Source organism: Rhopalosiphum padi, chromosome 3 (assembly GCF_020882245.1).
Source record: "Rhopalosiphum padi isolate XX-2018 chromosome 3, ASM2088224v1, whole genome shotgun sequence".
Classification (NCBI taxonomy): Eukaryota; Metazoa; Arthropoda; class Insecta; order Hemiptera; family Aphididae; genus Rhopalosiphum; species Rhopalosiphum padi.
This window is the reverse complement of record NC_083599.1, coordinates 6167911-6456268: the sequence shown is the minus strand read 5'-3', so window position 1 is coordinate 6456268 and position 288358 is coordinate 6167911. Positions and strand designations below refer to the sequence as shown.

The 288358-nt window shown below is 26.4% G+C and overlaps 17 protein-coding genes and 1 long non-coding RNA gene across 26 annotated transcripts; 6 read left to right on the top strand and 12 right to left on the bottom strand.

Moving 5' to 3' along the window:
- Window positions 1-6570: 6570 nt before the first annotated feature.
- LOC132924751 (uncharacterized) lies at window positions 6571-11325 on the top strand. Its single transcript, XM_060989198.1, has 6 exons — window positions 6571-6587; window positions 6653-6846; window positions 9227-9433; window positions 10820-11017; window positions 11107-11179; window positions 11277-11325. Exons 1-6 carry the CDS (start codon window positions 6571-6573, stop codon window positions 11323-11325), a joined length of 738 nt encoding a protein of 245 aa, XP_060845181.1.
- Window positions 11326-24495: 13170 nt separating this feature from the next.
- On the bottom strand, window positions 24496-27706 carry LOC132924749 (merozoite surface protein 9-like). The gene is made up of 5 exons (XM_060989197.1): window positions 27191-27706; window positions 26752-27010; window positions 26518-26673; window positions 26268-26461; window positions 24496-24588 (listed from the first exon to the last, which is right to left on the bottom strand). The coding sequence occupies exons 1-5, from the start codon at window positions 27704-27706 to the stop codon at window positions 24496-24498; spliced, it is 1218 nt and encodes a 405-aa protein (XP_060845180.1).
- A 12465-nt stretch (window positions 27707-40171) lies between these two features.
- LOC132924432 (uncharacterized) lies at window positions 40172-45328 on the bottom strand. Its single transcript, XM_060988744.1, has 6 exons — window positions 44640-45328; window positions 44295-44460; window positions 43995-44225; window positions 43758-43913; window positions 43478-43698; window positions 40172-40330 (listed from the first exon to the last, which is right to left on the bottom strand). The coding sequence occupies exons 1-6, from the start codon at window positions 44886-44888 to the stop codon at window positions 40283-40285; spliced, it is 1071 nt and encodes a 356-aa protein (XP_060844727.1). The 5' UTR covers window positions 44889-45328; the 3' UTR covers window positions 40172-40282.
- Window positions 45329-57100: 11772 nt separating this feature from the next.
- Window positions 57101-61441, bottom strand: LOC132924437 (uncharacterized). The gene is made up of 6 exons (XM_060988752.1): window positions 60671-61441; window positions 60430-60553; window positions 60130-60360; window positions 59890-60048; window positions 59610-59830; window positions 57101-57259 (listed from the first exon to the last, which is right to left on the bottom strand). The coding sequence occupies exons 1-6, from the start codon at window positions 60968-60970 to the stop codon at window positions 57215-57217; spliced, it is 1080 nt and encodes a 359-aa protein (XP_060844735.1). The 5' UTR covers window positions 60971-61441; the 3' UTR covers window positions 57101-57214.
- A 14878-nt stretch (window positions 61442-76319) lies between these two features.
- On the bottom strand, window positions 76320-81552 carry LOC132924671 (uncharacterized). Its single transcript, XM_060989098.1, has 6 exons — window positions 80525-81552; window positions 79579-79744; window positions 79285-79509; window positions 79048-79203; window positions 78768-78988; window positions 76320-76475 (listed from the first exon to the last, which is right to left on the bottom strand). Exons 1-6 carry the CDS (start codon window positions 81170-81172, stop codon window positions 76428-76430), a joined length of 1464 nt encoding a protein of 487 aa, XP_060845081.1. The 5' UTR covers window positions 81173-81552; the 3' UTR covers window positions 76320-76427.
- Window positions 81553-84247: 2695 nt separating this feature from the next.
- On the bottom strand, window positions 84248-86716 carry LOC132927311 (cathepsin B-like). Its single transcript, XM_060991822.1, has 6 exons — window positions 86492-86716; window positions 85274-85504; window positions 85009-85209; window positions 84793-84940; window positions 84617-84727; window positions 84248-84532 (listed from the first exon to the last, which is right to left on the bottom strand). Exons 1-6 carry the CDS (start codon window positions 86609-86611, stop codon window positions 84321-84323), a joined length of 1023 nt encoding a protein of 340 aa, XP_060847805.1. The 5' UTR covers window positions 86612-86716; the 3' UTR covers window positions 84248-84320.
- A 5306-nt stretch (window positions 86717-92022) lies between these two features.
- Window positions 92023-94484, top strand: LOC132927420 (cathepsin B-like). Its single transcript, XM_060991940.1, has 6 exons — window positions 92023-92242; window positions 93230-93460; window positions 93524-93724; window positions 93793-93940; window positions 94006-94116; window positions 94200-94484. The coding sequence occupies exons 1-6, from the start codon at window positions 92123-92125 to the stop codon at window positions 94409-94411; spliced, it is 1023 nt and encodes a 340-aa protein (XP_060847923.1). The 5' UTR covers window positions 92023-92122; the 3' UTR covers window positions 94412-94484.
- Window positions 94485-95817: 1333 nt separating this feature from the next.
- LOC132927353 (cathepsin B-like) lies at window positions 95818-100295 on the bottom strand. Its single transcript, XM_060991865.1, has 6 exons — window positions 100088-100295; window positions 99311-99538; window positions 99038-99238; window positions 97396-97543; window positions 96309-96419; window positions 95818-96224 (listed from the first exon to the last, which is right to left on the bottom strand). Exons 1-6 carry the CDS (start codon window positions 100205-100207, stop codon window positions 96013-96015), a joined length of 1020 nt encoding a protein of 339 aa, XP_060847848.1. The 5' UTR covers window positions 100208-100295; the 3' UTR covers window positions 95818-96012.
- Window positions 100296-102424: 2129 nt separating this feature from the next.
- Window positions 102425-105465, bottom strand: LOC132924524 (cathepsin B-like). Its single transcript, XM_060988888.1, has 6 exons — window positions 105285-105465; window positions 103800-104030; window positions 103536-103736; window positions 103312-103462; window positions 103137-103247; window positions 102425-103042 (listed from the first exon to the last, which is right to left on the bottom strand). The coding sequence occupies exons 1-6, from the start codon at window positions 105402-105404 to the stop codon at window positions 102735-102737; spliced, it is 1122 nt and encodes a 373-aa protein (XP_060844871.1). The 5' UTR covers window positions 105405-105465; the 3' UTR covers window positions 102425-102734.
- Window positions 105466-108325: 2860 nt separating this feature from the next.
- LOC132926978 (cathepsin B-like) lies at window positions 108326-114420 on the bottom strand. The gene is made up of 6 exons (XM_060991418.1): window positions 114165-114420; window positions 110230-110460; window positions 109914-110114; window positions 109660-109807; window positions 109474-109584; window positions 108326-108735 (listed from the first exon to the last, which is right to left on the bottom strand). The coding sequence occupies exons 1-6, from the start codon at window positions 114282-114284 to the stop codon at window positions 108524-108526; spliced, it is 1023 nt and encodes a 340-aa protein (XP_060847401.1). The 5' UTR covers window positions 114285-114420; the 3' UTR covers window positions 108326-108523.
- A 15432-nt stretch (window positions 114421-129852) lies between these two features.
- LOC132924640 (cathepsin B-like cysteine proteinase 4) lies at window positions 129853-134136 on the bottom strand. The gene is made up of 6 exons (XM_060989061.1): window positions 133917-134136; window positions 132320-132544; window positions 132033-132233; window positions 130414-130561; window positions 130238-130348; window positions 129853-130149 (listed from the first exon to the last, which is right to left on the bottom strand). The coding sequence occupies exons 1-6, from the start codon at window positions 134034-134036 to the stop codon at window positions 129938-129940; spliced, it is 1017 nt and encodes a 338-aa protein (XP_060845044.1). The 5' UTR covers window positions 134037-134136; the 3' UTR covers window positions 129853-129937.
- A 22350-nt stretch (window positions 134137-156486) lies between these two features.
- On the bottom strand, window positions 156487-164247 carry LOC132923720 (beta-lactamase-like protein 2 homolog). 4 transcript variants are annotated; one of them, XM_060987666.1, is made up of 7 exons: window positions 164118-164247; window positions 163378-163658; window positions 161836-162005; window positions 160893-161004; window positions 160624-160822; window positions 158996-159124; window positions 156487-158902 (listed from the first exon to the last, which is right to left on the bottom strand). In XM_060987666.1, exons 2-7 carry the CDS (start codon window positions 163635-163637, stop codon window positions 158783-158785), a joined length of 990 nt encoding a protein of 329 aa, XP_060843649.1. In that variant the 5' UTR covers window positions 163638-163658; window positions 164118-164247; the 3' UTR covers window positions 156487-158782. The 4 variants fall into 4 exon arrangements, with proteins under 4 accessions (XP_060843649.1, XP_060843647.1, XP_060843646.1 ...); XM_060987664.1 differs by lacking the exon at window positions 164118-164247 and adding an exon at window positions 163955-164035; XM_060987663.1 differs by lacking the exon at window positions 164118-164247 and adding an exon at window positions 163736-163948.
- Window positions 164248-185137: 20890 nt separating this feature from the next.
- Window positions 185138-193009, top strand: LOC132923719 (glycerol-3-phosphate dehydrogenase, mitochondrial). The gene is made up of 13 exons (XM_060987662.1): window positions 185138-185369; window positions 189387-189490; window positions 189714-189879; window positions 190003-190225; window positions 190288-190451; window positions 190513-190807; window positions 190874-191067; window positions 191156-191350; window positions 191415-191671; window positions 191741-191899; window positions 191966-192154; window positions 192220-192318; window positions 192665-193009. The coding sequence occupies exons 2-13, from the start codon at window positions 189395-189397 to the stop codon at window positions 192788-192790; spliced, it is 2163 nt and encodes a 720-aa protein (XP_060843645.1). The 5' UTR covers window positions 185138-185369; window positions 189387-189394; the 3' UTR covers window positions 192791-193009.
- A 3075-nt stretch (window positions 193010-196084) lies between these two features.
- On the top strand, window positions 196085-199869 carry LOC132927335 (uncharacterized). 3 transcript variants are annotated; one of them, XR_009661701.1, is made up of 4 exons: window positions 196085-196627; window positions 196701-196916; window positions 196985-197188; window positions 198785-199869. It is a non-coding gene; the product is annotated as an uncharacterized LOC132927335 (long non-coding RNA). The 3 variants fall into 3 exon arrangements; XR_009661700.1 differs by having other exon boundaries at window positions 196985-198910; window positions 198995-199869; XR_009661699.1 differs by having other exon boundaries at window positions 196985-199869.
- Window positions 199870-202852: 2983 nt separating this feature from the next.
- On the bottom strand, window positions 202853-220346 carry LOC132927665 (probable peptidoglycan muropeptide transporter SLC46). Of its 3 annotated transcripts, none has more exons than XM_060992246.1 (10): window positions 220226-220346; window positions 209928-210095; window positions 207809-208051; window positions 207562-207736; window positions 206314-206485; window positions 204911-205049; window positions 204633-204728; window positions 204323-204550; window positions 203833-203989; window positions 202853-203011 (listed from the first exon to the last, which is right to left on the bottom strand). In XM_060992246.1, exons 2-10 carry the CDS (start codon window positions 210031-210033, stop codon window positions 202951-202953), a joined length of 1377 nt encoding a protein of 458 aa, XP_060848229.1. In that variant the 5' UTR covers window positions 210034-210095; window positions 220226-220346; the 3' UTR covers window positions 202853-202950. The 3 variants fall into 3 exon arrangements, with proteins under 3 accessions (XP_060848229.1, XP_060848228.1, XP_060848227.1); XM_060992245.1 differs by lacking the exon at window positions 220226-220346 and adding an exon at window positions 216348-216583; XM_060992244.1 differs by lacking the exon at window positions 220226-220346 and adding an exon at window positions 212114-212293.
- A 9061-nt stretch (window positions 220347-229407) lies between these two features.
- On the bottom strand, window positions 229408-237858 carry LOC132924748 (actin-like). Its single transcript, XM_060989196.1, has 5 exons — window positions 237831-237858; window positions 236103-236218; window positions 231212-231451; window positions 230453-230844; window positions 229408-229528 (listed from the first exon to the last, which is right to left on the bottom strand). The coding sequence occupies exons 1-5, from the start codon at window positions 237856-237858 to the stop codon at window positions 229408-229410; spliced, it is 897 nt and encodes a 298-aa protein (XP_060845179.1).
- Window positions 237859-242186: 4328 nt separating this feature from the next.
- Window positions 242187-254091, top strand: LOC132927683 (PHD finger protein 14-like). Of its 2 annotated transcripts, none has more exons than XM_060992265.1 (18): window positions 242187-242630; window positions 244301-244459; window positions 244578-244756; window positions 244819-244936; window positions 244992-245120; window positions 245209-245446; window positions 246048-246152; window positions 246283-246455; window positions 246518-246689; window positions 247384-247516; window positions 247587-247743; window positions 248009-248168; window positions 248224-248362; window positions 248431-248485; window positions 248602-248762; window positions 248815-249026; window positions 249304-249412; window positions 253982-254091. In XM_060992265.1, coding segments are annotated over exons 1-18 (2412 nt in total). In that variant the 5' UTR covers window positions 242187-242629; the 3' UTR covers window positions 253994-254091. The 2 variants fall into 2 exon arrangements, with proteins under 2 accessions (XP_060848248.1, XP_060848247.1); XM_060992264.1 differs by lacking the exon at window positions 253982-254091 and adding an exon at window positions 252040-252141.
- A 496-nt stretch (window positions 254092-254587) lies between these two features.
- LOC132924747 (uncharacterized) lies at window positions 254588-288140 on the top strand. Its single transcript, XM_060989195.1, has 21 exons — window positions 254588-254989; window positions 264185-264368; window positions 264446-264589; window positions 269069-269217; window positions 270127-270226; window positions 271372-271442; window positions 271518-271574; window positions 271641-271710; window positions 271773-271932; window positions 271988-272086; window positions 277895-278062; window positions 280227-280397; window positions 280461-280621; window positions 284838-284872; window positions 284936-285046; window positions 285156-285356; window positions 285433-285530; window positions 287133-287230; window positions 287371-287441; window positions 287499-287724; window positions 287790-288140. The coding sequence occupies exons 4-21, from the start codon at window positions 269117-269119 to the stop codon at window positions 287964-287966; spliced, it is 2175 nt and encodes a 724-aa protein (XP_060845178.1). The 5' UTR covers window positions 254588-254989; window positions 264185-264368; window positions 264446-264589; window positions 269069-269116; the 3' UTR covers window positions 287967-288140.
- The last annotated feature ends 218 nt before the right edge of the window (window positions 288141-288358 follow it).

Here is a 288358-nt window from a genome sequence, read left to right as displayed (position 1 = left end):
AATCTAAACCCATATTATCGCGGACCTGCTATTATCCTTAGTGCACCAAGTTAAATAACACAAAAATTAGACTTTGAATTTTGGTTTTGATACGTCAAAGTTTTCAAAAAACAATCTACTAAATAATTTACACTTGCAGTAAAAATGGAGTTCTCATTTGTGAAACAAACGTTTATATCTCCGCAGGACACTACTCGTACTTAAGCAGTGTCAAAAATCTCTATATTTAATAATTCCAAATTTTTTATTTTGAATGACTGCATTATTGACAAGAAAAATTAGGGGGTGAGCACCGTGCACGGTGAAACACTCTGTATAGTGTACTTATTATAGTGATGGACAGTATAATATATAATGACTGTTACATAATATACTAATATAATTACATAGCTGATGTGCGTAAATTATGTACAATACAACTATAATAATATAATGGTTGGATTGACATAATTAATGACGAGACGAAAGTTTACATAACAATCCATTAATTAAGCCAATTATAGTGTACGTTATCGATGCGCGCGTGCCTACGCGTTACGCGAAGCGAACTAAATACTGTTTTAATATGGCGATGTTTAAATGATTAAAGAGCGGACATTTTTTCGACAATCTAAATGTTTTATGGCAATCTATCCATTCGTATACTTACGTTACACGCGTAATCGTGCGCCTGTATATGGCAGTACATTAAACGCTTTCAAATTGTTTATACATTTTTTTTTTATTATTTATCTATAAAATCATCAGCACCGATGTATTTTGTATGTCTTTGGATAATTTTTCCAAACTTAGATTATAATATTTAAATATATTAACACTATTATAAATACATAAGTTGTTACTTGCTAAAAAAATAAAATAATTTATCATTTTTATGAAAATAATAATTTTGAGCAGCGAGAATGAGCTCACGCATTTTAATTTTTAGTATAATTTGGTATACATACTTACTTTAGTTTGAGAAATCGATATTAATCTAAAATTATCAGTATATAGTGTATACTATATTATATAGTTTCTAAATGTTTCTATAGTCAAGGTTTAACAATTAAATATTTTGGTTTTACTTTTACTATATAACTATTTTACTACTTATTATTTGTCAAATTTATATTATAAGTATAACATTTTAATTAAAGTATTGATAGTATAATAGAATAGATAAATTAATAAGTTATATTATTAATCTATTGAATAAATAAATACATAAATACATTATTTATACAATTTCCAGAAATGAGATGTTAACACGAATATACCCAAATTCTGACGACCAATTCCGCTGATTTTTGAAAATCTTGCACAAACTTTACAAAAAACATTGTTTGATTTATGTGTAGCTCAATGAACTTATTTCTAAAAAATATAGTTCACTAATTATCATGGATTTACACAACTATTTTTGGAATTTGCATGACCCTTTTTTACGAGTAATTATTAAAAAACCATGGGAGAGTTCTGGCGCGTAACGTTATCCCAGCCGTCCACAAGTATAACAACCTTTTTTACAAGACATTAGTATGCCATTAACATACAATTTGCACGACTGTCACCAAAGACGAAAATTTCAATATTTTCCTGAAAAAAACTCGTTTTTCACTTTTACACTTTTACGCATTATCCCATCCCTTAAACAGAAAATATTCCGATTTTTTTTTTTTTTACCAAACATTAGCACGCATTTTGTAGGTATAAATGGAAAGCTTACAAAATTTTATTGTTTCGTATTTGTCACTTGCAAACATAAAATTTACAGTTACAGTCAAATTCATTAAATAACAAAAACATAATACAGATAAAAATCTTTTTAATGGTGGTGAAAATAGTTTATAGTTCATTTTTGATCATTTTACATAGTTTTAAGAGTAAAAAATTTAAATTTTGGAACTGATTTTTAAAAATACAATTACGTTTAAATAAAATAAAAAATATCCATGCACTTGTGATTCGACCATAAAAAATGTAAAAAATTTCTAAAAGATGTCTATGAGTCTAAAAAGATAGTTTTTAAAAGACATACAGATACGGATAATATGTATATTATAATATTATAATATGGTATAATGTATTTTAAATACTTTTTTAAAATAAATATTTGAATATTAAGTAAAAAAATTATATTAGGAAAAATACAAATACTTTAAAAAAGTATTTATAGATACTTTTAAATTTTTAACTGGTAATTTTTTTGACCTTATAAATCAACAGAACCGATTTTCATGTTTAACGTTAATTTTATGGAGCATGTTACATCGTATAATGTAATATTAAATATGCTATGAAATACGAAATTGCTTTATCAAAGTATTTGAATTCCAAAAATAGTTGTACAAATCCATGCTAATAACATGCTGATTAGTGAACTAGTTTTTTTTAAATAAGTTCATTGAGAGTGCCATTGTATAATGTACGTGTGACAACCACTTGTATAATTTTAACATTTAAAATCTCTACCTAATGTTAAGATTTTTTTTTGTTAGCATCAGTAAATCTAAAATTTAAAAATAAATCCCTTGCATATCACTAACTGCTTAATGCTTTATATTTTTAATTCAAAATTTGAATAGTACAAAAAAACATAAGCAGTGGAAACTATGTGTTTTAATATTATTATACATTAATTTTTTACGCGACGATTCTGCAATAATGATTATTGTTTCATAGTTAACTTTTTAGTATGGAATCGCGGTTAAAAAAATAAAATGCAAATCAGACCATAGCCGAATACCGTACTCACCTACTTTCATCATATACGAACGTATATATAATTTTTGAATCACGTGAAGTTAACATTTATAAAGTTTCTACTAACATTATTAGGAACATATTTTATTTACAAAAGAAAATAACAAAAATAATATTAAACTTTTAGACATATTAAAAATGAAACGAATGTTATTAAAAAAAAAATACCTGCTTATCATCCGTCATAACTAAAGAAATTTAAAATTCAATTCTCATAAACAACTCATAACAGTTGTAGTAGTATAACACACAATATACAATTGAAATTTACGTGAAAATTTAAACAACACGCAATCGTACGTATATTTCATCACTATAAAAGTATTGTTACTACAATTCTAAGCTTGGGCGCACCACGCACGCTATTTTATGTTTAATAATAATTTCAACATATTTAAAATACGTTTTTCGGTACATATGAAATAAGCTGTGTTAGACATTGTGAAGTTCGCATTTTGTTAAAATTGTTATATCTTCGTGAAACAATTTCATAAACATGTCCGTTACAATAGCTACTATATAGGTATTTCATACTGTGCACCAACGTCGAGATAAATAACTAAACGATTGGGACTAATATTCTAATATTGAAATCATTAATATCGTATGCGTTAGAACCGTGAAAATCGATTTTGAAATAATTGAAAACGATTGTATATTGTACTAAAAAGAAAAACAAATGAAACCACTTAACCACTGGAAGTAAATTATTTATTCAAAATAATCTTTTTCGAAAGTGTTCAATTGTTTCGTAATATTGACCATACAAATTATACCATATCATTACTCAATTGAAAAAATGTCTTAGTTGATATATTGTTTTACTTATATTAATCTAAAACAAAACTAACCTCTTACAGCACAAACTTTGTCAGGGATTGTACTAAATCATATACTTATCATTAAGGCTTTATTTTAAGGTACATTAGGAAATATGAAATGTGCAATTGCATTAACCAATATATGCCCTTAAGAAATGTATAATTTATAAGTTAAACGCGTACGAGTAGGTACACTATTTATATAGTGGCTAATACATAATTACCTATAGTGTTATCGATTATATACTTATCTACGATTGCTTTCAATTGTCTCAAATTGTGAATATTTTCAAAACTTAATATTGTAAAATTATTGAACGTATAATTTATACTTTTATGTACCTACAAATTCTAACGCTATATAAGTCTCGAAGCGCTAAACGACTAAACTATAATTTGTTTTATACACATACAATAATATATCTATTAATTATAAATATAAAAATAAAGAAAAAAACATTATGGGCTGTAACACCAATGTCAAGGACTCTAGATTAGATTTATTAAACAAGTATCCAATTTTCGGTATTATAGTATATATTTTAAAATGAATTAATTTTGAATAAAATATATTAAAAATTACAGTCTTATAAAAAAAGCAAATTTTGACATATTAATTATTTAATTTTAAGATTCAAATTGAGATATTTTTATTAAATTAATATTCTGAATCTACTTTTTGTACCAAATTAACTGGTCAAATCATCAGGAATTCAAATTAATCTTATAATTAATCATAGCGAAAAACAATGACAAATAATTTAAAATATATTATTAATTATTAAATAAAAATTAGAATAATAAATAAAATAATAAAAAATGTAAGGTTAACTTGGTAAGTAGGACCACAAAATACATTTTATTTTATTTATTCTAGGGAAATACTATATGAGGCTATATCAAAAAACAGTAATATTGTTAAAGTCACAGTCTTGGATTATTATGGGAGTTTACCACTTGCGCTTAAAATTACCTTTTCATATACCAATTGCGCTCGAAACATTTTAGAGTCGATATACCAATTGCGCTCTAAAAATGTTAGGGTCGATAGACCAATTGCGCTCAATGCATTTTACATTACCTAAGGAAAACTTAATAACCGATTTTTTTGCGAGTTAAAGTAAAAGTCTTCCAATATGGTGAAACGTATAGGCTTTATACAGTTTAGTTAATGAAAATTAAAATAAAATAAAATTAATAATAATAAGATACTAGGTGGTTAAATCATAATGATATAATAATAATAATACGATTTTGAGTTTAAGGTAATCATGATATTTGTATTTTGCACGTTTTAAGAATAATAATAATTTTTTAAATAATAATTTGAACATGGCAATTAGAATAATATAATTTGAATACAAACGCAATTGATATATTGACCGTAAAATATAAAGAGCGCAATTGGTACACTAACCGAAAAATATAAGAGGCGCAATTGGTACACTGACCCTAAAATATATGCAGCGCAATTGGTATATTGACCCTAATATAAAAATTTTGTTTTAGGCGCAATTGGTCATATTTTGTCAATATGCCCATTATTATAAGTATAAGTCTTAGACCTTAGTAAGGATACTAAGTATAGTCAAATAGAACAGATAAGTACCTATCGGCATAAACGAAATTAACGATGTTCTTGATTATTGAACCAGTCAGTACTTAATACTTATTATAACTTATAAAGGTATTTCCCAGTGATTAGGCATTAGTAAATAGTTGTGAACAAGTATGAGAGTAATGGATCAATTATTATTAGTATTACAATAAATATATATTATAAGTACTAATCTGGTATTATGCCCAGCTTTGAGGATCTACATATTATCATCAACAGACTATCTATAATATTCAAGATAAAAATTCATAAAAAAAAGCTTTTTACTTTTTTGAGATTTTATTCATAGGTTGCTATTTAACCAAAATTGATTCTAGTTACGTCCACAAAAATAAAGGCTAATATAACAAAGGGTAAAAACTTTTTTTTTAAATATTAATACTTTTTGAAATAATGAGTGTCTTACGTTAAATTAATATACCCTGTAAGGTATACATTTTTTGTGGGAGAGAAATTAAAAAAAAAATCAGTTTGAACGACTGTATATAGCCTTTTCACTAACGGAATTGAATCATAAATATTTATTTAAAATAATAATATAAGTATTTTATCTTTTTATCATAGTGATTTCAATATACGTAGTATCTAGATTCAATGGGATTTTTTATGGGTAACTTGATGTATAGGTATGCATTGTGTCTGTTGTGTCAGTCGGAAGTTATCATTAGTGTGGTTAAAGAACGGTTATAGTAATATTGAACACAGTAATACACCGTTTGGATTTACTAGAATATAACGGACGAAAATACTCCGTTCTCGTCTACTCCGTGACTACAAAAAATGTTTTATTTTTCGTTCAAATGGATGATTCTAATAATTCTCATAGTCTGCGATAATCTTTACTCCGACATTTATTCTGAAAAAATATTAAAGTTTTCTTTATTATTTTCAAAGCAACGGCCGATATTTTTAAAATTGTTTTACTTGATTAAATATTTTAACACGAAATCTATAAACCGTATATATTAAAATTCAAAGGACTAAAAATATATGATTTGATTATAACCCCGTAACTATTTGTTATTAAAAGTCTTAATATTTTTTTTTAATGAAAATAGAGATAGGCATTGATAGTCGCGAGGCTTTTGACGGAAGATCCAATCCCGATTAACGCTCAACCATAAAAAATAATATTTAATTTAACTAAGGATTTTTCTACTTTAATTTCATAGTTCCTTGTTTATATCGATATATCAAAATAAAATGTCTTTGGCATAATATTATTATGTTTATAATTCCATTACCATACAAACACATAATTTCTGGCTAAAAATAAAAACAGTTCACTATTATTTTAATAAATTGTGTGCATCAACGAACAACGTTTCATTAAAATATAAAAATTTTTAACTACTTCCAACGTATTTTTATAATTTTTGAAGTAAAATGACGACCAAAACTGAGTAAAACAATTCCATGTACAATTCAATGCCAATTGAATGTAATTCGTGTTGATCGACTTTTGTAGGTCTGTGCCTGCCGCCAAGAACGAGGGTCCTAGTGAAAACTTCTCATTCATTCCTATGCTGTACAACTTTCGAGTGTCACCACCACCCGGGCACAATAAAACGTTTTCACTTCAACAGCCGTTCGCAACCCTATTTGATAACCTAATCACAGTACTGTGGTCGGTGTACGGCAAAAAATCAAAAATTCAAATTGGTAACACACATAACTATATAAAAAAATAATCGTATGTGTCACTCTGAGAGGTATAAAATTGGTAAACAAAATTTCGTTACTAAAACATAGTTTCGTGTACCTATAGTAAACCATAATTTTGCTGCTGCCCCTAGTAAACCTTAATATCTTGAATATTCCAATTGGAGACAATTCGTATAATATAATACAGTTGATATTGCCGCAATATTAATTTTCAATCAAAAAAGCATAAAAATCTCGTGATTTGTTTTAGAAAATCAACTGAAAACTTATTCATTTATCCCTTTGTAGAGCCAATAATTATGATCCAAACCTATCTCTTAAATGACACCTAGATGTAGCACGTTTGGGAATTTTTACCTATTTGGTATTGAAAATCTACCCAATTAAAATACGTATCATATGCGTCAAAATTAATATGTTGTTTCTATAAAATGCATTGTCATTTGTCATTACGATAAACCCTACGCGAATATTTACCTAGTTAGTACTTACACAGAATACACAATGTTATATAAAAATAGTCTGTCGTACTAAAAAGTAACAATATGTTATTGTTATATCCTTAATACTCCGACACTTTATCCGATAGAGTATATACGATAAAGTCTATCGTAATCTAATCTAACCTATACGTACCTACGTTTGGCGTTTTTGAACAATATAGTTTTAAATTTAATATTTGTCATGAAACACGCTAGTACCTACGCTTCTAGCGTTTTTTCACCATACAACATATTTTTCTCTTATCCCGTTTTGACGCCCACATCTTTTACCACTAAAAATATATCATGTTTAGGGAATTAATAATAATAATAAAGTATTTAAACCATATATGACATTTATAATTATAGTATAATATTATGTAAGTGCTGATAATTTTTATATAATTAAAATACGTCAAAAATGTATCACATCAAATTTATATAAAATATTATAGTAATTAAAATACGCAAATAAGTAGATAATTAATTAGTAAAAATTTCATATGCCCTGTATTCACTCGACAAGCCACTGATTATGATAGTATAATATAAAATATGGAAACGTTAAAATAAAAATATAATTGTTTGAACATTTCAAATCGATTTTTTCTGTACTGTCTATGATTTTGGATTTTATCGTAGTTCAACTTAATAACCTTATTAAGTTCCATTTCATAGTAACGTGTATGGAATAGGTACACGGCGTATTTAAATTTACATTATTTGCGATGCTCCGTCGCAATAGTCGTAATAGCTTCATTATTACAGCTTTTTTGCTTTTAATTCGTGTTTTTAAAATAATATGTCTGCTAACTTCTAACCTTTATAAAATAATGATTTATACTTTAGTTTAAGTCGTATTTATTAATTATTTATTGATTATAGAATATAGTATTCAAAAATATTATAATTATGTATCTAAAAAACAAACACATGACACAAACTAACTAACTTGACACATTTTGGGATAAAATTCCTAAACGTGTTATAGCCTGACACCTAATGTCACTATTGAAATATCGTAGAAATAATAATAATAATTAGGATTAAAATTGTATATACATTAAATTTTATTAAAATAGAATAGATTATACAATGATAATTAAGTGATTAACCAATATTTTTTAAAGTATCAGAACAAATAGGTATCGAATAATGTTAAAACCAATTTAACACACTTAATTCTATGTAAGCTAAATCGTATTTTTTACTCTTACTAGTTTTGTTTTCAAATTTAAAAATCTCCACAGATTTTTTTTAAACATTTCTTGAATCAAATGCACCTATTGGTTTTATGTAATTGAAATAAGGAGCTTAATTATATGACGTGGTATCAACCATACTACTTCTCATAAAACATGCATTTTTCGTTATTATACCTAGTTAAAATGTACAATAATAATGCGTAAAAAAATTTATATCATATCCACCAGTAATATGAGATGATTCATGAACATAATTTAACTACATTCTTAAAAGGACGTTGTAAAAAAAATATATCAATGCGTACAAATCTTAGACCTAAATATTAATAGCATAGAGCCATATAGCGACAGTCAAACAGCTGATCGATTTGATTTCATTTTTCCTGGGGATCAGCACTATGTTGGCAGCTAAGACTACTCATGATCATGTTTTAATACGGATTTAAAATATTACGTTACGACTACGACATTATGCCGAACCTACAGCAAAATGTCAAGGTTAACCGAAATATTTATCAGTGTTAAAAATAGGATTTCGATAGCTGACGCTTGTGTTATGTTCTATTTTAATAGTATTAATAAAAATATAGTATTATACCTGTGTCGTGAACCACGAACGTATAATAAATACATGACAATTTTTACGGTTCAAATTTCACCACATCCCGTCCGTCATGTATATAACTACAGGCGTCAATCAATTACAATGGGCGTTGGAATTTTTGAGATGCATGAAGGTGGACTATGGTTATCCAGAAAGCATAGGGAAAATCGTCGGCGAACTGGAAGAACAACTGATATCGCTTTATGCCAAGGTCGGCGAAAAAATGCAAGAAAACAAACGAAAAAAAGACCTAGAGCAAATGGAAAGAGAGGCCAATGAAAAAAACTCGAAAAGTTAGTACTTACACAAAATTACAATAATTTTCATTAAAAATCAAATTGACAAATAAAATGTTATTATTACATATTTGCTTTTATCGCGGAATATTTAATGAATAATATTAGGTACCTATATCATAATATAAATGATTAATGGCAAAAATTAGTTTATTATCCGTCGAAATATCGTAAATATTATTAGTATATTATATTATACGAAGTAACGAAGTGTGGTATTTAACGCATTGCACCTTATTGTTTCGGAAAACACTGGAAAATATTTCTTTTAAAAAATGTTAAATTATTTCAAAACGTCATTTTCAGGAAAAAAATATCTTTTTTATCTTTTCAATAACATCATACATTCTTAATTTTATATTTCAAAACAAAATATTATTCAGAGTATTCCAATTTATGAAAATTTCAGATAAGTATTCTTTTATTTATAATCAAGGCTAGAAAGTACCTATCAAATATATATTTTGCTTGGTAAGTCATTATAGAACATTGAAAGTAAGATACAAATTTGTTTCACACTTCTCCGATGTCGTATAAAACTAGAAGACATTGCATTTTGCTAATTTTGCATATTTATGGTTTCTAGTACTATTTTGATAATGTAGAGTCTTAAGTACTATTTATAGGCATATTTTCATATAATAAAGAAAATAAACAATTTAACTTCAGAAGTATACAAATATACGCGAAAGAAAACATGTATTTTGGTTTTCACATAGTAGGTACGTTATCGTTTGTTATCACCAATGATATCGGACAATTTATTCTATTAACTTCTAAGAATCTAGTTACTTTTAAAAGACGAATTTTACTGCAATTAAATAATTCATCGTATTTATACGTGCCAGAACTGACCAATAGTTCCTAAATACCTACTACCATATTCTATCAAAAAAATATGAAATTTGTTGACAATTTTATTTTGCTTATTTTCCAATTTTTAGTTCTACTTTTTACGTTTTTATTGATGTTTTAAGTACATATTAAAGTACTAAAAATGTACTTTTTTAGTGCTATAACTTCCGAGCTTTGACCAAAATATACTTAAAAAAAAAAAGAACGGAGTAAAAGAAACTTTATGAACTTAATGAGTAAAATTGTAATTATTAAAATTAAATTTTTAAACATAAAAATACTCCGAAACATATTCTGCAATTAACATAAGAAATTAAAATCCATTCTTCATTAAAAAAAGTTTAAAAAAGTATTTTCAAAAACGTTAGGTAATAGCTTTTAAAATAATGAGTGTATTGCGTTAAATATATCACGTAATCACGGTTACGACATCAATCAAACGCTACGCTGATTAAAAAATAAAAATTGTATAATGGTGAAATAATATTGTGTACTGATTATTGATTCAATGAATTTTGTTTTTCTTAGTTTCTAGTGTTGAAAAACTTGCAACGGACATGTTTTTATCGTTTAATGGAGAAGATATCAAGGGAAAACTAGATGTGATCAAGGTAACAATAGATCCAATCACCGGCGAAGCAAAATACTTAAAAGAGTTAAATTCGTTGGGAAAAAGGAAACAAAAACCAATAGACCCATGCGCCAATGATAAAAAACAAACAAAAAGTATATCAATTTCTTTTATTCAGATACGATTTTTTTTTTTTTTAATAAATTTTATTCTCGATTTTAATCTATTAATCAATTAAATGTAGATTACATGATTGGCGCCTTACAAAAGATTCTTAGTAAAACGACAGAACCAGACACTAAAAACGGAGTCGAGGAGTATATATTATTGACTATTTTTAATTTATTGAAATATCTAATTCGATACAATTTTATTGAGATCAATTTTTCTAATCGTGGATGTTTTGTTTTTCAGATTAATAAAAGGGCTTAAAGTGGACAACTCAATATCCAAAAAGCAATAACATACGACATTGCAAGCACCGCATCATAATATAATATATTTGTGTGTATTATTTTTAACTTGTAAGAATAATACATTTTTTCAGATTTTTATCGTAATGAAAAATAAAATTGTCAACACAAAGCTTTTATACATATGATTATAAAATATTATCCGCATGAGCCAATTTTATTGAAAATGTTCACAAAAATTCAATTTTTTTTTAACTCCCCATTTATATTATTAAAGTTAGAAAAATAGAAGAAAATAAGTGTAGTGCATACTATAATAGTTTCAAGTGGCAAGCTCGGTCGTTGTAGGATACATTTTAGTATTTTAATACAACTAGCTGTGATGAAGTTCTATAACAGTTTAGTCCGGATATTCGGAATAATATTTTCAGGTTTTCAGAACTTCCCTTTGACCTAAACAAACAATTTTACATTTTAATTTAAATTTAATTTATCTAGGACAATAATTTATAGGTAATTTAAATAATGATAATATATTATACATGGTAAGAATATTATATACAAATAGCGAAATAAATCATTGAAAAGCATCAAAATAATTCACCGTATTGCCGTCACAAATATAGTTGTTGGAAGTGGTTTCCCCAAAAAATTTCAACTTTTTGGGTAATTTTATTAGGGTGTTAAAATACTTGGCTAATTAACTAGTTAACATACTTTATAAATTATGTTTACAGCATTTGAATCAACGTCATTGAATAATGAACGTCACTTTGATTAAAACATTTATGTACTACATTAAATACTTTTTTAAGTAATTCGCGATTTCTAGAAAATCTAGTCATATAACATAAATTCAAAATCAATATTTTTATTAAAAAAAAATTATCATTTTAATTACCTTTTAAAATCTTCTTAAGTAATTGATTCCAATATTTGACAAGAATAAATAAATAATTGATAATTGTCACATAATCCATACTGGAGAAGACTTTCTAAGTTCCCTATTGCAATAGACGGCTATGAACTAAAACAAAACAGTAAAAAGCCTTGTAAAATGTAGAATACAATAATAATATTAAAAAATTGAATAGTTTAAAAATCAGTTAATTTAATATTTAAACTAAGTATAATAATAATAAATAATGATTATATTTTTATATTAGATACAACATTTTTAATTTTAGGATAACCTGGTGTAATCAAAGAAGATATTGAATTAATTGAAATATAGAAATAGTACTATACTAAGATATATAATTAATTTTGTTCCAAAGTTCCATTATCAATGTAATGAGATGAATCTAGGAAAAAACGACAGATAAAAAACATCAAAGGCATTTAACTTTTAAAATTCCAAATATTAGTTAAGCATAAATATATTATAATAAGTCAATTGTTAAATAAATAATAATAAAAATAAATTATAGAATAAATTATTGCTATTAATAAATTTGTTACATCTCTTTCTCCACTTGAATATTCTTCACATAATGTTTTGAGTTTATTTTGTAATTCGGTATATATATATATACTTTTTTTTATTTTTTCGTAATATACCCAGTGAATTTTGTGCTAATTTTAATTCGTCATTTGCCAACTGAGAAAAATTATAATAATTCATTACTTACGATACAAAAGTATGATCAATATAAAGAGGAACATACAATTAAGTAATGTTATTTATAAAGGTAAATCTGTGTTAGTAGTGTGCTTATAAGCTGGTGTATTAAGAATTTACAATATTTTCATTTTTAAATGAGTAATTAGATTTTTATGAAAAATTATAATTTTATTTTTATTCAAAACGAACCAAAAAATGTATCTGTTTTTTATATGATTTATTTAAAAATAAAAATGTTTTTTGAGTAGGTAAGTAAAAATATTTATATCTTCGACTTAGATTCTGGTTCATGATAACAATCGAATCTATGGTTGAAACTTGGATGCAGAAGTTGATGGGTGGTCAAAAATAGACTATTTACACGAATTTCTCTGTAATTTTTAAAAAATAGAATAAAAGGAAATTTTTTAGCAGTTAAATCGGTTTACGACAAAACTGATTTTGTAATTTTGTTTTAACTCAAAAATTAATAGTTGATACTTGTTAGTAATACAAAACATTAATGCTATAGTTTTCAAAATTTTTACTTTTTAATGCATTTTAACTCTTAAGCCATTTTTACAATTAAAATGTTATATTTTTAGATGCTGAGTGGAACGATAAATGTAGGTACCACCTATTGATTTTACTAAGAATAATGATTCATATTTTATACTGTCATCACCTCCTTTTTGAACCACTAAAAACGATTTAATCTTCAACCTAAAGCATTAGCCTACTATAGTAAGTTATTGTAGGTTATATATCAGGAGACTTGTATTCAATTTTCAAGCTTTTTAACCCAACAAATTAACATTTTTTGGGAAATTACGTTGAAAAATATGTATAGAATTGGCAATTTGCATCCATGACCATTATTATTGGGTTTTCTTAATTTTATTTACAAAAACCTAGGAATTTGTTAATATTACCTCATTTTTTCTAATCAACAATTTATCGACTACCCAAAATTTTTACACAACAATAAGCGTAAGAAACTTAAATTAGGGCCGCTTCACTAAAAGTGACACTGGGGCCTTAGTTGACCTAATTGCGCCACTAAACACTATGTTATAGAAGTACAGACAAACAGATCCCGAATTGATTTACTAAGTAATAATATTAAGTATTGTATTGATTTATACTAAATTAATATAAAACAATACCTACAATATGATATAATATATTATTATATATTGAATCTAATTATCAGATTTATTTTTAGGATAACAGGTGGCCACGAGACGCCGATAATAAAATAAAATATTAACGTCTTCATTACCTACTCAATAACATAAATATAAATTTAGTCATATTCTATACTTCTATAGTATCACAGAACAATAGGTGATATTACCTAGTCAAAATCCTGGTACTAAAGTAGTCTAGTTTTAATACTGTAATCGGAGTTTAATCTTTACGTCGACGAATTTCCAGTTTACATAGCCGAGATCTGATTATTTTTATTGCTTATTCCATTATTCTTATTGTGACAAATTACAGTATTTTATAACACAATTATCAACACATTAGTACATTTCTACAATTTGCAGTAACTTTATAAGTTATAAATTATAATATCATGAAATTATTTTTAAAGGCAACTATTGAACTATTTCTAGTTATAATATTTAGATTACCTCTTAAACAGTTATTTGCTTAATATTTGGAATGTATCTAAAAAAATAAAAAATTATTATTCACATAAAAAATATTATGTATAATAAATGTTTAGACACCTAGTTAATTTAACAAAAATGTATATTAGACAATTAATTGATTTAAATCTAATTTTTTGGGTGAACATATTACATAATACATTGATAAAAAATGAAAATAAACTTCATACAAAATTAAGTAGTTATTGTTGCACTATTAATGAACTTTATGAATAATTTTAAAAACGTTTTTGAATAATTAAATGTGAAAAATATATTACAATCTAACAAAAAAAATATAACTTATGAAAAATTAATTTTGCTCAAAGTAAACTTAACTAAATTAAAAATTCAATTTATCTGTTAAAAAAAAGAAAGTAAAATTTATTTTTTAAGTGATATAAATTAAAAATTATTATCTAAAATAAAAATTTTGAATATATTTTAGTTCATTAAAAGATAATTTATGTTAAAATGATAGAATAATTACTGTGAATTTCATGTATTTGCATGTTTTTTTGCTACAACATATATAAGAAAATGGATTAAGATTTTGACGATTTTATAAGTCTATTCTTACGACGAGCTGCCTATATTATACCCCTTATAACTGTTCGATTATTCACCATAAGGGCAGTTCGAGAACCGATAGTTATGAGGTCCATGTGGTAATCTACTATGTGGTAGGTCACTAACCACGAGCTGAGACATAAAAAAGTTGGAGCGCTGGGGTTTTAAGAATAAATATAGGAACATAAGATGGAATTAAATATCAATACTCATTGTTCGCGACTCACACACGGCCTAACAGTTATCTATGCCAATACCGATGATAATCCGTCCGGCTATCTAACGTCCGGCAAGCCGCCCGCCGTGCTTTGTAGTGGTCACCAGTCTTCGCTCCGCCGTACGTCCGGCATTTTGCGACCTTTAGTTTTTTGTCAGCGACCATCTTGGTCTGCGTGTGTAGTGTTACACGATTTCTACGTGTCGTGTGTCATTCGGCGTATTTTCCATTCTCTTATAATTTTTGGAGACGTCCACCGTTATTATAATTATTAGTATTATTATTATTTAATATAATTACTACATAATATTTTATATTATAAATCTATTGTTTTTATATTATTACGTAGTACCACACCTTATAGTGCGAGCCATTGGGGATAACTGTTTACTAAGAGCTCTTTTGGCGAACATTTTTGGTAGCAGAGCGTGGTCACTTAGGTATTTTGGCCAAGTAGCCGTTAATTAGTACTTAGGGTGTGGGTATAATTGTAGTATATATTGTGAAACAGGAACTTTTTATCCGTTATTTAATTGGGTAGATTTTATTATTTATTTCCTATTATAGTTCCTATAGTGTTCCAAATTTATGCAATTAACGTAAGTTGCTTTACCACCTAACTATTACGAATCATTAGTAATTTATATTATTATTAGGTATTAATTTATATAATCATTATTAATTTATATTATTATTATATTTGTATAATTATTATTGATTTACATTATTATCAATTTATATTATTATTTTGAGCCACAGTGTTGGTCATCGTTAGTTACTGTATGTAATACCTTGTTGATATTTATTGGTTGAATTACGTCAAACTACATTTAATTACTTTCTTTTATACATATCATATTTGCTTGTGTGAGCATTTTTCTAATATAATCTATTATATGACTGTTTGGTATCAATAGATCTGTATTATTGTCGAGAGTGCATTATTACGATTTAATATTCTGCAAGATATTTTCCGAAATTAGTTTATTTTTATTTTTCTATTTGTATCATTATTGTCGTTAATTTTATATTATTCGAGTTGTTTGTTTAACTTTTGTCACGATGACCGCCAATACATCGGAGGCTGACGAAAGCCGTCGAGTAATTCGTATGTTGGAACGGTCTATTATTAAGCGTGACGTTGCGGTTAACCGTTTGCGCTCAGTTATGAGTCTCGCGCAACGGAGTATGAAAGATCCGGAAGAGTCGCCGCATTTATTAGAGGCAGCCGAAGACCTCGACAACCTATGGTCAAAATTTGAGGAGGATGAAGCTATTTTGGATCATCTCTTATCTCTCGAACGCTCATCTGAGTACTCAGCTAAATTAAGTGCGGAAATGCGTGAGCTAGTCACATTTTGCAGATCTGTCACTAGGCGATACCGTGAGTTTGAGCAATCCTCCAGCAATATGTTGGTTTGTAGCGGGTCCTATGTATCTGTTATATCAAATAAGAGTTCTACGATACCAGCTGTACAACAGACAACTGTTCCGGACACCTCATTACCTACAGTCAGCTCAAGTCAGGTCTCGATCTCCCGTTTACCTGAAATTCCATTACCAAGTTTTTACGGCGATATTTTTCAATGCCCTTCATTCCGCGACAAGTTTTAAATTATGGTTGACCAACGCCCTACACTGTCCAATATCGACAAATTGCATTATCTGTTAGGGTGTTTAAGGGGAGTGCAATGGACGCGGATCGTAGTATACCGCCGTCCGGTCACACGTATAAATTGATCTGGCCGAGTTTGGAATTTCGTTTCGAGAAACCTCGTTTGGTTGCCGAATCTGTAGTAGAGTCGTTGTTGAGCACGCCACCATCTACTACCGAATCATTGACGGAACTCAACCGGTTTATGGTTAATTTTAGTGAGAGTGTCTCTGTGCTCGAATCACTGGCCATACCGAACCTCGGTAATTTTATTCTATTATCGCTTGCATCGCGCTGCTTACCCACTTCGTGCAGGACATTGTTCGAGACACAGGTTACGGCCGATTATCCCACGGTTTATGAGCTAGAAGAAATGGTCCAGCAATACTCATTCAATTTTGAATAACGTGCCCCCGGAAGACAGAGCCAACGGTGCATTGCCATTTGATGAAGGCGACGGAGTTAAAGTGTTAGGTTTCCGATGGAGCCCACACGATGATGCATTCACCTACGGATTTCAAAGTGAGAAGCTGATAGCCCGAATATTTGACCCTTTAGGACTTCTGTCGCCTGTCGTTTTTATGGCGAAACATTTTATGAAGCTGGTACTTATTATATATTACTATATACGTATTTTTGTTGGGAGAACTATTTGGTTCGGTAAGTTGACAAAATATTTTTAGTTCTTCAAATAGTTCTATTGCGTCGATATCGGATGTTTCTTTTGCTGATAATAAAATAGCCAAATCTTTGCAATGATTTAATATTTTAATAATGTTTCGTGCTCCCAGTTTTTTAAAAAGTTAATATTGTATAAGAATCCAAAATTTAAACAACGGTGGTTTAACAGATGAAATCTTTCTCGTAAAGAATTAATGGCTGTGTCTATTATTGTGTGGAAAAACTCTACTTCAAATTTCTTTTCTGGATTATGAAGAGGCGTTTCATCTCTGTTTTCATAGCTGAAATGTGTTTTTTTGTCGTTTACGTACTTGATATTCTTCGGGAAATTGTCCTGGTATTTCTATTAATAGAGAAATTTCTTTTGCCGCTATTTTAACTTTGGAAAACCCATTTTGACGGTATTCTTTTAAAAATTCTATAATACTTGATAAACTTTTAAGGGCCATTTGTATATCATAATGTATAAATTGCAATTGTTTACTTATTGGGTTAACAGCACTCAATATATCGTACCAAACAATAACAGAGGATATAAATTTAAAGTCACAGATATTTTTTAATTTTTTCATTAATTTGATTGCATCAGATTTTGTCTGCAAACTATGTGAACCAGTAAAATTCAAATCTTCTTTAATGTGAAGCAAAGCATCATACATTTCTCCAAATTGACGCCGTATTGGCCTTATTGCATAAATTCTTGTATCCCAGTGTGTATCATACACTCTTTTTAGTGTTAATTTTGGCAAAAATTGTAGTAAAACTTTCCATCTATTAGTAGACGCTGAAAAAAAAACATAAAGTTTCTGAACTATGCCAAAAAATGAAATTGCATCTACATTGCATTTCGCTGCGTTATTTATAACCAAGTTCAATGAATGGCAATTACAAGGTTCATAAAACGCACGAGGATTAGTGTTTAATATACGTTTTTGAACACCATTTTGTTTTCCTCTCATTTTTGAGCCATTATCGTAGCTCTGACCACGCATGTCATTTATATTTATTTTCAAATCCATAAGCTCTTTTATTATTCGCTCACTTAATCCAGCTCCCGTCTTATCAACAACTTCAATAAACCCAATGAAATGTTCGTGCACATCACCTGTTGTAGTAGAAACAAACCGCAGTATTATTGACATTTGTTCACTATGGTTACAATCAGGAGTGCAATACAAAGTAATAGAGTAATACTTAACGTCTTTTACCATAGTCAAAATTTTACTTTTCACTTTTTCAGACATTAAACTGATCAACTCATTTTAAATTTGCGGTCCTAAATAATTAACATGTTGTTCTTTATTTTTTATCTTTTCTAAATGATCTTTTAAAACATTGTCAAATAATGAAAAGCATTCAATGAGCTTCAAAAAATTACCATTATGGGGTGAATGTATTACAGATGACGTTCGTCGAAACGCTAGATTTTGTGCAGCCATACAACGCAAAATTGCGCATAATCAGACCAAAACTGCCTTCCAATGTTTTCTTTCACTATCAATAATTTTTTGATTATGAGAGTCAATAATTTGATTTAAATTTAATCTAATTAACATTTCTTGTCAATTAGAGTAGTATAAAATATGTGTTTTGGACATTTCATGTATCTTCAAATGGGCAGTCAAATGTTTCCAGTCATTATACCCAATTCCCGAAGCAACACCAGTGTCAGATAACTTGACACTAAACATTCTACAGCAAAAACAGTACACAGCATCGTTATTTATTAAATAAACTAACCAGGATCATTCAAAATGTTCACCATTCTTTAATACACGTAGGTAGTATGCTACAGAAAATTTTTAATTTCATGGTTTTTTGGAAAAGTCAAAGATTTTATTTGTATAGGTCCCTTTTTTATAAATAACATTCGAACAGAATCAATCAGTTTTAGAGGCCAATAAGAAGGATCATCGTGTACATCGACAGGGTTTTCTAAAATATTTCTTTCTAAAGAATCATCATCAACATTTTTATCGATGGATATATTCAAGTCCGTAGAATCAGTATCCGAATAAGAAACCAATTCAAACTCCTTTGTCGGTGAAGTGTTATGAGTTATACTGGATGAAGTCGAAGCTAAACAGTCAATATTGCAATTTAATTGCTGGTCCTGACTTGAAGACTTCAATGGGGCAGTGGAAATAGTAGTTAGATGTATATCCTGGTCAATCCTAAAATTATATCGGAGTTATATAACTAATATGTAAATGAAACGACTGTTTTTATTATATTCTAAGTATAAAGCATTTTAAAATTGTAATAGAATCTAATATTATAACTATTAGGTTGTTATTGGAAGAGAAGGAAAACGCTGTTGTGGGTTTATGGTCTTTGTTTACGTAATACCTGGTACCTACAGGCTATATTTAATATAATTATTGTAAGCAAAACTTGTGGAAAACCTTGTGTTAAATTTTCAATTCTTAGCTTTTTATACAAAATTGTTTATAAGTTTCTATGACTTAAAATTTTAGAATAATAGGATATTAATTTTAAAATATTATTCAAAATAAAAAAGGGTACACTTTTCGGTAATTGAGCCAATATTAAGGGCACATATTTTCTAAATGGGCCATTGATCACTCGTGTATGACACTAAATCGACGTGTCTAGGTTAATGGAGTACATAAGACTACATAGTTGAACTCCATATGTACCTAATTTATTGCCTATCCAGAATGCCGTGTTACAATCGGCTTGTCGGTATAGTATTTTATTATTTTAATTATGGAGAATTTTGTTACGATATCTTGGTTACATATCCGCATTATTGTACTTAAGAAATATCGTGTAATATATCCTTTAGCAATGCAGTACTTAAATGTGTAGAAAATCTTCCGGGTTCTAGCATAATAGTTTCCATAAGGTTTATTCATCTATTTTCACATTATTACTGTACTAAATTATTCCGTAACTTAAAGTAGTTATGTCAGTATAATACTGTTTATGTCTTATACGCCATTTCGTTTTTACCATGACGGTCTAGACTACAGAAGCTCATTGTTGGAACGTGTCGTCATAAATTGTTGTTATAATTTGACGTCCACTCGTCAGTACTCCATTATCAGTTACGTCGGCAATAACAGCACAGTAAACAACCGAACAAACAATCGACAGGTGTTATAGTATTAAAGAGCTTTGCTTTACCGACGATACACGTCAAACGATCTTCCTAAGAATATTATATTCACGACGTAGTGCTATACAATAATTTTATTAAATACAGAATAGATTGTACCTATGGAGTATTATTTTATATCCGTAAGCACTGAAATTAAATTTAATTTGACGTTGTTGGGGTGTAATTTAGTAATGACGTCAAATTAGAAAAATTTTTAGTAAGCACCTTTATGGCGTATTTGCGTCTGTATCACTCATAATAATAAACTAACTGATATGATCCTCGTATATTAACATAGGTTTTTTAAATTAAAAAATTGTAAATTACTAACATTCGTTTACGTCGTATTTTAAATTTTAATTGGATGTATGATAGTAGGTCAAAAGTTACTACAAGCGATACAATATAAATTTTATTATCCTCTAATAAATAATATTTTTGAATCTCAGTATTTATTGAAGTTTATTTAATAATAGTTAACATCATATTGTACGTAATTATAGAAAACAAATAAGGAGCATCTGATTATATAAACTGGACTATATAAACAATAAATACAAACAAATAGGTACCTAATTTATAATATTGATCTTTCATTTTATTAAATTGTAATATTATACTACGCACATTTTAAAACAATTATAAATTATAATATTAATCATAATCATATAATATTTACGAGATAATAATAAAAAAAAAAGTTAACTAAGGAAAATAATTATAAATTTAATTTCATAGAATTATATAATAAATTTTTATTTTATATAATAAGACTGACATTTTTGAAACACGCTGTATAAACTTTTTTTTGTTATTATACTATTTAAGAATAATAATTTTCCCATGTGGCCATATGCCCATATCGGAATGATAAAAGTAATAGCTATTTTGATAAAATCAATCAACAATTTATAATGAACAATAATTTATATTTTCAACTAACCAGTCGAGTTTTTGTACTTTACATGGCATTACTTTATATGTGTACCTATATTAATTATTATATTAATTAAATGAGGTATTATGGTTTGCTTTAATTGCCAATCCTTTTTAAAAATGGAATCTAAAGTTTATGAACATTTAAACAAAGTTATTGGACTGAAAAAATGTTTGTTGGTCTCTTAGTACATAAATCAAAAAATTTTGAAATAATTCACAATTTAAAACAAATAAGGATAAAGAAGAAAATAAATTCAAAGTTAATGAAGAAATATAATATGATAATTGCCTGCAGGAACTGTAAAATTAATTATGCCAATTACTACAGAAGGTAATTTAGTTTAAAATTATATACATAGTACATACATTAGTTAGGTATATTATATTCGTAATTAACAATATAACTGTATGGAATTAAACTTATAATAAAAATAAAACAATAATATTAGATAACTTATTTTTGATATATTATAAATATTATATAATTTATTATACATAAATTGATTTTATATCTATATGTTAAATAAAATAATTATTTTCATCCATCTACTATAAACAATTTGGAATTCATTAAACAATTAATATAATTATGTATATTTTTTAACTGCAGTTAAAATCTAAATTATGAATAGTTCTATCATTTTTGATATTACAGGGTATATTTTTTTATGTATAAATTGATTAGATTAATATTTGTATTTTCATTAATTTTAAATAGTAATAATTTAGTATTGACTATACAAATAAGATTTTTGGTAGATAGCTAAATCGATGATTATGAATGAAAATAAAACACAATATTAAAATATGTAAATCAATATCGTTATATTTTAAATAAACACCAATATTATTATATAAAATATGATTCTAAAATTATGTCGGAATGACTAATTTCCATGACTTGTTCAAAATAATTTAATATTATAAAATCCCTTATTATACATTAAATTTAAATTTAATAACTATAACATAAACAGTGCTTTAGTTTAAAAACTGGTGGTCAATAGGAATTATGATAAATATAATAATATTAAAGTACATTTTTAAAATTAAATTTACCTTAACAGTATACAAAATTGGACAGTGATCCTCACACAAACAAAAAAAGGAACAATTCTTAAGAATTATTTTCAAAACTTAAATTGGAATATGTTACAGACTAAATTCATAGATAAGATATACATTTAAAAAAAAAAATATATAGAGATCGGATGTTTTAGTTTTATTTTTTTAAGTTTAAAATAGGTAAAATTCACATGGATCTTTCAGCCATAAATATGATTTTAGTTATCAAATAAATGGCAAATTAGAAATTTTTTAAAAAGAAAATGAAACTAATATAGATATTATTACAATCATATTATATATTACAAATTTGTGATGGTAATTCTTCATTTTTTTAAATAAAGATGCTTATGAAAATCATATTATAAGTAGGTTTATTATATATAACTTTGGATTTTTTGATTTGTTACCAAATTCTTTTTAAGCGAGTTTATTACATGAATAATTTTTTCAATTAAATGATATAGATTTAATTGAATTAAATACTTAATTTGAAATGAATCTCTACTTATCTCTACAATATTTTTGGTATGAATAAATAAATACCTAACTGGAATGAACAAAATTATTTTATTTTTTTTTTTTTTTTTTATTGGTTTTAAGGCTTTGACAACTTAGGTCATTAGCCTGTAGGTTGGTAGGGTTGGTACAGTAGGGTTGAAACAGTAGGGGTGTTACACGTGAGTGTATTTGGCAGAATTTTTAATGGGGCACCCGTAGGTTTCTGCCATGCCCCGTGGGGGGGGATGGCAGCACTTGTTCTCCGGACACCGTGACTTGCCCGGTGAAAAATGCCGCCCAGTGGCCGAGGATCGAACCGGAGCCGGCTGCGCCGCAGCCGACGAAAAATTATTTTAAAATTTGTTATTTAATAATTACTTATTATTATTATTATTATTAATTTCTTTTAATATTAAATAAAACCATAACACCCATACTCAAATAACAATAGTTCTTTATTTCTTATAACTTAAATACTAGCTGAGAGGTTATTATAAACTAAGTATATCATAAAAATGTATTCATGTGAATAAAAGTGCTTTAATAGACCTTTTAAAACAATTTATAAATGAAAAACACATTTAAATTTGAACTTTTAATTATGATAACAGAGATATGCTTTATTATACTTTGTTTTTAATATTAATATTTTAGTTCAGTTATACGTGCAAGTATATTTTTGTAGTTAGTAACAGGTCTTAAACCAACTGTTTATTTTTGTTATACAAAACTTATTGAAAGTTAAAACAAATTAACAAAATGTATTAATTAAGGTCATTTTGTACTAGAATTCAAAATAATTCAGAAGACATTTAGAAATATACAACAATTATTGTTCATAAGATAATTTTAATAATAAAATATAACTGTTATCAATGTTATGAACCATGTAAAATATTTAAGAATTTTAGTAAATGGCATGAATTTTCAAAGAAAATCTTGTCTTGTGGATATCTAATTTATAAGTCAGATTCATCACAGACAATATTATGAACTGTTCAATAATAATATAAAATGTTTCATACATTTTTATTTATGTCATTAGGTTGATAATAAATTTAAAATTACATTTAAATTATTGAGAAATGGCAACAAATTAATAATAAGTTAGTTAAAATTAATAAGTTCAATCTAAGTTGAATTTCCTATATTTTAATTTGAAAAAAAAATAAACAAAGTAAAATTAATAGCGTTATAAACCATATTTATTAATCATCATCATCTAAAGTACATGTAGTAACCCTTATAATAGAATAAAATAAATGAAATGAAATGTGCCTCAAAATTTGATCCTTTTCATCCTGTAAAATAATTAAAATATATTATAACATTATAAAAAATTATGTATTGATGTTAGAATTAATTAAAAAAAAGTGGGCAAGTGGGTATCGCTCTGCTGTATAGTAGAGATGGAGAGTAGGTCACTGGTCGTGTGGATGTGTTAAATTTGAATGCAATGACGGGTATCATTGTATACGAAAAACGATTCTGAACGGAGATGATTTGTCAGTAAATGGTAATTAGCTGGATATATCATATTATTGCCTATATTTAAATTGTAATATATAGTTATTTTACGCGAATTCGTAAAAACTTAAATTTCTTAAGCTCATACATTTTTTTCTTTATCGACGCTAGAATTTTTTTTAACAATTACTTAAAGGAAAACTTATGGATAACCTTGTATTGGATTTTTGAACCTGAAGTATAAATCACAAAAATTTTATGAATTTTCAACTTCAAAATTCCTTGCAAATTTTCGTAATTTTGATATATTTCGTAAATATTTGAACTTTAAATGCTTATAAACAAAAATTGTGACTAACTATTTTTGATTTTTTTTTTTTACTACGATAAGCTCAATTTATAATAAACCTTGTATTAAATTTTAAAGATTTTTTGGATAGCCAAATTTTTTTTATCGGCATTTTAAGAAAAAAAACTTAAAAAAGTCAAAAATTTCAAATGTCTATAAGTAGCTTAAAAAAATTCTAAATATTTTGAAAATTTAATCGTAAATAGATAACGCTAATATAAACATTTGGAAAAAATTTCAAGTATTTACAATGATTCGTTTTTGAGTTACAGCAAAATCAAAAAATCGATTTTGTCAAAAAGTGGTTATACGTAAAAATTCCCGTTTTTCCGTAATTTTTTCAGGGTTTTTCCCGACGCTTTTGAAAACTATTGAAAATATTTTCAAGTCAAAAATCGAAGCATCATTACTACTCCAAAAAATGATGACAGACACAAAAATAAAAAAAAAATAAAAAAAAAAACGTATCAATGTAAAATCAATACATTCATCAATCCGTTCAGAATCTAAAATGTACGTTTAAAAAGAATAAACATTTATGACCACACATGCAGATTCTGATAATAGTTTTATAAGTTTAATAATACGTAATTAACTGTAAATCTATAAGTATATTAAGAGGACGACACACATGCATAGTGCATGTGTTGTCTCTGTCTCACAAATGTAAAACTTGGCACAAACTAAATACAACTTTTTATTCAAACTATTCAACTATGAAATAGATTGCCCTTTATTAGAGAACCTTAATTTTAAAATCAATGTTAAAAACATAGTCAATAATTTTTTTTTCTTACAAAACACACATTCTATTTATTAAATTAATTTACCAAAATATGTTAACTTCATTAGATAATTCTGCTATAATTTTTTTTTACTTTTTTATTTTTGATACTTAACAAACTTGTGATATAATTTCATTTTATAATGTTATTATTTCTATTAATTTATATTTTATTATATCAATGCATATTAATTTCATATATTTTATATAAATGTATTATTACACTGTATACAGACATTGTTCATTCATATTGTACCTACAACTATAATATTTGTTAATGGTATTTCTGAAGTTTTGTTTCAATTATTACACAAAGATTGATGATATTTGGGTGCGAATATGTATTATTTAGTCAAAAAACCATTAACGAAATATCTTGCCTGATATTTTGGTGTAAATAGTTCATTGAAACTCGTCATCCAATAACAAATATCCTCTCCGCTGCCTGGTATTGCACGGTTCATTTGTTTCACTAATGATGAAAACAACTCGTGATGCAATGATTCAACATTATTTTCCATATCCATGATTATTGAACTAACAATCTCAATGACTTCATTCTCAAGATACAGTGCTGTAAATATTTATATTAAAATCTGCATAGCAGTATTAATACCAATTATAACTTACCCATTATAGCATCACTCAAATGACAGGTTAAGCAAATGAGTAATACCGCTTTAATCTTCAATTCATCAATGGGTGATTTCAATGAATTGAAAATCAAATCTTTACCTCCAAGTTCAATGAATTGCCAAAACACATGTACGTTTTGACGAGCAAGATCTATGAAATTTAAATATGAAACAGATAATATTATCAAAGTACAATGATTAAATTGATTACAATATATTTGTGACTCACTGGTAATCGCAACTAGTGCCTTGACACGCACTTCATCATTATTATCATTTTCCACCATAGACATCAATTCTTTAAGGCGATCTGTATTTTCCATGTACTTTTTTAGACAGTATGGATTCTGAACCAGCATAGAAATCATTTCGCATATTTTCATGCGCACAGACGGATCCTCGGAACGCATCCAAGGTAACATGATATTGTTCACTTTCTCGTACAAATTGCATGATTCGATCGAAAAAGCTTTTAACAATTCCTTCCTCTGTAAACATAAACAAAACCAATAAAACCATTCAACTACTAACAGCAACAATATAAACCATACTAAAAATTGTATATAATAATTTATAAATAGGTTGGAACTCAAATTGGTTAAGTACCTAATGGAACATTTTTAAGCAATTGGAAATATTTTAATTTATTTGAACAGAATAACAAGTACCTGATTTTTGTTGTCACCGTCGTCATCCACTTCCTCCTCCTCCTCCTCCTCCTCCTCCTCGTCGTCGTCGTCATCCTCCTCCTTATCCTCCTCCTCATCCTCCTCCTCATCATCGTCGTCGTCATCCTCCTCCTCATCCTCGTCGTCGTTGTTATCCTCCTCGTCGTTACCGTTGTCGTTGTCATTGTCGTTGTCGTTGTCGTTGTAGTCGTCGTCATTGACACCGTCCTCGTCGTCGATATTTTCGTTAGCGGTTTCGTTTATAAGGCGCTGCATGTTGCGTCGACCAATTTCTAAATAGCGCGGCAAGTAACGTTCGTTCTGAATATTATCCATTAAGTTTTGTGCGTAGTTGTTCAAAATGTCTATAAAGTTGGGCTGATGAACGCGTACTCTGTTTAAGATGTCTTCATTGTTTATGATGTCGCATTCGTCTGTATTACATATGTCGATGAGGGCGGCACCGCCAGCGGCCGAGCGGTAATATGTGCGATGGATATCTCGGCAACGAAGCATCTCGACTAAATCGTCTTGGGTTAGGCTAAGAGCGGAGACCTGATGACTTGGAGCCACAAGCAATCGTTACTGACCGCGACAAACCGCCGATGTAGTACTCCGTGTAAAACTAGGTCGAAGCTGACGGTGACGGTAGGTGAAGCGACTAGTGACGAGCGGCGAGTGACAATGTTGGTTCGCGTCGGACGTGCCGCTGCCGTCGGTGTGTGTACCGCGCGCGCCGGTGGGTTGGTGCGGCCGCGCAGAAATCAATTGCGTTTCGCCGACGCGGCTGAGTATCGGACGAAAAATCGATACCGAACGAGAGCCAAAGGCGGCGGCGCGAATGAAGCTGTGCGCGTCGTTTCGGTGGAGAGGGACGGGTACGCGGACAGCACATAGTATGAGGATAATAGAACGGGCCGAAACGCGAGCAGGTTGATCGGCGTGACGGAGTTTACGAATCGACTGATACGACACTGTCGGTTGTCGTCAGAATAATAGCCAATAGCTATATGTAGTGTTATTGTGCGCCGCCGCCGCCGCGATCAACAAGCCGTACTACGCGCGGGCGCTCTGACCTCACCAAACCTCTATCATAGAATAACCAGAAGGGACATTTTTGGAGTTTAACAAATGGGGCACAGATTATTTGCTACCTGTTGGAATATCAGTGTGATCTGTGGAAAGATATTTCCCATTATTCTATTTTTCTATTAAGACTGATATTCCAAATATTCGGAAAAACGCGATTACGTTTATTATTGTTTTCAATAATGTACTATGCTGCCACAGAACAAATATATAGAAGCGACACTCAATCAGCTGATCGGTCTACTATATCCCTACAGTATGAAGTATTAGACTCTACAAGTTAAAACAGTATCCGTAATCTGATTAGATGGTAATGTGTATCCCTATTTGTGACGATATTATAAAAACGGAAGCAAACTAGGTATTTATTATGTATTTTAATAAGTCTTAGTAAAATTAATAAGTGCTACTGTAATATTGTTATTTGACACTGGTTTATTGTTAAAAATAAATAAATACAATAATAATAATTATAAAAATATATTGTTCTGTGATAATATTGATATTATTTATTTAAGTGATAACGTATGTCACGCCTGCTGGAGACCGTGTTGAAGCCCAGAGACATCCGATTTGGCCAATATCACACAGTGTATAATATAGCTGCCTGATGCTGCCGAACTGTCCGAGGCCATAGGCGTGCGCACGGGGGGTTCCGGGTGTGCCTGGGCACCCCCCGACATGTAATTGGAGTCCTAAAATTTAAGTCATATATTTTAATATATATGGGTCCGTGTTTTAACTAATGTTACTAGAATAAAAATGATATTTTTTTTAAAATATGTTGTAAAAAATTATGTTTTGGGATAAAAAAAATAATACAACTTAAAATATTTTAAATTTACGTGGTAAAACTTATTATGATTATAACAACTAGATGTTATTGACTACAAAAGTAAAAATAATAAATAAAATATATTGCAATTATCTTGAAAATAAATTTTAGATCCAACTATCTAATGAAATATTATATTATATTTTTTTTTTTTTTTTTTTTTTTTAATTTTTTATTGTAAATATAATAAGATGTTTGACATGTTATTAAAAAGTTTACAATAAAGTATCTACCTCCTTTAAGCATAATGCTTGTGTTGGTGGTAGAGAGTTACATTACATAATAATAGACAAAATTATTTACAAATAAACCTAATTCAAATTACAAAAATAATAGGATAAAGTAACATAATAAATTTCATAATTAATATTGAATGTTTCATATCTTATTCCACACATATAACTTGGTACTACTAATACTTTAATATGTGATATAATTTAAGTAATGTTTATTCAGGCATTATAATTTATTGAAATATGTACATGTCGAGAGGGCCCAAATTAAGAAAAGGGCCCGAAAAAATTGTAGGCACCCCCGAAATTCAGGTCTGCGCATGCCTATGTCCGAGGCCCTAAAAAATTGTCAAATTGGTGTAACCAGACAAAAAGAATTTTACATTTTTGTTATTTTATATTCCAGCAAATTGAACAGTATTTTTGAGGGCTACAACTCGTTTGCGCACATTTACCTTTTTTACAACTCGTTAGCGCAAAAATACACAACTCAATTGCGCACATATATTTTGGTTACCTGTGACAAAAATCACTAATGTCAGAACTCGTTTACGCACTCATTTTCCTTCTCACTTTAACAGGCTTAGGACTGTCTGTGTCAAACTTAAATTTATTTGTTATTAATTTGTTTGGTTTTATATACAAATCGTTTTCTGCACTATATTTAACAGTACTTCTGATTATTTCTCTCGTCATTGTTCGATTATTATACTCTTCATGATTACGGGAGTTGGTTACTTTTATTATTTTATTATTAACAATAACATTCGCAGGACATTTTTTATTAGTACATCTAAAATTAAAATTTCCATTCATTAAAACACGATACTCACTAAATTTATAATTGTCAATATTAAAACATCGTTTTCTTCGCCGAGTTTCAAAAATATTAGAAATTTCTACGTCTATATTAAATAGTTTACGTCGTCCAACACACTAGCCACAACTGTACTGAAACTGAACCATACCTACTAAAACTATCCTAAAAGTAGTTCAGAAAATCCAACATGATATGATCTACAGTCTACACAATCACAATGATACATAATCTACACTTATAAGATAATATTGCTATAAAATATTTGATAATCTGTACTGCAGTACATGTGTGTGAATGTGTTGTAGTTGTGCGCAAACGAGTAATATATTTTCAGGTAAATGACTGATTTCGTCGTGCGCAAACGAGTCATCGATTTTCAGGTAAAAAATTTTGAATGTGCGCAAACGAGTTGCAGCGATTTTTGAGTTCTCAGCCAGTGTCCCTTCTGGTTATTCTGTGACTCTATGCCCATATCGGAATGGTAAAAGTAATCTTATTATACAAAATGTAAATATCGACATCCACTGAGGGCACTCCGAAGCGTGGTTCAATAACTGACATTCACTACGATTATATGCATCAGTTAATACGTATTAAATTAATTCGCATTAGAGAACGGGTTTATATGCACCTAAAATATAAAGATTAGATGTTGAATAAAATTATAAGTTAATGCGAATGTTTTTTAGTCTGTGCTTTATACTTTGGATTCCATGACCAAAATAATTATAATTTGATATTTTAAAATACCCGCTAATATATATATTATATATGGTATATATAAAATATTACCTACATGGCTACATCTAACAATACTATCACAACTCACAACACATAAGTAAGTAGGCACAACGCACAAATAATTTATGAGTTAAATTGATTCTTTTTAATTAAAAAAAAATGGAATCAATTGTTAATGACATACAGACATATAGTATACGCTAGACATAGATACTGTATTAAGTTTAAGTCCAAATAAAAAATATTAAATTTTAAGTTATTTTATACTTTTCAAAATATCTTTCATTGTTTATGTTGAACTTTGAACGTTTAAACCTGCAGGGGTCTCCAACCTTTTTTTATGTCATGCTAAATCTAAGATATGTTTATTCATCGTGGGCCAACATTTTTCAAGGAATAAGGAAGTAATGAAATTGAAGAATAAAAAAGATGCAATATTATTTACCTACTATTATACAGTATACTTGCACAGTGCCGCAGTTAGAAAAATCCATTGATCACGAGTTCAAAGAATAACATCAAATGAAAAAATTAATAAATTAATTTTATTCAACTAATTATAAATAAATTAAAAACTATTGAAATTAATATATTATCTTAACAACATAAATTAGTAATTAGTGGGCAGTAAGTTGGAGACTCATGGATTAAACTGTTAAAAGGTTTAAAATGAAATAAAATTTAACTAATAGCTTGTAGGAACAATGACTAAAATAAAATCGAAAACAATTAATTTGTAGATCTTTATACCGGAACGCCCGGAACGACTGAAGAGTCTGAAGAACAGATGAAATATGTCGTATTGTCGCATGGAATAAATTGCCTTCTTGCATTATTATTATATGGGTATTGGGTATACCTATGGGGAACGGTCACACATGTTTTTCATTCTTAATAATTATTAAATTTATACTTCCAAAATTCAAATTATCAAACGAAATGATATGTGTATATTATATTAAATATATATGTCTTAACATAGGCGGTGATTGGTGGGGGGCTTGGGGGGGGGGGGGGGCTAAGCCTTTGAAAAATGTAATAACTCTTCAATTTATACATTGAGAAAGATATCAATATCAGTATTGAGAACGTTATTAATATATTTGCTAATCAAAATAGGTTTATTATACTAAAATAATAAAATATTTATTGTATTATAAATTAATGATTTTAAAGTAGGTAGGTACATATGTAGTTACTAGTTAGTAATGCGTATTTAGTAGGTTTTCTTTTTAGTTGGTAATTATTAGTTAGTTATTTAGTAGTTCACGCATATTGGAGGTAATACAGGGGACGTCACTTATAAAACTCACTTTGAGACCAGCACAAAATGACTATAGCGAGTCTTATAACCGAATGAATCTTATAGGCAAAGTGGGGAAAAAAATTGAATTACATATTTATGAATTTTATTTTACTATATATTTTGCTTTAATTTTAATTTACTTTAATACATATAATATAATTACATTATTACATATTAGGTACATATTATCTATTATTGAATAAATTAAAAAATTCTGATAAAAAAATTTAAATTATTATACATATTATAAAAATTATTACATATTAATAAAAAATTATAAAAGATGTATGATGTATTTATTATTTATAAAAAAAATTATAATTTTGGTTTGTTTTGAGTAGATATTAATATTTCGAAAATATATTTCTCGTACTCATATAACAATAACGATAATTGCAAAAAATGTGAAATGCGATAAAATTTGTTGTAATACACACATTAAAAAGCATGAATTGAAACCAGAAATAACCCAAAAAATATGTAATTTTTAAAAACCAATTTATTTCTAAACTTTAACCAAAAATATTTATTTTTTACAAAATTTGAGTCTTATAAACAAAGTGGTGAGTCTTATAACCGAATTTTTTTATAACGTATTTTTGATACGTCCGGATTGCTCCAGATGATGTTAAATCTAATAAGCGACTGAACCTTATATCCGTGAGTCTTATAAACGGCGTCCCTGTATATATTGATATTAGTGAAGGGGTGTGGGGGCAAAAACCTTCCCTAAAATTCAATCAAATCTCCGCCAATGTGTATATATATAAACAAATAACATAAGAAATAATATTATTAAATAAATTATATAATAATTTCAAACTTTGCCATTTTTACAAAATATCGTTGTCGCCCAGTAATTAAATATATCATCTACTAGGCGACAAACAATTTTCTCTGGGAGTCATAAATGTTAAAATATCCACTGGTATGAGTGAATTATACCATTGTATATTAATACTTACTAGGTATATAAAAAAAAATGTAGCTTTTATAATTTTTAAATATAAATTTAGTTTAATTTATAGAAATAAATTACCATATAACATTGTTGTGTATTCTGCTATTTTTAAAGCTTTATAGTTTATAGTGACTATTACTTATTGGTATAACATGGGTACAATATTAATAAATGATAATCATAGCAGTAATAATAGTTAATAATAGATGTAAGAATACTAGGAGTTAGTAAAGTTATAGTGAAAAATATACACTAATTAATCGTACTTGGATGAAATGTAGTATAGAAATAATAACAAAAAAACAATATTTTTCATGTAGATGCATAATTTAATTTAATACAGTCAATACAGATCATGTAACAATGTAAGTAATTGCAACTGCTTTTAAATCAGAAATATTAAAAAATGAACATTTATGCTTAATATCATACATAGTAATAAGAAAGCTATCTGTTTCATTAAATATATCTACATAGAAGTCTCCAATAATATCAGACACAAATGGATTATCAAAAAATGAAACAGTGTTATAATTGACAACTTCAAATTATATGCTTCCATGAGCCTTTTTTTATAATTATTTTAATACAAACAATGACATTGTTTTTCAAAAAAAAATACATATCTTTTTTGTTTACAGAACTCAGAGTACAATTTTCAGTAATATATTTTCATATATAGTATCTGTAGGACCAGAATGAAATAAACGATTATTATCTATTTCATTTTTTAAAATTGGGTAACTAATATTCAACTATTTCAATATTTTTTGTTCTATTACTCTATTGTATACATCTTGAAGAGGAAAACGAGAATTTTTTAATGATTTGTAGGCAGTTCTTAAATTTGAATCCACTAAATTTGTTCAGTGATCCATGTATATTTACAAGATGTGTTAGATGAATTAAGCCATGTACATTATATGTAGGTAATATACTCTTCCCTATATAAAAAAGAATAATCTAACAAATTTTCTTAATAAATCATTGGCAACATTATTGTAAGCAATACATGTATCATCAGATTACAGGAGTCTAATGAGTAATGGCGCAATGTAACATCATAAAGTGTTTGTAGATTTTAATCTACCCTTTAGTACAATAGGCCCAGAGTATAACAAAAAAGATCTCAACTATGTTGCTTTCCAATGCTCTAGTTCTTCTAACGATCGAGGAGAACGACTAAATTTTTTGAGGAAAAATGCTTTAAGATTAATAAGCTCTGAAGAAATTTCATTAGATATATTATCATTTAAAAAACGAAATGATTTTCCCCTTTTTTCAAACAATAATCTATTGACAACGCCCAAACATATATTGTGTATAATATACTGTAGTACTACATTATCTACTATATTTATGTTAAATTTGGTAAGTGGACTAAAACCTTTATGATAATCATGTTGATTACAAAATGAAATATTTGTCTGTAAAGAAGAATTTAAGTCAGGAAAAGCCATTCGATTATTTAAAAAAACATCTTCTACAATACATGAATTACAATTATAGTAGAAATTGTGTCCTTTTACATTCAAAATAAAAACCTTTGCTGGGGCATCACAAATAAGCTGGCTAATATTTAAAAACAAAGTTTTTTTATTGATACACAAACCATTAGCTAATAATAATTCCATTTCAGAAATGAATGAATTTAAAAAATCAGATATTGAATTTGGTATTTTATATATACCATGGTAAATTCCAACAGGTACAACTATTTTAGATAAATTAAATTAATATAGGCCAAAATTGAATTTTGAACTCTTAATTGCTGGAAGACCATCAATATTCAAACTTAACTTAACTATAGAAGTGTTATTTATTTTATCAAAATATTTAATTAAAACTGGTGATATCATAAACTCAATACCTATATGAATGTATGAACCTGGTTCTATACTAACGATATCATGTCTTTTGGGAGTTTGTAATAAGGTTCTTGAATATTTGGGTAAATAAGACCTTCTGATCTTAAAATAATTAAAAGCTCATTAACAAAGTTATGAGATACATGGTATTTTGAAATTAAATTTTTCAATTTATTTTTTAAAGAAATATTTTTGTCATTAACGTTAACAGTAGTAGTATGTATTACTACAGGACTAGTAGAGTTAGATTGTGAAATGCTAATATCTGAACATACAGTCATTACTATTGTATCTTTAGACAATATTGTTGCTAGAGTGAAGTTATTTGAAAATTCCTTCTTTGGTAATAGTACTTCCATAGTTCCATACAGATACAACCCGAGTCCTTTTCGGGTGTATTAACACATTTGATGTAATTTGATTGAATAATACGTTGAAATTGTCTTGAGATTTTATGTATTTCTTTCTTTTTTTTTTCGACTATTAAAAAACAATAAATTATATTATTAATAATATTAAGGGTGATGAATTTATGTTAAGGTGTAATTTAAGCAGATCTCAAATTAAATATTTGTGATTATATTTAAATATAATTTTGTACTAATTAATGTGTTTGAGGTTAATCTGCTAATAATTATAACAAATTAATGAAATAAAACCAGTATCTACATGATAATTTTTGTATGCTTATCTATAAATATTTAAGTATTTAACTATAAACTATTGTACTTTTTAATTAAATTAATTTTATACTTAATAGGTAGCTTATGATGATTATTAACTATGGAAATTAAAAAAAAAAAAATATTTTATGCCTAATATAAGCACCTGCCTAAAAAATAATATAAAAAATACATAAGTTGTAATGTAAAGCCATTATGTAACTTAAATATAATACTACTGTATTGAAATATAATTAGGTGAATTATTTCATTTCATTTTTAATTAACTTTACTATCATAGTATTTTAGCTTAATAATAATTTAGAATGATATAATGATATAATTGTATATCATTATATCATATGTATATGTCATGATATATTTGTATTAATTTAGTTAGGTATTTATAACAAATTACAAATTTATTTGCACACATTATATTGAAAAAATCTAGCAAAATAATCCCTTTGGTAGGTACTAGGTACTTAATAAATAATAATTATTGATATTTGTTCTAATCAATTTTTTTTATAGAAAATTGATGTGCTATTCTTAAAGGTATATCATAAGTTACAGGTTATAACTTATAACCAACATATTATATTTATAAGTATCTATATGGCAATCGTTATGTATTATTATTAATAGAACGTAATGACGCATAATTAATTAAATTTATTAGATACAATTGCACACACCATAAGTACTATAGACATTTATATTGTTTATTCTCTTGTAAATCTTTAATTACCGTAGCGAAACAATTCTTTGACGTGCTCTTCAAAAATCACATTAGTACAACTAAAATTAATTCTACTTATTTCTGTGAGAAAAAAAAAATTATTTTAAAAATAAAATATTATAATTTTTGGTTTTAAACAATAATTTTAAGCACCTTTAATAATATTCATTATTTTGAGATTTTCAAGTCGAAAATTATTTTGAAATCCAGTCCATTAACATTTTGATGAAAGTTCGTTTGTGAATAACCGTTGTAAAATGCACTTAAAAAAACTTTTTATATTCTTACCGCCAATAGAAGAAATGAAATTTATTTATGAAAAAACATATTATATTTATATATGAGAATAAATAAAAAGAAAAAAATTATTAAGATACCATTTTCTTTTTAAATTGCTCATCATTTTTTATTTTTTATTCAATATTTATTATATTTTGAAAGTCATTAATAGGAAATAAAGAAAAAAAGGTATCATCTAATGACTGCTTATTAACTACACCAATTGATGAATCTAATAAATATTTTTCGATTCTATCCATTCTTCCGTCAAGTTGTTTAATGTAACTATAAATATTCTTGAGAAGAATTATTTTATTAGTTTCCTTTAAAAAGGCCCACCAAAATATAATATTAATATACAACTTAAACTTCCAAGATCGTTATTTATATAATATTTATTTGAACAGTGTTTAGGTATTTAAGTATTGCCAGGTTTGTCTGAAACTACATTGTTATGATTTCCAATATGTTAAATCATGTACTGAATGAGTGTTTAAATTAGAAATATTGAAGTTATCTTGTTGGGATGTTTCATTTAAATTTATTGGTTCACTGTAACTTTGATCTATAGAAATAATAAAATACTACGTTATTGAAAAAATAATTATTAAATTTTTAAATTTTTATTTGGTACCAAATAACATGAGTTTATAGCATGCCGTGTTTAAAGATTTTTTACATAATACATTGGAAAAAATTAATTGATGAATATTTAAGAATAAGAAAAAAATAAATAAATAAGAATTAATTCATTACGATAATAATGAAAAATATACTTTCATTACTTTCTAGGGTTATCAAATACAGAAATCATTTCATTAATTGTGTCAAGACTTTGTGGCATACCTAGATGAAAATATATCTGATTTTCCATTGCTTTCATATAAATTTGTATTGCTCATGTGTGATTGGGACAAGTGACAATTTTCATCAATATCATTAAGTGTATTAATTGCATCTGCAAATAATACATTAGCTAATTAAAAATAATTGATTTTACATTTTTTTTTTTTTTGTTGGTACATAATGATAATACATTAATACATACATGATATGCTGCAATTACTTGGGGTTTTTTGACTATTAGACATAGCTGGGTCACTAGAGATTAGATTTGAATTTAATACACTTAAGTCTTGATTATGAATAATACTTTTACTTGAATTTTTAAATGTAATAGGTAATATAATTATGGCCAACTTTTATAGGAGGATCGAATCTATCTAAAAATTACATTTCATATATTAACTTATTTTATTAAATATATACAAAACAATGAGCATTCATCATTTATACCACTGTCAATATCTTCATTGTAACTTTTAACTTTTTTTTTCCTTTTCCTCGCCCAAGACTTCTTTCAGATTCTGATAAAAGTATTTCTCATTCTTTCTGTGCAGCTTTATCATATGAGTCTACATATATTTATAAAAAATCATGACGAATAATACAAAATATTTAGGTGTCTGTGTATAAGCCAAATCAAACTAAAACATACAATAACTTTCACCGATTATATATTAACTGGGAAGAACAACCTGGTTCATATGCTTTTATTAGCATTAAATCTGTTTGCTAGGCCATCTACAAAAATCACCTGAACGTGTACTAAATGTCCAATTACTATTGGTATAAGAATAGTTCAGGGACATACACAGGGGGGTGTTTTGGGTGTTCAATCACCCCCCTCCCCAAATATTTGGTTTTTGTATGGTTATTTACTTATTATATTTCAATGTTAATTGTCATATTATACTTTGATAGACAGGTATGATATAACATTGTGTTTGTGAAAAACCGGTTAAAGCAAAATAAAAATTTAATATTAACAAATTAAAATAATTAATATAATTTGAATAAAAATAAAAATACTTAAACAGGATTTATAAATAAAAAAAAATTATACCTATTGTGTATTGACGTGGGTATGTATTTACGTAATAAAACTAGCAACGATAGATTAAATGGATTAATATTGTTAAATGTACATAGAAACATAGGTGTTAACTGTGAAAATATTCTTAACATAATGACTAAAACTTCACAAAAATTAGTATTCAAATGTATTCTTTATATCAATGTTTATACTAAAAAAAGTAAGTATTTTATCTACCCATAGATGATTATGAATGAAAATAAAACACAATATTAAAATATGTAAATCAATATCGTTATATTTTAAATAAACACCAATATTATTGTATAAAATATGATTCTAAAATTATAATATAGATATTATTACAATCATATTATATATTACAAATTTGTGATGGTAATTCTTCATTTTTTTAAATAAAGATGCTTATGAAAATCATACTATAAGTAGGTTTATTATATATAACTTTGGATTTTTTTATTTATTACCAAATTCTTTTTAAGCGAGTTTATTACATGAATAATTTTTTCAATTAAATAATATAGATTTAATTGAATTAAATACTTAATTTGAAATGAATCTCTACTTATCTCTACAATATTTTTGGTATGAATAAATAAATACCTAACTGGAATGAACAAAATTATTTTAAAATTTGTTATTTAATAATTACTTATTATAATTATTATTATTAATTTCTTTTAATATTAAATAAAACCATAACACATAAGTTATTATAAACTAAGTATATCATAAAAATGTATTCATGTGAATAAAAGTGCTTTAATAGACCTTTTAAAACAATTTATAAATGAAAAACATTTAAATTTGAACTTTTAATTATGATAACAGAGATATGCTTTATTATACTTTTTTTTTAATATTAATTTTTTAGTTAAGTTATACGTGGAAGTACATTTTTGTAGTTAGTAACAGGTCTTAAACCAACTGTTTATTTTTGTAATACAAAACTTATTGAAAGTTAAAACAAATTAACAACATTTAATTATTAAGGTCATTTTTTATTAGAATTCAAAAAAATTCAGAAGACATTTTGAAATATACAACAATTATTGTTCATAAGACAATTTAAAAAATTAAATATCACTGGTTATAACAATGCTATGATTTTATGAACAATGTAAAATATTTAAGGAATTTAGTAAATGGCATGAATTTTCAAAGAAAATCTTGTCTTGTGGATATCTAATTTATAAGTCAGATTCATCAGAGACAATATTATGAACTATTCAATAATAATATAAAATGTTTTAAACATTTTTAATTGTGTTATTAGGTTGATAATAAATTTAAAATTACATTTAAATTTTTGAGAAATGGCAACACATTTTTGGAATAAGTTCAATCTAAGTTAAATTTCCTATATTTTAGTTTGTTACTTCTTTGTTTTCCCATAACAAATACATCAATTACACACATACAATAAACATCTTATTATGTACACCCATTATATCCATCTAAATTTAATTTAATAGTCAACTTTGGTAATAGAATAATTATTTTTAGAATAATATATTATTCTAAAAAAAAACATTAAACAAAGTAAAATTAATAGTATTATAAACCATAAGTTTAATTTCTTTTAAAAACAATTACAGATATGAATAAATTGTATATCATGATAAAAAAAAGTAAAATGAAATGTGCCGCTTTATCTTTTCACAAATTTAGTTCTCTTATCAACCACAAAACATCGCCCATTTCTACCTGTAAAATAATTAAAATATATTATAACATTCTACAAAAATGTTGTATTGAAGTCAGAATAAATTTAAAAAAATAAATATTTAAAAAGAATAAACATTTATGACCATGCATGCAGAATCTGATAAAAATTTTATAAATTTAATAATAAGTAATTAACTGTAAATCTATAAATATATTAAGATGACGCCACTCTTGCATGTGTTGTCTCCGTCTTATAAATGTAAAACTTAACACAAACTATTTTACATGGGAAAGAACCGAGAAGGTTATAGTCATAATAACTATAACAATTTTTTTTTTAATATTTGTTGTTAATGCAGCGATTAAATCAAAAATTTATATTGGCTTAAACTCCTTTCCACATCACACGATGTTGTTGGAGCATATTTAAATGACGTGATTTGTCCCGTTTTTATAGTAATAATAACATCTTTTACTTCCATTTTATTTTCACCGTTTATAATATTACACATTTTTAGAAATGTTTTGAATCCTTAATCTTCTTTAGTATTAAGTTCATTTTAGTTTAAATAGGTTGTATATTTCCAACAATTCAACAAATTAATTATTAAATTAATAATTAATATAATAAAACGATTAATTATAGACGTTTATTAATAAATACTAGTTAAAATTAACAAGATACTCAAAAATTTATATACATGCAATTATATGCATTATGTTCAAAATATGCAAAAATATGCAAAAAAAAAAAATTGTACTATTTAATCAAGAATAAAGTGTAGACATATCTGACAACCAATCAATTTGGACTTAAGTGTAATATTGTTTTTATTTTTTTGATATCGGAACTACAAAAAAGTTATTCCAAATTCAAAAATAATGGATTTTGAAACAAAAAGAATTTTTTTTTGTAGAATTGATATCAAAAAATAAAAATTATATTTCACAAATAATGTTCTTGACTATAATGTATATCAGTTTAGAGTTTTATCTATCACAACAGCGTAAATGGTTGTACCTGGCATAAAACAGTTTTATGTTTTACATGTGTAACATTATTTATGCTTTTTGCATATGTACAATGTATACATTACTATTGTAAATATAATTAATCTAATATTCATAACAACTCTCACTTCTGCACCTAACCCGAGAGTGACCTACTACTGCAATGTAAATTTTTTTTCTCTTATAAATTGTTAAACTAGTTGGAAAATAAATAAAATTATTATTATTAATACATCAGGTGTAGCGTCTTCTTGAGTAATAATATTAATCAATATATTTAAGAAAAGAAAATTATACTAGAATTCAGATTTTAATGAACTTTTTAAATATTTAGATTTTTATTTATTTCAAGAAATAATTTATTCATATCAACGCCTACTCCTATATTTATGTACTTGAATGATCTATGATTCTATGACAGTATTTAATAATTTTTATTTTTATTTAAAAACTCAATATAACAAAGAAGTTATTTAGTATACAACAGATTTTTCTTATGTTAAACGTCGCTCTCTCAAATTACATTTAAATCCCCTTGAAACTACTATTACACTTGATAGACTTTTGCTTTTGATAATTCAATATGAAATTAATAGTTTTTTGTAATCTCGAATATATAAATAATATTTTTATTATGATAAAAACAAAAAATTGTGCAGTAAATTTAGTATAGTGATAGTGATTTTGAGAGTTAGCAGTCAATATTTGTAGTGTTCGTACAATATAGTGAAATGAAAAATAAGTGTAAATTAAATGCCTTCATATTTCTGTCTCATTAATAACAATTAGTTAAATATTATAATTTTCTTTAAAACCGCTGAACCACTGGAATACTTAAAGTATTTTTCTTATTTTATTTGAATTATTCATAAATTATATTTTTACAATTTTAAAACACTCAAAAATATTACTTTTTGCTGATTTAGAAATTTAGAATTTCATAAAGACTTGGATAACATTTTTAATTGATGTTCAGATAATGATATTGAACACAATTTAAACTAATGCTCCGTAATGCTTTTTAATATAAAACAAATACAAATCGTAATTTTATTTTTAATTAAAGTATAGATACAACATGTGTCATTAGGTGATACAGTTATTTTCTTTGATACAAAATTAAAATTTAATGAACATAAAAGAAACATTTTAAATAAATCATCCTCAAAACTAGGTTTTCTTAAACACTGTCGCTCAGATTTAATAACCCATTTCCATTGAAAAAAATTGAAATTTATCTTAAGGGGATTGGAAGCGATGATTTTCTGTCTATGTCTAACACACACGCAACATAGGATTATCGACATGTTCTATTTCCAACGTACCGATTGATATTATGAAGCGATGAGAATTCTGAATACGACTTTTCCACATTTTTGATTTTTACTACTACAAAAATTGAAATATGTACGTTTGAAATAGAACATATCTATAATCCTATGTTGCGTGTGTGTTAGACAAAGACAGAAAATCATCGGTTTCAATCCACTTAATTTTGATCTCAATTAGAATACAGAATATGCTTTACTATTATCTAGTTTCTTAGTCCTCTAACAATTACTCAAAACCTCGAATCTATCCAATACTCTCACTATTTATTTTTTTTAAATTAAGATTAGAAACATAATATTGTAATAGTTATAATGGAATTTTAGAAATTTTCAATATTTCTTTCCTAAAAACTTGTAAAAAATATCTAAATTTAAATTGTTTATTCAAACTATTTAATATAAAATATATTCCTCTTTATTAAAAAAATTTTTTTTTAAATTCAATGTTAAAAACATAGTCAATAATTTTTTTTTCTTACAAAACACACGTTCCATTTGATAAATTAATTTACCAAAATATGTTAACTTTATTAGATAATATTCTGCTATATTTTTTTTTTTTACTTTTTTATTTTTGATACTATACAAACTGGTGATATAATTTCATTTTATAATGTTATTATTTCTATTACTTTATTTTTTATTACACCTATGTATATTAATTTCATATTTATATAAATGTATTCTTACACCGTATAGACATAATTAATTCATATAATACCTACAACTATGGTATTTAAATATAATTTTTGTTAATGGTATTTCTGAAGTTTTGTTTCAATTATAACACAAAGATTGATGATATTTGGGTACAAATATGTATTAAAAATATGTAATATCTTGCCTCAGAGTGTAGATTATTTAAATATGAAACTCGTAATGATGTCACTGCTCGGCCAAAATCCTCTACCGAAGAGCATATTTCTTTGACTCTGACTGGTGACAAACGGATGAATTGGTTCAATGTTGATAAAAACAACTCATGATGAAATGATGAAATATTATTTTCCATGTTCATGATTATTGAACTAATAATTTCAACAACTCCATTATCAATATACAGTTCTGAAAATATTATTTATATTAAAAGCTGCATAGCAGTATTAATACCAATCATAACTTACCCACTACATCATTACTCATATCACAAGTAAAGGATATGATGAATACCGCTTTAAACGTCAATTCATCAATGGGTATTTTCAATGAATTGATAATTAAATCTTTACCTCCATGTGCAATGAATTGCCAAAACACAGGTAAGTTTCTACGAAAAAGACCTAAGAAATTTAAATATTAAACAATTGATATTATCAAAATACAATTGTTAAATTGATCACAACATATTAATAGTGACTCACTGTAAATCGCAATTAGTGCCTTGACACGCACTTCATCGTCATTATCATTTTCCACCATATACATCAATACTTGAAGTTTAAAACAATTTGTATTTTCCATGAATTTGTTCTGACAGTATTGATTATTCAGAACCAGTCTACAAAGAAATTCGCACGTTTTGATGCGCACAGACGGATGCTCAGAACGAAAGCAAGGTAAAAAAATATAGAGACCGCCAAGCTTTACAAAATCTGAAAAATAGTTTGTTAGATTTACATGTTTATACGGATAAAAAGAAAAATGAAATAGAACATTGGTACCATTTGCATAATCAATATTAATAATAAATTCTGCAATAACATCAATCGCAAATTCGAGTTCCTCCACATGTTTGTTATTGTCTAACAAAATGTTAATGCAATTGTTCATTTGCTTGTGCACATTGTTTAACTTATACGACAAAATTTTTAACTGAAATTCGTTCCTCTGTAAACATAAACAAAACCAATAAAACCATTCAACTACTAACAGCAACAATATAAACCATACTAAAAATTGTATAATAATTTATAAATAGGTTGGAACCCAAATTAGATAAGTACCTAATGGAACATTTTCAAAACAATTGGAAATATTTTTATCTATTTGAACAGAATAACAAGTACCTTATTGAAATCGTCATCCTCGTCGTCATCGGTAAGGTCGATTAGTTCGATATCGTTGGCGGTCCAGTGATTTCTGCGATGGATATCTCGGCGACTATACATTTCAACTAAATGGTCTTGGGTGGTCACCACCTCGATCACGTCGTGGACCAGCGTGACGCGTCGGCTAGGAGGCGGAGACCTGACGAATTGAAGCCTAGGTAAATCCTCGTTGAACTGCGACAAACCGTCGATGTAGTTCGACTCCATGTGAAACTTTGTTGAAGGTGACGGTGACGGTAGGTAAAGCGATGACTAGTGAAAACGAGCGAGAGCGCGTGCTTGTGGGTTGTGCGGTTCATAGACGCGGCTGAGTATCGGACGAAAAATCGATACCGAACGAGAGCGAAAGGCGGCGGTGGCGAATGACACTGTGCGCGTTGTTTCGGTGGAGAGGGACTGATACGCGGCAAGCATGTGGTTTGAGGATAATAGAACGGACCGAAACGCGGGCAGGCTGATCGGATACACGGATCGACTCGTAGGTATGACACTGTCGATTGTCGTCGGAATAATAGCTATGTGGAGTGTAGACCAGTGTTATCGTGCGCCGCCGACGTCGCGATCAACAGGCCGACAGCCGTACTACGCGCGTGCGTTCTAACCTCACCAAACCTCTATCGCAGAATAACCAGAAGGGACACGTTTTTGGTCTAACACGGGCTCTTTATGGGGCACAGATTGGCTACACCTGTTGAAATATCAGTATGACCAGCGGAAAGGTATTTTCCATTATCGGCGCCGCTCCAACGTTTCGCGCGCCTTGTCAGCCCGTAAATCGGCTTTTTTTTTATCTCCGTCCTTCGAGTCCCGCCGATAACGTCTTTACCCGCGTTTTTCGGCCCCGCTGACGTTTTTCGTTCGTCGTGGTGACTTCGTGGGTACCACCGTGCGATCTACTGTCGATACGTGTGAAAAACCGACGTTCGACGGCGAAGTTATACGGTAAACTGTTATTACAATGCGTGTAAGATTGAATAGGTTTAAATGTCTATTATATTTAAAACTTGTATAATATAAAATATTTATACTCTAAACCCTCCCCCACCCCAAAGGTTTTTGGCTACGACCTTGTATCTTACAATACGTTTATTAAATCGTTTGTGCGTACGCGTTGTACGTGAGATTACAATTAGAAACAATTATTATTGTAGACGAATTTTGTTAAAACACACGAATAGAGATTATAATTATGTATTTCGTCATTTGCGAACTATACGATTCGTTTGTGTAAAACGACGTTTAACTCGGAATTCTTAGCGACTTTGAAACGCCGTAAGTTCTCGTGATTCGGCTTCGGTTAATCACTCAAACTGTTGTCCAGTGGCGTAGCCAGGAATTTTTAGGGCGGGGGGATGGGTTGTAATTAAATAAAATAAAATATCAATATACAACCGTGGTAAAATAATAAAATAATTGAATGATAATGATTATTATTACCAGTGTAGTCGATAACGTGAATACGGCATAACAGAATACATTTTACCACGACCAATTGATTGTATTCCTATATAATAAACATTATATTTTTGATAAAAATACGGCCGATGGGACGGGGGGGGGGTGGTCAACACCCCCCCCCCTCTGACTACGCCACTGATGTTTAAATTTAAAATGATGCATCTTAGTACCAATTAGCTATCAAAAATCCTGATTTTCTAAAATAAACCCCAACAAAATAAATTGACACCAAATTACACTCATCGCATAACATTTCGACAGTACCATATGAAATGCGAAAATCACTAATTGAGCAACCAATCCGATCGGTAACATCCTAAGGAAGTATCCAACGACAGAGGCGCCCATAGAGAAAGGCCAGTGGGTGCCATTGTACCCACTGAGATTTTTAAATAAATAAAAAAAATCATTGTACACATGGGAGGATTCATAACTTTATTTTATTAAATTTTGGCGTTCATAAAAGCCCTCATTAGTGAATTACCTACTGCACAGAGCATAAACAATATTTTTGATCATCGTAGTTCTACCAAAATAAACACAATGTTGTTGCGATTACGATAATCAGAGCCGTGCCGTTAAGATTTGACGCCCAGAGCCCAGGGCAAAATTATAAATATTCGCCCCCTATTTTATTTATCATTATTATGTCAATTCTAACAGTGAACAGTACCTTAATTTTTTTCATAAAATGCCACCTAAAAAGAAAGTACGTATGATGATCAAAAACAGGTAAATGATAACCTTTTTTTTTTTCCGTAAAATAGTTTAACTTCAATAAATATTACAAATATTAAATAACAATTAGGTTCTCTAGTAATACATGTAAAGTTGGTGAAAACATATTTATTTTTATTTTTTAATTTAAAAACTATTTAAAATGATTAAAAAATGTATTATATAATCAAAACGTCTTTTTTTTAAATGATTTTTCAACTGTTTTAAACATAATTTAATCGAGTTTGAAAAAAAGTATGTACAATTATTGTATACTTAGTAGTAAAAAAAAAAATAGATAATGTTTTTAATTATAATCTATTAGAAACACATTTTAAACATCTCAATCATGCAATTTAGTCTTAAGTATAATACATCATGTCTATTGTAGTATTGTCTATTTGTCTGCATATTATAGTGTAGCATATATGTTTTTTTTATTAATAAATAAACCAATCTAATGCGTTTACCAGTGAAACAGAAGAAGTAGCTGATGAACCTGAACTTTTTCATTCAATTTCCTCAGAAAATAATAGTGACCAAATAATTTATGTAAGATTTTAGTAGTGTAATATTAATATTATATTTTTTGTATACTTCAAGTTGGATCATGATAGACCAAAAAAATTGATCAGTGCTAATGAAGTTTTAATCGATGATTTTACTGTCGAAAATAATTGTGACCAATACGACTTAATATTTTTTGAAAAACAAAAAACTGCTGTTGTAATTCATTTTGGACTAAATGTCAGACGTTTATCATTACTATATTTGATTCATAATTCATACAATATTATTACTAATACCTGTTTAAATTTGTATTATAATTTATAGTATCATACATATTTTACATTACATTTGGAGTTATTAGTTACGTCTTACGTGAATAAAATAATGTAAATATATAACATGCATTTAATTATGCACCCCCTGTCCAACGAAAATTAAACCATAGATCATAAATAATATAAACCGATTGTCAGAGCCGTAGCTAGGGCTTGGCGTAACTGGCCCAGGCCAGGGGCGCAACGAAAAAAGGCGCGCAAAATCCAAAATAAAATATAGGTACCATATATTATACCAATTATTAATAAAATAAATTTTATTTAGAATATGGGCAAAATAATTATACTAGAATAGCTACGCTATAGTACTTAATTATGGCGTATTGTGTACAAAAATATTACAATTTATGTAATTGTTAATAAAATGATTTTCAAAATCGATTATTATTATTAACTCATAGTTGCATGTTTAATTTAAAATTAGGATTCTAAATGTTTATAAATTTCCCGGTTTATACTCTATACCAAGTATTAACATACATATAAAGTTTAATGTCCATAATTTAGCATACTATATTATACTACAGGGTTATTAAAAATTAATATTTTTTGTTATTTCGAATTATTTAATATTTTATTAATTTGATTTTATTAAGGTTCTGAACTGTATGAGTCAGTGAAGCACACGCTTGCAGTTTATTAGTAATTACTCGTAGTACGATTGTGCTGGAGCGCCTCGAGCCTATAATGTGCCTTTCCCTTTCCTTTTCTTGACCAATTTTCCAATACATTATCTACAATTACAGTCAGACTTGGTTAACTCGAAGTCGAAATTCAGTTAAGTTCAATTGTATACTTTATTAATACATTGTATTATAAACATTTGTCATATCTTTTTTCATAAACGTATTATTTTAATATGTAAAAAATAAATCCTTATACAATTTTAGTAATTTTATTATTTATTTTATACACGTAAAAATATGACAAATGTTTATAATGTCAATATACGTCCTATGGGCAATACCTATATTATAGGCTGGAGTGCAATATTATTGTAGTCTATTTTTTACAGGTAAAAAGATAAAATGGGCTCAATCAATCTAATTACTAGATCGCAATCGCGTTTGGATTTATGCATACTTGGGTGGGTGGGCTGGAGTTGCCCGATTGCGTCCCGAATTCAGGTAGTCGTATTTTATCCCAAATATAAGTATCCCGATTGCCTCCAAGCACACATTGGTTTACAAAATAGCTTATATAATTAATAAAATAAATTAAATTTTTTAAATACGGTATTGGAGCCATTTGGAGGTATCTGTATTTGAAATTATATATGAAATACAATTAATATACCAATAAATAGTAAAATAATTATAGTGTTAGAGGTAGGCTTTTAAAACTCATTATTTAAAAAAAATCAAAATTAGATATTTCCAACTCAATTGACTTTGTAATCTGGGTTTTTTTTATTAATTTATTTAGTTGTTTCCCGAGTTGTCCAAACAATAGATATATATATATATAGTGAATTTAATTTTGAATGGAAACTTTTATACGCATCATTTTCAAATATTTATTGGAACTACAAGTAGCCCGCACATATTTCTGAAGGAAAATCATAATCATCATCAACATAAGTGTCTATTAAATAATCACAAAATGTTTGTATTTTAGCCGTTGAAGGTTGTATAGAAGCTAAATCTATGGCATCACCGAATTACCAAGCTATTATATAGAGTATTGGTGAACGTGTGAACCGTGTATAATCGATGATAGTTATATATTTTATGTTAATATACGTATCGGACGCAATCGAGACATTTATTTAGTTTTGATAACCACTTAAATAGTATTTCCTACCTATTATGTATGGGCTGCAATCTGGATAGGTGAAAAGTTAATAAAAAAGCTACTTTGGGCCGCAATAGGACGACGCCCGGCGGAAGTTAGCATGAGCACCTCAGTACAAAATAAGGAAAAAGCTACATTGTTTTATATGAGTGGCACTCGTTTCGCCCAAAATCTACTTTTCTCGTTTCGACCAAAGCCATTTTAGTCGTTTTCAAATTAAGTTGGCAATGAATTTTAAATAATATAATACATAGATTATTATTAACATTTTTAAAAAAAGTCATAGATAAAGTTTTTATAAAATACATATACATAATTAAACATTATTACAGTTATAATACAAATGACTAGGACTGGGATTTTGATGCAAAGGCATCTTTTTTTCTGGTTTTTTGAAATGTTCCACGTTGGTCCGTAAGTATAAAATGTGTTTTATATCGATTCACTCGTATTTCAATAAAAACTTGTATTCATCAATCATAAGCTGGTTAAATATTATACGCAATGGTATATGTAATCCACATAGAAACGTATATCAAAATAAATAGCGTTGAAATTACCCCCCAAAAAAGACAAAAAAAACGAAAGAAAGACAAGAATACAACGAAAAACTTATACTTTTATATAGATCTGACAAAATTACTAGATATTAGTTGTGCAGACATTTTAAAAAACAATAATTTTTGTAAATGTATTTTGTGATGACTTTAAGTAAATTTTAGTAAAAAAATAATATAGTGTAAAATTGTGTAATGCTTTTTTTATATTATAACTAGCTGTAATAATAATGTATAATTAAATAATATGTATTTTATAAAATAGACTTAGGTACAGATTTCAGTACATAATAAGGGCAAAGCTACAACATTATTTTATATTATACGCATAAATCATTTTTATGGGTACACTGGGTATGTCCTTTATCAACAACGTTATAAGTACCTCAATATGTTTCCCTAGCACAAGAATATAAACTATATGTTACTAAATATGAAATATTTTTACTTACCAAATAACCGGAATGAAACACATAATTGAATCACCGTTAATACAATTATTTCCATTATAAAATAAAACATTTTGAGTTATTATAAATTAGCAAATATACGTATAATTAAACGTAAAATAATATATTATATATAGTATAATATAACTTATAAACATCCCGTTTCAAAACTAAAGGGAGGTCCTTTAGTTTAATTTATTCAGAATTTAAAATATTTCAATATATATTTAATAAATAAATTTAATTTAAATATCATAGTTATCGTACATAAATTACCGATTTCCTCATGAATCAGTCATAAGTGCAGGTCGGTCGGTGTGTGAGAATATTATAGTAGCGCTACGAAGTACATCGGTTACCGGGCGCACGGATTATTAATATTCGTTCCCGGCCCGTACAGAATATTTAAACGAAAAATAACAATTTGTTCTCAACCTCATACAGTTTTTATTATTTTGTTAAAATAATTATAAAAAAAAAACATCAATCATAGATACTTGAAACTTTTTGCTACCTAATACTTATTTTATTATTTTCTATGCATCATATAACTTTTATAATGTTAATATAAATTTTAAGCTATTGTACAATTGTACCACAAATCTATATTTTCAACATTCTATATGGCATGTCGTGTTCGGTGTTGACTTATTAATTATAATAACAATTAAACAATACCTCTTTAATGATATAAATATATAATATAATATACGATGATTCATTAAAATTAGTTATTAACCAATAGGTTAAATTATGTAGGTAATCAATGTAAAACTTATTGTCAAATTGTGTATTAGATATTACTTGATGTTAAATATAAAATAATTATATGGCGATAAAATGTGAAAACTTATGAATAATTCTAAAAATGTATATCTTAATTAAAATAAAAAGATAGTGTAAACGAGTTTAAGTAACTTGTATTTTTACTGAATTATAACTCAACCAGACTTATACTATAGAGTTTGAAAATTTTTTACCTTGAGGATATAAACTATTTTCGTAGGGAAATGCTAAATGCTCTAATGTCTTATACAATAAAGATACTGTGACGTAGACTTATACACATTCCAGAACATAATAAGGAAAAAAGGGGTATAACACAATAGCGCCCAGCCTACTTTTTTTACACTCAAAAATCGCAACACGATTGTGCTTGAGCCTATTATATAGTTACTGCTCTTTTTGACATTATAAATATTTATCAACATTTATCATATTTTATATATATATTAAAAAAATACTTTTATGAAAAAAAAAAAATGACAAATGTTTATAATGCAATGTATTTATAAAATATATAGTTGAACTTGAGTACTCAAACTTTTAACTTCAACTTCAAATCCGATTTTATTTTTAAGTAATGTACATTGTTTGAAGGGCATTTCCTATATTATAGGCTTGAGCTCAATCATAGTGTTCTTTTTGCAGGTAAAAGGTAAAATGGATTCAATTGGGTACGCTAATTAGTAGAACTAATGAGCTTAATCCATACTTATTCTGCTATTCACATGTAAGAGGTAGTGCGGGCGCAATTGTGTTTCACCGTGAAAAAGTTGCAACTATATTCTATATTATACTAGCTGTTCCCGTGCACTTCGTCGCCACTACTAAATTTACCAGTGTTAAGTTTGGTTGCCTATAATGCTAACAATGCTAACATTTCGCATAAGAATAAAAGCTATTTTTGATTTTCTCATTTGGTGTTTTCAGTATTGTGTATAGATGATATCTCAGACATATCAATTTTACATGAATGTTCAGCCTAAAGTTGCATATTTTCAAAGGATTAACCGATTAAGTATCATTTGTTAAAAAATAATCTATCAGCCCTAAACATAATAAAGAGGTAATATATTGAGGTCATTAACCGGGATAAAAACTATCCTATCTTATATGCCGGAGATAAAATAACACACATTGATCATAATTACATCAAAATCGGTTGAGTAGTTTCGGAATGCATCGTGAACATGTATATATATATGTATAGTGTATATGTATATTTATAGGTACACGATTTAGTAGATAACTCAGATGTTTTTTACTTAGACAAATCTATTGTGAATTGCAATAGAAACCTTCTCCGTGATATACTCTTTCGTTTAAAAAAAAATTAAAAAGATCTGATAAGTAGTTCTAGAGTTTACTCTGTACAAAGATTTTAATTTCACATTAATATAATTAGAAGGATAAGCCGTCAGTTTACGGTCTATTGTTTAAACTGCATAACGCGAACACTTATTTGTACTATTATATACATAAAGTATATATTAATATATTTAGTAATATACTTAAGTGTTACGTGTATACTGTATATAATGTAAATTATTAAAATGTAAAAATTAAATATAAAAAGTAAATTTATTAAAAATGTTATAAAATATAGTATATTACTATTAATCAAAATAATCAGTTTAAAATCAATTGAAAATATGTATAATATAAATATATGTCAAAAACGAGAAATAATGTTAAAACCGACATACATAATATAGGTATGGAATTTAAAAATTCAAAATTATTTCTTATTTGTTTTGGTGTTGGTTACAATGGTTACATAAAGTTAATATCTTATTATTTTCACCAGAATTATATTTTTGCTTCTTATGTAGCCTATTGCCGCGTTCGTCCAATTGCATTGTCCTCAAAACTGTCCAAAAACTCGGAGAATGTATAAGGTACCTACTTAGATTTGCCAAATAATATTTAAAATTTTAAACTTAATATCAATTTTAATAAATTTGTATATAATATATACATATGTATATAATAGTACAAAGTGTCCACGTTTTGCAATGTATCTTTTTATCCGACCGTACAAAGTGACCTAGAACCAATTAGAAGATTCGCATATCATTTACAGTGCATACTGCATACCTACTAGTTGCCTCCAATGATCAGGTAGTTCAAAAATATATACGAGTTTCCCACCAAAAATTTTCATATTAGTTGTCTCTTGTATAAAATAATTAAGTAGTGATTCATAAAATCATAAACTTCACTAAATAATTATGATTATAATTATATAAATTAAGTTTACAGTAACATAATAATTACATAACTAATATTTTACAAATTTTAAGTTGATTCTAAATTGACATAGTAATTTATGTTTGTTTTATACTGTTATTAATTATTATAACTTTATATCATAAATTATATTGTTATTAACTTAAAAGTCAATACCACGTGTTGTAGAATGATTTAAATAAATTGTGATATAAAAAGGTTAAAACTATTTCAAATTTCTGAGTTGCAGCACAATAACTAAAATCGCTAAAGCAAAAATAGTATATTATTAAATATCTAATTATGTAAAAGTTAGTACTTCAAATGTTAAAAAAGAAAATAGTTTCTGATATTTTAAAAATACTATAAAATCAACTCAAAAGGAGCTTAATAATATGTTAATGCTTGACTATTTATTTTTAACAACAAATTTTCGTGATTTTGATCAATATTATTAAAACATGAACAAAAAAACTTATGAAAAAAATTGTGGATATTTATTTTTGATATTTTTTTTAAAATTACTTTAAGTGAAATTTAATAGGATATTTGGAATTTTGTATTTAGTATTTAATAAAAACGATTTTATCGAAAAATGATTAGGACTGGTTTTAGTTTAACGATTATTTTATGCTGAGCTAATGCAATTATTCCTTGTCCGTATTTATATTTTAAATTTTATTTTAATCTTATTCGGAAATCAAATGCATGTATAATTTGTTAAGTTGTTTACAATTTCATTAAATTATTCATTAAAACACTTAAAAAAAATCTCAAATATTGATAGCTATATACATTTTATAAATGTATTTAAAATATTACTCTATTCAAATATTGAGATAATGATTGGTTCAAAACAGTCAGATAGAATAAAAAGAAAACATTATTATTTATTACTAGACTGATATTGTTGAGTAAAAATTTAATACTTTAAATTTACATAAACATAATAAATTAAGTGTTTTATATTAGTATTACAAATTTAAAGTCAAAAGTCAAGAATGAATCCAATCATTATCTCAATATTTGAGTAGAGTAAAATTTTAAATACATTTATAAAATGTATATAGCTATCAATATTTGAGATTTTTTTTAAGTGTTTTAATGAATAATTTAATGAAATTGTAAACAACTATAATTTTCCTTTAGAATCAACCCCAAGTACTAGCTTTGTTTTTTTGTTTTGGAAGGGGGGGGGGGTGCTATTATTGAGTTATTTGTTTGTGTTTCTGGTTCACATTGCCGTAATATATATAAAATTAAATTATTTTGTGTAATTGCACAATTTATAATAAATAATAATAATAATAATAAATACCAAACACATTCTGATTGAAACAAATATTTTTTTTCACAAATTCTTTGTTAACTGTTCACAAATAAATGTATGTACATTTTGAAATAAAATCTATTCAACAATGCTATTTACAACATTTTGATTTTGTTGAATGTGTACTATCAATAATCACCATGTGTAAAATTTAATAATCTATTAAATATACAATTTGATTGTTCAATGTTAATAATTGAGGAAATAAGTTTATTCTAATTGATTTTATAGCTGTATGTTAAATAAAATAATTATTTTCATTCATCTACTATAAACAATTTGGAATTCATTAAACAATTAATATAATTATGTATATTTTTTAACTGCAGTTAAAATCTAAATTATGAATGGTTCAATAATTTTTGATATTACAGAGTATATTTTTTTATGTATAAATTGATTAGATTAATATTTGTATGTTCATTAATTTTAAATAGTAATAATTTAGTATTGACTATACAAATAAGATTTTTGGTAGATAGCTAAATCGATGATTATGAATGAAAATAAAACACAATATTAAAATATGTAAATCAATATTATTGTATAAAATATGATTCTAAAATTATGTCGGAATGACTAATTTCCATGACTTGTTCAAAATAATTTAATATTATAAAATCCCTTATTATACATTACATTTAAATTTAATAACTATAACATAAACAGTGCTTTAGTTTAAAAACTGGTGGTCAATAGGAATTATGATAAATATAATAATACTAAAGTACATTTTAAAAATTAAATTTACCTTAACAGTGTACGGAATTGGACAGTGATCCTCACACAAACAAAAAAAGGAACAATTCTTAAGAATTATTTTCAAAACTTAAAATTGGAATATGTTACAGACTAAATGCATAGATTAGAGATACACATAAAACAAAAATAAAAATATAGAAATTGGATGTTATACTTTTATTTTTTTAAGTTTGAAATAGGTAATAAAATTCACTAAGAGCTTTCAGCCATAAATATGATTTTAGCTATAAAATATATGGCAAATTAGAAATGTTTTAAAAAGAAAATGTAACTAATAAAGATATTATTACAATCATTTATTATCAATTTATGATGATAAATCTTCATTTTTTTCAATAAAGACACTTATGAAAAATCATATAATAAGTAGATTTATTTTATATCATTATGAATTTTTGATTTATTACCAAATTCGTTTTAAGCAAAAGTTTATTGTATAAATGATTCTTTCAATTATATAAAATAGATAAAATTGAATTAAATACTTAATTTTAATTGAATCTCTACTTATCTCTACAATATTTTTGGTATGAATAAATAAATCCCCAATTGGAATGAACAAAATTATTTTAAAATTTGTTATTTAATAATAATATTTATTACTTATTATTATTATTAATTTCTTTTAATATTAAATAAAGCCATAACACCCATACTCCAATAACAATAGTTCCTTATTTCTTACAACATAAAAACTAGCTGAGAGGTTATTATTATTTACTAAGTATATCATAAAAATGTATTCATGTGAATAAAAGTGCTTTAATAGACCTTTTAAAAAAATTTATAAATGAAAAACACATTTAAATTTGAACTTTTAATTTTATACTTTTTTTAATATTAATATTTTATTTTAGTTGCATGTGGAAACTACATTTTTGTAGTTAGTAACAGGTCTGTTTATTTTTGTTATACAAAACTTATTGAAAGTTAAAACAAATTAACAACATTTAATTATTAAGGTCATTTTGTATTAGAATTCAAAAAAATTTAGAAGACATTTAGAAATATACAACAATTATTGTTCATAAGACAATTTTAATATTAAAATATAACTGTTATCAATGTTATGAACCATGTAAAATATTTAAGAATTTTAGTAAATGACATGAATTTTCAAAGAAAATCTTGCCTTGTGGATATCTATTTTATAAGTTAGATTCATCACAGACAATATTATGAACTATTCAATAATAATATAAAATGCTTCATACATTTTTATTATGTCATTAGGTTGATAATAAATTTAAAATTACATTTAAATTATTGAGAAATGGCAACACATTTTTGGAATAAGTTCAATATAAGTTAAATTTCCTATATTTTAGTTTGTTACTTCTTTGTTTTCCCATAAAAAATACATCAATTACACACATTCAATAAACATCTTATTTTATACACCCATTATATCTATTTTAATTAAATGTAATGGTCAACTTTGGTAATAAAATAATTAATTATTTTTATTATTCTAAAATAAATTAAACAAAGTAAAATTAATAGCATTATAAACCATAAGTTTAATTTCTTTTAAAAACAATTACAGATATGATAAAATTATATATCATGATAAAATTAGTAAAATGAAATGTGCCGCTTTATCTTTTCACTATGTTAGTTTTTCTATCAACAATAAAAGTTGTTCCTCTGCATACTGTAAAATAATTAAAATATATTATAACATTTAAAAAATATTTTGTATTGAAGTCAGAATAAATTTAAAAAAATATATACTTAAAAATAATAAACATTTGTACCATGCATGCAGAATCTGATAATAGTTAGATAACAAGTTTAATAATAAGTAATTAACTGTAAATCCATAAGTCATTTTAAGAGGACGCCACACTTGCATGTGTCGTCTCCGTCTTATAAATGTAAAACTTAACACAAACTGTTTTACATGGGAAAGAACCGAGAAGGTTACAGTCTATAATAACTAGAGCTAAGATTTATATGCAATAAAAAATTGTAAAATATGCATTTTATTTACCAAACTATGCAAAAACAATTTTTTTTAAATATTAGTTGTTAATACTATTACATGCTATTATTAAATTATGTTTTTTTTAAATTTTCAAATATGAACGACCGGCAATTAAATCAAAGATTTATATTGGACGAAACTGCTTTCCATATCACACAATGTTGTTGGAGCATAATTAAATGACATGATTTATTCCGGATCTAATGTACGAGTACCTAACATTAACATTTATTTCTTCCGTTTTATTATCACTGTTTATAATATGTTACACATTTTTAGAAATGTTTTAAATCCTTTAGTAATCTTCCTTAGTATTAAGTTCATTTTAGTTTAAATAGGTTGTATATTTCCAACAATTCAACAAATAAACGATTAATTATACAAGTTAATTAATAAATACTAGTTAAAATTAACAAGATACTCAAAAATTTATATACATGCAATTACATGCATTATGTTCAAAATATGCAAAAATATGCAAAAAAAAAATTGTTCTATTTAATCAAGATTAAACTAAATCGTGGACATATCTGACAACCAATCAATTTGGACTTAAGGAAAAAAAAACTGCAAAAGCTTAGAAATTCTAACCCTTATTAATAATAACACTTTGTTAAATATTATAAATTTCTTTAAAAACACTGAACAACCGTAATACTCAAAGGTATTCTCTCATTTTATTTGAATTTTGCATAAACTATATTTTTACAATTTTAAAACACTCAAAAATATTACTTTTTGCTGATTTAGAAATTTAGAATTTCATTTAGACTTGGATAACATTTTTAATTGATGTTCATATAATGATATTAAACTCGATTTAAACTAATGCTCCGTAATGCTTTTTAATATAAAACAAATACTAATCGTAATTTTATTTTTAATTAAAGTATAGATACAACATGTGTCATTAGGTGATATGGTTATTTTCTTTGATACAATATTAAAATTTAATGAACATAAAAGAAACATTTTAAATAAATCATCCTCAAAACTAGGTTTTCTTAAACACTGTCGCTCAGATTTAATAACCCATTTCCATTGAAAAAAAATTGAAATTTATCTTAAGGGGATTGGAAGCGATAATTTTCTGTCTATGTCTAACACACACGCAACATAGGATTATCGACATGTTCTATTTCCAACGTACCGATTGATATTATGAAGCGATGAGAATTCTGAATACGACTTTTCCACATTTTTGATTTTTACTACTACAAAAATTGAAATATGTACGTTTGAAATAGAACATATCCATAATCCTATGTTGCGTGTGTGTTAGACAAAGACAGAAAATCATCGGTTTCAATCCACTTAATTTTGATCTCAATTAGAATACAGAATATGCTTTACGATTATCTAGTTTCTTAGTCTTTTAACAATTACTCAAAACCTCAAATCTATCCAATACTCTCACTATTTATTTTTTTTAAATTAAGATTAGAAACATAATATTGTAATAGTTATAATGGAATTTTAGAAATTTTCAATATTACTTTCCTAAAAACTTGTAAAAAATATCTAAATTTAAATTGTTTATTCAAACTATTTAATATAAAATATATTCCTCTTTATTAAAAAAATTTTTTTTTAATTCAATGTTAAAAACAGTCAATAACTTTTTTTTTTACAAAACACATTCTATTTGTTAAATTAATTTACCAAAATATGTTAACTTCATTAGATAATATTCTGCTATATTTTTTTTTTTACTTTTTTATATTTGATACTAAACAAACTTGTAATATAATATCATTTTATAATGTTATCATTTCTATTACTTTATTTTTTATTACACCTATGAATAAAAAAAATTTCATATTTATATAAATGTATTCTTACACCATATACACTATACACATATTATTAATTCATATTGTATCTACAACTATAATATTCAATATAATTTTTTTAATGGTGTTTCTGAAGTTTTTTTTCAATTATAACATAAAGATTGATGATTTTTGGGTACAAATATGTATTATTTAGTCAAAAAACCATTAACAAAATAACTTGCCTCATATTTTGATTCATTTGAATATGAATCTCGTAATGATGTCAATGCTTGATTGAAATCCTCCACCGAAGAGCATATTGCTTTGACTCTGACTGGTGACAAATGGATGAGTTGGTTCAATGTTAATAAAACCAAGTTATGATGATTTGATTCAACAATATTTTCCATGTCCATGATTATTGAACTAATAATTTCAACTACTCCATTATCAATATACAGTTCTGAAAATATTATTTATATTAAAAGCTGCATAGCAGTATTAATACCAATCATAACTTACCCGCTACAACATTACCCAAATTACAAACTGTTGAGAAAATTAATAATACCGCTTTAATCTTCAATTTATAAATGGATGAATTCAATGAATTAAGTATTAAATCTTTTCCTCCATGTGCAATGAATTGCAAAAACACAGGTAAGTTTCTATGAACAAGACCTAAGAAATTTAAATATTAAACAATTGATATTATCAAAATACAATTATTAAATTGATCACAACATGTTAATAGTGACTCACCGTAAATTGCAAATAGTGCCTTGTTACGCACTTCATAATCATTATCATTTTCCACCATATACATCAAAGCTTGAAGTTTAAGACAATTTGTACTTTCCATGAACTTGTTCTGGCAGTATGGATTATTCTGAACCAATTTAAAAATAAAACTACATATTCTGATACGCACAGACGAATGCTCTGAACGAAAGCAAGGTAAAAAGATATGGAAACCACCAAGCTTTTCAAAATCTGAAAAATACTTTGTTAAATTCATATGTTTTTATGGATAAAAAGAAAAATGAAATAGAATATTGGTACCATTTGCATAATCAATTTTGTTAATAATTTGATCAATAACATCTAACGCAAAGGTTAGTTCTTCCACTTGTTTGTTATGTTCGAACAAAATATTAATGGAATTGTTCATTTCCTCGTGCACATACTAAAAATTGTATAATAATTTATAAAAAGGTTGGAACCCAAATTGGTTAAGTTCCTAATGGAACATTTATAAAACAATTGGAAATATTTTAATCTATTTGAACAGAATAACAATTACTTGATTGAAATAATCGTCGTCACTGTCGTTATCGCTGTCGTTATCGCTGTCCTCGTCTGTGTTGCTCAAATCGATGAAGGCACCGTCGGCGTCCGAGCGGTGGTGAGGTCTGCGACGGATTTCTCGGCGACGGATATCTCGGCGACGAAGCATTGCGACTAAATGGTCTTGGGTCGTCACCGCCTCGATCACGTCGTTGACCAGCGTGACGCGTCGGCTAGGAGGCGGAGACCTGATGACTTGGAGCCAAGGGAAATCGTCATTGAACCTTGACGAACCGCCGATGTTGTTCGACTCCATGTGAAATATTGTTGAAACTTACGGTGACGGTAAGTGAAGCGATGACTAGTGACAACGAGCGTGAGCGCGTGGTTATAGGTTGTGCGACGCGCCGAAATCAATCGCGATTCGTAGACGCGACTGATTATCGGACAAAAAATAGATACCGAACAAGAGCCAAAGGCGGCGGTGCCGAATGACGCTATGCGCGTCGTTTCGGTGGAGAGCGTCGGATACGGGGCAAACACGTGGTTTGAGGATAATAGAACAGACCGAAACGCGGGCGGGCTGATCGGATAATACGGATCGACCAGTGTTATCGTGCGCTGCCGACGTCGCGATCAACAGGCCGTACTACGCGCGTGCGTTCTAACCTCACCAAACCTCTATCACAGAATAACCAGAAAAGACATGTTTTAAGTCTAACACGGGCTCTTTATGGGGCACAGATTTGCTACACCTGTTGAAATATCAGTGTGGCCAGCGGAAAGGTATTTTCCATTATCGGCGCCGCTCCAACGTTTCGCGCGCCTTGTCAGCCCGTAAATCGGCTTTTTTTTTTTTCTTTGTCCTCCGAGTCACGCCGATAACGTCTTTACCCGCGTTTTTCGCCATTGGCTACGCTACTGCTGTTGTCTATAGATGTTAGGCTTAGGTTCCCATGAATAGGCAGACAGGTTCAGACCCCGCTCCTACGGCTACAGTGGTGGGCGGTGGCGCATCTGATACCATGGCCGCCCAGATTTTTTGAATTTTTTATTCAATTTTATCACAAAATATTTTTATTTCAAAATTATTTAGAATCATTATTTTATATAATAAGATAAATATACGTTTAAAATTACTTCCGTCTATATAATTTTTATTTCTGTAAATTAATAGAATAAGTTACAAATTATTTTTATAATATTCGAGTGTCAATACGAATATATAATACTTATAGAATTTTACCTATATAGGTACCCACATTGTTCCGTGATCCGAAGCAGTAGGATTGCCTACCCGTAGGTTTAGTTGCGTATCAAAATCGATTTTCATTGTTGATTATTATGCTTCATTTTGTCCTATGAGTTATGATGTAACGTATGGTTGTATTTAAGATGTTTAAATTAGTAGGTACTACAACAATTAAGTTACTATTTATTTCTCTTTATTTTAATACTTTATGTGTAAATTAATGCTAACTATAGCTAATCAAATAGGTATAATAATAATAAAGGATATCACAAAGTGATATCCCTATCAGTTATCACATAAATTACTGATAATTTATTTAATATTCAAAAATGCGTTTCGGCTTTAAATATTTTGTGTATAAAACAGCGTCCGCCTAACGACGTCAGGTTATCGATTTACACTGGTTGATGACAGACACCTAGACACTAAAATCCAACTATTCTGCATTCAAAACAAGACCTCCAAAGTATCGAGCTATCTAATCAGTAGTAGCAACAACTTCGTCAACATCGTTATTACCTACCTAATCACCAAACTAAATTTGTTATTACTAGAATTTCTCCCAAGTCGTATTTCCGACCAAGTATAATCACTTACACCGAGTTACACAAGCTCCTAGTAGTTATTTTGATAAAATCAGTCAACAATATATAAAAAACGATAATTTATATTTTCAACTAACCAGTCAAGTTTTTATACTTTACAAGACATTACATTATATGTGTACCTATATTAGTATTAATTAAATGAGGTATTTTTGTTTCATTGTTTGCTTTAATCATCATTCATTTTTAAAAACAAAATCTAAATGTTATAAACATTTAAACAAAGTTATTTGACCGATAAAACTAACAATACTTCTCTTAGTACTTAGTACTTACCGAAATCAAAATATTTTGAAATAATTCTTCATTTAAAACAAATAAGGCTAGAGAAGAAAATAAATTGAAATTTAATAAAGAAATATGACATGATGACTGCCTGCAGGAATCGAAAAATTAATCATGCCAACCTATTTTAGAATATGGATTTGTTCTTTGGGACGTATGCTATTTTTTCCTAATCCAATTTATTAGGTTTTTACCGTCTTTTTTTTTTTAGATAATTTAGTTAATTTCAAAGAATCGTAAAATAATCAAGTCTGTCTAACAAGTAATTACGTATTTACTTACGTTCCTGAGAAAAACTGTAAACTATCAATAAACACAATATGTAAAGAAAATTAAAAATGATAAACAAAAATTGAAAATTATAAAAAAACATTTTAAGTGCTAATGTACCAATTGTAATTTTAATACTTCATATTATGTAGTTAAATTAAATTTGGAGCAGCAACATCAATCATTACAACTTAAATGATAACAATAATAATAATAATACAAAGAAAATAATTATACCTATAATTTATTATAATACATATAAATAGAGTAAATTAAATTAATATTACAAAAATATATAAATATATTATATTTTTAAAATTATATTTAAGTTATTAGTTATTATTATTAAATGCATGTATACATGTTAATATATTATTAGTGCTACTTTTAAATGTACTATTGTTTTAAGTCTGGGATTAATGGAGAATTTGTTCTGATTTTTTGAACACATGTTTATCATTATTCATATTTTGCATAATTACAAAATAACAATTGATTAAACTTGGTCATCAAATTTGGAATAGATTTATCATAATCCTGGACTTATAAATGATACTAAAATTTTATAGTGGTCATTAATAATATAAATAAAATTAAGTAGGAATTGAATAGTGACTATAGGGCCTGGTTTTAATGCAAACAATTAATTGTAAAAATTGAAAATATTTATGCATTACCAATACTATATCTATTGTCTGTGAATATGTTAATGCATATAAGTACTTATTGTACTTAAGTATTTAAATACATTTTAATTATGAAAAAACGAAATGTCATCAATACAAGAAAATTATATAACTAAATTAACTGATTATTATCTAAATTAGATAGATATGACATTAGGTTATTACTGGTTTGACGTAATAACTACAGATACAAAGTTCATCACGTCGATAGTCGATAACGAGTTTATTACATAAGAAAATATGTACGTCTTATTAATTATTATACCCATGTGACTAATGGTCTTCAGAAACAATAAGTATTAACCGAAAACTGCTCAACTTTGAAAAGCTATATCTCTCTAACGAATTAACGAAAAATAATAATTTTAACGTTAAGATTCATATAAAAAAAAACAACCCTACTATTTTATGACATTTTAAGTATAGGTTGCCATTTAAAAATCAAAAATTGATACTGATTTCACTAATACATATAAAGGTGAAAAAAATAAAAATATTGTATAGTTTTAGAAAACCATGAAACAAAATATTTTGAAAAAAATTGAAAAAAGCCAACAATTTATGAAATAATGAGTGTACAATGAAAAACAAAATAAAAATAAATTTCCGTAACGTTTTCTTTGGTTGACGTACTAATTTAATGGAAAACAAAAAAATTAGATGTAGAGCTTACCAAAGTTCCTAAAATAGATAACGATAAATACATAACAATTAATAATACCTGGTAAATCACAGTGGCGGTTTTGGGTGTATTTTTTAATGAGGTGAATTATGTATAACCCCCCCCCCCAATCATAACAAAAATTAAACAGTACGAATGGAATTTAAAAATATAAATATAGTTATGATATAAAAATTTTAAACATATACATATGTATTACAACAATAACAATTAAGTATTTATTTATTTTTAATTTAAAATGATTCATCTTAGTACCAATTAGCTTTCAAAAACTCTGATTTTCTAAAATAAACCCCAACAAAATAAATTGACACTAAATTACACTAATCGCATAACATTTCGACAGTCCCGAATATGAAAGGCATATGCTAATAATGCGAAAAGCACTAATTGGGCAGCCAATCCGATCGGCGATCGGTAACAACCTGAGGAAGTTTCCAACAAGAATTAAACCAGATCATAAATAATATAAACCGATTGTCCTTTAGAATGATCGATAAGTTATCTTCGGTCACCAGATCATCAAATCTATTTTCCTATACATTAAAAAAACACTCGCTTAATTTATTGATATACCGCAGCTGTTATTGTAATTATTATTATTATTATTATTATTGTTATAATTATCATTGTTGTTAGACGATTAGAAATAATATAGAAATATTATATCCAATCGTCAATTACTAACATCATTATTGTTTTTGCGCTTCCTCTGAATGTACCATCCCACGGACACTGCGGTCGAAAGAACTAAAGCAAAAGTGAGTATGGTTATGTCAAGAAACACTAAATCATTACATATTTTAGTAGCTGGCAGCTGCCAAACCTATGTGTTTTCCTTGTTAGGCAACTACTTAAGTATTAATGTCTTTATTTATTTGATATTTAGATAAATAAATCAACACTCAATGAATTTAACACACTTAAAAGAAAATTTTTATTACTTGAAATATAACATTTTATTATGGACTTCTATTTGCTTTTACACATGACCACCACCAGAAGCATACGCCGGGAGAGTGTCGTTTGTAGAATTTGAATTATTTGATTTATAAAATTATTTATTTATTATTATTACTATAAAATATGATTATTTTTTTAATATCAAATAAATAAAAACATTAATATTTAAGTACATAACAATAAAAACACATAGGTTCGGCCGCTACTATAATAAGTGATTTATGAATTATGATTATATGATTTACAGTCTGTAAATTACAGATATACCATTTCCTCAAATTGGCATAATTGAAATTAGTCAATACAATTAGAAACGTCTTTCCCGAGAATAAAAACGAAAATAAATACTTTATGATGGAGCTTACCAGTTTTAAAATCGAACGACATTATTTAGAGTATGTACTTCTTTTGACTACTCGTATTCCAGATCTTTTGACCATTCCAGATTTTTCCACTAAACACATCAATAAAATAATTGTATTAACTTAGAGTTTAAACACATTTTGTTCAAATAAATGCTATTTCTAAATCAAGGATTATTGTAATACATCTATAAATAATAAATTGTATAACTTATACATTTTATGTATATTAAAATATAGAATTCGTCTTTGCTATCGTTTTTTGTTACACCGATAGTAGTGATAGTACTGTGAATTTAAATTTAAAAACCAGATTTAAGTATTAGTGCTTGAATAGGTAAAAGTAATAAAGGAGACGTCAGATTGTTCTAACGGTTTGTATTACTGTAAAATAAATAAAGCTAATGTAATTTGTACAATTAACATTATATAGGTACCTACTACGTTTATATATTATGTAGCAGCAGTTAATGCGCATTGAATTAGTCCGAGAGTTAGGTGCATATAAACGCATTTTTAATTCACATTAAGCCGACGCGCATTTATTATTTAATTCGATTCGCGAAAAAAAAATTTGACGCGTTAAATCAAATTAACTATTACTCCGGGATTAAGGAATGCATGTAAACACTTTAATGCGAATTACTATTTTAGCGAGAAATTTAAAATGTCAAATTATAATTATTTTGGTCATGAAATCCAAAGTATAAAGCATGGACTAAAAAACATTCGTAGCATTAAATTATAATTTTATTCAACATCTAATCTTGATATTTAAGGTGCAAATATACCCGCTCTCTAATGAGAATTAACTCAGTGCGCATTGATATACGACCCACATTGCCAATATTCAAACACTGGTAACCAGTAAGCTTTAGAAGTAGGTAAAAAATTATTGACAAATAAAATGTGTACAATATTACAATGTTATACCTCTATAACAATTTCGTTATTTTTCGTTAATTTTTTGAACTCCATGTCATATTTTTTTTCGTCCTTGTGTGAGACGAATCGGATTAGCGGTGATTCATGGTGGTGTATGCCCGAGGACTGCTATAAACAGTATTTAATTTTGCCATAAATTCTCATGAATTTTTTTTTACATTTATTAATATTTATTATTTATTAATTTATCACATCTTTATCATTATAAATTAATGTAACATTTGTCTTTGCTATCGTTTTTTGTTTTACCGATAGTACTGTGAATTTAAATTTAAAAACAAGATTTAGTTATCAGTGCTTGAATTAGTAAAAGTAATGAAGGAGACGTCAGATTGTTCTAACGGTTTGTATTACTGTAAAATAAATAGATCTAATGTAATTTGGACAGTTATCATTATAGTTAGAAAATAATGATGTACGTCGTACGACCCACATTGCCAATATTCAAAAACTGGTAAGCAAAAAAGCTATAGATATATTAGGTAAAAAAATATTAACAAATAAAATATATACAATATTACAATGTTATACCTCTATAACAACTTCGTTATTTTTCGTTAGTTTTTCGAACTCCATGTCATATTTTTTTTCGTCCTTGTGTGAGACGTATCGGATTAGCGGTGGTTCCTGGTGCTATAAACAGTTTTTAATTTTGCCATAAATTGCCATGAATTTTTTTTTACATTTATTATTATTTATTATTTACTAATTTATCACATCTTTATCATAATAATTGACATAATTATTTTAATTTCCGACTCGGACTAAGATATACTATGTCTAGTACTGCAAGTTATAGTAGGTATATCTTAGTCCGTGATTTCTGACTTCTTATAAAGGCTACGGTGATTATACGTGTATAATATGCCTGTATGCCTGTATATAATACGAACGTTGTAGTCGCGAATCGAGCTATGATAAGTTAACCATATTTTAAGTAAGAATAACAAATTAACAAAAAATAATAGTGACATAGATAAAGACATTAGTTTTTTTCTATCATGTTAATGCAGACATGGACCAATTGCGTGCTTTATATTTAAGGATAAGTATACCAATCGCGCTTGTATAACATATGCTAAAATGATTGGATATTAAAACTAATTTATTGATCAATTGATTACTGATTAAAGTAACTGGGTATTTTATAACAGTATCGGTAATCTTATGAAACGAATTATAATGTATTGTAACTGGTATTTAATTTTGAATAATTGATGATCAAAAAATAACTTGTAAAACGCGAAAAAATTTTTTATTTATTTATATTATATTTATTATGTATTAAATATTAATACTCACAAAAAATCGGTTAGTGTTTTCATTTATGATATAATAATTATACCTAACCAATACATTTACCTTAGGTATTGTAAAATATTTTGAGCGCAATTGGTCTATCGACCATAAAATCTATAGAGCGCAACTGGTCTATCAACACTAAAATGTGCTAATGCCAATTGGTATATAAAAATGTAATTTTAGACGCAATTGGTTAACTGCCGTTAATGCATTGACGCATAGAATATTAAAATTATTTGTGTTTTTTAATCTCAATATGTATTTTATTTATTGAAATATAAATATTGATGTTAAAATTATAGGAAAAATTAAGTGAAAAAGAATTGGATTTATCAATGTTTAAAAAATCTGGTGCCCTTGTTTTAGATAGCTATTTTGAGTTTAAAAAAAAGTGCATTATTCAATAAAGAACTCTCATATTAAATTGTTTTGCTATATTATTTATGTGCACATTTTATTTTAATAAATTTAAAAGTCAATTAACAAAATAAAAAATTGTAATTTTTAAAATTGTTTATGGCGGGGGATTTGATGTGTCTATAGCCTTAATAAAATGTTAGTAATACTTGTTTTTATGTCTAATATTAGATATTATAATATAGAGAGCCGATTTAAATAAATTTCTCAAGCTGAAAAATTGAGCCTATCCGTCCCTGCGTGTCACTAATGACACATTACATTACCAAGTATGTCAACCGGAGAAGATGGTACGTTACGGAAACTCATTATTGAATTTATTATAAATTTCCCGGTTTATACTCTATACCAAGTATTAACATACATATAAAGTATAATGTCCATAATTTAGCATACTATATTATACTACAGGGTTATTAAAAATTAATATTTTTTGTTATTTCGAATTATTTAATATTTTATTAATTTGATTTTATTAAGGTTCTGAACTGTATGAGTCAGTGAAGCACACGCTTGCAATTTATTAGTAATTACTCGTAGTACGATTGTGCTGGAGCGCCTCGAGACTATAATGTGCCTTTCCCTTTCCTTTTCTTGACCAATTTTCCAATACATTATCTACAATTACAGTCAGACTTGGTTAACTCGAAGTCGAAATTCAGTTAAGTTCAATTGTATACTTTATTAATACATTGTATTATAAACATTTGTCATATCTTTTTTCATAAACGTATTATTTTAATATGTAAAAAATAAATCCTTATACAATTTTAGTAATTTTATTATTTATTTTATACACATAAAAATATGACAAATGTTTATAATGTCAATATACGTCCTATGGGCAATACCTATATTATAGGCTGGAGTGCAATATTATTGTAGTCTGTTTTTTACAGGTAAAAAGATAAAATGGGCTCAATCAATCAAATTACTAGATCGCAATCGCGTTTGGATTTATGCATACTTGGGTGGGTGGGCTGGAGTTGCCCGATTGCGTCCCGAATTCAGGTAGTCGTATTTTATCCCAAATATAAGTATCCCGATTGCCTCCAAGCACACATTGGTTTACAAAATAGCTTATAATTAATAAAATAAATTAAATTTTTTAAATACGGTATTGGAGCCATTTGGAGGTATTTGTATTTGAAATTATATATGAAATACAATTAATATACCAATAAATAGTAAAATAATTATAGTGTTAGAGGTAGGCTTTTAAAACTCATTATTTAAAAAAAATTAAAATTAGATATTTCCAACTCGATTGACTTTGTAATCTGGGTTTTTTTTATTAATTTATTTAGTTGTTTCCCGAGTTGTCCAAACAATATATATATATATATATATAGTGAATTTAATTTTAAATGGAAACTTTTATACGCATCATTTTCAAATACTTATTGGAACTACAAGTAGCCCGCACATATTTCTGAAGGAAAATCATAATCATCATCAACATAAGTGTCTATTAAATAATCACAAAATGTTTGTATTTTAGTCGTTGAAGGTTGTATAGAAGCTAAATCTATGGCATCACCGAATTACCAAGCTATTATATAGAGTATTGGTGAACGTGTGAACCGTGTATAATCGATGATAGTTATATATTTTATGTTAATATACGTATCGGACGCAATCGAGACATTTATTTAGTTTTGATAACCACTTAAATAGTATTTCCTACCTATTATGTATGGGCTGCAATCTGGATAGGTGAAAAGGTAATAAAAAAGCTACTTTGGGCCGCAATAGGACGACGCCCGGCGGAAGTTAGCATGAGCACCTCAGTACAAAATAAGGAAAAAGCTACATTGTTTTATATGAGTGGCACTCGTTTCGCCCAAAATCTACTTTTCTCGTTTCGACCAAAGCCATTTTAGTCGTTTTCAAATTAAGTTGGCAATGAATTTTAAATAATATAATACATAGATTATTATTAACATTTTTAAAAAAAGTCATAGATAAAGTTTTTATAAAATACATATACATAATTATACATTATTACAGTTATAATACAACTGACTAGGACTGGGATTTTGATGCAAAGGCATCTTTTTTTCTGGTTTTTTGAAATGTTCCACGTTGGTCCGTAAGTATAAAATGTGTTTTATATCGATTCACTCGTATTTCAATAAAAACTTTTATTCATCAATCATAAGCTGGTTAAATATTATACGCAATGGTATATGTAATCCACATAGAAACGTATATCAAAATAAATAGCGTTGAAATTACCCCCCAAAAAAGACAAAAAAACGAAAGAAAGACAAGAATACAACGAAAAACTTATACTTTTATATAGATCTGACGAAATTACTAGATATTAGTTGTGCAGACATTTTAAAAAATAATAATTTTTGTAAATGTATTTTGTGATGACTTTAAGTAAATTTTAGTAAAAAAATAATATAGTGTAAAATTGTGTAATGCTTTTTTTATATTATAACTGTAATAATAATGTATAATTAAATAATATGTATTTTATAAAAACTTTTCATTTGACTTTTTCTAAAAATAGTTAAAAAATAATTCATATATTATATTATTTAAAAATCATTGCCAACTCGATTATCTGGGCAAAACGGGAAAGGTTGTTTTTGGGCGAAACAGGCCGCGCCCTTTTATATTATACTCATATATAATTTATGGGTACACTGGGTATGTCCTTTATCAACAACCATATAAGTACCTCAGTATTTTTCCCTAGCACAATAATATAAAGTATAAACTATGAAATATTTTACTTACTAATAGCCGGAACAAGGCAGCTAATTGTAACGCCATTAATCCAATTATTTCTATTATAAAATAAAACATTATGAATTATTATAAATCAGCAAATATATAATAAAACGTAAAATTGTCAGAAGGGACAGGAGAAGTATGATAGGGGGCCCGTCGACCGACTATATAAGGGGGCTCTGGAGAGGACTCCAGGACTGGAAAGTTAGCACGATCACCTTCACGTAAATCGATATTACTATTCAGTAATTTGGTCTTAGTCTCAGGTTGTAAAACACGTAGAATCATTTTCAATAAATAAACACTTAGGAAATATTTGTGAAGTATTATTTCATTACACCGTGATTACAACATCACTATTCAATAATCAGTTGATCGCAGGCCCACACTAGTAAATAGTAAATATAAAAAATAATATGACGAGATTATGAGAATAATTTTATTTTATATATAGGAAAAAACGGAGAAACTTCATCATGCTTCAATTAGTTCAAATAGAATTAGCCATAGACAGAGAAAAGCATTATTTTTACTATATTTGGGGTAGACAAAATATCTAAATGCCTAAAGACTTATATAAACATCACTAATCGACAAAAATACAACTAAATGAACCATTTTTGAAATCAGAATTACATGAAATAACTAAAAACCATATTTTATTCATAACACGACAAAAAGGGGAAATTTTTAAATTAGGTACACATTATGTTCAATTTTGGGAGATTTTTTGTGTAGAGAATATAATATATCAGCACCTGATATTCTATTAGAATATAAGATGGACAATGGTATAGAAAAATATGTGTAAAAAAGGAAAATAGTTATTACATTTTAGAAGTAATAATAATAATAATAATATACTCAGTTTAGATTGACCACAAATATATCAGACTATATATTCAATTAATTAGTCACTTAAGTGTTTGCGTTATTTTTAATTAAAAAAAAAAATAAACGAGAAACGAGAAACGAGTATAGAAATTAGAGATGAAACCGATGATGATGATAGATAATAATATAATATTATATTATATTATATATATTATGAGCCATTTATTGATTTTTAAATTATTTATATTTAATCCATTAACTATACATAATACCTATATAAGCTTAAGATTTAAGTTTTTTTTTTAATATTCATTATTTCATTATTGTATACACTAATTATTGCCAATTCGAAGAAATATAGTGTTTTTAATGTAAAATACATAGTGCTAGAGTTTGAGAGATTTCTGTCTTGAGGATATAAATTTTTGTTTGTGAAGAAATTCTACGGGCTCTAATGTTCTATATAATACAGGTAATGTGAAATAGACTTACAGATTTTAGTACATAATAAGGGAAAAGCTACAACATTATTTTATATTATACGCATAAATCATTTTTATCTTTATCAACAACGTTATAAGTACCAAAGTACCTCAATATATTTCCCTAGCACAAGAATATAAACTATGAAATATTTTTACTTACCAAATAGCCGGAATGAAACACATAATTGAATCACCATTAATACAATTATTTGCATTATAAAATAAAACATTTTGAGTTATTATAAATTAGCAAATATATAATTAAACGTAAAATAATATAGTTATAATATATTATATTAAAATACAAGCATATTGCCATGACACTTGGCTGAGTGTCTAAAATTTATAGCAACGAATCACGAATGACCAGATACTATTGTATAAGATTGTTGAATATAGTAATTTTTGTATGTTTTATTTTTCAACATTCTATATGGCAGGTTGTGTTCGGTGTTGACTTATTAATTATAATAACAATTAAACAATACCTCTTTAATGATATAATATAATATACGATGATTCATTAAAATTAGTTATTAACCAATAGGTTAAATTATGTAGGTAATCAATGTAAAACTTATTGTCAAATTGTGTATTAGATATTACTTGATGTTAAATTTAAAATTATTATATGGCGATAAAATGTGAAAACTTGTGAATAATTCTAAATTGTATATCTTTTTTAAAATAAAAATATATTGTAAACGAGTTTAAGTAACTTGTATTTTTACTGAATTATAACTCAACCAGACTTATACTATAGAGTTTGAAAAAATATTTCATAAATCATAATAATAAAAGCATTCTTATTAATTACTGAATTTAAGTAATAATATTAGACGACAGTCGACACATGTACAAATATACGATACGCTGGCGGACTACGTTTAACACTTAAACTTGGAAAATATGGTAAATATCGTCAAAGACTATATAATAACGTCAAGGAGTAACGCCAAAACCCACTAATAAAAAAAATATAGTTCTACTACAGTCTACAGAAAACAATGGTAAATATCAATTAAATTATGTTTAACATTTTTAATTCTAAAGGTAAATTATAGTTGTTTACAATTTCATTAAATTATTCATTAAAACACTTAAAAAAAATCTCAAATATTGATAGCTATATACATTTTATAAATGTATTTAAAATATTACTCTACTCAAATATTGTAAATTGAGATAATGATTGGATTCATTCTTGACTTTTGACTTTAAATTTGTAATACTAATATAAAACACTTAATTTATTATGTTTATGTAAATTTAAAGTATTAAATTTTTACTCAACAATATCAGTCTAGTAATAAATAATAATATTTTCTTTTTATTCTAACTGACTGTTTTGAACTTATCCACCCCAAGTACAAGCTTTGTTTTTTTTTTTTTTTTTTTTGGGGGGGGCTATTATTGAGTTATTTGTTTGTGTTTCTGGTTCACATTGCCGTAATATATATAAAATTAAATTATTTTGTGTAATTGGACAATTTATAATAAATAATAATAATAATAATAAATACCTAACACATTCTGATTGAAACAAATATTTTTTTCACAAATTCTTTGTTAACTGTTCACAAATAAATGTATGTATATTTTGAAATAAAATCTATTCAACAATGCTATTTACAACATTTTGATTTTGTTGAATGTGTACTATTAATAATCACCATGTGTAAAATTTAATAATCTATTAAATATACAATTTGATTGTTCAATGTTAATAATTGAGGAAATAAGTTTATTCTAATTGATTTTATAGCTGTATGTTAAATAAAATAATTATTTTCATTCATCTACTATAAACAATTTGGAATTCATAAAACAATTAATATAATTATGTATATTTTTTAACTGCAGTTAAAATCTAAATTATGAATGGTTCAATAATTATTGATATTACAGAGTATATTTTTTTATGTATAAATTGATTAGATTAATATTTGTATGTTCATTAATTTGAAATAGTAATAATTTAGTATTGACTATACAAATAAGATTTTTGGTAGATAGCTAAATCGATGATTATGAATGAAAATAAAACACAATATTAAAATATGTAAATCAATATCGTTATATTTTAAATAAACACCAATATTATTGTATAAAATATGATTCTAAAATTATGTCGGAATGACTAATTTCCATGACTTGTTCAAAATAATTTAATATTATAAAATCCCTTATTATACATTAAATTTAAATTTAATAACTATAACATAAACAGTGCTTTAGTTTAAAAACTGGTGGTCAATAGGAATTATGATAAATATAATAATACTAAAGTACATTTTAAAAATTAAATTTACCTTAACAGTGTACGGAATTGGCCAGTGATCCTCACACAAACAAAAAAAGGAACAATTCTTAAGAATTATTTTCAAAACTTAAAATTGGAATATGTTACAGACTAAATGCATAGATTAGAGATACACATAAAACAAAAATAAAAATATAGAGATTGGATGTTATACTTTTATTTTTTTAAGTTTGAAATAGGTAATAAAATTCACTAAGAGCTTTCAGCCATAAATGTGATTTTAGTTATAAAATATATGGCAAATTAGAAATGTTTTAAAAAGAAAATGTAACTAATAAAGATATTATTACAATCATTTATTATCAATTTATGATGATAAATCTTCATTTTTTTCAATAAAGACACTTATGAAAAATCATATAATAAGTAGATTTATTTTATATCATTATGAATTTTTGATTTATTACCAAATTCGTTTTAAGCAAAAGTTTATTGTATAAATGATTCTTTCAATTATATAAAATAGATAAAATTGAATTAAATACTTAATTTTAATTGAATCTCTACTTATCTCTACAATATTTTTGGTATGAATAAATAAATCCCCAATTGGAATGAACAAAATTATTTTAAAATTTGTTATTTAATAATAATATTTATTACTTATTATTATTATTAATTTCTTTTAATATTAAATAAAGCCATAACACCCATACTCCAATAACAATAGTTCCTTATTTCTTACAACATAAAAACTAGCTGAGAGGTTATTATTATTTACTAAGTTTATCATAAAAATGTATTCATGTGAATAAAAGTGCTTTAATAGACCTTTTAAAAAAATTTATAAATGAAAAACACATTTAAATTTGAACTTTTAATTTTATACTTTTTTTAATATTAATATTTTATTTTAGTTGCATGTGGAAACTACATTTTTGTAGTTAGTAACAGGTCTGTTTATTTTTGTTATACAAAACTTATTGAAAGTTAAAACAAATTCACAACATTTAATTATTAAGGTCATTTTGTATTAGAATTCAAAAAAATTTAGAAGACATTTAGAAATATACAACAATTATTGTTCATAAGACAATTTTAATATTAAAATATAACTATTATCAATGTTATGAACCATGTAAAATATTTAAGAATTTTAGTAAATGACATGAATTTTCAAAGAAAATCTTGCCTTGTGGATATCTATTTTATAAGTTAGATTCATCACAGACAATTTTATGAACTATTCAATAATAATATAAAATGATTCATACATTTTTATTATGTCATTAGGTTGATAATAAATTTAAAATTACATTTAAATTATTGAGAAATGGCAACAAATTTTTGGAATAAGTTCAATCTAAGTTAAATTTCCTATATTTTAGTTTGTTACTTCTTTGTTTTCCCATAACAAATACATCAATTACACACATAATACAATAAACATCTTATTATATACACCCATTATATCCATTTGAATTAAATGTAATGGTCAATTTTGGTAATAGAATAATTATTTTTAGAATAATATTTTATTCTAAAAAAAAAAGATTAAACAAAGTAAAATTAATAGCATTATAAACCATAAGTTTAATTTCTTTTAAAAGCAATTACAGATATGAAAAAATTATATTATGATAAAATAAGTAAAATGAAATGTGCCGCGTTATCTTCTCACAATGTTAGAGTTTCCATCAACCACAAAATTTGATCCTTTTCATCCTGTAAAATAATTTAAATATATTTTAATATTTAAAAAAAATTTTGTATTGAATTCAGAATAAATTAAAAAAAATATATATTTAAAAAGAATAAACTTTCATGACCATGCATGCAGAATCTGATTACAGTTTAATAATTACTTATGTAAGTCTATAAGTAATTTTAAGAGGACGCCATATTTGCATGTGTTGTCTCCGTATTATAAATGTAAAACTTAACACAAACTGTTTTACATGGGAAAGAACCGAGAAGGTCACAGTCATAATAACTAGAGCTAGGATTTATATGCAATAAAAAATTGTAAAATATGCATTTTATTTACCAAACTATGCAAAAACAATTGTTTTTAATTATTACATACTTTTATTAAATTATGTTTTTTTTTAAATTTTCAATCAAAGATATTGGCTTAAACTCCTTTCCACATCACACAATGTTGTTGGAGCATATTTAAATGACATGATTTATTCCGGATTTAAAGTGCAAGTACCTAAACATTAACATTTATTTCTTCCGTTTTATAATCACTGTTTATAATATGTTACACATTTTTAGAAATATTTTAAATCCCTTAGGAATCTTCCTTAGTATTAAGTTCATTTTAGTTTAAATAAGTTGTATATTTCCAACAATTCAACAAATAAACGATTAATTATACAAGTTTATTAATAAATACTAGTTAAAATTAACAAGATACTCAAAAATTTATATACATGCAATTATATGCATTATGTTCAAAATATGCAAAAATATGCAAAAAAAAAAATTGTACTATTTAATCAAGAATAAACTAAATCGCGGACATATCTGACAACCAATCAATTTGGACTTAAGGAAAAAAACATGCAAAAGCATAGAAATCCTAACCCTTATTAATAATAACACTTTGTTAAATATTATAATTTTCTTTAAAAACACTGAACAACCGGAATACTCAAAGGTATTCTCCCATTTTATTTGAATTATGCATAAAATATATTTTTACAATTTTAAAACACTCAAAAATATTACTTTTTGCTGATTTAGAAATTTAGAAATTCATTTAGACTTGGATAACATTTTTAATTGATGTTCATATAATGATATTAAACTCAATTTAAACTAATGCTCCGTAATGCTTTTTAATATAAAACAAATACTAATCGTAATTTTATTTTTAATTAATTAATAGATACAACATGTGTCATTAGGTGATACAGTTATTTTCTTTGATACAAAATTAAAATTTAATGAACATAAAAGAAACATTTTATATAAATCATCCTCAAAACTAGGTTTTCTTAAACACTGTTGCTCAGATTTAATAACCCATTTGCATTGAAAAAAATTGAAATTTATCTTAAGGGGATTGGAAGCGATGATTTTCTGTCTATGTCTAACACACATGCAACATAGGATTATCGACATGTTCTATTTCTAACGTTCCGATTGATATTATGAAGCGATGAGAATTCTAAATACGACTTTTCCACATTTTTGATTTTTACTACTACAAAAATTGAAATATGTACGTTTGAAATAGAACATATCTATAATCCTATGTTGCGTGTGTGTTAGACAAAGACAGAAAATCATCGGTTTCAATCCACTTAATTTTGATCTCAATTAGAATACAGCATATGCTTTACTATTATCTAGTTTCTTAGTCTTTTAACAATTACTCAAAACCTCGAATCTATCCAATACTCTCACTATTTATTTTTTTTTAATTAAGATTAGAAACATAATATTGTAATAGTTATAATGGAATTTTAGAAATTTTCAATATTACTTTCCTAAAAACTTGTAAAAAATATCTAAATTTAAATTGTTTATTCAAACTATTTAATATAAAATATATTCCTCTTTATTAAAAAAATTTTTTTTAATTCAATGTTAAAAACAGTCAATAATTTTTTTTTTTACAAAACACATTCTATTTGTTAAATTAATTTACCAAAATATGTTAACTTCATTAGATAATATTCTGCTATATTTTTTTTTACTTTTTTATATTTGATACTAAACAAACTTGTAATATAATTTCATTTTATAATGTTATTATTTCTATTACTTTTTTTTTTATTTCACCTATGTATTATAATTTCATATTTATATAAATGTATTCTTACACCATATACGTACACTATACACATATTATTAATTCATATTGTACCTACAACTATAATATTTCAATATAATTTTTGTTAATGGTGTTTCTGAAGTTTTGTTTCAATTATAACACAAAGATTGATGATATTTGGGTACCAATATGTATTATTTAGTCAAAAAACCATTAACAAAATATCTTGCCTGATATTTTGATTCATTTGAATATGAATCTCGTAATGATGTCAATGCTTGCTTGAAATCCTCCACCGAAGAGCATATTTCTTTTACTCTGACTGGTGACAAACGGATAAGTTGATTCAATGTTGATAAAAACAACTCATGATGAAATGATTCAACATTTTTTTCCATGCCCATGATTATTGAACTGATAATTTCAACGACTCCATTATCAACATACAGTTCTGTAAATATTATTTATATTAAAAGCTGTATAGCAGTATTAATACCAATCACAACTTACCCGCTACATCATTACCCATATGACAAGTTGAGCAAATGATGAATACCGCTTTAATCTTCAATTTATCAATGGGTGATTTCAATGAATTGAGAATCAAATCTTTACCTCCAAGTTCAATGAATTGCCAAAACACAGGTATGTTTTGACGAACAAGACCTAAGAAATTTAAATATTAAACAATTGATATTATCAAAATACAATGATTAGATTGATCACAACATATTAATTGTGACTCACTGGAAATCGCAGCTAGTGCCTTGACACGCACTTCATCATCATTATCATTTTCCACCATAGATATCAATGCTTTAAGATAATTTGTATTTTCCATGAATTTTTCCTGGCAGTATGGATTATTCTGAACCAGTGTAGAAATCAATTCGCATGTTTTGACACGTACAGATGGATGCTCGGAACGGATGCAAGGTAAAAATATATGGAAACCACCAAGCTTTTCAAAATCTGAAAAATACTTTGTTAGATTCATATGTTTATATGGATAGAAAGAAAAATGAAATAGAACATTGGTACCATTAGCATAATCAATATTGTCAACATATTCTGCAATAACATCAAATGCGAATTCGTGTTCCTCCACTTGTTTATTATTGTCGAACAAAATGTTAATTGAATTATTCATTTCCTCATGCACATTAACTGACATGGTCGATAAAACATTTGTCAGAAATTTTTTCCTCTATAAACATAAAAAAAAAAAACAATAAAACCATTCAACTATTAACAGCAGCATTATTAACCGTACTGACAATCGTATAATAATTTATAAATAGGTTGGAACCCAAATTAGATAAGTACCTAATGGAAAATTTTTAAAGCTTACCTAAATGAGACTGTTTACTATCTGAGGATAGTTGCATTTGCATAAGCAAAAAAATAACAGAAAAAATATTGGGATAAATGAATTGCATTAAATTTGTAATAAGTAAATGTCCACTTATCAACATCTTATAAAAAGCAATTTTATAATCATTCAACTAGATAATAAACAATTGTAAAGCACAAAAATTAAATAATAACATTTAGGAAAGAAAAATGTTTAACTTGTAATGGATAACTGCTAGATAATGAGTTGCGTAGTCTTTATTCGGTACAATTTGGAAGAAAATTTTTTTTCTAGAACCCACAATTGCAGTAATGATTTTTAACACAACTTGATTAGTATAATACATTTGAATCTGGGACTCGACAATAACTCATACAGTTAATCTCAGTATTCAGCAACTATTACAATTAAAAAATAAAAGCAGTAAATACTAAAAAATATCATAATCCTGTGCTAAGATGAATATCAATAGAAAGGTATATGCAGTGTACACAATTGTTTTTAGTAAACAGTGATTTTTAAGTCATCGGTCATCATTGTAAGTCGGATATAATATAGAACGGTGGGTACCCGTTATCGTCGTCACGAGAGATACTATAGGTACCCGTGTAGAAAGTAGACAGATATACTCACTTCTTCAGTAAAACTACGCGCATCAATCTCTTGATTGATAGACATCGGCATTCCGTCGGACAAGTCGGTGGCATACTTGAATATGTCCTTATAGTTGCGCACTCGGTCCGGGTCGCAGATGCCAGACGCCACGCCAGTGCCAGTGACAACAGCAGCGGCGGCGGCGTCGTTGTCATCGTCGTCGTCGTCGTCGTCGTCGTCGAAGATTTCGATAACGTCTTCAACGTTCATATTGTTTATATGGGCCTGCATGTTGCGTCGGCTGTTTTCTAAACAGCGCTGCAAGTGGCGTTCGTGCTGAATATTATCCATTAAGTTTTGTGTGTGGTTGTTCATAATATTCATGAGGCCGTGGTTGGGCCGACTAGCGCGTACTCTGTTTAAGATTTCTTCATCGTTTATGATGTCGCGTTCAGCCAAGATGTCTTCTGTATTGGTTAGGTCGATGAGGGCGACATTGCCGGATGCCGAACGATTATTACTGCGATGGTTATCGCCGATACGAGGGACGTGGACGTAGTCCTCGATCGACAACAGCTCGACCACGCCGCCGTCCGGCAAGACGCGTCGGTGAGGCGGCGGCGGCACGATGACTTGGGGCCCCGAGTCATCGTCGCTGGACGACGACGAACCGCCGATGTGATCCATGGAGTGTTCACTTGGTCGAAGCTGACGGTGGAGCGACTAGTGACGACGTGCGTGAGCGCGTGACGATCGGCGAATGACGGCGGTGGTGGTGGTCCGCGTCGGACGTGCCGCTGCCGTCGGTGTGTGCACCGCGCGCGCCTGTGGGTTGTGCGGCCGCGCCGAAATCAATCGCGATTCGCCGACGCGGCTGAGTATCGGACGAAAAATCGATACCGAACGAGAGCCAAAGGCGGCGGTGACGAACGAAGCTGTGCGCGCCGTTTCGGCGGAGAGGGACGCGGACAGCACGCGGTTTGTGCAAAACAGAACGCACCGAGACGCGGGCACGCTGATCGGCGTATGCGGATCGACTCGTACGAGACTATCGGTTGTCGTCGAAATAATAGCTGTGCAGTGTTATCGTGGGCCGCCGCCACGATCAACAGGCCGGACTCCGCGCGCGCGCTCTTTTTCCCGTTATCAACAACAACTACTACGACGTTTGTCACCCGACAATACTTAGATTGTCGTTGCCGTGTAGACACTTAATTAATAAATATAATATAATATTTTTATTAAAATGTCATTGATTTCACAATAAAATCAACGTCGATCGTTCGGCGACGCGGTAAATTGTAATTATTTCAATATTAAATTGCCAATGTTGTTGTCGGTAACGGCTTATCAGCAGCTGCTGCTATACTTCGGCGGCGCCCGTTTTCGTTTTCGTTTTCGGCGAAGTGGATACTTTTACGTAATCCTTGCGTCCTTGATTTTCGTTTTCTGTCATTCGCGAGTTCGCGACTGCGTACATAAACATTAATATTTACATTAACCGATATTGATCGATGCGTTTTCGTTATTATTCTCAACCCAGTTAATGGCATTAATACTTGTCGCGGTATCGCTGTATAGTATATTGGTTACCTACCTAGCATAAAAATGCCATTGCAATTCTTTTAAAATAAATGTTAATTCCACTATTACTAAATTTCATCGATATAATAAAAGAAATCGAATCCAAATTTTAATTCACGATTATTATTCTAAAATATATATTATAATATTTTAAATATATTTTATTGAATAGTAATAGTGGATCGTTTATAAACAAATTGTTCCTTCGAAACGAGTATAATATAGTGTATATTATTACTCTGTGGTGCAAACGAATCGGAACGATTTCGCCTACTCGAACCTATTACGTGTAAAAGGTCCAAATCCAAACTGTTCTATATTTGATGCACCAATATATTACCTATCGAATTGGATTTTGTTCAGTATTCTGTGTTAATGATTTACACGCTTAGACTCCTCGTTCCAATAGTTGTTCCTTTTTTCTACATATTTTAAACTGCATAATGCATAACATATCGAATATCGGATACTTATTTTAACAAATGTACATATTTTTAACTCGTTTATGCTTCTAATAATATTGCAGTAGGTATGTGTAAAGGATGTATAATAATGTATATTAAAATGATTTCGAATTTTTGAAATGTAAAATTATAGTTGTCTATAATAATATTCACCTACCAATAACTATAATAACTGAAACCTAAGTTGTTTGTTAAATTAATATATATAGGTATATATACATATGTATATATATATATATATATATATATATATTAATTAACTATAAGTTCTTCATTGATCAGTTATCAGCCAGTATAATTAATAAAATATTAAAATATACATAATATATAATTACTATTATTTTCCATTTGTACCTATTATAATTACTACTTTATTATGGCAGAACAAAAAAAAAAAAATGCTAATACACTCGTCTAACGATAACGAATATGTTCATAAATTGAATTGAATTATATTTATGTAAAGTATAAATTTTTATTAAATATAGCTAAAAAAAGAGAATAGAAATCAAATTATTTATATAAATAATGACATTTTAAATTATAAATATTGAAACATACTTAATGCATTTTGTAGTCGTGCCAAATTATCAAAAAACATAAGGTATCTATTATTTTTCATTATTAAATTTGATATGAAATTCTGATAATCTAAGAATACCAACCTTGAAATCTAATGGTGGTACTTTAAAATATTGACAATTCATTGTTCTAACAGAAGATGTCAGCTATTTTGGGTGATTGAATATGATTGAGTGTAAAATAATTTAAGTGATCAGTGATCCATTTTTATAGTAAAATTTGTAAATTAAGTAGAATTAGAATAACAGATTTGACTAAAATAAAAAAAAAATACAATATTAAAAATCAAAACTCAGCAAAATTTAAATTATTTTTATTAATTTTTAACTGCTCAATTTCAAGAAAAACTTACCAATCAATTTGAAAATGAAGTTATCGAGTGGGCATCCAATTCTTATGCATAAGAATATGGTAGGTATAGGTACCACGTATATTTAAACTCTTAAAATAAAATACATTACAAACTACAGTAATATAAAAAGCACATTTTGACGTATTAAGTATAACTTATTTTAATTTAGAATTAAATATGATGAACCTACTCGTTTTAATTAATGTTCATAAATTCATAATCCAAACAATTAAGTAGGTACTAATTTAAGAGGACATAGAACCCGCATGTGTTGTCTCCATCTTACACACGTGCGACATACCAAATTTTCATTCACCATTTTCAATATTGTGGCATTGTGCTGTTAGTTTTGATATAAGAGTGAGCTAACCTATTATAAAATTTAAAGGTAAGATAAATATCCAGGACTTCACGTAGCCTTTTATTGACATTATTATTTTTAAGCAAATATTATGATCTTTTTGAAACTGTACATTTTTGTCGTTAAAATTACTTCAATAGAAATAAAAGTTAAAAAATGTATCATAAAATATACTTAGTAATGTTGGCTGGTGGAATTTCAAGTACCTAAAAATCATTGACCAATATTTTGCATTATTACCATATCCTCTTTCTCGGAACAATAAAAAGTAGGTATATAATTTTTAATATTTTCTAAGAGGACATCTAGAATAGGTAACTAGGTAAATAAAAGGAATGAGATGCATAGTAAAATATTTTATAAAAAATTATACTGCTGTAAAATATCATATCCGGTGAGAAATTGAAAAGAACAAAACGTTATAAAGTAAATTTTATTTTATTTAAATGTAAAAGAAAAATTGTAGTATTTTCATATAAATAGTATAATTTATTAGTTGGTGACTGGTACTCCAGCAGTTGTCGAATTATCGACTCCGCATTCGTTTGTGCCCCGTCGAATTTTGAATAAGCCTTGGTCGCCCCAATCTTCGTTCCACGAGTTAATCATCAACCAATATGGTACTCCGTATTCTTCACCCCAACCAATCAATTTTACAGCATGTCCTCCTAAATATGAGGCATTTTCCGATCTCTCGTAAACGCCTAAAACACCGTCAAATTAATGAAAGTAAATTCACACGCAAAATGTAGTAGATAATGATGAATACTGATTTTTTTATATTTTACCTGACTTGTAACTGGGAAAATCGTCGTATACATCAAACGATGCTTCAATTGGTCCGTAAGTCATTACGTCTTTTTGAATGCTGCCGTAAGTTAGCTGGTAGTAGTCACGTGCTATAAACATTAAATAAATCCAACACATTTAACCACGAGCAATCAATTTCCAAAATAAATCATACTATATTTGTGATCTTGGTCGTAATCGAGTTCCTGATCTCCGTAACACATTCTCGTGCATCTATGATTTGATTCCATTGGTCGACCTGCACACGTATTATTTCCTTCTTCGTCATAAGGACAAGGCGGCACTCGGTATGGTTCACAACCCTACAAACAACGTGCGAACAGTTAGCAATATATTCATATAAATACTATTCTCCGAACAAGTCGTTTACTTCTCCGGATTTGTAATTTCCTCCGGTTACTAAACCGTGTGTCTTAAAATGTTTCCAAGCCCTTATCGGATAACCACCATGACATCCGAAACCACATGTATGACAGCAGAAAGTGATTTCTTCGGCTGATAACAATTCATTGAAATCTCCGTTTGTGGCCACACACAATCGGTCGGCAAACGCCGAGCTCGTTGCCAATGCCTAATAAAACAATCCGTTTAAAATTTATGTTCAAAACTTTTACACAGATCAATCGATTATTTACCCAACACGATCCACAATTTCCTTGGTCACGGACTTCTCCGATCGTGTTACAATGTCGCCATTTTTTCCTCGCGTCAAAGTGTCTTGGAATTCTGCCGAATAAATTGTCGTAAGCTTCGTCATCGGTCTTGTACATTTTATGATTAATTTTATTTGGAATTTGTACTCCTTTAGATCCCAAAAGTTTTAGAAAATGTTCCATTGGCGTATTTGGATCGAAGTTCACGCCTGCCTAAAATTGTATAATGTTTTGATAAGTATGAACAATTATTAAAAAGTCAGGCAAGTGGATACCGCTCTGTTTTACATTATATATAGACGTTGAGTGGGTCACTATGATGGGTGTGTTAAATTTGAATTCAATTATAAATATATAAATATATATATGTAATTGTATACAAAAAATACTATTCTAAGCGCATATGGTATGTCAGCTTATATTACTAAGTATATTTTATGATATTTTATTTGGATATCTATGGCTATAATGTCATCTATTTAATTATAGTAATACGGTAGGTTGATATATTTTTTTCCGAAAATATTGCATTTATTATAATATAATTATTTATTAATATTTAGTTATTATAGTACATTTATATATATACATATTTAAAACATTTCATCAACCTAAATAACTCAAAATGTAATAACGTCATTCTGCAAATACCGAAAAATAGTAAAAATAGTTAATAGCATATTAGTATATTATCTTAAAATAAATAAAAAATGTCATTGTGTTTAGGTAATAGATTTCATAATAACATATATTATTACAAAATAATTAACATCGTTGCGTTTATCGTTTAAATATAAGTGAACTAAAACTGTTTAGAAAAAATAATTGTCTTTATATATTTTTTAAATTTTGTGTTTTTAGTGTAAAATTCTTATGGGGAATTTAGTTTTTACCTAATTTTTTTTTTGTATGTTTTTCTTGATTATAAACAATAGCACTGGGTGTTTTTAATTTTAAATTTTCTAAACTAGAACCAATTTGCTATCCAAAGTCACTCTCGAAATTAAAATTCGAAGCATTTTATACACTACTTATCGCGTATACAGACACAAATTCTAATTCTAATAAAATTATTAAATATTTATATAATTTAATTCTCGCACAACTTTATTCGATATTAAACTATGACTATTATGAAGTATTTAATTCCATATAAAAATATATATTTGTCGAAAATTACACAAACAATCTACGACTTACCTTCCATGTAGTTGCTTTTTCATTGATTTGGCTAATGAAATCTTTTTGCAAAAAGTATGCTTGTTCCGTCGCATAAACACTGATCAATATCACAGACAATAACATCAATACCCTAGCCATTGTTGCAATCTTATTGCTTTAAATTTATTATTGAACAGAATCGAATACACAATTTATTTTAGTCGTTTGTACTCGCATGTACAACGATAGTAGAATAAGTTTCGCTTGTCATCTTTTGACGTTTATATACACATCCTAGGACATTCTGATTAAATACTTATTTCAAGTATTTCTTAATAGACTCTCGTAGCATAAGTAGTACGAAGTATTCACAATTAAATTGAACAGTTCTAGAAATTATACGTATCATTCTCATTCATTTTATGATTCATTTTAATATTTTCATCGTCAATAAAAAAACTTACTAAATTTTCAGAACAATTAAATAATTGAATACTTTTATGTTAATAATGTGTATATAATAATTATTATTCACGTTTTAAATAATCTTTGAACGAGTTAAACAAAATATAGAAAGTTTCGATTGCGGTCTTCAATTCAATTATTTAATTGTACTGAAAATTAAATAATTTTTTGCTAATAATGTGTATATTATTATAAAAAATCTTAAAAAATGTATGTAATAGATATCGAAGTTTAAATTTTTATGAATAAAATCAAATTTATATAAATAATAACGATTTTTGTTATTTTGTTATCATTCAAAAATATTATTCGCGGAGATTAAATTTGACATTTTTCCGTTACAAATACAATTATCATTGTACAACTGTGGCGTCTGTAGCAGTACAAATAGTACAATGGCATTAACAAATATAGAACTTGTTATTAAATTATATAATCTGAATAATATAAATTATGCCTTTAAAATGCAAAATGTTGTACTGCTGTTATGAGCAATGACCATCTGGACATTTTACACATAACATAATGTTATGCTTAAGTTACAGTATTTTTACCATAGGCGCAACTAGAGCTCTATTTCTGGGTAGGCAAAATTGATATCATCAACCCATGGGGGCTTTGCCCCTACACCACTAATATTGATAACATATAAAAGTGGGTGGGCTACTAATATGATTTTTTACTATTATTGTAGTATTGATTAATTTTTTTTATAAATGTATTTTAGTTTATATCATCATATTAATAATAAATACTATCCGTTAAATAAAAGCGTAATATTTACTAACACACAGTAATAGAAATCCGAGTTGTACTATTGAAAAACTGTGCTAATTTGTGTTAATCTATTGGCCAATTCTACAGGGTAAATGGCTAAACATATAATGTCGTATAAGGTATTATGTATGTATATTATGCAGATAAGGACAGAGGAACTCGTAATCAGATTAGTTGGATTGGTTAAACGTTATAACGAAAAATTGGGCCCTGTCTGAGTGGTTAACTATAATTGTAAATTCAAGAAACAAGACAAAACCATAAGAAGTTTTTGTCCTTAATTATATTGATTTCATGAATTTTAAAAAACTTCTATCAGATAATTCCAAAAAAATTGACAACAACTACTAATGGTAGACAAAAAATAAAAATTAGTGAAGTAAAAAAAGTTAAATTTCAAAATGAATTATCTACTATTTTATTTAATTTTTGTTATGACTCAGAAAGTGAAAAAAAAAATGTTACAGTCACTCAAAAAAAAAAGAGCGTAGACAACCTAAAGAAAAACAATTACTAAAAAATTCTGAACCTCAATCAGCATTTAAAAAAATACTTCCAATATCAGTGAAAAAATACACTTATTTGTTGAAACTTTTTAAAAGACATACCTAACAAATATCTTAGAAAATATTATATTTCATTAAAAAAAAAAAAATGAAAAACTGAAAGATACATTACAAGAAACTGATGAAGATTGCAACACAGAGACTGAACTAGGTGAAAATTAAAAGTATTACACCTTTATAGTCATAATTTTTGTTCAATATTTTTTAATTGTATATTATTTACCTATACCCAGAAAAAATACTTAACTATTAGTAGGTACCTAAAAGTAATTGTTTTAATTTTTTTATTATTATATTAATAATTAATATAACTGTTGTTAAATTTATATTTATTGTTTAATTCCTATTAGTTATACAAAATAGAATATAATAGAATAAAATATATAATGTACAAACAAACAGATAATACAATACTTTAAATATATAACATTAATTTTAATTGTTTGTACATCTTCCTTAAGCTAATGCTTGTGTTGAAAATGTGAGTTCATAAAATCGTTAGATATATAATAAATTTCTATAAAGGCGGGCAAGTGGGTATCGCTCTGCTGTATTAAATTTGAATGCAATGACAATCGACAGGTATTATTGTATTACGAAAAACGATTCTGAACGGAGATGATTTGTCAGTCTAGTATAATTAATAAAATATATTATATTATTATTTATTACCTATATTTAAATTGTAATATATCGTTATTTTATTCGATTTCGTAAAAAAATAAATTTCATACGCTCATAAAATTTTTTCTATATTGACGCTTGAATTTTTTTTTTATAGTTAATTAAAAGAAAACTTATGGATAACCTTGTGTTGGATTTTTTAACCTTAGGTTTAAATCGTAAAAATTTTACAAATTTTCAACTTCAAAATTCCTTGTAAATTTGAACTTTAAATGCTTATAAACAAAAATTGTGACTAACGATTTTCGATTTTTTTTTACTACGATGAAACAACTTATAATAAACCTTGTATTAAATTTTAAGGATTTTTTGAATATTCAATTTTTTTTATAGTCATTTCAAAAAAAAAAAAATTTTTTTAGAAAAATCGAAAATTTTAATTGTCTATAAATAGCTTAAAAAGGTCAAAATATTTTGAAAATTTAATTTTATATAAATAACACTAATATGTTTTTGGTTAAAATTTCAAGTATTTACAATGATTCGTTTTTAAGTTATAGCAAAATAAAAAAATCGATTTTGTCAAAAACTGATTACGCGTAAAAATTTCCATTTTCCGTCACTTTTTAAGAGTTTTTCCTAACGATATTGAAAACTACTGGAAATATTTTACTTTGACCCCCTCCCCCAAAGTACCAACTAGATGAATTTTTCTTTTCAAAGGGGGGCTGAAGTCAAAAATCAAAGCATTATTTCTACTCCAAATCGTGAAGACAGACACAAAAAAAACAAAACATACCTACATTTTTGTAAAATCAATACAATCTTCACTTCGTTCAGAATCTAAAATACTTAATTAATTTTATATTATACATTATACATTTATACATTCATTATAAATTAATCTTCTTTAATATAGTATATTTAAAATGGTTATAATTATTGAATTGATGAATATTTATTTCCATTTGTCTACAAAGTGAAATTGCACGATTTAAGCAACTTTTGCTACCAAATTGCTTTTTACAATATTAGGAACAATTGTATTTACATTTTTTTTAAATCTAGTATAATAATTATGATAAGAAAATGGTAAGTACATTTTATGCTTAAAGATTAATAGTAAAGTAATTTTACAAAGTAGTCTATCAAAATCTAAGACATTTAATTCCTTATAAATAAATTTAGTACTAGTCAGAATAGGAACTTTTAAGATAAATTTAATAATTTTATTCATAGTCGATTTTAATTTGTTCAAGTGGTTTCATAGGCGCCACCCCAAATCTCAACACCAAATGAAATTATTGATTGAACTAAGGAAATATATATAATTCTAAGTTGTTGTCTGTCGAGGATATACATATATCGTAGATCTTTAAAAGCATAAAAGAACTTACGACTCGTATTTTAATATAATCTATAGGTACGTTCCATTTTAAATGAGAATCAATATATATTCCTAGATATTTGGTAGAATAAACACTTTCAATATCATAGTGAGGACAATTTGTTGCAATATTATTAAGATGAGAACTATTTTGGAAGCTTAATTTCCACTGTAAATCATGATTTATATTTTGAATATTAAAGATTATAATATGTTTAGTTTTATTTAAATTTAGTTCTAAAATATAAGTACTGTTTTTAATATTTATTGAAATATTGTTCTCATATTTATAAACAATAAACAAGTATAATAAAATATCACTTATTAACTTGAATTAAAATAGTATTATATTATATTAATAATATTAATACATTCTATATATTTTTTTTTTACCGTTACAGTAATTGAAACTATTTAATTATTTTAAGTCAATTACAGCAACAACCACTGTTTAAATTTATTAAACCACAATATATTATTGTAGGCCAAGTAGTGTAACTAACTAGGTCAGAGTTTCCCAACCGGTGTTCCGCGGAAACTAAGGGTTCCGTCGGCCGGTGCCAAGGATTCCGTGAGAAATTTAAAAATATAAATTAATTAATAATATTTTTGTTTGAATTCTGACTCTAACATAAAGAGTTTTAAAAATTATATGGGGGTTCCACAATTGTTAAAGATCCTGCAAAGGTTTCGTGAATAAAAGAAGTTGGAAAACACTGAACTAGGTACTTCACTTTAGAGTAACATAACTATATATTATCATATTGTATTAAGTTTATTAAGTATAACATTACTTTATAAAAATAATATTTTAATATCTAAAAAACAAAAATAAAGCTTTTTATTTAACAGAATCATAAAAAAAAAACTATATTTAAGTGTCTCCAGAACAATTTCATTAATGAGGGTTATATCAATTGACCTATTAGCCTATTAAGATAAACAAAAATACTATTATAATAACGTCATTTATTCAATACTACGATAATAGTAAAAAATACTGTAACTTTAGCATAACATTATGTTATGTGTAAAATGTCCAGATGGTCATTGCTCATAACAGCAGTACAACATTTTGCATTTTAAAGGCATAATTTATATTATTCAGATTATATAATTTAATAACAAGTTCTATATTTGTTAATGCCATTGTACTATTTGTACTGCTACAGACGCCACAGTTGTACAATGATAATTGTATTTGTAACGGAAAAATGTCAAATTTAATCTCCGCGAATAATATTTTTGAATGATAACAAAATAACAAAAATCGTTATTATTTATATAAATTTGATTTTATTCATAAAAATTTAAACTTCGATATCTATTACATACATTTTTTAAGATTTTTTATAATAATATACACATTATTAGCAAAAAATTATTTAATTTTCAGTACAATTAAATAATTGAATTGAAGACCGCAATCGAAACTTTCTATATTTTGTTTAACTCGTTCAAAGATTATTTAAAACGTGAATAATAATTATTATATACACATTATTAACATAAAAGTATTCAATTATTTAATTGTTCTGAAAATTTAGTAAGTTTTTTTATTGACGATGAAAATATTAAAATGAATCATAAAATGAATGAGAATGATACGTATAATTTCTAGAACTGTTCAATTTAATTGTGAATACTTCGTACTACTTATGCTACGAGAGTCTATTAAGAAATACTTGAAATAAGTATTTAATCAGAATGTCCTAGGATGTGTATATAAACGTCAAAAGATGACAAGCGAAACTTATTCTACTATCGTTGTACATGCGAGTACAAACGACTAAAATAAATTGTGTATTCGATTCTGTTCAATAATAAATTTAAAGCAATAAGATTGCAACAATGGCTAGGGTATTGATGTTATTGTCTGTGATATTGATCAGTGTTTATGCGACGGAACAAGCATACTTTTTGCAAAAAGATTTCATTAGCCAAATCAATGAAAAAGCAACTACATGGAAGGTAAGTCGTAGATTGTTTGTGTAATTTTCGACAAATATATATTTTTATATGGAATTAAATACTTCATAATAGTCATAGTTTAATATCGAATAAAGTTGTGCGAGAATTAAATTATATAAATATTTAATAATTTTATTAGAATTAGAATTTGTGTCTGTATACGCGATAAGTAGTGTATAAAATGCTTCGAATTTTAATTTCGAGAGTGACTTTGGATAGCAAATTGGTTCTAGTTTAGAAAATTTAAAATTAAAAACACCCAGTGCTATTGTTTATAATCAAGAAAAACATACAAAAAAAAAATTAGGTAAAAACTAAATTCCCCATAAGAATTTTACACTAAAAACACAAAATTTAAAAAATATATAAAGACAATTATTTTTTCTAAACAGTTTTAGTTCACTTATATTTAAACGATAAACGCAACGATGTTAATTATTTTGTAATAATATATGTTATTATGAAATCTATTACCTAAACACAATGACATTTTTTATTTATTTTAAGATAATATACTAATATGCTATTAACTATTTTTACTATTTTTCGGTATTTGCAGAATGACGTTATTACATTTTGAGTTATTTAGGTTGATGAAATGTTTTAAATATGTATATATATAAATGTACTATAATAACTAAATATTAATAAATAATTATATTATAATAAATGCAATATTTTCGGAAAAAAATATATCAACCTACCGTATTACTATAATTAAATAGATGACATTATAGCCATAGATATCCAAATAAAATATCATAAAATATACTTAGTAATATAAGCTGACATACCATATGCGCTTAGAATAGTATTTTTTGTATACAATTACATATATATATTTATATATTTATAATTGAATTCAAATTTAACACACCCATCATAGTGACCCACTCAACGTCTATATATAATGTAAAACAGAGCGGTATCCACTTGCCTGACTTTTTAATAATTGTTCATACTTATCAAAACATTATACAATTTTAGGCAGGCGTGAACTTCGATCCAAATACGCCAATGGAACATTTTCTAAAACTTTTGGGATCTAAAGGAGTACAAATTCCAAATAAAATTAATCATAAAATGTACAAGACCGATGACGAAGCTTACGACAATTTATTCGGCAGAATTCCAAGGCAATTCGACGCTAGAGAAAAATGGCGACATTGTAACACGATCGGAGAAGTCCGTGACCAAGGAAATTGTGGATCGTGTTGGGTAAATTATCGATTGATCTGTGTAAAAATTTGAACATAAATTTTAAACGGATTGTTTTATTAGGCATTGGCAACGAGCTCAGCGTTTGCCGACCGATTGTGTGTGGCCACAAACGGAGATTTCAATGAATTGTTATCAGCCGAAGAAATCACTTTCTGCTGTCATACATGTGGTTTCGGATGTCATGGTGGTTATCCGATAAGGGCTTGGAAACATTTTAAGACACACGGTTTAGTAACCGGAGGAAATTACAAATCCGGAGAAGTAAACGACTTGTTCGGAGAATAGTATTTATATGAATATATTGCTAACTGTTCGCACGTTGTTTGTAGGGTTGTGAACCATACCGAGTGCCGCCTTGTCCTTATGACGAAGAAGGAAATAATACGTGTGCAGGTCGACCAATGGAATCAAATCATAGATGCACGAGAATGTGTTACGGAGATCAGGAACTCGATTACGACCAAGATCACAAATATAGTATGATTTATTTTGGAAATTGATTGCTCGTGGTTAAATGTGTTGGATTTATTTAATGTTTATAGCACGTGACTACTACCAGCTAACTTACGGCAGCATTCAAAAAGACGTAATGACTTACGGACCAATTGAAGCATCGTTTGATGTATACGACGATTTTCCCAGTTACAAGTCAGGTAAAATATAAAAAATCAGTATTCATCATTATCTACTACATTTTGCGTGTGAATTTACTTTCATTAATTTGACGGTGTTTTAGGCGTTTACGAGAGATCGGAAAATGCCTCATATTTAGGAGGACATGCTGTAAAATTGATTGGTTGGGGTGAAGAATACGGAGTACCATATTGGTTGATGATTAACTCGTGGAACGAAGATTGGGGCGACCAAGGCTTATTCAAAATTCGACGGGGCACAAACGAATGCGGAGTCGATAATTCGACAACTGCTGGAGTACCAGTCACCAACTAATAAATTATACTATTTATATGAAAATACTACAATTTTTCTTTTACATTTAAATAAAATAAAATTTACTTTATAACGTTTTGTTCTTTTCAATTTCTCACCGGATATGATATTTTACAGCAGTATAATTTTTTATAAAATATTTTACTATGCATCTCATTCCTTTTATTTACCTAGTTACCTATTCTAGATGTCCTCTTAGAAAATATTAAAAATGATAAACCTACTTTTTATTGTTCCGAGAAAGAGGATATGGTAATAATGCAAAATATTGGTCAATGATTTTTAGGTACATGAAATTCCACCAGCCAACATTACTAAGTATATTTTATGATACATTTTTTAACTTTTATTTCTATTGAAGTAATTTTAACGACAAAAATGTACAGTTTCAAAAAGATCATAATATTTGCTTAAAAATAATAATGTCAATAAAAGGCTACGTGAAGTCCTGGATATTTATCTTACCTTTAAATTTTATAATAGGTTAGTTCACTCTTATATCAAAACTAACAGCACAATGCCACAATATTGAAAATGGTGAACGAAAATTTGGTATGTCGCACGTGTGTAAGACGGAGACAACACATGCGGGTTCTCTGTCCTCTTAAATTAGTACCTACTTAATTGTTTGGATTATGAATTTATGAACATTAATTAAAACGAGTAGGTTCATCATATTTAATTCTAAATTAAAATAAGTTATACTTAATACGTCAAAATGTGCTTTTTATATTACTGTAGTTTATAATGTATTTTATTTTAAGAGTTTAAATATACGTAATAATATAATATGAACTATCCTTAAGTTAAGTTTATTTGTATCATATCAAAAACACTTCGTTAAAATTCCGTATGAAAAAGAGTTAGGTAAAAAAAAAATTCTTGTAATCACTTTACATTTAGTAGATTACAGTTGTATATTACAAATACGGTTTTGATAACGTAGCATTATAGCTACAATTATTAAGTTTTATTTAGTTGCCCCACATTTAAATAATAATGCGGTTTTTAGTATTTTTAAACAATCGATTTTGCACTTACACCTCGCCATGGGGCAAATGCAACTTTTTTTTTATTTTAGTTTTAATTTTTTAGAATATTTTTCACAATTTTGATGGTGGATTTAGATATAACACTTTCATATTATTATATTGTAATAATAATCATATTTTTACGTTAATTATTTCATAAGAAATTACCAATTTAAGTCAAACTTTTCAAAATGTTGTTGCAGTTACCCCACTCCATCTTGAAATTCTGTCGGCCAAAACTACCAAGTATAATTTATGATACAAGTACTCGTGTGTGTTTATTACTTTGTTTTTTTGTTGTTTGTGTTTAGATCGTGAATGAATTTTTAATGAATGATTAGTCGAAGGTACATCAATTTACTGAAAAAATAACGATTTAACATTTCCATCTTTACTATAATACATATAATATGTCAAAGTATAGAAAGACGTCTCAGACAACATGAAATTAACAAGGTGTAAAAAGATGTCAAATTAGTAGGTAACCGTTGAAGGTAAAAATTACAAATAAATGATTTTATTATAAAAAAAAGAAAAATGGTAGTATTCTCATATAAATAGTACAATTTATTAGTTGGTGACTGGTACTCCAGCAGTTGTCGAATTATCGACTCCGCATTCGTTTGTGCCCCGTCGAATTTTGAATAAGCCTTGGTCGCCCCAATCTTCGTTCCACGAGTTAATCATCAACCAATATGGTACTCCGTATTCTTCACCCCAACCAATCAATTTTACAGCATGTCCTCCTAAATATGAGGCATTTTCCGATTTCACGTAAATGCCTAAAAATCGTCAAATTTATGAAAGTAAATTCATACGCGCAAAATGTAGTAAATAATGATGAATACTGATTTTTTATAATTTACCTGACTTGTAACTGGGAAAATCATCATACACATCAAACGATGCTTCAATTGGTCCATAATTTATTACGTCTTTTTGGATACTTGAATAGCTAAGGTAGTAATGGTCTCTTGCTGAAATCATAATTTTAACAATTACGGGCGTATTTAACTTTATGTCATAAATTGCAAAGGTGAGCATTAACTAGTTCAAAAGTTGAAGTTAAGTTAACTTAGTTTTTTTAAGCTTGTTAGTTAGTTTATTTTTTTCTTTAATAAGTTAACTAGTTTAATTTACCGTAGAAATAACTTAGATTTTATCAGTTGATTTAAAAGTAAACCATACAGTTGAATTTGTTTTTAGGCATTTTTGGTTTTTATTGTTTTACACACAAAATCAATGTTTTCAACAAAAATTATTCAATACTACGATAATTGTAAAATGACTACAATTTCTGGTCAAGTATAATTGAAAAAATTAAAAAGAATATCATCTTAATTTATGTGAATAACTTATTGGCAAGACTGGACAAGTTAACTAATTATTTTAACTCATTCGATTATAAGTTAATACAGAAAAATGTAAGTTAAGTATTTACATTACAGTTTATTTAACGAGTTAATTTGAAAAAAAAGTAACTTATCTTATTTTAAAATAAGTTACTTTCCTTTTTTCATGTAAAATTAATTGCATGAAAGATCACAGGAAGCAATATAAACAAATAATAATTGTCGATGACTCGTCAAATTTATTGCTTAATAATTAATATGTTAAAATCATTCTGGGTTTTCTCGTTACCTAAGTTAGAAGTTACTTAAAATAAAAGTAACTCGTTAAGTAACTTAGTTAAAAGTAACTTAACTTTAACTCTTTAATTCGTTAAAGCCCAGCCTTACTTATTTGATTTTCAAAAGTAGATTAACTTTTTTAAACTGAATAGAGTTAATATATTTTTCCATATTAATTTTAAATTTAGGGAGTTAAATTCATTATTTGCTTACTACTAAATTTTAACTCAACGAATTTGTGTTCACTTATCATAACTTCAGTTAGTTATTATTTATTTTCATTACCTGCCCACCTTTGATAAATTAAAAAAAAAAATTATACTGTATCTGTGATCTTCATTAAAATCGAGATCTTGATCTCCATAACACTTCCTCTTGCATCTGTGATTCGATTCCATTGGTTGACCTGCACACGTATTATTTCCTTCTTCGTCATAAGGACAAGGTGGCACTCTGTATGGTTCACATCCCTAAAAACAGCTGTATGTTACTTGCGTCCCAAAAATAGGTATATTTTTTAAGTAGTAAATTTGACTGGTAACTTGCGTCCTTGAAACAGGGCGCAAGTTGTCTGTATAATTAATATTGATATTATCTGCGAAAATGTATTATGTAGACAGTATAGTGTCACTAAAATCGATAGTTCATCAAGTATACTGTATAATAAATAAATTAATTAATTAACCTCACTATTTGTAGGATGGGGATAGTTCGGTTTGTAGATACAAATTAACTATACCAATCGTGGTATATTATGATAATTAATTAGATACGTTATGATATATTTTATTTATAACCATTAAAGCATAAATACAACAACAAAAAATTACAGATAAAACATTTAAAATTAGAATACTTAAAAACAAATCGAAAGTTAAAAAAAAACGAAACTTCACCATTAAATTTTATAATAAACGTTTCATTTATACTATAATTGAAATGAACTATAATTATTATTGTCATGATAAAATTTAAAACATTTTTTATATTTAAATGAATGATATGATAACAATATGATTTTATGAAACTTTTATATTACAAATTAAAATAAACATCAACGTATTTTTTTATTGACATATTTATATCGATCATATTTTCTGGACGTGATTTGGTTATAAAAAATGTATACTGGGACGCAAATAGGCTATGACCCTTTTTGAATCTTTTTTTGCAGGACGCAAGTCACCTACTGATAATAATTTCGGACGCAAGTAGCATGCACCGCTCAAAACAACTGACGAGCGATTAATTAAAATATATAATATACGGAGTGTCACACAGAGATCTGACAAATGAAATAACTTTTGTTCTATAATCAATTTTAAAAAAAAATTCTTTTAAATATAATTCATAGTCACTTGCGCTACATTTTTAGTATACATTTTTTATTTTTTATTACTGAAAATAAAAAACTAAAAATTTGATAAAAAAATTTCCAAAATATTCAAAAATAGCCAATTTGTGAATCTAATTAAAAAAAAATTTATATGGTAAAAACATTTATTTAAGTCCAGTGGCTGATTTTTTACAATTTTTTTAAATATCAATTTTTTTGTTAAATAAATTATGATCTATTTTATGTAAAACTATAAAAAAAATAGTTAGATTTTAACATGCACCTATTTAAAAATGTTTATACAAAATATTTTTTGAAATTATAATGTTTCTAACATAAACTAGATCGTAATTTACCTAACAAGAATATTGATATTTAAAAAATTTGTAAAAAATCAGCTACCGGACTTAAATAAATGTTTTTACCATCTAAATTTTAAAAAAATCAGATTTACAAATTGTAAAAAAAAAAAATACTAAAAATGTAGTGCAAGTGCCTATGACTTATATTTAAAAAAATGTTTATAAAAATATTGATTAGAACAAAAGTAATTTCATTATTTCATTTGACAGATCTCCGTGGGACACCCCTATACATAGAAACACGTTTACCAAATAGTCATACATACCTCTTCGGATTTATATTCTCCTCCAGTTACTAGACCGTGTTTTTTAAAACGTTTCCAAGCTCTTATCGGATAGCCACCGTGACATCCGTTACCGCATAAATAACAGCAGAAAGTGATTTCTTCGGCGGATAACAGTTGATTGAAATCTCCATTTGTAGCTATACATAAACGGTCAGCGAATGCTGAGCTCGTTGCCAATGCCTAATAAAACAACTCATTTAAAATAAACCTATAACTTAAACATGGGCTCGTAAAAATTTTTATTTAATATACCCAACATGATCCACAATTTCCTTGGTCTCTGACTTCTCCGATTGTTTTGCAACGTATCCATTGCTTTCTCGCGTCAAATTTTATGGGAATTTCCACATACGAGCTGTAAGCGTCATCCTCGGTCTTGTACATATTATAATTAACTTTGTTTGGAATTTGTACTCCTTTAGATCCCAAAAGTCTTAATATGTGTTCTTTTGGTGTACTCGGGTCAAAATTAACACCGGCCTAATTTATTAAATGTGTTTAAGCAATTCAATTTAACTCATTAAATATTGATTTTAAGAATATTATATGATTCCGAGAAAATCTGAGAAATATGTCTAATAATAAATATATTTTAAATATTTCCTAAATGTTAATTATTTCTTATATATTTATATTACTTATTTTTTTTATATTTCTTACTTCTTATAATTACTATATACATCTAAGTAAATGACTTCGAGCAATATAAAAATAATATTTTACATAATATATAATCGTGCTTACAAGTTTAAGGTTAATTCTAATATTTAATATTTTGTGCGCAAACGATTTCTGAGTTTCATATAGAAATTAATTTACTTAAACTATTTGCAACCCTAATTTTATATACACTACCCAGTTGTTTTAAAATATAAAATTACTAAATATATTTCAAAAAATGTATTTAATTTATTAATGTAGTTTATATTATATTTTTATTACTATAAAAAGGTATATAATATACCTATACAAACTATAATAATTAAGTATGCCATAGTTCTACGAAAATAAACATGTTTTATTAATTACCTTCCATGTTGTTGCCTTTTCGTTGATTTTGTTAATAAAATCTTTTTCCAAAAAATATGCTTGTTCTGTCACATAGATACTGATTAAAATAATAGACAGTAAAGGTATTATCCAAACCATTATTAAAATTGTATTTTCTAAATTTATAACAAAAATAAAATAAAGTATTCACTGTATTGCAGCCTGTGAGTACAACAATAATACAACAAGTTTCATTATTCAAATATTGTACTACATTTATATACATTCCATACCCTCGAAATTATGTTATTAAGTATTTCTCAGAAAAAACTTTTATAAAATTGTCAAGTGTTTGTATACTAAATAATATAAATAATCTATTCAATTGAGAATTCCATAATCATTCTATAATACACTGAAATTATTAAAAATATTAAATTCCCATGAGTAAATCCCACTTGAAAATGTACGTATAAGTACAACTATTTTTTTTATCAAGTTTATATTAAGTTTTGATAGCGTCTCGGTTACTTGTCTCAATGTTATTATCAATTGAAAAGTTATATCAAAACCAGAAGTCAACTCTTCGCATTGGAGGACTATTTAAGTACTTATCGATAGTAATAATATTTTACAAAAATAAAACAGTTTAAATGCATTTGTGTATGTTCGCGGAGTGCTATATTTACAGTATTTATAACCTATATTTTATTATATAAGCAAATTTATTATTAGTATTATGTTTTTCGAACGATTCGACCAATATAGGGCCAAGGGTAGGTCAATTGGGACATTAGTCCTAGGCCACGCGCAAATTTTTTGATTCCGCGCTTACATCGTGAAAACTAGGTATCAGGAAATATAGTAATATAAAAATTGGTTTACTAGGACAAAATTCTTGAGACAAGATTTCACTTAAACTATTCTTATAGATGTCTAAAAATATAAACAATGAAAAATAATGATATAATTAAAATACGTAGGAAGTCACTGACGTCACAGTATATTTTTATAAGCATTTAAAGTTTGAATTCTTACAACATTTTTAAAAATCACGAAAATTTGAAAATAATTTTTCAGTTGAAAATGTATTAAATGTATAATTTTTACAGCTAAGACTTGAACATTTAATAAAAAGTTGTGTAGTTCATAATTAAACCAACAACTTTAAAAATATAAAAGCATAATTTATTTTTAGTCATTATAAGTTTAAATTCGGACAAAATTATATAATTGAATTGTGAATAACAATATTCATTATTTTATTATAAATATAAATAATATGATTCATGGGGACATAAAACTTTTACGTATTTTATATTCACAATTACACATCAAATATTTTCTACAAAAATCAATTTGACCTACTGTAGTATACTAGTACGTAATAAAATAAATTACTTTACTAAAAATCAATATTAAAAAATATATTATAAAATATACTAATATTAACTTAACTTCTTAAAATAAAAATTTAATTCGTTACTTTCATGTTAATTAAAAATCAATTTACTTAAATAAGTAGTCAAATATTAACAAAAAGCCAAATGTAACTAGTCAGTTAAAAAATTAAAATTACATTAAATTTTTTAATTAATTTTAACCTTTTAACTATTTAATGCTAACCTTGATTTTTACATTTTACTATTCGATATATAAAAAAAAAATGTCATATGTAAACAATACAATATTAAATAAGAATACATTTTCTTACTCTATAACTACTAATTAACTAGAGCACATAGAACATAATATGCTTAGAAACGGATACCATTTAAAATATCATTATTATAATATTCACTAATAATATTTTATTTCTATAATTAACATAGCTCGACCGTAGCAATAACCATCAAAATACTATGCGAGTATACCTATAAAGGTTTCTAATAATATTTATAGGTAGTATAAATATATTATAAACTGTACATTAATTAATTGGAAAGTCAGTAATTTCTATATGAATGCATTTTATTTTATGAAGTGTTATGTTATGACTCATTTTTATTATTAATTATAAAAAAAATAAAAAGTTAATAAAAAGTAACAATTTAAATTTTCTTTTAATTTAAAGTTTAATAAAATCGGTAAATAATTTATATGATTATTATTTATTACATATATGTGTACACATTAAAATATTTTCTTTTTATAGACTTATTTAAAATGCTAAAACCCAAGAAAGTGGACTAAAAAAACTTAATAGGGAGCTAAGCCAACTAGCAACCACTAAATAATATGTAGAAACTAGAAACATTTCGATAAAAATAAAAAACACATTATTATGAACGCTATGATACTATTATAGAATGCAATTGAATTAGTTCAATTTTCATTTATCGTGTTAATAATAATATGGAACAAGTTTTTATATTTTAAATTAAAATAATATTTATTATTTATGCGTTCAACAAATATTTGGTGGATATACATAACTGTACCTTCAAGTTGTAATATATAAAATCAGCGAATACATTTTAACAAAATTTCAATCAGACGGAGGTGCATATTGCATATATAAATCATTTTTCTCTGATCTATAAAATATGGGTACCTACAACAGTATATTATATTTTCTTATTTAATAAAATCAATAATAACAAACTATATAAATAAAATTACATTTATCAAAAACACTTACACGTGTAGACCAATATTTAATAAAAATTATGTTGTTGTTAAAATCTCACGTCTCCTGAGAAATCAATAATATAGCATTAAATAATAAAATTAATTTTATTTCATCATTAATGACAATATTATGACAATTATTATTATAATAGCTAGCTACTGTAGGAACACCACCAGATGTCGAATTATCGATATCACATTCGTTTGTGCCTCGTTGAACTTTGAAAAGACCATTGTCGCCCCATTGTATATTCCACGAGTTAACCAGCAACCAATACGGGACTCCGTTTTCATCACCCCAACCAATCAATTTTACGGAATGTCTTCCCAAGAACGAAGCATTTTCCGATCTAACGTAAACACCTTAAAACATGATGTTTTAGTTAAAAGTAATATTATTATTATCATAAAGAAAACTAGGTACATAAAAAATGTACTCAATTTTTGGCTGGTTTACCTGATTTGTAACTGATGAAATCGTCGTACACATCAAACGATGCTTCAATTGGTCCGTAAGTCATTACGTCTTTTTGAATGCTGCCGTAAGTTAGGTAGTAGAAGTCACGTGCTATAATCACGATTTAATAAATCTAACACATTTTACTACGAGCAATCAATTGTCAAAATCATACTGTATCTGTGATCTTGGTCGAAATCGAGGTCTAGATTTCCATCACACTTTTCCGTGCAATTATCATTTAATTCGATTGGTGGTCGACCTGTGCACGTATGATTTCCTTGTCCGACATAAGGACAAGGTGGCACTCTGTATGGTTTACAACCCTAATACAAACGACATGCGAACATGTTAATCGAAATGTTCATGGTAATACTATTCTCCGAACAAGTCGTTTACCTCTCCGGATTTGTAATTTCCTCCGGTAACTAAACCGTGTGTCTTAAAACGTTTCCAAGCTCTTATCGGATAACCACCGTTACATCCGTTACCACACGAATGACAGCAGAAAGTGATTTCTTCGGCTGATAACAATTCATTGAAATCTCCGTTTGTGGCCACACACAATCGGTCGGCAAACGCTGAGCTCGTTGCCAATGCCTAATAAAACAATCCGTTTAAAATTTATGTTCAAATTTTTACACAGATCAATCGATAATTTACCCAACACGATCCACAATTTCCTTGGTCACGGACTTCTCCGATCGTGTTACAATGTCGCCATTTTTCTCTAGCGTCGAATTGCCTTGGTATTCTGTTGGATAATTTTTTGTAACCTTTGTCATCCGTTTTGTACATTTTATGACTAACTTTGTTTGGAATTCGCACTCCTTTAGATCCCAAAAGTTTTAGGAAATGTTCCTTTGGCGTACTTGGGTTGAAGTTCACACCGGCCTTCATTATAAAAATATTTAATAATTTTTTATTAAATAAATATCATTAAAAATGTAATATGTAAATATTTTATTATTACTACTAAAAATTGTTTCAAGTGTTTTATTAAATATAGGTATGTATATATTATTATCATTTATATATTAAATAAAATTAACACATTTTCATTAAGTTATTTTTAAATATTTGAGTTTAGAAAGAAGATGAAGATATTTTGTCAATTAAACCTAAAGAGTGTCTCAAATATCATATTACTAAATAAATTTGATAATTATCTTAAATATTATTCCTACATTAAAAAACATTAAATTCATTATTAATAGTTTATGACTGATGCGATGATTGTTATGAAATATTTCTTTGTATAATAACTAAAGACCGAATTTTGCATATAATGCATGTTTATATTTTTATAAACAATTACATGCAATAAATGTATTTACATCAATCACACCTAAATAAATAATATTAAAAATTGTTATTTTGTATATTTTTGCATATTTTGAGTACAAGTGCATATTTTCCATAAAAACGCATGGTTTTGCATATTACGTATACGTTTAAATGTTTTAATTTAGTTTTATAATTTTATATACAATTATTATCTATATATTTGGTCCACAACTCAAAAATTGAAAATATTTTTAAAAATAAAATATTACGTTTCCGTAGATCATTATTACTTATTAGTTGGTAGGTAATAACGAATATTTTTATCTTATCTATTTCGTCTATCATTATCGACTTATTGTCATTTGTCAATACTACAGAACACGAATTGATAGACTGACGACTGTTGTTCGAAGTGTAAATATTTCGGCAATAGTCAACGTATTATAAAAACGTGTTCATTTTATGTAACATTGTGTGTGTTAGTTACTTTACAATACCTAAGTGTCCAAGTTCAAAATTACCATCACTTAGAAAATAGATTCACATATTATTGTTACTTACTGTTTTTTCAATAACGAATAAATTGTCTATTTTTTCATTACAATCATAAAATATATTGTATATTATATAATATTTTAGTTTATTCTTTTCCATCATTAATGTTTTCATTTTTTAATTGTACAATAAATAAATACCTAACTGTAATAATCAAAAATTATTTTGCATATTTTGTGTTTTTATGTGCATATTTTAAAATTTTAAATGCACATAACTCTGGTTTTTAATAATAACTTATTAGTATATTAGCATAATATTAAGCATGGCTTTTCTTGATGCAAATATAAATAATATATGGCTTACCTTCCATGTAGTTGCTTGTTCGTTGATTTTAGTAATGAAATTGTCTTGCAAAAAGTATGCTTGTTCCGTTATATAAATGCTGATTAATATCGCACATAATGACATTAACATCCTTACCATTGTTATAATTTTGTTACTTAACTTTGTTATTTAATATAATTTACTAAGAAGTCCACCGGCCGTTGCCGTTTGTACAATAGTAGTAGAATAAGTTTTAATTTTAATCTATTAATACAAATATTAAGATACTCAAATTAAATACTTGATTCAAGTATTTCTCAGAGAATGCTACTAATTGTATTCTAGTGTTTTCATTATAACAATAATTAATTTGTCATAATTATTAGGTATACCGTATGTCCGCGGAAACAAGGTACACTTTATTACTCATTACTAGAGCTAGGATTTTAATGACCTAAAAAATACACAAAAATGCACTAAAAAAAATGCAAAAATGACCTAAAAACTCTAAAAAATGACCAAAAAATGTACTTAGATGAGTGAAAAAATTTATTTTTAAAATATTAATTAATAATTATGATTTATGAATATAAATTATTTAAAAATATATACAACGTAATGAGTCATTACGTTGTATATATTTTTCAATACTGTTTGCGGGAAGTTATACTAAACTAATAGATCATAAATTCCTATGACTTTTATTGCAATATAATGCAATTTTTTAACTTATGTATTTTGCGCATGTACAAGACATCTTCATTTTTTTAATGGCAACACCCATTTTTTAATTAATCAATTTTTTTTCAAGCAATTTTGATCTATCAACTTTTATCTAAACCTTTTAAACCCTAAATTGACGAAATTAAATCTAGATATAATTTTAAAAAAAATTTGTTAAATTAAATTTTTGTTTTTTAGTTGTAAGTACGTATTTTGTCATTCTAATCATTATACATTTATTATAAGAGTAATAAATTATTTACTATTTATAAATTTATAATATAATTTAATATTTGAGAATAAAATTGTAAATCAAAATGTGTATTATTGTTAAAAAAAAATTTAAATTTAGAATTTTTTTTTTTTGAAAATACTTATTTTATAATGGCGTTTAATAATAAAATAAAATAATATTTCATAAAATAGTAAATAATTTATTATTTTAATAATTAATATATACTGTATCATAATATGTGTTTAGAACGAAAAAATACGTACAACTAAAATAAAAATTACAATAAAAATATTTGTATTAGTTATTGTCACAGGTGGCGTTTGCATAAACAAACATTAAATATTTAAAGAATCAATAGTGAGCTAATAATCCCTTAAACTTGATTGAGGGAACTATGATTAGACGATTAAATTGTAGGGAATAATTAAATTAAAAATTACTTTTTTTTATTAATACAGCATGTGTAGTATACGTATACAGCTAGGTTAATTCATTAATCGTTGAACACTCATTGTTTTAAAAGTATTAATGTTTTGAAAATAATTTTTTTACATAATTTCCAGTCAAAATAAAAAAACATTTAAAAAAAAAAATATTTAATTATTTTTAATATTTTTTATCGTTTTAATTTTTTAAGTTATAAACTGACAATTTTATAATCTATAGCAAAATATATATTAGATTATTTTGATACATAAAAATCATATTTTCAAATGATTTTTCAAGATTATTATTTTATTATTAACACGTTAAAATATAACTGTTCCGTAGGAAGTAGATATACACAAATGTAATTTGCAAGTTTCTTTATGTCACGAAATACAAATACAAATACATCTGATTTCAAAAACTTATGTCTTTTTAGTTTTTAGGTTTAGAGTAGCATAATATGATACCTATTTTAAATAAAAGAAAATTATTTCAAATTTATGTAATGGTATCAATAAATATTCTACGTGGCTTCACTTAGTCACACAAATAACATCTAGTCGGAACTCTAATTCATTTCATACACCATATCATTAGTAATTGACTGCTCTAATTTTTAGTTTCTCTTTGTTCAATGATAATAGTGATATATATATTTATTATTTAACATATCCTCAGAATACGTATAGTTTCATGGCGTAAGATCAGATAACCCAAGAAGCTAGGTGCAAAGGATCTGGCAATTACCTGGTGATTGATTTTGAATAATTCTAAACTTTTGAGAATTCATTGAGTCGGAGACTTCATAAACAAACCCTCTTACTTCAAACTACAAAAGATAAATAAATTTGATATTAAACGATTAAGTAACTAGGTAAATAAAATAACGTTGATAAAAAGACTTAAAAGATTAGACAAATATTTTATAATAAATTATTATGTTATTGTAAAATATTACGTCCGCGGTAAGAAATCAATAAGAACACTGTTAAGTAGTAAAATAATTTTTTTTAAATAAATCCTTATTATGTTAAAATATATGTAGATTAAAATAGTCTACTATTAAATAGAACCACCTTAAAAATAGTGAAACAGACAATGTTTGTATTTGTATAAAGACCTGTAAATAAAACACATCAAATAATTGTTTTAATTTATTTTTGTACTAAACAAAATTGAATAAATATTCAGCTTTTCTTGAAGCTCAATAAAGTATTTAAGCAAAAAATAAATGAAATAAAATTAGCATTTTAAAATCAATTAATATCTCGTTTTGCTCAGAATCCAAAATATAAAACTAAAACACACGTTAGAATCGTATAAAATAAAATTGGTAATAATAAATTCATTATTTAGTCATAATATTATATGTTTAGTACCATCTACGTAATATTTATAAATTATAACTATGGTAAGTTTTAGAGCACATATATACCATTAAACATCGATAACAATTTTATTAAAATAATCTGACGATCGTGCATTAAATTTCGATATTTTAATAATTTGCTATGAAATATATATTTACAGTAGGTAATTGATATAAAAAGCAATCCAGTGTGCCACCTCGTCTATTATATATGCAACTTTAACTTTGACGATTTTATTATTAATAATAAAAGCATTGAACATTTTTTGAATAAAATACTACGTGATAAAAAAGTATTTTCGATTTTCAAAAAAAAAAAACAAATTATTTTTTTAAAAAATTGATACGCAAAAATATATATGTATATTATTAATTCGGTAAAAAATAAATAAAATCTATAATGTTTTTAAAAATTATAGTGAGCAATAATAATAAAAATAATATTTTTTCAACAACTAAAAACTTTAATTCGATATTTTTAAATCTTAAATTATATACTACATTTCATTTTATTTATTTCACTTAGTAAGTCACTGGTACACCACCAGTTGTCGAATTATCAACACCGCATTCGTTTGTACCTCGTCGAATTTTGAAAGTACCATGATCACCCCAATCTTCATTCCAAGAGTTGACCATCAACCAATACGGTACTCCGTATTCTTCACCCCAACCAATCAACTTCACAGCATGTCCTCCTAAATATGTAGCATTTTCCGATTTCTCATAAACACCTAAAATCCATAAAAATAAAATTGAACTGTTTAGAAACGATAATTCGTGCCTCCAATTTTTCTTTAAGGAGATATGTTAGTGTCCATTTTTAAGGAGTCCTATATAGGCAATTTCTTAGTACGTTCAAATGTACAATTGGTGCGAATAATAATAATAATATTTGTGTAGTATTTAATGATAATCAGCATACTATGCGATTGAAGTGCAAATGTGCCGGTAGAAAGCTCGACGCTTACGTATAATATCATCATTCTATTATATTATATTACAAGTAATATATTTTTCTTATAACAAAATTATATTTGTCTTTCAATAGGCCGAAATGGACAAAGCAAAATGTATAATACGATAAAAAATCTAAAACCATACTCGAATACTCGATGTCTTTATGAAGTTCGTGTACTCACACTCTTTTTTTCATAGTCGTGTATTCATAATCACTGTATAACAATTTATTCTTCAATTTTTAAATTTTAAAAATAAATTTATCGAAAGATTAGATTTGAAATTTTATAAAATTGGATGATTAATCTCGATAGTCGATAAGTAAACTTATACCAGCAATTAGGATCCAAGTGTGTTTTTAGACTTCTTATTGAACTATTGGTTTTATTGGCAATATATAGTTAAATATTAACTTGTTTTCGTAAAAAAGTACTCGTTATGAAATTTCCTCAAAAAAAAAAAAACTTAAAAATATGTAAAATGATTAGTCATCAATACCGATTCAATTTTACCTGATTTGTAACTGGGAAAGTCGTCATACACTTCAAACGACGCTTCAATCGGTCCATAAGTCATAACATCTTTTTGAATACTTTCGTACGTGAGGTAATAATAGTCTCTCGCTATAATCATGATTCAATCAAATTTAAAACGTGTAAGCTTAGTTACACCTGAGCAACTGTTAAAATAAATCATACTGTATCTGTGGTCTTCATCAAAGTCAATTTCTTGATCTCCGTAACACATTCTCGTGCATCTATGATTTTTTTCCATTGGCTGACCCCTACACGAGCTATTTCCATATTCGTCACGAATGCACGGAGCGACTCGGTACGGCATGCAACCCTTACAGTTAATGAATAATAAAATTAATGATGCACGTTCGTTGGTTATGCTAAAAATTGTGTATAAAAACTTTCTCCAATGGGATTGGCAGTCGATCCAATCATACCTCTTCCGATTTATAATCTCCTCCTGTCACGATACCATGTCGCCTGAAATAACTCCAAGCTTTGATTGGGTAACCTCCGTGACAACCAAAACCACACAAATGGCAGCAAAAAGTTAATTCTTCTGCGGATAACAGTTGATTGAATTCTCCATCTGTGGCTATACACAGACGGTCGCTAAACGCTGAACTCGTTGCAAACGCCTAATAAAAGTGTACATGTAATAATTTCGTATATATATATTTATTTATTATAACACTTTATTAGTTAAGACCTATAGGCCTATAATGTCCCTAATTTATTATTATTCAAACGTACCCAACACGATCCACAATTTCCTTGATCACGGATTTCTCCGATCGTACTACAACGTCTCCATTCTCTTCTTGCGTCAAATTTTTTTGGAATTCTGCCAAACAGGTTTACATAAGCTTCGTCTTTTGATTTGTACATTTTAAGGTCAAGTTTATGTGCGGTTTGTACTCCTTTCGACCCCAAAAGTTTGATGATTTTTTCAATCGGTGTATTTGGATCAAAGTTAACACCGGCCTAATTGAATTATTTTAATTTAAAATAAGTTAATATATTTATCATTGTTTATAAATTATAATAGATAATATTTCATAGAGATTTAAAAATTATAATTTATAATTTATTTTATTTATTTGGCGTGTGTCTGGGAATCATAGAATAAATTAATGATATGTTTCCGTATGTAATTGCTTACTTGGTAAAAAAAAACCTTGTGATTTATATTTAATTTGAAAATTATTAACCTCGTGATAGATATATAATAATATTATAATATCATAACAGAAGTACAAATATTTATCAATATTTTTTATTCATTAAGATTGATGGAAATTGGAAACAATATCTTATATCAGTGCCGTACCCAGGATTTGTTTTCGGTGGGGGGGGCTTCAATATTCATACTTAACTCTATAGGAAAATAGGAAATAATTTAAAAACATATATATATATATACATACTATTTAAAATAAAAGATTTCAGGGTGGGCTTAAGCCCAAGAGCCCTCCCCCTGGATACGGCACTGCCTTATATAATTTAAATATAATTTAATAATAAATTAGTTTATTAAGTACCTTTATGATAAAAATAAATTAACTTGAGTTAGATTAGTTAAGTCAACATTACGATCTCTAAATTAATAGCTTATAGTTAATAAAAAAAAATTATTAATGTAGAGAAAAATATTATAGTTTAACTTACAAGTAGATAAAAAAAAAGTTTATTTTAGATTCTGAAACATAAGTTATTAGTTTTAAAATAATGAATGTTTTTTCGAGTTTGTCATAAGCTTTTAAAACCGACAACGTTTGTTTCATTTTATGCTATTTATATAAATTTAAAATTTTCAACTTTTTTTATTTAATGCCTAAAGTTAAAAATCTTTACGTACAAATTTGATATAATACTGTACCTCAAAAATATTTTATACAATAATTTACTATACACTATCGAAAATACATAATATTATTATACATAATTTTTTTTTATAATTGTTTAAGTTCAAATTTTGATATTTAAACGAAAAACAAACGAATTTTGCTTCAACGATAATAGTTATTTTAATTTAATAGGAACAATTTTAATTACAATTACTTGAATCTTTTCACTATAAATACAATTAAGTTTCTAAAGTATCTTAGTATTTAGATTAATTTTGTATGTTACTAATTTTTCATTTTCTCTGTTTAGACAATTACACGGATATATTCAGAGTTAAATTATAAGTTAGTTACAACTTACAATAATATTATAATATTTGATACAATATAATAATAATTAGTATGTAATAGCTTGAGGATATGCGATGTTGTTTGGCAAAAGTTAGTTCGCACTATCGTATTATTGATATATAAATGTAAATTAGTAATTACTAATCCATTGGTTTATAAATAAATGTTTTTCTGTTTATCCTCTATATAGCCTCAAAAACTACTGAACCGTTTTCAATGAAGGCTATATCGATAGATTCCTCGACACTAAGAGACTCGATCTTGCAAAAATCGAATACTTTTTTGTTTATTGAATTGGTTTCAGAAAATAATACTGTTATAATTAATTGGTATATTATAGCGTAAAAACATTTTACTTTACTCATGAATACATTTAAAATAATTGCTTTTATGACTTTCAATCATGATTTGTTTTACTTTTATTCTGAATATATTTTTATTAAATACGAATATCTACCAATCTTAATATCGATATTTGATTGGCGCCGGCTTTAAAGTATTCATTGAATTTGTCTCCAGTTTTTCATATTTATATCATAAGTAAACATTTCCAGAATTAATAAGAAGTGGAAAATCATTTTAATTGTTTCTGTATTATATGTTTAAATTTAAATAAATTGAAAAACTATATAAAAATATAGATTAATTTTAACACGAATGAAATCTATTAGGTAATACAGAAACTAGTATATTAACATAAATTAATTATAAAAGATCCCGAGAAACAGAGCTATGTCCCCTTAAAATGGTTTTCGTATGTAATAATATATATATCATTGACTTCAAATTGAATACATCCATTGCGTACTCTATAGTCGTGTACACTCGATACTCAAACTTTTACTATACAAAAAAGGGACTTTCCCGGATTTTGTTTTAATTAGGTATCTTTAAGGTCAAAAGTAATTGTGTGTTTTAACTTTTAATTTTTTTTAAATAATAAATTATTAGATAAAAATTTTGTGAACATTTGCTGATATAATTTTACTTTATCATAATTTAATTTTTTAGATAAACACATAGCTTTGTTACCCTAGCACCGACAAAATATTAATTTTAATTACAAAATTATTCAATATTACATATATTATTTTATAAAATTTTGTTAAAAAAGAAAATGGTACAGCACAAACACGTTAAAACACGGTTTTTCAATATCTGTAATTTTACCTCATCACAGACCTGGGAAAATAGTTTATTTATATTGTGTTTGTGAAGATATACAAGATTTTTTTGTATTATAAAAAGATTTTAAAAATAAAGTACGAGTACATACCTAATACTGAATAATTTTGAAATTAAAATTTATATTTGGCAGTGCTATTGTGGAAAAGACCTCAAATAAATAAATTATATTTGTATCTATTAAATTATCAAATCAAAAAATATATATTTTTTATTTAAAATCATATTTAATTAATTTTTAATCTTAATGATAATCATATTTTATGGATAATATCACTAATATTGCATAAAATTTAATTGGTATTAATCGTATTATTTTTAATAAACCAAAAAAAGCTAAGTTATCGTGATGGACACGTTGTCTAGTAAATGATTATATTACCTCTTTGCAAATTCAATAAGACGTTAAGTCTTAATACTTGTGCTACCTCTTGTTATTACGTGTTCCTAACCATATACGATCTGACGAATAACACACGCCTACCAATGTACCTAGATAGGTTTTTCTCAATCATGCACTTTTATTTTATATTGATTTGATTATCTATACATCCATAGTAGGAATTGAAATATTAGAAAGGGTGTAGGATAGAATAATTTGATTTTTAATGGTTTGCGTATTTTTATCTTGAGCCGCTTGAATACTAACTGATACTTTCGAAAAGGTATTAAGATACTAATATTAGTATCCGAATAAAAACGTATTAGAAATACTTTTATAAAAATGTATTGTACAAATACTTACAGTTACAAAGTATTTAAATACAAATACTTTTTTTTAAATTTTATACTATATAATATACATGTTTATTGTATATCAGTATAGGTACCTATTACGCTTCTATTTACCATATATTTTAACGATTTCACCAATTGTATAACATCTCTGACTATATTTAAAGGTAAATACACCTTTTTATAATTTATTCACATATATTTCAACTAATATTGATAAAATTATTAGATTTTCATTTTTCTTAAAAAATTCCAATACAGAACCTTTGTGAAGTACAATATATCATTTTTTTTTTTTAATTTTAAACGTTTTTGTCAAATTTTTGTGAAAAATAATTAATAAAACAGACTTGATGGCATTTAAATGTCTTACGAGTACTTGAGCGTTATTATATAATATAACACCAATCATTATATTGCAAAATATATTATATTATATGTGTAAAAGAAATAAACGGTTATATCTGATTTAGGCGTTAATAAAAATTATTTACTCATCTGTTTAATAAGATATAATAATTAATTTTAAAAAATGTGTCTTTATTATTTAAAGTATACGTCATATCTCACCTTCCATGTCGTTACTCTTTCATTGATCTCTTCGATGAAATCTTCTTCCAGAAAATACGCCTGTTCCGTTATACATACGCTGAGCAAAATGACAGACAACAAAACTAATACCCTAGCCATGATACCTATTGTATTTTTTTGAAACCGGTTAAATTTTTTTTAGAGCAAATTTTCGATACAATAGTTTGAAACGCTCAACGCGTAAGTCGTCTGTTCATACAGACAGAACGTTGAACGATTAATGTTTTACATCGTGTAAAATATGAATTAGTATAAGTGTATACAATGTAGATACATAATATTTTAATCCTGCTATTTGGATACATCGAATATAGAGATATGCGATATACCTATTGTATTGCTGTCGTAAAAATGTTTCAAGGCAAAAACTCTTGAACAACAGAATCAAGTGTATTACACTGGTTCGTACTTATAAATTATATAATTAATAATTGTTTACAGAATAGAAAATTATTTATGGGTTAAAAAACTCAAAATTCATGATTTCAACCATTTTTTTTTTTTTTTTATTGCATATTGACGTTGTAAAAGAGTATTATTGGCACTTGACGTTTAGTCCCAAAACGTTGATAACATTTTTGGATTTATATAAAATAATATAAATATTAATATTATCAATAGTATATTATTATGCTAACAGTAAAAATATCTTTCTAAAATTTAGATTTTATTTTTTACAGTTTTAAACAAGCGTTAACTCGTTTTCAAAAATATATATTTACTTTTTTAAATGAGGAGGCATTTATTTAAAAAAAAACTAGTTTACACAATGATTTCCTTCTTAATTTTTCAGAAAAACGATAACGAAACCTGGGAGTGTGGTGTTTCTATTTTATCACCTCACTATTTATACTAAATTACTTTTCAAATTTTAGTGGAAAATACGTGAATTTTTATAATAATTATAACTTAATTCTATTTATTATAACAACAATTCTAGTATACAGACCTACAGTCACGAACAAATAGTGTATTGGCGATTATCTCGAGCAGGTACGACTCAAATATTATATATATTGTCGGCCAAGTAATACTTAAATCAATACCTACGTTTGATATTAAACTGACGACTGACGTTTCGTGATACAGCACACACGCAGTGTATCGTGTCATGATTAACTTGCCTATATAAACAATTCTTGGTGAGATCGAAGTTCTAGGTCTAGGTCATTTTATGCGGTCGAACATTAAAAATGCGAAACAAGGACACTTTGTACAGTTGTAAATTTAGATTTAAGATCGCGGGTACTTTTACTATTATGTATATAACATATATACCGCGGTACCGCTCCATCCACAACCATTCAGGCCCCCACTAATTATTATATTTAAACAAACATATAGTACCTATAAAGTATATTATATATTATTGAGCATGTAATATGAGCAAGTCTGAAGTAGTGGAAAATTAATGTTGACTTTATGTTATAAAGTCTGATAAGATTTAAACATTATTTAGTATCTGAGTATTTCTCACATTCCAAATATTATAAAGGACAATTTTAGTTATAACTATGTAAAATGTAATGAATATGCATATCATAAAATACATTTCTAATATTATTTATTAAGATTTGAGTAATAAACATTTTTACTAAAACTATGCACTTCATATCATTTTTAACACATAATTTGTCATGTCTCGTGTGTATATGTGTATTTAAATATATTATTAAATACCAAATAATACTTAAATATAATTGAAATTAATAAAATTTTTAAAATAATTTGTCGATTATTTGTTGCTAATATTTTAGTCGTTAGACTTACGGACTTACCTATATTTTATACAGGTACTATATACTTTGTATATTGAATAGTATAAATTGTCACTTGTCAGCATTATGAAATATGCATTTAAAAATGTCCACGTTTTGCATTTTACACAATAGGCTGTACAAAAAATATTAATCATTTACCAATTTGGATATTATCTGAAAGTTAATGAATATCGTCTGAAGATTACGCTGTGCCCCGTGTAATAATAATTGCATGTTTGGTCTGTTCAATTATAATATTAAAAATTAGTACACGTAAGTAATATTTCACTATATGGCGTGAAATATCATAATATTATAAACATGATCGTGCTTACTCAAAAAAAAACATTAGCACTGCAAACTATAGTTGATTTAGTCTTATACCATTTGTTCGCGAGATGATTGCAAAAAAATTAAAAATCACAACACATGTTCGGTTACTCCTCTTCCTTCACCACCCAATATTGTTTTTAATCATATTATCCCTGTAATCTCAGTCCAGAAGGCCAGTGGCTATCTTATAAATAATATATTTTTAATAAAATGAACGAATATGGTGTGATTTTAATATTTTACCTATTTGCATTCACTACTGAAAAAAATTTCTGATTTCACTATCGCAGTGAGAAGTGTTTATAATACAAACATATTATGAATGTTTAAGATAATATTATATATAAAAAAAAAAATAATAATAAGTCATTTAAATAATATTATATGTGTTACCAATATGTTAATTTTTTATAGGACGTCGATATGACGTACATCAGTAGATAATCGGTATTATCTAAAAAAAACAAAACGTTTGTCATTTACTCGTTTGATTTATTAAATAATATAGTTATGTTAACCTACGTATAATATTGTAAACAAGGGCCCGATGCCAATATTCCGTATAGGTACCTACTATAAAATTACAAAATTAATAATAATAAATCTTTTATTTTTAACCAAAATTAACACAGAATCTAATCACAATTCACAATTTAAAAATAAATTATAGAATCATAAGACAACCCTACTCCAAAAATCCAAAGCTTGTGACATGGTGTTGGTGGCATTCATTTTCATCATACAAAATAAAATAGTTAACTAAAATAAATACAAACAGAAAAATGTAATTACATTATATTAAATTAAATTTATAACGCTACAGTTAAACAATAAAACAAACACAATTACAATTAAATGATAATAATGTATTTGAAAATAGACTTGAATTTATATTTATTTTAATACATATCATAATACCTACTATTTTACAATTTTTTAAAACAAAATTTTTATACGATGTAGACATTTTTAAGTTACTATTACTTTTATACCAAATACAACAATATTAATATTATTTTGAGTTGATTGCTTTGTAAAAAAAAACGTAAAATTGTCTTTTTCAAAGATATATTGTAAAGTTTGAGATATTGATAAAGAACGAAATGTATTGCGATCTGTAGAATATTTTCTCTATTAATTAAAATAAACAAATTTTGTTAGTTTTACAGGACATAATCATTATTCTTGTACAGTATATTTTTAAGATCAAATTATATTAAAACTTAGTGCCTTATGCGTATTCGATAAAGACCATTTTTAAGAAGTGTTAACATTATCTAAGTGTGTGATAAGTGATAATTTTAGCGTGTGTGACTATATTATAAAATAAATAGCAGGACACTAACACAAGCGCACGACTCACGTATTATCATTCTTTAATCGATGAGTATTGTTTTTCATTCATAAAAGGCATGTACTATTTGCCCATCACGCCGACAATGCTATTAATGCGATAAGAAATTTAAAAACATGTTGAAATTTGTTATTAGCAATTTACTTGAAATCCGACATTTTTTAAAAATCCTTCGAATTGATTGTTAAATTTTTATTAAAATTCACTAAGAATTTAAACGTTTTCAGATTTTATTATCACATTAATTTTGTTATTAGTCAATGAATAAAAATAGATATATTATTCCCAAAATAACGGTTAGTAGATACCGAATTTCCTTATACATTTATCCAGTGTTAATAGTGTTAATAATATAGAAATTGTGGAAAATTTAATTAAAACTTAGCTTTGTAAGTTGAAATTATTTTTGATTAAAGTTATCTTGTATAAAAACGTATTTTGTTTATCGTATCTAGATACTTAAATATCTGATTTCATTTTATTTTAGACAACAATTTTCAACTGTTAGAAAAATAATACCTCGTCTTGTTTGCTGACCACTTTCAAACAATCTCCATTGTCTATGTCAACAGTTTTTTAATATTTTAACCGATTTGATACTCTATCAACATATTTATTGTAAGCCGTAACAATTTGATTTTTTAATTACTTTAACTAAGTATAAAAAAAAAAAAATTTCGTGTTGTTTTGAAATCTGAGGAGATAAATTCCAATAATTGTGCGGGTTACTAGTTTAGTTATAAAATAAAAACTGGGAATAGTTTTGGTCTATATTGAATGATATAGACACTATACAGATTCATAGAGAATGCTAACCCCGTTTTTCTTAATAATGTTATTATTCAAAATATGATTTTTAGAATTTTTAAATATAATTACCTACTTAAAATGTAAAAATCATATTTTCAAATTCAGGAGTAGTTTCTGTGTTATCAAATTGTTATCAAAATGTATATGTATATAAAATATATTATTTAATATTTATTTATTTATATTTGAGGAAAAAAAGTTCGATAAAATAGAAATAATAAGTATTGTTTACTTTTTAAACTTTTTTTAAATTATAGTACTATGTAAGTTATAATATTAAGCTATTAGTATTTTAAAATAATTTGTAATCATTTTCCGAATAAAAACTTTTAAGAACATGATGTTTAAACAAATACTAAATGTACTTATATTTTAATTTTATATATTGTTATGCACGTTGTGTAGGCCGGACATACAAGTAGATGAGGTAAATTATCCCATTAGTACGTAAAATTTACTAAGTCAATAGCTACTCATTCGAATTTTTATTTACATACATCAACATTTTCGTACTTAAATATCTATTTGAAAAATATTTAGAGTAAAACAGAATGGTTCTCCTTTGGAAAATAGAAGTTTGTTTATTGCCACAGTGCATATACTGAGTGCATTCAACAAATTTCAAATATCCGAAAACTGTGTAGTTTTTAAGCACTTACACTTTTTTTAAATAATTAGATTTTTCACAACTATATTATTACAGAATTAGTGAAGTGAGCATTCTTTGTGAATCACCATGTACAATACTATTACATAATAGACGGGCGTGGTGACACGTTTTGCAGTAAGTATGTGTCGATATATGTTCATGACATATTTATTTATGAACTTATAGTGCCCCGAGTAAAAAAAAACATACAAAAAGCACCGCAATAGCCGAATACCATATGCATATTGCATATATATATATATATATATAAAATATATATTGTACTCAACAGATCTAGCTTATTTATTACTACGTATTGTATACTAGTTATTTACAAACACGCGGCGAATTTATTATAAATACAATACGGTAAATAGATAACTTGAATTGCAAAGAGTTTGTTATATTATTTTATTTAACTGTATATTATCATTACTATATGTTCTTACAACATATAGTCGACACCACATACTGTAGTAGATATATTATAATATCATAAAAGCATCGGTAGCGTGCAGGTAAGTCATGCATTTATAAATTTATATTAATCAGATGTGAAGTGCCTTAGGTATAAAATCAATTTTATCACTTATAACTTATAGTAGTTACACTAATAACTTATATTTTACGCTATATATATATATATTAGATATATATTATCATATGTGCTATACGTGACTTACATTAAAATTAATGAAACATTAAGGTAACAAAAATACTATCTATGTATTGTATATGCGAGTGTGAGTTTTCGAAATAACATTTCATTTGAACGAAACAATTAAAAAACATATTATTAAACGTGGAGCCATACAAATATAAAGAAAACCCGCAAAGTTAAAACGGATCTATACCATTCGAACTACAACCCGAAGTCGTTACTTGAACATTTTTTTCACGTAATGACTATTATAGTATAATAAACCATACATTTTCTTTCGATTGTCACAATAAAATTATATAGGAACCTACTAATTAGTAATTAGTAAACTTTACTTATTTTCTTAGTTATTTCAAACACAAGTTGGTCAGAAGTTACAAATTAATAATGATATTGCTATTTGTTACGGCCAGAGCTTGAAATCGATTTTAAATAATATCGATAGAAATAGTTTAAAATATTCTAATAAATTGAAAGTAATATCAAACTAATTTTAAAATCGAAATTTTAATGATATTAAACATGTATGTATAAATTTAAAACAATTAAAATTGAATATTTATGTTTTTCGGCGATGTATGTATAAAAATCAACTTAAAATTAAAAATAAATTTAATTTAATTTTAAAATTTAATAATAACCAATAGCCCTATAATATTTTTCATCAGTAGACAATAAGAAATGACAAATATTTAATTTTTTAAAGATTGAAAAAACATGAAAGCCATATTTTAAATTGAACAAAATTTATATACATATATAAGATCTAATTAAAAATAAGAAAATTAAAATATATATATGTTTACATTAATTTAAATTTAAAACAGAAAACCTTATATATCAATAAGTAAAATTTTAATTAAAACTTAGGAATATTATTTCGATTTCAAGTAACACGCAATGAATAACTCACAAAAATGTTTAGAATTTAGGGGCTTAAAAGCATATCTCTTAGGTTTTTTTTTTTTTAGAACTTTTTGAATTCCAGCCCTAGCAAGACGTATATGTTACATTAGATACGTATACAACTAAATTAATAAAACAATCATGTGCCTAATATGTAACCAAATTTAACAATAAGTCTAAGTTAGTAAGTATTAGTAGGCCAATAACAATATTATAATGTATATCAACATAGAAAATTAGATTAAGCTATGCTAATTAGGTATATAAGAAAATTTATAAGAGAAGACGAAAAGGGGTTCTTCAGCGATGGCCGATTTATGCGGTCGCTGTATATAGAACACTGCGATTTAATAAAGTGCTTTAATTTTAAATTGTTGTTTGTGTTTCATTTTTATTCGTGTGTACGTCGAATAAGTAATAATTGGCGTGTACGGCACGTATCATTGGCATCGAGAGGAGCAAAAAATAATATGTCCACGTGCAAACAGTATGTGCGCATAAAATATGTGTTATTGTTATACGCTTTCAATCCATTATAACGTTATAATATGTTGTGCATTTATTATGTATATTTAATAGCAAACGGACAGCGGTATGTGCTGTAATCGTAATGCGAGGCGATTCCGTAAAAACGTGCTTGATTCGTAATCTGAATAACACAATAATACATTCAGCAGAACAACGAATCACTCTAGAAACGTTAATATTACAATATTATAATTAGGGTTGGCATTCATAAGTAATGCAGAATGTGTAAAATAAATGTTTTATTTTCAAAGATATTCAAAAATATGCGAACAAATATTTTAAATTATATCAATCATTAAATTGCTTTTACTTAAAATATATCGATTGCTATAATAACACGATAAACATTTTACCAGCAGTTTTGCAAACTTCACTAGGCGATTCTTCGTCAAATTGTCTTAACTTAGTACTTTCACTTCGAATTTCTGGAATTTTTCTAAATCGTTTATCTGGGTATTTAAATGTTACAAGTTACAATACATGGCATGCGAAAATTTGTATCTATATTCTACACGGCGTACATATGTTTCTTAAATTAACTTGATACGAACAATCAGTTAGTTGACGAAATATTGTTCTTTTCAACTCAATATAAGGAAAATCCGGGATTTTACAACTAGTATACGAGGACTGAAGAAAGAAAATATGCTAATATATAGAAATCACAGTTCTAATTATAATATATAGAGACGTAATCGTCGACAACGCGATTTGAACTCATATCGTTAATTTATCAGGTATATTAACGTTTCTATAATATTGCGTAGGTAGCTGATGTTTATAAATGCATTAATTACTTACGAATATGTATCGCCACGAATAAAATAAACAGTTCAAAATTATATGAAAACCGCAAACATATCATGTTATTAAAATAGGTCATAAATTCATAATCAATACGCTACATACGATGTGATGTGTATCGCAGGTATAATATTGGCTATATTAGTATTAACATCTCGACACGGTTATAATATTTATAGAAGCTGATTTAAGGGAAAACGATGAAATCGGTTTTACTTGAACTCAAAATAAAAAAAAGATGGACTAGTGGGTACATTTTTTTCATAAACATTGCATTTATTATTTAATTAGCATAATAGTATAGTAGCTGATCCTATACACAGCGTTTTCCGAGATATATTAAATGTTGTAGATCTTTTTAAGCCCTGTTAAATGCAAACTGCACAGCTTTTGAATACAGTTAGTAATTGTTTTAACCAAATAAAAAATACTAGTCGACAATTATACCCGATTGTAATAACTATTCTAATTTCTGAAACCAATGACAAAAATATAAAAATACAAATTATAATGGTTTTTCTTAAGGCAAATGAATTCACTTTTTATACATGGAATGAAGAGTAAAAAGTAAGTTAAAAAAAAGTAGCCTAATTTTATAAAAATCGGTAGAAGAATGTGGATTTACATAAGGGTCACCCGTTTAAAGACTTTGATTTTATGTAATTATATATTATTATGGTTCTTAATAATAACTACAGATCCTGCGTGGTATTGTCTGTGAAAAATGTATTAAAAAATTCCGGTGAACTTACTCTATGTTTTTGATAAAATTATGTCTAATTAGAAAAACTATTATTTCTGAACCAAAATAGTACTAAACGTAATGTATAACATCATATGGAAGGAACACGTCATGTTTAAAATTGAGTTATAAAGATATTTTTCAAATCTACATAGGTACATTTATTTGATAGATATAAGTTTCAGATTGATAAAATTTACATATATTTTGGATTGTAAAAATAATTTTTATACATTTTAATAATAATATGCAGCTGAGTAAATGATTTTAGACAATAGGAAAATAATTGTTTACATATTTTAATATTATACTATTACACAAACGAGTGGGTAATATTGTAACATTTTGTACACAAACGAGTTACGGATTTTAAATAGAGAATTATTTTAAAATATACTCAAACTATTCAGTATTCGTTTACACAAAATCAATGAAAAGGTAACGACATGGAAGATAGATAATTAACATTTATTCTCGTTAAAATATGCCATACTTAATTGTTCAAGTGTGCGGTGACATTGAGTCATAATATTATTTTATTTATGTATATTGTATAATGTATATACATATTAATAAATAAATTTAATAATTTTATATTTTAAAACAATACAATTAAGAAGTGCATTTTAATTATCTTAATCGATTTTATAGAAAATCGCATAAAATATCTCGTTTTTCAGTATTTTTTTTTCGTTATCATAGAAAATATTAAAAGCATTTTTTACTTCTCCAAAAGGCGACTAGAGACACAAAAATAATAAATAAACATAAGTCAACAAAAAACACGCAGCATTGTAAAATCAATACATTGTTTTTTCTCCGCTTAGAATCTAAAATATGTATACGTTTATATTCGTAGTACTTTTAAAACCATCTGAGAAGGTCGATTATATGGCCGATGTATATAAATAATAATTTTAAAGACAAAACTCCTAATAAATACAAGCCTAAACCAAATATGAACAAGAATCGATATTAGTAAAAACCATAAAAAAAAACAAATAACTGAGAAAAATAAAATCAACCAGCCTCCCATTTGATAGGACCTAAATAATTGGTCTTATACACTCACGAACATCTAATGAATAAAAATAAACAAGGAAAATGCACCTCGTGTAACACCACAGCAGTTAAACACATGTTAACCGAATGCCTCCTGACGAAACACTCCCCAGGGATGATGCTCCCTTACAAAGTTACAGCCTATGCGAAATACCCGCCCCAGAGACAACATAGATTTATTTTAATTCCTCGAAGAGACGAACTTGATCCAGAAAATGTGACATATACCATATACGCATGGGTTATATATCACATGTAATTAAAATAACATAAGCTTTTCGTGAATCATACTTAAAATATTATGTATAAATCTTTAAATTATAATATATTTCAGAGACGCCAATAACCTTAGCAGTTGAGGCGTATATATAAATTTAAAAAAATAATTATAATTTTAAAGTATAATTGTAAACATGGTAAAACACCTATAAGGAAGTTATCGGGATTTAATTTTTTTTTTTTTAGAGAAGGGGTCAACAGTTTTCCATGAAACATTAATATACTTTATAAATATTGTAATTTTTGTAGATAAATGTACAACCAAAAACAAATAAAAATAATTTGTAATTCACTTGGCTCGTTTAATACTCACAACTACATGCTGTACAAAAGATACTATCAGCTCTAGTCTGCTATAATCTTTATAATATTCTGTTAAATTATTTAAAATTGTTAACATACGTTCTTGTAAGCAAAAAAAATATTTATACATTCAGTATTTATGTCGTAAATCGTCATATTATACTATTATTATTTATTATGCGTCACAATTTATGACAATTTACCTGAAACACTAAGCAAAGTAAACTATATAACAGAATTATTTCTGGAGTGAAATGACAAGGGATTCTTTCTAACGTTCTTTAAGACTACAATATTAAAACTAGGCAAATAAAAGATTCTTTTTAACGTCTAAATATATATTAAACTTAATTTAAGATTAAATCCATTAATAAGAAAGATTAAAAAGTTAATTTAATTTAGTTGACTTCGTTAAGTTAAAATTTAATAAGCGATTTAATATATTGTACAAGGTGATTCTTTAATCAAACAACACTCATTTTTTCAAGATATAAAAATATATTTTGAAAATATTTTTCTTACATAATTTCTAGTTGACATATTTTTTAATATTATTTATCATTTTAATTTTTAAGTTTCTTACTGTTTTGAACGATAATATAAATTTTGAAGCGGAATATTTTCAGAATATTTCGATACATAAAAATCGAAATTAGGACAAGTAGATTACGAGTTGTAACTATTTAAAGTTTAGGTGATCGTATTGGAATAGTAGAGTGAACCCCGAAAACTATTGGTCTACTACTCAGTTCACCTAAACTTTAAATACGTATATAACTCATAAACTACTCATCCAAATTTTGATTTTCAAAATACTTCGAAAAAATTCTGCTTCAGAATATGAAATAAAAAATGTATGTTGTCATTCAAAAAAGTAAGAAGCTTAAAAAAATTACAACAATAAAATATATTATTAAAAAATATAATGTTGTTTTCTTTCAATTGGAAATTGTGTAAGAAAAATATGTTCTCAGTGTTAATGATCAATTTTTAGGTAATGATTGTTTAACGATAAAAAAATTACCCTTTAAATATTTTTATTTACAACACGTTTACTTTAAAACTACTTTCATCAATAGATTTAGTTAATATTTTAAGCAGTAAAAAATAGTAATTTTATTCAAAGTAAATACCTATTATATGACTACATTATTTAACTACTGATCAAATCATTATAAGTAGTTTTTCGATTCTGAAAGTAATACAGAAAATATAAAAAAGCCACACTTTTTCTTAATTATTCGTTGTTATTGTAACACTACTAACACTATAGGAATGCTAACAAATTATTCATATGAAATATGCCTACTATATATGTCTATAATTCTATATGTATACTTCACCATTGGATTTCTCTATATTCATTAGTAAAAAACTATTATCAGTCAGCAATTGAAAAATAAAATTTAAAAATAACTCCTACTTGAGTCATCATAAAATAAAATTATATTATTTAAATATCACAAAACAACACGCAAATTATGTTACTTTTAGACCGTATTTTAATAGGTAATGAACTTTGAACATTTCTATAATACAGAAATATGATTGTATACAGTTGGGAGTTGATGTAATTTTAGTTTATTACTTAATTAAAAAGTACTAATTATAATACTAATATTTTGTTTAATGAAAAAATTCTAAAAGCCTCGTCTTTTGCCCTAGGGTTTTAATAACTTATACTATACCTTTTTACGGTGTTTTTCGTTTCCGTCATACCTATTTATTTAACAGTGGTATTTTTAAGGTTATTTTTAATATAAAAAAAGACAGATCTATTTTATAAATTGTAATAATTGTATTCAATTTTAAATTAATTATTACTAAAAGTCATACGATTTGTTGAATTAAATTGTTATGATTGTACCAACAATGCTAGTTATTCATTTAAATTTTTTTCTTAAAACAGATTAAATAAAAGATCAGATAATTGAATTAAGAATCATCGATTCCATTACACTTGTATAAATGTATAATTACACAATATACATATCTCGATAAAACAATTTTTTTTTATAATTATATTTAAAAAATAGCATAAATGTTTTTTTTAAATGGAAATTTAGTAAAAACTTTAGTATATATAAATGAAAAAATATATTATTATTTAACCTTATAATATAAAAACTAAAATGTTTTCCGTTATTTCTGTATGATTCCTGCAAATTCCCACGCGTTCCCAGAAACTTCTCATCCTTAAGCGTGTCTAAAAATCAATATCGTTAAACCAAATAAAAAAAAAAAGATAAAAACCAAAAAACAAATCGATTTGTATTATATACATTTTTTAAGCATTGCGTTTGTTTATTTTTATAACTAATTTTCCAAGTATAATTCGGAAAAATATTAATTTTTTTTCAGATTACATAAATATTTGTAAAATATATAAGCACAAAAAGCAAACAGCGACCTTCCCTAGAAAAATGTAAATTTAACATGATATTATAACATATTATTCACAAATACACAATACACATCTATAAAAAAAATATAGATTGGTAAATAATGACTGATAGCAATATACTTGTTTTTGTTATATTATAATATGGGAATATGTAAATAAAATATCTTATTAGTTCGTATGCATGATAACGGCCAAAAATATTATTCATGACAGATTCAAAAATACTTACCTGGTTTTCACAACAATTATTTGTTTTACAATGACTATTTGCCTCAGAAGTGAATATTATTATGTAAAATACTATATACAAAATAGGTTATCGACCGTACACAAAAACAAACCTAATTAATACAATTTTTCTAAGAAAATGTAAAAATGCACTATTATTTAAATTATTTCAAAAGTTCAGTGTAAAATCAGATTCAAATAGTTTATGCACGCACAATTTATTATAAATTTGTTGTATATTTCACATTAAGCGATAATGAAAATAATAATTACTAGGTAATTGTTCTTATATAGTAAAATTCATAATGATTAGCAGTGGAATTACCAAGCAATGCAACTGTTTACGCTCTTGAGAGAGGCTGAGTTTCACTGATGTCACACGAATGCTTAATATGTTTATTTTAGTTATTTATTTTTATGAACTAGCTATGTAAACAGAAATATAATCAAAACCAGAGAGAATATCGTTTTTTGCATATCAAATAAAGGGGTTTAAGGTAATATTTTAGTTGACTGCATATGCACTTAAAGTTCCTCTTTAAGCCACTAATATAATAGTGGTTAATACAAAAGCAGTTTATTTAACAATAAGTTCAGTACTGCATTACTGCTTATATTTTAACATATACAATTATGATAAAATAACTGATGGTTTTCTTAAGACTACTTACATGTTCTTGCTAAAAAAAATTAGTGAGTAAATCACTGTAATCTGTGTGTTAAATTTGAAGTCAATAATAAATCATTGCATACGAAAAACGATTCTTAGCAAAGACTTATAGTTACTATGACTAAATTATATTTTATGATACTATATAGTATATATTCACATTTAAACTATTAAGGTTTATTTTACTATTTATAATACGGTTAAATAAATAAATTTTTGTAGAAAACATTGCATTAATCATATTATTATTATACTAATAATATTATAATATTACATAATATTATTTATTTCATATATTATTGTTCTTAACTTTAGAGTCAATACCGACTTACCCTATAGAACGGTGTAAGTATGTATGTTCATTGTTCATGGTATAAATAGCATAAAATCAATCAAAATATTTTGATAATATCATTGTGGCATATTGTGTATATAAAATAAAATCATATAGTTACGTATACATTTCAAATACAAACAAAAAATATTTTTGAATTAAAATAAAATAAACTAACATCGTTATCTAATTTTGTCTAAATTTAAACTTAACAATATGTCTACAAAAAAAAATTGTGTTATTTATTTTTCAGATTATCTTTTAACATTAAATACCTTATTATGGCCCTTTAATTACAAAATAATTTTCAAATAAACGAATTTTATCAACATTTTTTAATTTTAAATACTTGTTAAAAAAATCGTACCTATGTATTTTTAATATTTTTAAATAGCTATAATAACATTTTCTTATGGACTTTGTATTACACGTTAAGAATTTTAATTAAGGGAATTATTTTTTATTGAAATGAATAGAAAAACATTTTTGAAAAATTATATACCATAGGTTAGATTACGTATACCATGCATTGTATATTTGTATAGATATTTTTAATATAAACAATTTGTACAGATTTCAATTATCTAAGATTATTTGTTTTTAAATTACTGCAATAAAATTGAATTCGTGGTAAACTGAACATAAAAATTCCCTCGTTTCTTATATTTTTGTTGTTTTCAATTGTTAAGAAATGTACAAAGAATTGTTAGTTTTATCCTTCTACAAATACCAATTATATTCAATTTCCTACCAGTAAAGATATTTATGTTGAAAATCAAAACATTTTTCTACTTAATATCGTGTATTCTAACAAACAAATAACACACACGCATCATTAAAAATCAATTCTACAGTTTTAAGTAAACGTCTAGTTTCGTTAAATCTGTATTATTTCATAATACACGCAACTTTGTCCTCTTAACACTCCAAAGCACATCATTTATAATAAATTTAGATTTTTAGCAAATTCATTAAAATATAAAATCAACTACAGCATAAAAATTGAATATCATTACAGTAAATGTAATTAAACTATAAATAGGTCACGAATTAAAAAAAAAACTATTGAAGATGTTTTCAAGTTTCAAGTGTTGAAGTATGTGTACGTATATATGTACCGTAGAGCGGTGTGAATAGGTTCATAGAACAAACACCTTAAAATTAGTCTAAAAATTCTAAGAAACTTATTAGAATATGATTATATACGTAATGGTGAAAAGTTTTAAATGTCAATGATTGATTAATATTTTCTTAATTAAAAAAAGCAACTAAAATCAATTGAGAATAACTTATTATTTTATTTTGAATACTACACAATTTCACCAAAAGATTTCTGTTTAAAAAAATAAATATCTAACCTTTTTTTAATTCCAATTAAATATATCTTTTGACGAAGGTTTTATTAAATTTTTAAACAGTAGCTATTAGTTATTACAATAATTAAAAATTATATGAGTTTTCGTAATTTTTATAATTTTGTTAAATACCATCAATTTTTAATTTTAAACGTTTGTGAAAAAATGTTCATTATACGACAAAATGTTGTGTCTATACTCTATATCATAATATATTTTATTTTTATTTAATTAAAAAAAATCATACAGAATAATGATTAACTGTTAAAACAAAATTATATTAAAAAAATTATTTAATTTTGAAGTAAGTACCTATTCATTTTCTAATTTCTTCTGTAGTCATTAAACGTATTAAATACCTAGGTAGGTAAATAATAGACAAGGTGGAATAGTTAGATATATGGACTTAAAAGTTTTACGTTAACTTATAGTATGTTAATGTTAAATCGCATATCTACTGCAGAGTAATAAATAAGAACAAAATGTAAAATAATAAAATTAATTTTAATTAATCATAAAATACACAGTATGACAGCACTGCTCTTATTTTATTATATATAGCTACTACAATTAGTTAGTCACTGGTACACCACCAGTCGTCGAACTATCGATATTACATTCGTTTGTGCCTCGTTGAATTTTGAAAAGACCGTTGTCACCCCATTGTGCGTTCCACGAATTTACCATTAACCAATAAGGGATTCCATCTTCTTCACCCCAACCGATCAATTTCACGGCGTGTCCTCCCAAGTATGATGCATTTTCTGATTTTATGTAAACACCTAAAATCCATCGTCAAATCAAAATTAAAAGTATGGTTAGAATAAAATTATAAAAATGATGTATGACTATAGTATATTATTAATTTACCCGACTTGTAGCTGGGAAAATCGTCATATACATCAAACGATGCTTCAATTGGCCCGTAAGTCAAAACGTCCTTTTGGATGCTGCCGTAAGTTAGGTAGTAGTAGTCACGTGCTATAAACATTAAATAAATCCAACACATTTAACCACGAGCAATCAATTTTCAAAATAAATCATACTATATTTGTGATCTTGGTCGTAATCGAGGTCCTGATCTCCGTAACACATTCTCGTGCATCTGTGATTTTTTTCCATTGGTTTACCAGCGCATGTATTATTGCCGTCTTTGTCACGTGGGCAGGGTGGAACTCGGTATGGTTCACATCCCTAGAATAAGTATATGTTACATAACAATCGATTAAACAACAATCGGCTTAAATCGTGATACTTGATTACTCCAAGTCCAAAATTGGACTTGGTTATTGTGACGACTTCAATAGCCGCGAAATAACTAAAAAATTTATCATAAACCATGTATTTACACTTTCTGTAAGTATAGCATTCCACCACTTTGCCAAGCATAATATCATGATCGTATAATATAAATAATCGGGATGGGATTTCGATGCACTTTTCATTTTTTTCCAGAAGTTGCTGTACGATGCTTGCCCGGTCATAAACCCGTAACGTGTACATTTGAATGAAAATAAGAAAATTTATTTTGCATTTTTTGATTTTAACGTCATTTTCTTTGTTTTTTAGGTATTATAAGGTTTTAGGGAATTTTTGGAGTTTTTAGATCAAAAATTCAAACATGAAATTGTAATTTAAGATTTTGCACTCTAACGCGAGTTTTAAATACATATATTTATATTTTTTTGTATAACAAACAATAAAGTAGGTACAAAATTGTTAAAAAAATATAAGTAAATAATTGTATTTTCAAATTAAAAAAAATCCAAGTTGAAATTTAGCCTATGGAAAAATTATTTTAATCACTTTTGTTTCGATTTAATTAATTTAATCAAATATTATTTAAAATGTATACTAAATTTATTAAAAATAAAAACAATTAACTTACATTTTTTTAGTGCATTAATTAGAATTTTTATGACATTAAATAATTTTTGTTAAGGCATTTTTTAGGGTTTTATAGGGCATTACATTCCCAGCCTTAATCATAAATATTAACAATTATGTGGTATCATAATAATGAACGGAAATCGTGGGGCTTGGTGGAATTGGAATTATTACCCCTAAAAGATTTAAATACTAGTCTTAAACCCTAAAGTATACTTAGTACCTACTACTTCTTACCCTTCTATAACTCCAAGTTTTCATAAATAATAGTTAGACTAATTTTTAAACGTTTTTCTTAAAAATCTTTCGTTGTTTGTTCAAGTACTATTTTTTAAGTATTCGTGCGATTTAAATTGTCTAAATCCTTAAAACGTATTTTAAAATTATACAACTATACTCGGCCATATTCACTAAATCTATGCAATTGCTTAATATGTCCCTAGCCAACTTGTGACCGTGTACATGTTGTTTATGATATACTCGTAGTATAATAGTACTATAGTAATATACATCGATGACATCATTATCACTAATTATTGTACAATATAATATCAACAAGTCTGATACAACATTTTAGTGTTAAGTAACATATATTTCTATATACCTATCAGTTGTTATTTTTCATTAGCCAACAAAATCACCTCGGAAAATTTTATCAAATGTTCGGTAAATGATAAATGGTCATAAATCATCATTGAAAATTAAACTACAATAATGTACAGATAATAATATGTACCTATTATTTATCCGAATTGATCGCTACGTTATATAACATTACCTCTTCAGATTTATAATTTCCTCCCGTGACTAGACCATGTTTACTGAAATATTCCCAGGCTTTAATTGGGTTTCCTCCGTGACACCCATAACCACACTTGTGACAACAAAACGTTATCTCTTCGGCGGACAACAGTTGGTTGAAATCTCCGTCTGTGGCTATACACAAACGGTCGGCAAACGCTGAGCTAGTTCCGAACGCCTATGGATATAAATATAGAATGTCATAAATGCGTTAAATTGATTTTACGATTTTTATCCACAGATAAATCGTGCCGATAAACGCACCCAGCAAGAACCACAGTGTCCTTGGTCGCGAACTTCTCCAATTGTACGGCAGTGTCTCCACTTTTTCCTTGCGTCGAATTTTCTTGGGATCCAAATATTTTCGTAAGCGTCATCGTGCGTTTTGAATAGGTCGATACTCGCCTTCTTGGCAGATTCTACCCCCGTAGATCCCAACAGCTTAATGATGTCTTCTTTTGATGTCTTCGGGTCGAAGTTCATACCAGCCTAATAAACGTTAATCGAGCATTAGCATTGATCATAATATATTTTTTTTTATTTATTTTATAAAATGTCATCGTTCAATTTCGTGAAAATTAGACAGGATAAGTTATCAAATCAACAAAGTAGATGCAATATATTATATATAATGATATAAAATATTTAAACACCTTTATCGGAATATTTTCAAAGACTTTATTTTTATTTAAAATTATATTTACAATCCTTATTACAACGTATAATAATCAATTATTAATGTTAATATATAAATATATATATACGTATAAATAAAACAATGATTGAGGAGAAGAAAGAGACCATTTGTCATAAAAAATAGAAAATAATTTGACGATTGAATTTCGGTACACATATTTTTATACGAACTTAATATTCCAATAAATTCATAGTTTTATTGAATACATTGATAAAAAGTTGATCATTATTAGCGTTTAGTTGATTTATAATATAATAAAATAAAGAAGTATAATTTATTAAACGTTTTAATAGAATACCACACCAAAAAGCGAGTTATAAGAGTATAAAATATTGCGATTTATTTATATGCCTAACTAAAATAAAAATATCGACACCTCAAATAACACAGTAACAAAAAATTCTAGTGTGACATCCTCTTGTGTGATGCACTGAAATTTACACAAGTCTATTTAGTAAACTCATTGCTAACCTCTCACTCCTCCTGCTTAAAATTTGTCCAAACCATGCCAATGTTGTAATTGTACGGTGGTAAACATTTCAACATTGAAATTGTTTAAGTTGTTTTCGGTCCACAACAATTGAGTCTATAATTTACAACATTTTGACTACACTTTATAATTTAAAATGTCTACATTATAACAATAAAACGTGTACGTGATAAATCAAATTAATTAAAAATTGATCAAAAAAATATATTACTTTAGAACCAGAATTATTTTATTAAATGGTTTGGTTTTACAATGATCTTATGTAGGGTATCATAATATAATTATTATAAACAAATCATATCGTGGGGCTTATAGTGGTGACTTTTTTTTACCCGGGCTAAGGCCTATCTTAATTTTATTCTAGTGACACTGACACACTGTGGATGTATAGCCAATACAATAATTCGTTTAATAAAATAAAAGATAAATATTTAATAAAATATTGAATGTTAATCGGTAATTTTTAAATTACACATTTTTTTATGGACATGATGGTCTTATATTATAAACACAAAAAGTAGTGTAATATTGAGGAAAATAATCATGAGCAAAAATGTGACAAGTTTAAAATTAAATTGCACCCCTATCACCATATATATACATATTATATACTATGTACCAATGACATACAGTTTTAATATACTAATATTTAAGTTATATTATCATATAGGTACCTTCCAGGTTGACGCTCCTTCGTTGATCATGTCGATGTAATTTTTCTCCAAGAAATACGCTTGTTCAGTCTGATACACACTGAAAAATACCACTGACAACAAAATTATTAGTCGAGCCATTTTTTCGGTTTGAATGGAAAATAATCGTATGAGGAAAAATTAACCAAAAAGAACCCGTTGCGACACTGACAACAGGAACCATTGAGTTTAACGTGCCCAATTTCCTACTATTTATACTAGACGAATATTGTGTCAAGTAGGTTTCCAAGCTCTTAAAGATTATTGAGTGTTCATATAATAAATAACGAAAATTGTTATCAAGTTTTCGAATATTTGATTTAAAGTAATAATAAAATAAATAATGTATAATTAAATAAATATACTAACCATTTTAAATTTTATTTCATTTAAACACTTAAAATTTAGTCTTGATTGTATTTGCATTATATAATATAGGTACCTATCAATAATTATTATCAGACTGTTGTATTCAAAAGTATAATTTTTATAATTTAATGAAATATTACGATTGATATAGACTACAGTGAAGTTATTATTTATTTTAAAATGTGTTTCAATAATATCCTAATTACGGCAATTAAATAATTTGTATACAATTAAAGTGCAAACAATAACCACCTATAACGGTGTCTATCACCTATCTCTGATATAAATATTTCTATATAAAATGTTATATAATATAATAAAATAGAATAGACTTGTAATGCGCATTAAACATTTTAATAAAATATACTTAATCAATCCATTTTCTATTTATTCAATTAATAAATAAGTGGTTACTAAAAATATTTGCAAAAAAAAAATAGAAATCCATATCACAAATCGACTTAACATTTATTTTATAAAAAATATATTATATAGGTACGTATTATATATAAAAACTGTCGTTATCCTTTTAATTTTACTATTAATAAAATAAAATCATAACACAAAAAATATTTTTGACATACATAACATAATAAATACTACCTATTAACTTTTTAAAATCAGATTTTGTGTACAAGACAATTTAAAATTGTAACATTTAAACTAAATGGAAATTATTTACTGTAATTTTTACTCATCGAGTAAGTATTACAATTATTATTAACCATATATAAGTGACAAGTATATAATACTAACTTAGAGTATTATGGCGTATTTAGGGGTGCTTCGGGGGGCATTTTCCTCGTGAGTCAAAATTCTGAGTACCATAAAAGGACATCAGTGCTCAAGGTTGAAAGTACCTACCTAATAACAAAATTTTTTAAACAAATTTATAATAAATCCCGTTTAAGGACATTAAAATATGAAAAAATTTTGTAGGGTGTTAATAGTATTATGCTACGTCACCTAGCACCTCATAATTATTCTGTCTATGCAGTTAAATTTCAATGGAAAATAGACACCACTTAATTAATTATCTGCGATACTATATTAATAAATATTATTTTAACTAATGGACGTCGCTGCAAAAGTTATTGAAAAAATTCAATACAAAGAAAAGAGTGGGCAAATGAGTGCCAATTTTCTGTATAAAAGGTGTCAACTGTGTGAAGTGAATCACTGTTATAGCTGTGTTAAATTTGAATTATAAACCATTTAAGATATTATTGCTGTTTATGAAAAACGATTCTGAACGGAGACAGTCTACATCACTATGCATATTTTATGATTTTAGTATTAAACTATTAAAGTGATTTATTTTATTATTAGTATTATAATGGTAGGTTAGTTAAATACAAAAACATTGCATTTATCATATTATTAGTGTTTAATTATTATAATATAATATAATTGTTAAAATTTTAAAAATGTTATGTATGGTTCACTGTAAATGAATAATATAATATACCTATTCTATCTGTTTAAATATAATAATATAATAATAAATAAATAAAATGCGTTGATATTACTTTTTTACAAGCGCTTAAAATTCAAATCTTAATGAACTTTATATTAAACTTAAATATTTACAAAAGATAATGCTGTTAGTTACTTTGATATAATTTAAAAAATTCTAATCGTAGGGATTTGAAACATTATATTATTTACTATAGAAAATATCGTTATCAAAATATCCAGATTAAATGTATGCAATTTATATAATCCACAAATCTATTCACAAACATTTCTACGGTATTGACTTATAAGTTGTAAGAAAAAATAGTGTAAGCTATATCACGTACTACTAATGTCTAATAATTAATAGTATAATTTATTATAAAATATAGAGTGTAACACATCATCGCTACTTAAAATCATTATTGGATTCATATTGATCATATAAACCAGATCTATTACAGAGATACTTCACAGATTTTAATAAATTAAAAATTTTTATTTCAATATTTACAGATATTTAAAATTTACAAAATTGTCAAATGTATTATTCTCGTAAATATTTAATATAATCAAAAGTGTGCTCAATCGACCTAAGGATAATTATTCTTCTGCCCACCAATGTAACAATCATAATTTTCCAACTAATAATTAAGAAAATACTAACTCTATTTTCAACACGTTCATTTAATTTACTACCACCCTGAAGGGGCGTCATTTGCCTTGTTGCGGAATATACGAATGTTGACCTAAATTATTATGAGTTATGGCCCATGTTAAATTTCAATACGCCAATGCGTCCTATCAAATTACGAAAAATTCTTTATTTATAAAAAAAATTATTCCTCATTTTAATATTTAATCTATTATTCTTATATAAATACAGGTAAATCGTAATTTGTATTGTTATTGAGGTGGTTCACTTTTGCCATTAGTTATCGGTCCATGCGTAAAAACAGTAATCAATAATACATTTATAAAATATGTTTTTAGGTCAATTTTAAAATTGAAGTATTTGATCAATTAAAACACAACTGTTTTGATACAATTTATTTGCTTTAAATATTAGTAAATTAACAATGAGAGTGAAAAAAATGATTTTTTTATAGCTAGTAGTTTTGCAATCTAAACATACTTATTGGTCTGATTAATATTTTATTTTTGCGTGCTATTAATTTGGCGAACCTATCAAATAACTGAAATGACGATCATGCCACCGCTTTAATTATGTATACGATTTTCCTTCAAATAAGATACAGGCTATTGCACCCTGCACTCTCCGCGCACACACTAAGCATTTTTTTAAATTAAATAAGTTAATATTTATTATTGACAAAATATATTAGAATAAGTTATAAAAATAATTTATTATATTGTTAAATTAATTTTTATTGGTAAATAAGTTTTAAATAAATTCCTAATATTTATATTATTTGAATTATAAAATACGAATATTGACGCAAGTGTATTTTGTTTTTTTACACATCTTTGCTACTATCTATTGCAATCTCTTCAGATTAACCCTAATTAAACCATCGACTGTAAATATTAAGCAGTTAATTATTTATTTATAATTAGTTTGAATTTACATGAATGCATACTAAATTCACTTTTTTTATCACTAAAGTATCAATTACAGAAAACTTGAAAGATGAAAACAACTATAAATAAGTACTTTATGAATATGATATACCTATAATATGCATACTCATAAAAATTAATAATATTTTTCGTGGAGTGTCGTATCATACTAATTGTAATGAAATTGTCATTGCTCAATTTACTGGAAATATGGGTCAAGTGAGATGGCCATTAGACGCAATTATTTTCCATTAAATTGCAATGTAAATTTACCTGTATAATATATTTTCCAATTAACATCGTTATAACTTATGATAATAAATTACAAAGCGTTTATTTCAATTTAAAAATAATAATAAAAAATGAATCTATCGGGAAGTATCAAGACGGTATGGTATGGAAGCGTGCCACCCAATTAAACGCACGACGAATCGAAATTATTATTACATATCTATAAAATAATAATACATCCATGGTAATAATTAATGATTTTACTACGCTGTACGTGTATGTATATATTGTTTGATGTTTAATTTAAAATGTAAAGCCCGACTACAACAAAGCTCTGATAAATTAATTTCAATCTTGACTTCAGGGTAAAATTATTCATATTTATGAATAATTTCCGTTTGTAAATTGGTTTTCGATATTAATTATAATAAATAAAAGTGAACGCAATTGCTGATCGTGTGTAAGAAAAATATACAATGCTATTTAATTTTGTCTAAAATTAAAAAAAAAAATTAATTTTAGTAGTTTAATTCCAAGCAGAACGATGATTTTATTGGTTCAATAATGATTACAATGATTTGAAGATAATTTGTATTATAGAAAATATAGTTCAATTCTATAAAATACCATTATTATTGAATCTAGTATAATTCAAGAGGAACAAAAAAAAAAATTTTCCAGTAGATACTATTTTTAAAATAATTGATAAAAACAAAAATAAAACAAAGGAAAACAATATTTTTTACACAAAACCAGCTTTTAACAAAATAGATTTTATTTTATGATATTATTATTTACTAAAGTCTAAAAGCAATACAAATTATATAATATAATATTTATTATAATATTCAATTTAAATTATTCACTAATTTTTAGTATTATCATTTTCTAGATATGATAATTTTTAAAATATTTTGGCTCATTTTGTCCTATTTATTTATGTGATTTTTTTTCTATAAATGATAAAAAGCAAAATTAATGTATGTATAGTCGAGACAGTCGAGTCAAATTAGACAAAAAAATCGACACTTGTGCGTTATTATATGATCTGTTCTTCATAAACTTTTGGGGCAGAAAAAATGGGGAAGGTTTCTGGTAGCAACGTGGATCTAGTTGGTACTACTGAGATTCAAAAATAAAAAATTCAAAATACTATATTTTATAATTGAGAAAACAAAAAAAATTAATCAAAAACGTGAAATTTTATGCAAATTTGATTTTCGACCAACTTGATTTTGTTTTTTTCAATTAATGTCAAGTAAAAAATATTTACTAGATATAAATATTTTTAATTTAATACAAAACAACTCTATAATTCATTAATTTTTCAATTAAAAAATATTGAAAATATATAGTCACAATGTTTTTTTATAAACGTTTAGATTTTAAAGTGGTAAAATTCATAAAAATCTCAAAAATGTACAAATTATTTTGTAGTTAGAATTTATACCTAAGATTTGATAATTTATGTAAATAAAAATCTACTGAAAATTCAAATGAACATTTCAACTTCAAATTTTACAACATTCACACGTAAAATAATTGTTTCTCCTCAAACAATTCAACAGTTGTTGATATTTTATTGTATTTAAAAATTATCATATTCATTAATCATTATACCTATGATAAAATTTTCAAAACGTTTAAATTCTTTTTAAGCTATATATAAGTAGAAGAAATTTTCAATTTGTTTTAGTTTTTTTCCATACATTTCGATAAAAAATTATTCAATGGGTCAAAAATTCTTGAAATTTTATTACAAAATTCCACACAAGTTTTTCATATTTCTGTTTAAAAATACAAATACAAAATTCGTCAAAATTGTAAAAAAAAAAATGCAAACTTAACTATTCTGTAGTTAAAATTCATAAAAACTTTTCTTTTTATATCTAAGTTTTAAAAAAGGAATTCAAGATTTCTCATAAGTAATTCATATTGAAATCATAAAATATAAGAAATATAATATAAAGGCAATTAAATTTTATAGACTTTGTAAGTTCAAATTTGGATTAAACTATTTATTTAAACAATAAATAATGACATTAATTATTTTTTTATAATTTAAAAAAATTATTCGTGGAACTTAAAACTTTCACGTTTATTATATTATTTTGAATTATATAATTTGATATAATACAGTATAAATATATATTATTATAATAATTAAATATTAATAATAAAATAAATGAAATATTTTGAAAACAATTATATCTATCTACTAGAATACTAAAATAAATTTAAATGACTATATCAAAATAAAATATCAAGAAATATACTTGGTGATATGGAGACTAATAAACCGTCTCTGCTCAGAATTGTTTTTCATATACCATCGTATATTATTGAATTAAAATTTAATACACCTATAATATAGTATCCTAATCGACAATAATTAATGGCATCGCGGTAACCAGTGACTTTTTTCGTGAAGTCTCTTAATTTTATGTCTTTAGTATTATAAGACATAAAGACGTGATAATAAATATAGTTACCTATTATTATTTTGATTTTTGAGGCATGAGTGTCATATAAATATTCCATAATCGGGACGAGCCGTTAACCCGTACAATCCATAAGATGTAAGTAGAGAGTATACTTCTAATAAGTATCTCAACCCATTTTTCGAATAGGTAATGCTATTGTAATAAGCTGGTGTGGATCCAAGGGGAAGACAAAGGGATGAAAGCCACTTCCCCCCTATACACTTTGGGATGTCTTTCTAAGATGTCTGTTTTCGGCAGCCGATAAAATGGCACTGTCTTGCCGATGGCGAAATCGGCGTCTGATAATAATAAAGGTATTATACGAAATTATTGAATTATTGTTATATTAAAGCTATCTGTTTTCCTTTTATAAATATATTATTGTACCTACATGTTCTGTGCAGTACGCACGTTGCACTCGATTAATATAATATCTTTGATTTAAAATATTGTACCTTTGATATATTTTTTTAAATTATAATTCTTTAAAATACTTTTATTTTATACCGACTTTTTTGAGATAATAATGCATCTATACAATTTTTAGTACATTTTAAATCATTAAGCTCGCAGCCCATTTATATGATATATTTTTGCGTGGTCACGTAAATCCATCAGTCTCTGTGTCTCTATCGTCAATCCAGACCAGTATTAATATAAAACCTCTTACTACTAGACGTAAATCTATAGATATTCGCTTTATGTCTAAATTAATTAATGGTGTTATATCCTGTCCGGATTTATTATATTCATTAAATTTTAATGTTCCCCAATATACGTAATTTACGACATCGCGCATCGTCCTACGTTTTTAATACTATTTCATCGTACTTCATAATATGGATACAATAATCCCCTAGATCGTATTGCTTGAGAATGCAATGGGCTGAGAAATGTAGATCTATTTTATACGCGTAATTTATAATCAGGGTTCGGGACTTATAGCACTTAAAAACATCATTATAAGCATTAAGCACTCAAATAAGCATTTAAAAAACTTAGATTTGAGCAAAAATATTTAATCAAAAAAAAAATAATAATATAATTAAAGACTACAAAAAATATTGAAACAAAATTATTTATTTAAAAAATCAAAAAATCTTTATATTATAAAAAAAAATCAAACTTCACTTTCGTGACATTTTGCCTTATTGTTTATAGATTTTCTGAAAAGATCATAAAGGCAAAAAAGTAGAAAAACTGGTAAAAAAAGCAAAAATAATTATTAGTAAAACTGGAAATAAGCATATTTTTAAAAAATCGTTGAAAAAAAGCACTTCCAAATTTCATAATTGAACGTGTTTTAACATGACAATAGCACTCTGCTACATTTTAAGCCAATCCATAAAAATAAGCAATTGCTTTAAATCCCGAGCCCTGTTTATAATTTATAAACTAAGTTTCCTTAATATTTTGTAATTATCTTTTCCATAGGCAATGTTATTGATTTTAATTTAATTGTTACTTTATATTCATTATTTAAAATTGTTACTTATATTATTATGTTCGTATATTATAACCTTGTATTATTAACTTTATTACATCACTGAACTGTACTTGAGCCTTAAAGGCGTTTATATCAATAAATTAAAATAAAATATATACTCTCCCCCCCATACTTTGGATCCGTCGCTGAACATTTTAATCAGTATGATACATTGGCATTATTGTGATGTTATTATTCAAAAAAAAGTTACTATTAATATGTCGCGCGTCGACTGCAATCCCGTGACTCATATCGTGACACCGATTATATAATCACACAACTTTATCAGACGAATCGTACCTATTAGTCGTATGTTATTTGTGAATTGTATAAAATATCAGCTATTCTTTGAATTTATAAAATACACAGAATAATATTATACAAACACGCGTTTCCGCCGACCGGCGTGCGTGACACTCGAAGTACACCGTGTTGGTACCTATTAAGTTATTATTTTTCGTCAACGCCCATCGAAAATAATGCACTGAAACTTTACTGATGAGTACCTAACCTACCTGTTATTATTAAAACACTAAAAACACTTAACGGAGAAGAAAGTCGTTAAGATTAGAGAATAAAAATTATAATATATTATCTGATCGTTTCGTCGTATTTTGATATGTATACATTTATATGAGTTAAGTGCGTCTATTGCGCCGCGATATAGATAAACTTAAAACGACATTAATACGAGTGTTGGTGTATAAAAAACATCTATCATGTGGTACCTTTATATGAACGTGAAAATATTAAACTCTTAAACTTTTGTATATCATAGTATGGTGACCAGACGTACTCATTTCGCAGGACAGTACTCTTTTTTGACGTGTGTCCTTTACAATAATGTTATGTACATGATATTGTACTCTTTTTTTTAAATTATTATGGGCTAATACGTGTTTAAGTGTTTTTACTATTTTTTATAATTATAAATTTATATTTTACGGTTCGACCTAATATTTTATTGGTTTGTTAGCACGATTTAAAATATACTAAATCGTATATATTTAAATCTTACACTTGGTATTTTTGCCTTTAAAAAATAATTTATACTTTAGTTGATGATTATAATGATTTGACATTATAATTTCAAATAATTGGTTTTTATAATTGATAATGATAATAAAATAATCAAATGAAATAAAAAAAAAAATTTTATAGAAGGAAATTACCAATGGAAATATGGGTAAAATGGGTAGAAATGTAGAATAGTATACGCATTGGGCAAATACGACAGAGAAGGATCTAATTTTTTTAAATGTACTTTTTTTTTAATTTTTATATCTGGTCACCATGATAGTCATACGGATATTTTATTTTATTTTTATTTATTTTTCAAGAAGATATTGTTCGTAATAAGAACGAAATTTGGTATATTGTAGTCTACCAAATTCAGATCTACGAATCTTTAGCCATGTGAATATTTTTCATATTTAATTTTAGACTTCTACGTATAACGTCATTATGTAGGTATATCCGTATTTTAATTTCGTACCTACACGAAAGTCGTGAGGATATATTTTAAAATTCGTACATCGCATAGCCGTCCGTTCTTAAATACCAACTAATGATGGCGGTATTCTTACTTAGAGTGACGTTCCCCACGGGGAGGGGGGATGTAAGGGATTATATTCCCGCCATCGCTGTATCATAAATCCCCTTATTCGTGTATACTACATCTTTTGGTACTACCATCATAATTCGTTTAAATGTATTATTACTAGGGCTCGGAAGTTAATGACAAAATGAACTAAAAAAATGCAAATATGACATAAAAATGACATAAAAATGACAAAAAATTACCTAAAAAAATTTCAAATATTTGTTTTAAATTAATAAAAATAATAATTTTTTTTTAAATTGTACTCTATTTTACTATAAAATACTACATATTATATTTATCAAGGCTTACAAATTACTAAAATGACAAAAAATGTCCTTAAAAATTAAATTAAATTACAATTTTAGTAGACGTAGACAAGCATTAACCGACGTTTTAATTTTCGGCATTTCGAAAATATTACGAAAAAATAATAAAATGTAGGTACAATAATATTCACTTCAACTCGACAACGACGACTATGGATGGTGAGATAAAATCGGATAGTTACTAATCATAGTCCGCGGTAATTTAAAAGTTTTAAGTAAGTTATCGGCATAATGGCAATCGTCAAGAAACAATAAGAAGTGAACTAATGTGAAATCAGTAAAAATGACTAAAAATGTGGGAAAATGACCTAAAAATGTCAAAAAATATCTTGAAAAGTAATAAACACCAAAAAATGCGAAAAAATACAAAATAAAAGTTAGTTGATCAGATTCACATGCTAATATGAAACACATTTGTGTCCAGAAGAGCATCGTCTAAAAAGTTCCAAAAAAAAAATGCAAAATGAATCAACTTCCGAGCCCTAATTATTACTTATAACAACCTCTCTATTGCAATGTGAGTGCAATCAATAACTCCAACTACGCCTTGAAAGCCGAATTTTTCATTGAATCTAGAATAATATATATTTATCTATTTATGATATTATTAACAAATTGTTTCTATTATGTACACGTTTATTATTATTATTTTATATTAATATTTAATAACATAATATATAATAATTATTTAGCACGTCTGCCCTCTTCGCACTACATTTAATTATTTTAATTCATCCAAACTTCTCGGAAAGACGTTTTCATCAAAAAGCTACCGATTATTCAGCGCTGATGTAACTTTCTTGATACGATTCCTGACAGAAGTCTGACTTAATGTTAAATATTTACTTACGCCTATATCGTTTTGATAGCTTCCTGACGCAAAAAATCGAATATCAGTCAATACATAACTTATAATTATATGAGTTATTTTCAGTTATCGTTTTAAAAAATAATAATAATCCAATTTTTCGTTTGATTGTTAGGTCTCTTGATGTTGCTGGAGATTCCGTGTAATATGGTAAAACCATATTAATAATTCGTTTTATTAAATTATATTATGATAAACAATATGTTATAATAAACTTTTTAACTAATTTAATAATTTCTGTACCTACGAGGCTACGAATAGTTATTTTTAAAGTATTTACATTATCATACTGAAAAGAAAATATAAATTATTAAAAACTGGCCTTCAAAAGAGTTTTTATTAGTATATACTTGTCTAGGGTATTCAACGACTCCTTTTTCATTTTTAATGCTTCATAGCTGATGCTTCTATAGCGGCAAGATTTCATAACGAGTCCAAATCATCCACTTAGTCAATAAAATTATATTAAAATTATATATATTTCAATAATTTCAATAATTGAAACAATTATAAATGTACATTAACAACGTGTTTTAAAACTAACAATTATACAAATGATTACGCAACTATGATAATGTAGACTTGAGATAATATTTATTTTGTTGTTTTATACGAAAACCGACTTTCACATACCCTACTTATCATACGTTACAATTATATTATAATTACTCGTATGAAGGCATGAGCAATTTCGTCGTATAAATAAAGTTACCAAATAATCATAAACGAACATTTATTTCGTACAGATGATGTACAAAATACCATCTTTGTAAGCCGCACGGAAAATATGCGTATGAACGAAAGTTTATCTTACGATGAATTTTTGTAAACGAACTACATTCGTACGACGTACAAAATAGACCTCCTGGATCTATAATGATGAGGTTAGGTCGAGTAGTGCAAGTGACTAGTTACTAAGCAACAAGTTGTTAAATATTTAAAATCATATACAATTTTCATTGACAAATTTAGACAAAAAAAAGCGTAATAGTGACTGCTATTAATTCATAATAATAATAAGCAAAATATTTATTTTTTTTTTTTAAATTGTATATTACTTATATAGGTAATAATAAATATTAGTTATAAAATATTTTTTTTAATTATATTTTCCATGGACTTTTTTACCTTCAATAATGTACTACAAATTGCAATAGAACAAAAGGTTTTATTACCAAAGATATTAATTATTTTGGTTTTCGAATATCCTGGTTGACTTTATTTTATAAAATCTAAATATTCACTACTGCTGCAGATTGCAATCAATCACTGAACTCGAATTGGATCAACATACACTTAAAGTTTAAAATAATAAGAATATATGTTACGGGCAAAGTAAATAATTTGGGAGTTTTATATAATGCCCGGTCATTTTATACAATGCTCGGGCCTTCGTATATTGGGCAATGTATATAATATAATATTTAAAAGAAAAGTATTGCCAAAATATAATGAATACTATATATTTATACTATAATATTTTTTATTTATATTATTAAAAAATAAAATTTTATTTTTATTTTTACATTACTTATTTTCGCAGGTACTGCTTTGGTGGCATTTTGATGTGTAACGAAATTACTATGTAACGAAATTGTAAATACTAAATAAATACCTATATTCATAACTTATGAATAAATCTTATTAATCATAAGGTAAGATAGGTAATCGGTAAAAAAAAACACGTAAAAAGTAAATAGATCACATACAGTGTAAAAAAAATTCGACGGAAATAAAAACTCATGTGAATTGAAATATCAAATAATATGGAACATTATAGTAAAATATAATATTTTATCAATACGTATGTGTTAACCACGTACGTTTATAGCTATTATAATATTATAATACTTTTTCACCGCTTTAATTTGAAGTATAATCTTCAGTTTCATTATTAATTAAAAAATATTATACTTACAAATTAAACAATTATCCTTCGAAAACGAAACACCGTTTTTCTCAACTAAAAAAAGGATTTTCAATTTTAATTTTCACAGTTTTTGGACTAGAATAATGCCAGTTATCTTCCAAATATTAAAATATATATCATGCTTATAAGTTATAATATACCCGGAATTTTGTCTATATTTTGACCAGCACTCGTAACTTTTGCTATTGTAATGTTGTGTACTGTATTCACTATGGCACTAATAAGTATTAATCATAGGCACAAATAGGGTGGGGCTTGGGGGGGACGTAGTCTTTCTAAAATTGCTATAACCCCCCAAAAACTAATGATTTAATTACATAATACATTCGAAATCCAGTACAGCCCCCCTCCCTAAATTTCAAACACTATTTTCGCCTATGAGTATAATAGATGATATACTATCTCGTAATTTTGACTACGTAAGCATAATTTATTATTAATTATGATATAGTCACACGAACCTATACGTACATACGCCTATAATATTTGTATCGACTTGATTACACACAAATGTAAACCTTTACATTTTTCTAGAGATCGAGTTTTTAAAATAGTTATCTGCAGTATAATATATAAATAAATGTACCTTTCTTTGTCTAGCATAGACTCAAAAACAACTGGATCATTTTAAATGAAAGTTATATCAGTAGATTCTTTGAGATTCAGTGAGAGTTTGTAGCTTTATATCTCAACCACTGTAGGCTTCTATAGGGTGTGTATGCAATTTATTTTGGATCTTGTTTTATTTATAAATAAAGTTACACATAATAAAATAATTATTATGATTGGATATTTTTAACCGTATTGGATTATATTTTATCATTTAGGCTATTAGATAGGTGTTATATATAAATAATTAAAATTGAGTTACAGCTAATAATTATTATACATAAGAGACAAACATAGACGAAAGTCCAGGGGGCTTGAGGGGGACTAACCCCGCATAAGTTTAAAGTACAGGTATTAGCCCTCCAGTAATTTCACCAAATTTATGTTTATGAAGTTCAAATGTTTGGTTTAAATATATAATATTATATTAAAAGTACTCGATCAATTCTATTAAAAAAACAATTAAGGCAATTTCAACTAAAACAATACGGGAATGATAGACAGTTAAATTGTAATAGATAGTCTAATATTATATATTATATTATTAGTCGGGTTATTTATATCTAAATGACGCATATGCAAATATGTTTGTGACAGCTACCTATTCATCAATGAACGAGAACCGAATTTTGCACAAATATTATTTGGTATACTATCCTGGACACAAGAATATTTTAGGATACGGTAACATTATTATATATTATAAAAGGCAGTATATGATTAATTAAATTTAATCTTATAAAATCAAAAAAAAATATTCAACTGATTTTGATTATTTAAAGAAGTTTTGAATAATAGATTGAACCAATTATTTTAGGGTGGCCGTGGCTTACTAATATTAAAATCATAACCGCATATTCATTTATTTCGCCACATAAGGATTGCCCATCTGTTTCATTTATCCCCGGCCAATGTTTGATTGCTGGCCAATACAGCCACAGTAGAAACTCGTTTAATCGTCACTCGATTTACCATCACTCTCTATTATCCGTCATCGGCCAACGTCAAAAAAAAAGTTAATGATGCGATCATTGAAATTTTGAATGTTTATCAAATTATTTTTAATGCAACTGCCGTTGACGAAGAACTTAATGACGACTTCGAAGATTAAGTGCTTGACTTAAAACCACCATCTAGCCACGCAGAAACAGAAGCAATGTTATCAAAATGTATTGATTAGTTTGAGGTACAAGAGGGGACAAATTCAACGCAGGTCTTACTTCTTTGTAAAAATGTAAAATACGAAACATGGCCGCTCAAAAAGCTCGTGCCTTAAAAATAAAATAGAAGATGACGGATTATTTTGTTTAGTAGTTTTTAGTATTCTATTATTTTTGTTATTACATATTGATGTTATATATTATTAGTATTTATTATTTTTGTCTGCAAATGACGTTGTAAAGTATTTACGTTTATTGAAAAACAATGTTTTGTATTATTGTATTTCTGTTAACCGTCATTGTCCCGGTCCCCGACAGTGACGGTTAAAAGAGTTTCTACTGTATTTAAAATAAAAATTCTAATTTTTATATAAAAGAAAATGTTCTAGATTTATTGACATTTTTTGAGAGGGGGTGAACAGTATAGGAACAAGATATCTAATTTTTTAGATGAAAATTGTTACCTTCATAGTTATATTATATTTTGCATTGTTTGAAAATATTTATTTTTAATTCCGACATTTCAAATACCACTGACTAACCAACGTTTATTTAAAACATCAATATATTTTTAATACACGAGGTAGACGAGATGTATTTTATAAGGAAACAAAAACGTTAAGCTAAAACAAATAAAACTATTCTACAATTTTCGTGGGTAAATCTATCAGTGGGGGGTTAGCACAAAAACTCATTTCTCTTTCGCAATAGCTTCGTCGTTGAAATATTATACTCCTCTTATAAAACATATACGTATGACCTACCCCCGGTTTGTATATGGCAACAGAGCGCCAATAGTATTGATTTTCCGAACACACAATGACGACTATTGCCATTTACCACCCTCCCGGATGAGGTTCGGCGCCGAATCGAGATTACTGTTGGACGTTGATACCCACGCTATTTTGTTGGCATCTATGGGATACCCAGCTAAATGTTATATTGATTCGTTTTAAAAGGACGTCACACCCTCGTTTGTTCCCTCCGTCTAATACGTGCGTAACATAGCAACGATCAGCGTGCGCGACATTGTACGTTCAACAGTTAACAGCTTTGTCGTCTTTCACTTTCACAACATCATATAATATTAAATGTATCGCAACTACTAAATGTAAAATTACCGTTATGTTGGTATAGCAGTTTATTTTATACTTTATAGTTTTAAAATGAGTTAAAGCCTGTAAAATATTATGATTTAAAATTTTTATATAACTCACTTAAAAATTAAAGCATCGAAAAAAACACCAACAAAACGTAGAAAATGTTGTAACAAATCGATTCACTATAATATTAAAAATAGCAATTAGTTATTATAGTCACAAAAAAGTATTTAAATTTTAGTTGAGCTGAGATTGTCCACACTAACAACATATTTTGAGATATCCGACTGAGTGGCACACGATTCCGCACAATATACCTTTTTACTACACGATTCCACATAAAAACTGTTGCGACGTTGCACTGACAACTCATAACTGTATGAGGAAAAATAATTATAGTAATAATATTAAATAAAACAAATTATTAAAAATAAATTGTATAGAAAAATGTATTTCAATTCTGTCGTAAATAGTATTGTAGTTTGATTTTTAATGTTTTTATACATTATATATATATACTCTATTTTTTACATAACAATAAAATAATACAAAAATAGTGAAATTAGTTAAAATAAGTAGTTACAATTTTTTTTCTTGATATTAATGAGGACCAACTTGTGATAAAAATTGAATGATATCGCAATTTGTTTTGTTTCATACTTATTGTATGTATTTATGATGAATTCCATACATTATTTTTCTTTCGCGTTCAATATTTTCCGATCATTATATCAAGTAATTGATCTGACTTAAGTAAATCACAATAATGCGATTTATACTTACGAACGGGTATTGGACAGGTACTGATGAGTTCAGATAAAACATATACGTAATATACTGTAAACTATTCAGATAAGCTAATATTTGGGGTAAAACTAAAATAATGTTATAATATGACTTATATGTAGTATTAATATCTATTATTTATATGTTTAAAATAATTTTTATAATAAAATCGGCACGTCGCAAATCAGTTTTGTGCGGAATCGTCAATTGCCAATCCCACTGCCACTCCGCTTTGCTCATCAAAACTTTAAATACGTACAATAACAAAATAATAATTATTGATATCGTTAAATTTTATGTCTAAAATAATTGTGTTTTTATATTTTTTAGACAATAAAATATTAACATTAAAAACTGTACATATTTTTTTATCTAATAATCACTTTTATTTTTAACAATGTCAATAATGTCTTTAAATCAATAGCATTCAATATATTTTCCTCTGCAGCCACAAGCATACATTGCTTTGATTATTATTTGTATACGAACAGCCCGCTGTCTACTATTAGTCGAGGCTATCGAGTAAACTCTCGATATCCTGACACTGATCAACCTTAAATACATCGTACTCCATTTTTTTATATAATAAACTTGTTAATTTGTTTTCCGGGTGCACCTCATGAAGTCGGGACTCTCGGGTAAAAAGTCAAGTAAATCCAAGACGAATCGTTATTACTATTTTATCTCATCAAAAATGTTAAATAAGGATTATAATGTGGATCGACAAAAGATAAAACATACAACACAATAATTAGTTACAGTAATAATAAGTAATATTTAACTACCTATATAACTAAAACACATATTTAAATATGAAACTATGAAAGGTAAATTGTCCTTCTCTAGTCATCTCTCGGCTCAAAACTGTCGAATTTTGCTCTTACCCGGACAGTCCGTTCTAGAAAAGTAAATTCAATACACGACTCTTCTAGCAGTTTTCGAAAAAAATTTCTCTACTCCTTTTGGTTAACATAGGATCATTATATTTTTGCTTATTTTGTCAATAATAAAGTAATTCTTAACACATATAACGATCTTAATTTTCGTCATTGCAGATAATTAGTACTATGTTACATCAAACTTGAGAATTTATCGACACGCCAGGAACCAAACGTCACAGGTACTACTTATAACTAGGGCTCGGATTTTAAAGCATAATAAATAACAAAAAAAGCATAAAATTGTTTAAAAAAAGCAAAAATGAAGCATAAAATTGTTTAAAAAAAGCAAAAAAAAAGCACGACTAAAAATTTACACGAATTAGGTTATAATTTTATAAAACTGTATAAAAACTAAAACCTATAAACTATATGCAATAGTCGATAAGCTATCGACCCATAAGCTATCTGTAGATCGATAATCTATACATTTCAATCATTACATTTAATGACGTTTCGCACTAATGGTCACGGTCATTATTGCGGGTTTTCACATTTCTTATTAAGTAAATAAACACTTTTATATAATAATTTATTACAGGTTTTGACATTTCTTATAAATTATATGAACATTTTTTTAATTACTATAGCGTAACAAACAAATAAAAATTACACAGCTAGAATAACTGAAGAAAGCAATAAAAAAGCATTTATATTAAAAAAAGCAAAAATAAATTCGTTTATTTCGAATCAGATTAACGTGAAACGAATTATGTATAAAAATTAAATTTTTATCTTAAATATATAAAAAGAAGCATTTGCTTTAAAATCCGAGCCCTACTTATAACTATCACAGAGAACAAACATCAATACATCAACTCAGTGGCGTAAATACGGGGGTGCACCGCGGTTCACACGCATTCCTTGGCAATATACAATAGGTGCGTAAGATACGTTTGCACCTGTCCTACGAATACCGCATCGTGTGAAAGCAGTTTTTCGTGTTTACGACGTTTAAAAACATCTGCGGATAACAATTAACAATGAGCCAAGAACGTCTCAGTAGTTTATCTTTGTTAGACATTGAAAAAAATCAACTCATTGATGTAGAAAAAAATATTGACGAGTTCAATAGCAGTGTGCGTCAGTTTCGCCACTTAGCTTTAGCACAATTAATAATTTTTCAAAATAAGAATAAGTAAGTATGTAAAAGCTAAGAATAATAAATGAAGATTTTATTACTCATCTAATATATTAATTATTAATATTTGTTATGTTATATTTATGCTTTACACCCAGGGGACCCCAAGAGTTGGTTGGGGGGGAGGGGACTAAGTCATACTTTTCACAACACTTTATTATAAAAAATATTACATATATATAATATATGTTCTAAGAGGGAAGGGGACTAGAGCCAAGCCTGTTTGCACCTGCTGACATTTAATGGAATTACGCTAATGCATCAGCTTAATAATTGTGTGAATGAAACGTCGGTAAACTCGATGTTTATAAATATGAAACAGTGGAGGTGGGAACGAACCATCCATTTATCGTCGTTCTTAGAAAATTAAACGATGAAATAGGAATGTACCCGCAGCATCACCTATACAGCGACTTTTCAAAAAAAAATATATTTGTAGAAATACTACCTAATTGACCGTATTAAAAATAATATTTGTTGCTTACATTTGTAGTTTTTTTCACGCAGAGTAACACTTAAATCAATTTGCTAGTGAAGTTATTACACTTGAACTAAAACACACCAAAGCGCTGTGTCCAATCAACCTACACATCCACACAGGTTTATAAATCCCTCAGTTAGGTTAATAAAAAAAAATTAAAAATTATTAGTTTATATTGTTTATAATAATTGTTTCTAAATAATGAACAAATAACTCGACCAAGAAATAATTAAATATTAATCAATATTGAATTGATTTATGATGATTTGCAATTTTGGGGAATCAAACGTTCAATATACGCCAAAGACCAAAATAAATGTCATACTGTTAATAATTCTAGAGGACCAAATAATGTTTTAATATTTGCTAAGGACGAAACGCCCGTAATAAATATCGACCGGCCGACTCAATGCCAACCTTCTGAAAATAATTTAATCGATGAAATAAAAATACACTTATTGTAGCGCCATCTACCCAAATTTTGCAATGACTTTTTAAAAAGTTTTATGGACTACTTTTTCTACAACTTACTAACTTGGCCGTGTCAAAAATCTTTAAATTTGAAATGTTTTACTTTACCGTGATGTTATACAACTAGTTTTATGTAGCTCAAAGTGTATGCAGTACGTATAAATGCGTAATGTAACGCATAACATTTATAGTAATCGCTATACAGGACACTATGCAGTACGTAGTAATCGTTCATTAATTATTTAAACGATGTAGCACGCGTAACTAATGAGCTTGACTGTTTGATAAGTTGTTGAGAAAAAATAGGTAATAAACAGAACACTTATAATTGAAATTATATAATAAGTAAAGAAAGATTTACTTAGCATAATAACAAACGAGTAGAATAAAAATAGCTAAGTGCAATAAGTCTACTAGAAAAATTGGAATGACTAAGTAGGTACTTGTGGCGATGTGGCTGTGACAAAATCCACGAGCCACAGTCTTACGAAATAGGAAAATTATTAAAAATAAATAAATATAATATTGTCATATTGATAGTTTATAAATAACCAGTGGATCAATCTAGTAACTATATTCTACTATATTATATATATGCTATATATTATACTAATTACAATAATACAGTTAATAGTTATAATATATTATAATAATATAATAAAACTGTATTTTGGATTTACTGTTTACTAGATGTGTATCAATCGCATGAGTGTCTAACTCAATACTCTAATGCACTTGGACTACTATAGTATTACTATGACTATTGACTACCTATCGACATCGTATTGAATGAATAATGATATAAATTATATATATTATATATTCAATATTCATATAATAATAATATGTACCTACCTATGAATTTTATGGTATTACATTTATCAGATACTTATATGCAAATACATAGGGTACCTGTATAATAATGTTATGATAATACAGGATGATTCTTTTATCATACAACATTCGTTATAAACTCATTATTACTTTAAATACGTATAACTCAATTCGATTTTTATGTATCAAAATACTCAGAAAATTATTCTGCTTTGGAATATGAAATTAAAACTCTATGTTGTCATTCAAAAAAGTAAAAAACTTAAAAAAAAATATTAGGATAAAAAATATTTAAAAATATAATTTTTTAATAAAAACGTTATTTTTTTAACAACTTGAAACTATGTAAAAAAATGTTTTCAAAAACATGAATACTTTTTGAAATAATAAGTGTTTTATGATAAAAGAATCACCCTGTATATAAATAAGGTATTTACCTACTATATTTTAAGGTATAAAGTTTGTTTTTTACAATATTATCTACCCTATAAATTATTAAAAACCATTTCACCATTACCTTATTAGTCTAGAGACCGGAATTTTATGCATTTGCTTGTTCATACTAAGTGTATGCACTTATACGAGGGTTTGAAATGTAGGCGATTCAGACCCAACTGATTCCATAGACCAAATTAGTATTAATTTATTGGTTTTTACACTGCAAATATTATTATATTTTATTTGTTTAAACTGTTTTAAAAACATATAATGATGTTTTTTGTATCTATATTTAAATATTTTGTTGATTAACTTGGATGTTGAAAGGTTCAACACTCCTAATTTTGTTATATTTTATTTGTTTTATTTGCTTTAACGTTTGTAGTTGTTTAAAGTAATACAAATTTATGATGCATATTTGAACATATTTTTTAATTATTTGTTTTTATTAACACATATTTTGCTTTGAATATTTGCATCATATTTGCCACATTTTTAGTTACACATAATTCCGGTCTCTAAAAGACAACACATAGGTTTTCTATTAGGCATAGTTATAGGTATAAGTATTCGGTATAGGGAGTCTTAACAATCAAGCACAAAAATAAATTACTCAAGAATAATCTTATAATGTCTAACTTAAAATAAATAAAATATTTTTATTATTAAAAAATTCATCTTATACATCATCAGTACCATCAATATCATAAATAGGGTAACTTTAGGAGACAACCAATGTCGTTCAATAACTGTAAAATTTGATTTAAAAATGTTGTGATTTACTAACTAATGATATTGCTTTGTGATAATAACTCGGTATCTAAAATCTTTGATCATTCAAGAAGTAAAACTGCTATTACCCAATATTATTTAATAAAATAAGATTAAAATAATGTCATCTACAACCACATACTTCTATAATGCTACATAAACATTATCGAAATCTGTGTCTTCAACATCATACTATACAGACAGTTGTTAATTATCAAAATAGATATTAAAATATGTATTTAAGTCACACTTCAATCATAAACCTTACTACACTAATTTAAGGTACATGACTTTAATCAATATAACCACATCCCATTAATTGATTAGGTGCACTGTAATAGCCAATTTTTGTCTACTACAATTACACTTCACAAAAACATCTATTAAAAATAGTCTTGATATCTTATAAATAGTAAACATGGGTAAACCAAAACCATACTCGAGAACACGTATGACAAATTTAGACAACACCATAGGATTAAAAGTACTCATTAGAAATGGTGTTTGGTTCAATGTATATCTACATGTTCTAGGTCATCTTCATTTGGTATTGCAAATTCATGATAGATATTTCCTTGCAAATCAGGAGTGCAGACAGACTTCCATTCTCTAATGAATGCAACCATTTTTGAAAAATGGCTTATAAATATGTTGATCCATTTAAAAGAACCTTATATAATTATAGTAATAGTCAATATACAATCCCATATAAATACCCCAAGGTAAACACTTGAAAGGTAGATGTATAAATCTAGCTACAAAAATAGTCCGTGGACTTTTCTCTCACAGAAACATTATGTAAATTACATTAAAAAGTCAAATTGACTATGCCAAAAGTAAAAACATATAAATTGGACAAAATCGCATTTCAAATGGGCCATTAGGTGCTAAGAATTCCTCCTTACCACTGCTAATACAAAATACAATCGAATTAATCTGAGCGCAAGTCAAGGTAAAGTCAATGAAAAAAATAACACCTTCAAAATCGCAGATTTAGATGTCTTGGTAAACAATGCTTTAGATGTAGTTATATCCATATAACTATATGGCCTGTGCTTGATGACAGTGAACAAAAACGGCTACTTGGTGTGTGAAGAATGCAGCTCACTTCTCGTACTATAATAATTTTAAATTTTAACTAGAGATCAAAATTATATACATAATATGTACCTTCATACAATTACAAAATAGATATAGAACCATGTATGCAAAACCATGGAGATTTTTTTGTCAATATTTCAAATTTAAACAATTTCATAGACATTTTACTTTGCACATAATTATATATTTGGTGGGTTATGAGTGTTATGACAATTTTCTCTAAATTGTATTTACTTGCATATTTGATTCTTCTTATAATATACAGTGATAATTTGATATCGATAAACTACATAGTTCGATAATAAATTACTAATACAAGTTTATGTAGATACATATTATGATGCTATACATTTTTTATAAAACCTTAAAGTTTAAATAAAAAGCAATGTCTTTTAATTTGTAACTGAGTTGTTATTAACAGATTATAATGCTAAATACTGAAAGGTTTAGTATTTTTCATTAAATATTTTATATAAAAAAAATATAAATTATTATTCTATAAGCTTTTACATTTTTAATACTACATAATATATTATTTTATTTGAAAACTACAAATTACCATATTTTAACACTTTGACTGCGGCATGGTTTGACCTGAGCGATTCTCCTATACTGAACATTTTTCGTAATAATAGTAGTAAGTACTCGTATAATTAAAATATGAAAAATATCCGGAATTTCAAACCACCGCAAATTAAATAATTTAAATTGTTTATCTGTACGGTGGCGCAAGCACAACATGCTGGTATTATTGGGAGAGTTTGGAAAGTAATACAGGTTGTCAACACCCGCCACATAGAACAAATACGATTTGTCGATGTCAGCAGTCAAAGTGTTAGATACAGGTGTTATTTATTTTTAAATATACACTATTTTTTTATTTTTATAATTTAACACGTCATTATTATCGCTATTTAATATTGATGTTGAGTAAGTGTTGCACTCACCTTGTTGTTTTGTCATCATTATTTATTATATAATAAACATAAAATATTGAAACCAACACCAAATTATTTATATTTTAATCTATTAATAAAAAGGTTCTGACAACTTTTCTTAATTATAAATATAGTGAAACTTCCATAATATAACAAACTTCCATTTTACAAAATGTTCTGTTTAAAGAAATATTTTTAAGAATTATGACCTTTATTGTTAATGAATACGTAATTCTATTAAACAAATTCCTCCATCTTACAAATTTTTTTTGTTGCTTATTCGACTTCGTTATATGGAAGTTTCACTGTATTTTAAACAATAAAAATTAATTTATAATTTTTTATACATTAAAATATAATAATAACCTAACCTAACGGGATCAGGGTCTGTATTATCCAAATTTTCTAAATAATTAATTTTTTACAATTCTCTAAGCCACAAAATAACATTTCAAACATTTTAGAATAAAACAAAAACAAAGATATATGCACACGTTTACAAAAAACAAAATCACATTGATACTATTGAATGAACTTAGCTTACTTTTATAGATACTAATAACTTTGCATGTAAATATCTAATCAAGAATTATTCATAAAATTATTATATTTACGAAAGTCTATTTAGATAAATGTCGATTGAATGTATAAATTGTATCAGATGAATCAAGGTATAAATTAGGGGTCGCGGTTGTGAACGGGTATTAGAATACACGGGTACACGGAGCCCGGATACCCGGGTAAATAATATATTAAAGCTCGTGTATTTAATATCCGTGTATACTCGTGTATTTAATACCCGTGCGTATATTGTATATTAATTCAAAATTCAGATATACTTTAATATAAATATTTTTTTTGCTAACTTTTCCTAACTCTTTATACAAGTCTTTATAAGATTAAATAGCACAACAAGTTAATTATATTAATACTCATTTATTATAAGTTATTTTTATAGTTATTAGTTATGCTTAAAAATTAGTATGACGCATTCGTTTATCGTATAATATTATATAGGCATAAACACTAAAAGCTATAAGTATAATAATATAAAAGAGAATAATATTAAAACTGGTTTTAAGATTCAAACATAAATATTCGCAAAGTTATCTTATTGCCAATTTTATTGCTTTACATTTACGTACCTACTACCTATGTATGCTTTTTATCTAAACATTTTTGGTGATTTTAAAATTGCTCGATACGATTTTATTTAAATATATGAGTATTTAAGGTCACGGGTATTTAAATACCCGGGTATACACGGGTATTTTTATAACACGGGCTTTAACCCCGTCATAGGTAAAAACACGGGTATCCGTGTAGTTCATTACATGTGTAATCGCGACCTCTAGTATAAATAAAACAGTGGCTCTCAAAATGCTAACAAGGTGAGTGATGTGCCCACCACGAGACCAATGACAGATTAATATAATATTACAAACAGAATAAAATAAATATACTAATTAATTAATTAAAAATGATTTCATTTGTTATAGTTAGAATTTATAATTAAAATTGTTGTTTATTTCAATATTATGTTGGTACATTATTAGCCACTTATAATTCATTCATGCATTCATGCATCATATTTTATAAGTTTTTAATTAATATAATTCCAATCTTTAGTTATAATTGTTAACTTGTACAAATTTTAAATTTACCAGTTTAACATTATTTATACAAAAAAAAAAAAATACATTTAAAATTATAACAACTTAAATTTAAAATATATTCTATCAAAAACCTCATTGTTCTTTGATTCTCCATTTATCATCAATTAGAACCAGTTTTCCGTCTTTTGATAATTTAGCAAGATGATTTTTCACAATATACGATGCTACTCTCTTGTAATCATTGGGAATAACCTAAGCAAATTAAAAAATATATTAAACAAAAATACAATGTTAGATTCATAATATATAAGGAAAAAAAATCTAATAATAAAAGTTTGTACTTACTTTATACATTTCACTTACAATTTCTTCTTCAGACAATGATCTAGATGGACTTTTATTAATCAAATTATACAATTCCATTTCTCTTTCTAATCGATGCTTAATATAATTATTTACTCGAACAATTGGATCCTAAAAAATAAACATTTTTAAGTTATTCAATGTATGTTATACAATAACAATTAAAATCATAAAAAAAATGCATTACACAACACAAACAAAAATTCAATATATTAGTTGGAAACGAAACTTAATGCATTAAAAAAATCTTAGATGTGCAACAATTTTTTTTTATACAAAATTGTAATTATACTGGAATAGACTTGTAAAAATACATAATTATTCAAAGAGTGTAATTATATGTAAAAGTATTTATATATGTTACGGTCAATGTGGTCCTGCCCGGGCAATGTAAATCATGAATTTTTTTTAACCAACTAATATTATTTTTTATTATTATTATAAATTATAATCATTAACTATTTATAGTATTCATTTTTTTAAAAAACAATGATTATTAATTTTATTCATGTACCAAAATATTACATATTTTTCACTGTATTTCCTTTTCTCTCACATGACTCGCAAAAATTTTAATATGACATTATTGTTTCTCTAGTTATATTTTTAAATTTTATATTTATTTCATATTCCATACAATTTCTACCACCGTGCCCAATAGATAAATGTATTTTATGTAAAATTTTAAATAACTCTTCATTATAAGCATATAATTTTATACAATTACCTTCTGTAGTTACTGGCATAATTAATTTTTCGTCTCCTAGTACTGTCATTACGTCATATTTTTTCATTAATTTTGAATTAGTTTTCTTCTCTAGCTTCAGTTGTTTTAAATAATTAATTATTTCATAATATTTAGATTTACTAATAAAATTACTGTTAGTCTTTTTCATTTCGATAACTTATATTTGTCCAAATGTTCGTAAAATTTGGATTCCATTTTTAAAACATGTACAAAGTAACGAAGTATATAGTGTCGTTTATAAAAATAAAACGATGATACATACTTGTTAATTTGTTTTGTTATTCCATTAAAATATTTGTAATATTTTGGTACATGAATAAAATTAATAATCATTGTTTTTTAAAAAAATGAATACTATAAATAGTTAATGATTATAATTTATAATAATAATAAAAAATAATATTAGTTGGTTAAAAAAAATTCATGATTTACATTGCCCGGGCAGGACCACATTGACCGGGCAATGTACGTATTGCCCGGTATTCCACATTGCCCGTAACATATACATAATATTTTAAATTATCTATAAAACTTATTATTAATTTAACTTGACACGGTAAGCAGTTCAAGACTAACTAATAACACGAGCAAAATTACCAATACACTTATTAACAGCTATCTTCCAAGATAGTAAAGTACTATTTTAAATATAATAATAATTATAGATTTATAAGCCAAATAATCTTATTATTGATAAAAAAAAAAACCTCATATACAATGATCTAACCCCCCAGCTGCTAAAAACTTATTCATAAGCAAAAGAAAACCTTTTATGGATAACTAATATTGTAACCAGGTTCCCTCGACCATGTTACAGTATCTTAACATTTTATGTTTAAAAATAACTAAATATATTAATTACTTTTATAACAGAACCGTGACCAGGAAATATAACTGTTGGGTTTAGATCTAAAATCAATTGTAATGAGTTTAAATATTCAGTTAGATCTTCAAACACAGTAGTTCCCTCTCCAAGCACACAATCAGCAGAGAACAATGCATTATCTTCTTCCAAAAACATAACTATATGATCAGTTGTATGTCCTGGTGTATGATAAATTCTGAAAATATTATATGGTAAAAATATAATTTTTATTTAATATTAATAGCAAAGGAAGAATAAATAATTACATTAAAGTAGCACCTTCAACATGAAACTTTTGTTTATTCTCAACAAAATGTAGTGGAAAGTTGTAATCCCGCTTTTTACCTATTTTTGGATTAAACTTCCAAACTTTGCATTCTAAAATATAAATTAATATTTATTTATATTCTTATTAAGAAAATATTATTTAATTTTGATAAAATATAAAAATATAAACCATTTATGATTATTAATACAAATTATACAGATTAAAATTGATATTGAAACACATTTTAGAAAAGTGACAATAACTTATAAGAATTTAATATGAAAAATGTAAAAAAAAATGGTATTTTAATTATACGAGTAGCTATTTAAAAAAAAAATAATAATAATATATTTTTACAAAAGATTTTTCATAAATATTAAAATATCATGTTTTGTTTTAAAAATTTTAATTTTAAATGCACAAATTATAAGCAATGGCTTTAGAAATTCATTCAAGTTATAAACAAAATTATTTACTATTTATTGACATATTTTTTAAACTTATAACTACTATGAATATTAATTTTACTTTTATTTTTTTATAATCTTAACAGTAATTAATGGCTTAAATAGCATAGTAGTTCTTTTGAATTTATACAGAATATAAATTTGTAGACTTATATGAATTCTACAGTTAAAAGTCTGTATGCTCTACTTCTAATTAGGTATGTCTCACCAAAATTTAATATTAGTAATAAATATATTCCATGAAATTTGTTGTTAACATAATATCAATAATCGTGTATAAAAATAATTGTATGACAATACAAGAAGTGTACTTGCATAATTTATGGTTATTTAACTTGAAATATTCTGTAACATTTACATTATACATAGTTTTTCTAAAAGCTGGCATGTTAACACTTGCTATAGATTCATCAAAATGTAATTTATTCTACTCTAATATAATTATATGCATTAGGTATATATTTTATAAGTTACCATTTTTATTAGTGATCATATCCAACACATTATTTACCCCGCCAATATGATCTGAGTGCCAATGTGATATTATAATATGATCAAGTTGAAAATTATACTTAATCATTGTTTCTTGAAGATTTTTTATGTATTCCGGAAAGTTTGGCTCTCCTGTGTCAATCAATATACGTCTGTAATAAAATATAATATTAATAAATAAAATAAAAATGTAATTTTAATATAAAATAATTATAATTTATACAATAAATAGCGTAAAACTCAAAAATATACTTATCTAATTAAAATGATAAAAACTTTTTTAATAGTTAGACAATGATATTAGATTTTTAGTTATTATTACTAAGGCTGGATTTATATACATTAGCATCTTTTTTTCTTTTTTGCCATTTCTGATTACTGCTTTTTTTATAATGAAATCATTAAATATCATTACATATTTTAACTATTAAGATTTAAAATGCATGTATATTTAAACAGTGATGATTAGTAAGAGAAAAAAAATTAAATTTTATCTGTACAAAAAATATCCAAGGTTTTATATAGGTATAGTAGGTATTAAGTATGTTTCACTTGATAAAAGTATAAACATTGTTGAAAACGCCAAAATCAAACTTGGTCTATACAAATGCTTAAAAGATCAATAAAAAATTACAAAAACCCATAAGAAAATATTGAGGACTAAAATCTATGTCAATAATATGTAATACTTGAAATGGAAACTAATACATGAATAAAGATTGGGAAGTTGCAAAATTTAAAAACTCAACAATTAAGATATGTGATGTTGAACAGTGGCTTTTTATCCAACAGAAGATCATTTTTGAAAATTTTAAACTTTTCATCATTGTTTTATATTATACATTTAAATAACATTAATAGCTTACGCTTATAATAATAATTTTTTAATAAGATTTTAGAACTTAAAAATGTAGTTTTTATGTTTTAAATATCATGTTTTTTTCACATTTTATGTTGCATATTTTTGCATATTTTCAAAAAAAATAAACACATATTTTACAATCACCTAACTTTAATTATTACCCTGGCATAATCAAGATTTTACTGATTACACCTCAATATTATTATATATTTTATAACTAGAAGCTCATGTCCCAAGTATTTACAAAAGTGTATAAGTAAAATGTATTTAAAATATATAATATGTTTTTGATGAGAAATAAAAACCTAAAAACATTTTTAACTATATAAATTTATGTTGCAATTTTAATGTTAGTGTACAAATTTGTCCTATTGTAGATCATGATAATACAAATATGCATTACCATTTTCAGTAGCTAATTCAACTTTAACATACAAAGTATTTTACATTTAATAATTCAAATTGGCTAAAAACATTAATTAAATATCAATGACCAGGAAACCTAAAACTGAGGTGCTGTGTTCTCATAAATTATGTGAAATTTCATATTATTATAAATGGAAAACAGATTAAGAGATGATGACCTAAAAAAAATCTACAACCAAATTTTACAACGTATCACCTAAACCCTATATATTTTGATGCCACTACATAAAACATACCGCTCACCCGTGCCAACCACATAAGTATTCGTACCCTGTAGCGTCATGAAACCAGGATTGCATCCTAACACCCGTAGCACTCTGGGTGAAACGCTGCTGACAGCGGGCAGACGGGGCAACGACATCCTTGAACGGGCTCGTGGTTTTGTGCTGCTGAGTCTACTAATAATCAATTGTGTCGATGGATGGCTGTGATGGCGAACAATTGACAACACAGACATGGGCAACCGCCATCCTAATGGTCGTGTAACGGTGAACATTGACCGACTGCCAATTACGGGCTATGAAATACATCAAAAACATAGTAAGTTATCATCACAACGAATAGTAATAGTAATCAGAAATTCAAAACCATTACCAATCGAGTGTAATACGAGTAGTTGTACTACACCTCAAACTTGACCTACGACTTACGAGCGGCAATTGTCGGCCCACAAGTGCAGTGATATCGGTTCACTGTGTCACGACATGGGTAATTTAATTTAATGACTGACGGTTTTAAGACGTGACCTTAGATCGTAGTAATAGCGCATTACACTTAATTGGCATGATTTTATAAATTAACCTACGTTTTTACCTGTAATTATTATATAGTTAAAGAGTTCGACAGCGTGATAAAAAATCGTGAAGTTATTGAACCAAGATAACGTTATCTCGACTAATAATATAATATTATTATACAATGTTTATATTAATTTATAGCGTTATAAATTAATATTTTTTATGGTTTGAATACCTACTTGACATTTGACAATATTCTTTTAAAATTGGTTCCAATTATTCCAAGTCTGGTTTCATGTGTAATAATGTAATACAATCGTAATATTCTGATATGACGTGATTACTCTGTATTGGATTTATCCACGGCCGGACGTACCTAACAAGGTAAAAATTGATAAATACCTATACATGACATTATGACAAGGTATTAGACCGGTGATAGACCAACATAAAGTCCTACGACCAGAGCTTGCGCTAACGTGCAGTTCATAAAAAATAATATGTTTTGAATTTTTAATAATTAATTCTATATGTCTATGAGCTTATAACATAGGTATCATTTGATATTATTTTGTTCGCCGAATTTATTAGGAATTATGATTGAAACATTGATCATTATTCTATGAATATCAAGAGATTAAATTAACGGTCTTTAAGATAAACCATAGATATCGCCATCGTGTTATGCCGTCAAATATTGTGATTGTGCAATTGTGCTCAAATTAACCATCACCAAATGGAAAATAGTGATTATTTAAAGAATTTGGTTATTTAAACTGTCAATATTTATACATTATGATAATATGATGTATAATATATATATAATATTTCTGATAGTAGGTATGTGTTATTTATGTGTCAAAAGTTTTTACTTCTGTAAAACAAACAGGGTGTGCACTATGCAGCTCTTATAGATACTTTTTAGCGCAAGCTCTGCCTAGGACAATGATTGAAAAAGGCACCAAAATAATTGTGAGTGATTATTCATATTATGTCGAGAGTACCTCAATAGTTCAATATACGTTGGCAAAAATAAAACGGTGGAAATATAGTAAGAAAACTGCAAAGTATAATTGTGCGGAAATACTGTCTTCGTCGTTGGAGTTAACTGATATGCAGTTCAAAATTCAAATTGTACACAACCACATGGGGGGACAATAAATTGCTATTAATATTAATAATAAATTGAACACTTTAAAAAAGAAATTAAATCACGATCGAGAAGAGCTTAGCTGTGACAAACCTAATCAAATATTTTCGAAAGCTGTTAGTAACATACCAGACGAAGCTTTATTATTTTGTTGTAAATGACTAAACGAGTAATATTGTTTCTTATGCATATAAGCATATATTTGAATCCCGGAAAAAAAGAACAATTTTTAAAAATTTTAAATGTATTAATTGATTATATAAATTAAAAAATGATCACTTACTACCTAATACCTACGCACACATTTACATTTACACAATACGCATACACCCATACATAGGCGTGAGTTAAAGCGAATTTAAAAAAAAATGAATAATTCATTATGGTTAATTTAAGATTTAAGCAGGATAAATTTTATGCTATGGTATGCACGTTAAATATGATGAATATAACTCAAAATACTACAAAAATGTTGTTAATAATTTCCAAGGTTTCAGAGGAAGATTTATTTACTGAACTGAAACTTTAAAAAAATTATCAAAATGTTATGCAACTAAATGGTTCTACTAGTGAAATTGTTTATGAATGGGTTTATTAGTTGGAAAAAAACTAGAAATTCCACAGTATATACTTGTGTTTTTAAAACTTTAAAAATGTTTACAATCATACCTGTAACTAACTGTACGTGTGAATGCGTTTTTTTTCAAAATTAACCATAGTAATAAAAAAATGTTAAAACAAATTATGCAGTACAATGGGTCATGAACGTTTGGAGTCATTACTCATTATTACTGCTTTTCACAGATCAAGAAATGTTATCAAAGGTAGATTTAAATGCAGTAATATATGAATTCAATAATATATGGTTAATAGACAAATGTCTCATCTCTATAAGTACACAAAATACGTTTATGATTTCTAGCTATGTAATTCATAATTATTATATTTGTTAGATAATTATACTTTATTTTAATTTATTAGTACCGGTTTAGTATAAAATATTTAAAATAATATACTTAAAATTATATTTTACTATGTAAGAACATGGTTAAATCGGTTAAAATGGTTGATCAGACATCAGAAGGCCGATAATAAATATAGGCACTAGCCGCTTTTATAGTCTGCGCAGTGCGCACGCTTATGCACCCACATCGAAATTTGAGTTTTTTAAGATGTATAAATAATTTACAGTTTTAAAATACTCATAACTCGCTTTAAAATTAAAATATAATAAAACACTTATGAGATGCCCTAGATAATGTTCTTAACTTTAAATTTTATAAGAGGTCATTTTACTCTAATTTGAGAAATTAATATGGTTATACCTTACTGATTATAATATAGTCATTATTGTGAACGTAAAATTTGCTATGTTGCGCGTGGATTAGATGGAGACAACATATACCACGCTGATATTCTCTTAATAACCGTCGGTATCTAATCTTTAAGAAAAATGTATAATTTTTAATATCATTTTTAAAATATTGAAATATAAATGTATTTCTTTTAAAAAATGTAGTTTTTTATGAATTTTTATATTTAAATGTATTAAATACATTTGAAATGGAAACTTTTAAATCCAATAAAGGAGTTGAAAAAGTAACTTATTATTTGTATATTATTTTAGAGAAAATTTTACCAGCAACACGCTAAATTTTTTATTTTTTACTCTTGTAAAATTATAATATGATATTATCATTAATTGATAAATGATAAATAATAATAATTTGATATATTTTTCGTGTAAATGTGAATAAATATAATCATTTTTAATCTTCATAATCAATTAATATATTTATTCTTTTTTTATATATTCAAATTTTTACAACTTGTTCTTTTTTCCTTGGTCTTTTTTACCGAATACCCATATATTTGCATATACTCGTATGCTACACGCAGACAATACAGAGTGCAGTCCCACGAAAATTTACCCATTGCTATGTCTTCTAAAATAATAGAGATATTATAATTTTGTTTTTTTATAGAAACTTGCTGGAACATATTTTAATTTAATTTAATTTTTTGGTAAAAAAAAAGTAAAAAAAATCGAAGACAACCATTTTGTAGTTTATTTTTCTGAAAATTTTGACGTTTCAGCATTTTATTTTCTTTATAATATTATGATTTTTAATATTTTTTTTAGTTTGGAGAAACATTGTGAATTATTTCAATTATTGAATACCTTAAATACCATAGAAGTGCCAATGTTATCAAACATGCGGTCGTGCCCGTTTAATAATACAAAGATATTCTCTGAACATAAAAAAAAATATTAAAAACCACGATGCCAATGAAAATAAAATGTTTAAAAGCTAACATTTTAAGAAAAATAAACTATAAAATGGTTATACTCGATTTTTTTCAAATTGAATAAAAAATTATTTTTTTAGCTTTTTCGCCAAAACATATTACCTTAAATTAAAAAATGAAATACATTTAGTCCTTGTTGTCCCTGTGAGTCTTAATTTTGTGCATAATTTTGATATCTCTATTATGTCAGGAGACAGGAGATATCGTAATGGGTAAATATCACGGGACACCCGTATATAATATTATTACATCGTTACGAATGTGTTGAATCAGGGAAATGTCAGATGAGGTGTATATGAGAACCATCCGGTTCCCACGATGGCCTACGTGACTTAAAAGGCTGAGATAGCACATTTTAGATGCTTGGAACGGACCACGGGCACGGGCCCCGAGAGTCGGTGCTCGATTGAGACTATCGAACAATAATAAGTATAACACAGAATCTCGTACAGAACTACAGAACCTTTATTTTATTCAGAAACTCTATAATTATTTATAAATAATTCACAAATGTTAAAATAAGCCTTTCTTTTCAATAAACTGTAGTGATAAATTAAATAGTAATTAAAAAGTATAATTTATTTACAATACCCAGGTTAAAAATTATCCTACGACGGTGCACCACATTTCGGTTTCTACCAAAGAAATTGTTATAAAACGATAAATTAGAAATAAACTAACTAGGTTACAGTAATCTTACATTAAATTTCATAAATTATAATTTTATAGAAGGAAAATACTTTATTTAACCAACATTTTGTTTTTATTTTATTTCGTAGGAAAATATGAAAAAGTTTATGTTTTAAGTGACTGAGCTTTATAGTTAATGGACAGCAGTTTTTATTGATGGATAATAAATCGAAAACTTCCGAAAAATTATAATGTTTGAAACAAATGTCAGCTTACAAATTTTAACAGAAATATAATGCGTAATATAATTAAACTATAATTGAAGAATCTTTAGATAAAAATGGTCACAATATTAGAACAAGATCTAAATAAAAGTTGTAACAGTTGATTTTTTTAAATGAAAATGATTTATTCCTATAATAAATATTTTTACCTGTGATTTTTTTTTAAATAAATAATAACTAGTTTTTTTCTTCGGACTTTTTTACCCGATTATGGCCGTGTTTACTGTTCATTTAATTGCCTAAACGTGACGTTCCACGGGGACTTTTAAGATTATTTTAATAATTATTCGCGCAAAAAAATGTCAATCTCAGCCTAGTAATTATTCGTTGTTTGATGAATGATAATCATTTGTTTTAATTTTTAAACTTAAAAATGCTTAAAGACTTTTTTAAAATATATTTTAAAGAATCATTTTATGTCTAATATATTAAATAAACTAGTATTAAGTGTCTTAAAATCTTAAAAAAATTTATTATTTACCAATTTTTATTTAAAAAATAAATCTCGTGTTTCATATCTTCACACTATGTTGGTTTTATAACAATATTTAAGTTTCAGAGCACCATTTATATAATTTACTGCTATTAATAAGTACTAAAATACCTATGAGTCTATGACCAATATTTAGATTGTAGATTTTAGTTCTAGTGTTTATTTATTATACTATTTAGGTAATGTATGTTCTATGTATCAAAATACCAGAGACATAAATATTTTAAATAGGTATAACTTATTAATATTACTCTAATTAAAAATACATTATTTTGTTTCGATAAAATAAACACACATAAAACGCGTTTTGGGTACCAAGAGCAAACTGTTTGAGACTATTTACTATTTAGTATTTGTTGATACTAACAACGACATATAAGACATTTATTCATCACCAAAACGATCCGAAAAAAGATTTTTACCTCTTAAAAAGATATTATCAAAGCCCAAAGGACAAAGCCACAAAGATACCAGAAACACTAAAATCGGTTAGTATGATAAAAGCAAATATTTTAGTAAACATTAAACAGTTTTGTCATACAATTATTTCTAAAACGATTTTTAATAAACTGTGCAGTTTGCTCTTGGTGTCTCCGTGAAAACAATAAGATTGTTTAAAGTAATTGATTAGGTACAGATGATGAAATCAATATGCGCATTGATGCAACAATGACATTTTAGAAAGTCAACATTTACAAGATATATTATTTACAGAATAGTCATATATGTGTTCATTAGAACCATAATTTTGTAGGATGATAGTAATGATTGTATAAATAAAATGTATAAAATAATAAATACATTTTATATATTATAATATAATTAGAATTGGAACATTAAATTATTATTTACAAATCCGAATTGATTTACCAACTTTATCAACTGAGAAAATAATGATAGTAATAGTAATAGTAATATGAAATACAAGCATTAGCGATACCCATACAATTCAGAAATCCTTATTTAGTGAAATATCTAACAAATATAAAAGTCTATGTGTTATAGTGTTTATTAAGCTAACCGTATAGAGTCGTAATATTATTATTAATAGTTGCATATTAATTATACTCTATAATTGAAAATTATTTTTAAAATTTCGCAATAATCATAATTCTTAAGTATAATATTACCTGGACAAGTATAAGCCTTTACATCATTTTAATATTATACATATATCAAATCAGCATAACGTATTCCACACGAAAAACCAAATTCACAGAATGTACTAAATGTAGTTACAATATTATGTCGGAATGCCCGGAATTATATAAATATGTATTGCCAGAAATTTCTAAGGGTTATGAAAAATAATATAATATAGAATATACTATATTATTTATCAATAACAATTTATAGTAAAATAGGTATAAAATAAAAAAAAAGAAAATAATACCTAAACTAATTTTAAATTCTGAACAGAGTGATGAATGTATTAATTTTACAATGATGGGTGTGTTTTTTTATTTAATTTTTTTTTTTTTGTGTGTGTCATCACGTTTTGGAGTAGTAATAATGCTTTGATTTTTGTCTTCAGTCCCTCTTTGAAAAGGAAAATTCATGTAGTGGGTACATTGGGGGGTTAAAAGTAAATAATTTCCAGTAATTTTCAAAAGTGCTAGGAAAAACCCTAAAAAAGTAACAGAAAACGGGAATTTTTACGCATAACCAGTTTTGGACAAAATCGATTTTTTTATTTTACTGTAACTTAAAAACGAACGATTGTAAACATTTGAAATGTTCACTAAATGTTTATATTAGCGTTATCTATTTACGATTAATAGACAATTAAAATTTTCGATTTTTCTAAGTTTTTTTTTGAAATGCCGATAAAATCTTTAAAATTTAATACAAGGTTTATTATAAATTGTATACTCATCGTAGTAAAAAAAAAAAATCAAAAATCGTTAGTCACAATTTTTATTTATAAGCATTTAAAGTTCAAATGTTTACGAAATATATCAAAATCGCGAAAATTTGCTAGGAATTTCGAAGTTGAAAATTCATAACATTTTTGTGATTTATCTTAAATTCTTAAGGTTAAAAAAACCCAATATAAGGTTTTCCATAACTTTTTTTTCAAATAACTGAAAAAAAAATTCAGCATCAATATAGAAAAAAATTTATGAACGTATGAAATTTAATTTTTTATGAAATCACGTAAAATAACGATATAAATTACAATTTAAATATAGGTACCTAATAATATAATATATCCTACTAATTATATTACTGTATTATCCTAGACTGACAAATCATTCCCGTTCAGAATCGTTTTATAATCGTTTACAATGATACATGACACACGTCATTGCATTCAAATTTAACACATCCATTATAGTGACCTACTCTCCATCTCAACTATATAGCAAAGCGATACCCACTTGCCCACCCTTTTTATATTTATTTTTTTTTTAAGTACACGACAATTTTTAACATATTCAGTTCACGTTTATCTATATTTTCTGTTGACATTGTTATGCATATTCATCACCACCTAGTGCAAGAACATTTATAAACGATTTTCACGTAAATACGATTTCAAACATCAAAGAGTTAACCTAGAAAAGGAGTAAAAGGAAATATCACTGGTAGCCGGTAAGTATAGCTGTTATCAATAAATAGCCAATATGATTAAAATTCTGTAAATATTTGGGAAAATAACTTCATTGCAGTTATTATTTTAAACTTTAAATTACTATTGTATTTTTGGGCATCTTCTTTTTTATTTTTTGATGCCATACTATCATACTATCATAATACTATATCATATCACACCTATATTCATATGACGTAAACTTCATGTGACGAAGGTAGTTATTTATTTTTTAATTAATAATAATATTAATATACAATAAAAAGTAAATACAACGTTTAAATATTTTTTTGTTTACCTGTCCACTCTTTAGTCGATTATTAATTTATATTTTATGGCTTATACTTGAAATTATATCAAGCGAACTGTATCTGAAGACAAACTTATACACATAGAAGACCAGTTAAATATTGTGTGTTGTCTTCCTATTATTAGCCGAGTGTTGTCATATAGCTAGTATTAAATTCCTTACAGGGTTATTAAATAATAACATCAATTCATCTATACATTCTATACTGCTCTCTCTAATCTGTTACAATAAAGTCCCATCTCCTTCCACTGTGGCACTGCCCCTTCTATTTATCTCATGCCACCACGAACTATATGGCTAATGAACTTTTAAAACGTCTAATGTCTATAATTGCTATTTGCTAATGCAAATCCTGACGCGTCCCGCAATAGCTACAAGTGCAAAACCATGGCCAAATCACCGAATATCATGCCAATTATGTCTTTAACGATTTTCTATTACTCTTAATATATTCATGAATAATTTATAAATTACCTATAAGTTATTGTAATTGTACATTATCTGTTATTTCAATTACAATTATTTCAAATGTTGTATGTTTTAAAAGGCTCAGTCCATAGAATTAAAATAAAATAAATATGTTATTAATCGCAAAACATTGGCCACTACAAATCAATTGCTAAATTATTTAAGATAAAAATTAAGAAATTGACGTCATAACTGAAGACATAAGTTTCAAATTTTACGAGTATACTCCCATAAATAATTTGTAAATTGTATAATATTGTGTAACAGTATTATACATTAATCGACGTATTATTATAATAAAAGAAAATGATAAGATATTCGATAATTTTGTAAATTTTATTACTATATTATAAAGCATCATTTTTTATTTTACAAGAGATAAACGACACAGGTCGCTGGCGTGTGTTCACTATATCGAACAGTCGCCAACCGGCACCGCATCAAGGTAGTCGCGATAACCCACAAGTACCAACAAACACTATAGTCTTATCGTTTGATTTAAAATAAGATTAAACAGAAATATATTTTTTAATAACATTAAATTTAATGGCTTTACAATTGTATACGATATTTGTGCTTGCTAGCTTGTATATGTTTTTTACACAATCCCTTTATTCAGTATTCGGTTTGGAATAGCAATATTAAATAATTTTTAAACAAATAGGTACTAATATTAATTTTGATATTGAGCATAGGACATGGCAAAAATGACTATATTCATTTAGATAGAACGTGTAAAATGGTAACAATTACAGTACTTCATCGTTTTCTATAATAAATAGTTGAATATTTTGAAACTAAACTTAACCAGAAAGAATCTATATTCATATTTTAATATTAAATATTGTTCGTATAGTAAAATTGAAACACGTATCATTGAAATCATTCTTTTCGTCGTTAATCGTTATTAAGATTAAGACTCATAGACTAGATTAAGTCTAAACTCTGAACCTACGGTAAGCATTTGCAAGGTCGTTAGGTACACAGATACGTGATTGTGATATGTATTTAGGTATTTGTTAAATTTGAATTCAATTGCTATAATTAGGTTAGGTTATAAATCAACGAGAAATGACCAAGTACAAAACTTTGACAACGATGGCTAGAGAAACGTGGAAGTTGTTAAAAACCTTATATCAAAAAAATAAATTTTACAATGTATAGGTACATCTGGTTAAATTAATTTTTGCATAAAACATTGCATTTATTGTATGACTAATATTACATTTAATTATTATAATAATTAGTAGTACATATATAATATATGATATATAACTTATATCAATTAATATTATTATCATACTATATACAGTAAAATCCCGTTACAACGAACTCCAGGGGACCGAATTTTTTTTCGTTATAACGGAAATTTCGTTGAAACGAAAATTCGAATAAGCTCTTTATAAGCCCTGATTTTCGGCGGGGGACTTCTATGACTTTCGTTATAACGGGATTTTTCGTTATATTGGTATTCGTTGTAACGGGAATTTACTGTAATAGGTATATTACTTTTATTAACTTTTCAGTCAATACCATTATACCAATAACTTACCGTTATTTTCCAATTAAAAATTAAACTAAGACACTCATAAACAATATTTTCGAAATTATCCAATAATTATAAAATTTTAACATACGACGTAATATAATTACTTGGATATGATAAGTATTATTAGGTATACCTACTTACAACTAAGACTATGGACGACTACGGATTCAGTAATGGCTCAACCGCTTATCTTTGTTAGGTACGCGATCGAGTCCCAAAAGTACAAAATGGAATGATGAAATTGTTATTATTCTATTTAGGTGTACTACACACGTAATTTTCTTATAATAATAATATAATATTATTGTTATTACAAGAAGAATTTTCTACTATTCGCTATTATTGTTTTCGATGTTAAACATTTCATGATTTTGATGGCACTCCAAACTGTTATAAATAACAACGATGATACCCGAAATAACTATCGATCGGTGTTATTACAGTATAACAATATATTCCCACATTATAATCCTACAATATTGTGTACATAATTATAAAATAATAGCGCAATGCTATCAGAATTTAAAATATGGAAAAATATAATAAATCAAAAATTATCAATTATTAAAAAATATATATTATTATTATTTGCCAGTTTGCCACTTACAGATAAAGAGCATGAAAAATATTCCAATACAAACTGTATCAGTTATTTGGAATAATAAAAAAAAAAGCATGAGATATCCATTTCCCCAATTCCCCCTCCATTGAGTCAAGAACGTCAATGCAAGGTCGTAAAGTTTTTAGTTTTGTATGATGTTTCTTATTATTTTTATTGAAAATGAATAAAACACTGACGAAATAGGCACATATATTCCTATTATTTAATTTTCTATATTACCTATATTCATAATATTTGTTTTTTTGCCCTTTAACACAGACAGCAGTCCATAATAAATGTTAATCAATAATAATAGTGTAATAATATTTTGTAATATATGCCTAGTAAATACTTAATCGTAATATTATAATTATTATCCGTCCAACGATGTTGATAAAAATAAATAAAAACGTTTATCGATGTACATAATATGTAACGTTTAGATAAACTCGTGATGAGGCCGGATTTTAAGTGTTATAATTTATAATACTAATTAGACCACTATTAATTAGCCGTTAATATACTAACAGTATAGCTCACACTACTACAACAATTATAAATTGCTTCACCAATTTTACCATGATGGCCATCACGTGAAACACGGCGTGCTCATGCCTAACCTGCAGTTACTAATTTATTCAATATAATTTATTGATTTCATACATAATGTTCTGTGATAAATAGTTTATAATTCCTGATATGTCTTAATGTTTCTTAAAATTAATATTATTTTAGACAGGCAAGTAGGTAGGTATATATTTTGTGCAATACCTATGTGGTTTTTGTGACTATGTCAACACGATAACACAGTGGTCAAAATATCTCCAACAAATTTATTATTATTATGTATTAATATTATTTCACTCATAATCGTAAAAAAAAAAATATATAAAAAAAATTATGTTTTAAAATTTAATGTTTTGAGCGATTCCTCTTAAGTAAAGAAGGGCTAGAGTTTCATTGAATTTTTTCACTACTTTCAATATCATTTCATCGTGGTTCTTAAATTTTTTTTTTTTTGGACTAGGCTCTCCAGAAATTAATTTTTCTAACCGAACCTGTAAAATATACATTCCATTTTTAATACAATTTATTTTATTCAATATTTTAAATTTGTATGATACAATATCTATTACTACCTTTTGTAAAGCTTGTTCCTATTTTAAAAATGTGATAAACTTCCAAATGGTAACGTGATTTGCTCCTAATGCTGAATTAAATGCATGGTGTCAGCCTTCCACTGAGTTGTTTGTGCGAGGTTTATTTTTCAAAACTCTCATAGCAATTTCATATACTGATTTTAAATTTAGGCGGCATTTATATTTTTGGTTATCGACACAACGCCAAATACATTTATCATTAGCCCCTTTTAATTTTGTATAATATGAATGCGTCGTTTATTAAAAGTTGTTGCCTTTTTGGCTTTTAACAAATTTTAAAGGCATATTTAGGTAGTAGTAACGTTAACACACACGCATAACACAAACCAATGTCACGCAGTGTCAGTGTGTGACACAGTTCCGGCTTTCTCGCTAAATTATTATTTATCGATTAGGTACCTATACATGTAAAATTACTTAATCTGCATTAGTAAGCGGACTATGATAGAGGGAAGTACAAAGTACAATCACTATCATCGTTAATAATAACATTTTCTCTATCAGATGGCTATAGAATAAATCGTGTTCGAGGGAATCGGGAGATATTTGTATTGGAAATAATTTTGACGGAGATATTTTTAATAGAGATATTTTGTCGTATAACCAACACAGCACGTTGTACGAGGACGCACGTATCTATAAACAATTTAGGGAAAAAATCAAACGGACCTACGCGACTGTATAGGGTTTGAAATGTAATGTTCGGGCTAAATTTTCATAAACTGTAGATTCTGTCCGTATTATTATGATGAATATAAATTTATTCGAAACCGTTCTCTATTAGAACAATTATTTTGTGTGATCCCAATCGTAAATTAGTGTACTTATAGTAAACGCATAAAATTTAAAAGAATCTGATTATAATTACATGAGCCGTATGTATACTTTTCGGCCATAAACCTACTCGTATTACACGATAAAAAAAATAATTAATAAATACTCAGGGAATATAGAAAATTCTCACAGTGAATAACATATATAATCTTCGACTGTTAACCTATTCCGTATACAAATCTATATGTTTACCGAATAGTTACAGAGTGTAGGATTCTAGTAATTTAAAATATTCACATCGTAAACCACAATGTGGCTTACCGTAAAAATCCAAAACCCAAATTTTGTGCGAAAAATAAACGTGAGATCCATTTCATTAAATGATTTTATATAAGTATAATTATAATATTTTTACTATCAACACATAGGTTAGATACCCTTTTGTAATCCAAAAAATAAATAACCGTAGAGACAACATTTGCATCCAAATATTATTTATATACGCACTTTTTGGACATGAAACTATTTTCAAAGTATTCTGGCTTTTTTAGAGTTATTTATAGATGCTTGAAATCTACTTTTATTTATGTATAACATAACTTTTGTTTGTGAGTAAAATAATCTTAAAAAATTAATAAAAAGTTTCTTATAAGTTTTGTACAATAATAATAAAAATTATAAGGTTAACAATATTTTTTCTATAGTCATCAATAATTCAATAAAATCATGAAAATTATCAAATTATTTTGGAGGTAAATAATTATAATAATAATTCATACAATTTTTAATTCATATACCTTAAATTTTAAATTTTCTCATAAAATGCGTAACCCTTTTGAATTGTGTATTAAAGCAAATAAAGTAGTTTTTGATCCTAGTAACGCACCTTTTCTTATAAGTTTGTTTTAATGGAATTAAACTGAATTAAGAGTTTAAAGTAAAATGTCGTATTATTTCTTTATGAGTGATTAAAGTTTAAATGTCAAAAAACCTTAATCGTAGACATTTTACACTGTTACTTAAATTATCGTTTTCTGTAAGTACTCAATATAAATTTCAATAGCTATAAACAAAATCGATTAATAGGCATATTCAATTTTCGAAATTTTTTAAGTTTTGATACAAAGTTCTATATTCGGTTATAAAGTTTTACAACTTATTATAAGATCCCATATAATTTTTCTTTGAAGCAATTATAAAATATTAAAAATACATAGTAACAATTTTTTTTTTTGTAATTGTACATGACGTTAAAATATTCATCCACATTGTGACAACTATTAAATTTTTTTATAGTCCAAAATTTCTTATATTTTAAATTCTTAGCGGAGTACCAAATATATTGATTTTACAATATTATGTAAATATGATTATGATTAAAATTATATATACGAATTTTTTATACATGATATAGGTACCTTAATTTAAAAATATAAGTTTTATTTCTATAAATGTCATTAAAAAAAAATTCGCTAGGTCAAAAAACTAGAACATTCAATATAAGGTTCCTTTATAATAAGTGAGATTAAAAAAATAAAGTTGAAACTAAATTCACAGAAATTTTGTTTGAGCGTTTGGAGTTAAAATTTCAACAAAATCACAAACATTTACAAATTTTACTTTATTTAAAAATCTCAAAAATGTTTATCATTCGCATAGCTAACTACCCAAGATTGAATATTTATTAAAATATTCCTCATAAGTTTTTATTCTGGACTTTAAAATATTTTAATGGATACCATTTACAGTCCAAAAAAAAAAATTAATTTAAATATTGTGGTAATTTATACATGTACAATATATACATAATACATATATATAAATTGTATTTGTATTTATTAATTTTATTATTTTTATTGTTTTTCGTGTTAGAATCTTTTTGAATCCATAAGTTCAATCACAAGACAAATAAATAAATATTATTATGAAAAATTATATTAGTTTTCTTTTTAAAATATTTCGATATTTATTATTCACGATTTTTACATAAATTCGACGATTTGTCAACGTTTTAGTAATTACTTACGTGATAAGTGATAATTATTTTATCGACAAATAGGTATAGTAAATAAAGGCAAATTGATCAATTTTTTTAAGTAAAAGGCTTAGGTTACCCCATTATATTTATTAAAATAAAATGTTTGGAGTCATAGCCTCCAGCCCCTTAACTATATTTTTTGGCATAACAATCTTAAGTAAATTATTTTTTATTTTAATAAAAATTAACGTTTGTCGTGTCAAATGAGGTTACGATATGATCAACATCGTGTTAATTATTATAAATATCATAATATAACAATAAACTAGTTTTGAACTAGTTGATAGGCGTATGACAATGACACAATATAACACTCGTGAGTAAATGAATCATGATAGCAGCTTTCACGACAGGACGACAGCAACCATCACATTTTACAATCATCGTCTAACGGTATTTTACTCGTATATATTTTATAATATAATGTCATTCTTATAAATTGACAATATATATTTCATTATTGAGAATAGCAAGGAACAGTCTTGTTGGCTGTTGTGTATAGACTCAGACGCGTAGTAAGTACTTAATTATTCAAAGTCAATTTTTTATCTCATTTTTCGTGAAAAACAGTATTTAATATTTATTTGGGGGTGGTAGGACAATGTTTGGAGAGAGAGCTTAGCAGTTATCCCCACTAAGCTCCCACTTAGTTGCGAATATAGGAATATGTAAGCATGTCATGTACTCTGTAGTCTGTAAGTGTATCAACAGTGGTCAGGTTTGGTGCACTACGATCTGCAAAAACAAATGTGATGCTTCTATAATTTCATTACACATAACTTATTATTTTTTTAGAAAAAAATATAACCTAATATTGAATTTAATTCAACATTTTATGAATTTTCAAGTTAATCAATAAGCCAATAAGGTAAGATGAAATTTCCTATTTTCAGCATAATAATTATTACAACATGGTTTTATGATTAGTTGATTTATGGCTGTATAGATTTGGTACTCTATATGAAACGAACTATACTATAAATTTATAATCTCAAAGATTAATATAAGTAGATGACCGTTCTATTGTATTTGTTTATGCATCAAGTGTACTTATTTGTTAATTAGTATGTTACTGTAATATGGATTTGTTAAATTGTAATTCAATGATAAATCAATTTACGCGATTAATTCGATTCTGAGTAGAGAAAAACACAAACATCATTGTAAAATCAATATACGTGCATGGAGCATCGCTTATAGATATGTGCTAAAAATATAAAATGTCACCACTTATAAATACCTATAAATTATTCGAATCTATACAGGTCGTTATAATAACAGTTAATATTCTACTATATCCCTTATATAATTAAACATGTATATACTGCATTTTGCATACTTAATTCGGAGTGAGTAATTTTAATGATCAAGATTGAACTTTAAATGGGGAAGAATCGCTGACGAAAAATGTTTCACCTATCTCCCTGGGGACGGGGTGATAGGTGACCGTAAGAAATATGCATACGAAATCAAAAAGAAATAGCAACTATATAAAAATATAATACTATGAACATAATATTTATTCCGTGCTCTGCACACGTGTCACGTGAACCGCACGTTAATAAAATAATATACGATAAAAGACGGATTATGAACAAGTAATGAGTGTATTATAATATATTATGGACGGCGGCGGCGGCATGGCGCGACCTGACAATAATTATTTTAATGTTGTATAGGCTCAAGGCCACGGCCGTCGGATTCGCCAATTACAGTATTTTTTCTTTCTTTTTTTTTTTTAATTCTTCTCTACCTTTCCCACTCGACGACTACGCCACGCGCTGAACACGTGAAACGACAGGTACTGCATCGAACCACCGCGTGCACGCTGACGATCGGAGAATTCGAGAACGGCGGGAGGGAACACCGCCGCCGCATGAGGCCCGTTCGAGTGAATGAATTTACCTGTCCAAACACTCCAAACATTATTTTTATTTATTATACGAAAATATTTATAATAATATGTACATCACTCGTGTAGTGTATACAGTTTATAAGTCGCTTTGGTTACCTTTATTAATAATTATGTTTTTATGATAAATGGTTGCGGTTATCGTATCGTACGGCCGACGGCCGATGAATTTTGTATTGAAATATTACACTACTATTAAATAGATATATACGGTGACAGACCGGCAGTAATAATCATCATCCGTGATTATATTAAATAATCAATAATGAAAAGTGATATGTTTATAGTCAATATTGTTTTATCTGCTGTGTATAATACTAAATACTTATAAATAGTAAAATATAGAAGGTAATTATGTAGATAGATGTATTATTAATTATTATTATTATAGATGACAATATGACATTCAAAGTGTTGCGATCAAACACAGGTATAATGTCATATTATATTATAATCACCATATTTTTAATTACCTTTATTGTATAAGAGGTGGTCTAGACGTTTATTATTAGTAAAAAAAAATAGTGGAGTACCTTGCATCGTTGCACAAAACCCACGACCCACCCTAAGAGAAAAATAACATTTAAATTTGGATACTCAAAAATAAAATTGTAATATGTTTACCTTATCTTTATCATTTATCGCTAACATATTTTTTTTTGGAAATTCCTGCAACTAAGAAACTGATAAGGAACCTAATATCAAGTCCTTAAATAAAATTGTCAAGCTTTAGGTATAAAAATTATAATTTTTATAATTGTTATAAATTGTCAATAATAAAATAATTTGTAAATAAACGTTTGAAACTTAAATAACGCATATAAAAATATTGTGATTGTTTTTTAAATATTTTTCAATTCTAAAAGCATTAACTTATATGGAAAGTTGTATTCTGTATTTAATTTTTCAACTTATTGAATAACAAACACACATTTTTACAACATAGACATATAGTTATTTATATATAAATTGAAAAAACTTAACGTAGTCGACAATTTCAAATATCTATAAGTAGCATTAAAGAATTTTATTATCTTATTATATAAATATATAATATTATAATATATAAAATACAAAAACAAATATTTGTTGAAAATTGCATGTCTTGCATAAACGATGAATATACTCGTTTATTGTTTATCTTGACAACATTTTGATAAACGTACTGGCTTTTATTCTAATATTACTATATACAATTTTCCACCAAAAACCACCAAAGTGGAAGACTTAAATTTCAAGTAATTTTCTGCTTCTCATAATGTTTGTATAATAAAATTACAGACAAACAAAAAATATACACATCATCGTTCAACTAAAATATTTATCGCTCAGCTCATAATCTAAAATGTTATGATAGAAATATATTTCTTTTTTACCGCACCTTGCCCTAAAATAATTATCCTATAGTTTTACCATATAGTGTAAAGTGAGCTCATATAAGATATTAAGGTAACTACTTAAAGTTACCAATGAATGAAAAATGCAGAAATTGCACGGGTATTCGAATTATAAACACTATACTACGTTTAAACAATATGCAATTTAATTGTATAATAATATATCATATATTATTAATATATCAGATAATACATATTATTAAAGCATTTTTTTTATAAATATAATAACTGCATAATTCTCATTTGTCATTGCACTATACAATTTACACTTATAATGCTAATAATAATATACTCCTATTCCAATAGGCATGTAATTATACCTACTTAAGTACTTAAATATCAAATGCACAAAATATTTTTATTGGATTAACTTTTTACTGTCTCAGCCTTATTCATTACTTACTGGAGTATTTAAATAACAATGTTTTATAATACTTAATTACGCACCTACTTTAATTAAAAATATTTAATGAAGTACCTATTACAATATTTGTTTTGGTATTGAATCTTATTTTTTCCTATTAAAGTTATAATAATTAATAATACATATAATTATAATTTTCTATAGGCGTAAAAACGAAAATAATAGTTATTTTAGATAATTTAGATAAAAAATCACCATATAATACTTAACAGTGAATACACCTACAATCTACATGTTTATAAAATTTAATTTAAAATTATTCAACGTAAATAAATTTTAAAATTTAAACTTCTTTTTTATAATTAAGTTAGGTTTTATATTGTTTAATGAATATTAGTAATATATAATTGCTCAAGCATTTTTTAAATAGTTTTTCTTATTTTTTTTACATATTAAATAAATGTATACAAAAAATTATAAATTTACACCAATAATTATTACAATCATGCGGTGTATTGTATAATATCATAAGAAGCTATAATCTACATTATGACGTTTGGTAAAATAATTAATCATTAATAATTCTTAATTAATAATTTGTTTAATATTTTTTACTCAAAAATACCTATTAGAAATTCTTTATGAAAAAATATTATTCAAATATATACATTTATATTTTTAAGATTAATAATCTGGGAAGTTTTATAGACTGTTTTTAAGGGGTGCTAAAGACAGCAGGGGGGCCAGTCACAGACGCCAAATTTCAAGAGGACGTCAAAATCTTAAGATATTATTGTGGAACAATTATATTATAATGACAAGATAGGTTTTATTGTGATAATTTATGATCTATAACAAATAACTCGTAACGTCATTTTTTTACACCTTACAAGGTAACATTTTAGTATTTTACTAACAAACATTAAGTATACCTATGTTATTATTCACAGTTTTCTTATTTCAGTATTTTTTTTTCAGTTCTTATTTCACGTTTTGTTAAAATCTGACACGAATATTATTATACTAATAATACTCTTTAATAATCACGAGTTCAGTATCCAAGTCTGTTACCACCAGATTTTTCTACAAATGCAGTAAATACCAATTTGATATATAGTTTCTCATTATTATAAACTAAAAAATATAAATTCTAGAAACTTTTAACAATTGAACTATCTGCAATCAACTAGGTATAAACAATTATTTTTACACACACTAATATTTTCAAAATAATTAAACCAATTTGTAACTATATAATTAACTATTAACTATTTAATAGTTTATTAATTATATAAGTTATAATTGATTTATATTTTGAACTTGTCCACACACGATTATTTATATTGGTAGTACTTCAATTATATGCATTTTAATTGGCATAAATTATTTCAACCTGCTGAATTAAGAAATTACTAATTAGATAAATTTAGAATAAATAATGTAAATTATAGGTCCACGCCAGTCTTTTTTGCTCAGAATTATTTTTTCGTATACCTCAAATGATTTGCCATTGAATCAAAATTTAACTCGTTTATTATAGTGATTAACTCAATGATGAAGTGCACTATATCAAAACTACGTAACAGAAACAAGTTTACCAATTTTATTATTACTATACCCAATTATAATTATAAATGTTATATTATTTTTACTACACTGTCACCAGTCTTGTAAAAAGTAGTTATTCAAGTACAGATACAAATACTTATATTAAAAATATTTAAGTTCGAATCCTGCAGATATATTACAAATATAGTATTTATAAATACATTCAAATTTTTCTACACATTTTTAAATCTTATAAATTAACCGAACCGACTTTTTTTTAAACATTTTTATTAATTTTATAGACCATTGAACATTATATCATTTGATGTAACTATAAATTACTACCTACTCATACGTCAAATATTTGAATTTGTTGTTAGGTACAAGTCACGCAAAACGAGTATTATTTAGTATCACAAACGTATTACATACATTCCCTAATGCCTAATGGATCCAGAAATATATCACTAATAATAATTATTGTAATTAAAAATTAAAATTATACTATTTCATATTATTATGACGTATGAAATTATCATTCTTATTTCTTGTACGTCGACAGTTGAATACTTGAGTAGTTGAGTGTAACAATATTCTTGAGGGTCCAATCTGTAATTCATACGATGAAGTATAAACAATATACGTCAGTTATTGAATTATATATATATTTTTTTAGATATATTTGTTGTTAGAATTTTAAGAAATTTCGTTAAAATCGATAAAATTTAAAAATTATTTTGCAGTTAGAAATTCATAAAATTTAAAATATTTTTATTATATAAATGGCAATCTTTAATTTTTTTGAAAATAAATAAATAAAAATTATTTTTTAAACTTTTTTGTCAAAATATTAAATTTAATTAAAATATGAAATACTTGTAATCTTTGTCTCTGTGAGTTAAAAAAAAACATAATTATTATGATATCTCCATTATTTCAGGATATATCGCAATAGGTAAATCCTCACAGATTACTCTGTAGTCTGTAATCTGTATACTTAGTAATAAAGGCCAACAGACAATCTTCGCTCAGAATCGTTTCCTGTACAAGTATGCGATGGAATAATTGAATTCAAGTTAAACACAATATAGGTACATTACAATGACATACTCAATGACGACATGTGCACAGTGCACAATACCAATTGACACCTATCTGTAGTATAGGTTAGCGGAGCAGTTATATATACATACTTTCTCTTTTTTCTTATTTAACGTGAATGATTTAATTAAAAATATAAAACGTATAAAAACTAAAAAAATAATAATAATTTGTACACTATAAAATATATATCATACATGATGGTAATATTTAATTATTTAAATCGATACATCATATAGACACTCAGACTGAGTATATTTAAAATACACTACTGGCTGAGTACTTTTTTCAAAAGTATTTAAAACATGTATGTTTGCAGAGCACCTACTTAAAAAGTATTTGAAAACTCAAGTACCTACCTATATACTTACCTTATACAACACTGCTGGCAGTCGGCCGGGCGTGCAAACCTACAATAAAATATATTACACGAAAAATAAACCACACATAATAATAATAATATGTGCCGACGCGGTGCCCAGGTATTCGCGCGCTTGCGCCGCCGCGAGTCTGATGTAATTTTTTTTTTTGCCTGCGATCCGCGGGCGTGGGGAGTCCCCAATGTCACGTCAAAGCCGCCGCCACAGCAGAGGACGTCGGTCGCGCGGTGGGGAACAAGTGAAAAAAATCGTTTTAACATTTTTTTTTTTTTACACGTTCCGTCGTCGTCGACCGCGGACAATCGTCGCGCCGCCGCCTCCCGCTAGGCGTTTATTTTTAAAAACTCGGCCACCGCCGCCAGTCGAGTGCCGACCACCGATCACCGTCCGACTGCTGCTCGCTGAATGAGCGACACTGGCACCAACGGGGTGAGTAACTCACATCGCTCCGGCCGAACGTAATAGTATATTAATTGCACAAATAATATTGCTTTTCATTGATGTTATTATTTCGGTTTTGATCGCGATTTTTCCGCCCGTCCGCGGGTTCCCGCCACACATCCTCCCCACTTTACAAAGTTACAACGCCCACGCTGCAACATAACCGACATTGACCTCGCGACCGATCGATATCGGACGAGAGAGTGCGCGGCGATATTATGTAATAATATACAGCTAATAATATGACGAATGACGATCGCGAGACGCGACTGTCGGGGCGATACCAACAATATAATATCGTTCGTTTTCGGTTACACCGGAATTCGGTCACCTGTCCGCGCTGTCCGGCGGGTCGTCAATTTCGCGGGCGCGCGCGATGATAACGCCGATCACAGGCCGCCGCCGCCGCCGCACGCACTCGTGTCTGGCGCGTGATGCGACGCGTCTAATTTCCCCTCCAAAACCATCGTTCGGTTTCTCGGGCGGTCCGATAACGAAAGATAAACCATTATTTGCCGCGGATTACCATATCATCGTTTTTTCGTAATCGCCAAACGTGTTTTTCCGGCCCGCGGTGGTCAGTGCTCAGTGATAGTAACTACTGCTGCGGGCACCAGCTCAACGTGACTTCTCGCGTCTCGTCGCCGCCGCCGCTTCGTCAGTCGTGTCCTCGTGTCCGTCGCGTTACGTGTGTCGCCGCCGTGCAGTGATTCCATTACCATATAATATATTCAAATAATAAATAATAATATTTCCGATCGTTTCTTAAGTATCGCGATGTCAAGAATTGCTATACATAATTATTGCGATGACAAATAACGACCGATCGGTAGAGTGTATACGGTTTTCGTCCATCGTCGTGATATTATCGTTAAAATAATTCATAATCTGTAACGGACACGAGTCTGTGATCAAATTTCCTTCTTTTTTGTTGCGATTTTTTGACATTACTGCCGACCATACGACGAGGTAATACACCAATATCCCTACCTGTTATGTTTTTTTCACGTTTTTCCTAGTTGTTGCTTAAAAACGACCTTGGTCGTGCAGCCAATCTCGCACAATCAGCTATTAGATACCTTTTTGTTTTTTGTAGACACCACTCAAAATACCTGTATTGATTTAACTAAGTCACCTACTACATTCAGTGACATTGATTACCTATGCGTATCTACTATAAAAAATATAAAACAAAATATGTATGAATTTATATAACCACCTACCTATATAGGAATATGTACAATTATATTAAATTATACACTTATGATTTATCTACTATAACGTTAAATGGGATAACAGTTGTCAAAGAAAAAAAAATTGTAGGTACTTACTCAACATTAATCAATAACGTACCTATTGTTGTTTGCCTCGGCCTTCTAATTTTGTTCCAAAATTCCAAATCAATATCATTAAATTGTACAAAATTAAAAATTATTTGACATTAATGGTTAATTAATATTTAAATATCATAATAATCTTATGGTTATAATACATTATTGAAATTATTACATCTGTATGAGAATAATTACATCAATTATTGTAATACCAAAACATAACATATTTCATAAAAAGTTTAAAATTAATATGTTGTTACTTGCTCATAAAATATCTAACTGTAATCAATCACAAACTCTATAACAGAAATATTTAATTCTTGAATTTTAAATTTTAAAAATAAAATATATAATGAGTGTACATTGTAGAGGGTTATCTAACTTTTGAAAAAACTGGTATATTATATACATATTTTCTATGACTAAACCTACTTTTAAGGTAATAATAATCCTTGTAACCGAGCTTGTAATATACCTAATTGTACCTAATATAAAAATTTATTCCTAGAAACTTTAGTTTTACACATAAGCAATTAGTGTTAATTTATTTAAAAACACTAATGCGGTACAAATATTTTAAATGTGAACAATGCTAATAAGATTGACATTTTTTTTTTTTTGTAGGTTGTTATATAAGTATTATTTCTTATAGTATTTTACATAGGTAGATATTCTAAAGCATATTCATGTTGTTAATGACTATGTTCATAAAATGACAATAACATTGATAAAATTGTTTATTGTTTCAGGATTACTATTAATTATTTTATAATTTATCTTTTAATTTAATACAATATAGGTAACATAACATAATTAATACATTAAGAAAGGTCTAAATTCTAATTACAGGAAAATATTGTTTTCAAAGCAATGATAATGATTAATAATTATCAGTAAAATTAATTACCCAGAAAAAAATAATCGGAACACAGTTGATAATAATATATAAATAATAAATAGATATTATTTTAGTAAAATTAAATATTATACCTTTATTATATTTAACAATTAATAATTTAAGATAGTATATTAATACTAGCTTTAAATTCAACTAATTTATTAATCTACATTGATCATACTAATTTTTGATTAAAAATTGTTGTATTTTAAGTAATAGGTTTATCTAATAGTTATATGTGAATTAAAAAAAACATTAAAATAGTATTATAAATAGCGTGGACTTAAATTTTAATATCTAATTTACATTAAATATTTAGGCATTATTTTGTATCTATTAAAATGTGTGTTCAACACACTTCATACAAATAACGAGTTATGTGGTTTCATAATATTAGTATGAATTTATTCCATTTTTGTTAATGTTTGACAAATTGTTTTAATTACAATATGTAGTTAGCTTATTAAATACTATTTAATTTATAGAGCATAATATAATTACTCTAATAATTAGGTACTGACTAATATGAATATTTATATATACTTATGAAAATTATTTTAAATTAGCGTGTTATATTCTTATAATAATTTATTTTCTTAAATGGTTTAATATTGATTCCTTATTGTAATAATAAAATGATAATTTTTTATATTTTTATTAAATGTCTTAAAATAATTTCACACTTTTTAATTATTTAAATAAATAAGAACTGATTCACAGTTAAATAATAAACTAATGAGCATCAACATATTAGGTCTTAGGTTATTCAGCAGAAATACAAATCAAATTAATTACTTATTTAAAGATATTACCTAATGCTGTCATCTAACTAAATACTGATGAATAATAGTGTATTTTAATTTATTTAACCAGAGGTCACAATTTATTTAATTAAGTTTTAAAAATGTAAATTGTTTATGTTAATTTACAATAATATTTTCAAATAATAAACATTTAAATGTAATCATTTCGTTTCTTCCGTGATTTTTAAAATGTTTGGTATTTAAAAGCAAGTTCAATATCATTCAATGTCACATTGACATAAAAAATGTATTATGTTTCTGATATTATTTATGTAAGAAGTTTTATATTTAAAATTTGTTAAGTATATATATGTACAAGTATTAGTATATTATACATAACATGATTTGACTTTTGGCAGTTAATCTAAAGGTCTGCTAAAAAAGTCTCTGGCTTAATTCCAATTAGTAAATCTGCTTCAGAATTTTAAATAACAATTTTTGTTTTTGTTTATTTAATTTCAATATTTAGATTAAAACCATATATTTGTTTGAATTAAATTTTCAAAATACCAATAAAAATCTAACCTTATAAAGTTATAAAGATTGTGTAGTTTCTACATACTATTTCTATAATACCTAATAAATATTTTTACACTATTTTCTAACAGTTTTATTTTAGATTGATTCACTCAGTAGGAGGCATTCACATTTTATAGCTATAGAGAAAAATATTAGATATTATTGATATTGAAGACATTATTGTTATTGTTAAAAAATAAATATTATTTATCAGACAAAAAACTATGTTTATATTTTTTTAAGTTTTATATCATATTTTATTTTTATTAAGTTTAAAATGTGAGTTATTTTGTTCAATAATTACTAATTTGAGCGCTAATTAAATAGTTTTCCCCGACTGAATTTTTTTCATAGTCCATAGTCTATCATTCCCTGTCCATTGTTTTAATTTTTACTTCAAGTAGCTGATAGCTTAAATAATTATCTAATTAAAATTTTTATTATGTTTTAGGTTACATAATGACGTCAAAACTTTATAATTTAATCGTTGGTGGTGCTTCAGTTAGTGCTGGAGCATATTTCACCACATGGTTATTAACCGGAGAAAATCCAACGGTATGTATTACTTTTTTATATTATTATTGTTGTTGTTATCTTAAAAAGTATCTCTAGGCCAATAGGTATTTACTATATTATAATATGTACTTTTTGAAAAGTGTTTATTTTAAGATTTTTTTGTTTAGCAGTTTTATTTATATAAATAATAAAATTATTAAGAGTTATTATTATGTCATTATTTGTGATACATCTTATTAAATTTATTTGTTTTTGATTGAAGCAATTACAAACAGTGCAAGCAGAAGGTGCCAAAAAAACTGGAAGACTGCGAACATTACCCCCAAGAAGTACTCAAATTCAATCTCTACATTCAGATGAATTTGATGTCCTGATTATTGGAGGTGGCGCTACTGGGGCTGGCTGTGCTATAGACTCGGTCACAAGAGGTAAGATATTTAATGTAAAAATATTAGGCCCATTTTAATATTAATTATCTTCTATACATTTTAATATAGTAAGTAATTTTATATTATAATAAAATTGTTAAATCTTTAAATAATTATTTTCAGGTTTAAAAACTGCACTGGTTGAGTTGGACGATTTTGCATCTGGTACATCAAGTCGCAGTACAAAACTCATCCATGGCGGTGTACGTTATTTGCAAAAAGCAATACTTAATTTAGATTTGGAACAATATAAAATGGTCAAAGAAGCATTGCATGAACGTTCATCAATGCTTAAGACGGCTCCTCATTTAACCCATGCCATACCAATCATGTTACCTGTTTATGAGTATGTTCTAGTTTTTATATTTAATTCACATGTTTTCACTACATATTTATTATGTTTATTAGGTGGTGGAAAGTTCCTTACTACTGGGTTGGTATTAAAGCGTATGATCTTGTAGCAGGTTCAAAAACAGTTAAAAGTTCTTATTATTTATCCAAAAATGAAGCATTAGAAATATTTCCTATGCTTAAAAAAAATAAATTGGTTGGAGCTATTGTATATCACGATGGTAATAACAATGCAATTATTTAGTTTGTTTAGTTGTTTCATTGATTTTTTTTATATCTTAGGCCAACAAGACGACGCTAGAATGTGCCTTGCTTTAGCACTGACTGCAACTCGTTATGGTGCAACAGTAGCAAATCATGTAAAAGCAATAAATATCCTCAAAGACGAGAATGGAAAAATTTGTGGTGCACACCTCCGAGATGAACTGACTGGAAAAGAATGGGATGTTAAAGCAAAGTGTATCATAAATGCTGCTGGACCTTTCACTGATTCTGTACGAAAAATGGATGATAGCAATGTCAAGGAAATATGTACTCCTAGTAAAGGTGTACACATTGTATTGCCTGGTTATTATAGGTAATTTTTACAAATCCTGATGTATATTTTTATATAAACATTATTTCATTATTCTCATATTAATAGCCCTGAACAAATGGGACTTTTGGATCCTGAAACGTCTGATGGCCGTGTTATATTTTTTTTACCATGGCAAAAACATACATTATCAGGTACCACAGACAGCCCATGTGATGTAACTTATCATCCCACACCTACAGAAGAAGAAATTTCGTTCATATTGAATGAAATAAAAAATTATCTCAACTCTGATGTTGAAGGTATGCAATCAAATTGAGTTTTTAATAGTTAATACTTTAATTCATGACTTCACTTAGTATAATATATTTAATATTAAACTTGTTTTAGTACGCCGAGGAGATGTTTTAAGTGCGTGGGGTGGTATTCGTCCATTAGTGTCGGATCCAAACAAAGGTGACACTCAGTCATTGGCACGTAATCATATCGTGCATGTAAGCAAATCTAATTTAGTAACAATTGCTGGAGGAAAATGGACTACATACAGATCTATGGCTCAGGAAACTATTGATGCTGCAATAAAAGGTTGATTAGATTTTATTTTGTCTATCAATTATTGCAATTATGTAATTTTTGATTGTTTTTGCAGCTATTCCAGAATTAAAGCCAAAAAAACCTGAATGTCAAACAGATGGTCTTCAATTGGAAGGATCACATGGATGGACACCAACAATGTACATTAGATTAGTACAAGATTTTGGTTTGGAATGTGAAGTCGCACAACATTTAGCTACGTCATATGGTGACAGAGCATTTGCTGTAGCTAAATTAGCTAATCTCACTGGCAAACGTTGGCCAGTAATCGGTAATAAAATTCACCCAGAATTTCCATATATTGATGCTGAGGTAATAAAACATTAAACTTATATTCCACTTTTTTGAAAATCATTTTAAAAACTTATTTTTATTTTACAGATTCGTTATGGAGTTAGAGAATACGCTGTTACTGCTGTTGATATGATTGCTAGACGTTTACGATTGGCATTCCTGAATGTACAAGCTGCCCAAGAAGCACTCCCAACTATTGTAAACATTATGGCCGAAGAATTAAATTGGAGTGATGATGAAAAAAAGGTTAGATATTTGATAGTTATTTAACTTAATAATTTATTACTAAATGTGTTATTTTACAATATTTAGAAACAATTGGAAATGGCTCACAACTTTTTAGCCACTGAAATGGGCATGAGCGTAAACAGAGCATCTCGAGACAAAATTCCAATTACTCTATCTCAGGAAGAGGTCAAAATGTATGTTAAAAGATTCCAGATTCTCGATCATGATCACAAAGGATATGTTTCCATCAATGATATTCGTAGGAGTATGAAGGTATTTATTCTTGTCAATAATTTTTTCTCTTAATATAAAAATTATAATGTTTTACTTTTTAACAGAATACCGGTGAAAATGTAACTGGAGATGAGCTTCATGAAATTCTGAAAGAAATAGACACCAATATGAATGGTCAAGTTGAGCTTGATGAATACTTACAGGTATGAATATTATTATATTAATCACTTTATACTCTATTCCAAATAAGAAACACCCACAGCGACCAACTTGTGCATATGGGTGAGGCTTCATTACACAGCAATCATACAGATAGTTGACTCGGGGAGGGAGGGTGGACAACCAGATGGTGTCTGACCGCCACCCGACAAAAACTACTCTCTGCCGTGGTTGTTCTTTTTGGAATTGAGTATAATAATACTATTTAATAGTTGAAATTATACTAATTTTATTAGTATAAATATTATTATTTGTTGAGTTTATTGTAATGTTTTTTATAAAATGTTAGTAGTGATTACATATTAATATATAATATGTATTGTATTTTAGATGATGTCGGCACTTAAATCAGGTCATATATCTCACTCTCGTTTTGCCAGAATGGCTGAATTAGAAGAAGTCCATAATAAAGTTCAAAGCAAAATCAGTGTGGAAAGAAGTGGCGGTGGTTTTTAGATGAAAATTCTATTGGATTAAATTACAAATTATTTATTTATTTTTGGTTTCATTTTAGTATCCGCAAACAACTTTTTAGATATAATGAATTATACCATAACCAAAGTATTTCTTTAATTTTAATTTTTTGTATTGTTACAAAGTGTTACTATTTATAAAAATAAAAATTGCTGTTATGACCATGTTAAACAAAAAAAATATAGAAAAATCTACAAACAATTTTTGCTTTATATGTTATAATTGTAAGTGTAATATACATTATCTAAATTAATAATAAGTTATCATTTGCCGAAGTCCAAAAAATAAACAATACAGCTTTAGTGAACAGTTATAAAAATAATTAATTATCTCAGAACTATGTACAATTGCATGAATAATAAACAATGTATAGTATGTATGTAAAATAATGGATCTTTAAACTTTACACAAGAAAATGCAAAATATTGATATTTTTGAATTGTGCTCATTTTCTGATAAGTTTGCAATATAGGAAAAACAGTTAATGATTTCATTGTTTTCAATTCAATGTTTCATAAATTATTTTCCCTAACGTCTACATTCTATATTCTTAATCTAATTGTTTATTAAATACATTAATAAAGGAGAAAACATGTTTGCGTCTTAAATATTTTTGAATTTTTATACTCAAGATAATATAATATAATGTAAATATCAAGTGATACTAAAATTCAGCTTTAAAATAAAATAAATATTTTATACAATATATTTTTAATGACATTTACTAAAGCAGTAAAGCACCAAATTTTAATAACATATACTGAGGCTTTTTATTTTTATGTTCTGAAATACTCCTTAAAATATTCTGCTTCAGAATATGAAGTTAAAAGTGTATGTTGTTATTCAACAAAGTAAATAAAAATATAACAATAACAAATAAATAGGTACACATTTACAAAGTATCCATGTTTTTAATATTAGTGAAATACAATTACAAAATAATACACGAGGATATGTAAAAACTAAAATTGAATACGTAAAAGTCTTTTTATAACACATTTATTAAACAACTAATACAAGAAAAAAAATATTGCAATACTTACAAAGTTACAAATATTTAACTTAATTAAATTCCCATTGATTTTATATAATATGTACATAATGATTAATGTTTTACGTTTTATTATTTAATGTTTAAGTATACATCATTTTTTATTAAGTATATTTTTTCAGATACTCATGTCTATTTAAAAATGTTATGGCTGTATAAATTTTAAATGTAATAAATAAATTAAGTATTGGTTATCTAACAAAAGGCATGGGTGGTTTATAAAAACCACTGAATATTTGTATATCATCATAAGATTTTCCAATGTAGAATTTTCTTTATGATGGTATGTTTTTAAATAGGATAATAAAAGAGAAGGCTTTAAATTGATTTGTGTTCTTGCATTATCTAAAATAATATCACTATGTTGTGATAATTACTTTTTCTCAAGATACCTACAAGTTAAAGAAAAAGGAATTTTTTCTAATAAGCTTAAAGTTTGATGAACAACAGTACTAACTTGTAAAAATATTTTAATAGATTCAGAAATGTCTACATTAGATAGGTAACTCTATTATGAATAAGTTTCAATAATAATAGTCCGATACGTTTTAATTTTTATGCACCAAGTAATTAATAAGTGATAACTATTACTTAAGTTTTAAACGGAAAATATTATAATTATTATACTTTTAAATTATATTAACTACCTAATTAAAATAGATTGTCTTGAGTTTAAATTAAATACCTAAGCAATTTTAATTACTTTTCTACATACTGTTCTAACTCATTTTGATATTATGTACTTCTCTTTACAAAGTAAAGGACAAAACAAAATGCAGAAATTTTTCTGAACTGTTTATACGAACAGAAATAATATAATGTGGATTAAAATATCTTCTAATATAAATTTTAACAAAATATAAAATTATATATCTACACAGTGCCTAATCGCATAATATCATGTACCTCGTAATAATAATTAGTAAATTAATTCATGAAGAACTTACTATAGTTCACAAGCTTATTAAGAATATGTCAATGCAGTATTTATTTATTTTTTTCGTGATTCTTAAAGATTTGACATATTGGTTTTATACTTCATTATTATTTTAGTTTATACATGGCTATTAATATACAAAAATCAATGAGTTTTTTCATTAAAATTTTAATAAATATGAAATAGTTTTGAGATAATATTTAGACAAATCACTATGTTGTGTCCTAAAAAATAATATTCTCTACAATTTTAATAATAGGTGATTTTACTCTAAGATAATTAAGAAACATAAAAGAAAAAATAATCTTATACTCGATAGTCGATATAATGACCATATCAGTTTATAAATATTCATCGACTCTAAACCTAATATACTATTAAGAGACATGTGTTTTTAATAAATATGCAAAAAAAAATAGCTTATTCAATTCAATGTAAAAATAATGGTGGATATAACAGATAACCAATATTATAAATAATATTTGGACTAAAGGACTGTAATATCTTATCTAAAATGTTTATTACTGTATTAAATATTATGATTAAAAAGTATTTATTGTAAATAAAAATATTTTTTTAATTTAGAATATCATAGCCGCGCTGTTGCATCTTTTGGAAAATTGTTTTTGTCAAACAACGCGGATAACAAAATCATAGATCATCTAGGAACAAATATTAGGCAAATCAATCATTTAATAATCAATTGTAGGTAATACAATTAAGACAAAACCTTGGATGTACCTACAAATAGAAATCTAAACATTTTGTCTATTTGACTTCTTACTTCTATGTTTCACGCTATCAAGCATCAATTTTATAATATATATATATCACCTTATTTAACTTTATTAATTATTAACTCATTAACCCCTAGAATTCACCTATACCCACCCACCTGTCTAAAAAGTGAAATGATCGCTTCAAATGACATAAGAGTTCAGTACTGCTGAGTAAGTGCTAGCGCTTAATGTTAAATATTAAATAAACATTTTGAATGATCTGAGTGAGTCAATACTGAAAGTCTGAAAATAGTAAGCCCGTTACATTAATGACCAGTCGTAAATAGATCTAACCGCAGCAAAATGTTATTTAACAATTATAAGTTATAACTAAAAGTTATATAAAAAAAGTTTTTAATTTTTATAACTCGTAACAATGTATTATGACTATTATTGATTATCATTTATTCACGGTGTTTGCGACTTCATATCACGATTAAAAATAATAAATCTTCAGTACCTCCGTGTTTGTATCGTATTTACTGATAGCAGCGGTGTGATAAGATCACTCGTGAAGTGTATACGTGATTGCGATCGCCGACCTGTGTCATTTCATTATTTGCTGTTTTAATTTTTGTTTACGACTTTACGTTATGACTATTGACTACCCACGACCTACCTATGATCTACATCGAAATATCGAAATCATTTATCCCCTTTGCTGTTCAAATTCTCATGGCTCTACTTCTATAGTTCTCAATTCTTTGCTCCATATCAGGCATATCGTTTTGCGTAAATTAATCGTTATTATACATTTATATATACGACTGTCGAATAAATGTCTGCAAGTTTCAGTGGTCGTCGATCGTAGCAACCCAACAAGACCGACGCAGTAATCACGATATTTGTTATTAATTTTTTTTTAGTTTAAAACTATTTAAAATGGGTATAACCAAGCAATACTTGCATTATGTTCCGTTGATAAATGTCAAAATTGTTTGCCATACCGACTGTAACATAATCTTTGTCACGCTAACCTGTATTTCTGACAGATATGTTGCTGTAAGTGCTTGTGAAAATGTCATAATTTGGGATTGCGGTTAGAAAAATTGGTAAACACATATTATAGTTAGCTTATTAATTTTATGCATATGTAAATGTGTATATTTACTTGTTGTCAATTAGGGCACGACAATTAAAGATGAAGACATGAAAAAGAGATTTCTGTAGTTAACCACTACTTCGGAAGGCAAACATATTGCTGTAGGTTATTCTGACGAATTAGTGAATATATTTGATTTGGCAACTGGCAAACTTATTGGAACATTTCAAGGTCACCGTTCAGTCATTAGTGCACTAACTTCTGACACTTGTGGTCATATGCTTGCTTCAGATTACAAAGTAAGTTTATTTTTTGTTCAATACTATTAACTTTATAATTTGGTATTTATAGTCTATTCATTTTTCAGGATACCAAAGCAGTAATTTAGGATGTCATAGTAGAAAAAAGATTACATAAATTATCTGGTCATAAAATTGTAGTGACAGGAGTCCAATTTATAAATAAACACAACCTCATGGTGACATCATTAAAGGATATTTAATATTTATATTAGTTTTGGGATTTAACAACTGGGCACTGTTTCAAGACATTGGCAGGTCATATAACTAAAGTAAGATTTATTTATGAGTAGGGTTTAGGGGACCTATTCTCGAATGAATCGAAAAGGGTTTTCGATCAAAATTTGGTTGAAAGCGGATATAGTTACGATCAATTCAAAAGTCAATATTCTTAAACAGTTTTCGATCAAAGTTTCAACTGTAATATTCGATTTCTCGTTTCAACTTCTATTTACCAATCGTTAACTCGTTTTTGACTGATAGTATACCAGTTTACGTTGTGGTACTATAATGTTAACAATAATTTTATAATTTTGTTTGCGGTGTGGTATTTTTACACTTTTACAGTAGTTACCTACAGTATGTAAAAACCATTTACCTGTACTATTTACAACATTATTTACGTATTTGTTATTTGTTTTTATTTTCAAAATACTTACAGTGCTCGATGTAGAGGGAATACGAAGAGATGACATCCCTCTACTTTTTTAAACTTATATTTTTCATCCCTCTACTTATTTTGTCTAGAATAAAGCATCCCTCCTAAGATTCGTTTTTTAAAAGAAGTACATATTAATATTTTTATATTTTTAAAATTATTTCATTTAAAATTTAAATAATAGTATTGTACTGGGATTATATTTTTATCTAAATGACAAATTTTATTTTTTATGGTTAAAATAATTGCTTTATTACATTTCGGTTCATCTTATTATGTTGTTTAATATAGGTCGTTTCACATTTATATTATCTATAGCCTTGCTTAGAGCCAATAATATAATATAATTAATAAATATAGGTATTTTAAATAAAGCCAATGACCAATTGGCGTTTAAAATGTAAAAATACATGTTTTTACAAATAAAAATAAAATAAAATATCACAGAACAATAACGAAATTTATGATAATAAGTAGGGACATAGCTAAATTATGCTAAAATATCTAAATTTGATTTCTAGCAATGTTTTGTTAATAACTGATAAGTGGGTGTGTATGATATATCATGTGTGAGTCGATCAATTGCTAAATTTATAAAAAATATTAAACAAAACGTGTACAATATTATTATGAAATGAGGAAATCTGAATTTTTAGGCATCCCACCACTTATTTTGAGCCATTTTGACCACCGAGTACTTAGGTATCTAGTGTTTAAAATTTCACATTATATACCTATTAGCTATTGATCATACCTAAGGACGATGTAGATTTTATTATAATGCAACATAATTTAATACAAAATATGGTATCTATTAAATAATCTTCCATTGGATAACAAAGCTTGGCGATTTGTGATACCAGAGGATACATTTAATGATGTTAAATATGAAATAGAGTTTAGTTTATTTAATGATTGGGCAATAAATTAAGTAATTAATAAACCAAGTAAGTAGGCACTCCTTAAATATAGGTGGTACTTACTAATGTCCTATTAACATTTGTCTTGTTTGGTTATGTTTCAATAAGGCCGTATCTGTAAATTCAATTTTAAGCTAAAAAATTGATTATTTTAGACTGAAATAGTTATTTTACTACTACAAAATATAACATGAACAAATTTCAGAGTGGTAAAGCCTTGTATTTCAAAATATTTCCATGCTCCTAATAATAAATGTAAACTATTGTTATTATTGTTATTAATATTTCAGTTTTATCTCAAAGACAGTTCATGAGAACACATCAACTTAGTAAAGTCCTTGAAGAACTAATTCATACTTTAACGCCTTTTATGAAAATCCACAACTCATTAGTAGGAATAAGTGCACAAAAAAAAGGTCTTTAGATATCTATTAAGTTATTAAAGTATTTGAATTACCCTACCTATTAGCCATTACCTAATTATGAAATTATAATTTTAGGTATTTACAGCTTTACGATTTTATGCTAGTGGAAGTTATCAATAAGACATTGGTGAACATAGATGTTTAGTGCTTAGTCAAGTGTCTGTCAATCATTGAACTTCAGTATATGATAACTGGAATGCTCACTAAGTAGTATTGCCCGAGGGAGAATGTTAGAACGAGATGGCATATACTAATGGTGTTACTATCTTTGTCTTACACATGGCGCTAATATTTTAATTTGATATTTTACCGCAATATTATTTAAGTTTGGTTCTTAAAATTTTGTACCTCATTATTTTTTTTTAACTTCCACAAAATATTTTTGATTAATTTAATAAAATATAAATAATTAAATGGTAAATAAATAGTTTATTAGTTGATAATTATAGTTTATAATAATATAACAAGTATTGAAACATTGCTTTTTTTGTCATATAAATGTAAAGGAAGTTAATGAATGCAGGGAATTGTATGTTGAGAATAAATTAAGTTGTAAATTTAAAGTTAGAAAGTTTTAGTTCATAACTCAAGCATAGGAAATAACAACTTCATTTTTAGTAAAATAATATTTATTTTATAGAATTAATAATATTTATATGCTATTTACCTGGAGCTGTAACTACTACTTACCTTAGATTGTATTTACTACTTTCCTAACTAAACTTAATATTGTAGATTTATAATCTAGGAAATATTAATACTGGAAATATTCAGTAAACAAAAACCTAACCTTTTTGTTAAAACCGAACCTGGGCCATAGATGTACGATCAGCAGTAGTGTTATAACAGTCCTAGGAAAGTGTAGTGTAATTCTGTTCAGAACATCGTTTAATTGTACACAAATCATCTTTTCATATAATAAAATATACAAAGTATTTATTTTCGATAAATAGTGTTATTCTTTTGCGTGGCAGAACAGTTTAAAATAAATTAATTGAGCGTGAAAATAAAGTACATGCTTAACAGTTTTAACAATTATTACTTATCATGAGATTATTTGTATATTAAATAGTATTAAGCGGGAGAAAATCTTTACTTGTTGATGTACATAGATAATTGCTAAAAAGAGGAAGAATTGGTATTCAATATAGCACAAAATGTTCAAAAGAAAAGAAAAAACCAAAAGCAAATCTGTTAAAAAAAAATAAAAAAGGTAATTGTTAATATCTAATTTATATTGTTTTTTTTTCTCTGTCAACTAACTTATTTAAAAAAAATATTTGATAGGATATAAATTATTAAGAAAAAATGTTCATAATATAAGTTATGAGTTGTGTATAATGATAATGTTATATTCAAATTAGAGAAAGTAAAACAAAGGTTATTGTAATTTTCCTCTTTAATATTATAAGAAAAAAAAAATTATTCATGTACATAAAATATTTGCTGTTGTTCTGGTAACAATCAGTTTTTGATTAACAAACAAATCATCAGTTTTAATGCTTCTTGAAAGTAAGAATAATATTGTTCTGAAAATAATATATTAAATTGATATATTGATATTCATATAATTGATATTATATTGATATTGCAATGCTCGTATAAAATAGTACTAAATTTTAAATGTTTTATACCTATTTTATACAATTTATTTAAAAAAAATAACATTCAATATGGTGTTGTTTTATATATATTATTTTAGTTGGTTATAATTGTTATAAGTTATAACTTTATACACTAAATTAGAGTGGTTTTATCTCAACTAACTGCATAAATTAGTAGTGGTAGTAGCGGAAGTAACCTAGTGAATCAAATATTAGTTTAATAAAAGTACCTAAGGTATTTTGCTTTTGTTTGAATTTGGGTAGGAAAAAATAAAATTTATTGCACACATCAACTCAATCTTGTAAAAATACTTTTAAAATATAATTCAAATACTTCTAAGCAAAAGTATTTAAGAACAAATACTTGACATGTAATTAAAAACTTGTAAGTTTTATCATAGATGATATAGTGTTAGGTATTTAATCTATGATTATACTTATTTAATTGTACAAACAGGTAGGACAATTCATTTTGTAATTAATTATTATTAATTTAAAATTGTAATCTTACATTTAAGTATAATTAGAACTTTATACTAAAAAATTAAAATAAATTAAAAATTGATTGTGTTTTAATTATTTAAAATACTACAATATTTATTAAACAACAAATGAATGATAAAATAAATAAATGCCTAATAATTTAATTTTTATCAAAAAAAAAACAATTTGATGTGAATCAATGTGAATTATTTTTAATTGTAAAAGTGTTTGATTTTTAACACAAGTATATTCAAGACAGTTTTTAGAATACTTTCCAAATGCTTAGTTTAAAAACTAAAAAGTATCTTATAATATTTACTCAATAGCTTTTTAGAACTGTCAACTCTAAAGCATTATATTTTTTCATTTTTGTAATTACCTTAAATTTTAAAGTATTCTTTCCCCAACAATAATTTTTTTGGGCCATGCCCCTCCCAAATTCCAAAAACAGAAAAGGAGAACATGTACCAATCGAATACCTACTAAACAATTTAATTTAAAATAATATTTGCTTTTATTATTACAGTGTATAATATAGTATTATACTAGTAATTATAGTATAATACGAGTCAATATCATATTATCATTTAATTGTAATTTCTCATTAGTCGTTAGATATCTTTGTATATATTTTCGTGTAGTACGTACGTCGTACGTGGTGTTTTGATAGAGACTCTCAGGTTCTCTATTTATAATTGTAATTTTATTGATTTCTTATTGTTAATATATTTGACGACTTTCGAGAGTAGATAATATAGTTTCAATATTTGTAGCTGTGCATAGTTTTACTAAGGCAATTATAATATGTGTGCTGACGACCAACAGTGACCACTTGTCTACTTAAAACCAAAATATTTTATTTTGGCATTTTGCATTATAATGGACCATTATTAATGGTACCTACCTACATATTATTTCAAGTCTTAACACTCAACATATTAACTATTTTGATTAATATTTTCTTATAAGTTATTGCTTATTGCTACCATAGCAATTGTACATATTTATTTTAACTTTTTATTTTATTTCCATTTAAGAATAATAGGTAAATAAGGTATATACTATATCATAAAATGAGAATATTAAATTATTATGGTCATTGGTCACTCGTCATAACTCGCTTGAAAATTCTTAAAAACCAACGAGATAACGCAGATATTGTTCATGTTTTTTAACATTTGACAATATGTAAGTTACTCAATGGTTTACTCTAAAATCATGTAGCTAAACTATACTTACATACATTTTGAATGGCTAAACAAATCGTTATTTCCATCCTAATAATGCATAAGGCATTACCTGTATAAATGACTCAATAAATAGGCGTTCATCAAAATAAATTTTCTGTTGTAAGTATAATTAATATTATATAGTAATAGTGAATTTACTTCAAGCGCGGCTCTAACGTAGACTGCCACACTGGTGAATTGTAGGATGTCTGTTTTCGGTAGCCGATAAAATACGATAAGCACATGGCACATGGTCATCACTCATCACATATAGACCAATAGAAATTTAATTTTAAAATACATGTATATAAAAAAATATTATACATAATTATTGAAAACTAAAATATAGATGAGTACCTACCAAATTCTGTGTTCTATACTATCGCTATTATATCTTCAATGTACAGAAATATGCGAAATACATTTTTAGTATAAGAATCTGCATATTTTAAAATGTTGAGATTTTAAATTAAAATTATTATTCATGAAATATAAAATAAAAATTTTTGTTTACATAATATCTATAAATTAAGACTTAATTAATTATGAGTATGAAAATATAGAGTAGTCGGTAGTAGTGTAGGTACACCGATAACATTTTAATAAATTAGAAAAAGTAAGATATAATGGGTATTGTAATTCTCATTGTAAAATAAAAAACAATTATATTATATTATGTACCTACATAAAATATTTGTTGTTGTGGTAGTTAAAATTAGTTTTCGATTAAACAATCATCAGGTTTGACGCTTCTTGAAAGTAAGAATAATATTGTTCTGAAAATAAGTTAATAATGTATTTAATTGATAAATATTGCAACTCACAATAGTATTGTAACTTGTATCATATAATATAAAATATATTATTTAAAATCTATTATATTTATACATAAAATTTGTTTAAAAATGTCATATTCAATCAGATACCTATATTGTTTTATACACATTGATGATTAATTTTAACTTATAATAAACTAAAGTAAAGTAGTTATTACTTATTAGTTAACCTCAACATAGCATAACTAAGCTAATAAGTCAAATTTAAGTTTATTATCTTATTAAAAGTAATTTTAAATATTTGAAAGTATTTGAATAATTATATTTTTAAATTTATAAATTTGAAATAAGTATAATTTTTTACTATTCTTTGTGATTATATTTATGTTAATAATATTAAAAACTTAAATACATTAGATGCATAGTCATACAATAATCTATTAATTTAAATTGTATACACTTTGTACCAGCAATATTTAACTGTCACGCACCCAATTGTTGATAATCCGTGGGAGCAAAATCAATTTATCTAGTGGTTAGTTTTAATATAATTAAATATATTATAGTATACTACCTAAATATAAAGGTAAGAATATTATTTATTTATTAAGAAATTGAATATTAGCCCGAAATACTTAAAAAGTAGAGCAGATGTTGTATTGTTGTAATATTTTACATTCTCAATTGGAGTTATTAATTTAGACATATGACCAGTATTATAAAGATTTTAACAGTGTTTCTTTGAATTCGACGCTTATTAAACTAAGAACTGGAAAACTGTAATAATTATTATTATAATATAATAAATAATGTTAACTCACCCGAATAAGCCAAGCATAAATATGCCAAGTATTGCCGAAAAGAAAAATATACAATTGGCAAAATTCTGGACTGTTGCAACGTAGATGGTGTTGTATATCGGCGAGTATAGTAATAATCCATGAGATTCAACCAGACTTATGAATGTTAATATTTTACCTAAAAGTATAATAATATTTTATACTACCATTACATATAGGCAGGCGATATGGATTTAAGACTCAAAGGAATTCGATATGGACAGTTTTGAAACAGCTCTTTATAGTCAACTTTCTAAGTGCGTGCGTCCCAGTGATATAGAACTATAGAAGTGTGCACAGTGTGTGATATTTAATGTGTGTGACTGTCTATAAAAGAAATAGCGGAATGTTCCCGCACGTACATGCATATGTAAATTACGCGTTAAATAAAAATTAATTTTTTTAATTTGTGAGACAACACACGAGCTAACGAACAATTATTTACTCGCAAATAAATAGCTATAATATTTACCTATTTCTTCGGACGGAAAACTTTTGGATAATTGAGATCGTATCAACGTTTGTGTTGCATACACGGTGCTTCCAACAGCTTCCGCGGCGTATAATTGCCATTCGTAAATCGAGTACGCGAAACAAATCTTTTCGAAAATTCCTATGGCTGTAATAGCGGTAACAATATACATCTCGGGAATTTGTAGTTTGGCGTTGAGCACGTACACAACGATTACGGGAACGATGGCTGAAATAATATTTATAAACGAATGCAGTAGATATGTCAGTATAATTACATGTTGTGAAACTTTCACCCCAATGTAACGAACCATGTAATAGTGTCATAGACGCACGAAACGGTAAAAATTTTTCCAACGTCCACGAAAATTGTTTCTGTAAGTACATGTACATATACGTTCCTTCACCTGGAATAAAATTATATTAATTAATATATATATTGAATTTAGGAATAATGAATTTAGTTGATAGTTATTGATTTATTTTATTATATGATGTACCTATGAATCAAGTTTATAATATCTAATATTCGCTGATTAGATACCTATGGTATATGTATGCGTACATTCTGTACTTGTATTATACTTACCAAACATAACGATTAAATTAAGAGTTAACGACACTGCAGACAGTATAATTACGCATCTCAAGTAACCTAATCGTTGTTTCTTAACAGTTTGCCACAAATCTCTTATTAGTTGGATGTTAAAAAGTTTTGAATTCGCTCCCTGTATAGAAATAATGAAACAAAATTAAAAAAGAATCGCAGAAAATGAATTATTGGATGTAATGCTGACCCGTCAGATTTCCTATCGTATTTTCAATATATTTTGTACGGTATATGTTTATTAAGTATTTTAATATGTCTCAATTAGAAGATATTTATTATTTATTTTTGAGCTATTTATATATCAGCGGCAGAAATCATTTAAAAATATAAAATAATTCCAAACTAAATTCTATAATATTATAGTCAATATTATATGAATATATGAGGCATAGACGCAATTTCAATTTTTTTTTATGGAAGTGCTGAACGAATTTATTGATTTTACAATGATGTTTGTTATTTTATTTTTAATTTATATGTTTCTCATCACCCTTTGGCCTTTGAGGTAGTAAAAATACTTTAATTTTCAAATTTGAGGGTAGTTTCTGGAAGTAAATACTAAATGGGATCTAGTTAGTACTTGGGGAGGATTCAAAAGTAAAAATGTAGTTCAATAGTTCAAATCTTTATGTATTATAAAAACTTGGTGTACGACGGGTATGTTCGCGATGTACTCCGAATTCCGATGAAACTACTCAACCGATTTTGATGAAATTATGATCAATGTGAGTGATTTGGTCTCTATCATAAGATATAATAGCTTTTATCCCGATTAATGACCTCACAATATTACCTCTTTATTATATAGGTTAGGTATATAATAAAGAGTATTTTGTAAGGTCATTAGTCGAAGGGCTGTGCGATTATTTAATTAATTGAAAAAATTCAACGCTGGGCGGGACAGTTATGCAAAGGTGATACGTCAGAAATATCATCTTTACACCAAATCAGAAAACCAAAAATTGTGTTACCTTCACGCTAAATGTTAACATTATTAGACAATCAAATTTAACATGGATGCATCTTGTTCGGTTACGAAGTGCACGGAGATTAACTAGTTTAAAATTGTTGTTTGTTTCGTCATCTATAGAGTACAAACTTAACAACTACCGGATCAATTTCAATAAAAGTTATAGGTATAACGTATGTTCTAGATTTTTTTTTAGTGCAATTTTTGTACATTAAATAAAATAACATTTACTAAAATCAATTAAAAATCAACAATATATCTATTTCATTTATAAAATTAAATTTTAATATGTTATCAAAAAAATAAGAACTGTTAATTGGTAGGTAAATCAACACAAGTAAAGCCGGGTAAACCTCATTTCATTCTTAATATATATTATTGTAAAACAAATAAAATGCATAATAATATATACCATTTTAATGACTACTGATTCCTTAAGAAAAATATACGTATACAGAAGTCCAGCTATCGAAACAAACGATGAAAGGCAATAAACGTAAGTAGTAGAGCTACTATACAATATTGTACTCAATACAGATCCAAGTATTGATCCAAAATCGATAAATGTGTATAAAACAACAATCCTATGTAGAATAAATAAATAAATAATTAAATAAATATTATTATAATAATTAATATAATACACAAATCTTACAAATATTTTTAATTTAATATACTTATGCTGTTGCATAAATAATCACTAAATTATAATTGATGCCCATTAAAATAATTAATTATAATTCTTTTTCGATAATATTATATCAGACACGTGTCGGTATATAAGTCGGTACATGGTAAAACTGAGGGTTTAACCGGTTTAGGACAAATCGGTGTAGCCACTGTAGCTATTTCGCCGACAATAATGTCAGCGTATAGTTATTTCGGTGCAGCTTATTATTTAATTATCGAATATTCTATTTTCTTATCCATTATCATTATCAAAAAAATTTCGAATACTTTAGGTGTCCTATAGAAAAATCAATAAGAAATAAAATAGTTGGTCGATGTATAATCCGACAGGCGACATATTGTCAGGAGACACAAGTTATTATTTCGTAACTGGTATTTGAAATGTTGTATTCGTCCGAATAAAATGTTTTATTTACTAACAAATTTTGGCTATGAAATTTTTATACAAGATGGTTTTATGTACATATTTTAAACATTTAATTTTAATCGTACATATAATTTTGGAATTTTTGGAGGTGTTGTAATAAAGATATGTATGAGTCTCGAACATTTAAAACAATTAAAACTCCTCGCCGAAATAACCTTACGCTGACATTAACTACTCACGCTGAAATGTTCCATTCTTTAAAACTGGCAGACGTAATCTAGGTAAATTTATCAAATAAATTAAAATTTAAAGTGTGAATAGATGTAACCATTTAATTTTATGTTGTAGCAAAGATTATTAAAATTAATTCTTATAAATATAGTACTTATTATATGTCATATTGTTTTTTTATTTTTTAGCACGAATTATAACATATAATAAAATAGTCATAAAATATTATACCATATTTTATATAATGGATATAGTGCGCTAAAGCTCCTAAAATATTATTTAGTAACCTACGATAGCGACCGTGATTATCAATTAAATGTTAGCAAACCCGTTAAATTAATTATTATTTTAATTCAGCTCTAATGTCACTACCTGAAAGCTCTTGATTTGTTATCGATGATATCAACAATATAACAAAATGCAGCTAAATACAATGCACCAGTTCCACCACTTACAGCAACCGGTAGGCTGCACAGCAAAAACATTTCAGGAGACAGGCTTGGTATTGTAGAAAATGCACTGAACATACAGTTAGATATAACTATACCTTAAATTTGAAGCGATCGAAATTTGTAAATAACCTTTTATTTTAAGTATCTAAATAGGAATTATTTCTCACCTGAGATAGCTAATAATAACAAAGGTTTACGACCGTTTACATCACTCCAGGCACCTAAAAATAATGTCATCAGACATGGCACAAATGTTTCTATCAGATTTTTAAACATTAAAAAATTTGCCGCAGCTGGCTGAATTATTTCTTGTTCTGCTGCAGTCATATTGTAACAATTCACAGACTTATTTTGTCCGAGATCACTATGAAGGCATACACGTTCTTCGAATAAATTAGTTTGCACCATCACTGAAATAAATAAATAATAATACTGCATGTTACTGATTTTAATATTTCATAGATAAGGTACCAATTAATTAATTAAAAACGATAAAATTGAGTTCGAACATGGTTCCGTCCAATTTTTATGCATTAATATTCACAATTTTATATTTAAACGAAAAATAACGAATTTAGGAAATTTTGTTGATATTCGAAATTTATTTATTTATCAAGTAATTTAAACTCTTCATAATTATTCGTGAGTATTATTATTCACTATATAAGATGAAATATTTAAAATATTTATCAAGATTAATTATAAATCTATACTTTCTAGGCGTTTGAAATGTTCAAATTTTTGATTCTGAACAGTGATAAAATGCCTATAGCTATCACTTTTTGAGTCTTGAATTTACTTATAAGTTAATAATCAGTGGCACACACTAAATTATAAATAATGGTAGCAGTACAGCACATTCAATGGAAAATATATCACCCTCCCACCAAATTACTTTCAAAAACTAAGAATAAATGAAAATTAGTACAATAATGCTTTTACTAATATGCTGTCATAGTGTCATCATTGGCAAATGTATCAATTACAGTATCTGTATCAATTTGAGTATAAATTTTGCATGAAAGTACCATTAAACTTTCAAGCCAAAATATTTAGGGGTAGCAGCACTAGCAGCTGCTACTCTAGAACCCTCTAGTGTGCGCCACTGTTAATAATATTTAAATAAGTTATTAATTTAAAGTTAAGTTATTTTTAACTAAGTTATATAATGATTTCCTTTTACTCAATTATTTTAATATCAGTATAGTAAAGATAGGCGGGTTAGTACCACTCTGCTGTATATTAATATATACCTACTTAATTAGGTGTCGAGGGTGTCACTGTAATTTGAAGAAAACGTATGAATATTGAATATCATCCAATGTCGTAAACTCGTATAAAAATAGATAAATGTTATAAACAGAAAAAATAATGAGAAATTGTGTATTAAATTTTAAAATATTAGTTAAAAATGTTGATAAATTTCTAACTACAATATAATTTATAATTCTTAAGATTTTGACTAATTTTGTGAAGATTCTAACTTTAAAAGCTTATAAAAAAACATTATTTATGATTTTAAATTTTTTATAAATAGTTTAAAATGATTCATAATATTTTGAAAATTATACTATGTATAGAAAATGTTAATATAAACATTTTAATGAAAATGTCTGATTCAACGGTTATTTATTTTTGAGTTTTAACTTTTTTTGGTATAAGTTTATAACAAAATAAAGAAATCAATATTTTTTGAAAACTAGTTTAGCATAAAAATTCCTATTCTCATCAATTATTTTAAAAAATTCTAGAAATTAAAATTTCCTATTTTACCTTTCTAAACTTCTAAAGAACAAATAAGATTTGTATAGAATTCTAAAGATTTATAATAATAATAAATCTAATTTTCTATACAAAAACACTAGTAATGTTCAAAATTAGAGTAGTTTTTCGACTGTTTATTGTGTATACAGAGTTCAGACATATACAAAAAAACATTCATAATTGTTACAATCAATATATTAATATCGCTCCACGCGTTCAGTTTCTAATATAATGTATGAATTAATATACTTAGTAATAATAATAGGCTAACTATTGTATTTGCTCAGATTATTTTATTATTCAATAATTTATCATTAAATTCTTATTTAAAAATACATTACAGAGACTCACTTAATGACAAGGTACACTATAGACACATACTGCAGCATAGCAGAGCAATATATTACCTAATTTCCTCATTTATTTTTATTACAGTTTGAGCTACATTTTGAAAGTTTTATAGTATATTCAATTCAAATCTCTAGTCATAATTTTTAAGAATAGAAAACTATGTATACTCACGGTTTGCATGTATTCCGATATTTATTAACAACATTACTGGCTCTAAAGTTATCCCGAATTTGCGATTCTTGATTTCTACATCATTGGTAGGCTCTGAGTCTTCCATCTCTTGTTTACGATGAACAATAAATGTGACTTGTCCACCTTAATTGCGTTCACCGTACAGTTCTATATAAAAAAAATCATAAACCTATAGCCCTGCGTTTTGAATTTCTAATCATTAAACAATTCGGAATAAATATAAAGAATCAAAATAAAAAAATATTTTAATAGACATTTTGATGTATTTATCAATGTCCAAATAGTATTTTCAGCCTACAGTCATAAATATTCTTAAATGCATTTAGACATGCACCAAAAATATACTAAAAAAATAACAAATAGTTATGCACTAAAACAAAAAGTTTTTTAATGAATTATTAATATTTTTTTTCTATATTTTGTTGTATTTTTAATTTATAAATTTTTTTATAAAAATATTATACTTTAAAATTACTTTACAATTCATTATAATACTTTTATGAAACTCTAATGAAAAATTAGAAAATAAAAGTTAAAAATCATTAAAAACATTATATAATAATAATATAATATTATTAATTACTAGCTGCCAGATCTTCCCCCAGAAGAAATTATTTTTTTATAATTTAATTTAAAAACATATGAATATTTTTTGGCTATACAAATAATATAATATAATTACATATTGCAGTTATTGTTATTGCTAATTTCTGAAAATTATATATCCTACATTTTAAATTCAATCACTGGAGTGGTAAATTTTATTATTTTCATTATAGAATAGAGATAAGGTAGAAAAAAATGTAACAATAAATTATTTGTTCTATGAATATTGAATAATATATATTTCGAATGGAAAAATGTAAGTACAAACAAATAAAAAATTAATAATAATAATAATAACAATAATAAATAAACAAACAAATAGAATATTTTTTTTGAATTTTAATAAATTACAGAAGATAATATAAACAATGATAAAATTAATAATCAATGTCTTATTGTCTTCTACAAATAATTCTATTTTCTACTGTTTGACGTTTGAGATTTCATCTGATTTTTTTAAATCTAAAAAAAAAGACAGAAATCGTTATCGGTGAATACATGACAATAATTGGTAATTAGGTAATCTATATATTATATAATATAATATATAATAATTATTATTATGAGAAGTAAATAGATGATAAGGTCAGAGACGTTCAAAACCAGTTTCCTTTGTCTCCAAAATCAGGTTAGATTCTTAAATATAGAGAAAAAAGAAGATAGATAGATAGATTAAAAATTAGAGAAGATTTTTTTTTATATTTGTTCTTGTTTATGATGTTAGCGGCTTAAGGTTGACCACTATACTAAAAAATACACTAGAATAACTTGGTTTAAATTTAACTAAATCCCCGCAGGTGTAGTCAGAGATATAATGGAGTTGTTGCTATTTGTGGAGCAGCTTTTGAGAAATAAAATATTAGGGGAGAGTGGTCCACGTTGAGATAAAAATTGTATTATTGTATCTCATTAAAAATAGGAGAGTGGTACATAATTTCTAACTGTACTAAACGAATCAAAAAGTAGTAGGGCTTATTATAGTGTATTAAGTTATTATTAAAAACTATTTAAACCACTCGAAAAAAATTGTTTTTAAAAAAGTAGAAAGTGTCTCATTGTAGACCACCTATGGTCCACAGTGAGACAACCCATGGTCCACAATGAGACGTATGTAATTTTGATAGAAAATAAAAAATAAACATAAAAAAAACGAATTTAACTTTCTTGAATTTGGTTTTTACCTCCCAAGCATTATAAGATGCAAATAAAGTACATAGGTAAAGGTATACTATACATTATATACATGCAGTATACACTATATGAACAATTTATATAAATAATTAAAAAACAAAAAAATAGCTATAGGTAAAACTGCCTTTATTAGTTTTTCTTTAGAAGGTTCGTCCCATTTTACTTTAATAAATAATTAAATTAATTAAAACATAATTTTTGAATGATGTAACTAACATTTTAACGCAATGAGATATGTGTCTCACAGTAGACCAAAAATATTGTCTCATTGAAGACCATTTCATTTTTTTACATTCTCATGATAACTACATACACTAACGTAAACATATTGAATCGTTTAATGGATATTTAAAAAATAAACAACTTACCGATTTAAAATATGTAATTTGTTTGTACATCTAAAATAAATTATAATATAAACAGCAAAAACAAAAATGCATGAAAAATTTACTTCATGTTATCAAAAATCGATTTTTATCGTTATTTCGAACTATTATCATCGGAGGCCAACGAAAACACGTTTATTCGGTGGAGGTAACAATTTAGAACCTAATCTCTAAAAATCAACCGTTATCTATTAACCATAACAAAATTATTTCACTTGTCTCATTGATGAACATGTCTCACTGTAAACCACTGTCCCCTACACTCATTGTGTTTTTCATTATTTCACTTATCTTTGTCTATCAGATAAAGCCTAATTACAGAATATTCAAAATGTATTTAGTGTCACAATTTTGCTCATTTTTAATTGCTCGCCTAAACATACAGCAGTAGGTACTTAAAAATAAAAATTTAGAAATGAAACCGAATGTTCAAACTACAAAATTGAGGTAATTGTGTAAAACAAGATAGTTTTTGTAGCTTGGAACTGTTTTGATTTTTAATTAATTCTTAGAGCCCATTGTTGCTACATTGGAGGAATTTCAAATTAAAGGTGCCCGAAGAACAGAATCTAAGAACAAATAGCATTTTAAACTGTATCAGCTGTATTTTGTACATTTGACTTTATTGTATTGTAGCAGTTAAAATCTTTAGTAAATTACTAAAGGGAGCACATATGTATATTTTCTGCCGCAATATTCATTGCAAAGTAAACATATAGATCTGGTTACAGCTGTTAAACGAATAAAATAATATCAAAATTACAAGTATTCAGAAATATTCAATAAAATTTACAAAAAGGCTAATGCAATTACAATATTAGTACACGTTGAAAAAAATAAGCCATGGATGTTTGTAAATCAAAATAATCGTTCATTCCTATTTTTCACATTGCTATATGAATATAAGAGAGCCATGTTTATTTCTCATTTGCCGGTCGACCTAATATCGTCATTAAATAATCGTTTTATATCTCATTTGAAAACAATTATTTAATTACAATGTATCATACCTTCTTTTTGTGTTGATAAAACTTTTTTGAGTGTCAGAGCTTCATTACACTTTTATGCAGATTATTTAGCAGGTTTTAAGGATTTTATCGAGGCTAAATAGTGTAATAAAATTTATAGATTTCTGAATGGAAATTATTAAAACAACCTTCAGGACCAATGAACTCTAGACGCTCTAATTCATTGTGATAAAATGATCCTAGTATACGAGTATACCAATTACTGTTAAATTTTCAAACCTTAGATATGAAAATTAAAAATTTTATAAATCGTTTAATACGAAATACTAGAAGTTTGTAAATATTTGTGATTTTGATAATTTTATAAAAATTTAAACTTAAAATTCACACAAAAAAGTATGTATATTTATAATATTTATAATTTTATACAGATATATAAGAACAACTTATACGGAATTCCGTGTTAAATTTTCAAAACATTTTTTACAGAGATAAATCTTTTAACGTCATATTTATAGAAAAAACTAAATAAATATTGAAAATTTCTTATTCCTGTAACTCATATTAAATAGTTCAGAAAAAGTCAACATAATTCGAAAACTATAATATCATGTATAGAAAACTATTATCTAAACGTTTGGAGAGACCTTCAAACATCAACGATTTTTTTGTTTTAAATAACAATTAAAAACAAAAATAGTTTAAGGAAAATACCCGCGAATATACAATGTCATAAAAATTTTAATTTCAAGGAGTCATAGAAAATTTAAATGACATTCCAGTGAACTTTATTTTTTTGTTGTAGGTAGAAAACGTAATGAGAAATTTTGTATTTAATTTTTAAATAAGTACTAGATATAAAATAAAATTTAAGCAGATTTCAAACATTTTTACCTAATGATAAAATTTTGATTGGCATTTATTAAAAAAAACTAAAAAAAAAATAGGAAATATCTATAAATAGATCAAATTATTGTTATAATAAATAATATACTAAATTTATGGGAAACGTTACATAACTATTTTGTGAAAACATCAAGTATCTAAAATTTTTTATTTTCAAGTTACGTATTTTCAAATGTTTACCATATTATTTTCTAGACATAATATACATTTTCTAAGTATTTAGTTTTTTTATTTCTATTTAAATAATATTTAATGATTAGTTATAAATATTTGACAGTTTTGTTATTATGTTGTGATTAAAAAATATTTATCAATGAACTTGAAACTTTTCATTATTAAGTATATGAATATTATTATTTCTAGTATACAAAATACAATTTTAAAAATAATTAGATTATTTTTCTCTAATTAATCCGCAACAACTGAGGCTGTTAGGTGATATCGACAAGATTAATTATTAGCTATTAAAAAAAAAAAAAAAATAGACATGGTATATAATTTTATATTTAATAATAATTATAGACATATTTGATATTTTTTTCAATTTATTTCCATACCATTTTTATTTTTTAATTTTATAAGTCAAAAAAGCTTAACATTTAATACAAGGTTCTCTTTAAAGTGCTTCTAATAAAAAAAATATCGAAAATTCATTAACACGATTTGTTTTGGACCTGATGGTCAAAATATGATGACAACATTTATTAAAACATTTAAAACAGACATTTTCGCATTTAAAAATTTATGAAATGTTCATTCATATGGTTCTTCGCGTGATTTGTTTACAGTATTAAAAAATATCAAAAACACATGTCTAAATCTCTTATAGACAATTTTATGTCTTCTTGTAATTTTGACAAAATTGAATATTAAACAAAAATTAATTTTTATTTATCAATAAATGTTTATTATTTTGTTGTACATCAAAATATATTAATGAATGCAGATACATGAAGACTCTGTACGCTTATTTCTGCTAGATTCTGATTACACACAGTTTTACGTTTTACTTCAACCTGCAGAGGGTGCGCCTATGTCCTATAAGGTAACAAGGGGGTGTGTAAAACAAGTAACACACTTTATGATTAAGATGGACCAAATGTAATTATAACAGTAAACAGTTATATGAATGATGATTAAATATAGTTGCAAGTATGACATAGGTACACTGTAAATATTATACACACTTCTTAATAAATTGATAGTATGAACATATTATATTGTATACTGTGTAGGAATATTAAAATTTGCCTCTTTGATGGCCGATGGGTTAACATTATAATATTATATGTTGTATTAAACATTAAATACATATAAAATTAAATTAAGAAAACAATTATATAATAAATAACCAACCTAGGTTGATAAACCTATTTGTTTACATCTAATAAATTTGAAAATTGATTCATTTTTTTTTTTTTTTATATATGTTTAATATCTATCATCTACGATTATAGTATAGGTAGTCTATATTTAATGTCAAGAAGTTAAATATAATTTAGAAAAAAAACATATTATAACAACAGGGGAAACTGTCCCATATTTCTTTATCCACCCCTCCTCTCTTATCACGACACTAATTGTACATCACATCATATAATTTATATTATAATATATACTATAGGTATACAGTGTTCCGTGAGGATTTACCCATTGTGATATCTCCCGAAATAATGGAGATATCATATTTTTAATTTTTTAATAAGTTTCACAAGGTCAAGAACTATAAATATTTGATGTTTTAATTTATTTTAATGTTTTGGTAAAAAATTTAAAAAATATATTTTTTATTTAATTATTTAAAAAAAAAATGAAGATAGAAATTTTGTAGAGTTCATTTTTCTGAAAATATTGACGTTTTAACATTTTAATTTCATTAATCTCCTGATTTTTAATATTTTTTCTAGTTTCGAGAAAAACTGAATTACGCAAAAGCGTTCTGCGGCCGTACAAACATGCGAACCACATGTTTGATACATTGGTACTACTATCGTATTTTAAATAATTCGTAGTTTATTTCGAAATTAGAAAAAATATTAAAAATCAGGAGATTAATGAAATTAAAATGTTGAAACGTCAATATTTTCAGAAAAATGAACTACAAAATGGCTATCTTCAATTTTTTTTTAAATAATTAAATTTAATAAAAAAATATATTTTGTAACTTTTTTTCCAAAACATTAAAATAAATTAAAACATCAAATATTTGTAGTTCTTGTCCCTGCGAAACTTATTAAAAAAATCAAAATTATGATATCTCCATTATTTTAGGAGATATTGCAATGGGTAAAACTTCACGGGACACCCTGTATGTATGTTAGTAATAGACAATAGTATATTACCAAAATCTATAGAAAATGATGTGTCGGCACGTGACAGCTATATATTATTTTATTCAAACAATCACAATAAACTGTTTATAACAAGCAGAAAACTCAATCGTTTGTTCAATGATTTATGTTTGTAAGATATTTTATTTATTAATACTAATAACACTAAATTTTAGTACAAAGTTGTATTTTAAAGATAAAACACGACGACGACGACGACGTCGCACGTATTGCGATGACTACGCGAGACAAATAACGAAGTGTGCAAATCCGGTGCCTACTGTTTAATATATTCAGATACGAACAAAGTAAAAAGTAATATTTTTGCGTTATTAATATATTGTAATACGATTACAATACCGGTACCTCCCATAATTGACAAACGTATAAATATTATATAATTATATTGGAGTAAAGCGTGCAGCCTCAACGTGTTTGTCCTTGTACGTACACGCATAATATGATACATCAGTAATGCGCCTATAGTATAATAAATATACCTAATTGATAATGGTTTTATAACAGTGTAATGAAAATATACCTTCCGCTCACTACTCGTCGCATAATAATATACTATTATACTCTGATATAGGATAATTATATTTTAATTTTAATCCATTGACTGCCACGAGGTACACTTTTTAGGTAGGAAAACAAAATATTATAGCACGATTTCAACTAAATAGTGTTTGTCCTAAAACGGCTAAAACATTTTGTTAGTACACCATGTATGATGTATTTATATTTTATCAAAGTGTTAATAATATATACAATTTTAATATGTGCTCGTTAACTGAAAAAAATCTGTTAAACGTGATGTACTGATGTATATATATACATTAATGTACAGAGAACAAAAAAGGGAAAAAGTGTAAGAGTAGGTACACAATTTGTGTATACTGCATAATATATTATACCAAAAGGCATTAAATTGTGAGTGACGAGTGTTTATAATTTTTAGTACTCACCGACCATCGTAGATTCGTAGCCTTACAGTAAATGCATTAAGAAACTCCGTGGCAATCAACTACAAGTTAATATTTCTACTTTTAATATTATTTATATATTTAACAAAATTATAATATATGAACCTCCAAGTAAATTTACTGACGTAGACCATTTAGGACCCATAATGTGAATTGTTTGGACACAAAAGTATGAATAAATTTACAGGTAAATCAATTTATATATTGCCCTCAAATGTGTTTCATTAGCATGTGAATCTAATCAACTAATTTTTATTTTGCATTTTTTGGTGTTTATTACTTTTTAAGTCATTTTTTGATATTTTTAGGTCATTTTCCCACATTCTTAGTCATTTTTACTGATTTCACATTAGTTCACTTCTTATTGTTTCTTGTCGATTGCCATTATGTCGATAACTTAGTTAAAACTTTGAAATTACCACAGACTAAGATTAGTACCTAACTATCCGATTTTATCTCACCGACTACAGTCGTCAATGTCATATTGTAGTGAATATTTTGATTTATGGTACCTAAATTTTATTATTTTTTTCGTAATATTTTCGAAATGCCGAAAATTAAAACGTCGGCTAATGCTCGTCTACGTCTACTATATTTGTAATTTTAGATTCTGAACGGAGTGATGAATGTATTGATTTTACAATGATGTGTTTTTTTTTTTTTTGTGTCTGTCATCACTTTTTGGAGTAGTAATAATGCTTCGATTTTTGACTTCAGCCTCTCTTTGAATAGGAAAATTCATCTAGTTGGTACTTTGGGGGGGGGGGGGGGGGGTCAAAAGTAAAAAATTTCCAGTAGTTTTCAAAAGCGTCGGGAAAAACCCTGAAAAAATTACGGAAAAACGGGAATTTTTACGCATAACCACTTTTTGACAAAATCGATTTTTTGATTTTGCTGTAACTCAAAAACGAATCATTGTAAATACTTGAAATTTTCACCAAATGTTTATATTAGCGTTATATATTTACGATTAAATTTTCAAAATATTTAGAATTTTTTTAAGCTACTTATAGACAATTGAAATTTTCGACTTTTCTAAGTTTTTTTTCTTAAAATGCCGATAAAAAAAATTTGGCTATCCAAAAAATCTTTAAAATTTGATACAAGGTTTATTATAAGTTGTACTTATTGCAGTAAAAAAAAAATCAAAAATCGTTAGTCAAAATTTTTGTTTATAAGCATTTAAAGTTCAAATGTTTACGAAATATATCAAAATCACGAAAATTTTCAAGGAATTTTGAAGTTGAAAATTCATAAAATTGTTGTGATTTATACTTAAGGTTCAAAAATCCAATACAAGATTTTCTATACGTTTTCCTTCAAGTAACTGTAAAAAAAAATTCCATCGTCAATATATAAAATATTTTATGAGCGTATGAAATTTAATTTTTTACGAAATCGCGTAAAATAACGACATATTACAATTTAAATATAGGCAATAATATAATATATCCAACTAATTATCATTGACTGACAAATCATCTCCGTTCAGAATCATTTTTCGTATACAATGAAACCCGTCATTGCATTCAAATTTAACACATACATTATGGTGATCAGTGACCTACTCTTCATCTCTACTATACAGCAGAGCGATACCCACTTGCCCACTTTTTTTTATTTAATTTTTAAGGACATTTTTTGTCTTTTATTAATGTTTTTAAGGTCATCAACTTCCGAGCCCTACTAATATGCATACGACATAAAATTATTTTAACGAATATATTATTTATATAAAAAAAGCAAAAAAAAATGTAGTATACTATTATAGCCACACGATTAACGTTGGCTTATGTATAATGTTTACTATACATTGTATAGTACCTATATACTATTATTAATAATAATCGTTGTCTGTATAAATGCGAATATTATATAATATTATATAAGTTTATGTATATTGTATAGTATACAATCTAACGAAGTTAACAAATATAAAAAAAATAATATAATATCTAGCAATTCTTAATAATTGTATATTATAATTATAGCAACAACCACGGTGAATGGTGATTAGCACACGCATGCGATATGCCGATATATATGTTTAAATTATAAATGATAGTAATATTTGGGGTACTTTCCTGTAATACCAGACTCTCTTGTTTTTTGACAACATCACAATAATTTTATATAAGACTACTAAAATGGTACTTTCCTGTTATACGAGGCTGTCGAGACTACGGCTATTTTTGCGACTACCACCCAAGACTACCTCCGTTATCGCAACTACCATAATTATTATTAGTTGAAAGATATCCATGCGCTACGTTTTAGCATTGAGATTCACAATTTTATAAATCTCTTATATTATTATATATACATCTATCATTACCTATACTAAGTTTTTGTAATCTGATGTTTCTCATGTGACGGAAAGTAGACTGGCGTTGCAGAAATTGTGCAGTAGTCTAATCCAATAAAAGTTGTGTCAGTTGTGGTGTTCGCCGTTTAATTAATTATGATGTGGACGTCTCAACCTAACCGTACACCAAATATGAAATATATCACAAATGATTACTGGGTATTTAAATCTTTTCTTTATTTATTTTTATATATATATATATATAATTCGAATGTGGCTATCCCCACAACACCTACGTCCTCTTAATATAAATAAAAATAAGGTAGTCTGTGATAATAGGAAAGTGTGAACATTTTGGTAGTCTTAGATAATGTCATAATGGAGATAGTTTTAGGTGGTACCCGCGATAATAGCTGTAGTCTAGTATAATAGGAAAGTACCACATTTGACACAAAATAGAATTTAAAAAGGTGACAATTTTCACTCACGAAAAATACGAAATACGATAGAAAATCGCCGACTATTTGAGCCAATACGACGATTTTAATATAAAAATTTAATATTTAAAAAGTAATATGCAAAAAATAGCATATACCTACTGTTGTTAATATTGATGACAACTGCGATAAGATTTATGTTCACGTATGTAATGTATTAATATATCTAAATAATACCTAATATATATTATTATAATTTTATTATAAAATACTGTGGCGGTTCGCAATCACAAAATAATAAAAATTAAACAACAACTATGAAAAGGAAAAATTCACAAATTAGCACTCGGAGGATTATAAAAATAAGCACTTGGTGAGTTAGTTATCAAAACGCTACTAACGTTATCACAATAATATAATAATTAAAACAAACGTGAGTTTATTATACAACAATATTATAATTATTCAAGACAATTATTCATGTAATGTATGTGTGTGTTATACGTCTTATATTAGTCGGCGATAATTATAGGCCACTGACCAATTGACATATTTCAGTCTAATTGACGGGTGATAACAAGGTAATAATTATTATTAAAATATACTGTTATTCGGCGGACACATGCAGTTACACAGATATAGCAATATTGTATTAATATGTAGTAATATTGATTAGTGTAGTGATTACCGTTCAATCTTCCAAGTCAAGTCCATATACACTGTAGTCTGTATTTCTGATTTCACTCACATAGCTAAAAATAATAATTATAACACTCGTCCTAACGACCATCGTCTGAGGCCCGACCAATAACAATAAGTCATGTGACAGTCTACTGATTTGTAAGTAAACTATAAACAATTTTGACAATTTTGTCCTTTAAATAATTTGAACAGAACCATAAAAACAATATACACTATACATATGTGTTTATATAATATAATATATCATAATATGATATAATAAATTGTGGCTCTCAAATGTTTTTACAGTTTTGTCGTTTTGTGTATTTTATAAAGGTACAGACTATATGTAATAATATACTCACTTTTCCCATTTTATGTTTTTTAATTGGTGATGGGACATATTTATGAGCATCTTCATTACTAAAACTGCTTGCCATGTTGGATGAATAATTCACAAAATAATGTAAAAAAAAAATAGCAAAAAACGGACTGTGCCGTACAGTAATAATTTTACAGAAACCACAACATAATAAAAATATTTATTAAACAACAAGACATATTTCCGACTGGTAGATAAGGCGAGAAGCTCTGTATATACACACAATATACTAAATTGCATATTAGGTACATTAACTTACTATCTTACTGTTATACAAAGAGACAGCGTTTGTTTGTCCGCAAAAATCTCAAAATCTATTTGACCGATTGTTTTGAAGTTCTAAATGAAAATTCTTTATTACACGTGGAATTTCATAGGCTGTATAAAGTACTGATTTATTATAATTTTTTTTTGTGATTTCTATTCATAATGGCCAGTGTTTCGACCGTTATTTGCTTCGTATTAATAACTTACAATATACTCGCAATTACAAAGATGGCTATAGTTAATGATTGCTTTGATTTTGGACGAAGAAGAAGAAGACAATGTACAAAATTAAAAGTGTATTATGTGTATTTTGTGTATTTTCGCCGCACTTCCACCGTCAAACACGATAACGGCACGGTGACGATGACCAATTCAGCACTGTTTGCAACGGTAGGTCACGCGCCGGGCGAATGAAAACAAGTTTACCTTATATTTTAAAAACGCAGGAGGAATACGCCATCCCGGAACGGTCACGACACTGTCACAAATTGTCATTTCTAATAGATAGGTTGATGGGTACATTGGTAACATACTAACATACATTGACTATCGAGATGGGTCAATTCTTATATGAGCAGTCAGCAAGGGCGCAGGGCTCGATAACGGTGAAACCCAAAAGCGTAAATCGTCTATCTTTTTCGATAGACCAAAAGCACAAATTCGTTTTGCGTTTTATACCTTATTAGTTACTAATTACCTAGTAATAGGATAAAAACACAAAAATTAATTTTATACATAAAACAATATTGTTGCCATTATCACTATTTCACTGTTTCAGTTTAAAATTTCATGCTCGTTATATTTATTTTTTAAATATATACACATAGTATTTTTATATTTAAAAACCAACAGTGATTGAGTTCAATTATAGTTTAATATTATAATTATTGTAACAAATTAGTAATTACAATGACGGTTGATAATTATTTAAGATAACAATATACCGTATAAACGTATGTCAAATGGTAATCGATGGCTCTAAAGTCAACTCATAGAAAAAAATTGGACTACTTAAAAACTGTGGGCTTCAAATTTAAGGTATTTAAATTATAATTAAAATTTCAGTACCAGTATTTTTAGTATATTTAAGTATACTTAAGTTATAATTATATTAATTATTAAAAATATGTACCTAATTTTAATTCTAAGTTTTTAACTCATTTTAATATTTAATATCGCTATTAAAACTATAACTTTATATGGATTTGATAAAATACACTTTATTTTTGTAAAATTTATTTACGCTTATGAGTTATAGCTTGTTAAAAAGGGATTTTTTTGTTGCGCTTTTGGGTTGCGTTGGGTCATATTTTGCGATTATGGGCTACAGCCTTCAAAAATTCTAGTGAATCCATATTTGTTTTTGGTAAGTCCGTAAGTCATATTAAAACACAAAAGGAAGATAGTAGATACAAATTTTTTTCAAATATTACTCCAATAAAGTACATTATTATGTGAACGATAACATGTATTTTAATTTTAAAAATTATTTTATAAAAAACAATTAGTTGACAATTTTTTTGCATAATTACCAATTTTTAGTGCTATTTTTTTGCGTTTTTAAATGAATATATTAAAGCGCTAAAACTTTACTTCTTTAGTGCTATAAGCCTATAACTCCCGTGCTCTAGTTATGAGTTATGATTGTTATGAATATGTTATTATGAATATTATGATACTTTATTGATACCATACCTACGTATATCGGGCTATACCCAATATAATATATAATATATTTTATTATTATTAGAGAGGTAATGTAATGCGATATTGTATGTTTGTATCATAATAGACGACCGTCATTCGCTTTTGTAGCGTCTTGATGGCTATACTACTACTAATAATAATAATATCAAATATGTATCACTTTCAGAATGCTAATTTAATTTAAAATGTCTATAAATAGCTCAAAAAAGATTTGAATTATATAGATCATTCAGGGATGGATAACTTAATCCTACAAGAGGGCCTATTTTTTGAAAGTGAAAATCTAGCACAGGCTAGAGAACATGGAAAACAAAAAAAAGTCAATAAAATTTACAATTGACATTTATAGTTCAATACTAAAAAATTCACATCTACATTTTACAATAACGTCGGTTTTATAAATATAAATAAAATAAAATAAAATATAGAAAAATCGATTTGAATAGTATTATTTTTAGTATAATTAATTGTTTTATGATGGGTAGAAGAGTTGTAAAAGGCAGAATTTTAAAATCTATCAGCAGTCAGTATATTTGTTAATTCAGCACAATTATCGTTGAAAAATTTTAACTTAATGTGTTATTTAATATTACACCTATTGGCTATTTCCGTCCATTACTTCTTATTTTTTGAAACACTTAAAAAATATTCAAGTTTGTAAATATTTAAATATGAGTCATGTTATTTATCACGCAATTCATCATGTTTTTTAATCTATTAATATTTATTTGTACTATACGGGGTGATTATTTTATCATGAACCACTCATTATTTCAAAAAAAAACATGAATACTTTTTGAAAACATTTACATAGTTTCAAGTTGTTAAAAAAATCAACGTTTTTATTAAAAAAATATATTTTTAAATATTTTTTAAGTTTTTTACGTTTTTGAATGACAACATAGTGTTAATTTCATATTCCAAAGCAGAATAATTTTTTAAGTATTTTGATACATATTTTGGGCGAGTAGTTTATGAGTTATACGTATTAAAAGTATTGACAAGCGGAGTAGTGTACAAACATTTTGCGGGGTAACCCCGTACCACACCACTCCGCACATCGAAACTTTAAATACTTATAACTCATAAACTACTCACCCTAAATTCGATTTTTATGTATCAAAATACTCAGAAAAATATTCTGCTTTAGAATATAAAATTAAAATTATGTTGTATTTAAAAAAGTAAAAAACTTATAAAAAATATTAAACATATAGTTTTTTTTAACAACTTGAAACAACGTAAAAAAATATTTTCAAAAACATGAATACTTTTTGAAATAATGAGTGGTTCATGATAAAATAATCACCCTGTATATGTTAATCGATGTTATTACGGATCTGTAGACGATTAATATTCAATTATATTCAGAATTGAATTGTATACTTCCTAAGTTTTGGACTAGCAATATTTTTTCAAAATCTTTTTTAAAAATTTGATGATTCGTTTAAATATACATTTTTATATCAAAGGATTGAAGATATATTAAGCTATTGAGTGAGTCTGTATTGAATATCAATAATAACAAAACAAATTGTGCGACATTGAAAACAAGAACCAACAGATTATCTACATCACAACTGTCTTATTTAGCGTTTGACACAACGATTGGTCTGTTGATGAACTCCCGGGTACGCCAATCATACAAGCAGATGCCACTGACCGATCTATAATAATTAGATACTTCGATTTACGACTCTATCTTACCGAAAGATTTCAGAATAAAATACATCGATTAAGGATCATTATTTACTAACACATCGGTCATTCTTGTATGTTTCGTATGTTTTTGAATTGCACAGATTCTGCCCCTTTTTCACCGTACTCGGCACTGTCGATGCACACCCGATGAAAGTACGACGACGAGCCTATCACGGAGCCGCCAATCCACTCAGAATACTCACGGTCGAGCGGCGCGGTGATCCTGACTTCTGTGCCAGGCAACCCTTCGTCGATCATCGACTTCAACCGTTCGGGAAACCCTGAGAACAGTGTGTTGCCGCCGGCCAACACGATATTATCGTACATGAAATTTCGTTCATCGACATTGCAATTTCCGATCGATCCCTGGACCAATTTGTGGATGCCATCCTTGACGGGCTCGTCGAGACGCAACATAGTGGGGTCAAACATCGCTTCGGAGCATCGGATGCTAAAGATTTTTAGATAAAGAAGATTTTTTTCTGTTCAACCGATCCGAGTAAAACGTTATATTATTAATAACTATTTAGATATTCAGCATATTCTATAATAACAGCACATCTGAACATATATTATTATTTTATCGGTTTTAGTCGAGAAAGCTATTTTTTTAAATGTATCGATACATTCGTATATAGGTAATAGGTACTAATTTGATTTGAACAATTCCGACCAAAAATGATTTACAATTTTCCTACTGTGGGTCTGGAATCTAGATGGATAAAAGATGGATACTATCCGTTGAACGGAAAGTCATTTTCCAACGATTCCAATTGGAATCAAAAATTAAACTTTCGGTGGCGTGAAAAAACATATTTTTTGGGTATTATTTTATATTTTAGTCATTAAACCTTTGACTAATCTGTCTCACATTAAAATATGACTCTTTACCTGGCGAATGTACCTACTATATTAATTTAACTTTATTGAAAATGTATATTTTTATTTCCAATTAATTCTTTATAATTTAAAAAGTACATGCAACATTACAACAGCAGTAATCAAAGGATTATAATTAACCGTGATTTATGAAAATCTGATTTTAATTTATATTATACACGAGTAGTTTTAAATGATCATCAAAAGCCAAACCCAAACGGCCAATACAGAAGTATATATATTATATTAATGTAATTATTTAGTATTTTATATTAATAGATTTATACTTTATAGTAACATATTTAACCTTTAAAACGGTCTCACCCGCATGTGTCTAACTTTACAAACGTATACTACATAGCAAATTGCTTGTAGGGCTGAACCAAATTTTCGTTGCTGGCTCTAGCCTTTAATATTAACATATTATTGCATATCTCTCATATTTTAGTAAAACAATGATTTAAATAACCTATTATTAAGTATCGAACGTAAAAGAAAGCACATTTAAGCTTAAATTAATTGAAATTGTTAAATTTTTATATTTATAAAACTAATATTATAAAATTAAAATATCGTAAGAAAACAACGTACATACGTTCACACACGGATAATATTCTTACAGTCTTACCTTAAGTTTGATAATAACTTTCACTCTAAAATTAAAATCAAATCACAAAAAAATGGTTCTACTATAATAATCAAATCGAATTCACTGTCAAATACTCAAATACGATAATGAAATGTATCAACTACAGTCAATAATTATCTACACAAAAATTTAATTTTTTACTGTTAAATTATTTTCCGACTGTGATTTGAACAGAAAACGATTTGTTTGTACGTTAAAAACGCGGATATTTTATACAATTATATAATATTATATTACATATAATAATAATAATATATACTGTATAATATAAACAAGTCTCAAATCATGACAAGTTATATTAAATATTTACAATCAAAATTTAGATTAATTGTATTTTTTAAATTTAAAAACTGCAAATTTAATACAACTTACAAACTTACATTTCTTCCCTCTTATTTGGAATGCAAAATACTTATATATACCAAATAAAAAATGTTTAATGTTTAAATCGCATCTAACTTTATAACATTTTTAATATAATTTGTCAAAGCTCAAATTGTTTGCATTTTGAAATGTTTATTTATACCCGATCTTACAGTGTCCGCGTTCCAGATTTTTAATGTTCAACTGAACAAAGTGACCTAGAAGCTATAGAACCATATACTTACTCATACTAGTATTAGTATACCTTAATATTTATAATATCATATACCTCTAGTACTAATCATTGAACATGATTTACCTTTATTAACAATGATATAAAGCAGTTTCCTAATTCATATAAATATTAATAAATATTTAAAATTTTTAACATTATACTAGATGGAAAATGAGAAAGCAGTAAGTACGGTGTACCTAGTATCTACGACCAGAATTCATATATTACTACATTAGTGACCATTTATCTAGAACTGTTGTTTTTTTTTTTTATTCGATCTGGTTAAGGTTTTTTATTCAAAACATGGCTATATTTTATTAATATAATTTTATTTTATTTAATGTTTATTCATCGGAACGATGAATGTATTAATTTTCTAATGATGAGGTTTTTCATAAGTGTGTCTGTATACACGATAAGTAGTTTAAAAAATAATTTGATCTTCAAATTTGAAAATACTGTTTAATAGAAAATTGAATTTAGTGTAGTAAGTATTCTTGTAAGACCAAAATAGAAAATTCCTAGTATTTTTCAAAATAATCGGGAAAAACAAACGAAAAATAAGAAAAATTGGGAATTTTTAAGCAAAACCAGTTTTCGGTAAAATCTTAGTTTTTTAATGTTACTTGAAAACGAATAAACGTATAGATACTTTTTGAACTATTTATATGCATGAGAAATTTTCAATATTTTTTTTTTTCAAATATTGTTGATAAACAAGTTTTTGGTAGGTCAAAATCTTTAAAAATGTCGTAAAAGGTTTGTATGTAATACGTTGTTTGACTATATAATAAAAAAAAAGTTTACCGGAAAGTTACATTAATTGTTTATAAACTTTGAAGTTTATACATTTACATCAGTGAATTAAACCCATGAAATAATCATTTCTATTCAAATGAGTTTTGATGCTTTTTTTATAATTTTAAAATGGATAATCATAAATAGATACATACGAGTAGATTTTTTTTTCAATTATTGTAAATAACAATTTTTCGTAGTTAAAAAACTTTAAAATTTAATATGAAGTTCCTGATTATTTATTATTGCTATAGAAAAATATTAAAAATACATAGATACAATTTTTGTTTATAAACATTTGAACTTTAAAGTTCAAATTAATTATCAAAAATACGTCATCATCACGAAAATTCGCAAATTATATTGTAGTTATCTAAAATAAGTTAATAAAATGTTGATTCAATAAGGTGCTCATAAGTAGAGCATGGATTTGTATGCATTTGCATAATTATTCTGGTTGATCGTATATTCGTATGATTATGCTAAGTGAACACAAAATTTGTTTCATGATATAACGATTTAAAAAATGAAATTTTTTAGTGCATATTTTTGCATATTTTGACATTTTTCTATTTTAAGGGCTTATTTTACAACTATAATTGCATATTTAATCTTTTAGTGCATATTTCGATATTTTTTTTTGTTTTTTAGACATTTCTGAAATATATACTATTGTCTATTATAATATAAGAAAAAAGTATTATATTTTTATAGTGTAGATTAATATAAAAATAAATTAAAGCTATTCTTGTAGGAATGAACAGTTTTCCCAAATATGACATTAGAATCTAAGGTTCAGATCAATAATCGGGGAAATAAAATACGTATACCAAGATGATGAAAGTGACGAAAAAAATTAAGAAAAGTAGATAAGTATCTATAGTAGGGTTCTGTAATTTTTAAAAATGTATTGTATTAAATAAATGTTCAAAAAATAAATTTATTTTTATTAATTTTTTTACACATATCTTTATTTTTCATACATATTTTAACATTTTATTGCATTATATTTATGCATATTTGATTGGTTTTTAATGCATATAAATCCGCGCTCTACTCAAAAGTATTATATATTGAAACCAAAAATTCTTAAATAATTTAAACACAATTGTTTTTAAACATTTTAATTTCAAATTTGAATGAAATTACATATTTAATGAAGAATGACGAATAACGATATTTATGATGTTAGTTATTTTATTATAATTCAAAACATTATTCTTGGGGACTTTTACATAATATATTATGCATTTTACTAATCGTAATGACATTTTCAAAACATTTAGATTCATTTTAAGTTATTACCTATTTATACCATAAATAATTCACCTTCTTTTACGGTAAAATAGTATTTGACTCAAAAGCAAATAACAGTAACATAATATGGTATAAACATAAAGGAGATGGTAAACTGTGACAAAATTACACCTTTTCTAAAAGTTGATATATTATCTGCACCAAAAAAAAATTAACATTTTACAATCTACAACAAACCGATAAGATACATTATATTATACAAACTGCGACAATTTATTTTATATAAATACTATATAAATACTATGTAAATTACCGATACAATAACACATATACGTTAATTAGATATATATTTTATGGTATTGGTATAGCTATAGATTATGTACCAAAAATGATTTTTCTGGTAGAGTACTTAATATTTTTGTTGTTTAAGACCAATTTGGCTCTGCATGTTTTTTTTTTGAGCAAATCCATGCTGAATAACCGCTTATTTTGGAATTATATTTAAACTTAAAATTGTTCAGCACCAATAATTTTTTGCCGTTTTGGCTAAACATTTTTGTAAATTACGTTTTAAATACAATATTACACGACACAACATGTACTAATCTAACTTGTATTAATCTTGTACTTGTGAAGGAGCCGATATTTAGTATATTGTGTTAAAACTTAAATATAAATTCCTTAAAAATTTGTCTCCAATATAACATATTAATTAAATGATATATGTACATAATAACACACAGGTATATATGATGCATCATGCATGTATATACCTATATATGTTATCTAACGATATGTACATAGTATCTATATATTATATTATATTTATAAAGTAAATTGTCGCAGATTATATAATGTCAATTTTTTTTGTCGCAGTTTACATACAGCCAAATATAATACTATAACAATTAAATTAATATTAATAAAATTAAATTAAATCAACTAACTGGTCCAACTGTAATACTAACAGGTGAGTAAATAATATGTTTTGAGATATTATTTATAATAATATAAATTACTTTAATAGCAATGTCAATAATATATCTTTAAATAAACTTGGTGATATAGATAGCGTCAGCCTATATAATAGGATATAAAACTTTTACGTACCTATATTATTATATTGTATACTTTATACACATACTTAATGATATTATCAAATATTAATATTAATATTATTTTTTTTTTTGAAAACATTAATTCAACCTATACTGGTCCTACTGTATTACTAATAGTAAAATAAATTACTTTATCTAATATCAATATAAAAAAATAACATGATAATAGCGTAATAACTTATTAATGATATCGTATCCGCTTAGAATCGTTTTTCGTATACCGTGATATATTATTGAATTTAAATTTAACACATCCGTCATAGTGATTCACTGAACACCTACTGTACAGTAGAGTAGTACCCATTTGCCGAACATTTTAATTTTAATTTTAAGCCCATAATAAAATACTAACGCTTCATTATTGATGTTGACTATCATTCCATCCGGCAGCGTGTATCTCTGTTCCTTGTCCTTACCAAACGTTGCTAGTTCTTTTTGAAAGTCAATAGCACAATAGCAAAATGTTTCTTTCATGTGTTTAATCCTTTCCCAGTCTCTCGTAGTGGTCAAGCTATAACCTCGACTATTAATCATCTCCTTCAGAAACTGAGTTAAGTGCCATCCACCAACTGGTATATTTCGCATAGCTGATGGAATCGGATATCCTTCGTAAATGGGAACCACTTGTGTACTTTGGTACCCAGAATCGATCACCAGGCCAGTAGTCTCACCACAACTATATAGACAAAGTGTTGACTTATTCATCAACAACACTTTGGGCACGTTAAATACTTCGAACATGATCTAAAAAGCAATTAGTCAAAAACACTGATATCAGACAAACATTTTAGTTGATATCTTAAATTAAAATATTATAATGGCATTATTTTTCTGCTCTATGTAAAATTCCTACTCCTAATATTATATCTAAGTATTAATTTCATATTAATTACATTATAATATTTGGATTTTCAATATTTAAATTTATTTATTATTATATTTTCTGTTTTTTTTTTTATAAAGTTTGAGAAACTTTTTTATAGATTACCAACAGCAATTATTTAAATATTTTAATACCATTTTAGTGTAATTTTATTATGATTTATCTTAGTGTAATTATTATATTTTAAACAAATGTCTATTTTAATAATATATTTAATACAATATTAACCTCGAAAAGTTTATCACGACAAGGAATTGGATTGTGAGATGGTTCTGTGTGTAAAATCGCATAATTTTCTGGTGATATCAACAATTGTTCGTAGTACATATGGAACCAAACATCTTCCATAGCATCCCAATCAATAATGATGCAATTTTTTATTGGATCACTTATACTCAAAACACCTTGATTTTCTTTAGCAAACTGACCACCATACATGGTCCTCTGCGAATCTCCCAGCTTGACAATCTAATATAAACGTAAATGATAAACTAATATAAAAACAAGCGAGTATTTTATACAGAATTATTTTTCTAACTATGATTAAACTAAGAAATGTATGTGTATGTGTTAGTTTGTTAATAACTAGTTTTGTTTTTTAATATAATATATTATGTGTATTGAATTTGATAAATGACAAATATAAACAACTACAAATAACAAGTGTTTACACAATTTGGTAAATGAACGACTTATTAGAAACCTTGTATTCAATTTTCAAGCATTTTTACCACCTATTCATACATTTTTTATCGACATTTATAAAATTAAAAATATTAATTGTCTATGAATAGGAGTCAAAATATTTTGAAAAATATACCATGTATAAAAAAATGATTATCTTAAGACTTAGTAATAATTTCAATATTCTGCGGTTATTCGTTTTTGAAATATAAAAAATCAATTTAGTCAAAAATTGGTTTAGCAAAAAAAAAACCCAGTTTTTCTTTAATTTTTTGTTTTGTTTTTCTCGATTATTTTATACCTCTCTAAACAATAAACTAGATACATTTTTCTATCCACAACCACTCTCAAAGTAAAAAGGTGAAAGTAGGTAACCACTCTACAATACAATAGGTGTCGAGTGTATCTCATAATAATTGAAGAGTAGGTAAGTCACTGTAATGTGGAAATTTGAATTCAATGATAAATCATTACATACAAAAATCAAGCAAAAATGCTCCGTCAGTCTATCTATAAGTACATTTTATGATATATAAATACATGTATATTGCTATTAGAATAATTTATTTTAAAATTAGGAATACGTTAGTTTTAATTATTTTTTTCAAAAGTACTACATTAGAAAATATATCATTATTGTTTATAAAAAATATAATAATATACGTTAACAATTTCGAAGTACTTACTAATATTTTTTAATTACAAAAAATTACTAAAATCATTATTTATTTGTTTAAATATCAAATATTATCAAAATGTATACTTAATAATGTTTATAAAAAAAAAATTATTTAGTACAGTTTACGGTTAGTAGTTTTTTCTCAATTTTTTTTTCATGGTTATTTTGAAAAGTATTAGGAATTTCCTTCAAGAAACCACTATCAAAGTATAAATTAGAAACATTTTTACTGCCCCGAAAGTTGACAGTCACATAAAAATACAATAAAAAACTTAAAATAACCTACATAATTTTAAAATCAATTCATTGATTGTTTCACTTACAAGCTATTATTTTATTTTATACTATATTATTAAAAAAATAAATCTTAAATATAAAGTTTTAATATTATTTAAACAATTAATTCAATTTAAAATATAAACATAAGCTTTTTGAATACGAACATGAACCAATAACAATAAATATCTATAGGTAATAAGTAATTAATAAAATGTGTATCGTATATTATATCAAAAATTAACATGACAATAAGTATAATAGGAGGTTTATTTTATTTTCTTCGCCAAGCTTATGTGGCGTGTATCATTAATTAATTGCATTTTTGTATTTTATACTTTTTTTTCATTTAACTAAAATATATACCAATGTGTTAATCCATACATATTTCCTGCAGCTGTACATTTTTGCTAATTGTTTCGTCAGCCAAAATATTTTTCTGGATATCCATTGTTAGCTCGTGATGTATACATATAAATAGTATTTTCGGGAAATGTATTATGTAGGTATATAGTTTGATTTTATTATTATTATTATAGCAATTATACTTTATGAAAATCGTCTTTTTTATTCAATTTAAAAATGAATGATTACGTTATATCTGTTTAAGATATACCGCTTTTTGACTTCCGAACCGATTCACGCGAGTGCGCAACAAACGAAAAAGATTATTCCAGAACTTTTACCCCCTCTCCGCTGTGCCATCGATTAGCCCGTCTGAGTCCGTCTTCCCATCGTACGTGTACGCGCGTACCCGATTAGTCGTCTTCCGCGTTCCGCCTTTGCACGTACACGTGACGCCTATTTTCATCGATGCCCGTGACCGGTAAAAACCTCGTATTATCACATAATTTAAAATATTTGTTGTAAGTAAAAATAATGTCAAAGAGGTCTAGGGGGCGAGGCCCCTAGCCCCCTCTGAATCAGCTACTGATATTAGGTAAATTAAAGAAATTGTATTAGCTAAGCTGCTTAGCCTAAGCATAACACTAACATGATAATTTGAATATTAAAAAGACAAATAAACAGTCCAATAATTGGAAGTAGTAATTATAATAAAGATAATAAAATAATAAATTATTTTTCTATAATAATCTATTATTATATAATATTTTAAGTATTAGTATTATAATTATAATATAAGTACTATATTGAATACATGGTAATGAGCTCACATTTGGCGTATATTATAAATAAATAAATAAATAAATAGATAAATATAAAATTGCTTTAGAAATAAATAATTTTTTTTCAATTTTATAATAGGTCACTATTTAATATCAAAACTAACAGCACAATATTGAAACTTATGAACGAAAATTTGCCATGTCTCACGTGTGTAAGACGGAGACAACACAATGCGGGTACTACGTCCTCTTAATGATAATAATTTTTTCTCTGAAAATCAGTTTGGTTTTTTTGCCAGGTAAATCGACAAATGATGTTTTAGTTAGTACTTAGTTTGGACACAAATGTCAGAAATAAAATATTTTTAAAAGTATATTTTTAGATGTTAAAAGCATTTGATTCTGTTAATTATTTTAATTACTTCCAAGTTATAAGAAAAATAGAATATTGTGGTACCAAAGGTGAGCCAGGTATTACATTACAATTGATAAATTTTTTTTTTTCTAGTAGATTGGTATCAAGCTGTTAGACTTGGTAATATGACTAGTACTTCAAGAGCTTGATTACCTATAAATTGCAGAGTAACACATAAGACAGTTTTAAGACCTTTACTTTTTATTCTTTATTCTAATAGTTTACTAAAATTAAATTTGTGTGATATAATCATTAGTTTTAATGATTATACAGTTATTTTGGTGAGTAATAAAATGATTGTTGATTTATATAATTTTGCTAATTATACGTTAAAAATCGTAAAAAATTGATATAATAGTTTCTTGGATCTAAATTCTAATAAATCCGACTATATTTTTTTTTCAATTATATAAAGATGTAGAATCATTGATTATGCCAGAGGTTCCCAGACACCCTTAATCATTTTTTAAAAATCCTGAAGCACCCTATATGCTCTATGGCCTATAAACTAAAAATAAATTTCAAATAATTTCGCGGCACCCTGATTGGGAATCTCTGGATTATGTATACAAAATGCTGCAATATTAATGTAAGTTCGACCAAATACCTACCCACTGTGCAATAATGATAATATAACAATATGTATTACTCTTTAACATGTGATATTGCAAAATGTATTGGATATATGTAAAAATATCTAATAATCAGTTATCGTTTACCTGATAATATCATTAAAAAAAATATTTTATGAAAATATCTTTACAACGAAATTGAATTTGGAAAAAATATTGAAAAAAAAATTCAAAGTAAATATTTAATTACTCAGTTAATACCTAACTTTAAATATAAAATTTAAATCTTACAAAAAACATAAATTTCATATTTTAATAATTTTGAAAATAAAAAAATTTTCCTATATAGGTAAATATAAAATAGTAATGCCTCATCATTAAAGCATGTACCTATTTAAATACTACGTGTGAGTTATGACGTTGTTACATCATATATCTAATGTCTATAGGTACCTATTTATGTTATATTTATGTTATATACGAGTAAACTATTATACTAATAATGACCACAACAAATTGTATTTACATCACAGTTTTATAAAAGTTTAAGAAATTATAAATATAATAAATATAGGTTGAGGTACTTAAAATACGAGTACAATTAATTTAATAACCTCGCATTTAATATACTCAAATAAAAAATGGTAAAAAAAAAATAATTTTTAAAAATGTATAAATTAATCGTGCATAGGTACATAGTACCGAATATTATTATTTATATTTAAGTTTGTATTAAGTATTTAATTAGAAATTTGAAAACTCAAGAAGTATAATAATAATTTATTTAACGTTTGTAAAACGGAGATAAGGATAACGCATGTAGGTGTAGCATCCTATTAAAATAATATAAGTAAAAAAGTAAAATCCAATATAATATTTATTACCAATTACCAATAATACCACGGCAAAACGGCCATGACTATTTTTCCCATTTCGTATTTTAAATTGTTCTACTTAAATATTTTGTTGGAAAATCGATAGTATTTTTATTGAGATTTTGACTAGTCAAATACTAACATACTGTATGTATATGTTATATTCATTATTCAATATTGTTATTGGTATACTGTAATTGAATACAACATAATAATTTAAGCAATTATCAACATTTTTATATGCTAGTTCGTAATGGCCGTACGTAATATTATATTTTTTTAAATGTATACGTATACTATGTAATATGTATTTGCTACATAATATTACGTTTTATACGATTAATCTAATAATCCTCCAGTTATCAAAAGTCAAAAATCTACATATTATTCAGATCAATTTATCAGATAGTGTATAAAACTAAGATTTAATTTTAAAAATATCTCAAATAAAAATAAATTAAATTTTGTACCTTACAAAAATGATTACTTACTTCTTTCCGTTGTTTTCCATGCTTAGTTGGGATTAATAATTGAGGTAAATGTTCACCTGCATAACCCACTTTCAGTGAATAAGAACCGTTATCACATACTATTACGGGGTCACAATCTGGAAACGAAATGTAATTGTAAATACCAATTTTAGAGTTTAAAATCCTTTTTGAACTTACTATACATAAAGAAAAAAAGGTTGGGCTCTGTGGGTATCGCTCTGCTGTTTAGTAGAGATGGAGAGTAGTTCACTATAATGGATGTGTTAAATTTGAATGCAAAAACAGGTTAAGTTAGATTGGGTATCATTGTATACGAAAAACGATTCTGAACGGAGATGATTTAGCAGTCTAGGATATATTATATTATTACCTATATTTAAATTGTAGTATATCGTTATTTTACGCGATTTTGTAAAAAAAAAATAAATTTCATATGCTCATAAAATTTTAGATTCTAAACGAAGTGAGAAATGTATTGATTTTACAATGATGTATGTTTTTTTTTGTGTGTGTCTGTCATCACGTTTTGGAGTAGAAATAAATTATTTTATGTAATGGTTATTTAAGCTGTTTCAAATAATGCTTTGATTTTTTATTTCAGTCCCTCTTTGAAAAGGAAAATTCATCTAGTAGGTACTTTAGGGGGGGGGGGGTCAAAAGTAAAAAATGTTCAGTAGTTTTCAAAAGCGTTAGGAAAAACCTTAAAAAGTGACAGAAAATGGGAATTTTTACGCATAATCAGTTTTTGACAAAATCGATATTTTTATTTTGCTGTAACTCAAAAATAAATCATTTAAATACTTGAAACTTTCACCAAATGTTTGTATTAGCAACTTAGCATTATCTATTTACGATTTAATTTTCAAAATATTTTGAAAACTATTTATAGACATTAGACAATTTAAATTTTCTATTTTTTGTTTTTTTTTTTAAATGACTATAAAAAAATTGGCTGTCCAAAAAATCTTTAAAATTTAATACAAGGTTTATTATAAGTTGTACTTATCGTAGAAAAAAATCAAAAATCGTTAGTCACAATTTTCGTTTATAAGCATTTAAAGTTTAAATGTTTACGAAATATATCAAAATCGTGAAAATTTTCAAGGAATTTTGAAGCTGAAAATTCGTAAAATTATTTTGATTTATACCTAAGGTTAAAAAACCTAATACAAGGTTATCCATAAGTTTTCCTTGAAATAACTGTAAAAAAAAAATCCAGCGTCAATATAGAAAAATTTTATAAGTGTATGAAATTTAATTTTTTACGAAATTGCGTAAAATAACGATATATTGCAATTTAAATATGTATTATAATATAATATATCCTACTCATTATCATAGACTGACAAATCATCTCCGTTCAGAATCGTTTTTCGTATACAATGATACCTGTCATTGCATTCAAATTTAACACATCCATTATAGTTACCTACTCTCCATGTCTACTATACAGCAGAGCGATATCCACTTACATGCCTTTTTTTTTGTTTTTGAAATGCCTATAAGTAGTTTATTGATATGTAGGTATATGTAGTAAGTACTTTAAGTATTCTAACTATGCATTTTAAGCATTCAAATTCTTTACTAATTTTTCAATTTTTTTTAAGAACTTAAAAAACTCGATATCGACGATATCACGAACTTTTTCCTGTTCCTCTCGAGATTCGATATAACGAGAATCTACTGTATTTTACTTACACTAAAGTATGTTGTTTGAAAACTACTTACTTGAAAGATCGTCAGAGAAGCCTGACATAATTCCAGTACTTTACTTTTAAAAATATATTATCAAGTATAATCCGGATGTATTGTGTTTAATATTTAACACTATGAAAATTGAAATTAAATATTTTGTATCATATATTGTTTATCTTTATGTGTTGGGCGTTTCTATGCAAAACATATTATTTTCAAAAACTGAATTTTTTAGAAAACACCATCATGCAGTTATTACCACTATGCTATGTTTCGGCTTATCTAAACTAAGTAACTATTGCTTTCTTCCAAGATTATATTATTTACATGAAATAATAAAAATGATTGAATCTTTAACTTCAGTAAACCCCTCGGTGGTGGTGGTGGTGTGGGGGGAGTGTTTTCAATTATATTAATATTGTTATTATATAATTTAAAAAACGACACACCCATACACCCCTGTGGTGATAAATTATTTATGTGCTAACAATAGATTGCATGTGTGCAGATTTTCCGAGGGATTTTCTGAAAAAAAACCATAAAAAGTAGAAAAACTGGTCAAAAAAGCAAAAATAATCAGAAAAACTGGAAAAAAGCATATATTTAAAGAATCGTTAAAAAAAAACACTCAAATTTTATAATTGAGCGTGTTTTAATATTACATACACTTCCATAGCACTCTGCTACATTTTAAGTCAATCCATAAAAATAAGCAAATGCTTTAAGTCCCGAGCCCTGCTTATCATCTAATAACTATAAATAGGTATATATAACAATATTATATACATAACTACATAAGGCATATAACTCGGGTTTGTATGTATATTTAAACTAAAATACCATATTGTTGGTTAATTTGACTAAATGTTTAAATTATTTTCTTAAATTAAAGATATTTTTTTTTATATAAATCCTATTTTTATCGTACTGTAAAATATAATCTTTGTATAACAATGAGTCTTTATTAATTTAATGTACATATTTTTGTATTCGTGGTTTTTCAATAACTGTGCTGTATAATCACATTGGATTGATAAAAAATGTTAATTGTATCTTGTATCTTAAACTGATAAATAATTGATGTTTGTAAATTTTTTAAATGATAAAATATTCTATATCAAATGTTAATAATATATCATATTAAAATTTAATATCAAATAAACTATTTTGTATTTTTAATCAATGCGTTGCATTAAAGTTAACAGATAAAAACGTTCTCAATCGTGTTATTAAAAAAGATACGGCCGATAAGGACTGTTCTCAATCGTGTTCTACCCCTCAAATCTAAGTAGGTCATAAACTTATAACACCACGAGAGAACGCATACGGCTCGCGTATCTGAATGATCACGCTCCGTCGTTTTGAAGCCACATTTCTCCCACCGTATCATGAGAGAACGCATACGGCAATATAACCGACTATATATAGAAAAAATATTTTACATACAATTTTATTGTACGGTGTATTTGATAAAATTCTCGAATACATGACTTCGAGAGCCCATGTGCCCATATCTGCAGATCTGGAAGAAAGTAATAGCATAATTTTAATAACTGCAGATAGATAAGTAGTTAGGTTATTATACTTAGTTATTCTCCAGCACTCGTGAGTGTAGAAAATTATATTACCAGAGTCCAGAACATAACTTACAATAACTTTAATTAACTTTTTTACTTATTCTATAAAAATATGTTGAATAGAATACTTAGGTGGACCACGTAGAAACTACAAAAAAAATATTAGGTATATAATAATATGTACAAATGTATAAGGAGTTTAATTAAATTAGTAATATTTCTTATACATAGAAATAACAAATTAATAGGAACTTGTTTCTGCCAGATATAAATGCTACGTTTTTCAAAAAACTCTAAAACCATTTGAGGATATCTATTACAAATCTCATTTGCATCCGCCAAACAAAAATGTATAATAATATTATCACAGGAAATGTACATACTAATATGTAAAATATACCAAAATATATTTAACACAAATCTTACATAGTTCAATTCCGGCTATTAGTAATGTAAATAATATTTAGATTATAGTTAATATCTGATTTAAAAAAATTAAATTCATATAAAAATAAATACTCGCATTTCATACAATTCTAGTAGTGAAAAAAAAAATTAAGTTTTGGAATTTTCTGAAGCAATTCTTTATTATTTTTCTTTTTTCTTTAGCTAGTTTTTGGTCAGCTGCACCACTAAACTTATAATTCGCTTAATGTCCGTAGCATAGTATATTTTAATATTTATATTTTCTAATAATTTATTGAAAGGTAAACCGTAAACATGAATGTCACAAACACAACACTGTCAACACTAGCTGTTATCTGTTGAAATTACGTCGAGACCGAGTCGACAGTCGATAATGAAATATAATCATTAATCAAATACGTATTTTACTATTTTGTATTGAACATTTGAACGTTTAAAAATAAACCATTGTCCATTCATAACTTTCAAACAATTTTTATTAGATCATACAGCTTTTCACTGTGATTGGGTCATAGACTAAAACCTATAAACAACACAGGCACAGTGCACACAGCTGTGATGCATTATATTGCATTTATAGTTATTCTTGAATTGTTGCCTGTTGGTAAATATTACTTATTTATCGGTAGGTATTCATATTTTTAAAATGATAATAATATTATTTTATTTTAAAAATGTTCTATGAAATTTGTAACAAGAACGTATATTATGATGTATTTTGTGAAAAATTGCCGCCCATTAAATCACCTTCAAAATTACCGCTCCGGGGCGATTGCCTCCGTTAAATGCGGCTCTGCGTGTAACTCAGTTGTACATAAACATAACGTACAACACTACAACAACATTTTGGTGATTTACATAAACTATAGTAAATATTATTATTAGATACGACTGATCACGATTATCATCAGTACGATAAAAAGGCTCTATAATATGTCAAACTGTCAAAGTGGTTTTATTTGTTATGACATAATGTGATTCAAATGTTAAGAATCACGGGCTATGCAAAATAAATACTCGAAGTCGTTAGCACAGCTTTAGACAGATCGGTATAGATGCAGTTTAGTTCCCACTCGATTTTTACGATTTTTTTTGCTCCAAAATGTGTGTTTTAAAGCACTGAATAGAAAAGTCTAATTCTAAAATGTTCGCAAATTATTATTTTGGAAGTTATAACTTTCCAAAGTTTACAATTTTACGCATTTGCGCATGCATACGCGAAACGCTGTATACTTAGCTCTCCTACGTTTTCGTATTAATATTAATACAAATTTTAGTTTTTACCCTGTGACCTACACGAGGTGGTTTTGCATAGCAAGTCAAGGGATATTTTAGATTTTCGGAGAGGAGCGACGGCGCCGAGGAGCGTAGTCACTACCGAGGGGTATTGTGAATTGTGATATCGAGTTGTTTTATAAGAGGTATCAATGTTTGGAAAATGAAAGATTTACTCACGAAAATAAAACATTATCAGTTATATATTGTCGTTTGAAAGTCATTAAATACAATAATCTAAGTACCTACAGTGTACTGTACTCTCGATTATCCGCGGAATTGGGCGGCAGAGCATCTAGTATCCACAGATAAGATAGCGAATTCCGCGGATAATCCGCCAAATTAAAATTACGAATTAAACGTATCAACAATTACCAAAAACTAAAAAGTATTAATATGTATTAAACAAGCGTATTGTATTTCACGTCGTTATCGAGTAATCGGCTATCACAGCCCAATTAAATCGATAATGATGACTGATGATGTATAAAGATATATATATATTTATATACATAGGTGTACATAGGTATGTAGATGATTTCGCGGAAGACAACGGATAATCCGCAACGCGAATAGTCTGCTCGCGGATAATCGAGAGTACACTGTGTAATCTAAACTTTTCAGCAAAATTACTTTAGATAAAAATATTATAATTAGATAAAATAACAATCAAATACTAAAAACATAGGAAAGAAAAGTATACAGCGTTATATTTATTATAATTTTTTAGTTAGATTTCTGTATTCAATGCTTTAAAACACACATTGGGGGGGAGGGGAATCGACAAAATCGCGTGGGAACTAAACTGCATTTGTTCGGATAGATAACGATCTATTACGTACGTCGGTTAATAATTTTTACCAATTACTAATTAGAAATAATTACAACGAACCTGTTGTTCCGGCGCACGAACATTGAACTATACGATAAGGTGACTATACTATGTCATAATTCATGATTAATATATTACAGTTTAAACTGTTTAAAGCGCGCACGAATTGGGATGCTGAATTGATATGATAATAATAATCAGTATCACGGATAGATATTATCAAAGTGTGAAACAACATATGATCGTTTCATAATTCATTCCGCAGGTTAAACGCCGCCCTGTTTACACGATTCGCGTACAGTAGGTAGTTAGTTGTTGTAGTTGTACCACTTGTACCCACTACCTCGTTAAAATTCAGCAAAATCATTTTTGTTGATACCAGGAACGTGGTCAGTGCTACTATCTTCAATCGTAGCCCATAGATGTATAGCAATTACATTTTTTATTCCAGTATATTTATCTCCGGGGAAGTAAAACGCATTGCGATTTGCGAAACGCCCGCGCTCTAATGAATGCTCACAATGGCCGGTTTGGCATTGGTCGCACACGCTCACAATTATTATTAACAGTTTCACTCGCGTAATTAATTATGCCCATAAATTGCATATTATTTACGAACTCATTGAATTCAATTGCATTATTGTTTCTCGTTCACTCGTTTTTCAATGTTAATTGAATACAAATTTTATATTGTATTAACTTGAAGGATATACGTACAGAAAAGTAAGTTTACCAATTGTTATCATCACATACCCACACTACTTAGTAATTTCTACTTCTGCAGTCTTTATTATTTATATCAGGCATCAATTGCTTTCGTAGTTTCGTCTGCTTAAAAATAGGATATTTACTTATGTTTATTATTAGTTTAAATGTCAATGCCTATTCTTAGCTTTTTTTAAAATACATTTTTTTGTTATTCTGTATATTATGTAAAAGAGTTTACAATATATATAATCTGTCTCTATCCACAAATCTAATTTTAATTATTTTAATGTTTTGGTAAACAGATATGACTCATACTAGATGATATATACTTAGGAAAAACTACTATTAACGAGTGTTAAACAATCTTAAAAAGAAGTGAGGACTCATATACACATATCTCATTAATCTTTTTTTTTTTTCTTTTTTTTTTAAATTTGTCTTTATTTTGAAACATTACGATCTATACATAGTTTGCACAATAAGTAATAAGTATGAAGATAAAAATTTGGGAGTGAGTGATTACATAGTAGAAAGTCTCACATTAGAGACACCTATGACTTAATATTTAAGAAATAAAAATTTGAATTTAAATTTACATTAAAATTTGCATTATTTACATTAATTTACATTGAGTACACGTTTTATACAGTTTTTAAGTCACGGCACCAGTTCCGTTTGAGTCTTCTCGCCGGGTTCCCATCTCATTAATCTTATAAACATAACAAATAATGTCCAGATGAATTAATTTTTATTATAAGCCAAAGTGAATTAATATAATGTTATCAATTGTAAAGGTGTATAGGCCATCTTATAGATTTTTATTGATCATTTTAAAATGAGTTATGATGGTAAAATATAACAATTTTAAAATGCTTATAACTGCCTTTGAAATTTCAATTAAAATAAAAGCCAACGGGGTATCTTAGTAAATACTTTTAAATTTAATATTACATAAATTTACCCTTATTTTAAAACTATCAATTCAAAATCAATTCTGCTGTACATGAATTTGGTATTATGTATATTTGTAAGATGGAGATAACATATGCGAGTGTAATGGTTTCTTAAAAATATTCAAGAGGGCTAGCTAGTAAGACAAATTAATTTTCCAAAAAAATATTCGAATTTGATCAGAATTGTATAAGTTTGATAACTTATAATCAGTAAAATCAAATTAACGACAATATTTCCATAAAAACTATGTGTCAATAATACAAGTATTAATTTTATTTTTGAACATAACAATAATATATTATCAGTAATTTGTATTAGTACTTTAATATTTGTAATATGCTAAAATCACATAGATTAGATCTAGTGTAAGATATAACTATTTGTTATCTAATTGCCCTTGAGTTACATACTAGGTTGATAAATGTTTACTATCAATCTTTATATTATCTATGTTTTAATTACATTATTATGTGTAACATAATAATTACTAGTTAAAATATATAAATATTTAATAGTTATATTAAGTAAAAGTTTGATAGGAGTTTTATTTAGGATATTATATTTACAATAAGGGTTATTAATACTTTTTATAGGGGTAAACAAATCAAGACTTGATCTATTAATTCTCTGTATAATTTAGTATATTACTAAGATTTAAATATTACTAATATTATATTAGAAATTGCAAGCTGAGGCAATATCTGTACATAAGATTTTTATAATTTATATAGTGGAACGTGGACCTGGTAAAAGAAGAATTAAACCTCCTGTTAACCTGGAATTAATAGATTTTTATAGTGAAAGTTCATCTGATAGTGATTTCAATATTGAAGATCACTATGTTAATAGTGAATCAGATTCTGGAGATTCAAATTTCAGTTTTACTGATGGTATGTTTAAAAAAAATGAATTTAATTTAATTGATTTTATAATGTTATTTTTTTTTTTATTTAATTCATTGTACATTCTTAAATATTTGTATATATAAATATATACATATTTCAAAAGATGGTGGTAATAAAAAAAAAACTGAAGAGGATGATGGTAATAAAAAAAAAACTGAAGAAGATGATAGTAATAAAAAAAAAACTAAAAAAGATGATGAAGATAATATTAAATGTAGCAATGATAGTATGGCTATTGATTGTAGTAATCTCAAGACACAAAAAAAAGATGATTCTATGAAAGTAATACCTTTAACTGTAATGTAAGATTGACTTACTATTTAAACATATTAAACATTTTTCAGGTGAATATTAAAGAAATAGTAGATACAATTCGTATTTGCAGTATTTGCTTAGGTGATGATAGTAATGAGGTGAATGAGTTAATAGATTGTGACGAATGTAGTATATCAGTTCATGAAGGTAAATACTTTACAATTAAAGTAATCATAGTAAATTATAAAACATTTATTTTTAGGTTGTTATGGCATCTCTGATTCTGAAAGTGTAAATTCATCTATTTCATCACACTCCATGGAACCATGGTTTTGTGAAGCTTGTAAAGCAGGAGTAGAAAATCCTACTTGTGAATTATGTCCCAATTTAGGTTTGTAAATTTTTGAAAATATTTTGTAAACTATACATCTATAACTTTTGATTGAATATATATATATATATATATATATATATTTTAGGCGGGATATTTAAGGAGACAGATAATGGAAGATGGGTTCATTTAGTATGTGCTCTTTATGTACCGGGTATAACTTTTGGTGATGTTACAAGTCTCAGTAAACCCAAGCTATTTGCACATGGCACACCTCAATGGGGCAATAAAAGTTGTACTTTATGTAAAGATTATAGATTTAGTAGCACTGGAGTGACTATTTCATGTGACGCTGGAATGTGCCGAACACAATTTCATGTTACTTGGTATGTATAAGAATATATACTCGGTAAAATATAATATTTACTGTTAAGTTAGGGAAAAATTAATAATTACAAATTAGACCTTTTATTTTATCATATTTTAAAGCAGTTTTTTAACTTTTATATTATGGCAACACACTATTAAAAATTTTCATACTTTGTGACACACAATAAAAAAAAAATAAGAATAATAACTATTAATTTTTGTAATTATAGTGTCAACAAGGTTCGTACATTTAATATTAGTACTTCCCGCGACACGTTTGAACTTACCCGGCAACACATCAGTTGAGAAACAATGTTGTAATGTAATGTCTCTTTTCTTGCATTCATACAAAATTTCCCTTCATTTTTATAAGATATAACCTTCATCACACTATAGTAGTTCAGCCAGATATTCAACTATACTTATTAATCTATATTTATTATTTTATTCAATTTTTTACCTAACTTAATTTAATACTTATTACAGTAGTTGAGCTTTATTTGACTTGATTAGATGATTTATCATATTTTGACCACAGCTTAAGCACACACACACATGCACATAAAATAATCTATTTATGCAAAATAATTTTTATAAATATTCTATAATATTAATTAGTTCTCAACAAGAAGGTGGTTTATCAGATGTAACAAGTCCAGAAACTGACCAATCAGATCCATTTTATGCTCATTGTAAGATGCATGGAGACAAACTGATAGTGAAGTTAGTACATCCATTTATCAAATAAATAAGTGTTATTTTTTAACCATGTTAATTATTATAAAGTTAATTAAATTGATAATTATTATGATTAATTATTCCGAAATTTATCAAGTTATTTTTAATTTTTAAGGAATAAAAAAAGAAATTGGCAAATACTTCAACTAAGAACAAACCAAATGAAATTAAAGCATGAGCAGCTGTCTTCAGAAAAATCAACTACATGGCAACGTAATCAGCGATGGCTTAAAAGATTACGATCCAAGTATAAACAAACTAAAGAAATCAGTATTAAAACAGAGTCAAGTTAGTAATTTTACATTATTTATTTGTATTCAAATTGATATATTTATATATATTTTTTATAGCATTTAAATCAAAAGTTCCTCGTGCCATTACAACATCAGCTTCATCATGTCGAGCCCTTTGGTTAAAAGCTGACTTAATGGGTATAAATACGACCTCTCAAGAGGTTATTGAAAGACAAATAAAAGAATTGCGTGATGTACCAAAAAAATGGAATGTACCGCCTGCATTTAGGTTAGATATTATTTATTTATTTTAAATGGGTCAGGCTCAAGTACATAATTAATATATAAGCAATAGTTTTTTAATTACTAAAATTGCAAAATTAGATACAATATTAAGGTAATATAATGTTATATAGCTATGAATTATTATTAATAAGGACTAAATTACAATAAGTTTCAAATGAGTGAAAGTTTGGTGAGGTGAAAATATCAATATCAATATTTAATTTATTTATTGCTTATATAATTCTGTCAATGGGAGTAATGGCCGTAGCCAGGAGGGATTAGGGTTCAGGACCCCCTCCCCCAAATTTTATAATAATATCTACAGTCAGAATTAACTGAAGAATCTTTACATAGCCCATGATTGAGTTTTTATAAAATAAAATAATTTATTAATGTCATACTACAGCACACACATGGTCTTTAAGATTGTATTTTAATATGTAATGTACTTTAAACACTTCGTTATAACTAAAATTAGATTGTATATAGTTTTGAATCACATCTAATTTTATTTATCACTTAATTAGAAAGTACTTAGGCTAAATTATGTAATCATTTCAAATTTTTAAAACAATGAACAAAATTCTAAAAGCCAGGTCTTTTAGACCATGAAGCGTGTGCTCTAGGGTTAAATAAATAAATATATATATATACATATATTTTTTTTTTGCTTCTATAAATATTTTTATCAATTTTAGCTTGGAATTTGTAAGTTATTTCTCAGATAGAAATTTAAGATTGACAAAATTAAAAAATCAGTTAAAACATTTTACTGACCAAAACAACAAACTCCGTGATGAACAAAAAGTTGTACAAGAAAAATATTATCAAGTAATACAATTATTTAATAACATACCTGAATTAAGTAATATGTGCTTTATTTTATTTGATTTTTTTGCAGGAGTTAAAAAAAAATGAAATTCAAAAACAAAAAAATTTGGAACTTGAAAATGTTATTAAAGCATATCATAATATAATTAATTTGTGCAATCCTTATGCTAATATTTTAGATGTAGATATATTTGCTGAAGAAGTTCAAAACGATCATTGTTCTTATAGTGAGTTAAATTTATTTTGTTATAAAACCTTATTAATCAATAATTTGTAAAACATCTGGATATTTGTTATATTCCGTTTTTATAATTTTTATTTACTAATAAACAGTTCAACTCCTACTCTTGCTGTTTTAAAAGCAGGTATTGGATTTTCAATAAAACATAATAATAGGTATTAAATTTATTATGTGGTTTTTATAATCCATTATTATGCCATATGTGTATGATCTTATAGTATATAATTAAACTCTAATATTTGGTTTTTCAGATAATGTCCAATTAGATTTGTATAATAAATGCAGTATTTGTAGTCATACAAATGATCAACATTTACTGGCAAAATGTGATACGTGCAGATTATACTATCATTTACGTTGTTTAAATCCACCACTGACTAGAATGCCTAAGAAAACAAAATTATTTGGATGGTAAATTAGAGTATTGAATATTTTAGAAAAAAATGTACTAAAAAATATGTTACAGGCAATGCAGTGATTGTGAAAACAGTAATTCTTTTTCTGAACAACAAACCGTTGATAAAAATGCACCTAGACAATTAAGATGTGGTGGAAAAGAGCAATCATCAGATAATCATAAATCTTCACCATTTATTGGTAACGATGTAAGTATTAAGTTTTTAATAAAATCAATGGTTTATTTATTCAATTAAAAACTAATAAAACATAATAGTTACAGGACTTCAATAATTTGACAAAACAGTATAAAATGCCTAATGGACATAAAAGTAAGTGCTTAAAATATTTAATAGTTAAGATTTAATTAAGATGGTTTATCTAAATGTGTTATAAAATAAATGTGTAATGTGTAATACACTAATTTATATGAATATTATTATTTTAGAAGATAAAAAACATGAACAGAATAAGAAAAAAGATTCCAATAAAATCATAACAAATCAAGTTAAGGCTCACAAGCGCAAACATAAGTATGATGGAGATAACAGTACTTCAAATTTGGAACCATCTGATAATAACCTAACCCAACATGGAATTAAGCTATTTGTAAGTTTTGATAACTTTAAAGATTCCAGTCATTTAAAGGTTTTATATTTAGATTAAATCTGTACCAAGTACTAGTGGAGTCAAAACAACATCATCAAAATTACTTATTGGATCACCAGCAGATACAACACTACATAATTCTAAAATAACCAAACCAGAAAAAAGTATTACACCACTAAGAATCAGTACGATATCAACAGATATTATGTTGACTCCTAAATGTAAAACTTGTCATACAACCGGAACTAGAGCTACAATGGTTCAGTAAGTAATATAAATACAAAAATATTGAAGTAATTAATTTATAGCTGATGTATTATGATGCAGATAAATGATTATGAGATAATTTATTTTAATTGAGTAGTATGGAAACCTTTATTTTGTTGATTATATTTTAGTTGTTTGTTTATAATAATACACATTGAATATAAACAAAAACATTATTTTTCTATCAGTAATTCAGACAAAAAATAAGATTAAAATATGTTAAAAAAAAACTAATATTTAATTTTAAATATCTTTACTTATTTTATTTCTACAGGTGTGATGAATGCAGTGAACATTTTCATTTTTTTTGTCTCGATCCTCCTGTAAAAAAAACACCAAAAGTTATTGGTTATTCATGGCACTGTGAAGAATGTGATCCAACGGTATGAAAATTGTTTTTTTAAAGTATACTATTAGAAATTTGTAGGGGCTAGATTTATATACTATAAAAATCTTAAAAATATGCATTTATGCACTTATTTTGTAGAAATATATCCTTATAATTAAAAAATATGCAAAAAAAAATATTTAATTTTATTAATTTTAATACTCGTATCTACAAAACATTAATACATTTAAACAGAATAAAACTGAGCCATCTGTAGAAAAAATACCTTTATATTCGGCAACAAAATTTTTTAAGTCTACTAGACGTTGTTGCTCTAATTTTTGGCATTTTTTTAAATATCAATAAATAAAATTTAATGAAAAAAATTACGTGCACTTAGATAATGACAAAACGAAAAATGCAAAAAAAAAATATGACTAAAATATCATTCACAAAAACTTACTCAATAATTGATTATAACAGATAACTAGTTCTAGTAGAATTTCTATAATATACTAAAATAACACATCACTATATCAGATAAGATAAGATTTCTTTCGTAAATTGTATAAACTATAAATATAACTATATTCGTAAATATGTCATTTATAATCAATATATTATATATTTAGCATTTAAAAATCATCTATATGCTAAAAAACCTTATAACACAAAAATATGCTGTACATGTCAAAAAAATGGCAAAATAAAACTTTTTATTTAAGATCTATTGACTATGAATCAAACTTGTAGCTTATCTAGTTACTTTTTAGACTGTTTAAAAAAAACATACTATGCATATAAATCCTAGCTCTAGTCTATACAAACACATTTGATTAGCATATAAGTATTATGAATAATTAAGCATTTTTTGAAATTAATTCCTATATAATCATGCAGAGGCGGTTTTTAGAGGGGCATAGGGACCATGTCCCCCCAAGACATCTTACTCTTTATTTTGTTATATATATTCATTGATTTAATTATATATAATTTTTATAATATTAGTGTAAAAAAAATATTACCCCCTCTCCACCCTAGGCAAAGAACTAAAGCCGCCCCTGTACCTATAATCATGATGCATATTCTATGTGTATAACCAATTTGATTACCTAATTATTGTATAAAAAACTATCATGCATTTTTTGCATTATTGTTTAAAAGTTTTTCTAAAGATAACTCAAATTTAATGTTAACTATTTAAATTTAAAAACTGCTGGAATAATGTTTTGTTACCCGTTACTAGTTAAAATCAATTTTGCAATATTTATTAATTTTTAACTATTCATTATAAAATAATTTATTAACATTTACTTTATATTTTTAAAAGTATGTTGTATATTATCCATGATTAAATTCCAAATTAGTAAATTGATAAAAGTCTTCTCACTAAAACATTGCTGATTATTAAGAGGACGTCACACCTGCATATGTTGTTGACGCCTTAAAAATGTACAAGATGGGAAATTTTCATTCAATACCAATTTTGTACTTAGCTTTAATATTAGAGTAAATTATTCTATGATTAGACTTATGGTTATAATATCTATGATTTCTTGTTGGTTTTTTATGCTATTTCAATTTTTATTAAAGGTTTGAACTTTCTTATTTTAATAATTTATAAAATTATAACATGTTTAAAGATTAATGTCATAAACAACCAATAACAAAAAACTGATACTTTAACTTTGATCATAGGTCACTTCATTCTAATATTAAAGGTAAAAACACAAAATGGATTCTACTGAACTTAACTTAAATTTGCTATCTTGTACTTTCCTAAAAAGAACATAACTCATGCGGGCGTGGCTTCTCATAAATAAAATAAATGTTAGATTTAACTAACTACTATAGTTACCATTTTTTTTAGTTTTCAAAAAATAATATTTTCGAAAATGATGAGGAAAAAACATTTTGGTTATCAAATTTTATAAGGATACTAGTGGGTTCTATTGCTGGACGAAATATATAAGTATAATAATTTAGTATAATAAAAAACAGAAAAGCAATACTCAACTGCTGGAAATCAAAAAAAATAATTTAAAATTAGTTAGTATTAAATTCAAAAAAAAAAAAAAAGATAATAGTCAATATAATTAAAACAAAAATATTATAAATATAAAACGTATATGAATTATTAGAGCTGAGTTTACTAATTTGAAGATATAAAGTAACCACATTTTTGTCAATATTCGTATTTATATAGTTATTTTTATCACGAGTAACTAATTATTTTTCAAGCTTTATAAAAATAAAACAATATTAACAGAAATTTGTTGATTTTCTAATAATCTCGTTGTTACGGATATATTTTTCAAATTGGTATTCAATTTTAAGCCATGCTGATTATTATAAACAATTATAATCATTAAATATTCTTCTAAAGCATATTGAAGACCATTAAGATCCATCACGGCAACAACAATAACTCTCCACTTCCTCCTGTCCATTAACACTTTATCTGCGTTGGGGCTGGACCTAAATCATCTTTAGTTCTTTCTAAATTCATCGGTTCAACATCTCATGATATAGCTCTTCTTCGTCTTGTGTTTAATTTCCATTTTTTTATGCTCCACTGTATTTCTTTAAATCTCCATACATACCTGCTCGTCTTATTGTTTATGATTTCCATAATATTGGCTTCTCTATACATATAATGATGCATGTATGACGTATGCATAGGTGTGCGTAGACTTCTGAGTCAATTATGGTTAAATTCAATCTGATCATCCACCCCCACTGCCATGGCACCGCCACACAAGGAAAAAATTATAGAAATTTTCAATACAAACTTCGAAGTGACCTTTTTGTTGGTGACTGGAAAATGTAAACAATCATTTTTTGTTATTTCACACATACAATTCATCAATATTGATTTAAAATTTTAACCAAATATAATCTAATAAAACAATTCAAAAATGTTCAAAACATAATATATAGTATTAACAATTGTCAATTAACAATAATATTTATTTATTATTATAAATTATTCATTATGTAATTTATATGTATATTTACATAAGTACATAACATACATTATTATCTTATCAAATAAAAAAATTAAATTGTTATACTTTATAAGATAATTCTACGATTTCTTTCAAATCAATGTTTAAATTCTACAATGACCAGGTCGGTCCATCATGAGGTCCATCATAGTTGATGTTACCTGTTGCTTCTTGTTTGATAGACATATATAAAATAGTATTCAATTGTTCTTAGTTCATTGTGGATCGAAGCTTGGTTTTAATAACACTGTGTTTAGAATAGGCTCGTTCACAGCCACAGCTTGTAACAGGAATAGTAACTAATGACTTAAGAATAATAAAAATATTTTTAAAAATTGTTGATCGATCACTGTTGAGAAATTTTATCAAAATTTAAACTTCTTTAGTTGTTGTTCCTTTTAATGTTTCAGTGTTAGCCATGTTTTTTAATAATTTTATTTCGTTAACATTAATGTCAAATAAAGTTTTAAAATATAAAATATCTTCTTCTGTAGTCTAGAGATTAACCCAATTGCCAACGCTTTCGATTAATTTAAGACTTTCTTGGTTGAATCCAACGTTTAATCCAGATATAATTTGATCAAATGCAAAATAAAAACAAGAATGTTTCATTTCATCTTTTTAGTTTTCTCGAAATATTGATAATCATGGTTGTCACCAAAATTTTTTGATATTTTGTTTTTTTCATTAGTCAGTTCAATAGTCAACTTATCACATCTCGGTAGACAATCAGTAATCTATAAATGTGTGATCTATGATCTTTAATTTATTTTGTTATCAATTTTCTACGGCTATAACGCTTTATTACTTTCTAAGATACCAAGTACCCACCCACGTATATATAAATAAAAAATAATTCATAATATATATTTTTTATTTTTGAATTTTTTGGAATACTTAGATCCAAGAAGTGATTCTTATAACTAGTGCATTATCGTCTGAAAAATTTGTTAAATGTCCACTTAATGATAAAGAATTTAAATCATTAATTTGTATGTTAATTAAGATTGGAGATAACGAAGTGCCATGTAGGCACCACATTTTATTAATTTTTGTAATTATGGTTTTTTTTTTTTAATTTTTACGTATGTATTTAGAATGTGAAAATAAATATTATATATAATTGTTGAAATTATACAACAACATTTTTTATTAGTATATACCTATTTTAATTCATTCTTAGACACAAGCCATCACTGATGTAATTACTTATAAAGTTATAAAGAATACAAATACAGTTTCTAAGTCAATTATTTAATTAAATATTAACCATAATAAAGCAGACATTATTTGTGTGTATTTATTCTTATATATTAATTAATCTATAGTATTATATTAATGGCCAGTATATAAGTATCAACTATTATTTTAAATTTTAAAATGTAAATATCACATTCTGATAGTTTTATGTATGTTACTACTTCGGTATTTATAGAAAAAATATGGTATGATTTTTAAAATGCATTAACACCTAGGTTATTAATAATCTTGTCAAGTCTATGTTTAATGACATTTTATTAAATACTTGACATACATAAGTCAATAAGAAATAAAATTATAATATTAACTTAAATTTAGTAATTTGTTTAATAATTTGTTTTTATATTTTTATATAGGACAGTGACTAAAAAAACTTGGAAGCATTATTATACAACATTATTATTTTTAATGATTATTTGTATTACATTTTTTTAAATAATAAAAAGATAAAGAATTTTGTATTGCATTTGTTGTATTGTTAAATAAAACCTTTAGAGTCCATTATAAATATTTAACAATAATAATTGATAATTTTATTTTTATACAAATTATTGTTTTCTAGTTTAAGTTTAAACAATTATTTTACAAACATTGCCCAATTCAATTTCCGGATCATTTCATCATTGATAAGCTGATATTTTCCATTAGTTAATAGACAATAATAAACAGTAATGGATAGATCATTTTTTGGCCTATCAGAAAATTGTAAGAGAACCTCTACATAGCAAAAAACTACTTGCTCCGCTCACAAATGTATGATCATTGATTACAAATATTACAATGTCAAAGGCCATCGCAACGCGAGTGACAGTCCGGTCATCACAATTGTTCATTTTCCCTCCCGTGTGGTCAAGCTGTGATCGCCGCGAACTTGTCGCCGCCGTCACGGTCGGCTCGTCAACTTTGCCGCGTCATCTTCACATCTTTTTCTGACTTTCGTCAAACCGGTCGACCTGTGTGTTGCCACGGTAGGCATTACGCACTGTACCCGTGTGCCCGGGTTCTTATGTCTGGTGACACCTGAAAAGCACGTGTTTTTTCACACACGCTAAGTTCGCATTTTAATTGTTCGCGTTCTTATTCAGTTGTATTACTTTTATTTATTATTGTTGCGTCGTGTGCGAACCGATATAATTGTGATTTGTATATCATATTCTGATATTCAACGTTCGATTGCGTTTTTATCCATTTATCGGCCAAGTACCATTTTCGGTCGTTGTAATATATATACGGTAACCGCTGCGACCGTATTTTCCATATATATTTATTATAATATTATATTGCTACGTCGTCAAGTTAATCCTAATATTTTATTATACCAATGAAGATTTCCAACTCGGATCGACACCGCTACCCGAAATCAGGTTTATTTTTTTTTATATTGTATTATACCCTTTTTTGCCTTAAAGGTAAATTAATTATTTATGTTATAATTTATTGTAAAACTCATATGACTGTAATTATTTAATATTTATATGTTATTATTATTATTTTGGGGCCCCCGTATTATTATATTATATTTGTAACACTTTGCGACAGTGTCATATTTATATATATATATATATATATATATTGAGAATTCGCAACTAATTTATTATCATAATAATTTGTTATTATATATTGGTCACCTTATATCTTGTCCACGCGAGTCGCGGCAAACAACTGCCTATATATCGCAAGATTTGTCGCGGCGACAAATCACGAATGGTAAAAAACTACTTAGTTAGGTAGCCTTACGGTGTCAAAATAAGGTTACCAAACTTATCACTTTTTATGAAAAAAAAATCCATTTTATTTTCATATTACGATAAAAATAGTAAAAGTAACAACGATAAAACGATTTTTATTAAATGAAATACTAATTTCAATTACCGAAAAATTTACATTAAAACTTGTCACACCATTGTAAATTGGAATAATCTCTGTAGAGATGTAGCTGCAGTTGAAATGTTTGATTAACATAAAAAAATGTGTGATCCAGGACAAATTGCTCAAATATACGAGTCACTATTTCCAAGAGTTTTGTAAAATTTGAAATTTAAATGTATATAAAAAATTGTGACTGTGTATTTTTAATTATTTTATATAGATAAAAGAAAACTTATAAAGGATCTTGTATTAAATTTTCAAGAATTTTGACCAATTTTTATTGACATTTATAGAAATAAATTTTAAAAAAATCGAAAATTTCAATTGCCTATAAATAGCTTAAAATCAGTCAAAATATTTAAAAAATTATATCTTTATATATATAATTCTACTGTACGTATGTATGTCACTGAACTTCTAAACGGCTGGACCGATTTGAATGAATTTTTTTGTATGCATTTGGCTGACGCCCTGAATGGTTTAGATTTATAAATCAGTCTGATAAAGTTAATTATTAATGCACCCTAACATTGCTTAAGATCCTCTGTACAAAATGTCAAGTATTTTATTTTATTTTTATTTTTAACGGTTGCTAGGATACTAAAAACATAGATATATTTAAGTGCATATTTGATATAAAAGAAAATTATATATATTTTATACATAGAAAATTATCATATAGGTAAACAATAATCCCTACTTATAATCAATTTAAATAATCCTATTTATTCATATTTTATAATTGTTGTTATCATTAGTGTACTATTATAAATTTTATGTAAAATGTATCCACTATTAAATAAACTAGTAGTTAATAATAATAATATGTAGGTAGTTGGTTTTAAATATTTTGAACTATTTATTTTTGCATATTTTAAGTATTATAGTGTAAATTTAAGATATAGGTAGTTATATTGTAAACTTGTAAGTATAATTTAAGATTTAAGTTATAGGTATAATAGTGTATATTTACTTTTAACTGTTTAGGGTTTTTTTACGAAACAAGTCTTGAATTTTTTTACATCAGTTCTTTTTTGTGTTTTAACAAAATTTGATTACAATTTTGACAACCACTCAACTTTATTTAACCGGTTATTGTTAAAATAATATATATTATAAGTATAAAACCAAATATAATAATAAATAAATAATCACATACAACAGCGCAGAATAGTAAAAGAAATAATACGTAATCACAATGGCATAATTGACAAATACTGCGGCTCCAAAGTTTGGAGTCCAAACGCTTGAGTGTGTTGACTAATAACTAATAAGTAATATTGTATTTTGTGAAAGAGCACGTCGCACGGGATAATAAAATATCCCGTATTGCTCTTATTATTATAAATAAATTATGTCCATTGACATAACCACAATAAATTTGGGGAGTGTTATTAGGTACCTATATTAATAATTCTATATCGCTGATAGTTATAGTCTATATTGTTATAAATACGAGTACATTGGTTGTTTTAATTTAAAACAGCATAATACTAAATTATATTATATAATACTGTTATTAAAATAATTTTAATTATACAATTTTAATAATTTTTATTTCTGACCACAAAATGTTGGCGCCTCCCAAAATACTGGGGCCCGGAGGGTCAGTTGTAACCCCCCCTTAATGCGGCCCTGATAGACAGTGAAGTATTTATAATTTATTATATTTTAAATGTGTCAACATATTACATGTTATTACAAGTTTTAATACCTACAATTAAGAATTTTTGTATCATTTGAAATTAAGTAGCGAATTAATGATAAATTATTCTAGAAATTGAAATCAGTATGTTTTGTTTTCTACTTACAAGTTTGTACCCTAGTGGAATTGTATAATTCTTCCATTAATTTATTATACTTGTAGTTGAATTTGAATTGCTTATTCGTTGAAGTCTATATTGTACAGCTTTCTATTGCTCTTATTGTTATTTGGGAAAAGTGCTATTATCATAATTCATAATTGATTTAATCCAACATATCATTTAATACCACTAATCAGTTTCTGGTACTGGTTTTAGATTTCATCACGCGTACCCTGCTAAAAAGATAGATTTAATTTTAACATTAAAACTTTTAATTTAAAAGTACTCCCTTCAAGCAATTAAGTACTATTAATTTTTTATTTTTGCTAAAAAGAAATACTATATATCTACAGCTACAGTATTCTACACGCAATTCGAATTAAATTATAAATAATAAGACCTCGTTGATACATTAGTATTTTAAATTTAAATTTATTTATTTTTCTTGTTAAAATATTAATGATAAAAAAGTACACCATGAGGAACCGTAGACAAATTAATTTTTACATAAACAATATTTTTTGCGCTAATATATAATATGTCAGTCGGCCGGCCATAATTGGCATACGATAAGCGTAAAATCAGTCGTCAAATCGATGTGCGGTCGAGCCACTATCCTCCTCCTTACAACTCGCAGTCATTTATGTAAAAATTGTATATTATTACATACCTAGGTATAATTAAATAAATGTATAATATTGTCTTTGCTTTTCCTATAATTGTTTGTTTATGTTAAACTGTCTTTTGTTTATAGACATAATATAGTATTATATTAATATATCATCTTTTATTATCTTTGTATTGCTTTCTTCGTCGTTTTTGTACATATTGTTTCATACATTAATCTGATTTTGTTCTCGTCGTTTTTCACGCGAGCTCTTACGTTTTTTTTCCTTAATAAATACCTGGGCGGTCGTCAGTTGAGTTGCTCACCGGATCGGACCTTCACCTGCCTTAATTTTAAGTAGAATTTAAGTCCGTCCCATTATTGTAATTGCTCCTTGTGGCCATTGCACCAGACCGAACCGACAATCACAGGGCACCCCCATCTACATACCTTAACTGTATCTGCCTATTTCTCCGTGTCTAACTTGATTCAGTTCCTTCGTTATCTCCGTCATTTCCCAGTGTTGTCACCGCTATCGTCGTGCGTGAATATGCGGTGCCATCGTTATGGTTGTCTACCCAATAGGTTTAAAGAGCACGCACATTTGGTTGCCTATCGACCACAAATTAAGGCGTTTCTCCCCTATTAATTTTTATTGGTCATTGGGGTGTATTTGGTTTTTCGCCCACTTGTATACCATACAAGTATACAGGTACCGTTGAATAAATGCTTCAAAAATACAGTTAAATTATAAAATTTAATTTTTAACTTATAAAATATAAAAAATAAATAGAATTTGAAAAAATTAAGTTCTAAACCTGAATATTTTAGCTATTGTATATTATTTGAGGAAATCGCAAAAATGTCGAATTTTTCATGTTTCAACCAAAATAGAATATATTTAAAATATATTTATGTAATATTATATGTAGAGTGTATAGGCATTAGGCATATTACTTATATTTTTTTAGTTTTTATATTATTTTCAGTGTTCGTCAATAGTGAATAAACACGATTTCCTAAATAGATAACTTTTTTCTTTCACCTCGGCCAATCTGCAATAATACTTATTATATTCACAAAATAGTAAATATAAAAAAAGACAGGTTTTTATAATATTATTATGTTTAAAACCGGCCATAGTATTACCGGCAGATAGATTACAAGAAAAGATAACCTGTTTGGTAGCCGAGTCACATTTTACATTCTATACATTTATAATTGTAAATAATACGAGATCTACCTATACCAGATAAATTCTGATAACTGAATAAAAAACTATACATACATACATGCATGTATGTTTATAAATAATCAATATTGTAATCGTAAATTATGAAAAATAACTAAAAATAATGTATGTGTAATATATATAGGTACTTACAAGAAAAGTTTAATAATTTTTTTTCTTGAATCAATAAAACGTAAAAAATTGAAGTTGTGTGAATGATGAATACAAAAGTACGAAACAAGAATTGCACTTGTACAGCGACTAGTGGAACATTAAATAAATTCAAAACAAATAAGAATAATTTCTAAAAGTTCCTAGTTCCTAGTTCTATATTTATTAGTTTCTGATTTTTATATATTCACTGACCTACTAAGAAAAACTTATTTTTGTTAATATACATATTTATCATTTATGGAGGTTTGATATATACCGTAGTATATGTATTGCGCGACTGGTTTTCGAGGTTCCCAACTTTTTTTTGACTCATGGCACCCTTAGTCATTTTCTAAAAATCCGGAGACACCCTATGCACTATGGCCTATAGACCAAAAATATATTTCAAATAATTTCGCGGCACCATGGTTGGCAATCTCTGGCGTACATACTATACATAGCCAAAGAAAATAATGCCTATATACGAATAACATACTAACATAATATTTAATAATAATATTTATTTATTTTTTGCAAATATAGGTACATAATACATACAATCTTACTCAAGTAATAGAACACAGACTGTCAGATTAAATGGTGTTCTTAGTGACTCTGTAAATATTACACATGGTGTACTACAAGGAACCGTTTTAGGGCCTATTTTATTTCTTATTTATATAAATGGTCTACTTAATATAAATGATGACTCAAACGTTTCTTGTTATGCTGATGATATCGCCATAGTACTGCATAGTGATAATTATAACGATTTATATAAAAAAAAGCAAATTTACTATTATATTATATTAAAGTATGGTTAGATAATCATATGTTGCTGCTTAATGTATCTAAATCTAAATATATGATTTTTCAAATCAAAGAGCACTTTTTAATACATAACTTTCATCTAAAATTACATCTTTTTGGTTATAACTTTAACTCTCGGGACAATATAGATTGTAAATGTAAAATTTTGGGAAAAGTAGAAGAATATAAGTATCATTAGACTATTTAGACTACAAATTGAAATGGACGTGTCATATAAATAATTTTATCTCCAATTTACGTACATTTTTCTATTTTTTAAAAGATGTTAAAAGTTACTTCAATATAAGGATGAAAAGAATTATTTATATTACTTTGGTGCAATCTATTTTAAGTTATGGAATAATGTTTTGGGGTTGTGCTTATAATACACACCTTGAGAAACTAAAAGTCACAATTAATAGTATTATTACATTTTTACTGAGCAAACCAAAGACCTCTAGTACTAAGCTTATTTTTAATGAATTGGGTGTACAATATGTCTATAAAATATTTTTTACTAGTGTATTACTTCTAGTATATAAACATAGACATTTATTGACAAATGTGAAACATAATTATAATACTAGATATAAATGCAATATAAATATTGTTTTAAGTAGTAATACTACTTTTGGTTCGCAATGTACACTAATGGTAGGATCAAATTTATGTAAAAAATTGAATATTAATTTATTTAACTTCAAAAGTGCTAAGGAATTTAAATTTTTCTTATATAAAATAGACTTAAGTAATATTTGAACAAATGTTTATATTTGTTTAAATTTTTTTTTTTTTTTACTTATTTGTAATTCTGTCACTAATATTTTTTTGTTTTTAACTTGCTATGACATAATAACATGTATATCTAACTTATAAACTAAGCTCTACTCTCTCAATACAAGCTATGCTTATAGGGAGTGTTGCATATTGTTTATTTGTCCTAATTTTTATATGTATTATGTACCTATATTTGCAAAAATAAATAAATATTATAAATATTATGACGGTTAATTTTAGTGTTTATATACCAATATACCTAACTATATTTTACAAGGAATAAAATTGGTTTTAACTACTTACGCCTGTGGTAAAAAGTACAATTTAGTTTTACTTATTAACTTATAGTTAAATTGATTAATTACATAAACACTAAATATTTCCAATAAATAGATCAACTATGTTAGTATGTTATTCGTATTGACTGTTACATTTTTTATACGTTTTAAAAATGGTTATAACTACTTAGAGTACTTGGCTGACTTAGACCCTAAGATAATATTAACTTATATTATAATAATTCTGCAAGAGTCTTAAAGAATTTTGAATAAAGGTTTTAAATTTATTGGTCATCCGTAATATTATGCTGAACAGTAATGTTATCACCACAATTAGAATAATATGTACGTATCTCTTTTAAACTATTTTTTTCAACCATGTGTACGGTGTAAAATAATAAAACTACAGAGCTTTGGTTTTAAAATGTTAATTTCTATCTGAATAAGCTAATATATATTATAAATATATTACAAAGCGTGTATTATAGTTTATTACGTATATAGAGAGGGATATGTCACGATAGATAATTCATAATAATTTAATTTATTTGTTTTTGATATACCTGTTATGTTAATAATCAAATTGAAGAATGCGAGAGCATAGCATCATATGCACGTGTATTATATTATGTATTACTTATAAAATACTATTATATGAACAGTGATATACGAATATAAATATATGTACTGTACAAAATTGTATAAAAGGGAAAACCACCCTAGGTTACTTGCAGTAAGTGAACGGTGTCGAAGAGAGGTCGGGGGGACATGGTTTTCATCTGAAGGTAGTCGTCAAATACACACATCACGCGCCTCGTGCGACGTTGCCAAAATCATCCCGATCCGTCGCGCGTCGGTTCGAGGGTCGCACCGGTATTGATGGACGGACGGGAGAGGTGGTTTAGAAACCCTCGCCGGTGCGGCTCGGCCATAAATAATATAATAACAACATATTCTTTATCGTTTCACTGCCACCCCATCTAACGTCGTTTATGTAGGCATACAGCTGCAGTTGTTCAGATTATTGTGTTCAAAAAAAGTTTGTACCGTCTACATTATTTGAATTCCGTGTGCGACTACGTGCCACATGCACACACGTAGACTCAATTCTACGTTTTTATAAATAAATATGTGCACCGCTATCAAAAAATACCTGATAGATAATCTGTAGGTGGTATGCGTCGATTTCGTGGAATGCATTACATTTTTTCTTGTTATTTATATCTTTGTCGGAATCTCCTTCGAAGCTCTCTACAACGAACTGCCACTCATCTGGAGTGTTAACCCTCGACTCAGTGATGATTTGAGCTCTTAACAAGAACGGTTTTCGTGATTTAAGCCTCGGGTTAATAATCCGTCTTTATGTATTGGCAACTCCTGGTGTTTGTCAATTTTGTCCTTTTCTTTTAGCACGCTGTTTTGTCTCCTAATGTGGGAGGGTTCTACAAGTATGTTGGCCAGGTAGGGTATAGCCAATGTTTGTTTGTACTCAAGACTGCGCCTGATATTGTGCGCAATATATCATATAAAAAAGTGGTATTAAAATATTATTTAAAATAATGTGAAATTTTGCTACGATATCATACTATTGTATATCACTGTATATGCTATGTTTAAATACATGCTATACCTATATATATTTGATTATTTAAATCTATAATATTATAAAATATAAGTATTATTTATATTTAACTTACATTAAAAAGATAATAGGTAACTACTTTATTTGAGTAAAGCTTATGTCGAGTGTGTCTATTATAATAATAATTATTAATGAATTAAATATTTGGTAATTGATTAAATAATTATATATATATATATATTAATAATAATTCCCCATCAATTTTATATTAGGATTGATTCATTTTTGATTTAATCAGTATTTTTATAATATAAATAATAATAATATTTTAGTCCAACTGTCCCATCGTGGATAGATGAGTTCGATTCGGTCTCGCGAACGTTTTATTCCCCTTCACTAACAAATACAACACCCATACATAATACACTCGCGCGTGCTGTATACTTTTCTGTGCCGGTCCCCTGCAATGACGAATATAAGGTACTATGGCAACGCATTCTCCCCTATTTTATTATATAGGGTGATTCTTTAAAGACTTCCCACGTCATCGAAATCCAATTTGCCGAATCCCAATTCCCCGACTTATTAAAAAATAAAAGTAAGTACAAATTTGTCATGTATAAATGGTTATTAATACATTGTCAGTAGATATATTATATAAAAATAAAAGTAGGTTATGATATATTATTATGTACAGAGCTAAGGCACGTATTCTTCGAACAGCTTTTTTTACTTTATCATTGTATGTATAGTCGTGCACTAATCCAACTTCTTGTACTTGACGCCATATAGATTGCCCAAAATGAAAGAGGCGTCATTTTATTTCTGTGTTATATCCAAATATATCTCTATTTGCAACAATCATTCCTATTTCAAAATCAATTTGAAATGTTTTTGGTTCAAAAGCCAAATTATTTCTCAAGACAGCTTCTTTAATTATATTGAACATTCTCTTATAAGTATTATTGCTTTTATTCGGTAAAAGAATGGGTGTTGACCAGTTGCCCTCAATGGCTGTTATCGGGATTTTAAAAATAAACCAGTTGCCGTCGACCAAATGTACCAGTTGCCTCCATCTGAATGTACTAGTTGCCCTCACATTTTAATATATACACGATTACAATATATAGCCCGTAAAAAGGAGCAGCAATAACGATGACACTGTTGATTCAATCGTCATCCCTCATCCTAACATATATTGCCGACTCAACCTCAAGTTATGTACTGGCATATACAAGCGAGGTGGTGCTGCAAAGTGGACAATGAATGAACATTTATATAATAATGCAGAAAAATTAGTAAAATTGATAAAAATTAGAATTGAATAAAATAGAAAAATTACCTAGTATTATAGTTCACAAAAAGTTTAAGGAACAGATTGATGCGTAGTGGGATAAATCACCGTATCGAGCGTTGTACTCAAATATTTTAATTCTTCTCTCACCAGGATGAGCCACCATACAGAAAAAATACAGGAGAGGTACGCGCCAGTGGCTGCGATATTGTAGCAGTCACTCCAGTGGTACATTCCGTGAAGGTACGTCGGCTTTATTATCCACACTCGTTTCAAATTTTCAATAGACATCGTTCCTCTTTCAGCCACGCTCAAGTCTTTGATTCTATTAGAATTGGTAATATTCATTATTATTAATAAGCATGTTTTAGTAAAATTTGTAATTATTCACCCGAATTTGCTTGATTTTGTTAGGACCGCTATCGTCTCCAGGGAACGTTTTTGCGTCACTGCGTCAGCACTATTGGCATATTATCTACGATATTCTCCACACTCGCTTTCAATATTAACATCATACCTCTTTTGGTCACGCTCAAGTCTTTGATTCCATAGGAATTGGTAATTTTAATTATTATTAAATACTTACTTGTACTTACTTACCTATAATGTTTAGGTATATTATTATTATTTAAGTTAATCATTAATGCTAGGTACCTATATAATATATTGTAAAATAAAAACAATACTCATCTATAAATAATTATCAAAATATCTAATACAACCTTAATTTATTCATGTACTATGGATGGAGCCACAGCGTATTATTTTGTTGCTGATATTAGCGACGAGTCTCCGAATTAGGTGATCGATGTGCGCATGCGATATAACTCCTCGCATAATTATCTGTAGATAAATATGCGATAAGTTGCGTTACGCATGCGTATATTGAACACCTAATTCAGTGACTCGTCGCTTTTCTCGCATTTTTTGTATTGATATAAGAATACAACCAATAGCTTTATCTATTTATATATTATGAGTTTTTATAGCTGATAAGATTCATAAAATATATCCGTCATATTTAAGATTTAACCTAAGATCAATTTTGGGATATTATAAAATGTGTACCTGATAATTAATAATACTTATAAGTTATAATTTATACTTGTTACTTTTTTATCGTCTAAAATCATAATATGTATCAGATATATTTCTACGAAATTGGTTATAATAGTATTTAAAAAATAGTTTCATATAATGTAGGATAATTAAGGATGGGTAAGTTAACGACACTTTTTGGGTAACTCGGTAAGTTGGACATTTTTTGAAACTTTTTATTATACGCTAATAAACGTTAATAACGCTGGCATATTTTATTTTTTACCAATCCAAAACTAAATTATAGACTATACTACTATACTGTTTATACTTTATACAGTATTTGTATATAGCCATATTGCTATTGGAAGAGGTATCAACATTTTTACTAGTTGAACTTAATGTTACATTGCTTATTTGTAATTAGTCACTAAAATATACAAAGTATGTCACTTCTTTAATATCATTTCTTTTCTGCCCATTGATGTTTAAATGTGGGGATTAAACAATCTACCAATTAATATAATTGAAATTTGGTGTATCTTTGGAATTCAATAAAATTGATTAACTATAAAAATATAATTAAAAATAGCAATTTATAAAATAATAATTAATGATACACTTAAAGTACATTTTTTTTCAAATTAGATCACAAATTTTAAAGTCTTGGATAGACTTAAATATTTCATATTTATAATTTAAATTATTTTTTATTTAAACCTTTCTTTAATGCATCAACAAGCAGAGTAAAATAAGATAAATTATTAACGGACAAGAATCCTAATGACATATGTTTATCTTCCTACTCTTGAAAAAAATGTTTAGTTTCGTTCAATTGTTTTGAAATATCTAATAATATTATTTGTAACAATTTATTAGATACATTGATTTTATATAATAAATCATACCAAATGAGTAATGAAAATAAAACCTTAAGGTTTTTAATTTCAAAGCTACACCGTTAGCTTTAGCACGGCTAATGACTAATAATATGCGTTGCATTTGTTGTATATATTGTACATTTTTACATGATATGTACCAGTGTACAATAGTATAATGTTAAAAATAAATATTAAAATATTATAAATTTTAGTTTTTAGGTATATAGGTATTTAAAAAAATTATGTCAAAACATGCTGTGTCGTTAAAAAGTATTCTTAATACCGCTGTTGACTTGTGCCTACATTGTCTACATCGACTACACCTTAAGCCAGTCCTACAAACATAAATATATGTGTAATATAAAACAACACTATTACTGTAATTAAGAAAATATGTTAATAAATTTCAACGGACTCAAATGGCATATTTTTAATTGTTATGATATATTTAATATTAACCTATATGTTGTGTAAGTACTTTGTTTAAAATGTAAAAAGTCTAGAGAAATAACAATTAACATCTTGTCTTTAACAATAATAATTGTATACTTTTGTATATTAAATTCATTAAGCACCTTATCAATACATTCAGTAATGTTGTCATTTGAATCATGCGTCTGCATGCAAGTACTTTAGAATTGCGGTCCAGTGTGGTAGACTCAATCCAATACACAGTAAAACCATTACACGATCTATGATTAATAAATAAATAAAAACAATACAATTAAAATCATTAAATTTTAATATCATACTACAATAATATAATTCAATTCATAATTAAACATACCTATGGAATATACTCCAATAGACTGTAGTTATACAAAAATAATTAATATTTTCAAAATTATCTTTCATTTGTTTTATCATTTGGGATTACATATTATGCATTAAGGTCTTACTCGAAACTAGAACTTATTTTGATATTATTTGACAATACTTAACAAAAGCTGGATGTGTAATTAGAATTAAGAATATGGTGAATGGAGATATAGTACTAAGTTTGAGCTTTAAATTAGCATTGTCAAATTCAGCTTGACTTAAATTTTTTGAATAAACTTCTTCAATTTTACAAAGTTTCAACTGTTTTTTTGATTATTGAACTGGCACATCCTTATTTTTTTTGGTACATATATTCATTAAGCTGAAATATATTATTTGTTATATATTAGTAATAATTAAATATATACTTAATTAATTTAATCTATCAGATTTTTATAAATGTCCTTTACTCCTTTTAGCATATTTTATTTGAGTTTTAATTTTAACTCTAAATTGATTTAAATTTTTTTATTCTTACCTTATTTCTAGAAAGATATTTAAATGTTGTGAAGTGCAAATTCTAAGTTAAAAGCTAAATTGCATTTGTTATAACAATACTTAAATAAAAAGGAAAAAATATTAATATTTTTTATACCTAAGTATACAAATTGCAATACCTTATTGTTATTAACTCAAATACATTTGTTTAATTTAAGTACACACAAATAATTATTTAATAATTAAGCATTTTTATAATTTATGATAACTTAATAGACATTATTGTACAATTTAATAACTTGTTGTTTACTGAGAAAAGCCACTATTTTTTTTAAATAAACATTTTTAATTTTTAATGTATAGTTTTACCTATCTCCAAAAAAAATATTTTCAATTCCCCTTCAGGCCCTTCAATATCCAAAAACTTTTGATGCAGCTAATTGGAACAGTTTTGCTTGATTAGTGATATTTTATTTTATTTAGGTAAAATCAAATGGTAGTAAAATTAGATTTACTAAGATCTATAGGCTATTTCAGTACTTATCATCTTCAATATATCATCCATTAATACAAAAATAACTAGTATATTAAATTTTTACATTAGTTTATACTATATAGCCACATTGAACCAATTTCTTAATGATATATAGGTACATACTGGTTCTTTGAATACATTTTTTCAAACACTTTACTTTTAAATAATCTAAAAATAATCATGTAACCATAAATAAGTTCCAAAAATAAAAATTTCATCATATTTAAAGTTATATGAAATCAATATTGAAACAGTTATAGGTACAATATATCAATATAATTTAATTTTTCTTAATTCAATTTTAAATGAACGCAGTCATGTTTTTCTATTTTTTGTGATACTGATTTGTATTACATAGTAGCTACTCAGAAATTAGTTACAAAATTGTAAATAAATAAGATGTGTCTAATATTATTGAATTATGCCAAGAGCGGATCCAGGGGGGGGGGGCCCTGGGGGCAAGTGCCATACCCGTTGGAAAAAAAAAATACATATTAACAAACATAAATTTGTATCATATTGTTTTTTGTGGGGGACTATATCTATATTATATAATTTTTCTTATTAAGTGCCCCGACCGTAAATATATGCTGGATCCGCCCTTGAATTATGCATGTATAATATGTTAGAATAACTTAAAAAAAGTAATGGAAAATATCATAATTATCTCAAAATCAACCGATTAAAATAAATTCAAATTTAGATTTTGTTCGTATGTAGATATAAAAAAACACATTTTTAGCTTACTTTGTAACTATATTTTTACTAAAAAGAATATGAAAATACTGGTGAATCTGCTTCCTGATTAAACCTTTCAAATATAAATGCAGTAGTATGTTTAGAGACGCATAGTTATAAAAATACAAAAATATCAGATTATTTATATACATTTGAATTTATTGCTAAAAAAATTAATATAGACATAATTATATATTAAGTATTAAGATTTAAGCACTAAGACAACTATTGACTTATATACAGCATTGGTGTGTGGTCAGGGAAAGCAAGGTAAAACGCCACTGCCTGTCAAAAGAGGAATGAACAAAAATTTATTTAATATTTAATATAGTATACTTTAATGTCGGTATTTGATAATACTTTTTACACTTGAACAATTTATATACAAAATACAAAAATATCATTTTTATTACTCTGTAGATTATTATTTATTATAATTATATTAAGTTTAATTTTATCTTTATTTTAAATAAAGATGTTATTTTTGTTTGTATTATTAACATTTACTTTTAACCTAGATTTTGTGGAGTTTCACATTTCCTTTAATTCAAATTTTGAATAACCAAAGAATATTTCACTTATTTACAGTCTACAAGAGAAGATCTACAACCATTCAATTCAGAATTTAATCGTGAGATGGATTCTTCAAATTTAAATGATAAACCCACGAAGTTTAGTTTTACGAAGGACGGTATATTTACGTTCAAACGCTATGAAACTAATGGAGCTTCAGAACAGTAATTTCTTTAAACTTATATATTGCACATAGTAAAAATAATTCACATTATTATGCAGGGTTGCACTTAAAAAAATATTATTTAAAAAATTTACTATAAATTAATGAACCATTTCATTACCATGACTAAATAATAATTAAGGAACACTTGATTTATTAAATGTTTAGTGACTGTTTATGTAATCCGAAATTGTTTCAGTTAAGAGAATGTTTTTTATATAGAAACACTCATAGCTTTTTATCATTTGCTCTGTAATAAAAAAAAATGGGTTATTGAACTTTTTAAGCTTGTTATTTTTTGTAATATATTTTAAATGTTATACAAATTTTTTTTTTCTAAATAGTATGTTAAAAATTTATCTTTTTATTAATCAATGTATATTATATATATATATATATATATATATATTTAATCAGTCCAATAACATATAAACTTTAAGGTTTTTATAACCTTGCCTAAAATGTATCATAGAAATTATACAATTGTTTTATCAAGTCTATGTTTAAGATATTAATTTATGACACATTTCTAAAGAATTCATTATGTGTTCTAATCTAATTCGCCATGAACAATGTTAAATACTTGTGTATCAATCAAAAATAAATTTAAGTCCAGACCAACTCAGATGATAAATAAATTATTCAATTTAATTCAAACTTTACACATAGTTTAAATATTTATAATTTGGTAGGTTTTGAACTAAATATTCAGTCCACGCATAAATAAACTTATAATAATTATGTACCATATTATATTAATTATATGTCATGTTTCTCTTGACATAATTAGATTTGATTAATTTGAAACTTGAACGGATATTGAGTGTTTCCTAATACATTAAATTTATTACCACAAAATGTATGTCTATAATTTAATTATTAATACATTATCTTTAATTTTATTACACAGGGGTTTATTATCATTTCGACTTGGAAATATTCTTATCGAATTTAAATCACCCGAGTTGGCAGATACAATTCGAAAGATCTTGAGTTCGGCTATGGAAAAGGTTAGTGTTATAATATTTATACATTATACAATTGTACAATGTACATTCATTATTTATTTATGCTAAAGAATATATTTTTAGTAGGAATTTAAATTATGTTATATGTTTTTAGGTACCTAGTTTTTATTTGAAAACATATTACTTTAAAGCTCTTGTCATTCTTGATTTTTTTCTAATAATAATAATCTCTGAAGACTCTTGGTTACCGAAATTTTTGAAATCCATAAAAAGTAAATGTTTTAAAAGAAAAAATACATTATGTTAAATTTTACTATAATGTTTTAACAATTGACAAATTAGTCAAATAAAATATTACTGTTAACATTTAAAATATAGGTGGGCAAGTATCTAGTGGACCCAAGGCCTTAACTGGGGGGAGGGTCAGGGGTCCGGACCCCCCGGACATTTTTAAAAGTAGAAATATTTTAGTGGTGAATATAGTTTATTGACTATACATTTTCAATGTTGGACCCCCCAAATTTTTTTCAGTTACGGCCTTGGGACCATTTTAATGGATGTGTTCAATTCAAATTCATTGTTATATTATTTTATATGAATTTTTAGTAAATGAACAACTTATAAGGAAACTTATATTTAATTTTCAAGCATCTTTATCCAAAATAATGATTTCAGCATCTAAAAAAAAGATCGAAAATCCTAAATATCTATAAAAGTTCAAAAAGAAAATATTCAAAAACTTATTTCATGTTCGAAATTTTAACACAAGTATTATGTGAAAATTTCAAGTCTTTTCAGTTGTTTGTTTTTGAATTATACTTTTGTCAAATACTGGTTTTGCGTTAAAATTCCAGTTGTTCCTGATTTTTTTTTTTAAATAAGCATCTACTATTATAAGGTGTTTGTTACGAGAGGTTTCACTGTATTTAAATTAATAATAGTTAGATAAACTTGCTTAATTTATTCACTTTAATTTGATCATAATAAAACTGTATCAATTATTATTTTAATATACTTTATAAACATGTATTATGCAGGAAATACAGGCAAATATCATATTTTTAAAATCGTCCAAACTTCTATTGTGTCAATGATTACCTACTGAATATTAATGTTTATTTTATCTTTTTTCAGGAGTTTTTTTTATATTTAAGTTGTAAATTAATTATTTTTATTTTTTCTTGTAGACTCTATCTAAAGAAGAATTCGAAATTCTGAAACATAATTCAAATATTTTGAAATTCCCTGGCCATAATATGTAATATATATATATACATATTTTACTCATTAAAATATTACCATTTATTTTTAATCAATTATTATTTAATTCTAGAACAAATGATGCTGTTTCAATTATTCCTGAAACAAACCCAGCTAGTCACGATAATACGTAAGTTACAATATTTGTAATTAAAAATATGTGTTTTGTTAATTTAAAGTTAAATTATTTCAACAGTAACCAACTCCCTATGTTATCAGAAAATATGGCAGTATCAACTAATTCTGAACAAAAGGTTAATCTAATGGTAAGTTTATTTTTTAATAATTTTATTAAATGATTAATAATAAATAATTAATTGTGTTATAGAAAAATTTGAGTCAATCACTTTCAGATTTTGAGGAAGTTAAAGTTGTTGACGTATGTATTAATTGCAGAAATGAATGTGTATTATTAGATCAAAAATCTTGTGCAAAGTGTCGCTTATGTAAATTTTCAACTATTAAATTAACAAGGACTGATACACCTAGTAAGTTAATTTGGATTTAAAGATTTCAAATAAATAATAAATTTATTTTTATTAGGTACCTCCTCGAGTTCCTTAAATTCTATTTCAAAAGAAGAATCAGATATAGTTATTATATCATCTGAAGAAGATGAAAAATCACCTCTAATTGTTAAAAGTGAGATAAAAAAAATCTTAAAGCAATATAAAAAACGCAGACTTTATTAATTATTCTATGGTTTAAGTCAGGGTGGTCTAACCTTTTGTAGTTGCCGGGCCAATTTACACTATCATAAAAACACCGGGGGGCCACCAGAAGAAAAAAATTATATTATTACCTCTTTATATTTTATTTTATATAATGCACAAATTATTTATTATTATTATTAAATTAATATTAATTATTAATGTGATGATTGGCATTGTTTTTCAGTAACCAATTTATTAATTTCAATTGAACACTCGTCACCCTGTAATGGCTAATTTGATACACGATTCTAAAGACTAATTGTGTATACGATTTCTTGATTTAGACATTATTATAAGCCGTATAACAATAAAATGTAAAATGTATAGTATAAATTCGTAATAAGATTGTATAAATTGTATACGATCATATTGCGATTTTGTTATAATATTATTGTGATTTAAAATTTAAATTTAAAATTGCTGGGGGGCCAAAAAAAATGGCTTCGAGATCCGCGGGTTGGACCACCCTGGTTTAAATGATCAATAATATTTAAATTACTATACAAAATTTCAGCACCCCCTAAAAAACCTTAAATTTTTATCAAATCCCTATATACAGGGTGATTCTTTTATCAAACATCACTCATTATTCAAAAAGTATTAACTTTTTTCAATTTTTTTTTCACTCTTATATTTAATAGTGAAAACACTATCGACTTTTAATTTTCAAATGGCAACTTATATTTAAAATGTCATAAAATAGTAGGGCTTTTTTTTATGAATTTTAACGTTCAAATTATTATTTTTCGTTAATTCGTCAGCGAGATATAGCTTTTCAAAGTTGGGCGGTTTTCGGTTTTTGTAATACAGTAAATTCCCGTTACAACGAATACCAATACAACGAAAAATCCCGTTATAACGAAAGCCATAGAAGTCCCCTGTCGAAAGGCAGGACTTATTAAGAGCTTTTTCGAATTTTCGTTACAACGATATTTCCGTTAGGTATAACGAAAAAAAAATTCGGTCCCATGGAGTTCGTTGTAACGGGATTTTACTGTACTTCTTATTTCTGAAGACCAGTAGCCACATGAGAAATAAATAATAATAATAGCAGGCTATAGACACTGTCTGATTTTGGCTAAATCGGGTGTCTCTGGCCTTGAACACGGTCTCCAGCGGGCGTGACATACGTTATCGATTATCACTTAATAAATAATATCAATATTATCACAGAGAAATATATTTTGTTATAATTTTTTTATTTATTTATTTCACAATAAACCAGTGTCAAATAACAATATTACAGTAGCACTTATTCATTTTACTAAGATTTATTAAAATACATAATAAATAATAGTATAATAATAATAAACATAATAAATAATTTGTTTCCATTTTTATAATATCGTAACAAATAATCAGATGACGGATACGGTTTTAACTTTTAGAGTCCAATACTTCATACTGTAGGGATACAGTAAACCGATCAGCTGGTTGAGTGTCGTTTCTATATTTTTCTGTGATAATAGGTATATATTTTCACATGTAATAAACTCGTTATTGACTATCGTTCAACGCAGTAATGATAATGAACTTTGTACCTGTAGGTTGAGTTGGGGGGCAGTCATCCAAAGGTCTACCTCTCTTAACATTTTTCGGACAAGTGCTTATCATTCTAAATAAATGGGTACTTTTTGTTTGTAAGGACTGCGGTATAGTTAAAAACCGTGGATTAAGATATACCTCATACCTTTATATATTCCGCAGTAAAAGCAGAGAATCATATGGCGTATAGAGAGATATCGAATATCAAAGACGGTAGAGAATAGAGATTGTGCACAGTTTTTTGAACAATATAATCCTTTCATATTATACCATAACTCTATCAATTACACAGCAGCATTCGATTTATAGAATAAAATATTTAAATAGTTCAATCTACAACCATTGGCGTAACTAGGGGGGCCTAGCTCTCTGTATTTATATTTAGCCCCCCTATAAGCCATAAGGTATTACGTATTATGTCCATGTTCAGTTTTAAAAGTTAAGTTATTTTTAATTATATAAATTACTGAAGCTTTATAAAATAATTTTTTTACTTGTAGTACATTCATATCATTGTATAAGAATTTTGTGTGGTATCTCGAGTCTTTTTTTAGAACAATTTTTAGTACCTATTTTATTTTGTATTTTTTTTAATGGATCAATAGTTGTTTCATATGTACCTCCCCATATAGAAATACCATAATTAATTATGGATTTAATTAATGCTTGATACACTACTCTAATTTTCTTAAATTCTAAGTTATTTAAATGCATACATTGTTTTTCTTAATTTATTTATTACAAATTTTGTGGTCATTCCATTTAAGATTATAACACATTTCTATACCTAAATATTTACAGTTTTAACTATTTTTACAAAGGTTTTGTATGTACATACATTTTGATTTTAGTTTAAACATTCATTTTCGTGTATACATAGACTTGTTTTATTTGGTTGATTCGAATTAACTATACAATGTGGTATTATATATGTTTTTTCTAAGTTTAGAAATAAATTATTTTCACATAGCCACTTTTGGATTTTACTCAATTCGGAATGTACACTAGCAAATACTTCATCCCAGGACTGGCCTTCAACAAAGAGTACTGTATCATCTGCATAACAAACTATTTTTCCATATGTATTCAAGTAATTAATTTGTTTTATATGCATATTAAACAATGTGGGCGATAGAGTTATTGTCCCTTGAGATACACCACTCATTATTAAAGTTTCTTCACTTAATTCGTTATTTATTCGTATTTTTGTTTGGAGATTGCGACATGTTTATCAAGGTCAGAGGTCGTGTCTGTTCGACGGCGATAACGCGACGTGTATTATAACGGCACTGGTGGTTTTACGCACTGAATTTATTTATATTTTGAAAGAAACGCTTTTAGGCGCACTTAAGTTTACAATTTTGATAATAAAATAATAAAAGCAACGGTGGACGTGTTTTTTTCTTTCTTCTTCTTCTTCTTCTTCTTAGGCTTATAGCGGTTTATTGAGGACCATCGCCGCTTCTAAAATGCCTTTCCACCTCTCCCTATCTAATGACGCTCCCATATCTAGCAATAGGTTGATCTTCTTTAGATCTTTTTCTACTCTATCACACCATCTTTGCCGAGGTCTGCCTCTTGGTCTTTTCCCCGTTATTTTGCTTTGCTTTCCATGACTTTCTTAATTAGCGTGTCTTCGGCTCGCCAGACATGACCTGCCCATTCCAACCTCTTTCTGATTAAGAACTGTCGTATACTCGGCTTATTGTATAGTTGCCGTAAATTTTCATTGTTCCTTCTTTCAAATCTTTCCAATTCATTGTTGTATACTGGTCCATATATTTTTCTTAATATTTTTCTCTCAAAGTTCTGCAGTTTTTCTTCATCCCCCTGGGTGCTAGACCATATCTCGCATGCATACATCGCTATGGGACGCAAGTATGCACAGTATAGGTGCTCTTTTGTACGTCTTGACAGTAGCTTGGAGGAGAGCATTTCTCTCATTGTGAAGTAACATTTTTTTGCTGCATTTATTCTCATATTAATTTCGTTATGCATGTTGTTTTTTCATTTATGTTTACTCTCAAATACTTGAAATCTCCTACCTGCTCAAAAGTAAAATCTCCTACGCAGAGATTACCCTTCGTCGTAGCGTTCCTAGTCATCACCATATATTTGGTCTTATTCTCGTTTATGACTAGTCCCATACTACTGCTGGACATTATTAATTTTCTTGCTCTCTCCTCGACATCGTGTTTAGATTCTCCTAATATGATAATATCGTCTGCATAAGCAAGCAGGGTATGTGTCCCTATTACGTCTATTTCTTTAGAGTCTGTTATATTTCGTACTACCTTTTCCAGGGCTAGGTTAAATAATACTTGGGATAGTGCATCACCCTGTCTCAGACCAGTTTTACATTCAAACCTTGTGGATAATTCTCCTAAGAAACGAAATTTGCAATAGGTTTGTTCATTACACATTTGGACTAGTCTCATTAATTTATCGGGTATGTCAAAGTTTCTCAAAGTTGTTTGCGGTTGATGCTGTCGTATGCCTGTTTAAAGTCCACAAACAGTATAATATGGAGGTCTTTATTATACTCGTAGTATTTCTCCATAAGTGTGTGGATGTGGTCTGTCGTGGACTTGCCTTTTTTAAAACCACACTGGTATTCTCCAACTATATCCTTCGCGTACATTTCAAGTCTTCTTAAGATGGCTATTGATAGCACTTTGTATGCAGTGTCCAGCAGTAATATTCCACGATAGTTTGTTACCTTCTTCATATCATATTCTTTTCTCCATACTTCTTTTAGTATAAGGTATAATTCTGTCTTAAGGTCTTTTCCCGCCAGTTTTAGTAGTTTCGGGTTAATTCTATCTTCCCCTGGCGCTTTAAAATTTTTGAAATCTTTGTTTTTTTTTCGTTATATATGTATAAAATTTAAAATTTTTGAATAAAAAGTCAAAGCGAGATCACAATAATTTTGCGGAGCGTAATAATACTTGCGCATCGAAAAGTGTGACGCTGGAAACTGGCAGATAATTGAAGTAAAAACACTAAAAACTTGAAAAAATTATATTGATCATGATCATTATACCTATAAACATTGAAATTGTTAGAAATATAATGTTATTACTTATAACATAACAATTTTCTATACAGGTATTTAAACAGAATAATTAACTCCTGGTCTCTCTCTCTCTCTTTATTTATATATATATATATATATATATATTTATGTTACATACAAAGTAACTAGATTGTCCAAGTACCATTATACAATTCGCGATGTGTACAATAAATAATAATCACTGTACAAATTGCGAAATGTACAATTTTATTATTGTAAGTACAAATCACAAAATTTAGAAACATATCATAAAAATTACAGTTTTTCGTATAAAAAAATATTATTATAAAACTACATATTACTGTACATTGTACACATTGTGATATAAAAAAAAATACGTGAATCTATAGTAATATATGTATAATATTATCTCTTATAGTCTTATGAGTTATAAGATGTGTTTCCTACGACGTTATGTAGGATCTAACATATTAGTCAAGGTTAAATACAATAAAAATGATAAATTTTATCTAAACGACCTTACAATACTATACAGATTTTAGTACGGACTAGTGCATTGTACGCGGAACTGCTGCAATATTTTAACTTATATTAGTGTGATTATAGTATTATACAATTGGGCAAAATCAGTGGTTGAAAATAATACTGATTTAAAATCTTTATTTGATGGAAAAAATTGAAAAATATTAATTTAAGTGTTAATTCAATGGCCATAGCTAATGAAGAAAATTACCAAAAAAATAATAAATGAGATACTTGAAGCTATAAATCGCAAAAATAAGACTTCATTAGACTAAAGACGTTTGAATTGCTACGATATTATAAAAGTAGGTGAATATAAAGTAGGCAATATATATAAATATATTCAAATTTAAAGAGTTATGATATGTTATTAATAGGTTATTCAAAAACAAAAATTATATTATAAAAATGCATAATAAAAATAGTTTTGTACATTTTTGAAGTTGTATATCTACATAAATTGATATTTAAATCAAAAATTAGGGTTAATATAATAGGACTATAAACTTGACTTGATATTTTTTGAAATAATGAGTGCCTTATATAGTTATATTAAATGGTTCATTGGTTCACTCTTTATATGTTATAGATCAAAACATTTTTTACATTAATCATTTTTTTTTTTTTTTTTAGTTGATGAAATTGCAGAAGATCTGTCATTGCATTTTTACTCGTCTATTGATAAAAGTTTTAAAATTAAGGATTGTCATAGTTTATACATTGCAAATAATTTCAAAACTGAACCAATTAGTGATATGTTAATTACTGAGGATGGAATACTTGTGACTGTAAAATTGTGTAGTAAGTTCATATTAAACTAGTTATTAATAACTATTGACTGATTTTGTTTGAGGGTACTTATGTGTTATCGTACCCCAGAACAAATACTTGGAAAATACTTTATTTCATTGTTTGAGATATAATAATAATTCACCATATCTTATAACGTTCCACTTCAATACATTGTTTTTACAACTTCCTAGAGAAATTATAAATGAGTTGTAATTAAAGCCGTCAGAGAGTTAAGTGCTACCTACTTGCAATTATTTATTTAGCAACAATGTTACACCCTGCGATCTAAAACTGGCGATAATATGTAAAAAAAGAAACAAGTTGCTGAAATATAGCTTACACTCACACAACCCAATCTCAAATAGGCTTCCTTGATAAATGGTGAGCTATTTACACTCCGATTATTTTACGGGTTGAGTCTACATCTAATCTGAGATCCATTAGACTTCGTATTTGGCAATCGCAATCAGCAGTCGAAGGAGTGACTAATTGTCAATATTGTCATCCTTAGTATTAAAAAGAGGGATATATGTATGCACGTGATAACGTTTATGTACTAGTCCCGCGGTGAACAGCTGTACATAATAATATACTAAATACCGTTTTTTCTGAGGTATGATAACACACGTACCATTTTTAAATTTAGATTAATTGGCTTTAAATAATAAAAAGAGGCGAAATAGATAACCGCATTACTGTACAGTATCGAATGAACCTTAGTAGCGTTGAATTATAGTCAAAGTAATATATGTATTAAATTAATACTTATTCAATAATAAATCAATGCATACGAAAAACGATTCTGAGCGAAGATGGTCAGTTGGACCATGGACGTCAGTCTATATTTAATAATATATTTGAAATACTTTTAAACTAATTAATTTTACTATTATTAATACTTACCACAAATTAAATAAAACCAGATAGTTCATTTTAGGAAAATCGTAAAATTGTAAACAAATTTTTGTACTTCTTGCCAGCCAATCAGTATGGCTAAGAAAAAAAAATTATTAACGCATTGAAAAAAATGTTATATAGTATATTCCAAATAAGAACAGACTTCGGCGGCGATCAGTTTATGTCGGGCGGCGGTCAGACAACACCCGTTTGTCCTAACCTATCTCCCACCTACCTGAATGCTTGCTGTGTTGTAAGGGCATGGACCAGTTGCGCCTAAAACAATATTTGTATTTTAGGTCAGTATACCAATTGCGCCGCTTAAATTTTAGGTCAGTACACTGATTGCGCTACTTATATTTTAGGTTCCTTATTTTTACATGGACATATGTAAGTTACTACACGGCGGAAAAAGTTACATATGTATATACACAATTAAATATAGCTAACTAATATGCATTAAAATATACTCAATTTAAAGCAAAACGTATACGAAATTACGGGAAAATACGACAAGCTACAAGCTGATAATAGTACCTATAAATCTATTTAAAATACATATTTTTATAAAAGTATTTTTATATACTAGGTGTAATGTAGAATAATATTATAAACCCTGAAAACAACTGAGCGCAATTGGTCTATCTATCTAAAAAAGACAGAGCGCAATTGGTATATCAACCCAAAAAAGACAGTGCGCAATTGGTATATTAAAAGGTCATTTTAAGCGCAATTGGTAAACTCTCTGTTGTAAAGCCACACTCATGTTCACAAGTTGGCCGCCGAAGCCTGTGCTTATTTGGAATAGACCATAGGCATTTACAGAATAAAATTGAAAAAATATCATATTTCTATAAATACAACAACAAGAGTCAATATTTTGTTGACTACTAGCTTGTATAAAATTTCCCTTTCTATCTTAATTTTTTTATTTTATTTTCCAACTATTTTAAAAATAATGGGGATTTTTTATTTTTCATACCTTCAAAGTATCAACAATTTTTAATATGTTACAAGAAACCACAAACCTTAAAGCATTTTATTGCTCTTAAAAACGATGACAGACAAAAAACATCATTGTAAAATCTATACATAAGTATTTATTTTTATTAAAAAAAAAAAAAAAATCTTAGAAATAAAAGAATCTGAATGTATAATATATCCAATAAACATTTTATGATACTATTATAAAAGCATCCCTTCTCCCAAATTGCGCCCAGTAGGCTGCTGTAGAATTTATTTCTTAATAATATGTATTATTTATATTTTTTATTAGCGCCGGAGATAGTCAATATTGATTTAAAAATAGAAAATATTATAAAATGTATGTTCTATACCGGTGAAAATTGTGCAATGATCATAAAGTATGATGATATAGCTCTTGAAAGTATATTAAGAGCTTTCAAAATCAAGGAAAATGACGATTTTTATGACCAGCATTTTAAAAGTATAAGACGTTATTATTTTTCCTTATTTATTATATTTATTATTTTGATAATTGTTGGTTTAGATGTCAATAGAAACGTAATGACCTCGTTTTTTTCAATTGAAAAAAACGAAAAAACAAAGTTCGAGTCATTACTTTCTATATTACCAGAACAAAAGGTAACGGTTATTTCCTTAGATCGAGTTATAAAAGTCCTTGAATTATATAACATGGATGAAAAAGAGGTATGTTTTTAAAGTTATTCATACACTATATATTTAAAATAACATACACTATAATTTACTAAAAGCTACAATCTAGAGTAGGTTAGGTTTTATTTTCTACATATCTAATTTACATGTATGTATATAATATATTGTTAAATTTAATTAAATACATTTTTAAATAAATAATTATTTTATAATGATACTAAATGCTTGATTACCAGTCTAAGGCCTGCAAACTGAGTGTCCGAGTACGTCAAACAATATATAGGTATATATGTACTATATAATATATTGGTCAAACAATTTTATACTTTTTTACTTATAATTTGATATTTGCCATACTCGGGTACTTTAATTATATTAATCTTTCTCCATCAAGCTATTCACTGGATATTACTTTTTTGTCACAAATTCTTATTGTAGCTTAGGGTACAGATTGTATATACCGTTTAAAAATTTAAAAACGTTTATCTTGGTAGAAAAACGAAGTTATATACGTCATTACGTTAATTGGTTAGTTATTACAGGCTTAAATAAAATAAATTTAAATAGAAGATGCACAAATATGCATTAGACTCTACATAGTCTACATTATGTAAAAACATACAAAATAAAAATTGTACCATTCTTATCAGTTAACAAATCGCGGCCATTACTGACTAAAATTTTTGTCATCTACAAATCCTAGTCGATCGACCTAAATCTCAAAAATAAAACATTGATAAATATGGTACAATTTGTTGGATAATAATTTATTTGTCATAATTATGTCACATTGAAAGCACCTCTTTTCTGCTTAATTAAAAAAAATATATGGTCACTACTTGACAAGAAGATATTATAAGGAAATTATTTTTAAATAATCATATTTAACATTTTATTAAGTGTCGCTATTGAGTGGCTGCTTTTTTCATGTATGTCCATATCATAGAATATTCTTTTTTTTAACACACATGATTATTATTTCACTTATTTACAGATTGTATGCTTTAAAAATAAAAATAATAATCATATTTTAATATGAAAATTAATAATATAATTGCTTTCAGCAGGATAGTATAAATGATACATAATATGTGTATTACTGTATTTAGTAATGGTAAAATATTTTTACACTATATTGAATGGTTACCAGATCATAAGACTAATAATAATAATAATAATAATAATATTTATTTTAGCAAACAAACAAAACAAAATACAAGATTAAAACAAGATATTAAAAACATGTTTGCAAGCTCATCCAATAAGCAAAGATATGCTTGAAGACGGATGAGCTGGGTTCATGTTTTGCGAAAATAAGTTTAAAAAGAAAAATTTATACATTAAGAATATTTAAAATTTAATATAGACAATGCAATGTATATTTACGACAAGGTCATAATAGTGTTAATAATATTAATTTCTTATACTTGTTAAAATTATCAAATTTAGTTAAATTAATATTATATTTTCGAAGTAAATTAATTCCTTTAATTATTGGACTCTGTGTTCCAAAATTAGTATAATTACGTGGTACAATTAAATTACAATTGTTTTTTATTCTTGTATTATAAGAATGCAAAGGCTGGAATTGACTTAAATTAACTTTATACATATATAATAAAATCCCCCGTTCATAAACTTGAAAAATAGATCTAACCTTTAACTCTGAGTAAATTAAGCAAGTTGGATACAATTTTGGTTTTCCAAGTATAATTTTAATCAATAAATTAACAGTAGTAGTTATATAACATTAATATGTGTGGAGTATGTACATCCCCATAATGAGATACCATACGAGAAAACTGATTGCGCAAGAGCTAAATAGATGATTCTAAGAGTTCTAATATCTAACATATTTTTGAGCAATCGGAATTTATATAATAACTTTCTAAGAAGATAATTTACATAATAAATATGATCAATAAATTTTAATCTATGGTCAAATTTTATCCCAAGATATTTAATACACTGAACTCTACCCAAAGGTAAACAGTCACATAGTTGATTTAAAAATTTACATTTATAAGAGTGCGCACATAGGGAAAAATTAGTGTTTGTAATATATGGAATATTCTTAATATTAAAGACAATATGTTTCGATTTAGATAAATTTAGTTGTAAATTGTTATTATCACACCAATCTTTTACTGCAGATAGACAGTTATTAGCTAATTTATATAAATTTTCATAGTTATGACTTTTAATCAGAATAACTGTATCATCAGCATAACAAAAAATGTCAGCATTTAGCTTTATATTTAAAAGTCCATTTATGTACATAATGAATAAGACAGGCCCAAGTACAGTACCTTGAGGTACTGAAAAACAATTTGTCTTTACATCTCTAAGTAATCCATTTATTCTTACTTGCTGAGGTCTGTCAGAAATGAATGATTTAATTAAGTTAAGAGCAATGCCTCTTACACCACTATATTCTAATTTTTTAATTAACAAATCATGATTTACGGAGTCAAATGCTTTTTTGAAATCGAGAAAAATGTCCATAACTTTCAATTTTTTATCTAAACTACTATGAATAGAATTAGAAGTTTTAGTTAAAGAATCAATAGTGGACATATTAGCGCGAAAACCAAATTGATTAGATGAAAAAAAATTATGTTTGTCTAAAAATGACATTAATCTTGATTTGATACATTTTTCAAAAATTTTTGAAGCCGTTAAAGTTAGAGCAATAGGTCTGTAGCTTCCACATTGTTTCCTATCCCCGGATTTAAACAGTGGTTAAAGGATATTTTCCAGAAATAAACGACCTATTAAAAATTATTGACAAAGGCAATGACATAGAGTAAGCTGTTTTCTTTAAAATAAAGTTAGATAAACCAAAATTATAAAATGAGGATTTATCAGGTATTTTCATTATTAGCCTAGAAATTTCGGAAGGGTCAATCTGATCAAGGAAAATTGAGTTAATAATATGACAGTTTTTGTTCATATTATTCCAATTTAGTTTTTCAAAATTATTTATTTGAATATCATCAAAAATGCTTTTACCAACATTAGCATAGTAATTATTAGATTCATTTAAAATGTCGTTTTATCAGATAAAAAAGATTTTTTAGAACTATTTTCAATGCAATATATAGGAGTTTCCTCTTTTTTGTTTGAGTATGTAGCTTCATTTATTAATTTCCATGTATTTTTTATATTGTTTTTAGATAAATAAAATTGCTTTTTATAATATATATTACGAGATTTTCTGATTAATGAATTTAATAAATTCCTATGTAATGTTTTTTTTAAATTAGATCAAAAGGTGCTTTTTGTTTTTTTAAGTATAATTTATGTCTATTGTTAATAGAGACCAGAAGTCCATTTGTAATCCAAGCTTTAAATTTCTGTGATTTTTTAAGTTTAATTTTGGGTACAATACATTTATTAGAGGCACTGATAATAAATTCATTAATTTTACTATCGAATTTATCTATTAAAAATTTAAAACATCAACATCACTGTCAGATAGAAAGTTATGCCAATTAAAAGATAATAATAAATTATTTAGATAAGAAAAATTACAACGTACATTAGCATTAATAGGTTTATCATTAGCTAATGACTATATTTGAAATTAATTGCACTAAACATTTGTCTATTTATCATAATAATATATAGACTTAAAAATATCCAATATTATGCGCTATTTATAGCACTTTGAAATGTTAAATATTATGCAAAATATGTTTTTGTCGGTCCCTAGATAATTCCTATACTCGTCCATCTATGTAAAAACCACCTTGGTTAAATACTTGATTTTTCTCTATCTAATCATTTATAAGACATTCTTTGTTCAGCGGGTAACGATACATTTTAGTAATTGTGAGATAATGAAAATAGGAATTAATGAAAAATACAGGGTTAATAGTAAAATTCTTTGTTAAAACGTATTCTCACAATTTAGAACAAAAAACAAAAATACATACTTTTATTAATATAAAATAAAAATAATAAAATAATAATAATTCAGGTAAAATGTATTTCAGTTTTAGTGAAATTCAATAATAAAATAATTATAGTTCATTTATAAATGTAATAATACCTATTAAATTATGTTTAATAATAATACAACTGTAAATAAACTATATTTTAACAACTTAATATTTTTTTAATTCCCTCATAATTCTTGACGCTCTAGAGTTCTAGAGGAGCGTTTTAAGCTAGTTTTATTTTTATTATATAATATAAAATACTACCATATTTTATTAAACGGAAAGATTTAAAACTATTATTTCAGATCAAAAAATTTGAAAACGAAGAATCACATATTACGTAAGTTTGGAATCTGTTAAAAGTGACAAATTTTATTTTTAAATTTATTATATTATTTTCTAGGATACTTAATGAAAAAATAAATCGACATACATTTACTATCAATGTATGTGAATATAAAACATTGAGTTCGGGACAATACATGAGTGAAAAGCTTGTTGATTACTATATTAAGTAAGTGATTTTAATTAAAATTACATAACTAATACTTATGGAAGTAAATCCATAATCTTATTACCGTAAGCCGTAAGGTATTGTTATAAAAATATTATTTGTATTATAGTTTTTGGTACAATTTTAAATTAAGTAAAGCGAATAAACGCCGTTCATGGGTCTTCAGCACAAGCTTTTATAATTCTTTAACAATGAAATTTTCTAATGAAGACGATAATACATCAAAGAATAGATATGAAAGAGTGAGACAAACAACTAAAAATGTAGATATGTTCAAGAAAGATTTTATTTTTGTACCTATTAATGACAAGTAATTATTAAAATAACTTTTAATTATTTGTATAATATATAACTTAAATTTATACTAAATTATTTTTTTTTTTTAGATTTCAATGGTTTTTGGCGGTTATATGTTTTCCTTACCTATCAAATGCAGTTAACTTTCTCGATGGAACACGATTAAACGTATCTGATAATATTATTAGTAAGTATTTAAAATTTAAATATATTATTGTGAAGGATAAATTAATATGTATAAACATAATATGAATGACAAAAATTGTCTTAAATTATATAACACTATTAATAATGGCGGTAAACATTTTTTTGGAAATGGTTTAGACAATAAAAGTTATGGAGATTAATTTAAAATTTAGTATAAAAATTTACAAACACACAGTGCCGGATTTAGGATATTTGACGCCCGGGGCTAATAAAAATGTAGCGCCTTTTATTACAGTTATCGGCATACTACTTGCATATTAATATTAATATTTAACATATTAAATTCTTATCAAATAAATCTTATGATATTATATAGTATACTCTGACATTATACTTGTTAAAATGTAAATAAAAATGAAACAGAAATTATATAAAGTATTTGAATATATTTAAAAATTAATTGAAGTTAAGAAAAATACGTTAAAACTAAAATTTTCAAAATTTTCAATGAAAAAAAAAAATTTCAATTGAAAATTCTCAAGCTTACATCTCTATACTTGCACATGTAATATGTAAGAAAAATATTTAACATTTTGTTGAATTTTGTTATTATTTTTTTAATTTCGTGTTGTAAGAATTTATATTTATCGAAGTTCATTTTAAGTAAATTATTATCAAACCAAGATTCTTGCATTTTCGAACATTTATTTTTAATTTCAATGATTTGTTCACTATTAGTGTTAAATTTGTTTATTGAGTTATCCTATTTAATTAAGAAGTTATCAATTTTTTTTCATCAAAATGTCGTCGATTCTAATATATCCTTAAATGAAATAGCAAACGTGTCTAATTTTTTTTTTAATTGAATTAAAATGGACTTAATTGACGAGTGCATATAAGTCAAATCAACCGCATTATATTGAACTATCAATATTATCACTTAAAATTTTATTTTTTTACGAATAGTAAAATTTTGTGTAGAAGAGCACATATCATATTTCCACTGGTTTATATATTATACGTATACCTAATTTATAAAAGTTTAAGATTTTATCAAAATCTGTGCATGATGGATGAAAACTTGATCCACATTTGCAGCAAGTGATTGTTTAATATGGTGAAACTGTTTGTTTACATACAATATACATGGAATTTTGTATAAATATAAAAATAAAAATCAGTTCTATACGACGACGCGATAAATACTACGCACGTACAATTGACAAAATTACTTAACAAGTTAGATGTATACTTATAAATATATAGACCTTAGAATACTAGAGTATAAGGTATATATGTGTATACTGTTCTATAATAAACTCTACTTAAAATAAATTTTTTTTGTAAATTTAAATGTATTTTCAATTTTTTGGGGCATATTTTGACAAAATGAATCAAATTTTTAAAAATATTATTCTACATAATTATTGTTATCAACGATTTTAGAATGAGGAAATCAAATCAATCCTCCTAAAGATAATAATATGACATTACATTTCATACAAATAATATTATTATTATAGTATTCACTTTACTTACAATATCTATATATTATTTATGATAATCATATTATACTAACATAACAATATTTTGATCTTGAGTAGTTGAAAGTTTATAATTGTTTATATCAAATTAATTATAGATCAGTATCCACAGAAAATAATTCAATTAATAAATGAAGATCGTTCTGAAGCTGATATTAATATTGAAGATTTTAGGATGTTTCTTTGGAGTAGAAGAGTAAGACTTTTTTTTATCTTTCAGATCAATGAAAATAATATTTTTAAGACTTAAAATTAGTAATTTGTGTTATTATTTGATTTGTTTGGATATTTTGTATACACATATTGATTTTAATTTGGAGTATGGATATTTTTTAGGATGTACAAGGGACTTTTTATGACAAAGATGTGTTCATGTTGAAAAACCAAAGACGTGTACTAGTTAAACGGTAAATTTATCAATCATTAATCTAAGTTAAAGTTATTAATGTTAATTTATTATTTAGGCCTTGCATTTTAATACTCGACTCTTCGTATGGTGGTTTTAATCGTGCTAGAGTCATAGCCACGCTACGTCTATGGTTACACGAAGAATATATTGCTAAACATAAAGGCAGAGTAAGAAACTTTAGTTCTAAGGTCATGAAAGGATCTTTGGTTAAAGTACCTCAGCAAATTAATAAAATAGATTCTAGTCTCTATATGATTCATTTTTTAAAAATGTTTTTCGATGTAAGTTTAATAATATTATCGTATCATTATTCATTATACATAAATCGGCTAAAATTCTTTTTTAGAAGCCGATCATCGACTACACTTTCCCAATTTTTCACTTGGAAAAGTGGTTCTTTATTGATGATGTGGTTAAGGAATCCCGAAAACGGAAAGAAGTCCTGGATACTATCAAATCTAGGATGAATGTACTTTTGCCGAATAATTACGAATTGCCAATTATCGAATTCGATGACTTTTAGATGACGTATTCTTTTTAACAAAGATATATTTTTAACGATTTTTTTAACTAGATTACATGTGTGTAAGGTAAAAAAACGTACTACTACTACTACTACTACTTCTGCATGTTATATTTAACCAAACATAAATTGTAAATAAATAAATTGATTGTAATATGTTGTATACGATTTCGATAAAATGTTAAATCCAGTTAGGTTATATTTAAAATTTAAAATATTATATTACTTAGAAAAAAATACTTATATTAACTAACAAAAAATAAGAACAAATGTAATGACTAATGAATATAACAATCTAATAGATTTTTATAAATAATATTACTTGTATACTTGTGCGTTTAAAAATACTTTTTTAATGTGTTATTATATAGTTTTAAGTTTGTAAAATTATA

Excerpts from the sequence above, each read along its gene's own strand:
- LOC132924751 (XM_060989198.1), top strand. Across the intron at positions 11,018-11,106 it reads TGATAAAAAACAAACAAAAA|ATTACATGATTGGCGCCTTA; the intron begins GTATATCAATTT and ends AATTAAATGTAG. Across the intron at positions 11,180-11,276 it reads ACTAAAAACGGAGTCGAGGA|ATTAATAAAAGGGCTTAAAG; the intron begins GTATATATTATT and ends TTTGTTTTTCAG.
- LOC132924749 (XM_060989197.1), bottom strand. The coding sequence starts at position 27,706 with ATGCTTCGTTGCCGAGATATCCATCGCACATATTACCGCTCGGCCGCT. Across the intron at positions 27,011-27,190 it reads ACGGTGACAACAAAAATCAG|AGGAAGGAATTGTTAAAAGC; the intron begins GTACTTGTTATT and ends TTATGTTTACAG. Across the intron at positions 26,462-26,517 it reads TTTGAGTGATGCTATAATGG|CACTGTATCTTGAGAATGAA; the intron begins GTAAGTTATAAT and ends AAATATTTACAG.
- LOC132924432 (XM_060988744.1), bottom strand. The coding sequence starts at position 44,888 with ATGGAGTCGAACTACATCGACGGTTTGTCGCAGTTCAACGAGGATTTA. Across the intron at positions 44,226-44,294 it reads TAATATTGATTATGCAAATG|ATTTTGTAAAGCTTGGCGGT; the intron begins GTACCAATGTTC and ends ACTATTTTTCAG. Across the intron at positions 43,914-43,994 it reads GGCACTAATTGCGATTTACA|GTCTTTTTCGTAGAAACTTA; the intron begins GTGAGTCACTAT and ends TAAATTTCTTAG.
- LOC132924437 (XM_060988752.1), bottom strand. The coding sequence starts at position 60,970 with ATGGAGTCGAACAACATCGGCGGTTCGTCAAGGTTCAATGACGATTTC. Across the intron at positions 60,554-60,670 it reads ACGACGATTATTTCAATCAA|TATGTGCACGAGGAAATGAA; the intron begins GTAATTGTTATT and ends TACAATTTTTAG. Across the intron at positions 57,260-59,609 it reads CAAATGAATCAAAATATGAG|TATGCAGAGGAACAACTTTT; the intron begins GCAAGTTATTTT and ends ATTATTTTACAG.
- LOC132924671 (XM_060989098.1), bottom strand. The coding sequence starts at position 81,172 with ATGGATCACATCGGCGGTTCGTCGTCGTCCAGCGACGATGACTCGGGG. Across the intron at positions 79,204-79,284 it reads GGCACTAGCTGCGATTTCCA|GTCTTGTTCGTCAAAACATA; the intron begins GTGAGTCACAAT and ends TAAATTTCTTAG. Across the intron at positions 76,476-78,767 it reads CAAATGAATCAAAATATCAG|GATGAAAAGGATCAAATTTT; the intron begins GCAAGATATTTT and ends ATTATTTTACAG.
- LOC132927311 (XM_060991822.1), bottom strand. The coding sequence starts at position 86,611 with ATGGCTAGGGTATTGATGTTATTGTCTGTGATATTGATCAGTGTTTAT. Across the intron at positions 85,505-86,491 it reads AAAAAGCAACTACATGGAAG|GCAGGCGTGAACTTCGATCC; the intron begins GTAAGTCGTAGA and ends ATACAATTTTAG. Across the intron at positions 85,210-85,273 it reads GAAATTGTGGATCGTGTTGG|GCATTGGCAACGAGCTCGGC; the intron begins GTAAATAATCGA and ends TTGTTTTATTAG.
- LOC132927420 (XM_060991940.1), top strand. The coding sequence starts at position 92,123 with ATGGCTAGGGTATTGATGTTATTGTCTGTGATATTGATCAGTGTTTAT. Across the intron at positions 93,941-94,005 it reads CGACCAAGATCACAAATATA|CACGTGACTACTACCAGCTA; the intron begins GTATGATTTATT and ends TAATGTTTATAG. Across the intron at positions 94,117-94,199 it reads TTTTCCCAGTTACAAGTCAG|GCGTTTACGAGAGATCGGAA; the intron begins GTAAAATATAAA and ends ACGGTGTTTTAG.
- LOC132927353 (XM_060991865.1), bottom strand. The coding sequence starts at position 100,207 with ATGGTTTGGATAATACCTTTACTGTCTATTATTTTAATCAGTATCTAT. Across the intron at positions 97,544-99,037 it reads GAGAATATAAATCCGAAGAG|GGATGTGAACCATACAGAGT; the intron begins GTATGTATGACT and ends AGCTGTTTTTAG. Across the intron at positions 96,420-97,395 it reads TAATGAAGATCACAGATACA|CAAGAGACCATTACTACCTT; the intron begins GTATAATTTTTT and ends TTATGATTTCAG.
- LOC132924524 (XM_060988888.1), bottom strand. The coding sequence starts at position 105,404 with ATGGTAAGGATGTTAATGTCATTATGTGCGATATTAATCAGCATTTAT. Across the intron at positions 104,031-105,284 it reads AACAAGCAACTACATGGAAG|GCCGGTGTGAACTTCAACCC; the intron begins GTAAGCCATATA and ends TTTATAATGAAG. Across the intron at positions 103,737-103,799 it reads GAAATTGTGGATCGTGTTGG|GCATTGGCAACGAGCTCAGC; the intron begins GTAAATTATCGA and ends TTGTTTTATTAG.
- LOC132926978 (XM_060991418.1), bottom strand. The coding sequence starts at position 114,284 with ATGGCTAGGGTATTAGTTTTGTTGTCTGTCATTTTGCTCAGCGTATGT. Across the intron at positions 110,115-110,229 it reads GAAATTGTGGATCGTGTTGG|GCGTTTGCAACGAGTTCAGC; the intron begins GTACGTTTGAAT and ends CACTTTTATTAG. Across the intron at positions 108,736-109,473 it reads CTTTCCCAGTTACAAATCAG|GTGTTTATGAGAAATCGGAA; the intron begins GTAAAATTGAAT and ends TATGGATTTTAG.
- LOC132924640 (XM_060989061.1), bottom strand. The coding sequence starts at position 134,036 with ATGGCTCGACTAATAATTTTGTTGTCAGTGGTATTTTTCAGTGTGTAT. Across the intron at positions 132,234-132,319 it reads GACACTGTGGTTCTTGCTGG|GCGTTCGGAACTAGCTCAGC; the intron begins GTGCGTTTATCG and ends TTATATCCATAG. Across the intron at positions 130,150-130,237 it reads TTTTCCCAGCTACAAGTCGG|GTGTTTACATAAAATCAGAA; the intron begins GTAAATTAATAA and ends GATGGATTTTAG.
- LOC132923720 (XM_060987666.1), bottom strand. The coding sequence starts at position 163,637 with ATGTTCACCGTTACACGACCATTAGGATGGCGGTTGCCCATGTCTGTG. Across the intron at positions 161,005-161,835 it reads TATGATCACTAATAAAAATG|AATGCAAAGTTTGGAAGTTT; the intron begins GTAACTTATAAA and ends TTTATATTTTAG. Across the intron at positions 159,125-160,623 it reads GTCACGGTTCTGTTATAAAA|GATCCAATTGTTCGAGTAAA; the intron begins GTAATTAATATA and ends TTTATTTTTTAG.
- LOC132923719 (XM_060987662.1), top strand. The coding sequence starts at position 189,395 with ATGACGTCAAAACTTTATAATTTAATCGTTGGTGGTGCTTCAGTTAGT. Across the intron at positions 189,880-190,002 it reads TATAGACTCGGTCACAAGAG|GTTTAAAAACTGCACTGGTT; the intron begins GTAAGATATTTA and ends AATTATTTTCAG. Across the intron at positions 192,319-192,664 it reads AGCTTGATGAATACTTACAG|ATGATGTCGGCACTTAAATC; the intron begins GTATGAATATTA and ends ATTGTATTTTAG.
- LOC132927665 (XM_060992246.1), bottom strand. The coding sequence starts at position 210,033 with ATGGAAGACTCAGAGCCTACCAATGATGTAGAAATCAAGAATCGCAAA. Across the intron at positions 207,737-207,808 it reads GTTATTATTAGCTATCTCAG|GTATAGTTATATCTAACTGT; the intron begins GTGAGAAATAAT and ends TTCAAATTTAAG. Across the intron at positions 206,486-207,561 it reads AACAAATCAAGAGCTTTCAG|GATTGTTGTTTTATACACAT; the intron begins GTAGTGACATTA and ends TATTCTACATAG.
- LOC132924748 (XM_060989196.1), bottom strand. The coding sequence starts at position 237,858 with ATGTCAGGCTTCTCTGACGATCTTTCAA. Across the intron at positions 231,452-236,102 it reads ATGGAAAACAACGGAAAGAA|ATTGTCAAGCTGGGAGATTC; the intron begins GTAAGTAATCAT and ends CGTTTATATTAG. Across the intron at positions 229,529-230,452 it reads GTCAACATCAATAATGAAGC|CCAAAACGGCAAAAAATTAT; the intron begins GTTAGTATTTTA and ends AAAAATGTTTAG.
- LOC132927683 (XM_060992264.1), top strand. Across the intron at positions 248,169-248,223 it reads AAAACAAAATTATTTGGATG|GCAATGCAGTGATTGTGAAA; the intron begins GTAAATTAGAGT and ends AATATGTTACAG. Across the intron at positions 248,763-248,814 it reads AACATGGAATTAAGCTATTT|ATTAAATCTGTACCAAGTAC; the intron begins GTAAGTTTTGAT and ends TTTTATATTTAG.
- LOC132924747 (XM_060989195.1), top strand. The coding sequence starts at position 269,117 with ATGGATTCTTCAAATTTAAATGATAAACCCACGAAGTTTAGTTTTACG. Across the intron at positions 278,063-280,226 it reads TGTGACTGTAAAATTGTGTA|CGCCGGAGATAGTCAATATT; the intron begins GTAAGTTCATAT and ends ATTTTTTATTAG. Across the intron at positions 280,398-280,460 it reads TTATGACCAGCATTTTAAAA|ATGTCAATAGAAACGTAATG; the intron begins GTATAAGACGTT and ends TTGTTGGTTTAG.